Source organism: Oncorhynchus keta, chromosome 31 (genome assembly GCF_023373465.1).
Source record: "Oncorhynchus keta strain PuntledgeMale-10-30-2019 chromosome 31, Oket_V2, whole genome shotgun sequence".
Taxonomy (NCBI): Eukaryota; Metazoa; Chordata; class Actinopteri; order Salmoniformes; family Salmonidae; genus Oncorhynchus; species Oncorhynchus keta.
The window spans coordinates 9,949,608-10,223,148 of NC_068451.1; the positions used below are offsets into that span (position 1 = coordinate 9,949,608).

Sequence of the window (273,541 nt, forward strand, 5' to 3'; positions counted from 1 at the left end):
AAGGTGCTTTTTATTCTCAATAGAACCATTCATATGCTCATATTTTTCACGGTTCAGAAGATCAACAGATACAGTATGTCGATCACAACTGTAATTTATGATCTCACTCGTAGTTACAGTACAACTGATTCCAATTCATTATCATTCATTGACCAAATACATATTTGTCATTTTGATTCATCAATAGATTTATTTAGATTAGTTTAACAAAATGGATGCAACTCGACTGCCATTGATTAGTCGAGTAGTCCATTATGTAATTGATTGTTTGACCCCAGCTTTTAGAGAGTGTGCTGATCAAAGTCACATCAAAGAGTTGAACGTCTAGTCGAACGGTCCATGAATTCATGTGGAGCTATTTTGAAGTAGCAGCAGCAGCAGCAGGCTTTGTGACAAAACTCTGTCCAGCATACTGCGTGTGTGTTGTGACGCTAGCCTGTCATCAGACTAATTGGTTTTGGCCCATGGTCAGTAGATGAGGACAGCTGAGAGTGGTCGAGGCAGATGAGGTAAGCTCTTAATCTCCTGAAGTCCTTCCTTGCCTCACTGGGAGGACACGACTGGGACTCTAGTGCACTCCAAGGTGCAGTATCTTACTCACACGCATCGCACAGTCTGGACAGTTCTCTGCAGGAGGGGTGTGTATGTGTGTATGTGTGTGTGTGTGTGAGTGAGAGGTTCTGTTTGAGTGTGAGGGAGATGTGTGAGAGAGAGAGCGAGAGTGTGAGTGGGAAATGTGTATGTGTGTAATGCATAGTGTGTTTGTGTGTTAGAGTGTGTGCAAACAAATTTATACAGTATCTGTGTGCACACACGTGTGTATCTGTTTGTATGTTCAGTGCTCATGTTCACTTTATACAGTGCATTTTAAAAGTATTTACCCCCCTTTGTGTTTTTCCTATTTTGTTGCATTTCATGTAATGGACGTACACAAAATAGTCCAAATTAGGTGATGTGAAATTAAAAAATCACATGTTTCAAAAAAGTATACAAAATTAAACACAGAAAAGTGGTGTGTGCATATATGTATTCACCCCCTTCACAATGAAGCCCCTAAATAACATCTGGTGCAAACAATTACCTTCAGAAGTCACATAATTACTTAAATAAAATCCACGTGTGTGTAATCTAAGTGTCACATGATCTGTCCCATGATCTGAGTGTATGTCCTGTTCTGAAAGGCTGCAACACCACTAAGCAAGGGGCACCATGAAGACCAAGGAGCTCTCCAAACAGGTCATGGATAAAGTTGAGGAGAAGTACAGATCAGGGTTGAGTTATAAAAAAATATCCAAAACTTTGAACATCCCACGGAACACCATTAAATCCATTATTCAAAAATGTAAAGAATATGGCACCACAACAAACCTATCAAGAGAGGACTGCCCATCAAAACTCACAGACCAGGCAAGGAGGGCATTAATCAGAAAGGCAACAAAGAGACCAAAGATAACCCTGAAGGAGCTGCAAAGCTCCACAGCGGAGATTGGAGTATCTGTCCATAGGACCACTTTAAGCTGTACACTTCACAGCAGAGCTGGGCTTTACGGAAGAGTGGCCAGGAAAAAAGCCATTGCTTAAAGAAAAAAATAAGCAAACACGTTCGCCAAAAGGCATGTGGGAGACTCCCCAAACATGTGGAAGAAGGTACTCTGGTCAGATGAGACTAAAATGTAGCTTTTAAGCCATAAAGGAAAACACTATGTCTGGCGCAAACCCAACACCTCTCATTACCCCGAGATGACCATCCCCACAGTGAAGCATGGTGGTGGCAGCATCATGCTGTGGGGATGTTTTTCATCGGCAGGGACTGGGAAACTGGTCAGAATTGAAGGAATGATGGATGGCGCTAAATACAGGGAAATTCTTGAGGGAAACCTGTTTCAGTCTTCCAGAGATTTGAGACTGGGAAGGAGGTTCACCTTCCAGCAGGACAATGACCCTAAGCATACTGCTAAAGCAACACTCGAGTGGTTTAACGGCAAACATTTAAATGTCTTGGAATGGCCTAGTCAAAGACCAGACCTCAATCCAATTGAGAATCTGTGGTATGACTTAAAGATTGCTGTACACCAGCGGAACCCATCCAACTTGAAGGAGCTGGAGCAGTTTTGCCTTGAATAATGGGCAAAAATCCCAGTGGCTAGACGTGCCAAGCTTATAGAGACATACCCCAAGAGACTTGCAGCTATAATTGCTGCAAAAGGTGGCGCTACAAAGTATTAACTTTGGGGGGGTGAATAGATATGCATGCTCAGGTTTTCAGTTTTTCTGTCTTATTTCTTGTTTGTTTCACAATAAAAAAAAAAATATTTTACATCTTCAAAGTGGTAGGCATGTTATGTAAATCAATGATACAAGCTCTCCAAAAGTCAATTTTAACTCTAGGTTGTAAAGGCAACAAAATCTGAAAAATGCCAAGGGGGGTGAATACTTTCGCAAGCTACCTAATGTGTGGTTGCTTGTGTGCATACTTAATATCTTTACCTTTTGGCATGCCGGGATCTCTGCTAGTGTGCCAGAGGACTTGTAAAAAAAGAAGGACTGCCATGACCTGACCCCAGATGTAATCTCATTAGGGTATTTGGCCACCTGGGGCCTCATGGCACATTCTTTAAAGCCAATGAGGACTGTCTAGGGTTGATTACGCCATACATTTACCAGAATAGGATCACAGCCAGAAGGAAACAACATGGTTCCTTACATCCAAGGGAAAGTGACGTAGCGGCATTGTAATTGTCTCCAACCCTAATCAGATTTCCGCTCGTTGTACCAATTGGTAAGCTAATGTCAGACCTGGGTTCAAATCGTATTTTAAGTCATTTAAAAAAGCACTCCTGGCAGGCTAAAGCAAAAGATAAAAGATTTCAGAAAGTATTTCATCCCAGGTTTAATGTTGGTCAGCTAGCATGGAGGAGGAGAGGTGTATTTCCATCTCTCTCTCCCGGCATGGTGTTGATATGAATCATCTGGATCCATTGGAGGGATCTGTGGTTTATATTAACCTTGATGTGTAGACTTAAGTGTGAAATGGTCCCTGGCGAATATAGTGGTGTAGTGGTTTATTTCACCACACAGTCTCTGACAGCTTGATCCAGTGAAGATGTATAGGGAATATTTCACAGCATTTAATCAATTCCCACAACATTGCAGACAAAAAAAAAATGAACTAAAAAAATTGCAGCTGAGCAATATGGTATTTCACCCATTTGAGGAGCAATTGTTGTGTAGCGTGGATGACTCAAAATGAATTTATTTCGGTTACTGAAAATGTTAAATGGACTCCTAGAGCTAGACTTAACCATTTCACCCACTTCAATTGTTGTAGTAGTTCAATATGTACTCATATAGAGTACAACTGTACACTATAAACATGTGGCCACAAAGGACATATCTGAAATATAGGCCAAGTAGTTCTAGAGAATGATTGGGGAGATTTTTACAGTATGTGCTGTACAAAGGCTTCTTGACAATGCTTATGGAAAGAAACGATCCCTCTGGCCCCCCAATGGTGGAACAAACTCCCTCACGACGCCAGGACAGCGGAGTCAATCACCACCTTCCGGAGACACCTGAAACCCCACCTCTTTAAGGAATACCTAGGATAGGATAAGTAATCCTTCTCACCCCCCCTAAAAGATTTAGATGCACTATTGTAAAGTGGCTGTTCCACTGGATGTCATTAGGTGAATGCACCAATTTGTAAGTCGCTCTGGATAAGAGCGTCTGCTAAATGACTTAAATGTAAATGTAAATGTAAGAACTGTACAGTACATGTACTTGGGCCCAAATGGGAACATACTGTATTATTAAGTCAAAAATAGTACTATCTCTGATCAGAGGGAAATTAAAAATGTCCCAGAGGAGTACTTGAACATGCATATTTTGTCATTTGCATGATTTGAGTTTGTTTGCATGTGTGTTTGTGTATTTTGACTCTTGACAATTCACGGCGTAGTCTTTTTCATAATCTCCCATCTCCCTGCTTTGAGTCAGACACTTGAGCCCTGGTTGTGGGGCCTCGTAGGCTGGCAGCCCTGTTTGACTTTGGCACTGCTGTCATTGTCCCGTGCTTTATGAGTCATCCCACAGTGAATACGCCCCTACAGGAAGACTGGGGTTGCCATTTCTGATTACTGGGGGTTGCGATGTAGTATGTTAGGGTGACGTATAGCGCTGTAATGACCTGTCAAAAATGTGCTCTGCTTTTCTTAGCAGGTGCGTTCACTCGTATATGTATTTATGAATGTGAGTGTATGGGTAGGCTATGGGGTTGTGAACGGGGAGTTTATTTGAATGTGGGGGGCCATTTGCTATACGACATGCTGTATTTAAATCACGAATGTGTTATTGATACAGAACCTCTGTCCTGATATTTAATGCAGGAACCCTGCCTCACTATGTGCTGTTTGGGAGACACTAGTCTTGCTGATGCGCATAGTGTCAGTGCTGACACTATTCCAGTTATTCCAGTCAGTCCAGCTTAAAATGGTGCTGGAGTCTACGAGATTACTGTGATGACCTTGCTCTCAATCCCCTGATGGAGCTCTAATCAATGAAGCAGAATACAACAGGACTGGAGCACTGGGACAGGGACGCGGATTGGAGCTGGCAGCCTGTCTCTCTCAATGAAGCTGTTTTCACCCTGATGGGATGTGAGAGGTATGAACCATTTGGCAAAACATTTATGGTCGGGTTAGTTGAAGAGTTAGCCATCTTGGTTCTTCAGGTATACCTTATATTCTCTTGAAAATCTATTTCTCCGGACTGCAAACCAAACAAGGATTCAAACATGTATTGGCCCTGTTCTATCAAAGATAATGTGTTGTGGGTTTATGCAACAAGAAAGCCTGTTCAAATGATTTTAAAGATGTTTTAGGAAAATGTGTGGTTTTGCTTTGATCTATTCCTGACAATAAATGTGAAAACCCCTTTACATGCACATTATGCTCTTATAGTTTGGGATTTCTGCTGGTACAGTAGGAGGGTTGTTGTTCTTCGTCTCCTGTTAAAATTGTAGCCGGAAGTGGTAATTTATTATTCATTAGGAGACATGCACCAATGGTTTGCTTTGATTCCATGGATGCTAAGTGTTTGCTTAATCCATGTTAATAATCCTAATGAATTTCCACTGGTGGTTGGTTTCCCTGGTGATATAATGATCCTCTGGTTTGTCATAACATTACTGCAATCAATAAAGTGGTCTTTAAAACAATCCCCAATGTAATAGGTAAACAACGTTTCTGCAGAAAGGGAAATGTATACAGTATGTGTGTCGCTTGCTTGGCCTTATTGGGATTCTTCTGTTGTCTTTCCTGGGCCTTGATTATGTGTCATTTCCAAGGTAGTACCAGATGATTACTGTTATTATGATACTCTTACGATATGACATGTTTGGTCTGTCAGTCACAGCTGATTGTGGCTGTTAATTCTTAACTTGACTGGAGCTTCAAACCAATGTTGTTCAGAACATTTGTGCTGATCATCATCAATGGACAATCACCTTGATTATGGTGACATAATGGTGACATAATGTTGAATTCAATGCAACAAAGTTGCATGGACTTTGTTGCATTGAATTCAATTGAGTGGAGGTTGCGTCATGTATCACCAGTAGGGTTGAATCCCGGTTACCGAGATTTACAGAGATTTACAGCCCAAACCCGCTCCCAATTCCCAGGATAAATAACTGTGAAAACGGACAACTATAATTAATTATTTATATGACCAGCATGATGTGAAATGGAACTGTTCATTTATATGTGTCTAAATCTTGATTCTCTGCGGCCTTCTCTCTGGTCACTGCTGCATTAATCATCAATGTTCAGGATGGGCACCGACAAGCCCATCTCAGTATGTAGACCTATCATCTCATCATGGTAACTTTTTTACAGTAAAATAAAGACCAAATGTGTGTCTAATTTACATATCTCTATCTGACTTTCTTGGGTCACCTTATTTTTTAATTGTAAAGATGACCAAGAATCCAAAGGTCAGTCTGACAGAGCTCCAGAGTTCCTCTGTGGAGATGGGAGAACCTTCCAGAAGGACAACCATCTCTGCAGCACTCCACCAATCAGGCCTTTATGGTAGAGTGGCCAGAACGGAAGCCACTCCTCAGTAAAAAGCATATGACAGGCTGCTTGGAGTTTGCCAAGGGGCACCAGAAGGACTCTCAGGCCATGAGAAACAAGATTATCTGGTCTTTTGAAACCAAGATTGAACCCATTGGCCTGAATGCCATGCGTCACGTCAGAAGGAAACATGGCACCATCCCTACGGTGAAGCATGGTGGTGGCAGCATCATGCTGTGGGGATGTTTTTTCAGCAGTAGGGACTGGGAGACTAGTCAGTGTAACAGTATAACTTACGTCCACTCGCCCATACCCGGGCGCGAACCAGGGACTCTCTGCACACAACGACAACAGTCACCCTCGAAGCATCGTTACCCATCGCTCCACAAAAGCCGCGGCCCTTGCAGAGCAAGGGGAAATACTACTTCAAGGTCTCAGAGCAAGTGACGTAACCAATTGAAACGCTATTTAGCGCACACCACTAACTAAGCTAGCCGTTTCACATCCGTTACACTCACCCCCTTTTGACCTTCCTCCTTTTTCCGCAGCAACCAGTAATCCGGGTCAACAGCATCAATGTAACAGTATACTTTTAAACCGTCCCTCGCCCATACCCGGGCGCAAACCAGGGACCTTCTACACACATCAACAACAGTCATCCACGAAGCATCGTTGTTACCCATCGCTCCACAAGAGCAAGGGGAACTAGTACTTCAAGGTCTCAGAGCAAGTGACGTAACCGATTGAAACGCTATTTAGCGCACACCGCTAACTAAGCTAGCCGTTTCACATCCGTTACATCAGGATCAAGGAAAAGATGAACGGAGCAAACTACAGAGAGATCCTTGATGAAAACCTGCTCCAGAGTGCTCAAGTACTCAGATTGTAGTGAAGGTTCACCTTCCAACAGGACAAAGACCCTAAGAACACAGCCAAGACAACACAGGAGTGGCTTCAGGGCAAGTCTCTGAATGTCCTGACTGGTCCAGCCGGAGCCTGGACTTGAACCCAATCAAATATTTCCGGATAGATCTGAAAATAGCTGTGCAGCGTTGCTCCATTTGCAAAAATTCTAAAACCTAATTTTGCCTGGTCATTATGGGGTATTGTGTGTAGATTGACGGTTTTTCGAAATGCTACTATTAGGAGAAATATTATGACAAATTAAAATCTATTTAGCTAGTCTATACTTGTAACTTTGTAGGCAGCATGTGTTGCAACAGAATCACATGTTCTTTCCCTGCTTCATCATGCTTTGAACGAGGTGCATAATATAATGCAATACAGTACAGTAATACAGTTCACACTCAAAAATATTAGCCTACTGGAGATTGTTTAATTTATTTACCCAAGAGAGCATAGCTAGGCTTATATCTATGGGCTTTTATGTGTTTCTGTCGTGTGTAATGCGTGTGTAATGCATATAACAATTAATCTTCCTTTCCCCCTTCTGATGACCAGGTGGCGAATCGCATCTCTGCATGTCTGGCAGACATATCAGTGTGGATGACGGATCACCACCTCAAGCTGAACCTCGGCAAGACGGAGCTGCTCTTCCTCCCGGGGAAGGACTGCCCGTTCCATGATCTCGCCATCACGGTTGACAACTCCATTGTGTCCTCCTCCCAGAGCGCTAAGAACCTTGGCGTGATCCTGGACAACACCCTGTCGTTCTCAACTAACATCAAGGCGGTGGCCCGTTCCTGTAGGTTCATGCTCTACAACATCCGCAGAGTACGACCCTGCCTCACACAGGAAGCGGCGCAGGTCCTAATCCAGGCACTTGTCATCTCCCGTCTGGATTACTGCAACTCGCTGTTGGCTGGGCTCCTGCCTGTGCCATTAAACCCCTACAACTCATCCAGAACGCCGCAGCCCGCCTGGTGTTCAACCTTCCCAAGTTCTCTCACGTCACCCCGCTCCTCCGCTCTCTCCACTGGCTTCCAGTTGAAGCTCGCATCCGCTACAAGACCATGGTGCTTGCCTTCGGAGCTGTGAGGGGAACGGCACCTCAGTACCTCCAGGCTCTGATCAGGCCCTACACCCAAACAAGGGCACTGCGTTCATCCACCTCTGGCCTGCTCGCCTCCCTACCACTGAGGAAGTACAGTTCCCGCTCAGCCCAGTCAAAACTGTTAGCTGCTCTGGCCCCCAATGGTGGAACAAACTCCCTCACGACGCCAGGACAGCGGAGTCAATCACCACCTTCCGGAGACACCTAAAACCCCACCTCTTTAAGGAATACCTAGGATAGGATAAAGTAATCCTTCTCACCCCCCCTTAAAAGATTTAGATGCACTATTGTAAAGTGGCTGTTCCACTGGATGTCATAAGGTGAATGCACCAATTTGTAAGTCGCTCTGGATAAGAGCGTCTGCTAAATGACTTAAATGTAATGTAAATGTAATAGCTTGTGTATTGGATAATGGAATTGTCACATTCTGACCTTAGTTCTTTTATTATGTCTTTGTTTCAGTAGGGTCAGGGCGTGAGTTGGGTGGGTTGTCTATGTTGATATGTTGATATGGTTCTCAATCAGAGGCAGCTGTCAATCGTTGTCCCTGATTGAGAATCATACTTAGGTAGCCTGGATTCACTTTTGAGCTGTGGGTGTTTGTTTTCCGTGTGAGTGTTTTCGGTTTTGTATATTCACGTCACCGTTTGTTGTTTTGTTCGAGTGTTCTATTGTCTTTATTAAAACATTATGGACACTTACCACGCTGTACATTGGTCCTCCGATCCTTCTCGCTACTCCTCCTCAGAAGAGGAGGACGAGAACCCTTACAGGAATAATAATTTGGCCTTTTGGACATAAAATGTATTTAATCAGGCTCAGGTTGATTCAGGCCTGAATTTTTAATCAATGCTCTAGTCAAATCCAGACATAGGCCTGTTTATATGTCTTATAATACGATAGAACGACAATTCCGGGAAATATCGGGTTACCCGGGAGAAAAGCGATTTATTCTCGGGATGGAACATTTGTAAAATACCGGGAAAATATTCAACCCTAATCACCAGTCAAAGTCGGAACAAAGTGTAGATTCCATTACTCCATTATCAGAGTCCATTACTCCATTATCAGAGTCCATTACTCCATTATCAGAGTCCATTACTCCATTATCAGAGTCCATTACTCCATTATCAGAGTCCATTACTCCATTATCAGAGTCAATTAGCTGATCCCTGAATCAAACACACACACGCACGCACGCACGCACGCACGCACGCACGCACGCACGCACGCACGCACACACACACACACACACACACACACACACACACACACACACACACACACACACACACACACACACACACACAGAGAGAGAGAGACATATTGTGACTGCCATGCCCGCGTGCTCTGCTCGGCGATTACCCTGTTCCCTCATTAATCATGCATTATCGTTTGTCCAGGAACCAAAGTCATAGAAAAACATCTACGGAAAAATGTGAAAACAATAGCAGAATACAACAGGTGTAGATCAGTGAAATGCGTACTTACAAGCTTTTAACCAACAATGCAGTTTTAAGAAAATACCTTAAAAAGGTATGAGATGAGAACAACAAATGATTAAAGAGCGGCAGTAAATAACAATAGTGGGCTATATACAGGAGTACAGAGTTAATGTGCGGGGTCACCGGTTAGTCGAGGTCATTGAGGTAATATGTACATGTAGGGAGTTATTAAAGTGACTATGCATAGATAATAACAGAGAGTAGCAGCAGCATAGAAGGGGGGGGGGATGACGACAATGCAAATAGCCTGGGTAGCCATTTGATTAGCTGTTCAGGAGTCTTATGGCTTGAGGGTAGAAGCTGTGTAGGAGCTTCTCTTGTCCTCGCAAAGCTAACACTAAAGCTAGCTAAAGCAAACCGACTCAGGTCAGGTCAGAAGCCTGGGCAGGGTCTTAGGCTGGTCTCCTAGCCAGGGAACATGCCGTATGACTGTAGGATATCCACCTGTCTGCCTCTCCCCACTGCTTCTCTCTCTCTCTCTCTCTCTCTCTCTCTCTCTCTCTCTCTCTCTCTCTCTCTCTCTCTCTCTCCATTTCTCTCTCTCTCTCTATCTCTCTCCATGTCTCTCTCTCTCTCTCTGTCTCTCTCTCTCTCCGTCTCTCTCTCTCTCTCTCTCTCTCTCTCTCTCTCTCTCTCTCTCTCTCTCTCTCTCTCTCTCTCTCTCTCTCTCTCTGTGTCTCTCTCTCTCTCTCTCTGTCTCTCTGTCTCTCTCTGTCTCTCTCTCTGACATTCAGTCTGTCTGACAAACACTACGTCATTGGAGCGTCACTGGAATATTTAGGCATCAGACGATTGTGAAGTTTGTCAAGTCTGTGTCAAGCTTTTCAGTCTCAAAATAGAATGAAACGCCAACACACTAACCCAATAGATTAAGTGCAAAGAGCCTGGAAATGATATTATGCACACCATGGTATTGTTCTGTTCTGTTCTGTTCTGTTTTGAAGCACTGCAGTGCTATCTATAAGCCTAATACTCTACAACAGAGACAAACCCCAGTCACTCAACAATCTATATCTGCTTGATTTCGCTGATCGCTTTTACAACTCCCCCCTCTCTCTCTCTCTCACACAGTCTACATCTATATCTCTTCCCTCTCTGCGCTGAGAGGGACTGTGTGTGTAAAAAAGAGACAGAGCTGGAGGGACAGAGAGAGAGAGAGAGAGAGAGAGAGAGAGAGAGAGAGAGAGAGAGAGAGAGAGAGAGAGAGAGAGAGAGAGAGAGAGAGAGAGAGAGAGAGAGTGAGTGAGCGAAAGAGAGCGAGTGAGAGAGAGAGGAAAGGAGGGGGGAGAGGAGAGGAGGTACCACTGCAGACGCACAGCCACTGTCACAGTTCCAGAGCCAGAGGACAGAGGCAGGAACGGCAGTGAACAGCAGCAGCACCAGAGAGCATGGAGGAGCAAGACTCTATCGTTCACCTGGACCTCTACCCTTCTCACTGACAACCTTCCTCTGGGAATACCCCGTGACGAGTGGAGTAGAGAAGAGAAGAGGAGGGAGATAGAGGACAAGGAGAGGACTCTCTGGATCTGCCCTTCAGGAGAGGAAGCACCAGTCCCTTACTCTAGTGGGACAAATCACACACTTCTTTTTTTGTTGCCTGTCGGACCTGTGTCTTGGGCTATCTTTAATCTGCAGTCACCCTCTCGACTGTGTGGACTTACGTTGACCCTGGAGAGGACCATGGGGCTAGGGTGGAGGTGGAGGGGTGCAGGAGGGACCCCCAGCATAAGGACAGGGGGAAGCACCTTCCTCTGGGTGACAGTACTTCTGCTCTGTGGTACCTGGAGGGCTAACACACAGATGGTAGAGGACACCAAGTCTGTGTACTTCTGGGAAACAGGTACTGGACTCCTATTGTACTATGAGAGACTTAGGGAGAGATTGGTTGTTGTTTTGTACTGTTTGACTTTAATGGCGATCAGAATAAAGAATCTGCGATATTGAAGTCGAAGCAGAATATTGTGTTTCAAGGAGCATGTTTTCAATAGTCAATAGCGACTATGTATTCAGTATTGAAAAAGCTTGTGGACAAGACACTCAGCTTGGGCACGATATTCTCTGCTCTCATTTCCTCTCTGTGAACCTTTTGAAAATTAGAGCAGGTCTCAAGGTCCTTAAAACCCCCGTCATCTCAGTACCTCATTTTCCCTGTCCCTGGCACTGGTCTCACAAGCTGATAGTTTGCACATTGTAACTGAAGTCTGGAAGTCTTGAATAGCACGCTATCATGGGAGAACGAGGCAGAGAACGATAAGAGAAATCCACGAGAAGTCTATTAGTAAATGCATTGAATTTGGCACCAAAAGCTGGCATGATCCATCTTGACTGAATTACTTAGATGTCTGTCTCTTAGCTGAATTGGTGGTTGAGGTGTGTGGTTGCACGATAGCTTGATGATTGTATATGTGTTGGAGCACAATAGTAGACAACAAAAAAAATGGGGAGTTGATCGCAAACATGGAGATGAAATGGGATGGGTGGTTGCAGAGTGTTTTCTGATCACCTCTGGTATGAACAAGTGCAATGCATTAGTAATGTACGGCTCCTCTAACATAATTAGAAGATCTGAGCCAGAAATAATCATGCCCAGGGAGACTTGGCGCACTTACGTGTGCCTTTAAATATATATGGGCAAATCTCCTTGGACTTCGAGGTGTTAGTTAACCCTTCGCTTTCTCACCTCCCCTACCACCTCCCTCCCCCTCAAGGGACTAGATGAGGGGAAAATAACCCCCCTTCCCAACCCACTGGACAGCTCAGCCCAGTGCCAGTCCTGAATCGATGGGATGTCGTTGTCTCTCGCACTCCTGCATCTTTAAAGAGGATGTAGCTGAGTAAGGAGATTAAAGGAGTAGGGATTTACTCAAGAAAGACGTTCCAGGGAGCAGCCCTGCCCTAAGAAATGGAGCGTCAGGGGCTAGATCTTTCCCAGTGTAGATCATTACGATTACACCACTCTCCCACGCTACTGCACCGCTCTCTCCCACGCTACACACACACACAAGCACAAGAAAGCAAACACACACACACCCACACACACACACACACACACACACAAACACACACATTCCTCATACTGCCTATAGCCACATGGCTTTAGGTCTGTGCTGTGATATGTAACCCTCTGTTAGGAGGTTTTCTGATCTTCCTAACTAAAGGAAGACTATTGATTTTAGGATAGAAGTTTGTATTTTATTTTATTTTTCTATTTTTCTTCTTTGGTTTGGCAATGCCACAGAGCTTGGAGATAACCTACAGTAGAGCAATTTATTTCTGGGATTTCAAGCACTTTTTATCACCCTTGTGGCTCAGTTGTTGGAGCACAGTCATTGCAAGGCCAGGGTTGTGGGTTCAATTCCCACTTGGGGACCAGTATAAAAAATGTACGCACTCACTACTGTTAGTCTTTCTGAATAAGAGTGTCTGCTAAATGACTCAAATGTGATATCTTTGCATTTCAGCTCTTTTCATAAAATATTATTATGTTTGTGCACATTTCAGTGAGTGCAGTCAGTGGAGGGAATATTCTGGTGGCAAATGCTGCTGTGATGTTTGCATAATGATGAGTTACTGAAAGACAGCCCTGTCGTCAAACTATAGGGAATTGGCTCACATTGCTTTTATTGGCTTCTATGAAAATATGATCTATGTTTAGAGGTGCAGAGAACTCAGGGATATTTCCCTCTGGAAGGTTCTATTTAAATGACAAAAGTGAAAACAGGCACTGGCTGCCAACAGGCTTGATAATGATGTTATTGAAGAAGATAAGGTTGATGATGACAGTGATGATGAGGTGAAAGAGGAGGAGCAACCTGTTGAAAATAAGGTTGATGATGACAGTGATGATGAGGTGAAGGAGGAGGAGCAACCTGTTGAGAATAAGGTTGATGAAGGCAATGATGATGAGGTGAAGGAGGAGGAGCAACCTGTTGAGAATAAGGTTGATGATGACAGTGATGATGAGGTGAAGGAGGAGGAGCAACCTGTTGAAAATAAGGTTGATGATGACAGTGATGATGAGGTGAAGGAGGAGGAGCAACCTGTTGAGAATAAGGTTGATGAAGGCAATGATGAGGAGGTGAAGGAGGAGGAGCAACCTGTTGAGAATAAGGTTGATGATGACAGTGATGATGAGGTGAAGGAGGAGGAGCAACCTGTTGAAAATAAGGTTGATGATGACAGTGATGATGAGGTGAAGGAGGAGGAGCAACCTGTTGAGAATAAGGTTGATGAAGGCAATGATGATGAGGTGAAGGAGGAGGAGCAACCTGTTGAGAATAAGGTTGATGAAGGCGATGATGATGACGATGATTATAATGATGTGGATGATGATGAGGAGATTGTGAAAGAGTAGAGGGATGAGATGGTAAAGTATAGTAGTGTTACAAGCCTTGAAGAGATCCTTCGAGGGTTTATGGCTCTCTATCACTCAGTTACTGCTATCCTCTCTATCGCTCACTTACACACACACACACACACACACACACACACACACACACACACACACACACACACACACACACACACACACACACACACACACACACACACACACACACACACACACACACACACACACACACACACACACACACACACACAAACACAGAAACACAGTGGGTGGAATTCCTTTCTCAGTTTGGTGCTGTGTGCGCTTCATTAGTTTCCGTTAGTGGAGTGGCAGTACTACTGTAGTCTGTAGGGTGGAGCTGTCAGGATTGCACCAGCATGAATGCCCATCAGAGGCCAAGGCAATTATCAGTGTGTGTACAGTGTGACTGTGGGTCACATTCAAGGCCAGAGATCAACCTGGAGTACACACCTCCACAGCAAATGAGGCTTTTGTACTACGCTACCCCACTGCTTGAACTCTCACTCTGACACCATGGGATTTAAATGAGGATACTCCAACTGTCCTGGCTTGTACTGGTATGACACCATCAAACCAACAGTGTTTGGTGTGACTCTTCCAATGTGAAGAGATATCTTCATTTGTGACATCATATCAAATATTCACCAATATTATTTGAATACCACCAATCAATTTGTAATGATGTAGTAATGCAGTTGGCAAATGTCCTGCTGTGTTGTAGGGAAGCATGAATAGATTATAAAGGGCTCCTGAGTGGCTCAGCGGTCTAAGGCACTGCATCTCAGTGCTAGAGGCATCACTACAGACCCTGGTTCAAACCCGGGCTGTATCACAGCTGGCTGAGATTGGGAGTCCCATAAAGCAGCTCAGAATTAGCCCAGTGTCGTCCGGGTTAGGGGAGGGTTTGGCTGGGGTAGGCCATCACTGTAAAATAAGAATTTGTTCTTAACTAACTTGCCTAGTTAAATAAAGGTTAAAAAAAACATTGACAATGACAGTAGAGATGTTCGTCAGTGTGGTTCAGAACCATTCTCTGTGTTACAGTACAACCCAGCACGAGAGCCTGATGCATCTCCAACATTCCCCTTCTCCGGGTCCTAATCTGCCATTGGGAAACAGATTATTCAGATTACGTAGGCATCGTCTCTGATCATCCCAATCCCTTTTTACCAGACTGGCTCCCTCTCTCTGGCCAACTCATGGTTTACACCACGTTTTCCTCCCTTAGACCTATTAGCCACGTCATGGTTATTGCTAATTCTGCTAATTGATTTGAACTGCTTTCAGCCAACACCTGTCAGGGCTCCAGTACAGCCCCCCTCGCAGCGTCAAACAATAGGAAGCTTTTGCGTCATCATCTTATAAAGTGATTATAAAGTCATTCACAATGCTTTATTAACAAGTATAATAGACTACCGAGACGGTACTAGCTGTTGATAACATGTCCAAGCAAATTTTGGGTTGACAATTAGGCAATTTTTGTTATATTTTACTGTCAAAATTGGGTTTATTCAATAGAGATTAATTTGCCTTTGTCTGTATGTGCACTAATATTATATATAGGCCAAATGAAATTGGTGCTAATTCACCACCTGAAGAAGTGGAAACTCAAAACACATTAGCTACACTGAGTGTACAAAACCTTCGTAGAAAGAACGCCTGCTCTTTCCATGACATAGACTGACCAGGTCAAACCCATATCAGATATCTTGACTGTAAAACAGTGTGCATTGAGCTCAGTAATGATCGTTGAGAAATAAAAAGCTGAGACCCTCTCTTTAATATGGAAAACAAATTGCTTGCAAAGTTGTTGTTTTTTTCACCGCAATTGCATTTTGAAATGTCATGCAATCGCGAGGGGCACACGACGGGGGAGAGAGAGTGTGAGAGGCTCGCTCATTACAGCAACCGGCGCCAGCGAAACAGGCAGGCACAGCTGCAGGGCAGACACGTTTATGACAGGAATCGTGAGGATAATGCACTTTACTGTTGAACAAATTCCTGGTTTTAGCCACCTGACAAATAGAATGTTTTGATTGCGTTGACCAGCTAGATGCTAGAATCTGCATCTCACACCAGTGCGACCAATTTTTAACTCACACAGCCAAGTCAAAGGTTGCAAAATGGAGTCCTGCCTATAGGCCTACAGACGACAACGTTGGCCTGCCTCGCAACCACTTGTGTCACTATGGGGGTTTCTAGGAAGGAAGTGTAGATGTGCATATATATCTGTCTGAATGTTTGTTGACCTTGCAACTCAAAAGACAAATGAACCAAGTAGCCCACTACTCAATTTCTAGTGTTGTGGACATACTGTAGCTACTGTATGTGTAACCATGATGCTGGACTGATGTCATCGCTCAATGAGATGGGCCAGTGTGAAGAGCACTGACAGGCCATTGTTACTGAATACATTTCCACCTAACGATGGCTCCAGCAGTGAGGGATGTCACCCGACCTAGCTGTTAGCGGCTCTCCCAGTCCCAACCACCTGCTATGACAACATACACTATATATACAAAAGTATGTGGACACCCTTTCAATTCAGTGGATTTGGCTATTTCAGCCAGACCTGTTGCTGACAGATATATCAAATAGAGCACACCACCATGCAATCTCCATAGACAAACATTGGCAATAGAATGGCCTTACTGAAGAGCTCAGTGACTTTCAACGTGGCACCGTCATAGGATGCCACCTTTCCAACGAGACAGTTCATCAAATTTCTTCCCCGGTCAACTGTAAGTGCTGTTATTGTGAAGTGAAAACGTCTAGGAGCAACAACGGCTCAGCAAAGTGGTAGGCCACACAAGCTCACAGAGCTGAACCGCCGAGTGCTGAAGTGCATAGCGTGTAGAAATTGTCTGTCCCCGGTTGCAACACTCACTGCAAAGATTCAAACTGTCTCTGGAAGCAACATCAGCACAAGAACTGTTCGCCGGGAGCTTCATGAAATCGATTTCCATTGACGAATAGCCCGCATACATACCGGAGATCATCATGCACAATTCCAAGCGTTGGCTGGAGTGGTGTAAAGCCGCCGTTGGACTCCAGAGCAGTGGTAACGTGTTCTCAGGAGTGATGAATCACACTTCACCTTCTGGTGCAAGGAGAACTTTACCTGCTTGAATGCATAGTGCCAACTGTGAAGTTTGGTGGAGGATGAATAATGGTCTGGGGCTGTTCTTCATGGTTCGGCCCCTTAGTTCCAGTGAAGGGAAATCTTATCGCTAAAGCATACAATGACACTCTAGACCATTCTGTGCTTCCAACTTTGTGGCAACAGTTTGGGGACGGCTTGTTTGGCGAAGGCCCCCATGCCCAAAGCGAGGTCCATACAGAAATGTTTTGTCCAGATTGGTGTGGAAGAACTTGACTGGCCTGTACAAAGCTCTGACCACAACCCCATTGAACACCTTTGGGACGAATTGGAACACTGACTGCGAGCCAGGCCTAATCGCCCAACATCCATGCCCGACCTCACTAACGCTCTTGTGGTTGACTGGAAGCTTTTCCCCACAACAATGGTCCAATATGTAGTGGGAAGCCTCCCCAGAAAAGTGGAGGCTGTTATAGCAGCAATGGGGGGACCAACTGCATATTAATGCCCATGATTTTGGAATGAGGTGTTCGACGAGCAGGTGTCCACATACTTTTGGTCATGTAGTGTAGTACGTATTAGAGTGAACAGCCTGCCTGGAAAGCATATGCGGGAAAAGGTCAGAAGCTCAATACCATAACCTAAGGTTATTATCATGGTCAAACAAGCGCAGCATGTCCCACTCTCCCAGACTTCCACTAGACCAGGGTAATTCAAACCCGGGCCAAGATCCATAGAGCGACTGGTGTTCTTCCTTCCTCTCTATTCAGGATCTGACTCAGACCTCGGAATCCAGGAGAGTGGACTATCTGGCCAATCAATTAAGAAATCAATCAGTCAATCAATGAACTGCCAGGGAAAAAAACTGCAGTACTGAAAAAACATTAAGGCCTGGTTTTTAATAGCCCTGTGCTATCATCTGAATGTACAGTGTTAGAGATCGACATGTGCCTTCTGGCAGGAAACAAGCCCACGTCTAGCTGCCTCAGTAAGAGATGCTGTCTGGAGATGTGGCCATGGGGGATATCTCTGGCAACATCCCAATTGAATGTATCCCTATGGAGCCCAGCTTCATTTTAGTGACTGCATTTTAATATGACCCATGTTGACTCTCATTACGATAGTACCTGGGGGCATACCAGCTTCTGCGAAAGAATTGGCTGGCTACTCTTTAAGACCCATAGCAACAGGCTGCATATTTAGGCCATGAATAAATGAAGGTGATTTCCTTGGGAGTTGGAGATTGTGGCATGCAAGTGTTTTTCTTGTATATTCCATTTTTCAGTTTGCATCTAATGGGTGATAACTGAAGCAATAGGGTGTGACCGGTCTCACATCCAGATTGGAAACTGAGCACTCAGCATCACTGCAGCCCACGGTGTATTTATATTTCTGGAGAGCGGCAACAACAGCAATGCAACTTACACACAGTGTCAGCAGATTTCTGCCTTTGAAAGGGAGGGTGAAACATTTCAAAGTTTCGTTTCAAGACGAGTGGTTTGGGGTTGATTTCAAGATCCAAGCTGTTTTGCCCCAGTTGTAACATTCGTAACAGCACCTTTGAACTCTACAGTTATTTCATCACATAGAAACTTGTTTGATGATAAGAGATTCATAGAGACCCGGGAGTAAACTTTGCACTGTGGTCAAAATCTCTTCTTTTGACCCACACTGGGAGGTAAATCTTCACCTATATGTTGCATGAGCAAATTAAGCCGTATCCTAAAGTTGTCCGGTTCCACGTAGATGCAGCAGTGTGCAGGCCAGGGAGCACAAGAGTTTGTTTCAAGGTAGACTCAGCGAAATGACGTTGCCACGAGCAGCTCTATGGAGATTGTGATGAGCGAAGTGCAAGACTCTCACACGGTCACACACAGTATCTGCGCATGTGCACGCGTTCACTTTGCGGCTTCGCTTCACAGCGTAGTGGCCACAGACCCAAAACAACAGAGAAGATGAGCCTCACGCTTCAACGCTCTTAGTTGTTGCGGAAATAGACCTACTTTGTTATGTACTTTCTGCATATACGTCATATCGCTGAGTCTACCTTTAATCTAGAGTTTACACTAAAACATGATCATTACTGATATAACGATGCAGGCCGGGATTACAGATTACACTTTATCCCCAAAACTGTATTTATAGTGATTTAAGAGGATTTGCACATTTACACCATATTCTGCAATATTCCAACGGCTCACAACATATGATATTTAGATGGTTGCTAGGTCATAAATGTATTTAATCTGTATTTACTGGTATTTATTACTTTGTATATAGTAGTGTTTGTATAGTGAGAGTAAACAGATTAATGGTAATAGTAGAGGATAAATTGTGGGATATTATAGAATTCTGATGAAAGTCTATCCCTTCACTGCTGTTTAAACTCTATCTATTTAAAGGGATGAGTGTATGATTGAATAGACCAACCTACACTTTCCTATTAATCTTCTCAAGTGCCCCTTCAAAGACGAGAAGGGGAGACAGGCGACGAGGGGGACACATTGTGCGGGGACATAGGGTCGTGTCCTCCCAGTGCCTTGACTGACAACTACTTCAGCCATACTGGGTCAAAGCAGAAACATGGTGAACTCTTCTCATTCAGTCAGTGGATACGTTGGGGGAAACATGGGGACCTCTTCTCATTCAGTCAGTGGATACGTTGGGGGAAACATGGGGACCTCTTCTCATTCAGTCAGTGGATACGTTGGGGGAAACATGGGGACCTCTTCTCATTCAGTCAGTGGATACGTTGGGGGAAACATGGGGACCTCTTCTCATTCAGTCAGTGGATACGTGGGGGAAACATGGGGACCTCTTCTCATTCAGTCAGTGGATACGTTGGGGGAAACATGGGGACCTCTTCTCATTCAGTCAGTGGATACGTTGGGGGAAACATGGGGACCTCTTCTCATTCAGTCAGTGGATACGTTGGGGGAAACATGGGGACCTCTTCTCATTCAGTCAGTGGATACGTTGGGGGAAACATGGGGACCTCTTCTCATTCAGTCAGTGGATACGTTGGGGGAAACATGGGGACCTCTTCTCATTCAGTCAGTGGATACGTTGGGGGAAACATGGGGACCTCTTCTCATTCAGTCAGTGGATACGTTGGGGGAAACATGGGGACCTCTTCTCATTCAGTCAGTGGATACGTGGGGGAAACATGGGAACCTCTTCTCATTCAGTCAGTGGATACATTGGGGGAAACATGGGGACCTCTTCTCATTCAGTCAGTGGATACGTTGGGGGAAACATGGGGACCTCTTCTCATTCAGTCAGTGGATACGTTGGGGGAAACATGGGGACCTCTTCTCATTCAGTCAGTGGATACGTGGGGGAAACATGGGAACCTCTTCTCATTCAGTCAGTGGATACGTTGGGGGAAACATGGGGACCTCTTCTCATTCAGTCAGTGGATACGTTGGGGGAAACATGGGGACCTCTTCTCATTCAGTCAGTGGATACGTTGGGGGAAACATGGGGACCTCTTCTCATTCAGTCAGTGGATACGTTGGGGGAAACATGGGGACCTCTTCTCATTCAGTCAGTGGATACGTTGAGGAAACATGGGGACCTCTTCTCATTCAGTCAGTGGATACGTTGGGGGAAACATGGGAACCTCTTCTCATTCAGTCAGTGGATATGTTGGGGGAAACATGCTATTTACACTCTGGGAGTGGCATTCAACACCGACTGTCATCTCTTGTGGGAAGCAATAAGGCAGCTTCAGTGGGTTGAGAGGAGAATAGGCTCTCTGAGAGCGAGCAGTGACATTTACTTCAGTGAGACGAGTTTCTAGTCCACACAGCTCTGTTCTGCTGATGGTAATAAAGGCATACTGTGGAGAAGTGGAGAAATATCCATCCATCCACTCATCCATTCATCCATCCATCCACTCATCCATCCACTCATCCATCCACTCATCCATCCATCCATCCATCCATCCATCCATTCATCCATTCATCACTCAATCCACCCATCCCTCAGCTCTGCTCAGTTGTATTACCTCAGGATGAGCACGACTTGTGTGTTCATTGTATTGGAATGTTGTGGGAAATGTAGTTTTAGTTCTGTGGTGGGTTCATTTACCGCATTGGCTGCATCATACCTCATCATAGGCCCAACGATGTACCGTATTTGAATACGTTTTTATACATTTCTGTTGGTTTCGGTTTTACTTGCCTTATTTGTATCATATTACCAATGACGTGATGGAAATGTAATTGAAAATCTATTCTTTGCTAGGCTGTAGCATGCAATGAATACACAAAGTAATGAAGGTCTACTATATTGCAGAAGATATTATTTGCTTTCATTATTGCAATGATCCCAGGGTGAATTAATATACTTCTACATGTAATCATGTGTAAATACAGATTGATTTAATCTATGGTAGGGGAATCATGCACCACAAGCCTCCTGGGTCAGACATTGCATGAGAATGAAGGACTATCTCAGCTGCCGCCTGGAATACGATGATAATATGGTTACCAGTGAGAACCACATGCATGCATTGCACATGTATTACACAATAATTGCACAGTATCTAATACTGAAGTGTTGCTTTGCATATTGGTTTTAAGTGTTGAGGTAGGATGCTGAACGGTCCGTCAAGTGGTTAATTGACAACAATTGTCAGTTCTCAAGTGCTACTGTAGCTCTAACCGGACCATAGCTAGCAGATCCCTTATGCTTAAAAAACACTCTGCAATATACAGTACAACCCAGTTGGGCCTCTGTTTAGCCACTCTTTAACCTTGTCTTGGTGATACTGGGACATGAATCCCTGGCCATCTAGCTCTTTTAAGATGGTGTTTGTACAGGAAGAGCTGTTGGTGTCTGAGATTTGAGGCTTGTAGGGTCCTTCCCCACGGTACTACCATCTTTAATGTCAATTTCACACATGCACGGGCTAATCACTTGTGACAATCCCTTGGATTAGAGCGAAGACAGCAGATGGCCCCAGGCAGAGCAGAGCAGAGCCATGGCGGGGCAGGGCAGGGCAGGGCAGGGCAGGGCACACCGGGCCTGGTCAACACACAGGGCTGTTCAGACTCCCTTGCTAGCTAGATCCCTCCTCTGGCTTCTCCACTCGTTCACTCTAATTCTCTGGTATCCATTCATTTATAAATCTACAGTGTCTATTCTGCATGGCTGATTTGTTGTTCTTTCTTGAGGTTTTTCGCCTCCGTAATCCCTCCATCCATCTATCCATCCATCCGTCCATCCATTCAACTGTCAATGTGTTCGGGAGCTGGCAGCCTTGCCTTTCCACCACCTCCTCCTCCTCCTCCTCCAACCTCTCCTTTTCCTCTATTAATCCATCCATTCTCTCTGTTTCCACACTCCCTCTTTCCTGGCTAACGTGGGTGTTGGGCATGTGGCCAGGACTCACGCATGGCACTTCACACCAGGTCTCTGGCATTTGCTCACACACATGCTCTACCATACGTGCATGTACACGCGCATGCACACACGCGCACTAGCAACTCTACATTCACACCTATAGAGAGATGCGTTCACTGGCTTTTGTGCCTCGAACCCCTTGCTAATAGCTCATGCATGGGTTTCAGGAATGCAGGAAGAGTATTCCTGTAGATCACACCTCCACGTATAGCTCACTACAAACACGTGATGGATTCAGGGTGAGGGATCTGCTATTTTCTGTTCTCTCCCATTATTTTCTCCCTCTGTTTTTCACGGATATTTCCAGAACATTGTTACAGTAACTTGGTGTAACTAGATTTTTATGGATTTCTTCAAAAGTTCTACACTTAAAGTTGTATGAATGATAAGAGAGTGTTACGAAAAGAGGCTTAGGGCTCAACCAACATTTAAAACAATTATTCCAGTGTTGAAGGGGAACTATCTGTGGGATTAATATGAACTGAAATTATGTATCAGATAATCATTTTCAATTATCTTGGTGTATTTCTTTGCTCTTATTTTTCATATTAGAGAAATATAACATAACATTGTGATTACACAGCCTAAGCAGCAAAGTAATTGTTTGCTTCTCTCTCCTATCAAAACATTCACTGTGCTATCAGACCATCTGCAAATTAAACTTTGTCATCTTTTGGCGGTTTGGAGAATCGGAACCTGTTAGACTCAGGAATCACATACAGTTGAAGTTTACATACACTTAGGTTGGAGTCATTAAAACTATTTTCTTTTTACATTTTCAACCACTTCACAAATGTATTGTTAACAAACTATAGTTTGTTAAGTCGGTTAGGACATCTACTTTGTGCAGGACACAAATCATTTTTTCAACAATTGTTTACAGACAGATTATTTCACTTATAATTCACTGTATCACAATTCCAGTGGGTCAGACGTTTACATACACTAAGTTGACTGAGCCTTTAAACAGCTTGGAAAATTCCAGAACATTATGTCATGGCTTTAGAAACTTCTGATAGGCTAATTGACATAATTTGAGTAAATTAGAGGTGTACCCGTGGATGTATTTCACCTTCAAACTCAGTGCCTTCAAACTCAGTTTCACCTTCAAACTCTACCTTCAAACTCAGTTTCACCTTCAAACTCTACCGTCAAACTCAGTTTCACCTTCAAACTCTATCTTCAAACTCAATGGCTCTTTGCTTGACATCATGGGAAAATCAATAACCAAATGCCTGAAGGTACCAAGTTTGTCTGTACAAACAATAGTACGCAAGTATAAACACCATAGGACCATGCAGTTGTCATACCTCTCAGGAAGGAGACGCATTCTGTCTCCTAGAGATGAACGTACTTTGATGCAAAAAGTGCAAATCAATCCCAGAACAACAGCAAAGGACCTTGTGAAGATGCTGGAGGAAACAGGTACCAAAGTATCTATGGGGACAAAGATTTTAATTTTTGGAGAAATGTCCTCTGGTCTGAAGAAACAAAAAATAACTGTTTGGCCGTAATGTCCATCGTTATGTTTGGAGGAAAAAGAGGGAGGCTTGCAAGCCGAAGAACACCATCCCAACCGTGAAGCACGGGGGTGGCAGCATCATGTTGTGGGGGTGCTTTGCTGCAGGAGGGACTGGTGCACTTCACAAAATAGATGGCATCATGGGGGAGGAAAATTATGCAGATATGTTGAAGCAACATCTCCAGACATCATTCAGGAAGTTAAAGCTTGGTCGCAAATGGATCTTCCAAATGGACAATGACCCCAAGCATACTACCAAAGTTGTGGCAAAATGGCTTAAGGACAACAAAGTCAAGGTATTGGAGTGGCCATCACAAAGCCCTAACCTCAATCCTATAGAAAATGTGTGGGCAGAACTGAAAAAGCGTGTGCGAGGAAGGAGGCCTACAAACCTGACACAGTTACACCAATTCTGTCAGGAGGAATGGGACAAAATTCACCCAACGTATTGTCGGAAGCTTGTGGAAGGGTACCAGAAGTGTTTGACCCGCGTTAAACAATTTAAAGGCAATGCTACCAAATACTAATTGATTGTATGTTAACTTCTGACCCACTGGGAATGTGATGAAAGAATAAAAGCTGAAATAAATCATTCTCTCTATTATTATTCTGACATTTCACATTCTTAAAATAAGGTGGTGATCCTAACTGACCTAAAACAGGGAATTTTTACTAGGATTAAATGTCTGAAATTGTGGAAAAACTGAGTTTAATATATTTGGCTAAGGTGTATGTAAACTTCCGACTTCAACTGTATTTTACACACATTATGCACACAAACCAGTGAAACCACAACAATTTGCTATTGGCACAATGAAAAACCTTTATTAGAAGGTATCCTTTGTGTTGTCGCTACACAGGCCTCTATGAGAGGTCATGAAGCAAAACTGCAGCCAGGCATCACATGGCACAGTAATTCATCATGGCACTTGACCTCTCTAGAATCTTTAAGGAAATCCTCTTGAATGTGCCACAGGGTTTTCTCACTAAACCCTCTTCTGTCATATAAGCAGTTTGTCTCACTTGTCTATGGTAAATGATAACTTGTTATTTTGGATATCTGATTTGATTGTTTTGTCCGTTCTACAACGATACAAGTGGCTATTATTGTCAATAATAACTTGGACAATGACCAATTTCGAAATAACAGCGACTACGACTAATACCCAAGATGAACACAGTACGATGATGTATGTGCATGTCATAGAGACCAAGATAATGAGGGATGACATGAGTTGGTGCTGACCTCTGTGATGGCATTTGTCACGGAGACATGGACCAAACAAGACTGATTACAAGGTTGAGGCCTTTTTTTTTTTAAATCCACTAATGTCCGGCTATTAAACCATCTGTACCTGTCATATGTCTCCAGTGAGCATCACCATTGCAATTCCATTCCATTCATCACCTCTGAACTCTCAGCTGGTTGGTTAATTAGAGATATCAAACAATACTGGACCTTTAGTCATTTATTTTGAACTACAAATCTTGCGTCTTTCACCATGCCTCCGTCTGTGCCTTCATCTGGGCTCGGAAATAAGACAGCCCGAGCCCTCTGTACCCGAAACCTCCCTCCATTTCTATATGTCATAATAATCCTAATCAAGTGCTGGCTCTACGAATCCACACTCAGTCCTCCCACTCCATTGCCATCTCTCCCTGTATTCATCTCTCTGGTCGGTGGATCTGTGGCGGGCGGCGAGGCTGAGCGGCTGGGCTTTAATGAAGATTGTGTTTTTCCAGAGAGGTTCCGGTGGGATTACACAGCTGTCACAGCTGTCAGTCATTCCTCCACCCCTTCTGGAGCTGCTGGAAAGCTGTAGCCATGGCAACAGTGATATGGCGACTGCTTTATGTGATGACGTAAACCCCTCGCACCTGTACCTGTTATATTCTGGCTCCCTGTTGTAGAGTGGTAGTGCAGAGCCTAAGTTTAGACTGCTTCATGGCAAGACAGAGAGGCAAGAGCTTGACTATATAAGGTCCATCTGTAAAAAGATGATTCTGAGATAATTGGCTTTAACATTCCCGAAGCCTCATTGACTTGAATGGTGTCAGCAATTTTTATATTGTATTCTTTTCTACTTAACAACATGAATTAGATTACTTATAATACTATATAGGTAGAGAACATTGAACAGAACAAGGCTATATCAATAAATCAATTTTGATGTATTAAATGCTGATAGTCCCAAGCTCTTGTAGTTGAACTTTTTTCAAATCTGTTATTTAGCAGAAAGTAATAGCTTTACCGCAGTAGAAAACAAAGTATCATGAGCAATATTATTTAAAATAAGCGGTAGTGACAATAACAGTGCAAAACAATCAACACGGCCACAAACAAAAAATACTTAAAAGAGAAGGGCTGTTTCTTCTCTGCCCTTCCTCAGACAGGTTTGTGTGTGTGCTCGAGCTTGTGCGTGTGTGCCTGCGTGAGTGCATGAGTGTGTGCATGCATTTGTGTGTGTGTGTACGTGCGACCACATTGCACTATATATATGTGTGCCACTGATAACACATCTAAATCAGTGTAAGAAGGCACTGGATCAGCACTATAACGCCATTGCACTCCATTAAAGACAGTCTGGTTTGGATAGAATCTTACCCAGGCCAATGGCAATTTTCAAAGGATTAATATCATTGAAGCCCTCTCTTCCATGGTCAGGGCTTCTCTGGTTGACTGCCCGAACCCTAGTGTGAAGCTCTTTGGCCCAAGGACCCCACTGCATCTGGTATTTACATGATCACAGACTGGAGAGGAGATACCATGTGGGGGAGAGAGAAGAGAGGGGTGGAGAGACAGGGTGGGAGTGGAGAGAGATGGAGGGAAGGAAACAAGAGAGAGGTGGAGGAAAAAGGAGAGATACAGTATGCAGAGAAACACTGTAAAAAATGGATCAACCTAAAAAAAAATACTTCCTGGTTACAAGTAAATACGTTTTCTCAATTGAAAATACTACATTTGTTGAAACCGAATACTTGACCGAACATCTGTGATTCAATGCCAACTGTTTTATTTTATTATTACCAAAGTATATCTCAAGTTGCATCCTATTTCTTTCAAGACTTACTTTTCCCCTTTGTTTAAACCTAACAAATAACTCAATTAAATATAACTAAATGAAATATAACCAATTTTTTCATCTTGTTCCAAGTTCACTTTTTAGTTTAGAATAATCTATCCAAATGTCCTCAATTGGGTTACAAGCAATTAAATAAATTCCCCATCAAACAAGAAATTACGTTTGTTCAAGAAATATAAATAATATTTCCATATTCTCTACACAAGACTGTCACATTTAGCTACAACAAGATCACAACCAAACATTTCCTACCTTATCTTTAGCATCACATGCACTTTAGTTTTTCCTTTGGAAAGATCTCATTGTTGCATTTCCTTTAAAAACAGCTCATATGTTTGTACATCATTTTATACACGTACAAACGTCACAAAAGCATCAAAACAGCATTTGAATATTACATTTAAATGAGTTCAAAAGTACATGTTGTTAAAAACAATAGGAACAACCATGAATAAAAGTACTTTATCTTGTAAACCCCCCACCCCCCACACACATCAAATCCTGTAAAAACCATGTCAAATGTGTACAAATGATTTAACAAAGGTAAAAGATGTTAAATAAAGTCACATTGTTAAAAGGCTGTCTTTGGTCCTTTGTACAGGAACGGGGTGAGTCCTTATCAAATTCGCCTCCACCTGCTCCTCTGAGTCAATTACTGTCCTGTCCTTTGGGGCCCAGAAGAGAGATCCCTCCCCTAGGCGCCGCAGCGCTGTCAGGCCATGGCCTTGAGTGTTATGGGGACCCTTCGCACTTACGCAATTATCATTACAGATGCTGACAAGGTAGATTAAATGTTTGAGTGAGGAATACAATATACTAGATGAGCTGGAATTACATGTACTCTCACGTTGGGCAAAAAGAACAATCTGAAAGTCACACCCCCAATATGCCACGCCTCAAACTCTTCTGATAGGCTGCCTCCGCTACATTGTCCCACCGCTGTTAGAACCTTTATTCAATTTTAAAAATCACATTCATCTGTCGAATTTAGTTGTCTGATTTCAGACAAATTTAATAGAATAGGTTGAACGAACTAAAGTGTCATTTTCAAATCATTCCAATCAGTCAAAGTACTTCAGATGAACAGCAGCGTCGGCCCATTTTTTTTACAGTGTAGAAAGCTGGACAAAGCTGTTGCTCGAGGAAACCAGGAGAGAGATAGGAATTTTTTTGTATTATTTATTTTAGTATTTAAAAAAAGAAAATCTTTAAAAGACAGTGATTTAAAAGAAAAAAAGGCATTTTCTTAAAATGGCATTGCTGGTTAAGGGCTTGTAAGTAAGCATTTCACTGTAAGGTCTACACCTGTTGTATTCGGTGCATGTGACAAATACAATTGGATTTGATTTTATTTGAAAGAGAGAGGAGGAGAAAGAGAATCGGTAGTGGAGAGGGAAGAGAGAGAGGCTATCCCCAGTGGCATCAATTCCCTTCAACTGCGCCACTATCTCTATGAAATGAATTGGTTATCATCAAAGGCTTAAGTCTATTGCATGGGAACAGCCTGTATTAACCTTTAAGGGTGCATGACATTATAATACTCAGTTGTCTGAGTGGATTTCACATGCCCCTCACGTACGATCTATCTCGTCTGGGGTACCTTTGTTTTTAGAGTGAGAATGAGAAAGAGAGCGAAAGTAGCAGACAGCGGGAGAGAGAAGGATAGAAGGAGAGAGAAAGAGAGAGTCAGGGAGAAAGAGAAACGCGAGTGACAGACATTCAGATAGAGAGAGAGAGGAGAGAGAAGATAGTAAGAGAACGAGGGAGAAAGAAGAGCGGAGAAGTAGCTACAGATGACCCTTGTGAAAACGGATGCAGAATCCGTTTTCAGGATGGAATAATGCGGCGAGGGGAATAATATGACTTCCTAAGTCCAGGCTGCTGCCAAACCCTAAGATTGATTAAGTCAGAGAATCCCTCTTTATTACCTCAGTGGCTGGGTATTGCTACACGACTTTGGCTTCAAAAGTGATGTGCGCTGTTCAATTTCAGATGGCATTTATTTCCATCCATCAAAATAAATGTATTCTCAAATGTAGCTTATATCCCAATGTGTTTCGGCCTTGTTGTGAAAACCAGGTGACTTACTTTACCAGTCCATCTTATGTTCCTACTTCCTAAGAGAGGATTGTATTTGAAAGTGTATATAATACAAGTCTCTAAACTCAAACGATTTTTCCACATTATAGCAAAATACACTTCTAGCAACTTCAACATCCAGCTCCCTATCTCTCTTGTCGTTTCTTGAAAATTGCATTATTTTATGTTCCTCAAATCCTATATCAAAGGCTTGCCACGGGAGAATCATTCTTCTCTCATCCTTCCATTTCCCCAAACTTCTCCCATCTTTCTTAGAGACGTGGGGGGTATGGCAGAGTAGTGTTTGATTCACAGGAAATGCAGTATTAAAGAACACGGACCTTGGCTGGTATTGCGGTTCTTTGATCTGTCCACCTACTGGGGTCTCTTTTGAACACTTCTCTTTGGATTGAAGTCATCTGACCCTGGAAAGGCGAAGCTAAGGATCACAGCTACAAAGTAAGAGACCGTCTTTACCAGATGACTCCCTCAGACCCTTTTTTACAGAGCTCGACTTCGGCCCATCAGAAAATGCCTTTCACTTTAGTTTTATCCCCTCAGTCGCTCAAATTTCAATCTGATCTATTGGATTGTCTTGTAGTGGTTACATTTCTGAGCCCCAAAACGATCTTATATCCTTCATTCGTATACTCGTTTAGTAATACAGTCAAATTTACATTTACATTACATTTAAGTCATTTAGCAGACGCTCTTATCCAGAGCGACTTACAAATTGGTGCATACACCTTATGACATCCAGTGGAACAGCCACTTACAATAGTGCATCTAAATCTTTTAGGGGGTGAGAAGGTTTACTTACCCTATCCTTACCCAAATGCAGGAATACCATCCAAATAAATAAACCACGAAGTAGGGCAGGGATCATCAAATACTGTAGATAAAAAAAATATTGAGTGGATGGTCAGGGGCCCGGAACATAATTCCAAATAATTTGTAGACTGCAAGCCCAGACAGATATAATATTTGACTAAAACCTTCATTTCAAACCTTGCTTTCAGTTGTATACGATCACATATGTCTCATTATTATGCGTTAAATATTTTGGGAACAGATTTAGAAAATGTAAATCACTTGAAGCTGTTTTGCTGGTGTTTTTACAGTATTTTATGTCCAACAATAAAACCAAAAAATAAAGTTTTGTTTATTTTTTCTGCTCAGAAAACGTAATAAAATACGACATGTTTTGGGAGGAAATAAATCCCATGTGGCCTTCAACATCTGGCTTGCAACAACATTACCTTACAATATTCCCAAATCCCACTCAGAGTTGTCACACTGAATGTCTTCAGTGTCACTCAGAAACACACACACAGACAAACACACACACACAATCCCCCCAAACAGACACACACTTACTGGAAACAGAAATGCTTCCGTTATCATATTTACTCTCCCCCTCTTCTACACCCATGCCCCCTAACACTAACAGATGGAACCATGAGGCAGCATGTAGAGGGGGATCTGTGTCAGTCTGTCTGGGTACAGTACCCCCATGTCCATGCTGTTGCTGCTCCCCACTGTGTGTGCCAGCAGCCTGCCTACCTGGCATCCCTCCACCCCCTCTGCCCTCCTGTCCCATTCTCTGTTGATTACCACTGTAATCCATATTTAATGGATTGGCCACTCTCTCTCCACCCATCCTGATGCCCTGCCACCGCAACATGATTAAACCTTCAACTGTGGAAAGTTCCAGATGTTGTGACAGGGAAAGGTGCCTATGTTTGACGAGATGAGTCCCGGCGTTTCTGCCTGCGTTTGCATTGCCCTTGGGGTTCGTGTTCTATCCCAGATACAGGAAAGCTATTAGTTGATGTGTGTTTAGTATGATTGTGTTGTCTTAACTCGTATGGAATCTAAATACGCAGTTTGTGGGTTGTCACCGAGCTGAGAAACACTGTGAGTGGATGGAGGAAGAGGGATTTGTATCTAAGTAGGATGATGATGGCGTATCAAGCTGCAGATGCAAAGAAGACTCCGTTGATCAATGAATAAAAGAAGCAACTATGGAGGGCACACATACATACACCCATCATCTGCGCACATGTCTAAATGGGTGTGTTTCTGTGTGTGTGTGTGTGTGTGTGTGTGTGTGTGTGTGTGTGTGTGTGTGTGTGTGTGTGTGTGTGTGTGTGTGTGTGTGTGTGTGTGTGTGTGTGTGTGTGTGTGCGCATGCGTGTGTATGAGAGTACTACAGTGTTAGTATGTTTTGTGGTATTAATGATTAGTGTGTTTACAGTAAATGAGTGTGTGTGTCAGGGGAAAGGAAGTTGTGGGTATATGTGTGTATGTTCGGAGTGCATGCGTGTTCTAAGACAGAAGCCCCCCCCCCGCCTCTCCCCTCTTCTCTCATGTTTACCTCGCTCAGCACAGCGGTGGAATCAAAGAGCAGAAACAGAGAGGTTTGCTCTCCTCGCCTGCAGATTGAGGGTGGCAGCCTTTATTGCACCCGACCCCTGGTGTGATCACAGCGAAGAGTGTGTGTCCCCTCCGAGGAGTGTGCGTGTGCCTCACTTCAGGCCTCCCGCTCCACAACGAAACACCAGCAAAAGCTGCAGTCTCTACCTGCAATCCTGCAAAGATATCACCAAAGAGAGAGCTGAGAATGGAGCATCTTGTTACACTGTGACTCGTTGAAGGTGGTGTGTTGTAATGTGTGGAGCTGGAACAGATGTGAGGAACTGTGGGTGGTTTATTTGTGGCTAATGAGTTTCTCTCTTATGTAGCTTTCCTTTGCTTCATAGAGGATTCAGTGCTCGGATAACATTCAGGAATGCATGGAATATGGAAGATGCTCATGGTCTATAAATACAACCCAACATATGTTTCTTTGAGATCTAGCCTGGATCTCAATCAAAAGCAAAAGAATCGTTGTGAAGACGTTCTCAAATCGTTTTCAAAGCAACATGAATTCAGATGTATATCTCATTGTGTACGTCTGTGGTCCAGGTGCTGGACACTACAGGTTCAGCCATGTGGTTTTACTGGCAAGCCGGCACAGCCCTCACACAGCTTCATCACTCCTATGGTTCACTAAACATCCTTCTAGTAGATTGGCTCATGTGTTGGTGTATGCTGATCTATGCTACTGTTCCGGTGTACAAACAGACCCCCCTCCACACACACAATTTGGTATGTTTTCCTGGGACTAATGAATTCTTTGAGGGTTCTCTTTTAGGACCTCCTTCTCTCTCAAGCTATATGATTGTGCAAGACGTAATCTTTCAGGGGCCCCTTGATTTGTACAGTTTAGCATCAATTATTTATATTGATTCCTGACATTGGCTCTTTGAAAATACAGGGTAGAGAGCTGCACAGCTGGCAGGGGAAAACGGAGTGTATGAACTCTACATCCACCAATGCAGTGTATGTAAAATATGTGTGGCTTTTGTTAGGCTTGTGTCTTTCGAAACTGACACATTGAAAGCTATTGATAACAATATCATTCAATCTGTTCACGCTGCTGCCATCTAGAAAGTGAAGACAGTACATGTGCATCTAAGCTGGTGCTGAGAGACTGAAAAACAGCTTCTATCTCCTGGCCGTCAGACTTTTAAATAGTCATCAGCCAGGCTTTGACCAGTACCCTGCTCTGAACTTTAGTCACTGTTACTAACCAGCTACCACTCAATACTCAACGCTGTGCCTCAGAGGCTGCTGCCTTATGTACATAGTCATTGAACACTGGTCACTTTAATAATATTTAAATACTGTTTTAAACACTTCGTATGTACACTGAGTGTACAAAACATTAAGAACACCTGCTCTTTCCATGACATAGGTTGACCAGGTGGATCCAGCTGAAAGCTATGATCCCTTAATAATGTCATTTGTTAAATCCACTTCAATCAGTGTAGATGAAGGGGAGGAGACAGGTTAAAGAAGGATGTTTAAGCCTTGAGACAATCGAGACGTGGATTGAGTTCAGATTCTTTTGTGCCCAGTAGAAATTAATGGTAAATAATGTATTGTGTCATTTTGGAGTCACTTTTATTGTAAATACGAATAGAATGTTTCTAAATCAATGTGGATGCTACCATGATTACGGATGAATTAAATGAATCGTGAATAATGATCAGTGAGAAAGTTACAGACACACAAATATCATTCCCCCCCCAAAATGCTAACCTCCCTGTTATTATAACAGTGAGAGGCTACCATGTCTTGGCGGATATGATATTTGTGCGTCTGTAACTTTCTCACTCATCATCATTCCCGATTCATTCAGGACTGTCCGTAATCATGGTAGCATCCACATTGATGTATTTAGAATAATTTTATTCTTATTTACAATAAAAGTGACACAATTCATTATTTACCATTCATTTCTATTGGGCATTAAATAATCTGAAACACAACCAAAACAAACAGCAAATGCATCCAACAAGTTTGTAGAGTCACAAGCTTGATGTAATCATTATGTGCTTGGAATAATGGGACCAAATACTTCACTTTTGTACTACTTTAATACACATACAGTATAAGTGAATTTGTCCCAATACTTTTGGTCCCCTAAAATGAGGGGACTACAGTATCTACAAAAAGTGCTGTAATTTCTAAATGGGTTGAACCGATATGGATGAAAATACCCTCAAATTAAAGCTGACAGTCTGCACTTTAACCTCATAATTATTGTATAATTTCAAATCCAAAGTGCTGGAGTACAGAGCCAAAACAAGAAAACAACTGTCACTGTCCCAATGCTTTTGGAGCTCAGTGTATATTTCTATTCCAGACTCTGACAGGTCTCGTTCTAATATCTCTATATTTCTTAATTCCTCTTTTTTTTTTATTTTGTAGTAGCGTGTATTGTTTTGCGTTGTTAGGCATTACTGCACTGTTGGAGCTAGGAACATAGGCATTTCGCTGCACCTGCGATAACATCTGCAAAATATGTGTACGCAATCAATAACATTTTATTTGATTTAATATGATATGGGACATAGAGTTCAGCTATACTGGTAAATAACCATATGGACAAAATCAGCAATGTTTGGAAACCAACGCCTTCGAGAGCATCTCATTTGAGACCTTCACACCAAAGAGAAGCGAGAAATGACGAGATCCGTGTCTGTTCCGTGACCACCATGAATATCCTAGCAACCGTGTCCCAGAGGTACCATAATCTCCCCATCTGGCCAATTAACAGAGGGAGGAGCTGTCAGGGGAACATGGAGGGGAGAAATGAGGAGGATTGGAGCATTAGCACTGTGGGTGGAAATGCTTGAGATTGGGATCACAGTTCGCTCCCCTCCACTTGACACGGGGGCTATTTCTGTGGCTCCAGGTTAACACTTTTCCCCCCCCTGCCTCGTGATTTCATTAGGCGCAACGCCAGTCGTCACTCCGGTGTAGCGCGGATACCAACTGGGCTCGTGTTCCTGTAATAGCGGCACAAGGATGGAAAAGGCTATGAAATTGCATTTAGTGAGTTTACCTCTGGTGCCGAATTAAACCAAGAGATGAAGCAGAGACTTTACGTGTTGAATACATTGGTTTCGTGAGAACAGAGGACAGTTCTTTCTGAGGAAGTTGATGTTTCTTGTAGAGAATGATGTTCTCTTTCGTCTTCCACCCGTGGCAAGATCATTAGGCAATATGCTGCTGGATCAAGTTCGCTCTCTTGAAAAATACCTTTATCTCTTTTAAACAATTTGACAGTTTTCCAGCAGTTCTTTGGAGAGTATGATATAATGTCAATGCAGTACACCCGATACTTATTTTCTCTCTATTTTATCATCAAAGATGCCGTAGCCTGAACAGCATTCATGTTCACTGACATAGCTTGCAGCAGAGTCCCTGATTCATAATTCAAAGCGTTTGTTCTTGGTTACAGAGTTGACATTGAGATGATTACCGCATCCTATTCTCGCTGTATTTGTCCTTCCCTCCGCATCTATGCAGGAAATATCACTTCGTGCAAAAAATATTATCTAAAGCAACACGTACACACACAGTATGCTCATGCAACGCATGTGAAGAAGATATTCTGGTTTTATCGTAACTTGTCGGAGTATTCATTCAAATCAAATGATGCCGTTTTTAAATAAATATAATACTGTTGTAGAGTTCTCAGTCTTTGGTTTAAGCCTTTTGAAGTGGTTGAGCTCTTTCACAAGCACACAAGTTCCTTCTCGTGATCCAGGGTGTGATATTTGAAGCCGGATGAATGCTTGTGAGAATTTATGAGCCTCTCTGATGTTGACATGCTCTCTTTCGCTACGTGTCAATGAAACAGCTCAAATTAGAGGGAGCGAGAACCTCGGGTCCTCCGGGAACGGGAGCTGTCAATCATTCATGTTATTCTTAGCATTAGAGCAATGTCTGGATGGGTGAGAATGGCTAACAAGCTCTATCTACTGTAATGAATCAGTGGTACAGATGCTTAGTGAAAGCTCACTAACCATTTTAATTACCATGTTTTTTGGGGGATCTGAGGATATTGACGAAGAAGTCAGAGGACGATAAACCTATTATCACTGCTTTGCCCTTTCACGATATGCTTCTCTTGTAAACATAATATACAATTATTTCCCAACATCCTACCAAGACCTCACAGTGGACTTGCAGTCAGTGTCGCTGTCAGTTTGAGAGCTGAGATCTCAGTAAACGTCTCAACACTTTGCTGAGAGACAGCAGCAAAACCTCCCTCCACCTCAACGTCATGCTCTCTGAAACCATTCCCTGAACCTCACCGTCATGCACTCTGGAACCGTTCCTTCAACCTCACCATCATGCTCTCTGAAACCGTTCCCTCAACCCCACCGTCATGCGCTCTGAAACCGTTCCCCCAACCCCACCATCATGCTCTCTGAAACCGTTCCCCCAACCCCACCGTCATGCGCTCTGAAACCGTTCCCCCAACCCCACTGTCATGCTCTCTGAAACCGTTCCGCCAACCCCACCGTCATGCTCTCTGAAACCATTCCCCCAACCTCACCATCATGCTCTCTGAAACCGTTCCCCCAACCTCACCATCATGCTCTCTGAAACCGTTCCCCCAACCCCACCGTCATGCGCTCTGAAACCGTTCCCCCAACCTCACCGCCATGCTCTCTGAAACCGTTCCCCCAACCTCACCGTCATGCGCTCTGAAACCGTTCCCCCAACCTCACCGTCATGCGCTCTGAAACCGTTCCCCCAACCTCACCGTCATGCGCTCTGAAAACGTTTCCCTAACCTCACCGTCATGCTCTCTGAAACCGTTCCGCCAACCCCACCGTCATGCGCTCTGAAACCGTTCCCCCAACCTCACCGTCATGCGCTCTGAAACCGTTCCCCCAACCTCACCGTCATGCGCTCTGAAAACGTTTCCCTAACCTCACCGTCATGCTCTCTGAAACCGTTCCGCCAACCCCACCGTCATGCGCTCTGAAACCGTTCCCCCAACCTCACCGTCATGCGCTCTGAAACCGTTCCCCCAACCTCACCGTCATGCTCTCTGAAACCTTTCCCCCAACCCCACCGTCATGCGCTCTGAAACCGTTCCCCCAACCCCACTGTCATGCTCTCTGAAACTGTTCCCCCAACCCCATTGTCATGCTCTCTGAAACCGTTCCCCGAACCTCACCATCATGCACTTTGAAACCGTTCCCCCAACCTCACCATCATGCTCTCTGAAACCGTTCCCTCAACCTCACCGTCATGCTCTCTGAAACCGTTCCCCCAACCTCACCGTCATGCTCTCTGAAACAGTTCCCCCCAACCTCACCGTCATGCTCTCTGAAACAGTTCCCCCAACCTCACCGTCATGCTCTCTGAATCAGTTCCCCCAACCTCACCGTCATGCTCTCTGAAACCGTTCCCCCAACCTCACCGTCATGCTCTCTGAAACCGTTCCCCCAACCTCACCGTCATGCTCTCTGAAACCGTTCCCCCAACCTCACCGTCATGCTTTCTGAAACCGTTCCCCCAACCTCACCATCATGCTCTCTGAAACCGTTCCCCCAACCTCACCGTCATGCTCTCTGAAACAGTTTCCCTAACCTCACCATCATGCTCTCTGAAACCGTTCCCCCAACCTCACCGTCATGCTCTCTGAAACCGTTCCCCCAACCTCACTGTCATGCGCTCTGAAACCATTCCCCCAACCTCACCATCATGCTCTCTGAAACCGTTCCCCCAACCTCACCGTCATGCTCTCTGAAACCGTTCCCCCAACCTCACCGTCATGCTCTCTGAAACCGTTCCCCCAACCTCACCATCATGCTCTCTGAAACCGTTCCCCCAACCTCACCGTCATGCTCTCTGAAACCGTTCCCCCAACCTCACCATCATGCTCTCTGAAACCGTTCCCCCAACCTCACTGTCATGCGCTCTGAAACCGTTCCCCCAACCTCACCATCATGCTCTCTGAAACCGTTCCCCCAACCTCACCATCATGCTCTCTGAAACCGTTCCCCCAACCCCACCGTCATGCGCTCTGAAACCGTTCCCCCAACCTCACCGCCATGCTCTCTGAAACCGTTCCCCCAACCTCACCGTCATGCTCTCTGAAACCGTTCCCCCAACCTCACCATCATGCTCTCTGAAACCGTTCCCCCAACCTCACTGTCATGCGCTTTGAAACCGTTCCCCCAACCTCACCGTCATGCTCTCTGAAACCGTTCCCCCAACCTCACCATCATGCTCTCTGAAACCGTTCCCCCAACCTCACCGTCATGCTCTCTGAAACCGTTCCCCCAACCTCACCATCATGCTCTCTGAAACCGTTCCCCCAACCTCACCATCATGCTCTCTGGAACCGTTCCCCCAACCTCACCATCATGCTCTCTGAAACCGTTCCCCCAACCTCACCATCATGCGCTCTGAAACCGTTCCCCAAAAAATCATTAGAACTGGATCACCCAAATGACCACCACTGTAGCTACCTCTACCCGACCCGACCCTTGCTGTTGGTTTTAGAATCAAGAAATGAAAAGGTAGAATTAGTTTGCCCAGAGAAATAACAGGTGTGAGGGTGAACCACTCTCTTTGGCACACATCTCCTGCCCTCATAGGCCTTTGCATCTGTCATCTGGCATGTTGTCTGTATTGTGAGTGATAAGATCTAGGTCATCTAGCATGTTGTCTCTGTATTGTGAATGATAAGATCTAGGTCATCTAGCATGTTGTCTGTATTGTGAGTGATAAGATCTAGGTCATCTAGCATGTTGTCTCTGTATTGTGAGTGATAAGATCTAGGTCATCTAGCATGTTGTCTGTATTGTGAGTGATAAGATCTAGGTCATCTAGCATGTTGTCTCTGTATTGTGAGTGATAAGATCTAGGCCATCTGACATGTTGTCTCTGTATTGTGAGTGATAAGATCTAGGTCATCTAGCATGTTGTCTCTGTATTGTGAGTGATAAGATCTAGGCCGTCTGTCCTTAGATGGTTCAATTGAATGATGGTGAATTATAGTGTGCCACGTTTCTAAGAATAGGAACGTGGCACACTATAATTCACCATCATTCACCAAAACATTCAGATTTGGTATTCACACGAACACATTCTAATGGTTTGAGGGCTTTTAAGAGTACTATTGCATGTACGTACAATCAATAGTCATTCATTTTTGATTCGGAGACATGATCCGAAATCATTTTCACCCCGAAGGTGTGTTTTCATTGCTGTTTACATCGTACATCTCACAACTGATATGAAATGAAAGCAAACATGAAAAGAGTCGACAGAAGGCTGTCTGTCTGTTTTGGCCCACTGTGTGTGTGTGAATGTGTATGTGTGTGTTTGTGTGTGTGTACTGTGCTAGGCTTGGCTGGGGTATCCACTCTCTACCAACACCTCCCACACTCCTACTCAGTCCAAAAGTGTAGCACTGCTGGATCACAATCCAAGAGGGATACCCATAGGCCCAGGAAAGATAGTTTAACCACTAGTGTCCTAGAAGTGTTATTTTCCCATGGTGCACTAATTATCAGCCCAACACAACAGTTTCTCACCCTTTCTGTTGTATATTTTAGCCGGTAATTGATAAGAAACATGTTCCGTCTACTAACATCAATCTTAGATCCGTCTCAATCGTAACAGGTCACTCGATGATTTTTGTGGACCCACACGACATTGTCGTGAATTGAGGACCGCTCAGCCTATTCCTGTCCTGGTCTTTTCTCGTGTCCTGATCGAAACAAAGGTTTTGTTTACACTAACATGTCAACGTTTCTGTCGGATCAGGATCGATGTTTCGCAACTCTAAGCTTTGTCTAATCTATGATTAGCCTTTGACTGACAAAACAATCTTTGAAGAGCGGTGTTGAGTCTGAAGTATAGTACTGTAGACGTTGCCACCGCCTTCACAGATGTTTTGTCACCTTTGAAGAGCGGTGTTGAGTCTGAAGTATAGTACTGTAGACGTTGCCACCGCCTTCACAGATGTTTTGTCACCTTTGAAGAGCGGTGTTGAGTCTGAAGTATAGTACTGTAGACGTTGCCACCGCCTTCACAGATGTTTTGTCACCTTTGAAGAGCGGTGTTGAGTCTGAAGTATAGTACTGTAGACGTTGCCACCGCCTTCACAGATGTTTTGTCACCTTTGAAGTTACCTGTCATTTGATCAACAAATGTAACTTAGTTGATATGAACTATCAAGAGAATAACCTCTAAGTGTTATTGAGAATGACCAGTATTTTGTCTTCGGAGCTCTGTAAAGGGAGCGTTATAAGATTATAGGATTAATGTCATTTCTAAACGGTGACTTAATTGTATTGTTCTCTAAACGTATGCTTTGTTGTAGCAGACAAAGTCATAGTTCAGTCATCCTAGCCCCTCTCCGATTTTCATACCCCCCCAACAGATCCACAGATGATGCAGTCTCTATTGTACTCCACACGGCCCTTTCCCACCTGGACAGAAGGAACCCCTATGTGAGAATGCTATTCATTGACTACAGTTCAGCGTGCCCTCAAAGCTCATCAATAATCTAAGGACCCTGGGACTAAACACCTTCCTCTGCAACTGGATCCTGGACTTCCTGACGGGTCGTCCCCAGGTGGTAAGGGTAGGTAACAACACATCTGCCACGCAGATCCTCAACACAGGGGCCACTCAGGGGTGCGTGCTCAGCCCCTTCCTGTACTCCCTGTTCACTCATGACTGCATGGCCAGGCACGACTCCAACACCATCATTAAATTTGCAGATGACCCAACAGTGGTAGGCAGATCACCGACAACAACGAGACAGCCTATAGGGAGGAGGTCAAGGACCTTGCCGTGTGTTGCCAGGACAACAACTTCTCCCTCAACGTGATCAAAACAAAGGAGATGATTGTGGACTACAGGAAAAAGAGGACCAAGTATGCCCCTCATTCTCATCAACGGAGCTGCAGTGGAGCAGGTTGAGAGCTTCAAGTTCCTTGGTGTCCAGATCACCAACAAACTAACATGGTCCAAGCACACCATGACAGTCGTGAAGCGGGCATGACAAAATCTATTCCCCCTCAGGAGACTGAAAAGATTTGTCATGGGTCCTCAGATCCTCAAAAGGTTCTACAGGTGCACCATCGAGAGCATCCTGACTGGTTGCATTACTGCCTAGAATGGCAAATGCTCGGCTTCCAACCGCAAGGCACTACAGAGGGTAGTGCGAACGGCCTAGTACATCACTGGGGTCAAGCTTCCTGCCATCCAGGACTTCTATACCAGGCGGTGTTAGAGGAAGGCCCTGAAAATTGTCAAAGACTCCAGCCACCCTAGTAATAGACTGTTCTCTCTGCTGGAGCGCCAAGTCTATGTCCAAGAGGCTTCTAAACAGCTTCTACCCCCAAGCCATAAGACTACTGAACATCTAGTCAAATGACAACCCAGACTATTCACATTGCCCCCCCCCTCCCCTCTCCACCGCCACTCTCTGTTGTCATCTATGCATAGTCACTTTAATGAACTCTACCTACATGTAAATACTACCTCAACTAACCGGTGCCCCGCACATTGACTCTGTAGCGGTACCCCCCTGTATATATTGTTATTTTTTACTGCTCCTCTTTAATTACTTGTTACTTTTATCTCTTATTCTTATCTGTATTTTTTAAAACTGCACTATTGGTTAGGGACTCGAAAGTAAGCATTTCACTGTAAGGTCTACTACACCTGTTGTATTCAGCGCACGTGACTAATACAATTTGATTTGATTTGATTTGAGTCCGGTCCCACCAAACAATAATTAGCATTTCACTTTCTATTTCTACTTTCATCCATGACCTGCTGTGGACTGTCAGCGATAAAATGAAAAGGTTAAACCTCCATGTCGCTCTTCATTGTGCTGCATTTGGCTGCCTTTTTAGAACATGTGTGTCCGTTTTGGAGGACACCTCCTCAGTGCCCGTTGCAAATCCTTTATTCTATGAAATTTCCCAGTGTTGTGTTACTTTACTATTGAATTGAGATGTAGAGAATGATGCATCGTAGGAAGCAGTAATCTAATCTTTGGCGGAGACGCTCCAGAGGGCGGGAGATCTCACCATGTGATTTGAGCATTTATCTCAATAAAGTGGCAGGTACATTATCAAATCTCTGGCCCTGGAGCAACAGTCACACACACACACGTGCAGGCCAATCACACGGGAACACGGCACATGCAGACACGCCCGCTTGCGCATGCCCCCACATGTCCGCACACATGCACACACGTGCACACGTACAACAGAAACACACTCACATGAACAAAGATGTACTGGCACACACATTTATGCCAAGAGCACTTTGAACCCCAAGATTGATACAAAATTAGCTAACACTACAATAGCAGACACAGTAGCAAAGAGAGAGCATTAGCATAACATATGACATATGATATTCTGTATATGCCTGTGTAGACTGTATATGCCCCCAGGTTATATAGCAATAACAGCGGCACTATGATTTTCCCTACTAAAGGAGAAATGCAAACGATGCCCCTTTTCATGGTATCCGTGCAGGCTTCCTAGCAACACATGCAACTGTTTTCACAACCCAGCTCACTTCATGTAAAGTCAGCCAGTGCAGCTCTTCCTCGCAGACTAATGGCAGGATCTTTTTAAAGGGCAGATTATAGGCAATGAAACCCCACCTCTCACATCCTCTACCACACCAAGGAAGTCTTCCGTGGAAGTGCCTCTTTAGATTGGAGTCAACAATGTGCTCCTAACTGGCTTCATATTAATATTTAACTGCAGTGCCAAGCACCAAGGGGCACATTCTCTCTCTGTGGTTTGTCTTATTCTTTGTCTTTTTTCAATATGGTGGACTTTTACGCTTGAAATGCAGTTTTGCCAGCATAATTTCAGGGGCTTTGTTTTTGTATTGCAGTGGCTTCCAAATGCTTTACATGGAATAGGATATCTAACTGAAACCTGAGGCGATGCACTCTATTTCATTCTTTCCTGGAATATATTTCATATTTTAGTGGTTTACATACCTTTTTTTTTTTTACAACTTTTTAAATCTCCCTAAAGTGATCAGCATATAGGCTACATTGCTCACGTGATTATTTGTATCCCAGTTCAATAAGCGCTTGTGTTGATGGAATCAATCAAAATCCATTCCATTCTATTACTTTGCATAATGGAAGTCTATTCCGCTATGAAATGTGTTCATTGTGTCCTCCAGCCATTTATCCTTTCTATAACTATTGTTTAAGGAGAACACTGCAGTCTGTTCCCAGATGAAGAGACAGAATCAGTTAGAATTCGTGGAAGTAATCAGTCAAAATGTCCAACCTCTGAACTTCAAATGTCAACATATCAATTTTATGAATGGTAGATTTCTGATTTGGTCCAGTTACTGTGTCGGACCATAATTACAATAGATAACATACGCGTGTTATCTGAAAACATCTCTCTCCCTTTCATTGAAATATGATTCAGTGGATTGTGACTAATTATGGTAGGATTTACTGTTGGCTATCTGGTTTACCTTTCCTGTGTTCTCAAAAAGCATGCCTGTCAGAGCTGCATGATGGGCATGTTGAATATCACTGCAAAGCAGGAGGGACACTCCCATCCCTATCCCATTATTTAAAGGTCACTGACTGCCCCTCCCACAACATCCTGCCTCAAACTGGGACAAAATAACATTTGGGCAACAAGATAAACTCCCACAACACACATAAGAGATCCATGTGTTAGTTAGAGTGTACAGTTGTGGCCAAAAGTTTTTGACACAAATATTAATTTTCACAAAGTTTGCTGCTTCAGTGTCTTTAGATATTTTTGTCAGATGTTACTATGGAATACTGAAGTATAATTACAAGCATTTCCTGTGTCAAAGGCTTTTATTGACAATTAGATGAAGTTGAATCAAAGAGTCAATATTTGCAGTGTTGACTTATTTTTCAAGACCTCTGCAATCTGCCCTGGCATGCTGTCAATTAACTTCTGGGCCACATGATGGCAGCCCCTTCTTGCATAATCAATGCTTGGAGTTAGTCAGAATCTGTGGGTTTTTGTTTGTCCACCCGCCTCTTGAGGATTAACCACAAATTCTCAATGGGATTAAAGTTTGGGGATTTTCCTGGCCACGGACCCAAAATACAGTGCCTTGCGAAAGTAGTCGGCCCCCTTGAGCTTTGCGACCTTTTGCCACATTTCAGGCTTCAAACATAAAGATATAAAACTGTATTTTTTTGTGAAGAATCAACAACAAGTGGGACACAATCATGAAGTGGAACGACATTTATTGGATATTTCAAACCTTTTTAACAAATCAAAAACTGAAAAATTGGGCGTGCAAAATTATTCAGCCCCTTTACTTTCAGTGCAGCAAACTCTCTCCAGAAGTTCAGTGAGGATCTCTGAATGATCCAATGTTGACCTAAATGACTAATGATGATAAATACAATCCACCTGTGTGTAATCAAGTCTCCGTATAAATGCACCTGCACTGTGATAGTCTCAGAGGTCCGTTAAAAGTGCAGAGAGCATCATGAAGAACAAGGAACACACCAGGCAGGTCCGAGATACTGTTGTGAAGAAGTTTAAAGCCGGATTTGGATACAAAAAGATTTCCCAAGCTTTAAACATCCCAAGGAGCACTGTGCAAGCGATAATATTGAAATGGAAGGAGTATCAGACCACTGCAAATCTACCAAGACCTGGCCGTCCCTCTAAACTTTCAGCTCATACAAGGAGAAGACTGATCAGAGATGCAGCCAAGAGGCCCATGATCACTCTGGATGAACTGCAGAGATCTACAGCTGAGGTGGGAGACTCTGTCCATAGGACAACAATCAGTCGTATATTGCACAAATCTGGCCTTTATGGAAGAGTGGCAAGAAGAAAGCCATTTCTTAAAGATATCCATAAAAAGTGTTGTTTAAAGTTTGCCACAAGCCACCTGGGAGACACACCAAACATGTGGAAGAAGGTGCTCTGGTCAGATGAAACCAAAATGGAACTTTTTGGCAACAATGCAAAACGTTATGTTTGGCGTAAAAGCAACACAGCTCATCACCCTGAACACATCATCCCCACTGTCAAACATGGTGGTGGCAGCATCATGGTTTGGGCCTGCTTTTCTTCAGCAGGGACAGGGAAGATGGTTAAAATTGATGGTAAGATGGATGGAGCCAAATACAGGACCATTCTGGAAGAAAACCTGATGGAGTCTGCAAAAGACCTGAGACTGGGACGGAGATTTGTCTTCCAACAAGACAATGATCCAAAACATAAAGCAAAATCTACAATGGAATGGTTCAAAAATAAACATATCCAGGTGTTAGATTGGCCAAGTCAAAGTCCAGACCTGATTCCAATCGAGAATCTGTGGAAAGAACTGAAAACTGCTGTTCACAAATGCTCTCCATCCAACCTCACTGAGCTCGAGCTGTTTTGCAAGGAGGAATGGGGAAAAAATTCAGTCTCTCAATGTGCAAAACTGATAGAGACATACCCCAAGCGACTTACAGCTGTAATCGCAGCAAAAGGTGGCGCTAAAAAGTATTAACTTAAGGGGGCTGAATAATTTTGCACGCCCAATTTTTCAGTTTTTGTTAAAAAAGTTTGAAATATCCAATAAATGTCTTTCCACTTCATGATTTGTGTCCCACTTGTTGTTGATTCTTCACAAAAAAATACAGTTTTATATCTTTATGTTTGAAACCTGAAATGTGGAAAAGGGTCGCAAAGTTCAAGGGGGCCGAATACATTCGCAAGGCACTGTATCTATGTTTTGTTTAGTTATCACTTTTGTCTTAGGGCAAGGTGCTCCATCATGCTGGAAAAGGCATTGTTCATCACCAAACTGTTCCTGGATGGTTGGGAGGAATTGCTCTCTGAGAATGTGTTATTCATGGCTGTGTTCTTGGGCAAAATTGTGAGTGAGCCAACTCCCTTGGCTGAGAAGCAACCCCACACATGAATGGTCTCAGGATGCTTTACTGTTGGCATGACACAGGACTGCTCACCTTGTCTTCTCCGGACAGGCTTTTTTCCGGATGCCACAAACAATCGGAAAGGGGATTCATCAGAGAAAATGACTTTACCCAAGTCCTCAGCAGTCCAATCCCTGTACCTTTTTCAGAATATCAGTCTGTCCCTGATGTTTTTCCTGGCTTCTTTGCTGCCCTTCTTGACACCAGGCCATCCTCCAAAAGTCTTCGCCTCACTGTGCGTGCAGATGCACTCACACCTGCCTGCTGCCATTCCTGAGCAAGCTCTGTACTGGTGGTGCCCCAATCCCGCAGCTGAATCAACTTTAGGGGACGGTCCTGGAGCTTGCTGGACCTTCTTGGGCGCCCTGAAGCCTTCTTCACAACAATGTAACCGCTCTCCTTGAAGTTCTTGATGATCCGATAAATGGTTGATTTAGGTGCAATCTTACTGGCAGCAATATCCTTCCTTGCCTGTGAAGCCCTTTTGTGCAAAGCAATGATGACGGCACATGTTTCCTTGGAGGTAACCATGATTGACAGAGGAAGAACTATGATTCCAAGCACCACCCTCCTTTTGAAGCTTCCAGTCTGTTATTTGAACTCAATCAGCATGACAGAGTGATCTCCAGCCTTGTCAACACTCACACCTGTTTTAAAGAGAGAGTCACTGACATGATGTCAGCTGGTCCTTTTGTGGCAGGGCTGAAATGCAGTGGAAATGTTTTTTGGGGATTCAGTTCATTTGCATGGCAAAGAGGGACTTATATGCAAATTGTCATCATACAAACTGAGGAAGCAGACTCTGTGAAAATTAATATTTGTGTCATTCTCAACACCTTTGGACACAACTGTGGAGTGTGAGGTGTTTCTGTAAAACATGTTTTTATGGTGTTTGCTGCTTTAGTGGCAGCTAGTGAAATCATAGGACGTTGGTTAGCATGCAGAGGGCAACCTTTATGCCTCTGGCAGGTTGTTGAATCAGTCGTGGATTTTGAGCGTCAAGGAAATGATGAGGTTTTATTGATTGCGTTCTTACTGTTACTGACGGCATGAATAGATTTCCAAGTGGAGCACATGGACCATTGCATTTGACCTTTTGAAATTTGTCTGCTTTTGAATGTGTTGACAGTTGGATTTTGACACACACACATATGAATGGGTGGTTTGTGCAGAATGCCAAAAATATCTTGTCACTGCAGGAGTGACAAATGAGTCTGTCTCCTACTGCAGTGCAGTATTCCACCTTCAATTTGTTATTGATCACTGAAGTTTGTGATTTAATTAGCCGAATCCAATTCAATGACTAGCAGATGGTAATCATGACACTAGTTCATAAAGGTGGCATGGCATCAATAATGACACAGAGCCTGCACAATGTTTCCTATTTGTGAAAAATATAATTAAATGGAGGAAACTGTTTCACATTGTATGGGATAAATCGAAAGTGTGCCTTAGAGTTATGTGCAGTGATGTATGTTGTGCTTGATGAATCAGAATCATAAAAAAAGCCCTTTAAAAGATGGAAGTGTCATTGTGGTATTCCAGCTAATGACATTCAGGTCAATTGTGAGAGCTAGAAACATGGCCAAGGGCCAAGATCACACTGAACATAGGGTCGGTAATTATCCATGAATGTTAAGCAGCTCAAAGTTTTTCAGCAGACATTAAGTGGTAGCCTCTGGCCTCTTCCTTCTCCTCAGACATATTTTTCTCTTTTATATTTATAACCCATGATTTACAATTTGGTGTTGTTTATAAAAATAAATAAAAGGGCAATGTTCATTTGTTCATTCTTATGGGGTGGCAGGTAGCCTAGTGGTTAGTGTGTTGGACTTGTAACTGCAAGGTTGCAAGAACCAATCCCTGAGCTGACAAGGTAAACATCTGTTGTTCTGCCCCTGAACAAGGCAGTTAACCCACAGTTCCTAGGCTGTCATTGAAAATAAGAATTTGTTCTTAACTGACTTGCCTAGTAAAATAAAAAAAGACAATGTTTGGAAGTGAAATGAAGTGTCTGACCATACTTAATAATTTAAGAATGTATGATGCAGACTTCTGTACTACCCCTTAGGACTATGTGGTCTCTCTGAAGGGATACACAGTTTCACCTTGTGTCATGCTCATCAGATTGTTTGCAAACTTTTTGGCCTTTTAGCGAATGAATTGCTCTACTGGCCTTAACAGGACCTCAGCATGGCATGTTCAATGTGTTGACGTTCATCTCTGGGTTATGTGCAATTGTATTTAAGAGGGCCTTTTGTATTCCGTTTCACTCTGTGCCGCAACTGAACATTTTTAGGAGTTGGGTATGGTAATTAGGGGACACAAGGTCTTTTGCTCGCTTTCATTTTACAGTTCTTTTTGTAGCTTTGGCCATATGAGATGTGATTGCACTTTATTTTAAGTGGTTTTCATAAAGCAAACATAATCTGCTCATAATAATACCTGTTCCTGACAGTCTGTAGAATGACAGACATTTTGAGTGCTCTGTGAGACACCTAAACCAGAAGTAACAACAGGGATTTCTTGGCAATAGGACCACCACTCTAGCATCTGTCAGACAGCAAGGACAGCTCAAAATGATCCCTGACCTTGGCAGTAAGTAGTTCCTGTCCTAGATGGATCAATAACAAGCAAACACAAACAAGTGACATCATCCTTTGTGAGGATGACCCTGTGGGAGCCAAAACATGTCTGTCCATTAATGAACACATTGGGACAGAGAGATCCAACTTACTTTCCAACAGTTGGGATATTACACTTCTTACTCCAGCCTAATCTGCTGTTTACAGAGGGGAGTATGTGCACTTGAGCCTATGGGAGATCTGTTAAGGCTCTTGGACATTGTGTGAAAATGTTCAAATCTCCCCCTGAGTTATATATTCAAGCATTAAGGCCCGAGGGGTTGTTGTATATGACCAGTGTACCAAGGCTAAGGGCTGTTCTTAAGCACAACGCCACACGGAGTGCCTGGATACAGCCCTTAGCCGTGGTACAATGGCAATATACCACAAACCGGAGGTGTCTTATTGCTATTATAAACTGGTTACCAACGTAATTAGAGTAGTAAAAATACATGTTTTGTCATACCCATGGTATACGGTCTGATATACCACAGCTTTCAGCCAATCAGCATTCAGGGCTCGAACCACCCAGTTTATAATTTATAGTATACTATTCAGACGGTTGATGTTGATAACTGTTGATATACTAAACGTTAGTTCTGTACTTCATTCCTTCATCAAGCACAACGCCATGACTCAGACCAACATAGATGATCTTATCCAACAATGATTGGGGATTAAAGAGCTATTTCACATTTTTTAACAGCATTCAATGAGAGGATGTCAGTTTGGCTTCCATGACATGTAGCTACAGCTCCAAAATGAATGTGTTTCATGCCATACTGTCTTCATCATGGGAGTGCCAACAACCTAATCACTGCTAAGATCCCACCGCTCACACCATGTGTCTAACAAAACTTCAAAGTAAGCTCCTTTTGCTATTGGTGAAATCATTTTGCTAGGGTTTCATTTACTCAGGCAAACAACATATAAGGGATAAGCCTTGGGAATTCTCCAGATAGTTTACCCCCTGCCTCTTTTGTGCCAAATACCCCAGACACCCCATTTCAAAAGGCTATTAAATGAACCCCAATCTATTCGGTAGCTAACGGATGCCCAGACATCCCCTGAATCACAAATACAGTGCCAAGAAAGAGTATATGAACCCTTTGGGAATACATGGATTTCATTGGGAATACATGGATGGTCATAAAATTGGATCTGATCTTCATCTAGGTCACAACAATAGACAAACACAGTCTGCTGATAACACACAAAGAATTATCAGCAGACTGTGTTTGTCTATATTGACACACCGTGTAAACATTCACAGTGCAGGGTGGGAAAAGTGTGTGAACCTTTGGATTTAATAACTGGTTGACCCTCCTTTGACAGCAATAACCTCAACCAAATGCTTTCTGTAGTTGCTGATCAGACCTGCACAACAGTGAGGAGGAATTTCAGACCATTCCTCTTTACAAAATTGTTTCATTACAGCAATATTCTTGGGATGTCTGGTGTGAGCTGCTCTCTTGAGGTCATGTAAGAGTATCTCAATTGGGTTGAGGTCAGGACTCTGACTGGGCCACTCCAGAAGGTGTATTGTTTTGGTTGAAGCCATTTTGTTGTTGATTTACTTCTGTGTTTTGGGTCATTGTCCTGTTGCATCACTCAACTTCTGATGAGCTTCAATTGGCAGACAGATAGCCTAACATTCTCCTGCAAAATTTGTCTTACTGTGAACTGATGAACATCAAGGCTTTTAGAGATACTTTTGTAACCCTTTCCAGCTTTATGCAAGTTATCAATTCGAGGTTCTGAGCTCTCTTTTGTTCGAGGCATGGTTCACATCAGGCAATGCTTCTTGTGAATAGCAAACAAACATTTTGTGAGTGTTTTTTATAGGGCACGGCAGCTCTAACCAACATCTCCAATCTCGTATCTCATTGATTGGACTCCAGGTTAGCTGACTCCTGACTCCAATTAGCTTTTGGAGAAGTCGTTAGCCTAGGGGTTCACATACTTTTTCCTACCTACTGTGAATGTTTAAATTGTGTATTCAATGTAGACAAGAAAAACACAATAATTGGTGTGTTATTAGTTTAAGCACACTATCTTCATCTATTGTTGTGACTTAGATGAAGATAAGATCGAATTTTATTACCAATTTATGCAGAAATCCAGGTAATTCCAAAGGGTTCACATACTTTTTCTTGCCATTGTATATATGATGCATGAGAAGTCTGACAGCAGGGCATTGATCTTGTGTTGATATAGGGGGAAATAGAACAGCCATGTGTGATGTGCTTTGAGGCTTCTGTCGACATGCTGACACACTGATTGAAGCCAGTTCCTGCCAGCGAGATCAGCAGCTGAGCGAGGAGATGAGTCCACTAATAGGCTGTCATCTGAGGCATCTGGGTCTGATAATTGCAGGAAATGTTTCACCCGGTTTCAGCAAGACTAGAGTTCTTCGTCCTCCACAGGGTGGCAATCGGTTCAGGGGTGCAACATGGGTAAACACAAGGCCCCCTCACCCGGAGACCACTCAGCCAGAGGCCATCATGTAACACAATCAATTGGCTGTAGATGGAAGGGGTTGGTCTGAGGTGAAGCTGTACATTAGTCTCCTCTTCTTTCTCGGTTGTCCTGTGCTGTCACTAGCCTGCGGATAACAGCGGCAGAGCACAACATGGCCACGGATTTTAGGTTGAGCTGAATGACTCAATGAACAACACTGCCGCTAAGCTGCAGATTTTTTACTGTGATGAGGTTTGGTGTGGGGATAAAAGTCAGGGAAAGCTCTTGTGTTATGGCTGCAATGGAGACTTCATTCAGAGTACAACGTGGAGCTGAAAGGGGAGCTATGGTAGAATAGCTGATGTACTAATCTTTCAGTGCACGAATTGTAAATATGCTGTGAGTCTCCAGGTATGAAGACGCGGTCTCTATGACATTATTGGTCGCCATCGATCCGTCCACTGTGCCTGCTGATGTGGGTTAATTCTACGTTCTGGTTGATATTTGTATGGTTTGCTTTTTCCAACTGATCAATAAACTACCGCCCCTAAAATAATCAATTTTCCATCAATTGATGTACTGTATAGTGTACACTGTGTCCACTTTACCATTTGATGTAAAACATGTTTTAAAAAGCCTAATTCTGGCCTATTTCATAGTTATTTTAACGCTGTCTGTGTTGTGTTCCTAAGGGCCATGGGGCAGATGTATGGGCAGTGACTGTGGCCCAGGTGGCAGCCAGAGTCGGGCTGTGTGGTGTGCCCACGTGGACGGCTGGACCACCCTCCACACCAACTGTGACCAGTCCCAGCGGCCTTCCAACCAGCAGAACTGCTTCCGTGTGTGCGACTGGCACAAGGACCTTTACGACTGGAAACTCGGTGCCTGGAACCAGTGTGTGTCCGTGTCAACGAGAACCTTTGGGGGCATGCGGCCATATGTATGCAATGGGGGTGAGGAGGGCATTCAGACCCGGGGGGTGGGCTGCGTACTAAAGTCAGACGAATCTCTCGGAGACGACACTATCTGTGAGTACTTTGAGCCCAAGCCTCGGCTAGAGCAGGCCTGCCTCATCCCCTGCCCTCAGGACTGTGTAGTGTCTGAATTTACCCCCTGGACTTCCTGCTCAAAAACCTGTGGAACCGGACTAAAGAACCGGGTGCGCAGTGTCCTGGTGCCTCCACTCTTCGGGGGTTCAGCCTGCCCAAACCTAACCGAGTTCCACACCTGTAAGCCAGGGCCTTGTAAGGGGCCTGAGGGGGTGTACAGCCTCAGGGTGGGGTCCTGGATGCCCTGTTCTCTCCCCATTTCCCGGCCGGTGCGGCAGGCCAAGCATAGGAAGGGTAAAGGGGGGGCCAGGGAGAGGCCTGGGGTCAAAGACCCTGATACTAGGGAGCTGATCCAGAAGAAACGGACCAGGAACCGGCTCAACAGGCAGGAGAGCCCCTTCTGGGACATCCAGGTGGGATACCAGAGTCGCACGGTGTCCTGTGCACACAGGAACGGGAGCACGGTGGGACTCAGGTAAGTGGCTCAGCATCAGTATTTCAGGGTCTGGGGTAATACTGGTTCCTTAGTGTGTCTGTGTGCTGGTTGTCCTTTAAAATTGTACTTTTAGTCTAAATGGGCAAACCATGATATGTCATTGGTCATATTAAACCATGTGTTTTTGTCCATTCAGAACTGTAATTCATCATAGTGAGTTATCTGTTGTCCGTAAATAACACTCAATCTTAAAATAGGCACAAACCTGCCACATGTCTAAACAGGCCTTTGTAAGGGGTTGTTTTGATCTTCTTCAGAACTGTAAGCACAGTATTATGTTGTGATGTGATGTACTGTACTGATATACAGTGAATGACAGGTAAGGGAATGGTTATGTGTCTCTGCTTTGCTGTCAAAGCAATGGAGCACTCCCACTTTCTGGTGTCTACTTTCAACGGTGGAGATGACAACTCTATATTCACTGGTGCTCATTCCATGACAGGGATTGAATCTTAGCCAGCACTTCTGTCCTCTTTGACTGTGAAATAGCAGGATGAGTTGCACAATGTACATCATTATGTTGGTATTGTTACGTGTGCAGGTGAGGAAAGATAAAATCAAATAGCTTGATTACTAACAGTAATTTCAGTTGAACTAAAAAAAAGTACAGTCATTTATTTTTAAATGCTGTTGACCAAATACATTTTATGATAATCTTTCACATTAGGAGTATGGTTCAGGTTATCAATGATTCAGGTTCTTCGCATACTATATCTTATATACAGTACAATATACAGTAGACAAGACTGCATGCATACCCTTCAAGTAAACTGACATTTCCTTGGGCCCTGTCTTGGCTTGAGGCAAGTCCCTAACCCTGTCTTGGCTTGAGGCAAGTCCCTAACCCTGTCTTGGCTTGAGGCAAGTCCCTAACCCTGTCTTGGCTTGAGGCAAGTCCCTAACCCTGTCTTGGCTTGAGGCAAGTCCCTAACCCTGTCTTGGCTTGAGGCAAGTCCCTAACCCTGTCTTGGCTTGAAGCTCTTTCTTTAGCATTGAATGGTGTCTTTGTTTTATGCTGAGTGACAATAACTTCAAATGTCAGCACGGTATCTCTCATCTTAGAATCCATGAAGTCTTTCATCTCTAGCAAGGAGAGCTACAGTCTCCGTTATATAGCCTTATATCCACATTATGTATGTGTTACATGCCACAGATGTGATCAATTATGTACTAAATCTATTCATTAATGCGCTGTTAGTGCCAACTTCTCAGCAGTGGCTGGGATCAAATATTTCTAAAGAACCGTGAAAACAAATCTTATGCCCTTAGGAAGGTAAATACTAATCTTTGACTTGTTTATTTCTGGTTCTGAAATATTTATCGTTGTTTTTGCCACTTCAGAAAAGTGGAACAAACTTCCCAGCAAACCAAAAAAGTTTCTGTGAAAGGTCCCAGAACATTATTTTGGTTGGGGCAATGTTCTCATAACACAAAAACTGTCCAGTTGCGATGATGATTATACAATGTTTGTATAAAACATTTGCCTGGTGTTGCAAGAACGTTCCCAGAACGTTGTGGCGGTATGTTTTAGAAACATTACTGGTACATTGTGTCATTACATTACCTGGAAACCTAATGAGAACATTTGGGGGAATGTTCTGTGGTGGTTGTGCACAACATTTTCGTGAATGTTAAGAAAACATTCCAAGAATTTTCCTTTAAAACATTTTCTGAATAAAATAAACATTTTGTTATCAAAAACATTCTTCGTATGTTTTTGGGATGTCATCATCCTAATGTTAGATAAAAACCCAACTAGAACTTAATGAGAATCTTAGCTAATGTTCTGGGAATGTTCCCGGTTTGCTGGGTTCTCTCTGAAGCGATATCCAATGAATCTAGGCAGTCGTCCTCCGAACATCTTGCTGACTTCATTTCCCATTTTGTTTGATGTACAGCTGTCATCGTTGGGCCACAGCTTTCTCTTGACTCATTAGACTTTGTTTTAGTCTGGTTGTAGAATAGTGGCAGGCTTTACATGTAATAATATGAAATCCACATGCAAGTGTAGGCTATTTACTGTAGATTCCAGCTTGCATGGTGGCCTCTGAGGTTTCCGTTTACCACCAGAAGCACTTCTAGAAAGTACCACTTTACATATTTTAGTTCAAATTCGAGTCTCCCATATCCTACCACGCTTATGTTTCTCTTTACTGGCCACACTGACCTTCCAAACATTCCACTCTGTTTTCTAAACTGTGTTTTCATCAAGGCGCTGAAAAAGATGGTTAAAAGATTTCTCCCAGGGTTTCACATTCCCTGACCCACATAGTACAGCCTGTGTTGTAGGCTTTAATTGTACCACATGTTTCTTAGCCAAAGCCTCGTGTAATGAGCATGTTTGTGTTCAATATGGATATTCTACAGAAACCAAACTCTTTTTTTTTTTGTGGAATTTCATGGAATTTCTTGTTGTTTGTTTTATAACCTTTATTGGTTTTAAAATGAGAGTTTGAGTGTTTTTGAAATATTATTACTCTCTTATTTCAAGTGAAATTGTTTGTCTGTCCCCATTCTGTCTGACTGACGGAGATAAAAACGATTTTAAAAGTCTACTTTCAAGACTTCAAAACCCCCACAACAATGCAGAAAATAATAAAAAGTTGACACGACCAAAACATCAAATACTGAAAGAGATTGAGTTGCCATGAAAAGGGTCAATGGACGCTTTAAGGCTTTTTAAGCATGTCTGAAGTTTCATCTGAGTCAGGAAGCGAGCCATTATCCTCACCGAGTCGCAAAACCTTTGTTTTAATTTCTGAATGTTTTTCACTGAGAAAGAACTCTACCTGCGTGCCTTGTTGGCAGCACAACGAATCCTCGGCGTGACGTCACACCTGCAGGCCCGCCACATCAAACAATTCAAAGGTATCTTAATCTGTGGAGACAGAGGGGTTAAAAACACAACTCCCTCTTTTTCAAGCGTTTTTTTTTTCAAACCAGTTGCACTCGTTTCCAGCAGAAGTGTGAGAAGCTAGAGGTGAAGTGTGGCATCGGCGTAGTCTAAATTAGAGGGTTCTAAATGAAGCAGAGCTGTAATTAGCAGTAAAAGATCGTCAGCTGCGGCGCCTCGGGGGAAAGGCGATGCACACTGCGGTGCAAGGAATAGAAAATAGTCGGCTTTAATTCCTAATCATTTGAAGGAGCTTAAAGAGGCAGCGTTTATTCATTAGCTCTAATTGCAAGTTGAATGATTACAGAGTGATTGCTTTTGGTGATTGATCAGTTGTGGTTACTATTCGGAGGCTTTTGAGGCACAACCCTTCAGACTTTATGTATTGTATTGTATTACATGTACAAAACCCCTGGTCTCATGGTCCTTTGAGCCGGATTTGAACCAGCAACCAATTCACTACCTAAATGTGTGGGCTTCCCAGCTTTTTTTCTGCATTGTTTATTAAGGTGTGATGATTCTGAATGAAGGGTTGAGTATTAGGGTTCAATGCCAGTCAGTTCCATAAGGACTCTTGAATACAGCTTATTACAACATGCTTAGTATAATGTACATTAGCGTTCAAAGGTTTGGAGTCACGTAGAAATGTCCTCGTTTTGAAAGAAAAGCACATTTTTTGTTCATTAAAATAACATCAAATTGATCAGATACAGTGTAGACATTGTTAATGTTGTAAATTACTATTGTACCTGGAAAACGGATGATTTTGAATGGAATATCAACATAGTCAAACGGAGGTCCATTATCAGCAACCATCACTCCTGTGTTCCAATGGCACGTTGTGTTAGCTAATCCAAGGTTATCATTTTAAAGGCTAATTGATAATTAGAAAACCCTTTTGCAATTATGTTATTACAGCTGAAAATGGTTGTTCTGATTAAAGAAGCAACAAAACGGGCCTTCTTTAGAGCATCAGCAATTGTGGGTTCGATTACAGGCTCAAAATGGCCAGAAACAAATAACTTTCTTCTGAAACTCGTCAGTCTATTCTTGTTATGAGAATTGAAGGATATTCCATGTGAGAAATTTCCAAGAAAGTGAAGATCTCGTACAACATTGTGTACTACTCCCTTCACAGAACAGCGCAAACTGGCCCTTACCAGAATAGAAAGAGGAGTGGGAGGCCCCGGTGCACAACTGAGCAAGAGGACAAGTACATTAGAGTGTCTAGTTTGAGAAACAGATGCCTCACAAGTCCTCAACTGGTAGCTTCATTCAATAGTACCCACAAAATACCAGTCTCAACATCAACATTGAAGAGGTGACTCCGGGATGCTGGACTTCTAGGCAAAGTTCCTCTGTCCAGTGTCTGTGTTATTTTGCCCATTTTAATCTTTTATTTTGATTGGCCAGTCTGAGATATGGCTTTTTCTTTGCAACTCTGCCTAGAAGGCCAGCATCCCGGAGTCGCCTCTACACTGTTGACGTTGAGACTGGTGTTTTGTGTGTACACTTGGATTAGCTAACACAACGTTCCTTTGGAACACAGGAGTGATGGTTGCTGATAATGGGCCTCTGTATACCTATGTAGATATTCCATTCAAAATCAGCCGTTTCCAGCTACAATAGTCATTTACAGCATTAACAATGTCTACACTGTATTTCTCATTAATTTCATGTTATTTTAATAGACAAAAATGTGCTTTTCTTTCAAAAACAAGGACATCTCTAAGTGATCTCTACTTTTGAATGGTAGTGTACATTCTACTATAGTACAAGTATTAATACATTATAGTACATGATAGTATTAGTATCATGTACTTACATCCAGCTCATTGATGAATGACCCCTGGCTTCCCATTGTCTTCCGATAGGTAGTGGTGTCAATCCTACACAACCATCTATCTGACGTAAGACAATGTTCCTTGATGAGTAATACACTGCAATAGACAGGACGAAAACCAACATTCCACAAATCCAACCAACATACGCCAAATTCTACCTCAAAATCTACCTCAGCTGACTTCGAAACCCACTGACCACTTGTTCTAGGACCACCAACACACACAGGGCTCCCTCAGGACCAGCTTTCACATCCACTGTCGCAAATTGCAAGCAGATCGCAGACAGATCTCAGATTACTGACCTTGCCACTTCTGCTCTCGCCTTACCTCTGTGTTCCAGTCTGTGTCTACCCTGGGACCTCCCTCTGACGGTCCAGTCCTGCATCCTCGCTAAGGACTGTAAGCTGAGCGAGTGGGAAGACTGGGGCCCCTGCTCCAAGGCCTGTCTAGACCCAGACCCTGAGTCCCCCAGGGGCCAACGCTCCAGGACCAGACGAGTGCACCAGTTCTCCGTGGGGGAGGGGGAGGACTGCCCACCGCTGGAGGAGACGGAGCCATGTGACCCCCAGGGGGATGGAGTACTGCCCTGCGCCACGTGAGTATCACTTAGTGTCATGAGGATGTGTGGCTGTATGTGTGGAAGTTATAGTTTTACACTAAATATGTGGTAAGAAATATACTGAACATTTATGGAAGGCCTAGAGCTTGAAAGTGTGTTAAGTCAATGTTGTATTTGTTGAATTTCAAATGATAAAATGTTGTGTCCAAATGTAATGTATTAAACAGTAGTATCAGTGTGTCGAAAAATACTATCGTACATAGTTCAGGAACCTGACAGGCCTCCAGGAAGTTTTCAACAAATTGGAACCACTTAGTGCACTAACTTTCCAAAGTCTACTGGATTCTCACTGGCAGAGGTGATACATTCCTCCTGTTGATTTCCCATTAGCTACTTCATCTAGCTAATTTACTCTCCAGGGTGGCCCATAGGAGTTGGCTTGTGTGGGCCTGTGTGTGTGTGGTGGAGCAGAGAGCATATGGAGAAAGATTGGTGTGTTTGAGCTTTTGCCAGACACAGACTCAAATGGAGTCTATGACAATATTGTCTCTCCTGTAACCTGCCATGCAATCACACACACACGCACGCACGCACGCACGCACGCACGCACGCACGCACGCACGCACGCACGCACGCACGCACGCACGCACGCACGCACGCACGCACGCACACACGCACACACACACACACACACACACACACACACACACACACACACACACACACACACACACACAGGCCTTATTGACATTGTATCCCGTCTTTACACAATCATTACAATAACACTTGAGCTTTCCTGTTCCGATTCTGCTGCAAAATACTACAAAACCACACCATCTATAAAACTATCGTGACATAGCCTTTCAAATGAATTATTTCTATGACTAAAATGTATCTTTTCATATTTACTCCTGTGTTACATGGATTGGAAGCAATTAGCCAAACATGGAGCTGATAGCTATTGAAGTTGTAGTGGAACGATAAGGATTAGTGTAATTCAAGTTTGGCATCTGCAGCCCCAGATGCAGGTAGAACAGATCAACACACAATTGACAAATTTGTTTTTATAGCACAGACAGGTCAGGGATTTGATTAGCTAAAGAAACCTGTGTTTTGAAAGCATAACACCCACACACCCATCTCTGTCACTGTCACAGTTACACCTGGAGGACTACAGAGTGGAGCGACTGTAGAGTGGACTCGTTGTTAAGCCAACAGGACCGTCGGCGTAGCAACCAGACCGGCCTGTGTGGGGGAGGGCTCCAGAATCGAGAGGTGTACTGTGTCCAGGCCAACGCCGAACTACTGACCTACCTCAACAACCTCAAAGACAAAGATGGTAATGAGGCATTTCTATATATAGCACTTTTTCATAACATAGTCTTTCCTGTATATAAGGGACAGACCAAAATGTACTGGGGGGGGCTGGTCCAACTCAAGGTGTAGTGGAAATAATATGCACCCCCCTCCCCAGCGTAAAATTTCACATGACCCACATTAAAGTAAATGGAACACCCTCCCCTCTCATAGAATGAACTAAAAATCATGTTTACAACCCTGCGTTTATAAACATGGATATCGACTTCAGCATACTTTTGTTTCACAGTCGATGGGCCAAAAGGTTGGGGGTTTGCCGACCACCCCAGACGAGTCATATTTATAATTATATGTTTTATATGCAAAGAGTTTTCTACTAACAGCTTTCTGTGCCAGTGCATCACCACAACCAATAAACAGAGCATACCGACTTCTGGCACTTCGATATCATTGTTTGTGTTTTCAACACCACAATAAATAGACTATGTCAATCTGGACAAACAGAAAATAGTTCCCTCCCTACCTTGTAGGCCTAACCAGTAAAGAAGGCTTGACAATCTCTGAATGACATTAAACTTTATTGCCGTTTTGTAACAGACGACTCTTTCCATTCATCAATTGGTCGCTGCACAGTTTGAATTGATAGATTCATTTTATTTGTCAGTAAAAAATAAAATAAAAAGTCTGGGACTTATTTCCATTCTGGTCCCTATTTTCTACATGTACAATTACATTGATACAGACACATTACAGAGATAGAGACGAAAAAATCCTCAACCTCCAAATGTGTATGAGGGGGGAGTGTAAGTCCAATTCTTACCAGCTTTTTTGGCTAGTAGTGTATTCTTTAGATGTTTAGGGCTGCTGATGAACCGTGAGGTGGAGGCATTATCAAAGCCATACGGGACTAGCGCACTACCTAGGTTTCCATCCAATTGGCGACAGATTTTTTGTGCCAATATTCTAAAAACAATATGCCATTTCAGAGTTTTCTTTAGGAAACAACATGACAGGGGAGATCTTAATTTACTGGACATTTAAGAAATGTACAAGGCATCCATATGCATCCAGCTCCATCAATAAACAAGAGATATTGGCCCAATGAGCCACATTGACATGTCCTTAAACAGCCTGGAACAATTACAAAAACACTATTCCTTGTGTTTTGATGTGCATCATATGCAAAACGTTATAGCCTATTTTTTAAAATAGTTTTTTAGGCTACTTTCCTCAAACAATAATTGCCCACCTCACGGTTCAGCTGTCAGAAATTTGAGCACAGCATGTATCAGGGCATTGCATGCATCAGCCTATGGGCTTAGGTGTCCACTGTACGATATTAACATTTTAATAAATACATATAGCCTATATAAAGGAAGAGAAGCTTAGACCTAACCCTGGAGCGATAGAGAGATATGCCAGTGACAAGCTACAACACCGACGTGCATTTCTTTATGTGAGATGGCTACTGCGTCTGCTATACAGATATAGAATGCAGGAGGGTAATTTGTTCATTTTCAATCCGAATATTTTGTATAAAGAGAAGCATTATATTGTTAGATTATAGAAGTAACTCTGGTAGGCCTGAAGCAAGTCTTCCTCACCTCAAGTTCAACTGTCAGGGTCCGATTGGAGCGCCGGGGCGCATTACCTTCACATCATAGGCCTCCAGTAGCTAAAGATAAATAATAGCCACACCATAACAAACCTTCACAAATGTTTCAACGTTTTATTAGGGTAATATCAAAAGTAAGTCAAGTCATTGTTTATAGGGAAAATACAAGCAGAAGAGTAAATATAAATCAGGGACAAAACACACTGACCTTCCCTGTGCCCAATAAAAAACCGCACACCCTTCCCCCTGTTTTGGACCACCCCTCCCCCGAGTAAATGTTGATCTGTCCCTAACACTTTCCTATAACAAAGTCTTTCCTAAGTAAAACTGTCCCAATAATGCTTATCTGATGGTGTTACGTTCATAAACCATCCAGCCATCATGTGTAATAATCATTTGTGGGACTAATGTAGTCCCACATCTGATGTTGTTGCATGCCTCAAATCTGCAAAGGTTGTACAAAACAGTCCCAAATATTTCCCAACAACAAAGACAAAATTGTTACATGTTGGCACACCAAACTATTTCAGCATCAGAGACACGTCATTGTCTTGTGTCAAACAAATGCAGTGACACGTATTGTCCTGTACAGCATTCACAGTTCCACACCTTGTGTCCATTCCGACATTTCCTAACAACAGCAGTATCTGAATAACACCATTAAAAACACACGTTTGTGCCCTACAATTAGTGTATCCATGACAGAATTATCACAGCAACTCCTGAACACTGCATACTACAGGGAGAGGCAACCAGGGAAGTGGAGCTGCTTTCATAACATAACCTGACTTGTCCTGGTGTGACTCTTAAAGCCTTAGACAAGTGAGAACACTCCGGCTTCGACACTCAGACCCGTCAAGCCCAGTTTAAGTCAATGCTGCACACTGGTAATTATATTAGCAAGGATTCTAAGGCTAAGCACCAACAGTGGAGGTGGTGTGAGAAAAACAAAAAGCATTTCCATGACGCGAGAAGCACGATTCTTATATCAGATGTTCCTGTCGCTGGAGCGGTAATTGTTGGTGGAGTGATCGTTTTATTCAGGCAATATTTTTAGTGCACAGGAGAAAGTGCTAACTTGAGCTTGAAGGGGGCAATCTGCAGTTCAAACAACAACAAAGTGTTCACCCCGCCACTGATTTGGTAAACAGCTGAGGGATGGGGCTGGAGAAATTGAATCACTTTCAAATTCGGTGCAAGGAGCTTGAGTTTCAACCGTGTTTTGAGGATATACAGTGTTTTTTTTATTTATTTTTTTACAATTACAGTGTTTACAAACAATGAAGTCAAACAAGCTGATAGTTTCGCGTTCTCATGGGGTAAACAGTTCATGAGGCATTTCTAAGTTATATTCTTCAAGGATCCATGTGTATATATTATTCATTTAAAAGTCCAAAAACCTATGTAGAAATCACATATGGCTCGTTTAAGTATGCTGAAGATCTCTCCTGTAGTGACCGATACACCACAAGACACAAACACACACACAAACTCTGTCATATCATACACAGTACACACAGCAGTGACATCTAAAGTGCCTTCAGAAATATATTTACACCCCTTGACTTTTTTCACATTTTGTTGGGTTACAAAGTGTGATTAAAATTGATGTAATTGTATTGTTTTGTCAGCTATCTCCACAAAATACTCTAATGTCAAATTGGCAGAAAAATTATATATATATTTTTGAAATGTAATGGAAAATAAAGCACTAATATGTCTTGATTAGATAAGTATTCGACCCTCTGAGTCAATACATGATATAATCACCTTTGGCAGCCATTACAGCTGTGAGTCTTTCTGAGGAAGTAGCTAAGAGCTTTGCACACCTGTATTGTACAATATTTGCCCATTATTCTTTTAAAAATTATTCACTCTCTGTTAAGTTGGTTGTTGATCATTGCTAGACAGCCATTTTTAAGTGTTGCCATAGATTTTCAGGACGATTTAAATCAAAACTGTAACTAGGCCACTCAAGAACATTCAATGTTGTCTTGGTAAGCAACTTCAGTGTATATTTGGCCTTGTGTTTTAGGTAGTTGTCCAGCTGATAGGTGACTTTGTCTCCCAGTGTCTGTTGGACGGCAGACTGAACTAACTTTTCCTGCAGATTTTTGCCTGTGTTTAGCTCAATTTATTTTTTTCCCCCAACAAAAACTCCCTCGTCTTTGCCAATGCCAAGCATACCCATAACATGATGCAGCCACCACCATGCTTAAAAATATGAAGAGTGGTTCTAGGTGATGCCTTGTGTTGGATTTGCCTCAAACATAGTGCTTTGTATTCAGGAAAAAAAGTTATTGGAAACAGGATGCATGTTTTGGAATATTTGTATTCTGTACAGGCTTCCTTCTTTTCACTCTGTCATTTATGTTAGTATTGCGGAGTAACTGCAACGTTGTTGATCCCTCCTCAGTTTTCTCCTATCACAGCTATTAAACTCTTTAACTGTTTTAAAAATCACCATTGGCCTCATGCTGAAATCCGGTTTCCTTCCTCGCCTGCAACTGAGTTTGGAAAGGTGCCTGCATCCTTGCATTGACTGGGTGTATTGATACACCATCCAAAGTGTAATTAATAACTGCACCATGCTTCTTTGTGAAATTTGGAAAACCTCCCTTGTCTTTGTGGTTGAATCTGTGCTTGAAATTCACTGCTCCACTGAGGGACCTTACAGATCATTTTATGTGTGGAGAACAGAGATGAGATAGATCATTCTAAAATCTGGTTAAACACTATTATTGCAGTCCATGCAACTTATTATGTGACTTGTTAAGCAAACTTTTACTCCTGAACTGATTTAGCCTTGTCGTGACAAAGGGGTTGGAGACGGATTGCCCCAAAACATTTCAGCTTTACATTTTGAATTAATATATGAGCATTTCTAAAAACATAATTCCACTTTGACATTATGGGGTATTGTGTGTAGATCAGTGACGCAAAATCTCAATTGAATCAATCATCAATTCAGGCTGTCACACAACAACATTTGGAAAAAGTCAAGGGGTGTGAATACATTTCTGAATAAATGTTTGTCTATACTCTGTCGCTACTGTCATATGTCCTTATGTCAATGTGGGCTTCTTTGCATTGACAACAGTCTCTTTCTCTTTCTATACTGAAACCATTCCTCATGCATGTTGACAAACACGTTGCTTTAGAATGCAGTGAAAGATGGACTGACATTAAAGGAGAATGTACTAATGATTTTGTTGAAATGTATGTGTATGTTTGTGTTCCCACGTGTGTGTGTGCGTTGTGGGCGTGCATGTGCATGCATTCCCGTGTGTGTTCGTCTGAGTGTGTGTGCGTGTGTGTGCGTGTGTGGGAGTTAGAAGGGAGAGTGTTCTTATCTTCCTGGCGCAGGATTCCTCTTCCCCCATCAGGGGGGTAATCTCCCCAGCTGCCACATAGATAGAGACAGACACAGGCAGACAGTGCCTCAATGAAGTCTGCAGCAACCACCACTGCATGCATAAACTAAATCACCACGCTCTTAGAAGAACACAGGTCCAGGATCACCTTACCCTCCCTAAATCCAAACCTTAAGCATTCTAGAGGGGCCAATCCAAAACTGACTGCTGATCAGTTTCTATGGGTAACTAGACTGATCTTATTACAGCACCTTCAATCTACATTTTTAAAGATCGACAAGTGTATCCCTGCAGCGCTTCCCGTCCTTATTTTTTTCTACAAGCCTCATTCTCATATTGGAAAGTGTCTAGACTCCTGTAATAGCACTCAACACATGCCTCAACTTCCAAAACCCTCTCCCTTTCCAGTGACTGTGTAGCTAATAGTTGTATCTCCCTGTGCCCGCAGAGGGTCAGACCTCAAACCAGCAGAAGCCTAGTGTTCCCCCTCTTCTATCCATCAGCTTTGAAGTTACAGGTAGGTGCTTTAGACCAATCCGAACCTCCTCTCTCTGCCTTGTAGGCCGCATTCTTCTCCTCCTTGCCACTTCTTGTCTTCTACCTTTTCCCTTTTCATTCCTAATAATGTCTCAGTTGCCGTATGTACTGTATGCATATGCATTTCTGTTTTGGTGGATGATGCTATGAAGGTGTTTTGATAGGTTGGCCTCTCCGCAGATTTTGCGTCTCAAGTGGTGTAGCTTTCTGAAACACCAACATGCGTTTTCAACTAAGTTGGAGCATAAACGCTTTCAAGAAGAAGTATTTGCCTGGCACGTCGGGGCGAGTCTTTAAGCCTTTGTGGGAATGGTGAAATAACTCAGTGTTGTTTTTCCAGATGGAATATGCAAAGCATCTGTGAGATGTTTTCCCTCCTGATTTTCTACTCTGGCACACAACAAGCAACACTCACATTAGTTGCACGAGGGGACATTTGCCATTGTAGTTTCATTGCATTGCAGGAAATACAAGCACATTGTATAAGTCGTGTAATGAAGATGCTGGGTTTTTCTTTATCACAAACACCACTAATCTATTGGTCGACAATTTCTATTCCGAATGGATTGATGTACTTAGATTTAAGTCTGTTCTACACACTAATAATACAAGGATTATCAGGCTTACCAAATGCAGTATTTGACTATTTGTAAGGGAATGATGCCTTTTGCATATCAATTTCAAAGCTGCGCTTGCTTTTCGCTGTGGGTTCGGTATAATTCTTTTTCAGCTCTCTTGACTTGATAAGACTTGAAGCGCTGAATGTATTGTTGGAGCTGTCAGTTAGGGAGAGAGACGTTTGAGGACATCTTGATCTTCACAACCGGCTTAGGGAGAAAGTGTGTTTGTGTACAAGTGTAATTGATTGAAAGTGTTGCAACCGTTGATGCAATGTTTGGATCATAGATGGAGTGTCTGTACATGTATGTGCATATTTACAGCTGTATGTGTCTACATGTGTGTGTACGTGCATTTGTGCATCTGTTGGTGTCCACATGTGTTCCCACGTGTCTCGGCACATTGCCTCTGTGCGTGTGTGTGTTCATATGCTGTGGCAGAGGGGTGTCAATTAGACAGTGTAGCCAATGGTAATACATTTTGCTTTGGACAATCTGTCAGGTGATCAAGAGTCTTTGTTGCATCAACCAGAACAACCAGCGCTTTGCTGCATCCCGAAACAGCTTTGATGTGACAGACACACAAAACCACCCACCAAACTTTCAACTCCAACTCCAAACAAACCCCTTTATTCAAGTGCATTTAAGAAACATCCAGAAAATGGCGTCTCACAGTCGGCTTCACTTATTCTCCTGCCGAGAAAAACAACCTCTCTTTTGTTCCTTTGCGTGAAGTGAAGTTCCTCTGTGGGAATATACACATTGTGTGTACAGCTTCTAAATCTGAAGCATTTACAACAGGGGAATCATAGCACTGGATTATTCTTCATAGAATATTTATGAGAGGAGACACTGCAGCTCTCTCACACCTTCGGCACAGCCTTCATGTGTCTTCAGTGAGAGCGTAGGGCCGCGCTTCCTGTTGTTTCAAGTGTTAGATACGTAGCTGCTGAAAGGTTCATTAGAGTTCATTTATCACCCTGACATGCTAACGGTATGCTAACAGTGGGGCGATTATAACAAAGGGAAATTAGAAGGAACATGGCAGCACTTCACAGACTGTAGACCTCTACTGTGGGTTTCATGTGCTCTCTTCTGGGACCTTATGTACCGTGCAGGCGTGCTTAAAAGGAAAAGCCAATGGTTTCTTCCCCCCCATTTGGCATTTTCCTCTGCATTGTCATAGCCAAGCACACTAGTAAACATTCTGCATGAAGACAAGTACGGGATGAGATCAAACAGACAAATGGAAAATATACTCAGCCGATTCCAAGAAAAGACTTACAGCACCACTGCTGTATCTAATCTAGCAGTTCATCTGTTTCTCAGTATATTTGTTCATCTATTTTCTCAGTATTTGTCTGGGTACATCGGTATATTTCAGAATATATCAGTATATTTATGACTATGTTGGTATGTACACTCCCCAAAGTATTTGTTTGGACAGTGAAACTAAAACATTTCATTTGGCTCTATACTCCAGCATTTTGGATTTGAGATCAAATGTTTCATACAGAATGTCACTTTTTGTTTGAGGGTATTTCCATGCATATCTGTTTTAGCGTTAAGAATTTACAAATACTTTATGTATCTAGTCTCCCCATTGGAAGGTGCCAAAGTATTTGGACAAATTCACTTATGTGTAGTGAAAAAAAAAGCCATATTTCTAGCATGTAGTAATTACATCAAGCTGTTGCAGTTTGTTTTGGTTGTGTTTCAGATTATGTTGTGCACAAACAAAAATGGATGATAAATCGTGTATCTTTATCTTTCTCTCTGCATTGTTGGAAAAGGCCTCGTTATTCTACTGTTAGTCTACACATGTTGTTTATGAAGCACTCGACAAATACAATTTGATTTGATTTAATGTGTACCCTGATTACGGATAATCATGAACAATGATGAGTGAGAAAGTTACAGAGGCGTAAATATCATACCCCCCCCCCCCCCAAATGCTAATGGGGAAATGTTAGCATGTCTTCGGGGTATGATATTAGTGCCTTCTGTAACTTTGTCACTCGAATGGGGGGACTACATACATTTCATATGAGGCAACTGTACAGAATGGCACCTTTAATTTGAGGGTATTTTCATTTGCATGAAAATTAAAATACCCTCAAAGTAAAGGTGACATTTTGTACTGTCGCCTCATATGAAACATTTACAAAAACATCTCAAATCCAAAATGATGGAGTACAGAGCCAAATTGAATGTTTTAGCTTCACTTTACAAATAAATACATAGGGGTGTGTACATATATTTCTGAATATATCCGTATATTTCTGACAATAATGTAAGTATATTTGAATGTTCCTTATTTCCATGCCCCAAGCATCCCGTCCTGTGGACAGCAAGCTGTGCGGGGGTCCCGTCCCCAACACGTCCCAGCTGTGTCACATCCTCTGTCCCATCGAGTGTGAAGTGTCCCCATGGGGGGCCTGGGGACCCTGCACCTATGAGAACTGTGCCGTCCAAGAAGGGAAGAAAGGTGTGTGGATAATCCTTCGAGTGGGACTATCGTATGTCCATCACACTTTATTTGGATAGTCCCATGTAGATGAACAAATGCTTGCTACGGTTAGGGTTAGATTTAGAATAAGGGTTCCGTAAAAGTTCAGTTCAGGGTTAGGATAAGGGTTCAAGGTCGGGCCGGGGTTCCTATCCACTGATAGTTAGTTGAAACGTTGTTGACAGTTATTGAACACCTATAAACCATCTACTTGGGACTATCCAAATGAAGTGTTATCGGTGTGTCAGCTACAAGGCCTTAATGGGTACGGGTTGGAATGTTTCAGGTGACTGTGGATACATGTGATGTCGTAATGCTAACATAATGCTTTCAGAACACATGTGGTATTATGTTTTTTTTTAATATACATTGTATGTTCCTCTTATCAAACTAATGTCAACTGCCATACCACTGTCATATAGCATAAACAGTTGAAAAATAGTTAAGTGTTAACTTGCCATACGGAATGTCATATGATTGTTATATGATTAATATTTGCCATCGGGTATATGCATGGTGTTATGGGATTTACAGAACATGGCGTTGTTCCAGAAGATTATACAGTAATTATCTGTGCATGTATAGTAGTTGGTGTTATTGTAGCCATTGTGAGGGCCTCTTGAACAAACATATTCTGGCATAAAGGTAGTATCTAACATCTGTGGGTGGTCCAACACCCACATGATAATTACACGCTGGCTCTTCACAATGAAATCCTCTCTTTTGTATCAATTTATGGTCAGTATGATCACAGTATCTGGTAAAGTGCCAACAATTAACTGGGCAATTATTTGCTTGCACTTGTACACTAATCCCAGTCTTATCATAGTAGCATATCCTATTATTCCATTTCGATAGAGCTGTTGAAGAGATCAATTCCAATGGAGGACAATTAGGCATATTATGTATTTTTTTCAGAGTTTTTATATATTTTTTCATATGGTTTTATGTATTTTTCATTCTATATTTTTCATCTTAAATGGAATAATGTGTATTTTTTCCTTCGGCAGGTTTTAAACTGAGGAAACGGGAGATCCGCAATGAGCCAACAGGTGGACCAGGGAACTGTCCTCACCTGGTGGAGGCTGTCCCATGTGACGAACCCAGCTGCTGGGACTGGCGCCTGGTCAGACTGGATGAGTGTATCCCGGACGGGGAGCTGCCGTGTGGCCCCGGGACACAGATACCTCAGGTCCAGTGTGTCAACAGCACTGGTGAGGAAATCATAGTAATAACCAATTATCGGAAAAAGATTATTTCAATTGGATTTTTCCCTCGTTAATTCCATTAAACTTAGTCTCCATAATCATTGCCGTGTGATCGTAGATAAAGCTCTGTGATTGTAGTCTATAGGTTTATTGATTCGGTTAATGCACATTATAGAGCCCTTTATTTTCAGTGGACGTTTGCTTGACTAATTAATGTAGAACACTGCCAACAGGCAGAACTGATTGAAATGGCGTCCTTACAACCAGCAACTGGTTGAAATGTTGTCATTTAGAAGTTATTTCAACCAGTATTGCCTGCTAAACTAGCATAGTACAATAAACCTGTACCATAGTATTCTGACTTACTATTATGCTCAGAATTCACCACATTGTTAGCTCAGCTCCCTGATCCCACTAAGAGTAGCCCACCACTTCCAGATGAACAATTTACATCTATGATGAATAAAGGTGTCCGCATGCTTCCCAGTCGAAACAGTTCAGAAAAGAGAGTGCATTCAGCAAAAAAAACTCACCGAAGTCCAAAATAAAGAAAAACGTCATAAAATGTTGTCATAATATACAGTGCATTCAGAAAGTATTCAGACCCTTTGACTTTCGACCTTTTGTTACGTTACAAACTTATTCTCAAATTGATGAAATAAAGATGTGTCCTCATCAATCTACAACAATACCCCATAATGACAAGGCGAAGTTTGCACATTTCTTTAAAAAAGAAAACAGAAATACCTTATTTACATAAGTATTCAGACCCTTTGCTATGAGACTCGAAATTGAGCTCAGTTGTATCCTGTTTCCATTGATTAACCTTGTGATGTTTCTACAACTTGGAGTCCACCTGTGGTAAATTCAATTGAATGGACATGATTTGGAAAGGCACACACCTGTCTGTATAAGGTTCCGCAGTTGACAGTGCATGTCAGAGCAAAAACCAAGACATGAGGTTGAAGGAATTGTCCGTAGAGGTCCGAGACAGGATTGTGTCGCAGCACACATCTGGATCTGGGGAAGGGTACCAAAAAATGTCTGCAGCATTGAAGGTCCCCAAGAACACAGTGGCCTCCATCATTCTTAAATGGAAGAAATTTGGAACCACCAAGACTCTTCCAAGAGCTGTCCGCCCAGCCAAACTGAGCAATTGGGGGAGAAGGGCCTTTGTGAGGGAGGTGACCAAGAACCTGATGGTTGGTCTGACAGAGCTCTAGAGTTCCTCTGTGGAGATGGGAGGATCTTCCAGAAGGACAACCATCTCTGCAGCACCCCACCAATCAGGCCTTTATGGTAGATTGGCCAGATGGAAGCTACTCCTCAGTAAAAGGCACATGACATCTTGTTTGGAGTTTGCCAAAATGCTCCTGAAGACATTCAGACCATGAGAAACAAGATTCTCTGTCTGATGAAACCAAGATTCAACTTTTTGGCCTGCATGACATGTCTGGAGGAAACCTGACACCATCCCTACGGTGAAGCATGGTGGTGGAATTATCATGCTGTGGGGATGTTTTTCAGTGGCAGGGACTGGGAGACTAGTCAGAATCGAGGGAAAGACGAACGGAGCAAGGTAGAGAGAGATCCTTGATGAAAACCTGCTCCAGAGCGCTCAGGACCTCAGACTGGGGTGAAGGTTCACCTTCCAACAGGACAACGATCCTAAGCACACAGCCGAGACAATGCAGGAGTGGCATCAGGACAAGTCTCTGAATATCCTCAAGTCGCCCATCCAGAGCCCAGACTTGAACCCGATCGAACATATCTGGAGAGACCTGAAAATAGCTGTGCATCAACGCTCCCTAAGCAACCTGGCGGAGCTTGAGAGGATCTGCAGAGAAGAATGGGAGAAACTCCCCAAATACAGGTGTACCAAACTTGTAGCGTCAGACCCAAGAAGACTCAAGGCTGTAATCGTTGCCAAAGGCGCTTCAACAAAGTAACTACTTATATAAATGTGATATTTCATGAATTTTTTATGTACATTTGCAAAAGTAAAAAATGTACTGTTTTTGCTTTGGTGTTATGGGTTATTGTATGTAGGTTGATGAGTGCAATTTTCTTTATTTAATACATTTTAGAATAAGGCTGATTGTTGTGATTGGTCAACGGCAGAGTGTTTTCAATAAAGGCGACTCATTTTCAAGCACTTTTTTTTTTTTTGATTGAGAAATACTGCACCAAACATCCTAGTTAGCCGCTAAGATCTCCTTGGCAAAAATGTCAAAATGAATGGCAGATTTCTCGAGTCATCTCAGATTCATTCAGATTATTTTGAGGAAATGTATACTGGCTACGGCATCTCAAAATGGACAAACAGTACTATTGCCGCTTTCTTCTTGTTTTTCAAGCGAATGTCTTTTAAGGGAGTACACAAGCACAGGCACCAGCCGAACTGAAGCATGCTGACGCCTTGCTCAAGGTGACCTCTCTACCAACCCTCTAACTTATGGCTACACTGTAAGTGAGTGAAGAGCTGGAGACGACTAGAGAGAATGGTGTTTAGCCGCCCTGCCATTTATCATGGCTGCCATTTATCATAGAGTTCTCTCCAGACGCCCTCCCCCACCTCACATCCCCCTCCCCGTCTCCTTTAAAGCTTCCCTAGCTCAGCATAGCCACATATTGTACTCCCTCCTTTTCACTCTCTCAGCCAGAGCAATTAAACCCTGCTCGCACTAAATCAAATCAATTCTCTCTGGCCCTGAGTCTCGGGGACTCCCTTAACTTTGCAGCTACGTGGTTTTACTGTCTGGCCCTGAGTCTCGGGGACTCCCTTAACTTTGCAGCTACGTGGTTTTACTGTCTGGCCCTGAGTCTCGGGGACTCCCTTAACTTTGCAGCTACGTGGTTTTACTGTCTGGCCCTGAGTCTAGGGGACTCCCTTAACTTTGCAGCTACGTGGTTTTACTGTCTGGCCCTGAGTCTCGGGGACTCCCTTAACTTTGCAGCTACGTGGTTTTACTGTCTGGCCCTGAGTCTCGGGGACTCCCTCAACTTTGCAGCTACGTGGTTTTACTGTCTGGCCCTGAGTCTCGGGGACTCCCTCAACTTTGCAGCTACGTGGTTTTACTGTCTGGCCCTGAGTCTCGGGGACTCCCTCAACTTTGCAGCTACGTGGTTTTACTGTCTGGCCCTGAGTCTCGGGGACTCCCTCAACTTTGCAGCTACGTGGTTTTACTGTCTGGCCCTGAGTCTCGGGGACTCCCTCAACTTTGCAGCTACGTGGTTTTACTGTCTGGCCCTGAGTCTCGGGGACTCCCTTAACTTTGCAGCTTCGTGGTTTTACTGCTCCACTTTATTACTGAGGAATGTTTGACTGAAGACAATGGCGGTCGTTGCAGAGAGATGCTGTCTGGGTTTTCGAGCAGGTTTCACAATGTGGGTGTAATTGACAAAGATGATATGTTACCAATCTCAAGTATACTCATCATTCCTAGTTTGAGTGTTGACTAAGAGATATAGAGCGATATCAAAGAGATACACAGGCACCGTAATGGATTGAGTCCAAATCATACTCCTACGATACTTTGACAGTGACCTCTTTGTCATCCTCCTAATTCTGAAAAACGGAAATATTTACAAAGTTCCTCAACCGACGTTACATTGTCATCTCACCTCATACAGGACACATGCTGTACATGTACATCCACCAGTGTCATTCGGGGTTATTGCCAGGTCAGGTGATACCATCCTAGTAGCTTAGTGAGAAGCACAACCTCTTTGTGTTTTTCCTAATATCTCGACTGGAGTTGACCGATTCCCCCTCTCTCCGCTGATGGAAATTGATTTGTTGTGTTATGATTTCGTGCTACTTTTCGCCCTAGAGACTTTGGGCTCAATATCTCCACGATACTGCCACACCAACAACAAACAGCCACCGCAGACAAAAGTCTATACAAATGTCATTGAAACTCCACTGTCGATACTGAGCGTATCTGATCTATACCGATATGAACTGTTCTGACTCATTTAAAAGGGACCGTTTTTCTCAGCTCACTAAGCCTGGGGGTTTTTCTAGTGAAGGGTGTTCTGTTCCGTTCCTGTTTTCGCCACCGTGAGAGCCACTGGGTTTCCCTGCCCCTTCGCATTTCCACACGGTCTCGGTTCACTGAATACCCCTCAAAGTGTCATCTTAATGTAAAGGCCGGGCCGCTAGGAGGGTTTGAAGCTCAACATCCTCAGCCTGAAATTGCAAAAGCCAGCCGTCGGAAGATACATATATACAATGCAGAGCCATTGTGTTGCTCATTTGGGGTGCCGAGAAATGTTTTGAATTCAAGTTCATTGCAACAATATTCCCTACTATTTTTCAGAATTTCATAATTAATCAACGTCTTCTTTTTTTAAAACAACAGAAAACCCGATGTTTCCATGTGAAACGGTTTTGTTATGTCTCAGTCTTCTGTGATCTATGTGAAGTGTAATATTGGGATGCAAACACAAAATGTTGTACATTTCAACTCTATATCTGACATGGTGCAGGTGGCTGTAAAGCCCATAACCATGTGGGTGAGGAATATACTTTTGTTTCAAAGTAGATGTGTTTGTGTGACCCTGATTTAGCCCACAAACAGTAAAAGGTTTAGCTGTTAAAAGCACATACAGAATCTGTGACTTAATAGTATAACCCACTGAAGCGGTCATGAATCACAAATATGTAAGTGTAAAATGTTTAAGTCCCATGTGAGTTTGTACTTACTTTGGCCAAAGCTAATTCACTATTCAGATCGAGTTGCGTTGAGAATAGCGGGACCATTATTAATATATTGTAGAGATTATCCTCGCACGCTATTAAACAGTTACCAAACATTTGATCCAACTGTGATGTCAAAGGGAAGACAACAGAATGTCTATGTTAATGAATTGTGTGGGTTGAAATTGATTAGCATTCAATGACTCTGAGGAAACAATATCTATAAACAAGCCCACCAATAGACCAGGAAATTGTGGTGTGGTTGATCATATTGTAGACATTATAATGGGGGGTGGGTAACCTAGTGGTTTGACTCCCCGAGTTGGCTAGGTGAAAAAATCTGTCGATGTCCCTTGAGCAAGGCACTCAACCCTAATTGCTCCTGTAAATGGCTCTGGATAAGTCTGCTCTTATAAATCCTATAAAGTGTAGTACAATTACAGATTCTGTTGTTGCTTAGAGATTTTTTTCTGTATTGAAAAGGTACATAAAAGGTCAATCAATTATTATTTCTCCACTGTTATAATGGTGAGCATTCCTTGACCGTACTGTTTTTTTGTGCCACACAGGTGACATGGTGGACAAGGAGCTGTGTGGGGGAGCCTCTACCCCTGAGCCCATCACCTGTGATGTGCCTTGCCCTAAGAACTGTGTCCTCAGCGACTGGACCTCCTGGTCCTCCTGCTCCCAAACCTGTTCCAGCAAAACCATCGAGGGCAAGCAGCTGAGGACTCGCTCCATACTGGCCTACAATGCTGGCGAAGGTGACTATGAGACTATGTACTGTAGATGGTGTGCCGTTCTGTACGGTCTGTGTTGTATATCTACTGCAGTGTTAATATACCATGTTAAGGGGGTCTTTCTCTTTGTATAGCTTTCAAGTCACACTGACCTTCAAAGTGGCTGTCCCTCTGTCTGTTACTGTCTGTCTGTCTATCACTCTTTCTGTTGCTGTCTGTTGCTGCCTGTCTGCCTCTCTGTCTGTTACTGTCTGTTGCTGTCTGTCTGTCTAGCACTCTTTCTGTTACTGTCTGTCTGTATGTCTCTCTGTCTGTTACTGTATGTTACTGTCTGTCCCTCTGACTGTTACTGCCTGTCTGTCTGTCTCTCTGTCTGTTGCTGTATGTTACTGTCTGGTACTGTCTGTCTTTCTGCCTTTTGCTGTCTGTTGTTGCCTGTCTCTCTGTATGTTGCTGTATGTTACTGTCTGTCTCTCTGTCTGTTACTGTCTGTCTCTCTGTCTGTTACTGTCTGTTACTGTCTGTTACTGTCTGTCTCTCTGTCTGTTACTGTCTGTCTCTCTGTCTGTTACTGTCTGTTACTGTCTGTTACTGTCTGTTACTGTCTGTCCCTCTGACTGTTACTGCCTGTCTGTCTGTCTCTCTGTCTGTTACTGTCTGTCTCTCTGTCTGTTACTGTATGTTACTGTCTGTCCCTCTGACTGTTACTGCCTGTCTGTCTGTCTCTCTGTCTGTTGCTGTATGTTACTGTCTGGTACTGTCTGTCTTTCTGCCTTTTGCTGTCTGTTGTTGCCTGTCTCTCTGTATGTTGCTGTATGTTACTGTCTGTTACTGTCTGTTACTGTCTGTCTCTGTCTGTCTGTTACTGTCTGTTACTGTCTGTTACTGTCTGTTTCTCTGTCTGTTACTGTCTGTCTACTGTCTGTTACTGTCTGTCTCTCTGTCTGTTACTGTCTGTTACTGTCTGTTTCTCTGTCTGTTACTGTCTGTCTACTGTCTGTTGCTGTATGTTACTGTCTGTCTCTCTGTCTGTTACTGTCTGTCTCTCTGTCTGTTGCTGTATGTTACTGTCTGTCTCTCTGTCTGTTACTGTCTGTCTCTCTGTCTGTTGCTGTATGTTACTGTCTGTTACTGTCTGTCTGTCTGTCTGTCTGTCTGTCTCTCTGTATGTTGCTGTATGTTGCTGTCTGTCTGTCTGTCTGTCTGTCTGTCTGTCTGTCTGTCTGTCTGTCTGTCTGTCTGTCTGTCTGTCTGTCCGTCTGTCCGTCTGTCCGTCTGTCCGTCTGTCCGTCTGTCCGTCTGTCCGTCTGTCCGTCTGTCCGTCTGTCCGTCCGTCTGTCCGTCCGTCTGTCACTTATGATTTTTTGTTTTCATTGAAACGTTTGGCTAAAAGCTGATCTGCATGTTGGTTACCTCCCTACAGTAACTGCAATGGTAGTGGCATGGATCACAGTGATGGAGGGTAACACTTGTGATTGAAACTAGCTATTAGCTACATTTAACCTTAGCGATATGTTGACAAATGCCAAAATAATAGGATTTCTGTCAATGTTAATAGACTTTACTGTAGTTACAGTTGAAGTCGGAAGTTTACATACAGTTAGGTTGGAGTCATTAAAACTTGTTTTTCAACAACAAAAATGTCTTGTTAACAAACTATAGTTTTGTCAAGTCGGTTAGGACATCTACTTTGTGCATGACTCAAGTAATTTTTCCAACAATTGTTTACAGACAGATTATTTCACTTATAATTCACTGTATCACAATTCCAGTGGGTCAGACATTTACATACCCTAAATTGACTGTGCCTTGAAACAGCTTGGAGAATTCCAGAAAATTATGTCATGGCTTTAGAAGGTTCTGTTAGGCTAATTGACATCATTTGAGTGTAGATGTACCTGTGGATGTATTTAAAGGCCTTGCTTCAAACACAGTGCCTATTTGCTTGATATCATGGGCAAATCAAAAGAAATCAGCCAAGACCTCAAAAAAATTATTGTAGACCTCCACAAGTCTGGTTCATCCTTGAAGCACGGGGGTGGCAACATCATGTGTTGGGGGTGCTTTGCTGCAGGAGGGACTGGTGCACTTCACAAAATAGATGGTATCATAAGGAGGAAAAAGTATGTGGATATATTGAAGCAACATCTCAAGACATCAGTCAGGAAGTTAAAGATTGGTCACAAATGGGTCTTCCAAATGGATAATGACCCCAAGCATACTTCCAATGTTGTGGCAAAATTCCTTAAGGACAACAAAGTCAAGGTATTGGAGTGGCCATCACAAAGTCCTGACCTCAAACCTATGGAAAATGTGTGGGCAGAACTGAAAAAGCGTGTGCGAGCAAGGAGGCCTACAAACCTGACTCAGTTACACCAGCTCTGTCAGGAGGAATGGGCCAAAATTCACCCAACTTATTGTGGCTTGTGGAAGGCTACCCAATATGTTTGATCCAAGTTAAACAGTTTAAAGGCAATGCTACCAAATACTAATTGAGTGTATGTAAACTTCTGACCCAATGGGAATGTGATGAAAGAAATAAAAGCTGAAATAAATCATTCTCTCTACTATTATTCTGACATTTCACATTCTTAAAATCAAGTGGTGATCCTAACTGACCTAAGACAGGGAATTTTTACTAGGATGAAATGTCAGGAATTGTGAAAAACTGAGATTAAATATATTTGGCTCAGGTGTATGTAAACTTCTGACTTCAATTGTATACCTCGACAGCCTTTGTGCACCATACGTTTGATTTAATGTCCTTGTAGCACTAGATCTAGTGAAATAAGTAGTTGCGTTAAGTTTTGTTGTTGTTGTACAGTAAGTAAGTACAACTAATTATTCAAATGTATTTACACATTCTCATATCTTGATGTGAGAATTTTAACATTCAATATCAATGTTTTCCAAAGGTCTTTCAAGGGTGCCAACATTTCCAAAGCTTTTTGGTACATTCTATTTTTTAATAGTACTGGTAGTGGTAGTAGTAGTAGTAGTAGTAGTAGTAGTAGTAGCAGTAGCAGTAGTAGTAACAGTAGCAGTAGTAGCAGTAGTGGTAGTAGTAGTAACAGTAGTAGTGGTAGTAGGTGTAGTAGTAGTAGTAGGTGTAGTAGTAGCAGTAGTAGTAGTAGTAGTAACAGTAGTAGTGGTAGTAGGTGTAGCAGTAGTAGTAGTAGTAGTAACAGTAGTAGTGGTAGTAGGTGTAGCAGTAGTAGTAGTAGTAGTAGTAGGTGTAGCAGTAGCAGTAGTAGTAGTAGTAGTAACAGTAGTAGTGGTAGTAGGTGTAGCAGTAGTAGTAGTAGTAGTAGTAGTAACAGTAGTAGTAGTAGCAGGTGATGAGTAGTAGATATTATTAGCGTAGAGAGTTGGGCAGATGATTTAAAGGGGCAACTCATTGTTGAAACAATAAAAACAGTGTTCTCCCCGTCACTGTTTCAGTAAAACGCTGCAGGATGAGGCTGGAGAAATGCAACCACTCTAAAAATGTATAGACAGAGCTATGGATGCAAGGGTTGATTATCCATGATATCAAAATGGTGGGTTTAAACCTGTTTTGAGGGTGTAGAGTGTTTTGTTTACATTTACTTTGTTTACAAACATTGGAGTAAAACAAGATTATAATTTAGGTTCTGACGGGGTACGACAGTTAAAATAAGTAGGCATTTTTTTCAAGTTATATTCTTCTAGTAGGTACATATCATTCATTTATAAGTCCAGAAATGGATACAGAAACTACGTATTAATCCGTTAAAGTTTTTCTGATTGGTGTTCTTCCCCACCGATGTGGAAAGTCTTCACATCATTATGTATGCTACTTCAATATTTCTTGTGTCTTTTACTGTCGAAGAATACCTCCCAAAAGCTAGACATTTTAGCAGGCAAGTGTGCCGTCTGTTAGGTGATCCCAAGCTCCAGTGTCATAAGCCGCATACTAAACGTAACCACGCTAGCTCAGACACCCGATACATTATGGATGTCTTTCCGAGTACATTGTATGAATAAGTCAGAAAAGTGATGAAATTCATACCGCAAACATGAATGAACCCATATTCCATGAGCCGCATCCTTTGAGTAGCATTAAAACGATCCCACTTGTCACAATGAGACTGGACCCAAGTTGCTTCACCATTCATAAATCATCCACTACAACTCCCTGTAGAATCGACATAGACCTTGACCGCTGCCCAACCAAACCACTTTTCTAGGTCAGTCTGGGCACCATATGTGGCTTATTTGTCTGGATAGTTTACACTATTGGCAGATCCAGCAAACCGACATGGTTCGTCAGCGATGTAAGCAGCTAGCAGTCAGCAGAAAGGAAGGAGGAGGAGGTCTGTTCATTTCCCATCAGGTTTAGATTAGTCTGAGTTGGCATTCCACATTGACTGGCCTGTGAACAACACCACTGCTGCTCATTATGGAACAGGTTGGCTTTCATCTCAGGATGTTGCAGGTGTGGAGGACTTACAGTCCCACAATGCCCCTTCATCACTGCCCAAACCTGTAAGTGTCTGCAATTACTCTGAAGCACTAAGGGCTCTGAATCGACCCACCTGCCTCCACTGAGCAGAGATGAGAGAGACAGAGAGAGAGTGACTGACTGACAGACAGAAGAGAGAGTGAGAGAGAGAGAGAGAGAGAGCGAGAGAGAGACCGAGAGAGAGAGTGACTGACTGACAAACAGAAGAGAGAGAGAGAGAGAGAGAGACAGAGAGAGAGGTGAGGAAAGGACAGGGTGATGTTGAGACTGACAGACAAGAGAGAGAGGTGAGGAAAGGACAGGGTGATGTTGAGACTGACAGAGAGAGAGAGAGAGAGAGAGAGAGAGAGAGAGAGAGAGAGAGAGAGAGAGAGAGAGAGAGAGAGAGAGTGAGGAAGGGACAGGGTGATGTTGAGACTGACAGACAGAAGAGAGAGAGAGAGAGAGAGAGAGAGAGGTGAGGAAGGGACAGGGTGATGTTGAGACTGACAGACAGAAGAGAGAGAGAGAGACAGAGAGAGAGGTGAGGAAGGGACAGGGTGATGTTGAGACTGACAGACAGAAGAGAGAGAGAGAGACAGAGACAGAGAGAGAGGTGAGGAAGGGACAGGGTGATGTTGAGACTGACAGACAGAAGAGAGAGAGAGAGACAGAGAGAGAGGTGAGGAAGGGACAGGGTGATGTTGAGACTGACAGACAGAAGAGAGAGAGAGAGACAGAGAGAGAGGTGAGGAAGGGACAGGGTGATGTTGAGACTGACAGACAGAAGAGAGAGAGAGAGAGACAGAGAGAGAGGTGAGGAAGGGACAGGGTGATGTTGGATGTGTTGGATGTAAATCCAACAGAGATGGAGAAGTGGGCTGGTAATCAGACTTGCAACTAGCAGTAGGAGGAGATGAATCGTCTGAGCCTCAAAGTGGGCTGGAGGATTAAAATGCATTGTCAATCACCGGGGGAGGTCAAGCCTTTCAACACCATCATGGATTGTCACTATCAATAATTGGCTGAATCTTTCAGACTTTGTTATGGCAGAATCTGTCATTTTGTAAGGCCTTCATGTATAAGCCAGAGCCTCCCTGACTGATGACATTGGGACTATCCTGTATATGTATCTCAGCTCGCCCTTTATATGTGTGTGCGTTTGTTTGTTTGTGCGTGTGCGTGTGTGTGTGTGGGTGCATGTTCCTAGGTGGTGGCATGTGCCCCAACAGCAGTTCCCTGCAGGAGGTGCGTAACTGCAACGAGCATGCATGTACGGTGTACCACTGGCAGACTGGCCCCTGGGGCCCCTGTACTGAAGACCCCTCAGCCTCAGCCCTCAACACCACAACTGGCCCCAGGTCTGCTGCCGGCCCCAACAGCAGTGGACAGGGACCCTGCTCCCGGGGCATGCAGACACGCAAGGTCATCTGTGTCCGGGTCAACGTGGGACAGGTGCCACCCAAGAAGTAAGAACATTTAGAAAGTGAGTTACAAAGAGAGAGAGAGAAAGAGCGAGAGAGAGAGAGTTAGAAAGAGAGAAAGAGAGAGATAGTTAGAAAGAGAGAGTTAGAAAGAGAGAGAGTTAGAAAGTGAGTTAGAAAGAGAGAGAGAGAGTTAGAAAGAGAGAGAGAGAGTTCGAAAGAGAGAGAGAGTTCGAAAGAGAGAGAGAGTTAGAAAGAGAGAGAGAGAGTTAGAAAGAGAGAGAGAGTTAGAAAGAGAGAGAGAGTTAGAAAGTTAGTTAGAAAGAGAGAGAGAGAGAGTTAGAAAGAGAGAGAGTTAGAAAGTGAGTTTGAAAGAGAGAGATAGAAAGAGAGAGAGAGAGTTAGAAAGTGAGTTACAGAGAGAGAGAGTTAGAAAGAGAGAGAGAGAAAGAGAGTTAGAAAGAGAGAGAGTTAGAAAGTGAGTTAGAAAGAGAGAGTTAGAAAGTGAGTTACAGAGAGAGAGTTAGGAAGAGAGAGGGAGTTAGAAAGAGAGAGAGAGAGAGTTAGAAAGTGAGTTACAAAGAGAGAGAGAGTTAGAAAGTGAGTTCGAAGAGAGAGAGATAGAAAGAGAGAGAGAGTTAGAAAGTGAGTTACAAAGAGAGAGAGGGAGTTAGAAAGTGAGTTAGAAAGAGAGAGAGAGAGAGAGTTAGAAAGAGAGAGGGAGAGTTAGAAAGTGAGTTTGAAAGAGAGAGAGAGAGATAGAAAGTGAGTTACAGAGAGAGAGAGTTAGAAAGAGAGAGAGAGAGAGAGAGAGAGAGAGAGAGAGAGAGAGAGAGAGTTAGAAAGTGAGTTACAAAGAGAGAGTTAGAAAGAGATAGTTACAAAGAGAGAGAAAGAGAGAGAGAGAGAGTTAGAAAGAGAGAGAAAGTTAGAAAGTGAGTTCGAAAGAGAGAGAGAGATAGAAAGAGAGAGAGAGAGATAGAAAGTGAGTTACAAGAGAGAGAGAAGAGAGAGTTAGAAAGAGAGAGTTAGAAAGTGAGTTACAGAGAGAGAGAGTTAGAGAGAGAGAGAGAAGAGAGAGAGAGTTAGAAAGAGAGTTTGAAAGAGAGAGAGAGTTAGAAAGTGAGTTACAAAGAGAGAGAGAGTTAGAAAGAGATAGTGAGAGAGTTAGAAAGAGAGAGAGAGAGAGTTAGAAAGAGAGAGAAAGTTAGAAAGTGAGTTCGAAAGAGAGAGAGAGAGAGATAGAAAGAGAGAGAGAGAGTTAGAAAGTGAGTTACAGAGAGAGTTAGAAAGAGAGAGAGAGAGAGAGAGAGAGAGTAGGAAAGAGAAAGAGAGTTAGAAAGTGAGTTCGAAAGAGAGAGAGAGATAGAAAGAGAGAGAGAGATAGAAAGAGAGAGAGAGATAGAAAGAGAGAGTTAGAAAGTGAGTTACAGAGAGAGAGAGAGAGTTACAAAGAGAGAGAGGGGGTTACAAAGAGAGAGAGAGAGAGTTAGAAAGTGAGTTCGAAAGAGAGAGAAAGATAGAAAGAGAGAGAGAGTTAGAAAGTGAGTTACAGAGAGAGAGAGAGAGTTAGAAAGAGAGAGAGAGTTAGAAAGTGAGTTACAAAGAGAGAGAGAGAGTTAGAAAGTGAGTTACAAAGAGAGAGAGAGAGTTAGAAAGTGAGTTAAAAAGAGAGAGAGGGTTTGAAAGAGAGAGAGAGTGTTAGAAAGAGAGAGAGAGAGAGAGAGTTAGAAAGAGAGAGAGAGAGAGAGTTAGAAAGAGAGGGAGAGAGTTACAAAGTGAGTTACAAAGAGAGAGAGAGAGTTAGAAAGAGAGGGAGAGAGTTAGAAAGTGAGTTACAAAGAGAGAGAGAGAGTTACAAAGAGAGGGGGAGAGTTAGAAAGTGAGTTACAAAGAGAGAGAGTTAGAAAGAGAGAGAGAGTTAGAAAGTGAGTTACAAAGAGAGAGAGAGTTAGAAAGAGAGGGAGAGAGTTAGAAAGTGAGTTACAAAGAGAGAGAGAGAGTTACAAAGAGAGGGGGAGAGTTAGAAAGTGAGTTACAAAGAGAGAGAGTTAGAAAGAGAGAGAGAGTTAGAAAGTGAGTTAGAAAGAGAGAGAGAGAGTTAGAAAGAGAGTTAGAAAGGTATGACAAGAAGTCATACAGTAGGAAGAGCAGCGCTCAAGCCCTATCTCTACTCCACAGCCAATCCCAGATAAATAAATATATATGCCGTCCCAAACAGGCTAATTAACCCTGTTCATTTAGGCCTGTGTAATTTCCCACTGATGATAATGACAGTAATTAAGTGGCTTTGATTCTTTAGGGCAATTAAATCACCACAAGATGAGAGATGCAGGATGTCTAGGGTTTGCAATGCAGAACATAACACCGCAGCCTCAAAATGCATCGATAAGTTGACTTTACAGTTAGCCTAAAGTTGTGCTCTTGCATGGGGTGCTGATTTGCTCTGCTAGGCTTATCTAGGTGGGATGTTATGTTTATTTAACTAATGAACCTGCTGTATTTAAGATCCAGAAACCTTAACTGTAAGTCTACAGTTTACGGATCTGCTATCCAAGGTCCTGAAGTAATTTTCACCTGGCAGGATAAAACCTCCCAGTCCAAGGTGCTGGGCCATTATAGGCTTTACTATGGAGTCCATATCTTTTTAAGGCCACTGTATTTTGCCTTTATTATGAAATAACTTTCCTGCATGTTTTGCATTCTTTCAAGCCACTGTTGCTCTTAAAAAGTATTCCCCTGTCATGGTGGATTAGGTTAAGACTGCTAAAGCTGGCAAAGCTCCAAAAGTGCCTTCTCTCAGTGCCTTGTCTATGTCCTTTGTTGTTGTAAAATCAATATTTGTCTGTCATTGTAAGACTTCAAAAGTGGTCTTATGTCAGGGTGCGTCGATGTCCAATTGGTGCCAATCTTTTCCATTTGCTTGGGAGAGATGGTCTGGACAAATCTCGAAACTGAACCGCTAAGCCCACCAGCTATCTAGCTTAAGTGTCGAGGTGGTTTCACCCTGCCTGCACTCAGTGCACTGCATTGTGACTTGACATGGTCTCTAGTTGTTATTTTTCCACCTGTGTCTTCTCTTCCCACCATCCTACTTGGCAGGTAGATTTGATTAGCGCTCCCCCGGGTACCTGGCAGAGGCCCTGGGGGAGCGCTAATCAAACCTACCTGCCAAGTACACACGTCTGCCTCGCTGGTGTGTATGCAGATGTGCTCCAGCTCACTCACAGAGGGCTCAGAGCTATCTTCACACACCCCGAGGCAGTGAACCTCACACAGTGTCACCACACACACTGTCAAAGCCCAATAGAGCCCTTCTATCCGTCTATATACAGAGTACTGCAGTGGGATTTGGAACTAAAACATCTTGGTTTATTGATTGTGACAATTTGCATGGGGATTGACGCCCGATGCGTTTGTGTGATTGCACTGGTGCTTACGTGGACTGTCGGAAAAGGAGTTGGGATGAATAATTGTGATAGTGTTTGACAGTCATAGTCAAGTACATGGATGTGTCCTAACGACAACTGTGTTTCGTCACTGTGGATGACAGTGACGGATGGTTGAAAGCTGTCGAGACAGAGGCCAAAGAAACGTACGCAAAGCCGGAGCTGTTTCCTCCCCGAATATTAAACAAAATGTGTTTGATTTGCTGTTGTACTTGTTAATAATGAATTGAATTAGTGCTTATCATTTTGTGCCAGGCTGTGTGTGCTTTTGCAGTCTCTTAAAATGTTGTGGGTTGCGACGTTTCTTCACTGTCTGTTCAACCACACAGTATGCTCATCTGGAAGAATCTCTTGCCGAACAGATTATTGAAGCGATAATAGCAAATAGCAGAACAAAAAAACATTACCCTCGCAGACTCTTCTTAATGATGTGCTGTGGGACAGAGGCAAGAGTAAACGTTGCGTTTCTTGCCTCACTACAAATCATTACATTGAAAGATCATTAAGACGTGATAACACTAGCAGGGAAAACAAGTCGGCGAAAACCAGAGGATGCTTTAATTGGATAATCTAATGTCTAGACGAAAAGTCTGCATATTTCAATAGCGGTGAAGTTTTCTGTGGCGTCGGTATTGTGTTCTGGCGCTGAACACGGTCTGTGTTTTTTTTCCAATGAGAATGTGATGACATTTTTAGCCTCCAAATTCGCGTAATACCTATCATTACACCTGGCCTAAAATACAATTAAAGTAACAGGGAACAGTAGGAATGTTTCTGTCTGCTGGAGCATTAGTTCAGCATTAGTTAAGCATTAGTCATGTGAGGTAGTTCAGTGCTCGGGTCAACAACTCAATCTGGGTCATGTTGCTGTGTGTCGTATTTTGCTGTGTTTCGTCTGGAACGTTGTTAAAACTGAAAAGGAACGGTAGGGATGCCTCTGTCTGCCGGAGGGCATCCAGCATTAGTCCTGTGAGGTGTAGTGAGGTGCTTAATGCTCAGCTCAAAAGCTCAATCTGGGTCATGTTATCGTGTCTCATCTTCCATTGTTTTCCCTAGATGATTGCTACCTGTAGGCTTCTCTTTTGAAAGTCTTCTGAAGTAGCTTGTCCTTAAACAGGTTCCCATGACCTTTGCGCCTGTTGCTGATTGCAGTTCATTCGTGTAAACTCTTTAAACCTAAAGAGGAAATAGGAAACTGATTTGATCCAAGCCTGACCCATATTTATCATCATCATCATCAGCAGCAGCAGCAGCTCTCTATTCTCCATCCCCGAGCACTGCTTTGGAGTGTAGAAACAGTTTACGAACGTGCCAGAGGATTTGTCTCACTAAAGAGGGATTTAGCTCCCTCTCTATTGGTATTAAACATAAATCTCTCCTCTCTTCGCATGGCTGCCTGCTGCACTATCACATTGTGTGTGTGAGGCACCCTGAGGCACCTTATTTCTCCCCTGACGACACGGCGCTAACGAGTGGAGCAACCCCAGGAGAAGACTGCTCCTACTCCCAGTGTGTGAACCCTGAGCCAGATGATCAGCGCTAGCTAGGCTATCTATGCTATCTCAGCAATAGGATGAGGAAATAGAGCCGGAACATCACTTAAAAAGCCCCAGGAGAGCCCATGTCCGAAAAATCAGATTACTTGATGTAGACGGACAATTTCCCCCCGTTTATCTTCATCCAGTGGCCATTCACTGGGGATCAGAGGTACTTATAACTTATAGGCTGAAGATTACATATAACCCTTTGTCCGTTAAATATGAAGACCGGCTCCAACCACAATCCCAGCGATCTAACGGATTATCGTCCAGTAATAGAATCAATTTAAAACGGGAAGGAATCCCATGGAGGGTGTTATCTATAGTGAACTGAATCTAGCCTGGAGGAATTAAATGCAGATTCTCCATTGAAGAGGAATGAATATTAAGAAAGGCTGCCAAAGCCGTATACTGAAGGTAATGTTCACATTGCCCCAACACAAGACATAACATGATCTTCTCTTTCCTCATCTGTCAGTGGTATCGATTGACATGGACATAAGACATAGGACTTCCTAACAGACAGTTGCTTCCTGTTGTCCTAGTTTGTGCTTCAGAAACACTGGATTTATCTCTGTAAAAGCCAAGTGGTTTTACAACAACAACAAAAATGACATAGTAGGAAGCCAAGCAGGCTACCGTACTTTCTGAGAGGACTATCTTCTAAGCAAAGAATCTACCACTGTCCTTTCGATAGCTCCATGGCTCTTGGCCAATCGGATTAGGAATTTGAATTCCTGCAGCCAAAGTGAGAAGCCTGCGTCTGTGTGTTACCAGCTATATGTTTGCATGTGTTACCAGTAGTGTGTGTATGTTTACCCTGTAGATGTCCTGAGAGTCCTCGTCCAGGTACAGTGCGACCCTGTCGAATGCCCTGTAAGAGGGACTGCATCGTCACCCCCTTCAGCGACTGGTCCCAGTGCTCTCCCACCTGTGATGCAGGTATGAAAGAAGAATTCAAGCTACTGTGCAAAGACATGCACACAAATAACAACCCTACAGATGTAGGATCTTAATTTGATGCAGTGTATTTGAGGCTTAAAAAGGCTTCGAAAGTTTATAATTTCCACTGAAATTTCAGACTTCATTTTCCATTACGAAAAACATATCAACCCCTACAAAAAATGTCTACTAATTATAATTCACATAATAATAATTCACATTTTTTGTTGCTGCAGGATTATTTTCCTGCTGTAGCAAACTGGCTCAAATTAATATCATACATCTGTACCTGTTCATTGTAAGTCTCTTGGGAACTAAGAACTATGGACCAGAAATGCTCTCCTAAAAGGAATGTCTTGCTTATCCAACTGCTGGGGTGAATATTATGCATGTCAGCTGTTATCATGACGCATCATTTGGAGATCATTGATATTATGAACCAATGTAAAACTGGGACGAATAAGGAAACTGCCACCAATTAGGCGATGCATGCAATGTAAACAACTCATTACAGTTTCCTTAAATTGTATTCCTCTCGTTTCATTACGGATATTTCATTTGACAGATTGACATGTAGGAGGACCTTAAGATGACCTAATTTAGTGCAACCCAGAAAACATACTAGCCTGTGGCTACAAGTGACAGGGTGCCATGTTGTGGTTGTTGTTGTTGTTGTTGTTGTTTTCATGCTGTAATAAAAACGCCTTCAGACCAGGTCACCTTTGTCAGACAGCCATGGCCACAGCTGGAGGACATTGTTGAATACATTACGTTGATTTATGGGATGAAATCATCATCGTTCAGATTTCGATGACCTCTTTATTTGGCATGACTGCATGAATCTTTGGCCCTCGCCACACACAGTCGCACTCGTATATTTTGATAGTAGTGCTGATGTTCTCCTGCTGTATAGGATGACCTGCCTCCTACCCACACTGGTTGAAACTAAAGGTCAGGGATACACAGAGCCTGTAATGCACTCATATAATATGATTTGCCAGTCCTGGACCATAAAACTACATCTTAATCAGTCTAGATCAGTGGCTCTCAAATCCTGGTCCTGGGGTGCACATTTTTGTTTTTGCCCTAGCACTACACACCTGATTCAAATAATCCAAGCCTGATTATGAGTTGATTATTTGAATCAGGTGTGTAGTGCTAGGGCAAAAACAACAATGTGCACCCATTTGGGTCCCCAGGACCAGGATTGAGGACCACTGGTCTATAGTCAGAGCTCTGGCAGAACGTCATAGTTCTTAATTGTATTTATTCAACGGGTGTGTCTATTGGGAATACCGCTGATCGTCTTCCTCACGTTACTTCATCATTAGATTTGAACTTGACGACTATGTTGATTTTACTGCAACCATAAAGCAGTCAACATTCGCCCACTCTGCCCTGGATATGTCAGTTTGACACGGAATGTCTCAAAGTAATTTAAAGGGGAACAACGGCAAATTTCTGACCTAAACCTAAACCTGTCTGGCTCACTGTTGGACTGTCTGCCACAGTGTACGCCTCTCTCAATCAGGGAAAGTGAAGTAGAGCTAGAGCTAGGTCACAAGGTTATGTGACCCTACCCCTCACTGGGGCGCTAAGATAGAACTTTGTGGACTAACGCAGATCTACGTTCTGTAATGACAGCGAAATTGAATATTTTGTTTGCAAGCCGGGGCCAAATTGCCTTCCTTGAGTGAACAAGACAATGTGATGTGATTGAATGAAATGCACAAGTATTTTTGTATGTTTGCATCAAATACCATAGTCTTTGAAAATGGTGTGTTGATTATATATAGCAACGGCTACGTGATGAATGATGATGACTGGCAATCAACAGCTGTTGTGTTGCTCTTTGGATTATCCCATATCATGGAATAGGCTACGTGAGTGAACGTTCAGAAAGACAAAGACAGACACATGGAATTATTTGATTTGGATGGATGGTTGACGTGACAGAATGGTAGACGGATATTTTCTTATCTAAAAGGTGGGGGAAGGTTTGCTACATTTCTCGAGCTCATAAAAGCTACCAGCTCTCACAGTCTCACATCAGAATTAGACATGTATCCATGTTTCTCAGGCGTCTACATGGTTTCCAGAGAAATGCATCGAAAGAGAGATATGAAATAGGCTACTACCAAGGTCTGATGATGATTCTGACAATATAGTAAAAGGATGATGTCCTAATGTATTTAGAAAACTGCCGGCGACAGGGTAGTGTTTATGAGGAGTTCCCCCTCGTGCACGTGTTGTTGCATGTGCAGTAGGTCCTGGGTAGATTTTTCCTCCCTGCTTGGCAGAGATCTTAGAAAAGGTAAGAATTGTGAAATTTATCTCACAATCAAATGGGCTTCCCAAATGAAGCGTGTTCTCTGTGAAAGAACAGAGTTTTTTTTTATTTTTCATCGATCTGCGTTAGTCCACAAAGTTCTATCTTAGCGGCCCAGTGAGGGGGAGGGTCGCATACCCTTGTGACGTAGCTCTAGCTCTACTTCACTCTCCCTGATTGAGAGAGGCGTACACTGTGGCAGACAGTCCAACACTGAGCCAGACAGGTTTGGGGACTGTGACACATTTCCGGTGTTTGAAAATCGAATTATCATATAGAATTAAAGTAATGCTCCATGTGCTCCGTTTGCTTTGTCAGCTGGTAACATTCAGAAGACGAAGCAGTCAAGAAACCGCGTCATCCTCCAGCTGCCAGCCAACGGGGGCCAAGACTGTCCTGAGGTGCTGGAGGAGGAGAAGGACTGCGAGGCTCCTAAAGTCTGCCCTGGTTACAGGTACAGCACAGTAACAAGAGTACTGACAGTTATACAGTGCCTTCAGAACGTATTCATACCCCTTGACGTTTCCCATATTTTGTTGTTTTACAGCCTGAATTTGAAAATGGATTGCATTTAGACTGTGCGTCACGGATCTACACACGATACCCCATAATGTCAACGTGGAATTATGTTTTTAGACATTTTTACAAATTAATAAATAATGAAAAGCTAAAATGTCTTGAGTCAGTAAGTATTCAACCCCTTTGTTATGCCAAGCCTAAATAAGTTCAGGAGTAAAAACGTGCTTAACAAGTCACATAATAAGTTGCATGGACCCAGCAAGAAGACATTAACCTAAAACACAAGGTCAAATATACACTGGTTGCTTACCAAGACAACATGGAATGCTCCTTAGTGGCCAAGTTACAGTTTTGACTTAAATCGGCTAGAAAATCTATGGCAAGACTTGAAAATTGTTGTCTAGCAATGATCAACAACCAACTTGACAGAGCTTGGATATTTAAAAAAAAAAGAATCATGTGCAAATATTGTACAATCCCGTTGTCCAAAGCTCTGTAATCGCTTCCTAAGGTGATGCGGACATGTATTGGGGTGTGAATACTTATATCAATGAGATATTTCTATCTACAAATATGTTTTCACTTTGTCATTATGGGGTATTGTGTGCAGATGTGTGAGAAAAAAATGGATTTACTCTATTCTGAATTCAGGATGTAACACATGTGGAATAAGTTAAGGGGTATGAATACCTTCTGAAATCACTGTACATGGATATGATTACACCAATGGTGATACTATTGCTACTAGCGTTAGCAACTCTTACTCGTAAAGTGTATTGGTATTATACACCAATTACCTCTACTGTCTGCTGATAATGTTACTGTTGAATATGATGATTTGAATGATTATGTTGACATTGACTTGATGATCATAATCACGTTCAACATCACTATCATTATCACAATCATCATCATCATCATCATCATCATCATCATCATCATCACAATACTTCCTCTGTTGCAGGTGGAAGTCACACAAATGGAGAAGGTGTCAATTGGTACCATGGAACATCAGGGAGGACAGCCCAGGGGCTCAGGAGACATGTGGACCAGGTCTTCAAACAAGAGGTGAAATGACATCCTTTAACCGTCTTTTTTTCTCTTCACAAATCCCCTTCTATTACTTTCTCTTCTATCCAATTTAAACATCCACAATGAAATTGACATTCGTTGTGGCCTCTGAATCTCAGCCAGGAGAAAACAGATGGATTTGGCAAGGTTAGGAGAGGCAAATTGTGCTTCTTGAACCACTTGTCAAACCCCCCCCCCTTTAGACGAAGACGTGAACTGGGGTTGACACTCCCCACAGCACTGAGGACACCATTTTGTCATCCCTCAGTGAATTTAGGATGTCAATCTGTTCATGACTAGGCATCCACCTTGCTTGAGACAGTTGGTGTTTCTTAGTACCCAGGTACCTTAGGCTCTTTTCATGCAGCTTCAATCACAGCTCCATTTGGGAGAGCTGCTACATTCCCCCTCTGGAGGACTACAACCTGTAAATATGTTTCAATTGTAAGAAAACACCATATGACAGCATATTGAAGCATACTTTGTACTTGCGTACAGGAAAGGCTCGCCTTCCGTAGATAAAAGAAGCTGTACTACAAAGTATCGTAAAAGTGGTTGTTTTTCAGGTCACATAATAATTCCATTGTTGTATAGCTTCAATGGAGAACTATTATCAGTGGCAATGTTGTAAATGGCCACTTGTGAAGTGCTAATATGCATAAATGGAAAGAGACACATTACAATTTCCTTTTCTTCACACAAACGATCTGACATCCACAATCCTCCTGTAGCGTTGGGCTGACTCTCATAGCCTGTGATTGTAGACGTTATCATCCCTGGGCTCTAAAGAATCCAGGTCACTGTTTGTCATTCTCTGAGACATGCTGAGACACAGTGTCTCTTTACCCCTGGGGCGTCTCACAGCTTATCACAGCGCCTCACTGCTGTGTACCTGGAGGGACCTGGAACACTCCTGACCGCCAGTCACACTCACTGTCAACACACATGCCACCACAAACAACCCCACACATATCAACAGACTACAGCAATCCAAACGTATAGAGTCAACAGAGGCCCAAGGGAGTTTGAGCAGAACTCTGCTTGTAGGTTACTTTGGGGTAGAAAAATAGTCTTATCTTGAGTGTCTACAGCATAAGGAAAAGCATGTGTTGCAATATCTCCAGTAATGTCCTTTTAATCAAAACATAACATATTTGACATATTAACATTGAACCTATATTGATTGTTATTTATATTTTACCATAATTCTGGCAGTATAAAAAAAACAGTCTGCTTGAGGCTGTGTTCAACTGACAACCACCCTGTATTACATAGCACTCCTTTTCTGCAACCCTACCGAACCAATCAATGTCTCCATTCCTGCTAAATCTCTGTGACCCAGACAAAATGGCCACCAACCCTGTAAGGGACACCGTGCCTTTGATTTCCCCCCACAGCCGTGTCCTGTCGCCAGCTGGACGGAGTGCAGGCAGACATTGGAGAGTGTCTGAAGTTTGCCAACACCATGCCCTCCATCACTCAGCGGTGCCAGCTTCCATGCCAGGATGATTGCCAACTCACCAACTGGTCCAAGTTCTCGTCCTGCACAGCTGACTGTGTGGGGGTCCGAACCAGGAAGAGGTTACTTGTAGGTGAGGAATAGACTGAGGAATGGACTGCACAGTGGCAGTCCATTAAGGAAGTTCTATAGCTTATAAGCAGCATGGCTAATTCAGTTTACGCTATGACCTTGTGAGAAGGGTAAGTAGCATGTAGCCTGCTCGAGTGCAGCATAGATGCTATTAGCAACTATTAGATCAAGTCTCTTGATCTGGGGAGCAGCCTGAGAATTTTAATGAGGTCTGGTCCAATGAATCTGAATGTGGAATATTTACATGTTACTCAATGAGAACATAATGATGCATATTAATGCCTTGTGACAGGATGGAGTTCAGCTTTAAAATTGCACATGACAGACAGGAAGGCAGGCAGACACACACAAACACAAACGTCCTACCTACTAACCCCTATCCTCTCTCCACCCCAGGGAGAAGCAAGAAGAAGGACAAGTGTAAGAACACCCAGATGTACCCTCTGAGCGAGACCCAGTACTGCCCGTGTGACAAGTACAACGCCCAGCCTGTGGGCAACTGGTCCGACTGCATCCTGGCCGTGGGAGACCGGGTGGAGAGCCTGCTGGGCATGAAGGTCCAGGGGAACATCAAGGAGTGTGGCCAGGGCTACCGCTACCAGGCCATGGTGTGTTACGACCAGGACAACAGACTGGTGGAGACCTCACGATGCAACAGCCACGGTGAGGTGGAGTTGTTGGGTGTGTGTGTGTGTGTTTGTGTGTGTGTACCCCCCAGGGGGAAGTTGACTAGCTGTAATCCCCCCTGAGTCCCTCACACACTAATACACACACACACTAATACACACACACACTAATACTCACACACTAATACACACACAGAGAGTGCAACCTAATGGCATCATGCGTTGCTCCGTTAACCATGACCCCTGATCTCTGATAATGACTGCCAGCACCAAATCTGCCCCAAATCACAGCTACAGTGCTTGGTTTGATGCCAAGGGCGGGGATGTGGGTCGACTGGGTTGTTAGGTTTCTCTCCAGTGATGATTTCAGTTACCCAGTAAGCACTGCGTGTACAAAACGATGTCTGTATTGGAATTGAAGTTGTTTCACCACTTTCGAAGTTCGAACTCTCGTGAATATTACTATTTTTAAAACGGAATTTGACATGATTTCGTTTCTCTATCATTCCTGTCTGAACTTTTCTTATCTGAATCGCTCTTATCTCCATGTTCGTAAAACATGAAGCGCAAAGGAACACTCGATGCCATCTCTAATTTGACACATGCAGACAAATTGCTTTTAGAATAGTTGAATTTTGAAGACATGCACTGATATAAGCAGTAGCACAGAGCGAGATGGAGGAGTGAACACATCAGTGTCATGCGTTTCTGAACAGAGCCCAAGCTATGACTCAGAGATTCAGTTCAGCACGTTAGTAAGAGCCTGGGAGTGGGTATGACTGGAGCACAACTTTGGGGCGTATTAGGAAAGAAAATGTGTGTGTGTGTTTGTGGGACAAGGTATACTGTATATTATTATGGAAGGAATTATTGATAGTGTTCTAGAATAATGTGTTTTTGTAACTGAGATTACACGTAGTGTCTCATTACAGTATGTATCGTAACACATCCAATATCACTTCCCTATCTCGCGCTCTCCCTCTCTTTCTCTCTCTGTTTCTATCTCTAATTCTTTCCCTCTCTCTCTCTTTCTCTCTCTCTTTCTCTCTCTCTTTCTCTCTCTTTCTCACTCTCTCGGTCCCTCTCCCAATTCAATTCAATTCAAGGGGCTTTATTGGCATGGGAAACATATGTTAACATTGCCAAAGCTAGTGAAGTAGATGATATACAAAAGTGAAATAAACAATACAAATGAACATTAAACATTACACTCACAGAGGTTCCAAAAGAATAAAGACATTGCAAATGTCATATTATGTATATATACAGTGTTGTAGTGATGTACAAATGGTTAAAGTACAAAAGGGAAAATAAATAAGCATAAATATGGGTTGTATTTACAGTGGTGTTTGTTCTTCACTGGTTGACCTTTTCTCGTGGCAACAGGTCACAAATCTTGCTGCTATGATGGCACACTGTGGTATTTCATCAAGTAGATATGGGAGTTTATCAAAATCGGGTTTGTTTTCGAATTCTTTGTAGATCTGTGTAATCTGAGGGAAATATGTGTCTCTAATATGGTCATACATTTGGCAGAAGGTTAGGAAGTGCAGCTCAGTTTCCACCTAATTTTGTGGGCAGTGTGCACATAGCCTGTCTTCTCTGGAGAGCCAGGTCTGCCCACGGCGGCCTCTCAATAGCAAGGCTATGCTCACTGAGTCTGTACATAGTCAAATCTTTCCTTAAGTTTGGGTCAGTCACAGTGGTCATCTCCCTTTCTCTTTTTCTCTCTCTCTATATCTCTTGCTCTCTCTCCCTCTGTCTTCCTCCCATCATCAGGGTTACTATTAATAGAAGAGGAAACACTGTCCTCTCCATCACTGTGTGTAGAGTGACATATTTCCCCAGGCTGTGATAGAGATCATCGAATGTAGTTATCTCTATTCTCACCAGATATCAATAGAGGCGAGGACTAGCGCTAAAAGGCTGTGTTGCTCACCGCGACGACATACGGTTCACCTGTTTAAAAGTCTTGGACTCAAGCGGTGATGGCTTTAACGAAACAAGATCATCTACTACTGATTTGTTGGAGTCTATGGAGTTTTCCTCATTCTTTTTGGGTTAACGTTTCACATGTGAATTGTTCAAGTCTCCATGGTGGGTTAAGAGGTGTTGGTTGGGATACTGACTAGTGACCATGTGTACAGAATCCATATTAGGAACCTTCCTCCTCCTTAGACCTCACGCCTCACCTTGACAACGTTCCAAGTATGGATTCTGTACTTTGTAACTCGGCCATGCCCTTTTTTATGATGATATACTATGGGGGATGGCTCTGTGAGGCTTGGCCTTGGCTTGACAGGAATTGGGTAGTTAAGAGGGAGTGAGGTCACTGTGGGAATCTGCGCTACAGGTGAAGGCTTGTAGTAAGGCTGACATGTTGGTAAGGACCAGTAACCTCTGGCATTGTTGTTGTGGTGGTGATGTGGTTTAGTTGGAGGCGATTGGGGGCCGACATATTTGTAAGGGCTAGTGAACTTCTCTACATGAGCAGGAGAGTGCTGTTGAGGATCAGGGTTAGCTAATGTAGTGGGAGGAGGAGGGGCTGTCATGGTATTAAAAGATGATTGGGGCACTTCCAAACTGCTGAAATGATGCAGCGAAGAAAATCTGGTGAGCGCAATGGGTTGTGCTAAATCTAAGCTGTTGCTGTGGAACAGAAACATTCTGATTAAACAGCAACACATCCATTCTCTGGATCCCTCAAGAAATGTGATACAATATGCAGTGTTTCTCCCACTTCATATCCTCCCATTCTACCACACCCCTGCATACACACAGCGGACAACTATACATGAAAATGTGTTTTGGTTTGAAACTGTCTTTACACTGTAGCTGTAGTAGCAATCAGACGTGTATAGACATTCTCTGTATGTTAACTCTGGTTCTAATTCCACTGATTGGAATTGGCACTGTAGGAACAGACCTGTAGCAGGGGGTTAAATGCAGATGAACACATTTGCGAGGTTCCATGAACTACATGGCATAAGGGATGATTTCAGTTAATTGGGCTGGCTTAAAGAGAAATTGAAGGCCATAAACAACTTCTCTGGTAGAAAATAGCCTATGTGGCATCGATATTAGTCAGAAACATTTGTTCTAGTGTCAAAATTTGTGTAAGTAGGATGATTTTGCTCGCAAAGTCAGTCACGTCCAAACTGAGATTTGAGAGATAATTAGGAAAACAATGGTACGTCACGGAATGAAGGGTAGCGTATACGTTTTCCTCGGGTTGGGTTTATTTCAATCCTGCCCACAGCCGGCAGCACCCAAGTAATCATCAACTCAGGAACGCGTAGCTGCTCGTGACCCATCGTAATGCCCATGGTCAATTTGGTTTGACATTCGTTATCCGTAAGGGGCTAGTTAGGGACCATCACTAGATCACACAGTGTGTATGTTACAATATTTTAAAATGTCAATAGCTCTAACCAACTATAAATGAGAGAAATTCACAGAACTATTGAAAGCGTTTAATGACACAACTGAAAGGTTGCAACATTAAAAGATTGTCCCAATTACATTGTGAAATGGAATAAATGGACTGGACTCAAACATGTGGTTTCTGTATGGATTTGATGTGTTTGATAGCGTTCCATTCATCCATTCCAGCCATTACAATGAGCCTGTCCTCCTATAGCTCCTCCCACCAGCCTCCACTGGTGTATGGGATGTCACATGACAGTAAGACGTGTCACTGTGCCACTAGGGTCACCCTTGTTGGGATCGGAGAGGCTTCTTTCCCTGCCATGTGGTCTTCCTGTCTTCCTGTCACGTGGTCTTCCTGTCTTCCTGTCACGTGGTCTTCTTGTCTTCCTGTCACGTGGTCTTCCTGTCTTCCTGTCACGTGGTCTTCCTGTCTTCCTGTCACGTGGTCTTCCTGTCTTCCTGTCACGTGGTCTTCCTGTCTTCCTGTCACGTGGTCTTCCTGTCTTCCTGTCACGTGGTCTTCCTGTCTTCCTGTCACGTGGTCTTCCTGTCTTCCTGTCACGTGGTCTTCCTGTCTTCCTGTCACGTGGTCTTCCTGTCTTCCTGTCACGTGGTCTTCCTGTCTTCCTGTCACGTGGTCTTCCTGTCTTCCTGTCACGTGGTCTTCCTGTCACGTGGTCTTCCTGTCACGTGGTCTTCCTGTCTTCCTGTCACGTGGTCTTCCTGTCACGTGGTCTTCCTGTCTTCCTGTCACGTGGTCTGTCCCATCACTCCTATGTTTGAACAGGATTCCAGGGTTAAATACTGCTGACAATGGTAGCAGTTTAGTAGCCAGGGCTTCCAATCAATCACACATCCAGCACCTAGAGAGTCTTCAGGAAGACAGAATGTTTTCAAAAAAGTGAATTTCATGCACAAACACTTCATTGTGTCTCCTTGCGTGTTCACTTCGTTGATTTAGATGTTTTCCAATTAAATATGGATGGGGCCACAGGGAAAGGCTGTTACACAATAGTACAGCCTCAGGCCTTCAACCCTGAAGCTTCAGTTCAGACCCAGCCCTCACACGTATACGGAAAAACTGTACATTCCAGTTCATTAACAACTGTCTCGTGAAAAAGCATCGAGAAGGAACGTGTCGTTCTCCACTGAAATGTAGCCAGTGGTTCACATGGATAACCTCTTCCAGTGAATTAGCCTGCGACCTCTTGTGTGTTTTGTCGAGACAGACACAGGATATCAGGGCTTGGGGATGTAGGGATCCAGATAAACAGGAGTAATAAGCAGAGTAAGATGCTTAAGCCAGCCAGACCCAGTTACCATGTCATGACCCTGTCAGCCACTTGAGGAAACATAGATTACATGAAAAAGCTTACAGTCGACCCAAACCACTGCTCAAGTGTATTTTCCGACTTTATATAACAGCTTCATATGAGACCCTGGAGTGTAAGCTCTATTGTTTTAGCACAGAAGCGACAGTCTCTGTGAATTAACAGTTGAGTCATTATTTGCTCGTGTTGTTGGTGCTAGTATCGGTTTTACATTTACATTTACATTTAAGTAATTTAGCAGACGCTCTTATCCAGAGCGACTTACTGGTCACGTGATAACTGAACACCTTGGATTTTCTCCAAGTTGCACATACAATATTTCCAAGACACACAAGTTTATTATTATATTATTGTTTATTATAGAAAACAAAAACATAATGGGTAACACTTTTTTTGCTCGGTACTTTTAATTCCTCCGTGAAAATGTCATGAACATGCCATTAAGTTTTATGCCATGTCATAACCTTATCGCAATCCGACCAAAAATAGATGCTATACCTTGGAAAGGAAGGGCTCCTGGTGGCCTCTATGGGCCCCTGTCTATTCCTGGCCCTTCTCACACCACTCTCTCTCTCCATGCAGGCTACATTGAGGAGGCATGCATCATCCCCTGTCCGTCAGACTGTAAGCTCAGCGAGTGGTCCAACTGGTCCCGCTGCAGCAAGTCATGTGGTAGTGGGGTCAAAGTGCGTTCCAAGTGGCTCCGGGAGAAACCCTACAACGGAGGGCGACCCTGCCCCAAACTGGACCACATCAACCAGGTACAGCACGAGAAACACTCACAAGACTGTCTAATGTAGAAATGAGTTCATGTTTACTTGTAAGAATTTTGTCTGACAGCTGAGGGACTTCCTAATATGGTTGTCATTTTTTCCCTAATATAAATATTGTTTTTTTTCAAGCACTGTTTGTGATAAATAAAAACGTTTTTGTGTTAGAAACACATTATTACAAACACATAGGAGAGAGAAACAAATTAAATATTCATGAAAATATTCAGTTTGCATTACTCTCCGTTACTTTCTCTCTAGATTGCCAAATTGCTTTTGCTGGGTAGAATAGAGAGCCAGAGGAATGGATGCCATAAATGGATCTATCCACACTAATGCCTCTGTGAGCTGGCTGATTCCTGATTTGAGAAGTGAAATATTTTACCTTCAATATGAATAGAAATAGATTCAGAGAAGTGGATTCAATTCAAGCCATGTTGATCTGTTTCTCAGTGTTTTGACTTCACAGAAGGAAGCTTTTATTTCCAATGTCACATGAATCAAATGTTTGATCGTAGCAGTTCAATATTTGCATTTATACCAAATTATACCAAATATTTGCATTTATACCAATTATACTAAATCTATGCCACTTTCATTCCACAATGCACACTGGATACGGATGAACACAATAGGCCCAGGTAAGACCCTTTTCAGTATTATGAATTCATATTGTCAACAATGTCCCACATACAGAATATCTATTTTTCTGCATAATACTGTACAGAACATTCATAGATGTATCGAGGTAGGATCAAAAAGGATAGACCTAAGCACTAACAAAACACCTCTGGTAATGTCTTAATCATCTCAACACAGTAATATCATTGACGCTATTCTTGTCACCCAAACTCAATGATAACGGAGGTAATAACCATAGACACATTCATGTCAAATCCCTTGCCTGGTGCCTTCCCCCAGGTGTATGAGGTTGTGCCATGTATTAGTGACTGTAGTCAGTATGTGTGGGTGGCTGAGCACTGGAGTGTATGGAAGGTCAGCAACTTGGACCTGAAGGAGAACTGTGGAGAGGGAGTCCAGACCCGCAAAGTCAGGTACTATACCATTTCACTATATCACACTACTTTACACTAAATAAAACCATCCCAAGCAATGTTCTACTCCCTCATAGGAAGACCGTCGTGTCACACACAGTACAAATCCATGGTCCTCAACATATGCATTTAAATATGCTGTATATATTGCATTTGATTGACAGCTGATTTTAATGGAAAATGTTTTGAACACATCTCTGGGCCAATCCTGTAGGTGTATGCTGAACACTATTGACGGTCCATCTGAGTCTGTGGAGGACTACCTGTGTGACCCAGAGGACATGCCCTTGGGGACGCGGGGAAGCCGGCTGCCCTGCCCCGAGGACTGTGTCCTCTCTGACTGGAGCAGCTGGAACCGCTGCAGCCTGGTAAGAATAACTGGTCTGAGACCAGTCATCTTTATTCATGTATGTGATGGCTGTGGTAAGAGGTATCCTGGATATGTACAAAATTGTTGGCCTCTCTGGAGTCGCTGCAGCCTGCTAAGAACCACTAGTACACTTCTGTGGTAAGAACTGACCTTGGATCTGTAGGATCGTTTTTTTGTTAATTCACCCACTGATTCTGTGATATGAAGTCCTGGGATTTAAACTGTGGTACCCATTTCTCACTTTTTGAAAGAGACTGGAACCTAACATAAGGAGTTTGTTTGTCTTAGTATAAATGGATTGTGAATCTTTCACAGTATAATATTTCGTCCACCCCGGAAGCAGAAAAAGAATGAAAAAGAAATACACTACTGTTCAAAAGTTTGGGGTCACTTAGAAACGTCATTGTTTTTTTCAAATTAAGCCACATTTTATGTCCATTAAAATAACATAAAATTGATCAGAAATACAGTGTATACATTGTTAATGTTGTAAATGACTATTGTAGCTGGAAACGTCAGATTATTTATGGAATATCTACATAGGTGAACAGGCCCATTATCAGGCCCATTATCAGCAACCATCACTTCTGTGTTCCAATGGCACGTTGTGTTAGCTAATCCAAGTTTATCCTTTTAAAAGGCTAATTGATCATTAGAAAACAATTTTACAATTATGTTAGCACAGCTGAAAACTGTTGTTCTGATTAAAACTTCGGGATCGGCGTCCCTTCCACTGGACGGTTGAGCTAACGTAGGCTAATGCGATTAGCATGAGGTTGTAAGTAACAAGAACATTTCCCAGGACATAGACATATCTGATATTGGCAGAAAGCTTAAATTCTTGTTAATCTAACTGCACTGTCCAATTTACAGTAGCTATTACAGTGAAATAATACCAAACTATTGTTTGAGGAGAGTGCACAATTTTGAACATGAAAAGTTATTAATAAACAAATTAGGCACATTTAGGCAGTCTTGATATAAAATTTGGAACAGTAATGCAATGGTTCATTGGATCACTGATGCCAACACTGCTGCCATCTAGTGGCCAACATCTAAATTGCACCTGGGCTGGAATAATACATTATGGCTTTTCTCTTGCATTTCTAAGATGATGGTACAAAAAAATACAAAATAAAGTTTTTTTATTTGTATTATCTTTTACCAGATCTATTGTGTTATATTCTCCTACATTCCTTTCACATTCCCACAAACTTCAAAGTGTTTCCTTTGAAATGGTACCAAGAATATGCATATCCTTGCTTTAGGGCCTAAGAAGGCCAGCATCCCGTAATTGCCTCTTCACTGTTGACGTTGAGACTGGTGTTTTGCTGGTACTATTTAATGAAGCGGCCAGTTGAGGACTTGTGAGGCATCCAGTAGTCCACTAGTTAACCGCAGTAACAGGGGATACTGCCGTTGTCCACTCCTCCCCCTCTGACACATTTCATTGATTGTAAAAGAGCGATGGAACTATTTTGACGTCACCTGCTGTTTTCCTGAAAGGGCACCAGCCATTGTTAATCACACCCCATTCTCTTTAAGTGCTTGACATGCTGACTTCCCACAATTCCAATCACAACATGGAGTCGCGTTGGTACCAGTGGGACTTGTTCCATGTTTTATTCATGAGGAATAAAGCATTAGAGCGATGGAGGTATTCCAGAGGCAGTGTTTTTCCCACTCTCACACTGTGTACATGGAATGGAAGGAATGTTAGGATGGGAAATCTATTTGAGAAGCATCCTCAACGTTTTTCCACACAATTCCTAAGAATTACACATTCCAGGAATGCCAGTAGAGAGGATATGGAAAAGTTGGCAGCCCTGGGAATTGGGAATGGCATGACATCAGAACATGGCATTTTAATCCACTTTTATTTAGGACAATTAAATATGGAGAAAGAACTGGGAAATAATCCAGAAGCCCGCAAATTCACACAGTTGAATCGACTTTTATGTTTAATAAATATGGACATCACGGTGGCAAGGGCTCTCCATTGAAAAAGGGGCTTAAGTTCCAGCTCAGTGATCAGTCTACGTAGAATTCTTATCACTTGCTGCAATATGGACTTGTATATCATTTAAGCTATAAGAAAAATGCACAACCCTCTGTCCTTTTTGCTCAATCCCTCCATGTTGACTTGAAAGTGTGCCTACCTTTCAGCCATGCAGCTACAACAACAGCAGGAAACGGACAGCCTACGCCATCCGGTCACCTGGAGAAGGGAGACAATGTCCGGACACCACAGAGAAGGAGCCATGTAGTCTGAACCTGAACTGCTTTCACTATTTCTACAACATCACAGGTAAAAAAGAAAACGAAAGATTCGCAGAACATCTCACTTTGACATCTTCCATCTAATTTGTCTATAAGTAGCTGCTTTCCCTCATCAGTGGCTATCTACTTACACTGTTACTTAAAGGCCCCAATGCAGCCGTTTTTACCTCAATATCAAATCATTTCTGGGTAACAATTAAGTACCTTAATGTGACTGTTTTCAATCAAAATGCTCAAAAAGAAACAAGACTAGCTTCTTAGCATGAACAATTTCTTGGTATATTAACTTATTAACCACCTGGTGACTCCATCCCACCAAAACAAGCAGAAATGTCAGGTGGTATTTTCAAACAGCTCTTACACTAAAATAATAATAAAGGGGCATTATCATCATTTTCACAATTTCCTAGTATTATTCCAACATCATAGTGTGTAAATATATATAAAACACAGGGAAATCATGTTTTTGACTGCACTGGGTCTATAAGTGTTCTAGTTTTACTCATACTGAAATAACTTTACCCAACCATTGCAGTTAAAAAAAAATCTATATACACACTATAAGGTAGTGTATTAATATTGCACACTCTTGGTGCAGCTACTCCAATTGCACACTCTATCTAGTGCTACTCCAAAACTGCTTGCCCCAATTAAACTGCACAGTCTTTTTTTGGTGGCTCCTCTGTGATTCCAGAGATTTGTAGTGTTATCTTCAATATTGTAGCTCTCTCCCTCTCCTCTCTCTGTCTGTTGCTCACTTCACTGCTAATCTGTAGCGCTCCTCTCCCAGCGGCACCCAGGCCTTTCAGGGCCACACAGTAACTATGTAAATAAAATACCAGTAGAGATCATTACTGGAAATGCTCTATTTCATGTTGCCAGGAACCATCTTGCCTCTGCTTGTCTGAATCGTTCTCTCTCTCTCTCTCCACAATCTCCCTCTTCGACTCCCCCGAGTGCCACAAAGCTTTGCAGCAGGAGTTGAGCTCTCAAAACAGCCGCTTAAAAACAGCCACTCATCTTTGTCAGAGTGTTGCAGGCGTTTGAGTGATCCCCGGGCCCCTCGGCGGTAGACAGGATTCCTGGCTTTAACTAGAGCCACATGGTTATTTGACTGGGGGCTCTGGGACTCCAACTTCTCTGGATTCAAATGATGTGCTTCACTTCAGAGGCTCGTTTATTTCGGGTCTGTATTAAACAGGTTGAACTGCAAAGTCAAGGTGGTGTCTGTAAAATTAGTTATGTGAGATGTGAAAGGGGCACAACACAACTTGATGTCTCTCTTGAACAGTGGTGCAAAGTACTTAAGTTTTGGTGTAAAGTTTGAGTATCTGTACTTTACTATTTATGTTTTTGATTACTTTTACTTCACTACATTCCAAAAGAAAATGATGTACTTTTTACTCCATATATTTCCCCTGACAACCAAAGTTACTCCTTACATTTTGAATGCTTAGCAGGGCAGGAAAATGGTCCAATTCACACACCTATCAAGAGAACGTCCCTGGTCATCTTCACTGCCTCTGATCTGGCGGTATAAGGGCACAAGGCGAGACCCAGATGCAGACACAGGAGGCAGATGGTTAGAATCCAAGATGTTTATTAACAATCCAAAAGGGGTAGGCAAGAGAATGGTCGTGGACAGGCAAAAGGTCAAAACCAGTTCAGAGTTCGAGGTCAGGGCAGGCAGAATGGACAGGCAGGCGGGAATGGAGTACAGAAAAACAGGAAAAGGTCAAAACCGCGAGGACTAGTAAAAGAGAATAGAAACGCAGGCGCACAGGAAAACCCACACTGGTTGACTTGAACATACAAGACGAACTGGCACAGAGAGATAGGAAACACAGGGATAAATATACCAGGGAAAATAAACGACACCTGGAGGGGGTGGAAACAATCACAAGGACAGGTGAAACAGATCAGGGCGTGACAGGCGGTCTCACTAAACACAAACACCTTATTTGTAAATGGCGTCTGAGTGTTGGAGCGTGCCCCTAGCTATACATTTTTTTTTAAAGAAAATTGTGCCATTTTCTTTGATTAATATAATATACTTCTACTTTTTTCTATTTCATCCATTAGATTTACTTTTGATACTTAAGTATATTTAAAATCCAATACTTTTTGACTTTCACTCAAGTAGTATTTTACTGGGTGACTTTTTACTTTCACTGGAGTCATTTTCTATTAAGGTCTTTATTTTTATGCAAGTATGACAATTCCACAATTTCTCTTGATCGTTTTACGTGCTCCTCCGTCACATGTCCTAGTTCAGCTGTCAAAGCATGGCAGAGCAGGTGTTACCAGCAGTCATGACTCAGTTCATGTTCAGTTCAAGTGTTAGAGGTGTTCTCTACGCATCTGTTGCCAAACTTAATCAACTGCCATCAAACTCAACTGAGTAAATATCCTAACTTTAGAAAAAGGCTTGGGGTTGGCACTGCCTTAAACAGGCTTTGACATCCAATGTACCCTTTGCCCAATAATTGAAGCTTTGCACGTGTATCTCAAGTCTGGTTTGGGGCAATGATGTATATAAACACTAGATTACGGATGTAATGGACAAATGAAAGGCTTTGACGGTACCGGTCGGACATATTGGTACTCCCCAGAAGAACGAGTCCTCCGTATGAATATAAGGGAACTCTTTACAGTATCTCTATTAAATGTTTCAAGGACGAAATAACATGGATTTGAGTATTTAAATATTGTAGTTGGCACAGCAACACTTTACTATCAAAAAATGATACTTTAAGGAAAATGTTTTTACATATTTATTTTATTATTATTTGTATGTTTAGCTCACATAATAATAATTTCAAAGTATGCATTAAGGTGTCTGTAATAGAATCAATTTGGTAAAAACAAATGTAGAAATTAATTAAAATGAATTTCTATAGCTTATTTTTACAACGGTGGGCAGGGTAATAAAATGGTGGTGTGGTAGCTTCAAATCAGCGCTACCTATTAGCCATCTAGTGTATATATAAATCATTGGTTCGGGCCTTACAGTACACTGAGTATAGAAAACATTTTAGAACACCTGTTCTTTCCATGACATAGACTGACCAGGTGAATTCAGGTGAAAGCTATGACTCTTTATTGATGCCACTTGTTAAATCTACTTCAATCAATGTAGAGATGAAGGGGAGGAGACAAGTTAAAGGAGGATAATCAAGCCTTGAGACAATTGAGACATGGATTGTGTATGTGTGCCATTCAGAGGGTGAATGGGCATGACAAAAAAAATGTGTTCCTTTGAACGGGGTATGGTAGTAGATGCCAGGCACACCGATTTGTATCAGAATGATCCACCACCCAAAGGACATCCAGCCAACTTGACACAGCTGTGGGAAGCATTGGAGTCAACATGGGCCAGCATCCCTGTGGAACGTTTTCTACACCTTGTAGAGTCTGTGCCCTGACAAATTGAGGCTGTTCTGAGGTGCAAAAAGGAGTGCAACTCAATATTTGGAAGGTGTTTATAATGTTTATTATACTCAGTGTATGTTTGTGAGTTTGTCTTGAATTTTAGTGTGATTTTCATACTGTTCTGCATTTTCCCCTCAGACTGGAGCACTTGTCAGCTAAGTGCCAATGCTGTGTGTGGGAATGGCATCAAGACGCGGATGCTGGACTGTGTACGCAGCGACGGCAAGTCTGTCGACCTCAAGTTCTGTAAGGAGGTGAGACCCTCTTAAACGCTCTAACTCCTGATTACAAATTCAGGTCCACTATGATGAAAGCCAATACTGAGTCAATACTAGTGATATAGAAATTGGACCGTTTCCAGAGTAACTGAACCATCTGTACTGTCAATATTTTGAAGTTGTGTGTCCTTGGAGTATTACTAATTTAGCTCAGCAGAGCAGCAGTAACATAATGTATTATCTCTTTGGATCAGTGTCAGCCACAAGTGATTCTAGGCAAATAAAATGACAGGCATATACAGCATCTCCATAAAACATTTAGAAGTGTTTACACAGGAGGATTGCTGTAGCCCCATCAGATTCAACTCAGTTTGTTCCTAATCCATGCAGACGCTCTCAAATTGTCCCTTGCAGGCTGTAGTGGAAAAACTAACCTCACTGCTATTGAACCCATGGCCCAGTTTCAGTCCGGCTCAATCAGGGATAATAGGGTTTAAACAAGCCGGGTGCCCATCTTGTGCCAGAACAGAACCAGCAGCTCCTGGGAATTATAGGCTGTTTACCTAGGGGTCAGACAGAAGTAAGAAGTAGTGGGTCTGGGCTGGCTGTAACAGTCTGTTGCAAAACCCCCACTATGATACTGTTACTGAGTGATAATGATCCCGCTCTTTCATAGCTGAGCCTGGAGAGGAAGTGGCAAATGAACATTTCCTGTGTGGTGGAGTGTCCCGTCAACTGCCAGCTGTCTGATTGGTCGGCCTGGTCAGAATGCTCGCACACGTGTGGACTGGATGGTAAGACCTGATTCTCCTCCTATATCCTTATTCTGTCAACGGCTCCTAGCTGAACGTCTGAGATGGTCAAGAAGAAGAAGTGAAGGACACTTAATGGGTTAACTTCTCCAGAGGGTCATCAAACCAGACTCATCTTGGTGGTTATATGAATATTGCTTCAATATGAGATGCAGTGCATGAGTTAGAGAAGGAACATTTGAATGTTCTGCAATTGAATGCTTTGTTTGCCACACATATCCTATTCAAGCTGAAATCCCAGAATATCTCAGGCAGCCATGGTTAGGGAAAAAACAAAGATTACAAACAAGACAAACGGCATTTAACACCGTCATACAGTGTCTTCAATCTCACTCTATTCCGTTCAACCAATGGCCTTACATAATAGAATGGCCTTACATAATAGAATGCACATCTCCCTACGTTCGCTGTGCTATCAACCCATGTTAAATGAACAGCTCCTTTATGCTGTCAGATGACCAGCGATCACGGGGATCTCCGCCTGCACCAGCAAAAACAACATCGGCCCGTTTCAGACACATCACACACCCCCCCCGAAAAAAAAAAAATAGCAAGACTACTCATTGAACTGAGAGAGATTGCCTCATGCGTCGCCCTGTAAAGTGACTGCTCTGTCCTTTGTTGTTTGTTTGTTGTGCGGCATCAGACAATTGATCCTGTCCTATTATGTCTGTCTGCTAGCAGCCCTGTGGGAAGCCCTTTGAAGTAACAACCAGCCTGTAGCCTCTAGCACCTGCAGCTAAATCACAGGCAAGAGATAAGTGTTTTAATAGTGGTTAAAGGTGCAATGGGGATCCTCACCTGATCTATAGAGGATGTTCTGTTGGCTAGAACAGGGTGTGAGGTAGAATTATGTCTGAGAGAGAGTGCTGTATTTTACTGTCTGATAAGGATAGCAGGTGTTCTTTGTTTGGTTGAGGGAGAGGATTGCTGGCTCTGTGTTGGAAAATGAGCTGTTATGTGTGACCAATTGCAAAACAGAGACGGAGAAAGGGTAAGGGGGTTGAAAGAGCATGTGGCGTGGAAGCAATGAGATGGATTTCTACGAGAGCGGTGGAAAGAGAGGAATGAATGCGAGGGAGAGGTGGAAATTGAGTCTGCAGTACTTGAAGTACCAGTGTGTTACAGCAAATCACAATCTGTGTGTGTGTGTGTGTGTGTGTGTGTGTGTGTGTGTGATATATCTTAATGCCTATACTTCATCTGAGATGATGCACTCTTAGTATATCTACTGTATACATCACATTGCAAAGCCCTTTAGAATCAAGAAGGCTTACGAAATACTCAAACTGCAGCCCACCCGATCCATTACACACAAGAGACTTCACCACCTCATATGGTCCAGTCATATAATAGGAAGGCAGTAGTTGTCAGAACAGAAAGGAAAGGAAAAGTCATTTTGCTCAAGTGGAGGACTGGAAGTGGAGAGGTAATCGATATGGCTGGAGCACAGAACAGTGTAGCAGGCTTTTTCAAGAGCTGCCTTTGTCAAGTAGTTAGGGACGACTGATACAGTAACCTATAAATAATATAGTAACACACACGCAAAAGACGCACAGGAGTACACGCGAATACACATGTACATAAATACACACAATAACTGTTTGTAGGCCTATACGGTAATTACATTTCTTTGCCAATTGAATGGTGAATGACCTGACATTCAAACAAAGGATGAACTTTAGCAGACTGCTCCATTCTTAAGGAAGGAAAAGAATAAAGGAGGGAACAACACACCATTGACTTGCGTTTGTCTAGACGGAGCTCGTGCATCTCACTATTCAGACATCAGTCATATGTGGATGTAAATCACAGTCAAAGCTTCCTTTCTGAATGAAATAGTCTTCAACGTCTGCAGACTTTCTACATGTTCCCAGGCGCTCTCTTTTGACGACTTCTGTGACCGTAATAGCCTTGGTTTCATGCATGTTAACATTAGAAGCCTCCTCCCTAAGTTTGTTCTATTCACTGCTTTAGCACACTCTGCCAACCCGGATGTTCTAGCTGTGTCTGAATCCTGGCTTAGGAAGACCACCAAAAATTCAGACATTTTTATTCCAAACTCCAACATTTTCAGACAAGATAGAACTGCCAAAGGGGGCGGTGTTGCAATCTACTGCAAAGATAGCCTGCAGAGTTCTGTCCTACTATCCAGGTCTGTACCCAAACAATTTGAACTTCTACTTTTAAAAATCCACCTCTCTAAAAACAAGTCTCTCACCGTTGCCGCCTGCTATAGACCACCCTCTGCCCCCAGCTGTGCTCTGGACACCATATGTGAACTGATTGCCTCCCATCTACCTTCAGAGCTCAAATCAAATCAAATCAAATAAAATTGTATTTGTCACATACACATGGTTAGCAGATGTTAATGCGAGTGTAGCGAAATGCTTGTGCTTCTAGTTCCGACAATGCAGTGATAACCAACAAGTAATCTAACTAACAATTCCAAAACTACTGTCTTATACACAGTGTAAGGGGATAAGGAATATGTACATAAGGATATATGAATGAGTGATGGTACAGAGCAGCATACAGTAGATGGTATCGAGTACAGTATATACATATGAGATGAGTATGTAGACAAAGTAAACAAAGTGGCATAGTTAAAGTGGCTAGTGATACATGTATTACATAAGGATGCAGTCGATGATGTAGAGTACAGTATATACGTATGCATATGAGATGAATAATGTAGGGTAAGTAACATTATATAAGGTAGCATTGTTTAAAGTGGCAAGTGATATATTTACATCATTTCCCATCAATTCCCATTATTAAAGTGGCTGGAGTTGGGTCAGTGTCAATGACCCAAGAGCTCGTGCTGCTAGGCGACCTAAACTGGAACATGCTTAACACCCCAGCCATCCTACAATCTAAACTTGATGCCCTCAATCTCACACAAATTATCAATGAACCTACCAGGTACCTCCCCAAAGCCTTAAACACGGGCACCCTCATAGATATCATCCTAACCAACTTCCCCTCTAAATACACCTCTGCTGTCTTCAACCAAGATCTCAGCGATCACTGCCTCATTGCCTGCATCCGTAATGGGTCAGCGGTCAAACGACCTCCACTCATCACTGCAAAACGCTCCCTGAAACACTTCAGCGAGCAGGCCGTTCTAATCGACCTGGCCGGGGTATCCTGGAAGGATATTGATCTCATCCCGTCAGTAGAGGATGCCTGGATATATTTTTTTAAATGCCTTCCTAACCATCTTAAATAAACATGCCCCATTCAAGAAATTTAGAACCAGGAACAGATCTAGCCCTTGGTTCTCCCCAGACCTGACTGCCCTTAACCAACACAAAAACATCCTATGGCATTCTGCATTAGCATCAAACAGCCCCCGTGATATGCAGCTGTTCAGGGAAGCTAGAAACCATTATACACAGGCAGTTAGAAAAGCCAAGGCTAGCTTTTTCAAGCAGAAATTTGCTTCCTGCAACACAAACTCAAAAAAGTTCTGGGACACTGTAAAGTCCATGGAGAATAAGAACACCTCCTCCCAGCTGCCCACTGCACTGAAGATAGGAAACACTGTCACCACTGATAAATCCACCATAATTGAGAATTTCAATAAGCATTTTTCCACGGCTGGCCATGCTTTCCACCTGGCTACTCCTACCCCGGTCAACAGCACTGCACCCCCAACAGCAACTCGCCCAAGCCTTCCCCATTTCTCCTTCTCCCAAATCCATTCAGCTGATGTTCTGAAAGAGCTGCAAAATCTGGACCCCTACAAATCAGCCGGGCTAGACAATCTGGACCCTTTCTTTCTAAAATTATCTGCCGAAATTGTTGCCACCCCTATTACTAGCCTGTTCAACCTCTCTTTCGTGTCGTCTGAGATTCCAAAAGATTGGAAAGCAGCTGCGGTCATCCCCCTCTTCAAAGGGGGGGACACTCTTGACCAAAACTGCTATAGACCTATATCTATCCTAACATGCCTTTCTAAGGTCTTCGAAAGCCAAGTCAACAAACAGATTACCGACCATTTCGAATCTACCCATACCTTCTCTGCTATGCAATCTGGTTTCAGAGCTGGTCATGGGTGCACCTCAGCCACGCTCAAGGTCCTAAACGATATCTTAACCGCCATCGATAAGAAACATTACTGTGCAGCCGTATTCATTGATCTGGCCAAGGCTTTCGACTCTGTCAATCACCACATCCTCATCGGCAGACTCGACAACCTTGGTTTCTCAAATGATTGCCTCGCCTGGTTCACCAACTACTTCTCTGATAGAGTTCAGTGTGTCAAATCGGAGGGTCTGCTGTCCGGACCTCTGGCAGTCTCTATGGGGGTGCCACAGGGTTCAATTTTTGGACCGACTCTCTTCTCTGTATACATCAATGAGGTCGCTCTTGCTGCTGGTGAGTCTCTGATCCACCTCTACGCAGACGACACCATTCTGTATACTTCCGGCCCTTCTTGGGACACTGTGTTAACAACCCTCCAGGCAAGCTTCAATGCCATACAACTCTCCTTCCGTGGCCTCCAATTGCTCTTAAATACAAGTAAAACTAAATGCATGCTCTTCAACCGATCGCTACCTGCACCTACCCACCCGTCCAACATCACTACTCTGGACGGCTCTGACTTAGAGTACGTGGACAACTACAAATACTTAGGTGTCTGGTTAGACTGTAAACGCTCCTTCCAGACCCATATCAAACATCTCCAATCCAAAGTTAAATCTAGAATTGGCTTCCTATTTCGCAACAAAGCATCCTTCACTCATGCTGCCAAACATACCCTTGTAAAACTGACCATCCTACCAATCCTCGACTTTGGCGATGTCATTTACAAAATAGCCTCCAATACCCTACTCAACAAATTAGATGCAGTCTATCACAGTGCAATCCGTTTTGTCACCAAAGCCCCATATACTACCCACCATTGCGACCTGTACGCTCTCGTTGGCTGGCCCTCGCTTCATACTGTCATCTACAAGACCCTGCTAGGTAATTCCAAACCCACTGGCTCCATGTCATCTACAAGACCCTGCTAGGTAAAGTCCCCCTCTGGATCTCAGCTCGCTGGTCATCATAGCATCTCCCACCTGTAGCACACGCTCCAGCAGGTATATCTCTCTAGTCACCCCCAAAACCAATTCGTTCTTTGGCCGCCTCTCCTTCCAGTTCTCTGCTGCCAATGACTGGAACGAACTACAAAAATCTCTGAAACTGGAAACACTTATCTCCCTCACTAGCTTTAAGCACCAACTGTCAGAGCAGCTCACAGATTACTGCACCTGTACATAGCCCACCTATAATTTAGCCCAAACAACTACCTCTTTCCCAACTGTATTTAATTAATTAATTTATTTTGCTCCTTTGCACCCCATTATTTTTATTTATACTTTGCACATTCTTCCATTGCAAAACTACCATTCCAATGTTTTACTTGCTATATTGTATTTACTTTGCCGCCATGGCCTTTTTTGCCTTTACCTCCCTTCTCACCTCATTTGCTCACATTGTATATAGACTTGTTTATACTGTATTATTGACTGTATGTTTGTTTTACGCCATGTGTAACTCTGTGTCGTTGTATGTGTCGAACTGCTTTGCTTTATCTTGGCCAGGTCGCAATTGTAAATGAGAACTTGTTCTCAACTTGCCTACCTGGTTAAATAAAGGTGAAATAAAATAAATAAATGTCTTAAGGTAGATGCGATACTGTAACTACTACAGATGTAGAATCTTCATTTGAGTCAGTTTAGCTACAGCAGGAAAATAACACTCACCAACAGGAAATGTGAATTATTATCTGGATTATAATTCATGGACATTTTTAAAGGTGTTGATAGATTTTTGTCATAAGGGGGAAAATGAAGTGTGAAATTTCAAAGTAAAAATTACAAACTTCAGGAGCCTTTTAAACCTCAAATACACTACACTGCATTGCCAGAAAGTTTTCCTGCAACAAGGTGATCAAATTAAGATCCTACATCTGTACAAGACTAATTGTCCAGTGAGTGTCTCACATTAATGATGTCACTGCATGTTTGTGTTTCAGGGAGGATGTGGCGTAGCAGGGGGGTGGTGCAGGGGTCCCAGGGAGACGGGCGTCCCTGTCCCTCTCAGCTGGAGCAGTGGAAACCTTGTCCTGTCAGACCCTGTTACAGGTGGCAGTACAGTCCCTGGTCTGAGTGCAGGGTGGAGGTAGGCTACACCACACTGTCTTATTCTCTCTTTGACCCTTGTACTCAGTTAACCTACAAAAAGGATATGATCTGACTTTTCCGTGTGTGTGTGTGTCTGTCTCCCCCAGGAGGTGGTATGTGGAGCGGGACTTCGCTACCGGAACCTGACGTGCTTCGTGTCAGACGGCTCCGGAGAAGGAGAGGCCAACATGGTGGAGGAGGAGCTGTGTGGGGGTCTGGAGCTGGCTGTCAACAGAGACAAGCTGATCATACTGAAGGAGACCTGTGTTCTGCCCTGTCCAGGTAAACAACCAGATAACTGTATACAGCGCTCCTGTCTTATTTTTTAATTTTTTATTTTACCTTTATTTTACTAGGCAAGTCAGTTAAGAACAAATTCTTATGTAGGTGTGTTGTTGTTTTTTTATATTGTGCATCGTGGTACAGTGTGGCTGGCAGCATAGATCTAGATTGAACCTGTTCCTGTACAAGAAAAGCATAGAGAAAAAACAGCACAACACGCTGTGAATTCATAACATCTCCTTTATATGCAGATATACACATGCATTACTTCAACAACAATCTGCTTTGAGCTGTAATAGACGTTCTTCAACCCCAAGAGTTTAATAAGCCTGACTTGGTTCGCTTTAGTTGTGTTTCTTGCTCTGATTCTCTAGGCATATGACTCCAAATGGAACAAAGAAGCTAACAGCTGTGTGGTTCTCTCTCTCTCTCCTCTCTCTCTCCTCTCTGTAGGTGAATGCTACCTGATGGAGTGGTCTGACTGGAGCCCGTGTCTGAGTGTGTGTGCCAAAGGGGCCGGCGTGGACTTTGGCTCTGTCCAGGTGCGCTCGCGAGCCGTCATGGCCCAGGAGCCCGAGAATGTCCAGCTGTGTCCTGACCAGGATTGGGAGTCCCGACCTTGCACTGGTGAGATTGGGAGAACAGGGTTGTATTCATTAGGGCACACGAGCAAAGTGTTTTGCAACGGAAGACGAAAATGTATGTTGTTGTTTTTATTGGACAATTAAGGTAGTCCCTTCCCGCTTCAGTCCATTTTCTTCCATTTGGTGCCTAATGAATACAACCCAGGTTTTATGTTTTCACCGAAGTCAAATAACATTCTACATGAGGAATTTATTTTACCAGGTCAAAATATGGCAAAACAAATTCCTCATGTTTTTATACAGTACTAGCATGGTCCCTCAGGCATTTTATTCATGGGTTGGACTAGAGAATACAGTGTTATGTGAATCCCCAACCCCCCACTACGTTCCCCTGGGCTCTGGCTGGGGAGTCCCTCATTTTCTCACACACTGTTGCGGACGCCCCACGGCAGCCGTCGCTGGGATGACCTGGTTTATAAGCATCACTATGGGCCCATGAGGGAGAGGGGATGGGGTGGCCCAGCGCTCTTTAACAAGGAGAGGAAGGGGAGACAGGGGGAGATGGAGCGAGACATGGGATGGAGAGGAAGAACAGGAAAGAGAGGAGTGAAAGAGAGAGAGGGGAGAGGCAGAGGAAACAATATAGGGAATAGAGAGAGGGGGAGATTAACAGCCCAGATCATTATACCCTGACAGATGACACTATAAAAATCTATTGTATTGATTGCAGCGATGATACTGCAGCCAGCGCGCACTGAGAGAAAAATCCAAATGTTTAGTTAGATTGCTTATTTATGATAGAGTTGAACTGGTTGTGCAGGTGATTAGTTATCAGAGGGCTCCCTAAAGACTATGGGTCACTTGGAGCACTGATGAAGATATTGATAAAACTTTAACAGCGTTCATGCTAAGCCATCTAGCAAAAGCCTGAGCCTTTCATCCAGAATGTAAAACTCGAACCACAACCCTCTGTTCAATGAAGTTCCGTTTAATTCAGTAGAACTGATCTGAATTCAATTTGGCTCTGTTCTGTACCTGGCTTAATGGCTCATCGAGATCATTATGTCTTGTGCTCTTACAGATGGGGAGTGTTTTGAGTACAAGTGGATGAGCAGCACGTGGTTAGGCTCCTCTCGCGTCACCTGGTGTCAGCGCTCTGATGGACTCAACGTCACAGGTAGGCGGCACGGCTAAATCTTCAATGGTGCCTTAATGCACTTCTTTCCATAGGCCTTATTAGAGTTGACATCAAAGCCTAAAGATCTTACCAATCACATGCCATCTGATCCTTCTTTGGTGACCTTTGACCTACAGGAGGATGCCCCCATATCAATCCTCCAGGGGACGACAACAACTCCTGTGACCCGCCGTGTCAATTGCCAATGTCCTTCTGCACTGAGGTGAGCTGTTCACGGGTAGTCTGTTGAGTGAGAGTGGTTCAGATTAGGTTTGTGCTCTGAACGCGTTGCACTTCAGTCCATTCTAGCATGGCCAGATAGTGACAAGCTGACAACCGTGGTTGTGTCTAAAAGCATTAATACCTGTCAAATCCTTGCTTCCTCCATCCTTGTCTCCTCAATTCCTTTCAAAGTGCATCAAAGGAGAGGATCCAAGGTCCCTCCCTCTGACCTCCTCCTCCAATTAGCTTTGAAAGGAATTGAGGAAACAAGGACAGAGGAAGCAAGGATGTGACAGATATTACCATATTCAAACACAGCAGTGAACTGTGTTTGTGTAACACTGCCCTCTTTAGGCTGGCGTGTGTATGTGCGAGGAGGGCTACACAGAGGTGATGTCCTCCAGTGGCCAGCTGGACCACTGCACCCCCATACCCATTCTGGTGATCCCCACAGCCGGGGACAAGAAGACTGACGTGAAGACCAGCCGTGCCATCAAGCCCACCTTGCCTGCCACCATACAGCCTGGACGCACCGGACGCACCTGGTACCTGCAGCCCTTTGGACCAGGTGAACCAGCTACGTGACTAGCCTAGATGTAGTGAACACACGTTCAGTAACTTGCAGGTGCAGGGTACAAAAAGTAAACCCATGAAAATGAGAGAGATGCTGCAGGGGTATTATTTCTTACAGGTGAAGCTACACCGACCACAGTAAATAGCCTTTACGGCTTTTGGTTTATGAGAGTTGCATTTCTGCACACACTTCTGACAATAGTAAATATAGCAAGAATGTGAAGTGATGGGAGGACCAGTATGGATCAGAGGAAAATGTGTCTCTGCTACTCTTTCATCATTGCTAAATAAGTGCATGAAATGAAAAGGAAGCACTTGGCTGATGATTGGCTCGATGCTTCAGCAGGATTGTAGCCAATACAGGAGATACTATGTATTATGCTATTTTCTTGTGTGCTCTTAGCTAATATGAACTGATTTAACATTTCTAAAGAGCAAAATGCTTGGTTAACCCCATAGTGCTTTCTGGTTAGAGTGCTGCATGTCACTGAGGCAGTAAGTGGAACTTGGGCTCTTACCATTTTTGACAGGTTGAGACTGTCGAGACGTGTCCTTCAAACCACAATTCAGATCAACATCTACAAAGCCAGAAATGAATGGAAACGGGCATATGTTGCCTTGCATTTGCATGTCCATTTTGTAAATTGCGGAACTAAGTGGAAGCTCTGAAGACTTCTTTCAAAAGGATGCCATCACCAACCTTGCTTGATGCGTGGGCAAAGTGCTTGACAAATTAATTGTTCTTCCCAATTCTGATTGTGTTACGGACACCGTCAGCCACGTAGCCAGCTGAACTGACAGCTCTCCCTCCTCCACAGATGGCAAGCTGAAGATGTGGGTATATGGTGTAACAGCGGGAGCCCTGGTACTGCTCATGTTCATAGTGTCTATGATATACCTAGCTTGGTGAGTCTGCTCTGATCTTGTCCTTTTTTACTCATCCATCCCTTCATCATTCATTCAAAATCCCCGTAGTGATTTTTTTGGGGGGGGGAGGCGATTAGATTTGAGATTTAGAACCTTTTCATTTAGTCATTAGTCGGTTCACCCCCCATCTTTTTGGTTTATTTATTGTTTTGTTGTTGTTTGTTTTGTTTTCTTCATGCCATCTGTCGCCAGCAGCAGTTACAGTGTCCTCCGCCGCCGTCTTCAGGCCACTGAGTCCAACGCCAATGGGACGGTGGTCTGGATGGGTCAAAATGCACACGAGTTGACTTATACCTGCCCCGATTGCCAAGAGTTGGGCCAAAGCAGTAGCCAAAGCAGCGGCCAAAGCAGCGGCCAAAGCAGCGGCTAAAGAGGAAAAAGAGGCAGCTCTACAAGTAGCTGCAGTGCCAATCATTGACCCCTGACCTCTGTGACCCCTCCACCAGTGTCACATGACGTGTCCCGCTTGACCAGCTGTGTGAAGTTGCTAGTGCAGGTGAAGTCCCAGGAAATCGCCTTCTATGGGTCCCTCATACTGTAGGTGGTAGGCTCCGGATAGAACCTGGTCGTAAGTAGGCTTCCGACTTTAGGATGAGCTTACCTTCACCAAATAATTAACCTAAACCATTAGGGCAGTGGTCTCCAGACCCTAACACACCCAATTACTAATCAACATCTCAAGATGAAGATTAGCTCATTTAGAAGTGTTAGTTTTGGCCTGGAACAAAATCTGTGACCAGGCTTAGTGACAACTAATGTAACCATCATTGACTTATTCAACCCCTATTAAGACTCATTCTGACCTTTTCCTGAAGACTTATTTGTTTTCTTGAACGTAAAATCGCACAATGATGATGTCATACTGCCCTCTGGTGGCCATGACAGATAGCTACTATATTTTAGAGCAGGAGCAACATTCCCCTGCTTTTATCGAATCCCCTCTGCCATCTCATCCCTGTTTATCTATTTACCATACATTGTCACACACAGTTATTTCGGTGCTCACATTTGTTATACATGGAACACCAATTATTGAGGATGATCTCGTTCACGTTACCATCAAGAAATATGGACAAATGCAGTAGAAGTAAGCGTTTACACATGCATCTTTTGAGGCATTAACAATTGCAGGACAACAATAGTGCTTCTCTTTTCCTAGGATGGTGATGGTTGCTAAATAGCTCTGTAATATTCTTGCACTGTCAGAGCCAATACAAGAGGTACCTTATAGCTCAGAGCCATAGAAGTCAAGTGAAGCATGGCCACAGATATTAATGCAAATTAACATACTAATACCTTTTAACTTGCTTTTTATCTTTTTGATATGCCAATGTCTTTTCCCGAAATGTCTGTTTTATAGAGATATCATTCATTTGGAACAATCGCAGCGATATGTTAGAACTGACATAATAGTAATAGCCACTTTCTAGTGCTGCTGGTGTTTTACTTGCACAGTAGTGTATAGATTGTAAGGCAGGGTAGTAACCTGTTGTCCTCTCTTCCTCTTAGCAAAAAGCCAAAGAAACCAAAGAGACAGAGGCAAATGAACAACCGATTGAAACCTCTCACCTTAGCCTATGATGGGGACGCTGACATGTAGGACTCTGGGGTAGCCTAGTCCTCCAGAGACCTGCCCCACCTGCCGTAAAAACAAAGAGACATATCCCATCATAGGAAGGACAGGGATGTTTTCATCTTGCAGATCAGAAGAAGAAGACCAACGGCCATCTTGAATCCATTTTGGGCCCTCATGTGTTAATTGGAGATTGGAATTGAGGAAATATTTCTCCACTTATACATATTTGGGTTTAGTCCATTTCAAGCAGCAGTTCTCCTTTTCCATTTTCTTTTGTGATATTTCCTTAAACAAAAGCCTTCTCAGCCTCCACTCACTACGAGGAAAATGCCTTTTTTTGTTTGCCCATTTTTTGCTTTCAAACGGAAGGGCTGCTGCGAAGAGACAAACTTTTCTGTCTTTGAACAAAAACAGCACAAGCTCATTTCCTTGCCGTGTTTTTCTGCTCGTCACTGAAACGTTGAGTAGCTGGAGGCTTAGGATGCACTGGCGGTTCGCACGTTGCCAAAAGTCACCGCAGGGAAGGGGAGGAAAATCTCCATGAAAAGGCTTGGATTCCTTTCCTTTCTGGGTTTTGACTGAAATCTCCTTCGGTCGCAAACAAAGAGATACTTCTGGTTTCCGGTTGATTCCTAGACAGAGGCCTATCTTGAAGGATAAACATATACAGACTGAGAACACAAGATGAGAAACAATCCCTGGTTACTGGATCTATTGCCTGTCTCCCTTTTGCTTTGTTTCAGGCACAATTATTGCACTATATTAGTGCAGCATGATATGCACATGATGAGTTATACGTTGTATTGCCATAGAACATTGCCTCTCTTAAGACACAACCAAATGCAGTTGGAAACTAAATGTGAAAATAATGGGTATTTTCAAGGCCATGGATACAAGATAACTGGAGATGATGTCCACGTTCTATAACACAGGGGGGTGTGAATCAATAGTAAATATGTATAGATTTTATTTTGTCAGAACTCGTTTTGTTTTTGGTCCAGTATCTTTTGTGGTCTATATACTGTAGTTTGTTTGGTATTGTCCCTCTCTCTATGCCCGAATGAAATTGAACAGACGACTTAAATGAGGACCATTGATTCTGTTCTTGCTTACAATGAGATATTTCCAATGGTTTAAATGTTCTAAATATGAAACATAGCCCATATGTACATGGAAGATAAATGGGTAAATGGATTTTCTTATTTTTTAGATAACTTGTTTCGCAAAAAACAAAACACTTCTAAAGCTAAAATGATGTGTGTGACTACTATTGTATTTTTACCTCATTTATAATGTCACGCAACTCTAACTTCTGCCTTATTGTGTCAATGATCAACTATATACAGTACCATATACATTCATGAAACCAACATATTTAATAATGGGTGCAGCACAGGTTTAAACTGTATTTCATTGATTCATGGGATGAATGACTGATGAATTTGGTGATTGATGAATTTCGATAGAAGTTAAACGATACCATTTTCTAGGACAAAAGGCTCTAGGAACAAGACTATTTAAATGTCCTTTTTTCACAATGACCCATATCATAGGTGCCCTTAGACATATTATAATGATGCAGTCGTTCTCCCGGTGTACAATATCACATCATATATTCTGTATATATATATCGAGGTCCATCTAAGCAGCCGTCATTACAGTATATGAATACAGAGGAAATATGACGCCGTTTTTCTACAGTGGCAGAATTCGACCAGTCTGCCTGATAGCTAGAAGAGCAGCTGATGAGGAGAATGTTTACTTTTTTTTGTCAGTTTTCCTTTTAAATATTTTTTGAATTTTTGGAGAGAAAAAAAAAAAGATCAACATATGTGTACATTTATTTTGTATTTCACACAAATGTTTAGTTTGAATATTGCAAAGTGGGTGTATGCTATTACTGATGGTGGTTCTCTTGAAGCAAGCTGTGTGTTGTACAAAAAGATAAGACTCCGTCATTTTGTAGAGATTGTATCGGAAGTATTACTAAAAATAAATGAAGAAAGTGTTATAAACATACTAAGTTACAATGAAAATGTTGATGAATGCCTTTCTAGTGTACTGTCCATTATGTTAGATGTACCACTAGATGTCTCTCAAGACACAAATGAAAAGTTATATTGCAAGGCTCTCTTGAAGTCTCTTTCCCTCTATATCTCTTCCTGCCTCTCTCTCTCTCTCTCTCTCTCTCTCTCTCTCTCTCTCTCTCTGTCCCTTTTCTGCCCTTTTCCTGCCTCTCTCTCTCTCTCTCTCTCTCTTCTCACCCCCCCTCTCTCTCTCTCTCTCTCTCTCTCTCTCTCTCTCTCTCTCTCTCTCACACCCCCTCTCCTCTCCTCTCCTCTCTCTCACCCCCTCTCCTCTCCTCTCTCTCTCTCTCTCACCCCCCTCTCCTCTCTCTCTCTCTCTCTCTCTCTCTCTCTCTCTCTGTCCCTTTTCCTGCCTCTCTCACTCTTTCTCGCCCCTCTCTCTCTCTCCCTCTTCCTGCCTCTCTCTATCCCTCTCTCTCTATACCCCTTTCTCTCTTCTCTTTCTCCCGCTCTATAAAACATCACATAACACTGACAATCAGACCTACAAGCACTACCATTCACGCAACACCGCTACTAATCCTGCAACAAAGAACGTATCATTCACATCTTCCAATAGACAAAACAGAGACAGAGCATTTGATTTTCAGCCCTCAGTCAATCTGAAGATTGATCCCTGCTATTTTCTCCAGGGTCTTTTTCGGGTTTCCCTTTGTCATTTATCTCTAGTTGTGGCATTTTTACATAGTCCATTTTATTTTATTTTTCAAGAAAGGGATTTGCGTACAGGTAGGCATGAAAAGTGAAGGTCTACCAAGAGGAATGAAGTCCACATGTTGGTGCGTTGTTCTCCTGTCACTCATTTCTATGGTAAGTTGAGTTTTTGTTGTCAATTATCTAGTAAAAATCTAATTTTCTCTCTTTTGAAATCTTGTGTTCTAAATGTACAGATGTTGCCTGTGCCATAGCATTTTTCCAAATAATTTTTACTCACAAGTGTTTGGTAAATGTATATGCTGCATATATATTTTGAGTATGCTTTTCAGCACATTGGAGAGCACCAGTCTTTGCTTTTACTCTTAAAGGGAAATGTCACCATATTTCAACTTCATATTCATTATCTCCAGAACCACCCCATCATCAACATGTGCGAAAATGCAGCGTTTCTATGTTTTGTAGTAAAAAATACATAGGGAGATAAGTCTTTCCAATGATGACATCAACCAATTAGTAGACAATTAGTGGGCAATACATACTAATAATTGGTTAAAATCACACAGTGCACACCAATAATGTCATTGAAAACACTTCCTCTATCTTCTTTTTACTACAAAACATAGAAAAGCGCCATTTTCCCATATGTTGATGGGGTGGTGCTGGAGATGATGAAGATGAACCATTTGTGAAATTTCCCTTTACATCTTTACTTACTCATCTATTGTTTTTAGTAGATGTACTATTGTGTTGTGTGCAGAGGGAAACATTTTGTCATTCACATTCCGATTGGTTGTAGATCTAATTTTAATCAATCGACTCCGATGAATATCCCATTAGAGTCACTCAATTCAGTTGAAAAGTTTGACATTTCAAACGCTTGACATTTCACCTTTTGATAAGCTTGACATAATATCTCCATTGTTATGCCATAACAGTTTGCCATAACAGACATCCCAATTGTGTTAATCTTCTGGTACGTAGTAACCCTGCATGAGGTAAATCTGTCAACAGACAAGCAAGAGAAATAGGCCCAATTTGTCTCTTACACATTATTTGAACTTAATCCCACAAAGTTGACTAATCTTCAATAGTTACCTTGGGTTATCAGCACTTCGTTTGCATAGTGATTGAAATAAGTGAATTATGAATAATTATTTATACAATTCCCATTATCGAATTGAATTCGCAGTCTTTAAAATTATAAACTCAATTTCACACTTCACTAGGCTCGCTAATCATTTTATCCCTTGAACTAATGAAGCCTTTCCTTTTTTTTAAGGAACACTTTTATTCAGTGCATTATGATGCAATTATATTAAACTAATACTATGTTAAATGTTAAATGTCACTACAGTACTGTAAACATGAAGTGTTGGATGTACAGAAAGTGTTTACTCTCAATTGTACCACTTGATGTGAATGTTTTTCCAGGCTTCGCCTCCAAATTGCTTCGCCATGCTTTAATGGGGTGCTCATAATTGTTTCGTGCTCGGCGCATCCTAAGCTCAAGCCTCGAGCTCCTTCGACAGATTGACAGACCCATGGGAACCTCGCAAACTTATTTTGGACGCCTTTGAACCAACTCGTGTGTGAAATAATGTGATTATGTATTTATCCTCTGGGTGAGTTGGAGAAAAGAGTGGCTATTTTTTTGTTGCCACGTTAATACCCTCAGTCCAACTGCTGACCGTTTTCATCCTCTACAGAACTCACAACGACAATACTGCCCTATGTTTGTTTACGTTTCATAGTCTACCATTCTATTTCACACCTATTTGAGATGTCTTGAGATGCCTCACTCTAAAGCCCATGATCTTTGACCCCCTCAGGTAACTCTGGTGATTTCACGATCCATGAAAACATCAGAGAAAGAAAATCCTACATTTTCCAAGATTAATTTGGATATCAGCACAACCAAACTATCCCCTAAAGGAGTGATGGCCAGCTCCCCCAGGAGAGCTACTAATTAGTATAATCAAGTGTTAGATTAGGGCTAGAACGAAACCCTGTGGAGAGTAGCTCTCCAGGAGAAGGGTAGGCCACATCTGGCCTAAAACATATCCCTGGAGATGTGTACAGTCTTACTGCGCTTAGATTCAATTCCGTTCTGCTCACTGAACGATGGAATCATGTCCCTGCAGATTCACAGATTCTGAATGGTTCTGATTGACCAGTGCTGTAAGGTGCTGTCTGATATTCATTTAGGCACATATGGTAGCTGAGAGTTGAAAGGGAAGTATGTCATGTCAGTGAAGATCCTTTATATACTAAATAGAATGGGTGGAATGGCCATGATTCTTGGATTCATGTAGATTCATCAACATGGTGAAATTTTGTTCCACTATAACACAACATACTGAGACAAGCTATGGCAAACAAACAACTCCAAACTACCCAAACAAGATGGACGACATTGTTGCTTGGAATAGGAATAGAGACAGCCGGTTCCAACCATTCCAACTCTAATGACTCTTTAACCGGAAGTGTCGGCTAATCGCAGCACCCAGAATTCACTCAATTTAGTTGCTAAAATGGCAACAGTCCGTCGGAAGAGAGAAGTCTGCCCTATAACTCCCCCCCCACCCCCCCACGAGTTCCAGCTGCAGTACCATTTCAGTGAATGAAAGCTCACACTTTTTAATAGTCTCTCCTAGGTGTTTTTTAGCTACCAAGGTTGTCTTATCAGAACAAGACATTTTTGCTATATTGGGGTTTTAACCTACAGCATATCCTCCTTATCACAAGGGAAGCTACTGTACAGTACCAGACTGTATCTTCCTCCCTCTAGGGAAAGGATTCCTTAACAGGAAGAGATAACATTCAGGTACATCCATCGACTGTGTATACCACATTATGTCTATGGGTATTTTCAATAGGACTCAGTAGGGTATTTAACAGGGTATGTCCTCCATTATAAAATCATCCCAGTATTTGTGTAATCATGTGCAGGAATTCTGGTTTGTTTGAGGCCACAGGTGAGATTTAGAACTGTCTGATGAGCAATGCCTCAAACTTTTCAAATTCACCCCATTATAGCTGTTGGTGACAACCTGTTTCTCCACCTCCATTTAACACCAGCGGGAAAAAAAGAAACTAAATGTGAAAATAATGTCTCACATGCTCTCAAACAGAGCGAGGTAATCTTGGCCTTTCCTCTGTTTCCTCAGACAAGGCTGCCTTGATGTAAATGTTGGTTTAGTCAGGAGTGCCTTGATCTGCCTAATCTCTGTAGTGTGGATTACAGGTTGGTTATAATCCGGGAATTGGGGTCTCTGCGAATGTGACACGGGGCCCTCTAATCCCGACCATGACAGTTTGCACAGGCTGTCAGGTGCTTTAGATGAAAGCTAATTGCATGTCAGTGTTGAACCCAGTATAATAACCGTCATGACAAGACCGCAAGGACCAAGCTAGCTCTCAAGAAACATTTTGAAATTGAATTGTGCATATGATTGCTTAGGAGAAACGTGTCTGAATCAACTAAATGGGATATATGTTGTGAGATCCTTAAAGGGAAAACTAAATATTTTATTTAGTGTTAAAATGTTAAAATGCTTTTAACCTTGAGTCTTTCTCCTGGTTAAATAAAGGTGGGGTGGGGGGGGTTGGCAGTCCTTCCGAGTAGGGGGAATCCATTGAGATTGAGCTTCAGTCATTTAGCAGCACAGGTAATTATAGCTCTATGAAAGCTATATTTCATTTGGTCATTGGAGAGCCCACTGCTAATGAATCGGGAAAGAGAAAGCCTTGGGAAATAAATGGGGCTTATTTGAACGATGGTTCATACTTCCTATTCAATGAAACTGAACCACTCAACTTTCCCTATTTCTTTTCAGATGGAGAAGGCAAATGTATAAGTTAAAGAACATTGCAGCAACATTTTCTTAGTGCAAAATAATTCTGCAAAGTGCAAAAAATACCATCAACGTCGTTATATTCTCGCAGTGTGATTTAATTTAAAACTTTTCTTCAACAATGTGCGTTATAAGGAGGCGATTATTTAACCAGAGTTTACTAAAGTGAGCAATGCATTAAATAGTGCCCCCTTTATAACACATTGTTGAAGAAAAATGTCAAATTAAATCAAGTTGGCAGATTTATAATTAGGTTTTTGCACAATTCTTTTGCACTGTTCATGGATATGAAGTCAAATTTGGCCCAAAACAAAGATGAGATTGAAATTCGGCTTGAGCACCAAAAATAAGAAGATTTGATATTTTCCAAATGAAGTATTCTATGTCCAAATCCAACATGCATTCGCACTATAACTGTTGCAATACACAGACTACCCTACCGCAATGTCATCCTGTGAACTTTGTGAAAGAGAGAAGACCTTATTCTCCTAGTATTGATCTGAGGTAAAGGTACAACATGTAAGACTTTGCCCAGATAGATCTGCTGTCACGTTCCACAGATGGGGTTAGGCCATCACTGTCACCATTCTTCGTGAAGTGCAGTGGGAATCTTAGCCCTGTCATCTGTATTATTATGAGGGCCGGAGTAAAGGAATCATCAATCAACCGTTCAGGGTACATTCAGCGGGTAATAGTCTGGTGTTGCGTCACGTCTGTAGGCTACTGAATAAACGCTTCATTCATCTATATGTATGGCAGGATTGGAATGTCCTTACGCTTGATAAAAGACACTGTTCATATGAGGCAATTATGTCATGCACTGAATTTGTCTCATATTATTTCTATATCCATTAGTCATGACCTTCAGCGTCACTGAATTTCAAATGGGTATTGATTTTATTGCCATTTCAGATCTACAGTTCATGTATGATCTATTGGTACAAAACACAAAAATTGATTTTTTTTTATTTGACCTCTATTTAACAAGGCAAGTCAGTTAAGAACAAATTCTTATTTCCACGACAGCCTAGGAACAGTGGGTTAACTGCCTGTTCAGGGGCAGAACAAAAGATTCAAGGACATATCAAGGACATATAACTTTTGATCCTACACAGCAGGCTTATTTTTTTAATGGTTTAAGGCATTCACTGCATGCCTGTTGTGTCCCATCATTGAAATAGGATTGTATTATCTCTTTGTTTTCCACAGGTTACAAGTGCCCATTCGTCTGCTTCTGGAAGTTCAGATGTTCTGAAGTCAGAGAGCCCAAAGTCGAGAGCTAAGGACCTCTGGACAACAGACACCAGCAAGGACTTATCCATCAGTCGCCTGCTCTCCCAGACCTTTTATGACAAGAACCTGTCTGGCCTGGATCTGAACTATGACAAGTTGGAACCATACTCTAAACAGGAGCTCTGGGACTGGCTCCACAACACCTCTAGCCTTCGTGACCCCCGCTCCCGATCCAAGAGGAGACCCATCGTCAAGACAGGAAAGTTCAAGAAGATGTTCGGCTGGGGCGACTTCCACTCCAACATCAAGACAGTGAAGCTCAACCTGCTGATCACCGGGAAGATCGTAGACCACGGCAACGGCACGTTCAGCGTCTACTTCCGCCACAACGCGACGGGCCAGGGCAACGTGTCGGTGGGTCTGGTGCCGCCCACCAAGGCCGTGGAGTTCCAGCTGCAGCAGTCGACGGTCCTCGAGCCCAAAGACACCAAGCTGTTCAACTGCAGGGTGGAGTACGAGAAGGTGGAGAAGGGCACCAGGAAGTCGTTGTGTTCCCACGACCCTTCGCAGAGCTGCCCACAGGAGCAGACCCAGAGCCATGTGTCCTGGCTGTGCTCCAAGCCCTTCAAAGTCATCTGCATCTACATCTCCTTCTACAGCACCGACTACAAGCTGGTGCAGAAAGTGTGTCCGGATTACAATTACCACAGCGATACTCCCTACCTCCCCACCGGGTGATTGGCTGAGCGGCTAAGGGAAAGGAACAGAGACAGACAGGGCATTCGCTCCTGAGAGGTGTCAGTTGATTTGAGCTAGGCTGGCACGTCCCTCAATAGAACAGAGGGGGGTGCGTTACTGTCGGAACAGAACTGTTAAAAGGTATTATTAAAGCTAATGCGTCCCTGCTGCTTGTGAGATCGCTACACTGAGCAGACCTTCCCTATGGCCATTGTACGAGCATTTAGGACACAACATTTCCTGGCTTGGCATACTTTTTCCTCATGTATTTTGACCCTCTATAGTAGCTATACGAAAGTACTCAGCCGGAGCCCTCGCTGAAGGTTTGCCATTATGTAAATAATAACTCATAAAGCCCACTTCATTCATGTTTCGATCTTCTAATGTAACTCTGTGTGTTGATGGAATAGCATTTTTCATTTTCTCTCATTGTCCGTTTCTGTTTGTCCCTGGTGATTACAAAGCGGGAAATGAAATAGGTAGATGTCGACTTACTGTGAAGGAAAGTGTCAGAACGCATTAAGACGTGCCATCTATTTCATTACGTGTTTGTATCTGTATGACAGCCAGAAATACAGATCCTTTCAAAATGGTTTCCTTTTCAGTCTCAGTGAATTATTGAAACATCAACATCACATTTAATAAGAGCAACTCTAAAAAAGAAATACATAAAATAAAACACTTCCTACAGATATACACTGAGTATACCTAACATTAGGAACATCATAATATTGAGTTGCACCCCCTTTTGCCTTCAGAACAGCCTCAATTAGTCAGGGCATGGAGTCTATAAGGTGTCAACGCGTTCCACAGATATGCTGGCCCATGTTGACTCTAATGCTTCCCACAATTGTGTCAAGTTGGCTGGATGTCCTTTGGGTGGTGGACCATGCTTGATACAAATGGGAAACTGTTGAGTGTGAGAAACCCAGCAGCGCTGCAGTTCTTGACACAAACCGGTGCACCTGCCTGTCACGCCCTGGTCGAAGTATTTTGTGTTTTTCTTTATGTATTTGGTCAGGCTAGTGTGTGACATGGGGTTTTGTATGTGGTGTGTAGCTTAGTGGGATTGTAGCTTAGTGGGGTGTTCTAGGAGAGTCTATGGCTGTCTGAAGTGGTTCTCAATCAGAGGCAGGTGTTTATCGTTGTCTCTGATTGGGAGCCATATTTAGGCAGCCATATTCTTTGGTTGTATTGTGGGTGATTGTCCTGAGTGTCTTGATGTCCTTAGTCTGTGTTAGTTTGCACCAGTTAAGGCTGTTTTGGTTTTCACTACGTTTATTGTTTTGTAGAGTTTGTGTTTTGGATTCGTGTTACGTTGTGTAAATAAACATGGATCACAATATACGCGCTGCAGTTTGGTCCGACTCTCCTTCACCATTAGAAAACCGTGACACTGCCACATACCATACCCCGTTCAAAGGCACTTAAATCGTTTGTCTTGCCCATTCACCCTCTGAATGGCACACATACACTATACATCTCAATTGTTTCAAGGCTTAAAAATACTTCTTTAACCGGTCTCCTCCCCTTCATCTACACAGATTCAATGAGGAGTCATAGCTTTCACCTGGTCAGTCTATATCATGGAAAGAGCAGGTGTTCTTAATGTGTTTGTATGCTCAGTGTACATTGTTTACGGTAGATAAAGAAAAAAAATGCTAGCAATGGTTTTCAGCTCTGACATGGATGCCATGTTGATAGCAATCACTTGCCATCAGTTATATCCTATCCGACACAAGTTAATGTGGAGTAAACCAGCTCAATGAAGGACTTTCATTCATTATGGATCTAAGTTTATTTCAAGATTAAAAAAAGAAGCATTTATGTTTGCCCCATGAGCAAAAAACACAGTAAAGAGTCCCCACTCTGTTTGCTATAAAACATTAAATCAAGGAAATCAAAGGAAGTTACAGCATAAAATGTGCTGCCTGCCAGAGGACATGTATTAAACTACAGGGGCATCTCTCCACACATTATAACAACCACTTCTGACATCAATAACGCAAATTCTGGATGATGATGATGTAATAACACTATACGATAATGATGCTGGATATTTGATTTGGCCATTAAGCTTTCATTAGGCAAATGTGATGCTTGTAGCTGATTGTGAAACATCTCTGAGAACCATCACTGTGATTGTCATCCCTGTGTGAGAGAATAATGTCTGGGAATTACACTGATACACAACGGGAGTAGAAGTCCTTCATGAGGTTGATAGGCACCTTGAGGTGGAGTTCATTATGCGGTTTGCATTGCACATCTAACTAGTCAACTACTACAGTGTCTTTAGTACTGTACACGTGCACACAGACTCGTTTGTTGTTGACACAACTGAAAAAAATGGAATGGAAGATTTGACAAAGTACTTCATAAGAAATAGGGGTTTGTTTCCTATGAAGAGAGGGGCCCATGTGATAAGGGAGTGTGAACAGGGATGTATGATGTGGATGAACAAAGCTGACAGAAATAAGCATTAACATTTGACTCGTAAATTGAGAGCAGTTATCTGTCATAATGGCTACTGGATGACAAATGTCTCAGATTATTTTATTTGAGTGGGTCTTCCATTTTTATAAAGTGTCATTTTCTGTATAAGATCAGTTAAATATATTGCCAAATTGGACACTCTTGTCTTCATTTTGTGGAATACACTATACTGTACTTGAGTTATGGCTAATTATTATTTATTTGAAATATATGGATGAATTCAATTGCACTCTTTTAGATGGGCCATGTCCAATAGTTGCCATGTCCGAGTCTAAGCTCTATCCGGTACCATTTCTACGAATGAAACCCTCTATCTGTAATATACTACTGCATGATTACCGCAAGGCTTTTGATGAGTGAATTATCCCCCACCTCAGATCCAGTCCGTTGGTGCAGTTGTCCTGGGCCATAGCCACACACAAAGCCTCTGGTCTCCTCCTGCTCTCAGATAACTACCTGAATAATGTGGTCTGGGGAACTGTCACCAATGGCAGATAGAATCAGGGGATTTCTCCTTCAGACTCCCAATGACACCCAACAGCTGCAGGAGTAAACAGATGACTAACCACTGGCCTTTTGGCAGCCATTTGAGACTGGGAGGAGGAGGAGACCTGTAAACGTTGCCTTGACATTTAGGTGGATTAAAAAGTTATTGGGATCTGGCTCTCCTGGTGTCAGAGGTAGTTGGCTCCGTAATTAATTGTGTCTTGGTCTTTTTTCAAGAAGCTCAGCTAAAAGTCTTGCTAAGTATCATGCTTGTTGCAGTCCTTCACTTACTGTATGTAAGGCTAGGTACACTTGGTTAGCCTAGCTCTTTATCTGATATGACATCTACATTAGTGACCAAATAGCATATAGCTCATAAACAGATCATCGGGTGGGATGTCAAATGACTTATCTGAGTTTGTGCAATTGGCATCTAGTTCCAGAGTAATTCATTAATGTCATTTTGTATCTTGTTATGTTATTGCAGAATTCATGTTATGTTTTGCGTTGAATCTGTGGTGTTAATTTCTGTGTGAAATGCTGACATATTAAAGCACAATGGATTGTGGTTTTTGAATTACAAATGAACCGCTCTCGTCCAAACGGTATTACTATCCTGGAAATGAAAGCTCACTCATTGTGAATGTCTCATATCAGGTAAAACTAGAGAGAATTAATTAAACTTTGTCATTTTAATTGCTTCAGTGACAGCTGTCCTTTGTTGATGGAGCTATCCTAATGCACATACTGTGGCTTGTCAATTACTTTCCCAGTGAATAGATTAAAAAGCCACAGAGGATAGGATCGTTTCATTAGTCTGGATTAATGCCCCTGGGTAGAACTAGGTATGAACACTTCGCCCCTAAATATGCTGCAAAATGAACAATACTTTTTAGCCCATATGAATAGAATGAATTGTGGCAACATCCAATTACGTTTACGTTCTATTAATCCTGTCAAACTGCTCGTGCAGCAATATTTGACATGCTAAACTTTTGTCACTCAGTTCCAGGCAAATGGTTGCCATTCTGGAGGATGTAATTCTATTCAACGTTTAACTGTATGAAGAGAATTCATATTTGACATCATTTGAGTGCAATTGGACCCCCACATGAACATCTGTCTGTGTTACTCTCTGGAACAGTAGGCTTCCACACCTACAAATTCTCACATATTCATTAAGACAGTTTCTGAAGCTATTTTCACATGTTCATGTTGTCAGCTGGTACACTTTTCAAACTCTGTATGGAAATTTCCAACAGCTTTCACTGTAACTCAAAGCAGGTCAGCTGTTACTCGACCTATTGTTCAATAGAATAAAGAGAATCAAGCCAGGAATCAAATGTTCCATAGAGGGCTATTTAAATGTGACTTGAGGAAGCATTTTCAATTGGACATTTTGACCATATTAATCAAATTCACATTCTGATCATAGGGATAATGGCCCAACTTAGCGTAATAGTTGCACCTCTGGCTATGCACTATTATGTTGACACATTACACTGAGTCGGGCTGAATCGTTCTGATGTGGCATCAATGGTAAGTGTGAAATTGTATGATCCAAAGCAGACACCTACGTAAGTATTGACATTTTTAAGTTAAGGATCCATGAGGCTTAAGCGGATTACATGCCTCTCACACATTCCTTCACCCATCGTCTGTGTTATCAAGCCCTCCAATCAGCAGGGACAATGTAGCTGTGTTTCCCTGCTACCGTTGTGTATTGCCAGCGAGAGGAGAAGAGGCTGAGCCCAGCTCCCTTGTCTGAATATGTTTGGCCCCATTTCAATTACAGGAAGAAAATTTAAAAAACATATCTAAACATGTAAATAAAGGTCATTATGATTCATGACCAGTTGATGTATATACAGTGCCATGTTTACTTTGAACTACTCTGCTGCTACCCCGCCTTGGATATTCTGGCAATGAAACAATCAGGGTCGGCATGTTTTTGAGCTGGGGGTTCATTTTCAATTGATTTATATCTCTAGAACCACTCCTCCTACCTCTACCGCTAAAGGTGAGATGGAAAGGCAGTGTTTGTGACAGAGATGGACTAGGTGCTACGTAGAGAGAGAGAGAGAGAGAGAGAGAGAGATGATGCACTTAAAAAAATGCATCACCATTAAATCAAGGCATAACCTTGAATGAGTCAAACTCTGTGCCAACACAGTAATGTGAATTCTGTCCTCAGTGCCACATAGCATGCCGAACAATGTGGGGATGGAACTAGCCAGGCACTGGCATTAACAAATAGTACTTTACTTTCCCTGACAGAGGCTTATGCTATTTGTTTTACAGTGAAATTCAGAGAAACTATAAAAACAAGACTCGATTTCAATGTCATTCAGCCTATTAAAAACAAATCTTATTGAGTAGTTTGAACATTAAGAGGGCTTGTCACATCTGTTCCGAGAGTAACTGACAACAATTAACTGTTGATGCATAGGGGATCCAAAATATAATATCCCAATCTAACCCTCCAAAATCAACTCTTGGTGAAACACACAACATACACATCACTGGTTGTCAGTGGCTGGGACTTGAAAGCCTGCTGAAAATGGGACCGTATTGCAGTGTAGTAAAGTGCATGGACAATTCCCATGAAGGGGAAGGGATTATGGATTTTGGCCTCTAAGCTGCCTGGATGCCCAGTGAGGATGTATCTGTGCTACAGACTAATCTTCAAACACAAGCAGAAGATGTGATGAATCATGACTTGGCACTGAGGAGTTCGGCTTGGAGTCTGGATCATGTTCTTGTGACAAACTGAGGAAAGGTAGAGAGAAACAGGCACTACTTTGTAACAGAGATGGACAGAGAAGTTTCGTTTTTAAAAAATGGTTTAACTGGTCATTACTCTAGAGAGAAAGAAATGTTGGAAAAGCACCGGGTTTTGGCATAAAGCCTTTATCAGGTCTTCTCTCTCCATCTGTAAGAGTCGAGATACAAGGCTGGTAAAGTGAACATAATGCTTACTAGAATGGTCAAGAGAGTCTTGTGGTTCAGTGTGCTGTGTAAAATATGGACCGTAGGTTTTTATACATCTCATTTGTATTGTTTTCATTTGGCATAATCCTAGGTCCACCATGATAAGGATGGAGAGTGGAATGGTGACTCCCTAATAAAAACGACCAATCTATACAAACAATCTAGAATTGTTTCCCATCAAATCCGGACATGGCTTTACTGTACAGCAGATACAGAGATAAGAGCAGTGCATTGTGGGTCTCAGTAAATGCCATGGTTCCTTATCATCAAGTTTAACTGCAGAGAGAAAAGTCAATTGGGCAATTGTTAGTGAAGTATCAAAGCAGGAATAGTCCATTTGGGGGTCAGGGAATCTGGAGGAGTGGAAACCTTTCTAGTGACAAATAAGTTTTTTTTTTCATTTTCATGTTGACCCAGTGTACTAGGAAATAATACAGCGTTTGTTGGTTGCAGAAACAAACCAATTTGCTCAATTATTCTTTAATTGTGACATTTGCTAATGTAGCAGAGGCTGTGAGAGGGTAGAGGGAAGTATTTTAACAAAGAACAAGACCGTGACAAGGAAGACACAAGATCTTAATGGAGATTATCCTCAAGTGTGGGGACAGAAGCTGCAGTCCTAGAATGACACTTGTCAGACAGAATGAAGCAATCAGTTAGGAAGCCTCCAGTCTGATTGAGATCTTCATAAATCGATAACCATTCTCTGAGAGACTATCCTGATTTAATTTTATTGCAAAAAAAAAACACTTTTAACATGCTCTATTTTCTTGTGTAGTTTAAGTAGAACCAATTGGTTTGATAAGATCCAGAACGTTGAGATAAGACCAGTTGGGGGAACAGATAGGGTGGAGGACATCAGTAAGTATTGAAATTATGGAGATCAAGATTAAAATGAGACACTACGAGATTAGCCCAAGCCTGGCCTAGAGCCCTCCAATGAAGTCAGAGGTCAAGCTATGAACTTCTCAGAGAAAAGGGAAGTTTAAATTAAGTGGAAAGGAGACGTATTTTGATTTGTGTGAAGAGTATGACAGAGTAGTGCTATAGGTAGATTTGGTTCTGTGTTCATAGATTATACTTTGCATAGATTCACGTAACACAAAGTTTTTACATCTTTAATGAGAATGACCTCTTTACATAAAAGGAAATAAGTGATTAAACACATATAATTGTTATAAATCCATCAATAATTGATTGATTGATTTTATTTGCCAGTTTAAAAAAAGAAATATACACACAGCACATACACCACACACAGCACATACAGTGGGACACTTGTGTCTATAAGGTAGTAGTTTTGGAATTGTTAGCTAGATTACTTGTTGGTTATTACTGCATTGTTGGAACTAGAAGCACAAGCATTTCGCTACACTCGCACTAACATCTGCTAACCATGTGTATGTGACAAATAAAATTGGATTTGATTTGATTTGTACATATTAAACACCTGACAGGAATAACACAACAAAAAGTCAATGAGTTCTTTCCATTGGGGTGGTGGGTAGCTTAGTGGTTAGAGCATTGGGCCAGTAACCGAAAGGTTGCAGGATCAAATCACTGAGCTGACAAGGTAAACATCTGTTTCTCTGCCCCTGAACAAGGCAGTTAACTCACCTTTCCCTGGTAAGCTGTCATTGTAAATATGAAATTGTTCTTGCCTAGTTAAATCAATTGTGGTCCCTTAAAGTGCATGGTGCCAAACATTACATACTGTATATACACACAAAGATGCATTTTAGAGATACACTACCATTCAAAAGTTTGGGGTCACTTAGAAATGTCCTTGTTTTTTAAAGAAAAGCACATTTTTGTCCATTAAAATAACATAAACTTGATCAGAAATACATTGTAGACATTGTTAATGTTGTAAATGACTATTGTAGCTGGAAATTGCAGATTTTTAATGGAATATCTACATAGGCGTACAGAGAAAGAGGAGTTTCAGAAGAAAGTTATTTGTTTCTGGACATTTTGAGCCTGTAATCGAACCCACAAATGCTGATGCTCCAGATACTCAACTAGTCTAAAGAAGGCCAGTTGTATTGCTTCTTTAACCAGAACAACAGTTTTCAGCTGTGCTAACATAATTGAAAAAGGGTTTTCTAATGATCAATTAGCCTTTTAAAATTGTAAACTTGGATTAGCTAACACAACGTGCCATTGGAACACAGGAATGATGGTTGCTGAGGATGGGCCTCTGTACGCCTATGTAGATATTCCATTAAAAATCAGCCGTTTCCAGCTACAATAGTCATTTACATGATTAGCAATGTCTACACTGCATTTCTGATCAATTTGATGTTATTTTAATGGACAAAAAATTTGCTTTTCTTTCAAAAACAAGGACATTTCTAAGTGACCCCAAACTTTTGAACGGTAGTGAACACACAAAGGTATCTATGAAATCTATCTTTGTGTGTATCTATATCTATGTAATCTATCTTTGTGTGTATCTATGTAATGCATCTTTGTGTGTATCTATATCAATGTAATCTATATCTATGTAATGTATCTTTGTGTGTATCTATATCAAAGATAGATGACATAGATATACAGTAGATACACACAAAGATACATTACATAGATATAGATGCACATAAATATACATGACATAGATACAGACATAAATGCAATGTAAGGAACTATACTTGAATGGACTTCTGTCATGATGAGACAATCACATCTGTTGGTCAGTGCTTCAATGGAAAGGGAGGGACAATTCTTTCTCCTTTCCTTGATGTTTTGCTGCCATCCCATGGTCGTAACTGTTCCCACAGCATATCTGCTATTTATTTCCTTGATAGTCCATAGTCTGTTACTGTTCAGTATGCTGATGGAAACCATGTTATCGCAGTACAGATGTTGCCTCTTACAAATATGTCTTTATTATGAAAATATTGTGCGCCTCTAGTAATTCAAAGACACATTCTGTTATAATTTGATGCTCTCTCTCCCTTTCCCTTCTCTCTCTCACTCTCTCCATTCAATGGTGCTTCTTTATTGGTTATGTTCACATTGCCAGAGCAAGTTAAATAAACAATAAACATATGTGAGACTATTTCTTTTAAAAACAAAATCAACATTAAACGATTAGAAATTAAAAGTAAAAATTGCACTCAAAATCATTTCTAAAAGACAAAGACATTTCAAGTGTTATATTATCAGCTATGTACAGTGTTTTTAGCCATGTGCAAATAGTTGTAGTACGAATAGTGGGGGAAGATAAATAAGTATTTACAATGTTGTTTGTGCTCCACTAGTTGCCCTTTTCTTATGGCAACTGGCCACAATGCTTGCTGCTGTGATTGCACATTGCAGTATTCCGACTAATAGATATGGGATGTAAATTGTCCGGTGGCGATTTCTATGAATTGTTCAGCAGTCTAATGGCTTGGGGATAGAAGCTGTTGAGGAGCCTTTTGGTCCTAGACTTGGCACTCCGGTAATAATTGCCGTGCGGTAGCAGATAAAGCAGCCAAACCTTGGGTGACTGGAGTCTCTGACAATTTTATGGGCTTTCCTCTGACACCGCCTATTATATAGGTCCTGGATGGCACGAAGCTTGGCCCCAGTGATGTACTGGGCCGTTCACACTACCCTCTGTAGTGCCTTACAGTCAGATGCCAAGCAGTTGCCATATCAGGCGGTGATGCAACCAGTCTGGATGCACTTGATGGTGCAGCTGTAGAACCTTTTGACGATCTGGGGGCCCATGCCAAATCTTTTCAGTCTCCTGAGGGGGAAAAGGTTTTGTCGTGCCCTCTTCACGACTGTCTTGGTATGTTTGGACCATGATAGTTTGTTGGTGATGTGAACACCAAGAAACTTGAACCTCTCGACCCGCTCCACTACAGCCGCATCAATGTAAACGGGGGCCTGTTCGGCCCGCCTTTTCCTGTAATCAACGATCAGCTACTTTGTCTTGCTCATGTTGAGGGAGAGGTTGTTGTCCTGGCACCACACTGCCAGTTCTCTGACCTCCTCCCTTTAGGCTGTCTCATCGTTGTCGGTGATCAGGCCTACCACTGCTGTATCATCAGCAAACTTAATAATGGTGTTGGAGTCATGTTTGGTCACACAGTCGTGGGTGAACAAGGAATACAGGAGGGGACTAAGTAAACAGCCCTGAGGGGCCCCAGTGTTAAGGATCAGCGTGGCAGACATGTTGCTGCCTACTCTTACCACCTGGGGGCGGCCCGTCAGGAAGTCCAGGATCCAGTTGCAGAGGGAGGTGTTTAGTCCCAGAGTCCTTAGCTTAGTGATCGTGGGCCCTACGTGGGCCCTTTTGTCCAGGTGAGAAACGGAGGTGTGGAGTGCGATTGAGATTGCGTGATCTGTGGATCTGTTGGGACGGTATGCGAATTGGAGTGGGCCTAGGGTGTCCGGGAGGATGCTGTTGATGTGAGCCATGACCAGCCTTTCAAAGCACTTCATGGCTACCGACGTGAGTGCCACGGGGCGGTAATCATTTTATCAGGTTACCTTTGCTTCCTTGGGGACAGGAACTATGGTGGTCTGCTTGAAACATGTAGGTATTACAGACTTGGTCAGGGAGAGGTTGAAAATGTCAGACACTTGACAGTTGGTCCGCGCATGCTGTGAGTACACGTCCTGGTAGTCCGTCTGACCCAGCGGCTTCATGAATGTTGACCTGTTTAAAGGTTTTGTTCACCTCAGCAACCGAGAGCGTTATCACATAGTCATCCAGAACAGCTGGTGCTCTTGTGCATGCTTCAGTGTCGCTTGCCTCAAAGCGAACATAAAAGGCATTTAGCTCGTTTGTAGGCTCGCGTCACTGTGCAGCTTGCGTCTGTGTTTCCCTTTGTGGTCCGTAATAGTTTTCAAGCTCTGCCACATCTGACGAGTGTCAGAGCCAGTGTAGTAGGATTCAATCTTAATCCTGTTTTGATGCTTTGTCTGTTTGATGGTTTGTCTGAGGGTATTTCTTAGAAACGTCCGGATTAGTCTCCCGCTCCTTGAGGGCGGCTGCTCTAGCCTTTAGCCTGATGCGGATGTTGTGGATGTTGCCATGGCTTCTGGTTGGGAAATGTGCGTACAGTCACTGTGGGGATGACATCATCGATGCATTTATTGATGAATCCAGTGACTGAAGTGGTGTATTCCTCAGTGCCATTGGATGAATCCCGGGAACATACTCCAGTCTGTGCTAGCAAACAGTTCTGTAGTGTACATCCACGTCATCTGACCACTTCCGTAATAAGTGAGTCACTGGTACTTCCTGCTTTAGTTTTTGCTGGTGAGCAGGAATCAGGAGGATAGAATTGTGGTCAGATTTGCCAAATGGATGGCGGGGGAGAGCTTTGCATGCATCTCTGTATGTGGAGTAAAGGTGGTCTAGGATTTTTTTCTTCCCTTGTTGCACGTGACATGCTGTTAAAAAATTGGCCTGCATTAAAGTCCTCGGCCACTAGGAGCACCGCTTTTGGGTGAGCATTTTCTTCTTTGCTTATAGCCTTATAGAGTTGGTTGAGAGCGGTCTTAGTGCCAGCATCGCTTTGTGTTGGTAAATAGACGGTAAATAGACGCTTTGTGGTGGTAAATATGTCTACTCCAGTGGATGCTGCTGAGGGGTGGACGGCTCATAATAATGGGTGGAACAGAGCAAATGGAAACCATGTGTGTGATGTATTTGCTACCATTCCACCTATTCAGCTCAAACCATTGCCACGAGCCCGTCCTCCCAAATGAAGGTGCCACCAACCTCTTGTGGTACACACGTGGTATTAAAATGTGTCTCATATCAGTCCACTGTGTCTGCATTGCAACCAGATTTCCTGGTCCCTCCCTGTATGAAAATTATTTGGCAGCTATTCTTTGAAAATAATATGTATTTATTTATTTATTTAAAACAGATATTTATCTAATAAAAAGCATAGCTGAAGCACACCCAGATAAAATAATTTTGAGAGTCGCACATTCTATATAAATATAAACTCTCAGTAATTTATTGAGTAAAACACCAACGTTACGGTATGACTGTCTTCTTCAATAATATGTATTTATTTATTTTAAGACAGATATTGATGTCATAAATCAATTGTGCCACCTGACAGTGATTAGGAGGCGGGATCATGATGATTTAAATGGTTTCACTGTCCATATCCTCAGGCGTTGCTGACTGCTGCCCGACGAAAGAACATATATTTTTGGTATCAGCTAACCACATCATATGTTGTGGCAATCTGTCCGTCGATGGCAGTCAATGACGTGGCACACAACCATTGGTTGATGCCCACGCAACGTTTGAGCAGGGGATCTCGACCAATGAGTGCCTGACTACCTCCGAGGTCTGGAAGATCAGATCACAATGCATCTTTTAATCGTCTGCACCTGTCTGAAGATGAGGGCACAATCAGAATGTGGACAAGACAAAACATGCAACTTAGAACCAGGTATAAACAGAGCTTAACAGGTACATATTTTAGGAATAGTGAGGTGAGTTTTCAGAGCAGTGTGATATTATTCTTTTTCCACATTAAATAGGAGCTTGTTAGTAAATGTCCTCTGTAGTGGGCATCAAGCTATTTTTACCTACTGTCCCCATTTAATGTCATTTCTCATATTTACTATCAACCGTGTCCTCAAGGCCACTACAGTTCACATAGGCCTACAATAAATGTATACTATTTTTTTTCCTCCCCAAAACATTATTTGCAACGTGTTTTTTTTCACGACGAACACTTATATAATGCAGGGAGGAAATTCATGCAAACCTATCGCCTTCCGCTTTATTTGCTAATCCCAAATATTTGATCAACAAACGCGACTGCACCCTTTTTTATGGGAACGAGTTTGGTGCGTTGTTACATGACGTCATCGATCATTCAGCGCAAGGATTGTATTCAACAGAATGAGATGCTGATTACGCTGTATAGCCTAGTCAATAATAGTAGAATAAATGTATGGACGTTGGCTATAGCTGAATGGTAGGCTATCAACACAGCAAGGTATGTGATTCTCAATGTAAATTAATTGCTTTTGGTCAATATGTGTTTATTGGCGGCACAAAGGATATGGAGAGGGCAGTCTGGTTCACATACGCTGATGATGCGAAGCGTTCTGTTTATTCTCGTACGGCGGCCGAGTAAACCGGACATTGCATTCATTCATATGCAAGGAATCGTTTTATTATAAATCTTCTGTTATGGCATTATCCTTGGCTATCTGATGATGATAATGTCTTGAACAAGGTGCGTGCTTGCCTTGTCAGCGACAGGCCTAAAACCAGGTACCTTATTATCAGAGGCTGCTGAATCCTGACAGAATATTGCCAGGCCCTTTCGGGTCTGCACTGTTAGCCTACAGACTAGACGTCTAGCATGATAGGTTGAGCCTTGTTTAATTTTGTAAATGGTTATTGAATATATATCTATCCTACCTACCTATTTCTCAATTTAAAAAAATATATTTTTTTTGTTTTCAACTGTCTATGGAGCAAGATAATGAGTCTCCTAACATGATACATTTTATATAAATGTTTTTTTAAAGGTGTATATATATTTAAAAAAATATCCATTCAATAACAGAAGGATTGGGCCAATAAATTTACCATTCTACCAAATCATTTGCCCATGACTCAAGGAAAACAAGCAGGGCAGCAGGTGCACTTGGTGTTGGATGTCAACTTTGTTTTCACAGTAGCTACTTTTGGTTAATATTTGACCTCAACCAATGGGCAGGTAGAAACTCATACAGTTTTAGTCCATTGCCAACACCATTGGTCTAAACGTACCTGGTGAATGGAGTTGAAGTTGGCCTGCAAAGCCATGACAATAACACGTAACCTACGTTACAGGTAACCTGACAAAATGGAGAGGGGAAATTAGTGAGTACACAAACACTCACCATCTTTGAATTAACATCACAAATGTATTTGTTCTTTGCCATATGGTTGATAAAGTAACAAGACTTTGACCGTTTCGGATGTCATTGCAGCGGAGGCTACTCCCGGGAGTATTTTGACCGCTTTATTGAAAGCCAAGACTCGTCTGTTGTGAACAAGTTCCAGCAAAAGTACTGGAAAACCAAACAGAAGATCATCAAGGTCACGGGAAAGAAAGAGGACGAACATGTCGTGGCATCAGACGCAGACCTGGATGGAAAACTGGAGGTTCGCTTCACAGATCAAATGCTTCAAATCTGTTTTGTTACTGTGTCATGGATACATTGTCATAGATACAGACAACTGTTGTGCCAATTACCAAAGACCTGACAATATCAAGTATCAACCTCTGTTCATCTCACATAACATAGGCAGATGATTGTTAAAGATTTGCATAAAATGCATATATATTTGTTGACTGGCATAAGTCATTTTTCCATGGCACTGTAGGTGTTTCACTCTGTCCAGAGAACGTGCATGGAGCTATTGAAGGTGATCGAGCAGTACCAGAGAAGAATCTGCTGTGAGTCTTTTCACCCTCACATCTGGCACCCGCTTCCATGTCGGACCCAGTTACATCTGGGTACCCAAGGTTCTTCTGGACCCGGATTCTAAAGCCCTGTTCAATCCTCTGAGTTCTACCATGTGGTTCTATCCCTTCTCTTCAGTTCTATCCCAGGAGGAGAATGAGTTGGGACGGTTCCTGCGCTCACAGGGCTCCCAGGACCGGACCAGGGCTGGAAAGATCATGCAGGCTACCGGGAAGGCTCTCTGCTTCTCCTCCCAGCAGAGGTTTGTACCTGAACCACACTACCAGAGGACAGACAGACACACTGGATATTGCCGTGTCGATAGATAGACAGAATAGGGGGCTTACATTACAAGGTAGAGACAGACTACTATCCTGCATGTCTGTCTCCCTCTACTAGAGGAAATGAGACAGACTACTAGTGTAGTAAGACAGACATGTAGGATAGTAGTCATAGGCGCCGTGTCCATAAGGCTAGGGGAATTAAATTGGCAAAATGATTTAGCCTACTCCTGTCTATACAAAAAAATGTCATAATTCAAAATAGGCTACTACACCAGAAAGCATGATTTGTCCACAGAGGATCATTAGCTTATTTTAAAATGGGAGGAAGGTAGCTTAGCTGTTAAGAGTGTTGGGCCAGTAACTGAAAGGTCGCTGGTTTGAATCCTTGAGCCGACTAGGTGAAAAATGTGTTTAGTGCCCTTGAGCAAGGCACTTTACCCCAATTGTACCTGTAAGTCACTTTGAATAAGAGCATCTTCTAAATGTAAAAAAAGATTTGCTGTGAATTGTTTTAAATCGCATTGCCTACAGTCGGAAGGGCCCGCAATTTCTTCAGCGTGCGCGGCAAATACCAAATAGATGATTGTTGAGTTGTGACTGCCAGTGAAAAGCAGAGGCTCAGCCAGGCATATTGCAATATTTCAAAATCCAATCGTGGGAAAAAAATAGTTTTGAAAGCAAATGGCTGTTGCTGTAAAGAGAGGACGATGAAAATACTGTCTTTTAGTTATCAAAATTCTCAACATAATTAAGCGAACAAACTTATCAGCACCATCCGCTATATATCCCCGGTGAGTGTTCACTGATCAGTGCCACTTGAAAGTTTGTTTTTGGACAATCATTTCCTCTTCCGGGTTAGATGGACGTCATATTGTATGTATTTGTGTCTCTTTCAATTTTTTAAAATTCTCAGCAGACTAGGTTACCCTGTAATTGTTGTCGTATTTATAAAAAAATATTCTGCTTATAAAGTGTAGTAGAATTGCATGAAATGTGTTTATGAAAGGCCACATTTCTTCCTGTGCAAAGAAAGAAGAATCATATCTGATATAGCCTGTAGCTCTGTCACTACACGCTCAGCCGTGCATTGAACAGTCTTTTTTTGCAAACAGTGATTGAGTTATATTATTAGCCTATATCATGACTATCCAATCTACTCATCACATTATGAATAGTGGGCTCTTACATATCTTACATAAGTCTGCAAATGTGACGATGCATAGAATGTTATATTTATAAAGGTACATTTTTGGGGGGTGAAAATGAACTTGAAACTCACACACTATGAGTAGTCTCCCTCTTACAGAGGAGAAGACAGACTACCAGTGTAGAGAGACATGAGATAGAAGATTGCGTCAATTGGCTCCTAAGGGACAGGCTAGGAGTCTGCTGTGTGGAGACAAAAAGAGAAAGAAAACGGCATACAGTGACAGCTTTGTATTCCGACAGACATAGGCCTGCACTGTATCAACACAGTACCCAGAGTGTTTGAATAGAAACTGATGACTCACAATTGAGAGAGTGCTATGATAATCCATGTTGTTTAGGTGAAGGTTTATCAGTGTATGTTTACTTACTGTTTGCTGCTACATCTTTAAGCTTTAGTAACAATAACCCAGTCAAAAGATTCAGGAGCAGAAAAAAGGTGAACAGACAATCATCTTCTATCTAAATGGATATTTTCGTCCAGCTGCTGCTCCTCACTCACTCATCCACATTGTGTCAGCTGCACTTCATTTGGATGAGTGGATTTGTTCTCTGTTGATGACAGTCTTTTGTCCCCCTCAGGCTGTCTCTGCGTAGTCCTTTGTCTCGCCTCTACCAGGAGGTGGAGACTTTCCGATACCGGGCCATCTCTGACACCTGGCTGACGGTGAACCGCATGGAACAGTCCAGGACGGAATACCGTGGAGCACTGCTCTGGATGAAGGATGTATCCCAGGAGCTCGATCCAGACACACACAAACAGATGGAGAAATTCCGCAAGGTTAGCATACTCTCTTTAGATATAGGTCTCAATCATATGAAGTCAGTGGGCCAGATTGATTAAGCATTTGTACCAGTTTCTTTAGAGCAAATTTAAATCAGAATTTCATAGAATCAAACAGAAAATGGAAATTGTTATATTTACCACTAGATGGTGCAATTTACTGTCAATGTGTTGTGTGTGATTGTGTACTTCAGTGTGGAGCTGATTCATGGGAACTAGGGGAAAGGCATGTTTTGTGTTGGTTTACACTCAAGGGTTATCTTGAGTGAGAAAGACTTCAGTTGCACTTGCAACATCAGTGTATTCTCATGTGTGATCTTTATTCCATGCAATGTTGTGCCTGTCTTTCTTCTGTTGAGTAATATTTCATCTCAGGTTCAAGTGCAGGTGCGAACCACTAAAACAAGCTTTGACAAACTGAAGAATGATGTCTGCCAGAAAGTCGATTTATTAGGAGCCAGCCGCTGCAATCTGCTTTCTCATGTTTTAACCACATACCAGGTACACTGGAATATCAAGGAGTGGTGTATGCACAGAAAGTAAAATAACAATTATTGCATAATAGTAATTGTTGGCTCCAGCCTTGTGCTAATAAGTATGTGTGTGTTTCAGACCACCCTGTTGCACTTCTGGGAGAAGACGTCTCACACTATGGCTGCCATTCATGAGAGCTTTAAGGGCTGCCAGCAATATGAGTTCTCTACAATCAAGGTGAGGGAGGCCTCTATCATATTTTTTATTTTATTTAACTAGGCAAGTCAGCTAAGAACAAATTATTATTTACAATGACTGCCTACCCCGGCTAAACCCTAACCCGGACGACACTGTGCCAATTGTGTGCCGCCCTATGGGACTCCCAATCACGGCCGGTTGTGATACAGACTGAAATCGAATCAGGGTCTGTAGTGATGCCTCTAGCACTGAGGTGCAGTGCCTTAGATCGCTGTTCCACTCGGGAGCCCTGTCATCTTTGTCAGGATTTTGGAAACGATGAACAGTCCGTTTTTATATCTATGATATACTCAAAAGGTGTCTGTACAGTGTTTTACTTTACAATAACGAAGAACGGTGTGTTTCACCATAAGGCCGCACTTAGATGACAGCACTCGGTGTCATGTCTTGTGACGTTGTCCGTATGTTATTCTTCTCCTTCCAGAGCCTCCAAGACCCCATGGATAAACTGTCATCTCAGGGATCGAAGAAGAGGGAGAAGAAAGTCCAAACAAAGACTGATCTTGAGGAGACTGCAGATGGCCAGTAAGTGAAATCCACACATGACAGAATTAATTTAAAGTCTTACATTATGGTACACAGGATCCTATACTGTACACTACATGTAATGTGTTTTTTTGTTGTCCTTAGACTTATCTCAATAGATCCCAATGAAGAGTCCAATGAAGAAGGTAACGGACAACAGTGTATTTATGAATATTTCAACTAATTAAAAAGCCATTGTAACGCACACTTGTTCTATATTGATGGATTTAGGGCTAGATTAAATCAGATTCCCGACACCCGCATAGCTGTTGTGTTGCCCGTGTCTGAGGTGGAATTGTGTTAGAGCTGTCAAATCCACAAGTGGCTACCGGTATTATGCCCATCACGGACATTGCCATTGGCTGCATGGAATCCGGATGAAAGCTTAATTTGATTGAATCTAGGCCTTAAACCTAGTTACCATGCACTTTTCACTCTCATCCTGCGCAGCTCAAACCAAGACACCTTCTGGACAATTCTTTGAAGAAATTGACCTTAATAGACAAATGACAGGTAATGTACAGAAGCACCACCTCAACGTATGTGTCCTAAATGAATATCAGAGAAAAATATATGAACAGATCATGTGAAATTATTTCACCCTAAAAAACAGAATCAACTACCCATTATTAGGCCCCACTGTCCACCTCTAAATAACACAGTATTTGATTGGTTATTCCAGGGCCTGAGGATCTTCTCTCAGCCTTCTCTCGTCAGGAGCAGGAGGAGGGTGGAGAGAGGGACAGCATGGCCTTGTTGAATGAGATTCTGGGCAGCACGTCTCTGGATGAGGGCGAGTTCTCACAGGAGTGGCAGGAGGTGTTTGGTAAGGGGGACCAGGGGAGCGGAGCCACGAGTAGAGGGGGCCTAGTGGAACCCCAGCAGGAGGAAGACTCCATCTTCCTCCCATCTCACCTCCTGGACCAGAACAGGAACAATCTCCAATCTTCGCTCTCAGGTCAGAGATACAACACTGTTGTGCATATTTATTAATTGGTCAGATTGCATTGCTCTTCATTGAAAACAAACCATGTGAAGCATCACTGTATAGTTCTTCCAAAACACAGGATGTTGTGGAGAGAAAGCATGTAAAAGATCATCCTTGATTAAATTGAGGAGAAATCCCTGACCAGAGTATGAAGCATGCTACAATTGAATCAATTTGTATTGGCGTAATTAAATTCAACCCTGTGGTTGGTTAGATTTTATGAATGAGCCCAGAAATACATAATTAGGGCTGTGCAGTCAGCCTTGACAGTTTTTCTTCTCTCTGAATAAGTACTTCAACAAATAAACCTTTTTTTCACCATGCGTAACTATTTCCACAGAGAAAAGTGGCCCTAAAATGTTTTTGTTTTTTTAAACTACAGCTGTATAAGTAATAGGCACTGGCTATTTGATTTGCTTACCCATAGCTAATTACTAATCTCTTTCCATTCCATTTCTCTCTGGGTCTGGGCAACGACTACTAGTCCATCATCTGTTTTTGTGTTTGTCTATATTCACCGTACGGGCTAGTGAAGTGAACAGTCATACTGAAATATAATCTTTAAACCTCATGTGGATCTAAATGTATTATTAAATAAGTTTCCATTTCACACCACACTTGTACAGGGTAAAAACATACTTACTAGTGCATGCGTGAAACTGGACAGATATAATTAAGTACCCCTTATTTGACCTTTGAAATGGTTATGGACTGACAATTGTATTTTGGAGAACATGCATAGATTTGGTAAAGACATGCAGTGTTCAATAATTGCAATATTCTTGTCTATTGCACAAAGTCCTGTTCATACAAAAGGTCTGTGTGAAAGTAATTTATGGTCTCCTGGATCGAGCAACGATGTGTATCCCCTCAAGATGGGTCTAAATCTGCATCTCCCTTCCAGATTGGGCCACGAGCATTCCACAGCCCATCTCCCAGGCAACAGAGCAATCATCTGGAGCCAATCAGAACCCCTCTAGGCCAACAGCAGCGAGAGGTAGGATTGGGCCAAACGAGTAAAACATATGAATAGAATTGAAAGAAAGGGTTTAGCTCATAAAAAAAGCTGTTTCCAGCAAGAACCTGTGTTTATGAGCGCTTTCGGAGTACTTGTTGGGTATAAATATTACCAGGAATAGCACAATGTCTGAGTCAGATGAAGCCCTGTATTAAACAAGACTTTACTATTCAACATCCAAGTTTACTGTGTGAGATGGTTTACCTTTGGTTCTGATTGTACAGAGACGCCAGAGACCGCCAAAGACCTTTCAGCCTGGTTTAACCTGTTCGCCGACTTGGACCCTCTGTCAAACCCAGACGCAGTAGGCAGGAGTGGTCAGGAGCATGAGCTTCACAACGCATAGATCTGCGACCTGATTCACGTCTAGGGATCCTACGCTATAAGTTAGCATAATGCACAACAAGGTTATGGTTATTTTGTTAACATCTGTTCTAGGGTCATCTCTCTCAACCAGTCCTACTCCTTACCATTGAGTTAAACAACAAATTGACCCTGGACCAGCTGTTAAGGATGCATTTACTGTATCAATCAATTGAGCTTGAAATCATGAATTCCAAAAGAAAACAAATGTTGTCTTTTTATGTTTGACATGATTTATCAATGTTTATACGTTACATTGTCAGAGGGTAGATGCTTTCAACAACCAAAATATGTACGAAGGATTCAAGATGAGCTTTTTCAGAATTATTGCCTTGTCATTCGGGTATACCTGTAAGCCTTCTGGTGGTGACAATGAGGCCTTTGCACCCATCTCAACAATAGAAAAATCAGTATACAGTATGAAAGGGTAAAATAAGTATCCGTTTTATCTGATAGATCATACATTTATTGCATGTTTTGTGTATTCCTTATTTAGTCGTGTGTGATTGTACTCACAATATGTTACTGTTGACAATAACATATCTAACATTTGATTTATTTGAGATGCCTTGGAATAAATTTAAGGCGCGTTAGAGCAGACGCACTAGACAGCCGACAATGTACCTTTAAGACATTTTCGGAAATCCTATTCACGGTTACCACTGCACATGTCGGCTCAAGCGTAAATGACCTTAGTCTGTTCTATAGCACGCCTCAGTTTGAATCCCAGCCTAGGTGTACATTTATTAACTAGCTGCACCTTTTCAAGTACACAATCTGTATTATATTGCTTGGAGAGCAACCTGTGGAAGGGCGAGAATACATACAGTGGGGCAAAGAAGTATTTAGTCAGCCACCAATTGTGCAAGTTCTCCCACTTAAATATGAGAGGCCTGTAATTTATCATAGATACACTTCAACTATGACAGACAAAATTAGGGAAAAAATTCCAGAAAATCACATTGTAGGATTTTTTTATGAATTTATTTGCAAATTATGGCGGAAAATAAGTATTTGGTCAATAACAAGTTTCTCAAACGTTTTCTGTAAGTCTTCACAAGGTTTTCACACACTGTTGCTGGTATTTTGGCCCATTCCTCCATGCAGATCTCCTCTAGAGCAGTGATGTTTTGGGGCTGTTGCTGGGCAACACAGACATTCAACTCCCTCCAAAGATTTTCAATGGGGTTGAGATCTGGAGACTGGCTAGGCCACTTCAGGACCTTGAAATGATTCTTACGAAGCCACTCCGTTGCCCGGGCGGTGTGTTTGGGATCATTGTCATGCTGAAAGACCCAGCCACGTTTCATCTTCAATGCCCTTGCTGATGGAAGGAGGTTTTCACTCAATCTCACGATACATGGCCCCATTCATTCTTTCCTTTACACGGATCAGTCGTCCTGGTCCCTTTGCAGAAAAACAGCCCCTTACCTATTGCAGATTGTCTTCCCAGCCTGGTACAGGTCTACAATTTTGTTTCTGGTGTCCTTTGACAGCTCTTTGGTCTTGGCCATAGTGGAGTTTGGAGTGTGACTGTTTGAGGTTGTGGACAGGTGTCTTTTATACTGATAAATTCAAACAGGTGCCATTAATACAGGTAACAAGTGGAGGACAGAGGAGCCTCTTAAAGAAGTTACAGGTCTGTGAGAGCCAGATATCTTGCTTGTTTGTAGGTGACCAAATACTTATTTTCCACCATAATTTGCAAATAAATTCATTAAAAAATCCTACAATGTGATTTCTTTCTCATTTTGTCTGTCATAGATGAAGTGTACCTATGATGAAAATTACAGGCCTCATCTTAAGTGGGAGAACTTGCACAATTGGTGGCTGACTAAATACTTTTTTGCCCCACTATGTTGTAACTGGTTTTAAGTGTGTAAACAATGATTAGAGAATATTTACATTTTATTAATTGTTGAGTGCTGAAGCGTCCATTTTGATTTTGTCAGTAAAAATGTTGCTAAATGAGACTAACTTATTAGAATTAAAGTATTGCCCTTATCTACATTAAAGCCTTGTTTATTCCTGTTATCTTACGTATTGTTGCTTTATTTGAATGCTGCAAAGCTATGCTGTTCCTCTATTGTCAGGTTACAACCACCACAAGACTGTATTCTTCCTCTGGTTAATTAGCTTTGAATAGATCGAATGCACACATCCCACTATGAATCCCTGAAGCATATGCTGTCACTGTAGGCTTTCTCTGAACCATGAAACTAATAAGCCAGGTTAAGGGGTTCAAGTCAATCTGTATCGCAGATGTTCAGCGCTATGGCATGCTTAAAATAACATTTCTGATTGAGATCAAACGCAGGAACATTGCCTTTATATAAATTTGCTATAGTGCTGAACTTCGGCAATATGGATTGAATCGAGCACCTAGTCTCACGTGGCCAGCCTTCCAAAATCCTGTCTTGTTGAAGCCTGGGCTTAATATACTAACATCTAAAATAATGTGAAGCTAGTGCTTTAAAAAAAATAAGAGAACCGTCAACTGTCATTTTATTGCTTACTTTATTGTAAAAACACAAGGTCTACATATAAAACAAATACACAGGCATGAAATATTAGTGCCGAACATGGCAAGCCTTGCTGAACTTCGAAAATATGTTAGTATGATTCGAGCAGCGTTCATCTTTACTGACAAAATATACATCTAGGTTTGAGTGGATTGTGTTGCATATGTTGGTTTTGCCTATTTTTAAATAATGCCAAGGGGTTTTAACGTAATGGACTGGATTTAAAATCGGGGGAGGTCCACGTTATAGCTCGATTTATTTAAAGGCGACGTTCCCGCGGTACTTCCACGACAAGGATTGAATCCAGCCCTTGTACAGTTTCATGAAATATTTTACTCCATACTGAACGTCAAATCAACACTAAGATACTCAGTTTATTTTAACAGATCTGTGGAATTGCACAAATCTGTGGAATTGAAAATCTCTCATTAGCCTCAATGTTAATTCTGACAGAATTAAGTGTCTGATTGCTTATCTATTTAGTTTTTAAAAAAGTTACTTTCGGCTTTGCTATTTTGTTGTTGATGCTTAACTTTTTTTAGGGCTAGATTAGATCAGATGGGCACTAGCCAACACCCGCATTAGAGCTGTCAAATCCACAAGCGGCTCCCGACGTTATACCTAAAGCGGACATTGCCATTGGCTGCATGGAGACGCATTGAGAGAAATCCCATGTAGCCTTGTTTACAAGTTCGAACACTGGATTGTGAGATGTAATCTAAACCTCGATTAGGCTGATAGAAATGCTCATTATTTTGTTTAGTGATTTTCAATTTGAGCATCATTATTTCTATATAGCCTACACTTTCTCTTTGAACTTCTATCGCGAGTGAGACGAGTACGGCTTCGTGACAATGATCACAGGAGCATTTGTTCAACGATTTGACAGCTCCAACGCAGTAACACCTGACGCCGCCAAGACTCAAGACACCGCTGGTCAACACTTAATCCGATTGAATCTAGGCCTTATTTTGATCAATTTTATTGGTAAAATGTCATATTTATCAATTTCATCACTAGGGAGATTGAACATGCTCTGAAAGGTAATACTGCTGATATCTTGGAGCTACAATATAATAACCTCTGGAATGTCTCTTTAAGCACTTGAAACTATCTTTACAGATTTCCAATGCACAGTTATTTCTATCGATGGCAATCCTTTAATATGTCGTGTTGAAAGATTAGAATCAGCACTTGTCTAAAGACTATGGAATGTCTTAGGAGTAATGTCATGAATGAACCATAAAAGACAACGTCAAAGTTCATGCATGAGTCGTAGTACATTCCAAATGACCTGAGTTCATTGGTTATTCAGGGGACCTGAAACAAGGCTATGTGGGGACATTGTGCTTTGTAGCTGGCTGTGTGGTCACTTTAAGATAGTCTTTAAACTGGATTGAGACCTGAAATAAGTGTAAACATTCAGGAGAAAGTGGACCATTGTATTGTAACTGTATGACATCCCAATAGGGTTTTTAATATAAACAGGCATGATATTTTATTTTATATTAAAAAGCTTATCCATGCTGTAATATTGGCTAGCAACACAGAACAGCTAAATAAGCTGGTTAGATAAACATTTTCAAAATTCAATAAAATATGTTTCTCTTGCCCATTGCTTAATTCCCTTATTTTTTTCTCAATTTCTTGAATTGATTTTTGATAAAGCTGATGATTGCTAAAAAACACAATACATGAAACAATCGAATCTACCCTCCAAATAGAAAACAAGTCTTTCTGGAGCATTTTGCCTGCCACACCTTTCAGAAGAGAAGGCTAGGTTAGTAAGGATAGGCCCTCCTTGCTGGCTAATGTTGCTTTAAAAGAGCCATACTCAGCTAGCTTGGTTCCAGATCGGTTGTGCTGTTTTGCTACCCCCTATGGTCATTGCGGACCATAGGAGTTAGCAAGACAGCTCAAACTGATCTGGGACCAGGCTAATGCTCATAAGCTGGACTGTACCTGAGAACTAGCTGGTAAGAAGGATGTGTGTAGTGGAGCAGGGATCTGTAGACAGGCCACCTGGGACCATTGCTGTGCTTGTCAGTTCACCTGTGTCTGTGTTAGTGTTTGGGCTCAGACTGTCTGTGCTGTTCTCTGTGCTTGTGTTGGTGCCTACGCCTGTGTCTGAGCTACTGACCATGTCTGTGCCTATAGACGAGCTCCAGTTAGTGGAGGCTAGAGTAGTGAAACTAGCAGGTGTCATGGCGTCCTCAGGCCATGTGCTGCTTCTTGCATGGAGACCAGGGCTGGGCGAGGTTGTGGTGAAGTGGGAGGAGCAGAGGAGTTTGACGGGACAGAAGGCGGAGCCCCTGGGGATGAAGTTCACCTTGTTTTTGTCTGGGCATGAAAAAAGAGGGAAGCCTCTGGAGACACCAGACCTGGGGAGGAAAAGTGAGGGAGAATGTCTTCATCTTTTTTCATCACATACCAAAGTGTGTATATGAAACACCTACATTGAGAGAGTCCTACAGATGTAGGATCTTAATTTGTTCATTCCGTTGCAGGAGAACTAAATGAAGATCCTACATCTGTAGAGTAGCATAAGGACACTATCAGACCAATTTAAATAATAAACTAAAACATAACACTATGAAGTTGAGAAGCATTCGAATTAGAAACACCTCTCAAAGTAGTGAAGAAGACTTACACCATCTCTTCAAACACTTTGACCCTCTCACACCCCTCCGGAGGCTCCCGTTTGAACATGTAGCTGTTGTTGGGTTTGGGAGAGGTGGCAAACTTGGGAAGGGGAGAGCCGCAGCCGCTGTCTGAAAACAGAATGAAACATGTAAGCAGGTCAGTGTGGTGATCTTAGGTCCCTATAAGGGAACATGTGTTAGAGATCTGTTGCCTGTAGAAGACAATGTGATTCACATAATACGGCACAGTATTAATATAGCGTGAGCCATTTATCATGAACCAAATCCTGATCACTAGGCTCCTGAGCAGAGTATGTGAGCGGAGCATGCCCAATTTGATTGGAGCGTGGAGCAAGATTCCCCAAAGGCTGGAGCACTGGCCTTCTCGCCCGCTCCAATTTCACTCCAGTAAAGCTCACTTCACGAGCTCAGGGCATGCCCGCCCCTGCATGCATTTATACTTGTATGCTGCTAATAACCCCATGCTTCCAGCTACTGTCATGGAGTTCACTAAATATTTTCATAAAGAAACTGATAGAACACACGGGTGCTAAATCAAGGTGACTTACAAAGATGAGGACCAATAGCAAGAGAAGGAGTGTAGTGCTGTTGTGTCCACAACTAAAGAATCATTGTGGAATCTGAAAAGACACTTATCCCAAAAGTATGATGTGTACTTACTAAGAAAGTGCATCATTGTAGAAAATATTTCTAAACTAAAAATCTGATATTTTAAACGTTTCGTTCATTTTTGTTTTATTATCTATACAATAGGCCATCATTGATTTTGGCCCAATAGGCCTGGCATATTCCCACGTTCAAGGAGCTTTGCGTTTTGATTGGGTTATTTCGCCTAAAAACCCTTTAGGCCTACCTATAAAAATAAATTAAAAAACAACTCTGCATCTCTGCCCAGCTTGGCAAGAGTGGCCAAAAGGTTGTTTAGCATCCCCAGTGGCTCTGCAAGTAAGGAGAGGATATTCTCCGCTGCCGGCCAGCTGGCTCTCCAGACACCATCGCATGAGTCTGAACCCACAGACTGGCCAAACTCGTGTTTCTAAAAATGAATTCCAAAGCACTAACAAGTCATTTTTCCTTTCATTCGAAGTAAGTCACAGCCTAAATGCACAATTTATAGACTATAATGACTTAATACAACAAAATGTTGTTTAAATGCTGCGCACTTTATGTCCCGACCAGCCTATCGTGTCGAATTCGCAAATGCTTCACAACGTACTTCTTTGTAGGCTATAGCCTTGAAATAATATAGCCTAAATAATTCATTTTTGTTCCTTCTTAGGCTCCTGACCTATTTAGAGGGTGTTTATATGCTGTTTAACATTCAAATCCATATGGTTTGGTTTCAAGACGTAAAAAGCAATTGGCAGGTCCAGTTAATCACAAAAATAGATGGGTGTTGGTTAAATTGTGATTTTAATGAACGGCGCCAATTTGGAACTGGAGTTTTTTCCCCCGTGAGCGTAGAACGGTTTTTAGTGGAGCGGTTGGAAAAGACATGGAGCAGTGAGCGGGATTTCCAACCGCTCAACTACACTCACATACTCTGCTCCTGAGACATGCAATGGCTGGAGACTGTTGAAAGTGTGCCTTGAACCTCAGTAATAGATCATGCAAGCCAGAAAATACATCTGAATGGAGTACCTTTGTCAAGCTCTTCTGCAGAGCAGGGGCTGCCTTCTGGGGAGTGGAGGGGGTCAGGGGTGAAGTGGCAGGCCCAGGGGCTGGAACCGCCACTAGAGGGGGCCTGGGTGTCCGTGTCACGTGTGTCACCGCCATTGCCGTAGCGATGAGGCTGAAAGGGGGCGCGGCGGCCATCCAACACGTCCAAAGCCTGAGAGGTCAGAGGTGGGGATGGAGGGACAGGATGAAGGGATGAGAGGAGTGCGAGAACCACAGCAGGGCACTATATAATTCACAGTTGTTATTGATTATCATACCTAAGTTAATTCAATGCATTCAGTTAATTTCAGTATTATCACACTGCGCGTAAACTCCAGTATGTGTGGACGTATTTGAATGAAAAGCAGAAAAGCGAATACCAGAGCAGATAATAATGTATGATACTGTATGAAGATGTTCAGAGCCCTTCTGCTTGTGCTGTAGGGTACAGCTGATTCTGAGCAGAGGAAGACTTGCTGCGCTGCAGGTCATAAATATGTGTGTGTGTGTGTGTGTGTGTGTGTGTGTGTGTGTGTGTGTGTGTGTGTGTGTGGGGGCACTCGCACACACGCTTCAGGGAGACCCATTTCGCTAACCTGTCAAGGTTTACTGCCCTACTTCACACACAATTTACAGCTCTACTCAACTCTCAGCAATTTAAATCCGTGTGTGTGTGAACACAGTGTGTGTGTGTGTCCACCTGTATTCCCTGCTTCCAGTCCTCTCTGATGAACACATTCTCCAGCTCGTGGTTGATGCCCTCCACACTGCTAGGCACTCTCGATATGAGGGACTTTGGCACTGGGATGTTCGACAGGGCTGTGGAAACCACCTTATTCTGGAAAACATGGCAAACCAAGGGTTCAGTTATATTTTTGTTAAGTGGTAGAAATGTTTTGTAGCTTTTCTATGATCATTTTTTTGATCAAGACACCTTGTCAATTGTATGCTCTCCCCAGTATTTTAGTGTATGGTATCGCTATAGAATGTGATTTATGTGAGGTTAAATTTTAAGTTAAATGACATTAAAGTGAGGTCAACAATAATATAGACTAGATTGTGATCTACCACCGGTGAAAGTCATGCCATGTTAAAGTCAGTTTGTTATTTTTCCCAGTGCTTTGTTTACAGTTGCTCAGTGTCTGTTAATGAATGAACCACAAACACAGAAAGTACTGGGAACTGAGAATGCCCAGACATGTCTCCGCCTCTTCCTCATCTACGTCTCTGGTCAGAATAGGGACTAGAGCTCTTTAAATAAAACACACACACACACACACACACACACACACACACACATATATATTCAGACATGCTCAAATTTGTTGGTACCCCTCCACAAAAAACGATGAGTACACAATTTTCTAATTGAAACTGACAAAAGTAATTGGCGTCCACCATTGTTTATTCCATATTTAATAGAAATCAGACTTTGCTTAAGAATTTTTATTTCATCAAAATATTGTAAATAATAAAACAAATAAATGGCATGGACAAAAATGGGACATTTAACCTAATACAACCATTAGAGGCAGTCGCTACAATCAAATGTTTTCTATAGCTCTCAATGAGACTTCTGCACCTGTTAACAGGTAGTTTGGCCCACTCTTCCTGAGCAAACTGCTCCAGCGCTCTCAGGTTTGATGGGTGCCTTCTCCAGACTGCAAGTTTCAGCTCTTTCCACAGATGTTCGATAGGATTCAGATCAAGAATCATAGAAGGCCACTTCAGAATAGTCCAATGTTTTGTTCTTATCCATTCTTGGGTGCTTTTAGCTGTGTGTTTTGCTTCACAATCCTGTTGGGGGACCCATGACCTGCGACTGAGACAGAGCTTCTTGACACTGGGCAGTATGTTTCGCTCCTGAATGCCTTGATAGTCTTGTGATGTCATTGTACCCTGCACAGATTCAAGGCACCCTGTGCCAGGCGCAGCAAAGCAGCCCCAAAACATAAACAAGTCTCCTCCATGTTTTACTGTAGGTATGGTGTTCTTCTCTTTGAAAGCTTCATATTTTTGTCTGTGAACATAGAGCTGATGTGACTTGCCAAAAAGCTCCAGTTTTGACTCATCTGTCCAAAGGACATTCTCCCAGAAGGATTGGCTTGTCACTATGCATTTTAGCAAATTCCAGTCTGGCTTTTATGTTTTTCTTTCAAAAGTGGAGTCCTCCTGGGTCTTCTTCCATGGAGCCCATTTTCGCTCAAAAAGCAACGGATGGTGCGATCAGAAACAGAAGTACCTTCACCTTAGAGCTCAGCTTGTATCTCTTTGGCAGTTATCCTTGGTTCTTTTTCTACCATTTGCACTCTCCTTCTGTTCAATCTGGGGTTGATTTTCCTCTTGCGGCCGCACCCAGGGAGGTTGGCTACAGTTCCATGGACCTTAAACTTCTTAATATTTGCAACTGTTGTCACAGGAACATCAAGCTGTTTGGAGATGGTCTTGTAGGTTTTACCTTTACCATGCTTGTCTATTTTCTTTCTGATCTCCTTTGCTTTCTCTTGTCCATGTTCAGTTTGTTGACCACAATGATACCAAACAGCACAGACTACTTTTCTCCATTTAAATAGGCAGAATGACTAATTACAAGATTGGAGACGTGTGTAACTAATAAAATAAACAAATTATTTGTAAATATCACTATAATCCAATTATTTATTATCTTTTCTAAGGGGTACCAACAAATGTGTCCAGGCCATCTTTGTAGCAAATAAATGCATTAACCTCTAGTGACACCCCATCCCGTGAACGGGACCGTTGTCATCATCTGACACTAATTAGCATAACGCAACGGTCATAAATATTACTAGAAAATATTCCTATTCATGAAAATCACAAGTGAAATATATTGACACAGCTTAGCCTTTTGTTAATCACCCTGTCATCTCAGATTTTCAAAATATGCTTTACAGCCAAAGCTAGACAAGCATTTGTATAAGTTTATCGATAGCCTAGCATAGCATTTTGTCCAGCTAGCAGCACGTAGCTTCAGATGTTTTCACTCACGAGACTCCCAGTTCCAAAAATATTATTTTTGTAGGCGAAATAGCTCCGTTTGTTCTTCACATTTGGCTGAGAAAACGGCGAAAAATATTCCAAATTAGCTCCATAGTATTGACAGAAACATGGCAAACGTTGTTTATAATCAAACCTCGAGGTGTTTTTCAAATATCTATTCTATAATATATCCATCGGGACTATTAGTTTTTCAGTAGGACCGATTGGAGTAATGGCTACCTCTGTATTTTACCTGAGAATCTCTCTGGGAGCATCAGGTGACCACTTGCGCAATGTAGCCGCCTACGGGTATTCTTCAACATAAATGCGTAAAACTACGTCACAATGCTGTAGACACCTTCGGGTATACGGAGAAAGAGGAATCTGGTTGATAGCCCATTCACTGCTCAATAGGGACACATTGGAACACAGCGCTTTCAAAACACGAGGCACTTCCGGATTGGATTTCTCAGGCTTTCGCCTGCAACACCAGACAATATTTTTACAGTTTTGGAAACATTTGTGTTTTCTATCCTAAGCTGTCAATTATATGCATATTCTAGCATCTTGCCCTGACAAAATATCCTGTTTAATACAGGAAAGTTTTTTTTCTCCAAAAATGAAAATACTGCCCCCTAGTCAAAGGTTAAAAATCCTACAATGTGATTTTCTGGATTTTTTTTTCTTCTCATTTTGTCTGTTATAGTTGAAGTGTACCTGTGATGATAATTACAGGCATCTCTCATCTTTTTAAGTGGGAGAACTTGCACAATTGGTGGCTGACTAAATAACAATGACTGTGTGTGTAATATATATATTACACACACAGTGGGGCAAAATATATATATATATAGTTCAGGGATGTTTCCTGTCATATATATACACAGTGCCTTGCGAAAGTATTCGGCCCCCTTGAACTTTGCGACCTTTTGCCACATTTCAGGCTTCAAACAAAGATATAAAACTGTATTTTTTTGTGAAGAATCAACAACAAGTAGGACACAATCATGAAGTGGAACGACATTTATTGGATATTTCAAACTTATTTAACAAATCAAAAACTGAAAAATTGGGCGTGCAAAATTATTTAGCCCCTTTACTTTCAGTGCAGCAAACTCTCTCCAGAAGTTCAGTGAGGATCTCTGAATGATCCAATGTTGACCTAAATGACTAATGATGATAAATACAATCCACCTGTGTGTAATCAAGTCTCCGTATAAATGCACCTGCACTGTGATAGTCTCAGAGGTCCGTTAAAAGCGCAGAGAGCATCATGAAGAACAAGGAACACACCAGGCAGGTCCGAGATACTGTTGTGAAGAAGTTTAAAGCCGGATTTGGATACAAAAATATTTCCCAAGCTTTAAACATCCCAAGTCGCTCTGTGCAAGCGATAATATTGAAATGGAAGGAGTATCAGACCACTTCAAATCTACCAAGACCTGGCCGTCCCTCTAAACTTTCAGCTCATACAAGGAGAAGACTGATCAGAGATGCAGCCAATAGGCCCATGATCACTCTGGATGAACTGCAGAGATCTACAGCTGAGGTGGGACACTCTGTCCATAGGACAACAATCAGTCGTATATTGCACAAATCTGGCCTTTATGGAAGAGTGGCAAGAAGAAAGCCATTTTTTAAAGATATCCATAAAAAGTGTTGTTTAAAGTTTGCCACAAGCCACCTGGGAGACACACCAAACATGTGGAAGAAGGTGCTCTGGTCAGATGAAACCAAAATGGAACTTTTTGGCAACAATGCAAAATGTTATGTTTGGCGTAAAAGCAACACAGCTCATCACCCTGAACACACCATCCCCACTGTCAAACATGGTGGTGGCAGCATCATGGTTTGGGCCTGCTTTTCTTCAGCAGGGACAGGGAAGATGGTTAAAATTGATGGGAAGATGGATGGAGCCAAATACAGGACCATTCTGGAAGAAAACCTGATGGAGTCTGCAAAAGACCTGAGACTGGGACGGAGATTTGTCTTCCAACAAGACAATGATCCAAAACATAAAGCAAAATCTACAATGGAATGGTTCAAAAATAAACATATCCAGGTGTTAGAATGGCCAAGTCATAGTCCAGACCTGAATCCAATCGAGAATCTGTGGAAAGAACTGAAAACTGCTGTTCACAAATGCTCTCCATCCAACCACACTGAGCTCGAGCTGTTTTGCAAGGAGGAATGGGAAAAAATGTCTGTCAGAAAAAATCTCAGTCTCTCGATGTGCAAAACTGATAGAGACATACCCCAAGCGACTTACAGCTGTAATCGCAGCAAAAGGTGGCGCTACAAAGTATTAACTTAAGGGGGCTGAATAATTTTGCACTTCCAATTTTTCAGTTTTTGATTTGTTAAAAAAGTTAAGTATAAATAAATGTCGTTCCACTTCATGAGTGTCCCACTTGTTGATTCTTCACAAAAAAAATACAGTTTTATATCTTTATGTTTGAAGCCTGAAATGTGGCAAAAGGTCGCAAAATTCAAGGGGGCCTAATACTTTCGCAAGGCACTGTATATATATAAATAAACACAAGAGGTCTGACTACATTCATATGACAGGAAACATGCCTGAACAATTGCTTGAATTGTGCTGCACAATTCTGCATTACAGCAAACCCACATTGTTGTTTTGGAAGGACATGTTGCCTGAAGCAGAAACAGCCTGGCACCCAGGCTACCAAAACCCTAGTCTATACATTTACAATCAAGTATTATCCATAATAAGAACTGCATTTATTTAAGGTTGTACATGGTACGGTGACACTGCCACTGTGGATATAGCATTGGGGTAGATACCATACCTTGCCCTGTTATCTGGGTGGCAGACACAGGGAGGCAGCAATAAGGTATAACTCACCTGGGGATGGCATGTGGTGCTGGTGTGTGGTCCCAGCGGTTGATCTCGGTCTTTGCTCTGGCGGCTGACCTGTTTACTGCGCTGGAGCTGCAGCCTGAGTTTAGCAATCTGCTGGAGAAAATGAAGGGTTCTCAATGGACATTCAAGGTAGCCTTGAATGTACTGCATGTGCTGTGTAGCCAACACTTCTATTGTTTCATGCCATACATGGCAGAGGTGGCTAAAGCACAAATAGACTGGACCACCAGGCTATATTTGAGGTATAATTCAATAGAATATGCCTTTAGAAAAGGTACAAAGCAATATGTAAGGGATAATCATAAGTGAAGTCAAAGGCTTATTATGTTTCTGTACTGGTTATATAATCATAACATAATCCGTTCTATAATGCAGACTAAGGCGAGGTCTTTTAATGCTGATCTTATAATCCTGGCTATACAGTACACAGAAAGAGTAGGTCTACTCTATAGGATGCCCTTCCCTGCATGTCATCCATACAGGTTATTAATAGTACAGTACCATGTGATCCATACAGGTTATTATAGTACAGTATCATGTCATCCATGTAGGTTATTATAGAATAGTACCATTATATCCATGTAGGTTATTATAGTACAGTACCATGTCATCCATACATGTTATTATAGTACAGTATCATGTCATCCATACAGGTTATTATAGTACAGTACCAAGTCATCCATACAGGTTATTATAGAACAGTACCATGTCATTCATAGAGGTTATTATAGAACAGTACCATGTCATTCATAGAGGGTTTTATATAACAGTACAGTGTGGTTAGCCTGGATTGACTTGCTTTGAGAGTATATGATAGGAGTCAATTAGAGGTCGACCGATTAATCGGAATGGCCGATTAATTAGGGCCGATTTCAAGTTTTCATAAACGGGAATTGTTATTTTTGGACGCCGACTTTGCCAATTTTATTTTTTTTTTGACAACTTTATTTAACGAGGCAAGTCAGTTAAGAACACATTCTTATTTTCAATGACAGCCTAGGAACGGTGGGTTAACTGCCTTGTTCAGGGGCAGAATGACAGATGTTTACCTTGTCAGCTCAGGGATTCAATCTTGCAACCTTACGGTTAACTTGTCCAACGCTCTAACCACCTGCCTCACGAGGAGCCTGCCTGTTACGCGAATGCAGTAAGAAGCCACGGTAAGTTTCTAGCTAGCATTAAACTTATCTTGTAAAAAACAATCAGTCAATCATAATCACTAGTTATAACTATACATGGTTGATGATATTACTGGTTTATCTAGCATGTCCTGCATTGCATATAATCGATGTGGTGCACATTCGCGAAAAAGGCCTGTCGTTGCTCCAACGTGTACCCAACCATAAACATCAATGCCTTTCTTAAAATCAATACACAGAAGTATATATTTTTAAACCTGCATATTTAGCCAAAAGAAAGATTAGCAGGCAATATTAACCAGGTGAAATTGTGTCACTTCTCTTGCGTTCATTGCACGCAAGTCAGGGTATACGCAACAGTTTGGGCCGCCTGACTCATTGGGAACTGATTTGCCAAAATTGTATGTAATTATGACATAACATTGAAGGTAGTGCAATGTAACAGCAATATTTAGACTTCGGGATACCATCCGTTAGATAAAAATACAGAACGGTTCCGTATTTCACTGAAAGAATAAACGTTTTGTTTTCGAAATGATAGTTTCCGGATTCGACCATATTAATGACCTACGGCTCGTATTTCTGTGTGTTATTATGTTATAATTAAGTCTATGATTTGATAGAGCAGTCTGACTGAGCGATGGTAGGCACCAGCAGGCTCGTAAGCATTTATTCAAACAGCACTTCTGTGCATTTTGCCAGTAGCTTTATGACTTCAAGCCTATCAACTCCCGAGGTTAGGCTGGTGTAACCGATGTGAAATGGCTAGCTAGTTAGCGGGGTGCGCACTAATAGCGTTTCAAATGTCACTCGCTCTGAGACTTGGAGTTGTTGTTCCCCTTGCTCTGCATGGGTAACGCTGCTTCGAGGGTGGCTGTTGTCGATGTGTTCCTGGTTCGAGCCCAGGTAGCGGCAAGGAGAGGGAAGGAAGCTATACTGTTACACTGGCAATACTAAAGTGCCTATAAGAACATCCAATAGTCAAAGATATATGAAATACAAATTGTAGAGAGAGAAAGTCCTATAATAACTACAACCTAAAAATTCTTACCTGGGAATATTGAAGACTCATGTTAAAAGGAACCACCAGCTTTCATATGTTCTCATGTTCTGAGCAAGAAACTTAAACGTTAGCTTTCTTACATGGCACATATTGCACTTTTACTTTCTTCTCCAATACTTTGTTTTTGCATTATTTAAACCAAATTGATCATGTTTAATTATTTATTTGAGGCTAAATTGATTTTATTGATGTATTATATTTAGTTAAAAGTGTTCATTCAGTATTGTTGTAATTGTCATTATTACAAATAAATAAAATCAGCCGATTAATCAGTATCAGCTTTTTTTGGTCCTCCAATAATCAGTATCGGTGTTGAAAACCTCTAGAGTCAATAGTGACAAGGCAAACCATATGAGGATTCTGAAGATGAGAAAGAACAGGTTAGTGTAAAGTTTAGTGTATTAAAGGGCTGCACCTCACAATAATGATATTATCACGATACTTAGGTGAGCGATACGATATGTCTGCTGCAGACGGATAAGAGAAAGACATGACAAAATTAGTTTTGGAGGTAAAAGTGCTCAAAACATGTTGGCTCACCATTTAAAACAAAGAAAAAGATGAAGAACTAGCTATAGGATGATAAATACCAGAGGTTTGGGGCAGGTACACCTGACTAGCGCTAGCTAACGCTATATCTTGTCTTTTTTTTAATCAATACATCGAGTCAACAGTACCGATATAAAATCCCCAAAAACAATGTTGCGATACTCTACTGCCTTGAAACTCAACTCTGGACCTTGAAATCGAGTTCCAATGTGTTTTTTTGTTCCCCTATAATCAGGGACTGATTTAGACCTGGGACATCAGATGGGTGCAATTCATTATCAGGAAGAACAGAAAATCCGGACCTTGTAGGATAAGATTTTAAATACACCTTCTTACTGTATAGTACCACTCACTGTTGGGTGGGAGGATCTGGCCTTTGGCTACATATGACTGGGTCAGCTAAAATAATACATTTCATTGACAATATGTAAGACCATATGTCAAATCCAAATGTACCTATTGCTACTTTTATATGCTACAATGGGTGACTTCGATTATTAGTATCTTTAGAAACATGTACTATATGTTGCAATATGTTACTACATGTACATACAATACAATAGCATATCATCAATCATGTCCAGAACAAAAATAAACATCTCAACATAGTGAGAGAACATTCCATCCATTTAGTGTTTATCGCTCATCTGACAGGCATATCCTATGTAAGTCAGTCCACTTCAAAAGCCTCAATACAACTGTTTTGCTGTGTTGCTCTTGAGCAAAAGTCAGCAGACTGGAACCCATATGTTTATATATGGGTTGTTTGCAGGAGGACTAGGCCTTTATGGAGTTAGATAAGGTTCATCCTTGTCACTAGAGTATCAACAAGGCCAAGCTGAGAGGGAAATGATATGGCTGTTACACCCTGCAGACAAGTTCAGTGCCTGCTCCCCCTCTCAAAACAACCAGGCCCAACGAGATGCGACGGACTAGACTACAGAGGGAAAGGAAGGTTAAATAAAGACTGTGGTATGGAAGCGCTAGAGAACTAATAGCTCAATGTGGTCTCCAACTAGCCACTAACTCAGCCAGGCTACGCGCACGGAAACCGACCTTCAGGAGAGTAATATTTAACTGAACCTCGTATCCTGACAAATAAAACACATTTCAAGTAATGGCTGAACCTCAAAGCCCGGACAAAAACTTGTTGGAAGTTTAGTTGACTATGCACATACAGCGCAGATCCAATAATGTCAACAATACAACTCTCGCTGGATGTTGTGACAGACCAGCTATTCTGGTCTAACACTCAACTCCTCAGAGAGTTATGGTGTTGACATTGGTTACAGTATTGGATTACAAATAATAGGATAGCGCTCCGTACAGTTGTTTTGACTAGGGACATAGGTCATGCAGAGAGTGTGTAGGCTAGGCTATATATGCTAGGAAGGTTGAGTGTGGCACCTACCTCTTTCAGATGGTCTGCACTACCCCAAGAAGCTGACCGCTGGTGTGGGCTTCCCTGCTCCCCTCCAGCCTCCTCTATCCACAGACCAGATGTCTGAATCACACACACATACATATATAAATAGGCATACTCTAAGCAGTGGATAAACAAATACACCCACATCAGTCCCCATCATTTGTATGGAATTCAGGAAGACAGAGACATGAGAGGTGGGTGACAGCAATCATCACCCCTGTGCCTTCGCCAGAGATGCACACATCTGGAAACAATTAAACGAGTCAAAAAATTGTATTTGCGGGATAAAGATTGCTGCATCTCACCAGAAGCACAAAACAGTAATACCATGTGTGATAGCTACTACTTAAAGTTGTATCCTTACCGTTTTAATGACAATCCACATTAAGACAGACTGCCAAAGGCTACTTTGTGGTTAGTGACTGACATACTACATACTCACTGGTAAGTCTGTGGGAAATGGCTGCTCCTTCTCCACTACAGCAGATAAAGAAAAGTGCTCTAGTGTCTACAAGAATGCAACCTTTACATAAATAATGAAATGGTTAACTTATGTAAAACATATGCAAAAGAAAAGAGACAGGATGTTTCAAAAGCATGTATGCAACCATGATGCACATCCCCTTGATTATGCATATCAACAGTGACATTGGTCCTCCAAGGAGTCGTGGTCAGTACAGTAAAGTGAAGAATCTTAAATGTCAATGTCCTCGTACTGCCTTACGTTTGACCCTTGTCGAAAAAACAAAACATCCTCTATAACGCACAACGTGACACAAAAGAGCCACTTTATGATATGTAATATGAAGAACACTAGTGAAGCATTATGGCTACTGGCACATTGCTCTTGAGAAAGGACAAACGGTTTAAACGGGTGCTTGTGCTACAATAAAGAGGCCACTATGCTGGATGGCAGATGTGTTTTTTGTACATGACTATGGTATTGCTGTGGTGTTTGATGCTAGAGCCAAACATTGAGGCATGAATGAATATTGAAAGGAATGTTTCCAATGCTAAGTGCTAACTGCAAAAAGTTATATTGAGATGTTAAGTAATATGGGTATTGAAACATTTTATCCTAGTTCTCCGGTTCTACTAAAGCCTGCCCTTCAGCAAATAGTTAAAAGGGTACAATAACATAGCAATGCTTACGCCATAGGCTACTTATCTCCATCATCATTGTAATAACAAGTGAAATGTTTATTTTTTTATAACAAATTAAGTGTCTGCAACAGTGTAAAGGCGCCGACAGAGTTGGTCGCCTCGCTTCACGTTCTTAGGAAACTATGCAGGATTTTGTTTTTTTAATTGATTAATTCTTACACTGTTTCCCCAGGAAATCTTAAGTCTTATTACATACAGCCAGGAAGAAATATTGACCATAAGAGCAACGTCAACTTCCCAACATTACAACCAGAAATACAACTTTCCTGAAGTGGATCCTCTGTTTGGACCACCACCCAGGACAATGGATTGGATCTCAGTAGACGACCCAAAACAACACCGCAACAGAAGGGGCAGATGGAGCGGTCTTCTGGTCAGGCTCTGTAGACGGGCACATCGCTCACAAGTATACTACTCGCCAATGTTCTGTCTCTTGACAACAAGCTAGACGAAATTCGAGCAAGTGTTGCCTTCCAGAAAGACATCAGAGATTGTAACATTCTCTGTTTCACAGAAATATGGCTCACTTGGGATACGTTAGAGTCGGTACAACCACCTGTTTTTTTCATGCACCGTGCCGACAGAAACAAACATCTCTCTGGTAAGAAGAATGGCGGGGGGGTGTATGCCTTATGATCACACCTTGACTCGTTAATCATAACAACATACAGGAACTCAAGTCCTTTTGTTCACCTGACCTAGAATTCCTTACGATCAAATTCCAACAGCATTATCTACCAAGAGGTTTCTCTTCGATTATAATCACAGCCGTGTATAAACCCCCCCAGCAGAAAAGTTATTTCAGGGCTGTCGAGGTTAACTGAACTCCATGTAAACCACATATCCTGAGGTTGCATTTATTGTAGCTGGGGATTTTAACAAAGCTAATATGAAAACAAATTTTAGCAGCATATGGAATGCGCAACCCGGGCTGGCAACATTTTGGATCATTGCTACTCTAACTTCCGCGACGCATACAAAGCCCTCCCTCGCCCTCCTTTTGGCAGATCTGACGATGACTCCATTTTGTTGATCCCAACTTATAGACAGAAACTAAAACAGGAAACGCCCGTGCTCAGGTCTGTTCAACGCTGGTCTGACCAATCTGATTCCACGCTTCAAAATTGCTTCGATCACATGGACTGGGATATGTTCCGGATAGCCTCAGCAAGTTTACTAGCAAGTGCATCGGTGATGTTGTACCCACGGTGACTATTAAAACCTTCCCCAACCAGAAACCGTGGATTGATGGCAGCATTCACGCAAAACTGAAGGGGCAAACCACTGCTTTTAATCATGGCAAGGCGACTGGAAACATGACCGAATACAAACAGTGTAGCTATTCCCTCTGCAAGGCAATCAAACAAGCTAAGCATCAGTATAGAGACAAAGTAGAGTCGAAATTCAACGGCTCAGACACGAGACGTATGTGGCAGGGTCTACAGTCAATCACGGATTATAAAAAGAAAACCAGTCCCGTCCCAGACACCGACGTCTTGCTGCCAGACAAACTAAACAACTTCTTTGCTCACTTTGAGGACAATACAGTGCCACTGACACGGCACGCTACCAAAACCTGCGGGCTCACCTTCACTGCAGCCAGCGTGAGTAAAACATTTAAACGTGTTAATCCTCGCAAGGCTGCCGGCCCAGACGGTATCGCTAGCCGCGTCCTCAGAGCATGCGCAGACCAGCTGGCTGGTGTGTTTACGGACATATTCAATCCATCCCTATCCCAGTCTGCTGTTCCCACATGCTTCAAGAGAGCCACCATTGTTCTTGTTACCAAGAAAGCTAAGGTAACTGAGCTAAACGACTATCGCCCCGTAGCACTCACTTCAGTCATCATGAAGTGCTTTGAGAGACTAGTCAAGGACCATATCACCTCCACCCTACCTGACACCCTAGACCCACTCCAATTTGCTGCCCATGAACAAAGCAGTTAACCCACTGTTCCTAGGCAGTCATTTAAAATAGGAATGTGTTCTTAACACTTGCCTAGTTAAATAAATGTCCCCCCAAAAAATGTAACACCACAGTACCCTCGAAACTCGTCATTAAGCTTGAGACCCTGGGTCTCGACCAAGCCCTGTGCAACTGGGTCCTGGACTTTCTGATGGGCTGCCCCCAGGTGGTGAGGGTAGGAAACAACATCTCCATCCCGCTGATCCTCAACACTGGGGACCCACAAGGGTGCATTCTCAGCCCTCTCCTGTACTCCCTGTTCACCCATGACTGCGTGGCCATGCACGCCTCCAACTCAATCATCAAGTTTGCAGACGACACTAGTGGTAGGCCTGGTTAACAACAACGACAAGATGGCCTACAGGGAAGAGGTGAGGGCCCTCAGGGTGTGGTGTCAGGTAAATATCGGCAACAAATAAAGGAGATGATCGTGGACTTCAGGAAACAGCAGAGGGAGCAGCCCCCTATCCACATCGACAGGACAGTAGTGGAGAAGGTGGAAAGTTATAAGTTCCTTGGCGTACACATCACGGACAAACTGAAAACGGTCCACCCACACAGACAGTGTGGTGGAGAAGACGCAACAGTGCCTCTTCAACCTCAGGAGGCTGAGGAAATTTGGCTTGTCACCAAAAACACTCACAAAGGACACCTACACCACCCGATGTCACAGGAAGGCCAAAAAGATCATCAAGGACAACAACCACCCGAGCTACTGCCTGTTCACCCCGCTATCATCCAGAAGGCGAGGTCAGTACAGGTGCATCAAAGCTGAGACTGAAAAACAGCTTCTATCTCAAGGCCGTCAGACTGTTAAACAGACATCACTAACATTGAGTGGCTGCTGCCAACATACTGACTCAAATCTCAAGCCACTTTAATAATTAAAAATGGGATGTAATAAATGTATCACTAGTCACTTTAAACAATGCCACTTTATATAATGTTTACATACCCTACATTACTCATCTCATATGTATATACTGTACTCTATACCATCTACTGCATCTTGCACAACCATTTCACTACACTCGCATTAACATCTGCTAACCATGTGTATGTGACCAATAACACTTGATTTGATTTGTTCACAGAGCTCCCAGCTATGTTTATCTCAAGGCTCTTTCATCGACTTAGTTTTTTCACTTCCTGGCCTGCCTTGTGTGTTTTGTGGGGTTGTGTGCCAGGTGTCGTGCCAGATAATACTCTGGTAATTTACTTTCACAGTCTACAGCCCATGTTAAATCATTCTCACCCCAATTAAAATCCTGTTTGATTTCCCAGCAGGGATACTGAATGTCAATGGATTTACAATGGCATTCAAGTTGGTCTGTTTAGTTTACATGCTGAGGTAAGAGTATAGAATGACACTGCTATCATTTGGTCTGGTTTGAGTTGATGAGGGCATTACGTTCTGGTTCTGTGACCTTGGTCTTCTCATCTACAGCAATCTTACAGTATACACGTCTAAAACATGAGGAACATTTTCGAGAACAGATAAATATCTTTAGACTAAACGCTTATTATGGATTTAAGCTGCTTGAAGGACATGGAAAGAGTTGTAATGCATAACTGCTCACTTTAGACAACTCAAGTAAAACATGCTGAGTTGATTGTCATCGATAATAGACCGTCCACATCCTGCCTGTGTAACACAATTCTAAAAACTAAGATTAAGTCAGTCTTTAGTCTGGTGTGTGTGCGTGTGTATGTGTGCGCAAACACACACCAGACTAAATCATTGCACTCGTTTGTCTGTCTGTCTGTGTGCCCATGTATGTGTGCCTGTGTGCGTGTGTCTGTCTGTCTGTTTAATCTTCATACAGACATTCTCTGTGTTCTGTAACCACAGGGTCTAGGGCAGACAGATCTATCCCGGAACAGTGATTAGCATATGTATGGCCCTCCGCTCCTCACTCCCACACAAAGGCAGACGGGCCAGCCACGAGGGCCAGGTGGTAAGCAGTGGGATTCCTCTCCTAACCCCAACCATCGCCTGAGGGACAGGTGCAAACAACTTCACCTCCACAGAGATCTGCATTAGAGCTCTGAAAAGAGCCCGTCTCTAGATTGTGTGCTACAACAAAGACTTTTTGTCCCAGTTTTTTTTGCTGATGCAGTGTTACAGGCGATTTGAGGTATTGGGAGATCTTGTTAACAGGAAGTAGCTAGTCTGTGACTGTACTTGGGGAGTTTGGGCTTTTCCTAATCAAAGTGGTTTAAGTGAAGCAGTCCACACCATCATTAGGGGAACGTTGATTCTATATGTAGCTACTTGAACCTGGAGGCCCACTCCCATTCCAAAGACTAAACAAAGAGCCCCAAGGTGAATGAAGGGTTAAAGGGAAGAAGCCATGTAAATGAGGCTGGGCGGTGCTCATTCAGCCACATGAAAGGATTCTATTAGGACGGACAGCGCAGCCATGGTCAATGGCCCTGCCATCATCATACATATTCAATATGGGTTCATAACCACAAATCTGCCCATTCTCAAACTGCATTGAACTCTCAATCACATTGACCAGAATAGTGAGTGCTGGCGTGTGGGCTGCTACCCAGGAAAATTGTCAAAATAAACCCAGTATGTGTTTTTCTGAATATAAATTTGATTTAGAAAACATATGCTTTTAAAGAAATGATTATGATGACCCATAAAAGCTAATGATGCACCTTTGGCCTACAGTTACCTGTGTGGCTTTGTCTTTCATGCAGGAAGGGTAGGGTCCGTGGGAGTCACGAGGCCACTGGCCTGCGAGGTACGGCCCCATAATGGTGTCCAGGGAAGATGTCCGCCGGATAGCACTGGAGCTACGCACCTGCAGTTTGGACCTCTCTCCTACATGAGCGAGGGGAGAGCAAGGGTCAGGATAGGACACACCCACACTGTCATACTGAACAATTGGCCCGGAACGTCTTGTTGTTTTCCATAAACATCTCTATTGCTAACCTTATTGACTATAATTGCTCTACCGTGATATATACTACACCTAACTAATCTGGCTGTGTTGAAGCTCAGTCTGATGTCATGGGAGCTGCCTTCTCTCAGCCAAAGTAGTTAAACACACACCACCCACATAAGAACTCATAAACAACCACACCATAATTAACATCAATATGGCCTGCATTCACTCAACATTCCTCCTGCAGTAACTTACAGTAAAGACCGAAACACAGAAATGTCCTGTTTTTCTAAAGAAGGGAGACATGAAGGAGGAAATGAATTAAATAATAGGCTAGTAAGCAGTATTATGCTTTGTGATTGTTGAAAGTCAATGAGAGCTCCTTGTTTTCCATATCAAAGAGCTCCTGAGGGGTGAAGCAGGTGACCAGGGTACACATTCTTCATTCAATCTGTTCCTTGTCTAAGTGCATATGCAGTGTTCCTTTTCGATACCACTACACACCACCTAGGCTCTAAAGCCTAGATGATCAGCCAAGTCTGAGCATATCAACCAAAATATGTTGGCTAAGTAAGTAAACCCAATAACCTAGGCTAAACTATCTGAGGAAAGGGGAGTGGATTTCCATCAATATTGTTTTAGCCAAAGTTCTCCAAACACAGCATGCAAATTTTGCCCAAGTGATTTTCCACTGTCTCTCCACTTTGCTAAATTTAGGCTATCAAGAGCAAAATAAAGTCAGATCCTTTCCTGGCTTTTAGTATGCATATGGTCCCTCTCCCTATTTTCTAATCAACCTTTTCAAAAATAGTGAACTTTCTACCAAAGTTGACAGATTTTGGGCTGGGGTTCTAGGTTTAACAACAAGCTTGTTTTCCAATTTACTCTTACTCTGCAGTTTGGGGACATGTGACAATGAGGCAGGCCATTTCAGCACAGCTGGCACTTTGAGAGGGAGGGGGAATTTCTTTGTTGAGACCATTGGGAAGGCCTGGTGTGGGGATGATGTTATAGTGTGAACCTAAAGATCATGTGGTGGAATGTCACCCTCTTCCATGGCCTTCACCCTGGCCTGTAGTTCTTGCGACCCTTCCCCCACCACCTAGCTCAGATGAATGATGCGAATGAACACACTGACTGACTGAAAGGAAGATGTCCACTAGTTAACTTCTCCAATGTTCCAATCACAAAGCTGCATGGCTGACAAGGACACAATGTATTGTCCACTTCAATGTTTAACCTTAATTTGTCAGATGCCTCGAAGGATAAAACCACAAATTCACTACAAATTCCCTTCAGTGTGTTTGCTGCAAATAACTTACAATTCTGAGGAAACGGTCAAATAAAAATAACTCCAAATTTCCGTTTGACAATGAAAGATGAACAATACATCTACACTACCATTCAAAAGTTGTGGGTCACTTAGAAATGTCCTTGTTTTTGAAAGAAAAGCTCATTTTTTTGTCCATTAAAATAACATCAAATTGATCAGAAATACAGTGTAGACATTGTCAATGTTGTAAATTACTATTGTACCTGGAAAACGGATGATTTTGAATGGAATATCTACATAGGTGAACAGAGGCCCATTATCAGCAATCATCACTCCTGTTTTCCAATGGCACGTTGGGTTAGCCTTTTAAAATTATAAACTTGGATAAGCTAACTGATCATTAGAAAACACTTTTGCAATCATGTTAGCACAGCTGAAAACTGTTGTTCTGATTAAAGAAGCAAGAAAACTGACCTTCTTTAGACTAGTTGAGTATCTGGAGCATCAGCATTTGTGGGGTCGATTACAGGCTCAAAATGTCCAGAAACAAATAACTTTCTTCTGAAACTTGTCAGTCTATTCTTGTTCTGAGAAATGAAGGCTATTCCATGTGAGAAATTGACAATAAACTGAAGATCTTGAACAACGCTGTGTACTACTCCCTTCACAGATCAGCGCAAACTGGCTCTAGCCAGAATAGAAAGAGGAGTGGGAGGCCCCGGTGCACAACTGAGCAAGAGGACACGTACATTATAGTGTCTAGTTTGAGAAACAGATGCTTCACAAGTCCTCAAGTGGCAGCTTCATTAAATAGTACCCACAAAACACCAGTCTCAACGTCAACAGTGAAGAGGTGACTCCGGGATGCTGGCCTTCTAGGCAGAGTTGCAAAGAAAAAGGCATATCTCAGACTGGCTAATAAAATATTAAAATGGGCAAAAGAACACAGACACTGGACAGAGGAACTCTGCCTAGAAGGCCAGCATCCCGTAGCAACATCAGTATTTCGCAGGAGAGCCTGTCTCAGAAACAGGATTTAGAGTGGTCTAGTCTTCCATCTCCCCTTCAGTCCACCCTTCATCTCCTTATCACCTGAAAGGAACAACGGCTCAGGCTGAACCAATAGACATGAAATGTCACACCACTCACTTCCATAACATAGGGCTCACAATATGTTCCCGATGTGTACAATACAGTACAGTTGAAAGGGAGTAGGTCATACACCTGTAACCTGACTGTTTGTTCAACAATGATTCTCAGGGTCTACAGCCCCTTTACAACCCTTAAGCATGTCTTGCTGCCAATGATCTCCTCTCCCTTTCTGTCAATATTCCAGAAGCAGCAGGCATGTAAGAGGAGAGGACACTATAAGCTTCCTTATTAGTGATGTACTGTAGTAGAAGGCCTTCTTCCCCCTTTTTTGTAACTTTGGTGCCATATATTCAATCAAAACCCAATATGCTAGTGAGTTTGTTTCCAAATTATTGATTATATGAATCCTAAATCAGAAAAAAAGCCTAATCATGTGTTTGACTTACCTTAGAAACCTAGGGCTCTTGTCCATGTCAAGGTGACTGAATAGGGCCCAGTCAGTCTCATTAATCCATCAATATTTTAAAAAATGAGGCTATAAAATGCATAGCAAACACTGTATTAAAGGAATTACAAAAGGCCTGCAATCTCTTGACCATCACCAAGAGCAAGCAAATGGTGCATTTTTCCAGAATACATCTACATTGTAGCATGTGGTAGCTGGATAATATAAAAAATATTTTACCTCTACAAACGGGTGAGTTTGGACTCCGGTCAGGTGAGTGCGAGACCCTATTTTCAGGAGACAGTCTCGGTCTCGTGGCGCCAGTGCAATTTACTCCAAGATTCAGTGTCGCACTTGGGGGAGATGACCCGCGGCTATTTGTCGGTCCATTGTTGCCTCCAACAGAGAGAGGCAAAGAGCGTGTCGGGCTGCTCTGGCCCCCGCGTAGGAGCTGGTAGGGCACGGTAGCACGGATGGGGTGCAAACGGCAGCTGTTGGATAAACTGGGGGACCCTGCATTGTTACGTCTGACTGTGGACTGTTGTTGAAGCGAGTTGGTGGGAACTGACATTCTGCTGCTTCGTATCACTTTCAGGAAAAAAATCGCCAAGATATCCGCTTCTGGAAAACAGAGGATAAACTTCCTTTAATTTTAGCTCGTATGCTGCTCGAGCTCATTTTGCAGCAATCTCGCATCTTGAAAAGGCGAATTCTACTGCAATAACTTACCTGAAGAACACTAAAACAAGTCTTCTTTGTGCATGTTTTGTCGATAACTTTAAATATATGTTGTTTTACAAACTTAATTTATACAGTTAGCTAAACATATTCCCTAATCTTTGGCGCTTCCCTACCGTCCCCATGTCCACTGTAAATGACAGTTGTATCCGCAAGACTACTGGCTGATAAACCTGGGCGGGCTGCACTCTTTAATTCTGATCATGTGGTTGGACAGCTAAATTATACAGTAACATTACTCATTGGACCAATGATGTCTATCGACTGTACTTTCAGCCAATAACGTCATCGATGTATTAAGGATTGGACCAATTTTTCTCAAAACCTTAGTTTTAAAAATGTATGTTACAATATTTGTGTTATTACCTGTACAATTAAATACATAATGTGTGATGTAATGACTTTAATTCATATGGACGAAATGTTGGACAAACCTAACTCAGGGACAAAGACACGATTTGATGAAATGTGATCCTCAGTTTAACAAAATTTGCATAGTCCCTATATGGATATGTTTTATGAGGACTTGTGAGTTTACCCCCTAGATATTTATTTACTGGAGAGTCATTGTGCATTTTATTTCCTCTATACAATTGTAAATATGAGAAGAAAAAAAACAGTAACAGTGCATACATGATAGAGCATACATTTCCACCAAAGATTGAAGCAATTAGTTACTATGATTCTGTTTTCAAAAGGCAAATGCAAAAATGCTTTTAGGAGACTTGAGTTCAATTAACTTTTTATTCAGAACGGTACACTCCTACCGCATTTGCCAAATCCACTCCATTATGGTTCACAAAAGGGTACACCATAAAACATCCGACGCTGAGAGACAGTGGTGAAAAACAGAATACAGTAGCTCACATGCCCCCTCCCTACTCCATGACTAAGTGATTTAGCCAGCTCGGGTGCAGGCCCCTCTCACTTACAATGGTTCCCCGAGTCGAAGCAGTAGAGTCCAATGGGGGTGGCAGGGAAAGAAAAACACATTTACAATGTAGCTTACACATAGCCATCCCTGTGGAGTACGTCTGGACACCCATCCCGGATTGATGTGTAGTATGCGTATTTTGTGTGCGATTTTGGCCCAGGGAGAGAGAGCCGAGAGCCTTCTCGCTCTCCAGCTCTCGCCCTCTTTGAGTCAATGGTGTTCAGTGGTGTTCCGGCAGCTGAAGTTCTTTATGAAGAGAACAATCTGGAGGGTCTTGTCGGAGTGCCGAGCAGCTGCTGTTTTTTCTCTGCCTCTTTTCACAAGACACAGGCCGGGAGAGGGGAGGTGAATACACAGACAACTTCCCCCCTCCCTGCCCCTGCACTGTAAGCCCTAACATACAATGTGAGATGAAGAGTGGCACAGGCCAGGGTAATCAGAAGAGAGAGAGCATTGTCAATTTGTTCTCTTTTTGTTGCCTGGGGTAACTATCTTCCTTCTTTCATCACTTTGTCAATGTTTTTCGAGATATCTCAGTCTGACTGTGACCTAGAAAGAAAGCTTGAAAAAATGTCTTAAAACATAGCTACAATATATTGGCACACAATCATGTCCTTTACCTGCTGGCTGATTAAAGGAATAGGGGAAATGAAGGCTATATGCTAATGCTAGGAATTAAAGGATCATCCTGATTCAGGTTTGGTTAGAGGAGGCCGTTTATAACACAACCTTTATAATATATCCCTTTAAGGATCTCCTTAATGTCATTAGTAAGCATCAAGCCACAATCCTTCAAGACATTCATTGATTCATCAGTAACACATCTAGCCTCTCTTACCATATGATTATGAAAAGATGGTACGTTTTTATTCAACTCAAGCGATCACCCAGTGTTAACACTATTCAAGCGGCCTGTCCAGAACAGTACCCAGCAACCTGGCTTAGTCTGGGGTGTGTCGACTGGTGGGTGCCGTAGTGTAGTGAGAGTGCACAGGCAGGTTTTAGGCTGGTGGTTAGGATGTGGACCCTACCAGAGGCCCATCTAGTGGCTGTCTGAAGGCACCAGGTTTCCTGTGGTGTCCAGCTGCATGCACTTACAGGTGCAGGCCGACACTGGACACTCTGTATGGTCCCTATGGGGAACAGAGAGGACAACCAAAGGTTAATCCATTAACAACCATTAAAAAATGCACAAACCACCGAAAGTGTGAAACTTTTCACAATGCTACCAAAATCACATACGCCGGTGTAGACCTTGAAATTCTTAGTTACAAGCCCTTAAACAATGCAGTTCAAGAAATAGGGTTCAGAAAATATTTACTAAATAAACTAAAGTAAAACAAATATAAAATAAAAAAATAACAATAAAATAACGAGGCTATATACAGGGGGTACCGGTACAGAGTCAATGTGCGAGGGTACCGGTTAGTCGAGGTCATTTGTACATGTAGATAGGGGTAAAGTGACTATGCATAGATAATAAATAGCGAGTAGCAGTAGTGTAAAAACAAAGGGGGGGTTAATGTAAATAGTCCAGGTGGCTATTTGATTAATTGTTCAGCAGTCTTATGGCTTGGATGTAGACGCTGTTAACGAGCCTTTTGGGACTAGATTTGTTGCTCCTGTACCGCTTGCCATGCGGTAGCAGAGAGAACAGTCTATGACTTGGGTGACTGGAGTCTTTGACAATTTTTGGGGCCTCCCTCTGACACGCCTATTATATGGGTTCTGGAAGCTTGGCCCCAGTGATGTACTGGGCTGTACACACTACCCTCTGTAGCGCTTACTGTGAACACCAAGGAACTTGAACCTCTCGACCCGCTCCACTACAGCCCTGTCGATGTTAATTGGGGCCTGTTCAGCCCCCCTTTTCCTGTAGTCCACGATCAGCTCCTTTGTCATGCTCACATTAAGGAGAGGTTGTTGTCCTGGCACCACACTGACAGGACATTTTACAAGACCTATGATGCATTCTGTTGACAAAACTACTCCGCTACAGAAAATGTTATCTGAACATTCCGGTAATGTTCTTACCTAAACCAGCTGAGTATGTGACCTGCATGGCCGCCATGTCGGCAGTTGTGGCACCAGGTGAACCAGTTGTTGAACTGGGCCAGTTTGTTTTCCCTGGTCAGATCCACCTTCTCATCTGACTTCCCCGTGCCTGGAAAAAACAACAGCTGTATGACTACACACTTCTAATCTAAACCATAAAATGTGAATGTTTGTTTTGCTTTTTATGTGCTTTGAGATTATTTTCCGTAATGAAAAGCGCTATACAGGTTAACTAAATTACTATTAATAATCTAGTTGATGTTTTATAAGCCAACTAAAGTACAGATCAGTATCTACAATCATCACATTCATGATCGGCTTTATTTGTTGTCTGTGTGATTTATATTAGTTAGTGATACAACAACATTGTATTACTAGCTAATATCCTGTATGTATGCATTTCTCTCGCTCAATTATCCTAAAGTGTGTGTATGCACTTGCATTCCTATTTGCATAATAGGGTGTGTAATGAGGAAGTTAGACTGGCTGCAGAACTGTGACAGTAGGGTAAAGTTGACTTTCAACACTGATCCATGACCAGTTTTTCATTCTCTCCCAATAATGGTTATGGTTAGGGGAAGGTAAACAGATCCTAGATCTGTGGCTACAGGAAACTTCCACCCAGAGCCTATCTGTGGAGCATACCATGTCCAGTACCTGGGCAGTTGGACACAGGCGTGCCCATGTTCATGAGGCAGAGGGCACAGCGGGGGAGGGGCTTCCTGCAGCCGGGGCAGCTGGTGACCTTTGACTTGGTGGGCGATCCACTGACCCCGTACTGGCTGAAGCCGCGGCCCTGGTGGGGCATGGCCGAACAGCTGTACGATATGGACTTCCCACAGAAGTTACAGCTCACAAACACCTGCAGCAGGCAACAACACAAAGGTCAAGTGTGATAAGGACTGGCAGGTTAAATTAGAGCAAGCAGAAGCCAACATGAAAAGGTTATATCATCGAGATCATTGTGAAGCTAGGGATGAATGTAAGGGTCCAATACAGTGTATCATTATCTGGCTGACCAATAACAAATAAACAACTAGCATCACTTATTAAGCAGGATAATCATATTCATTATTGTGTTTTAAATGTATGTAAAAACCTGCAAGCAAGTTGGTCACTCAGTCACATCCTCCATGTGAAGATTTATGAAGAGATAGAAGAAAAGACAGAGACGTGAATAACTATGAACAACTGTCCCTCTCTTAGTGCAGTGTTCCCTTTCCTTGCCTGTGCCAGTGGTTTGGAGCTGGGGTCCAGCTTGCTCCTGTGGATGTCAAACTCAGCCCGTTTGTGCCAGAACCTCCATGCATCCAGCAGGTTACGGTAGTTCTCGATCCAGCACTGGACACGCGGGTCCTTCACCACCTCCCCTGGGGAACCCTGGGAGGGAAGAACACTTGGTAATGAAGCTCCCCTTACAGTGACAGAGCATCATTAAGCATTTGAACCCCAGCCAATCTTAACATTTCAACAAATATAGAAGCCTGAATGTGGGAAAATCCTTGGGGAAAGATCCAACAATCGATCTTGAGGAAAACTGTCTAATTCTAGCCAACATGGGACAGGTGATCATAGTATGAACCACAAGGTCAGTCAGCTCATTCCATTGACTTCAACCGTTCTACAGTGTGATGTCGGGCAGCGCAAGACTATTCAGCCCCTGCTCCGACCATACCTTGAGCATGCAGAAGCTAGCGGTCTGGACGTCTCCGGTCCGGTCCACGTAGCTCTCCATCAGGTCCACTCCGTCTTTGGTCAGCCCCGTCAGCAGGATCCCCTCCAGGTTCCCCACCTCCTTCATCTCACTGGTCAACTTCTCCATGTAGCGAGGCAGCTGCATAACAACACACAGAGAAAAGGAAACACATTCCTTTCAATAGATAGAAGCGGGGTAATCAGTGAAAAAAACAACTATTATTATCTATTTAGTATATGCTGTCGTGCGTTTGCTGGAGGTCTTACCTGTGCATCATTAAGGAACATGCATGCGAAGGCCACTCGGTCCGTTACGGCCACACTACTCTCATACTAAGGAGAGAAATACAACAAGGTGTGTATGACTAAATTGTACTTTTTTTTATGTTGGAATCTTCAAACTACTATGTAAAACCCTCTTCATACTGCTGATGATATTTAAGATTAATTTGTAGTTTCCCTGAAAACTCACTGAGGCCCCCTCGCGGTCCCTAGCCCCTTTTGACAATTCAGGTACTATAGCCCTTTGTACTTCAGTCTAACATGATAATGAATGATATAAAGGATTGGATAATGCACATAAGAATCTGGCAACCCAGTTTATATCAATGGTTTACCCCCTTCCCTGCGTACCAGTACTCCGTCGTAGGTGCCAGGCTCACTGGTGAGGAAGGCAAACATGACACACAGGTAGGGGTTCTTGAGCTGCAGTCTCAGAGAGCTGCACATCTCCCTCCACAGGGAACTCTTCTCGTCCGTGTAGCCTGACAACGCCATGGCAACCACGTTTAGGTTCAGGTCGCCTGCGAGGAAGGAAGGGTGGGGAGGTTTGGTTTATTAGCCTGGTTTACGAGCTTCCACTGTACACTACAGCCAAATCCTAACCTAATATTGGTGGGTATACTTTCTGACTGTATACTGCTTTTGTTTACAGTGGTGAAATAACAGCAGTATGTTATGGTACTTTTGCTGTGACGTGATGGAAGTGACACCTCAGGCAACAAGGGCACAGGAGAGTAATGCATGTAATGTTAACACTCAATACCTAATTAGTCTCCCTGTCAGTCTGTGACCAGGCAGTAATTAGTAGCACACTTTATGCTATGTACAGTACATACAGTGTATATTGCAAACAAGTTCTTGAGCCCTTACAAAGAATCTTCAAAAATGCATTACATAGTCCTGTCCCAGATGATTCCATACCAGTACCTCGCTCAGCGGAGGCTCCCTTGTTGAGGATCTGGATGGCCCTGCGGATGTCCAGGTTGAAGAGGGCCACAGCGGCCGCACGCTCCCACTCGCCCTCCCCCTCCAGGGAGCGCAGGAAGGGCTCCACGTTGATGTCGGGGCCTCGGTTGATCCAGCCGCACAGACGAAGGGCAAGGCTGCGCTCCTCGCTGTGGAACCTGGGGACGTCCGTCTGGCGGTCTGAGCCGCTCCAGCACCGCCGGTTCTCTGTAGTGCCTGGTGGAGTAGAGCAACAGATACAAATGTTACTCTAGGGGCTTTTTTCGCTCCAACGCAAAGACAAACCTAGGAGAAACACTGAAAAATAGTTACATAACTTACAGTGTTACATAATACTTTCAAGGGTTCAGCCTGTATATTTAGCCTAGATATAGGCCTAATGATGATCTATATCTTTAAGTTGCTTACCTGAGCTGGACTTGACTATGTTCTTGATGCCTGAATAGACCAGGGCCTGTTTGCTCCCCTGCTGTTTCTGCTCCACGTCTTCAGTGTACTGCTTCATGAGTGATACTTGCATAGGAAACGGAACGCTGAGACATCATAAGAACCACAGTGCAAACAGCGACATACAATATAGCAACTTAGTCTATCCTGTAGGTCAGGTGTAAGAACACAAAGACAAATGATAATTCAATGAATTACCACAGTGCAAGAAGAACGCCAGGCATGTCTCTCACACAGGGACTACCTTATCTAAAATAAACAGAACAAACTGCACATAAATCACACAAAGCTAGAAATGCTAAGAAAATAGTTAGCACCAGTAATGTAATAAACCAGGGGTATTCAACTCTCACCCTACGAGGTCCGGAGCCTGCTTGTTTTCTCTTCTACCTGATAATTAATCGTACCCACCTGGTGTCCCAGGTATAAATCAGTCCCTGATTAGAGGGGAACAATGAAAAAAGACAGTGGAGCTGGCTTGGAGGTCCAGTTGAGGTTGAGTGTAATAAAGGATATAGAACAGAGTGTACCACAGGGACTTGAGCTGGGGGTCGTCCCCTCCGGCCAGCAAATGGTTCTTCCACACCTGGACCGTATCATGACCGTACCTGGACTGTGCCCTCTGCCTCATCTTAGTGGCTATGTCCTTCTCAACTGTACCCTCCCCTCCCACCCCCTCGGCACACTCGTACAGGTGCCTGCCGCAGGCCCACATGAGCGAAGTGGTGGAGCTCCAGGCTAAAGAGATACGTTCAAACACTGTAAAGTCAGTCATGGCGCGGTTGGCAGCCGAAACCACCACCATGCGGTTCTGGGAAGTGGGGTGCCAGGCGAAGCTGCCAATGAGGCTGTTGCTGGGTTGTACGCTGCGCTCGATGATCGTGGGCTCTGTCTCGTCGCCGATGGGCGTGGGCGTATGCTGCATGTCGTAAAGGCGGATGATGTTGCTGTCACGTGTTAGCGTGGCCAATAGGCCCATACGCGTGGGGCACCAGGCCACCTGGGAATGAAAGGAAAGTGAGTTGTACATCCTTACATCCAAAAAATGTAGGCTACAGCACAATTATGCATTACGCTATCACACAAAAAGTATACTTCTGATATGTGCAAGTCGATTGTACCCTGGATGGCAGGGGACAACAGAATTTCACAACAGACCAAAAAAAGCATACCAGTAAGTTACCTTGGTGAGCGGCTTGGGCTGCTCGGTGAGCGTGAGCACTGGCTTCTCAAATTTGCGCAGGTCCCAGATGGCCACCTGGCCCTCGAAGAAGGAGGCCACGCGGTCGGGGAAGTGGGGGTCCACTGTCACACCCTGTATTGCCTTGGTGTTGACGAAGGTCTTCTGGCTGGTGTTGCGCAGGTCAAAGATGGCCAGGTTGCGGTGCATGCCAGCCAGGAGCAGCTTCTGGTCACGGGGCAGCCAGCAGAGGGACAGGCAAGCATCGTTCTGGCCTAGCTCATACAGGGGCTTGGTCACCACTAGGCCAGAGTCTGTGTCTCCGGACGAGAGACGGATCTTTTCAGCGGCTACACTAGCCTCTGGGGAGAACTTACTGCTAATGTCCCATATGAGCACTGAGAAGTCTGCTCTGTGCTTGTCCAGCCCGGCGGCTAGCCAGTTGCTGTCCACAGGGTTCCAGGCTAGGGTATTGCATTGACGTGCATGCTTGGGCACAAACTCCTTCCCCATCAGCTCCTTGCACTTGGAGTTGTGGCTCTGGCCTAGGCTAGTGAGGACTACCCTGCCGTTAGCCTGTCCAACTGCTAGCAGACATTCAGGCTCGTGCTTTGGGTACCAGGCCACACATTTCATGTATGGGGTGTCTGAGTTGATCGCTAATAGGGTAGCAGCGGTCTCCACAGAGAGGGGGAGAGCTCCGGCTTTGGTCTCGCCGCTCCCCACACGTCCGATGCGGTACAGTCCAAGCTCTGAGTCACAGATGACATAGCGGTCCGCGTGGTGGGGAGACCACAAAATGTCTGGCTTTGAGCCACTCATTGTTCATATGGAAGAGCTTCTGTCCGGGAGAATTATCTTGCTCTTTACAACTTGGTATACTGGGGGAAAACAGCATTTACAGTACAGCTGAAAGTTACCAACTGACATCTAGCAAGTAGTCTAGTAGTGACCAAACTAATGTGTTTAGTCTACTTTATATAAACGAATATGTTGAGCATACTTTCTATAAACTTAGCTTAAGATATTTTACAAATGTTGTCACAATGTAGTCAGCTACGATTATGTGCAGCACGGGAGCAACATATTAGATCGCTAACTGCTAACGTTAGCTAGTGACATGTGACAAGTGGCACAGCTAACATTTAGTTAGCAATCCAAGGCGTAAAAGGACGATAGGCCTAAATTGCAAGATGTTAATGCAACATTGTATCTAGGTAGATAGTTAATTAAACAAAAATGTGGATATAGGATACTTTGTGGCATATTTGTTAGCAAAAAAATGAAAGTCTGCTAACTTAGCTAGCTACAGTAGTTAGCTAACGTTATCTGGTTAGCTAGCTACAATTTTGTTGACATCGCAAGATTAGCTTCCCGAACTACCCGTATTAAGAAAACAGATAACCCGCAAATAAACATTAGTAAATTGTGTTTCTAATAATAAAGATTTTAAAAATATTGAAAGAAACTTACACATTTCTACAGACATGTCAACATGATCAAAACTGGGTGTCCACTAGTTACCACAACTACAAAGTCAAAATGGCCTATATCGTAAAATGTCATGTAAATATTTGCTTATTGATCTTAATTTAAGGTTAGGGTTAGGCATAAAGGTAGCGGTGTGGTTAGGTTTAAACTCACATTTTAAGAAGATAAATTGTAGAAATAGGCGGGCTTTATGATTTTGTGGATGTGGTAACTTGTGGCGAACACAAACCTAAGCCGTGCTTGTTTTCATGTTACACCAAAATATTTCCCCGGAAAAAGCAGATTGCTATTGGAGAGGTCCGGTTACGCCCAACCCCGTTCGAATTTTGGGTAACACGGCACTGTCAATTCCTAAAGGTGGCGCTACAACCAAAATGTATGATATTGGGATACTACTACATTTATATTATAGTGTAATAGTAGATATGCATGTTTAATAGGCTTTTACATCTGTTAGGTGATCAAGGGTTTTCAAACTGGGTTCCCGGGGGTCCGCAGGGAAGCGAAAGGGGTACATTTACATTTAAGTCATTTAGCAGACGCTCTTATCCAGAGCGACTTACAAATTGGGTAAACGGAAAAGTTGGAGAAAGAGAAACAAATTCAGCCCCTTGTTTTTCACTAAATTATATATTTGTTTTATCAAACCTGCAGAACACAACCTGGGACATAACAAGTTAGCCCTAGTTTACCATAGTACTGACAGGTTGGCCCTATCCTACTGTAAATCTAATTAAGTCTCATTCCACGTGGGCGTTAAATGATTCTTGAACATGCGGGGGAGCCTGTGTTCTGGTTTTATATACTGAAAAAAAACATCTGTCTGTTTTTCAGGTTAGTAGGCGTGCAAGTGAAGAAGAGGAAAATCTTCATAACATGTACCAGTTGGGATTTGAATGTACAATATCCAAACAATCACCATGCAGAAAGGTTACAAACAGTTCTAAATGGCAAATAACGGGATTCAACGTAGACTGTGGGGAAAGTGAAATGTTAAAAGAAACCACAACGTGTTTTAACTTTTTATCCTCAGATTTTTACACCTCTATAGTTCTTAATTAAACGTAATAGGTTATAAGGAGTTCAGTCTTGTGTACACTGCCCAGAGCTGCAGTATTACGCGCAATACTAAATCAAATTATATTGGTCACATACACGTCCTATGGGTGACTACAATTTATTCCGTGTCTGTGAGTCTGTAAAACTGTGAAATTTCATAAAGATACATGAAGATAATACATAGTGACGTGTAAGCGCACAATAATCTACATATTCTTGCAGACGAACCGAGCGCTGTCCTTCCCGAAGCGACATCGCACTTCACGTAGTGGACTAGTCCGAACTGGTGATCAGGACGAGATGCTGCTTCCTAAACCACTCCAGATGATTATACAAAAACCGGCGGCTGTATTTAAGTAAGAACTAAGGTAAGATGATCAAATCCACATTTTCAAATCAAATTACAACTTTTCTACGTAGTTTGGCAATTATTTTCACTTGTGGAATGTAAAAGATGAAAACAAAATTGGACTTTACACTGATGACTTTGTTTTCTAGGCAAGAAAAAAAAACATAAATGATGTGGCATGTTGTTTTAGTTGGTCTGTATAAATAGTTGACAACATTACAGGAATTCATAAAGTACATTTATGTTGCCAGCTTCAGCCCATAGTTGATACAGTGACTCTGCAGATGGCTCATGTACTGTACATTGATTCTGTGCTCCAACAATTGGGGTGAGAATCAAGAATGATCGTGATTGAGGAGGAGATCGCATCCACACCTGCCATATAGAATGATGTCACACTTGAATAAGACATGTTTTTTTTCTTTATGTTTAGGGTGTGAATGTTGAGAAAGGACAACATGGGGAAAGGAGTGGCTCTGTTCCTTCTACTGTTGGCACTTCTTCACGAGGCTATAGGCCAGAGAAGAAGAAAAGGAAAGTACAGTGTCCTCAGAGATGGAGAAAATGGTAAATGACGTCCACATGTTAGTGATGATGGTCAGTCACTGTGGCTTACACTTTATTATTTTTATCTACATGGCTACATTACATCTGAAATACCCCGTGCATGATAAAGGGGGGGCTGAATTGACTGATTTAGCCTCGGTTTCAATTCTCCTCATTAGGAAATGCGACTGAGAATAACAGTTAACCATCGTTCCGTGTCAGACCCTTTTTTCCTAAATTATCTCGCAAATCTTAGTTTTGGACTGACTTAATGACGAAAATGAAAATAAATGGTTCTGACTCATATCGATGGCACATAGGCCGTTTTCAAGAGGAAAAATTGCTTATTACATTCAGTTGCTCTTTAAGGTGTTTCTGTCTTTTCTAAAAAAGGGTGCACAATCTGCTGGAGAAGTCAAACAACGTTCTCAGCCAACAGGAATATTTTAATTTATCAATGTCTAAATGTCTAAATCATTGTAACAGTTATTTACTCTAAGTAGTACAGTGCATTCGGAAAGTATTCAGACCCGTTGACATTTTCCAAATGTTGTTTGTTACAGCTTTATTCTAAAATTGTTTTAAAAAATGTTTCTTCTAATAAATCTACACATAATACCTCATGATGACAAAGCAAAAATAAGTTTTTCGATTTTTTTTTTGCAAATGTATATAAAAAAAAATAACAAACGGAAATATACATTTACATAATCAGACACTTTACTCGGTACTTTGTTGAAGCACCTTTGGCAACGATTACAGCCTTAAGTCTTCTTGGGTCTGATGCTACAAGCTTGGCACACCTGTATTTGGGGAGTTTCTCCCATTCTTCTCTGCAGATCCTCTCAAGCTCTGTCAGGTTGGATGGGGAGCTTCGCTGCACAGCTAATTTCAGGTCTCTCCAGAGATGTTCAATCAGGTTCAAGTCCGGGCTCTGGCTGGGCCACTCAAGGACATTGAGAGACTTGTCCCAAAACCACTCCTGCGTTATCTTAGCTGTGTGCTTAGGGTCGTTGTCCTGTTGGAAGGTGAAGCTTCACCCCAGTCTGAGGTCCTGAGTGCTCTGGAGCAGGTTTTCATCAAGGATCTCTCTGTACTTTGCTCAGTTCATCTTTCTCTCGATCCTGAGTAGTCTCCCAGTCCCTGCCGCTGAAAAACATCCCCACAGCATGATGCTGAAATCACCATGCTTCACTGTAGGGATGGTGCCAGGTTTCTTCCAGATGTGACGCTTGGCATTCAGGCCAAAGAGTTCAATCTTGGTTTCATTAGACAAGATAATCTTGTTTCTCATGGACTGAGATTCTTTAGGTGCCTTTTGGCAAACTCCAGGTGGGCTGTCATGTGCCTTTTACTGAGGAGTAGCTTCCTTCTGGCCACTCTACCATAAAGACCTGATTGGTGGAGTGCTGCAGAGATGGTTGTCTTTCTGGAAGGTTCTCCCATCCTCACAGAGGATAGCTCTGTAGCTCTGTCAGAGTGACCATCGGGTTCTTGGTCACCTCGCTTACCAAGGCCCTTCTCCCCCGATTGCGCGGTTTGTCCGGGCACCAACTGTAGGAAGTGTCTTGGTGGTTCCAAACTTCTTCCATTTAAGAGTCATGGAAGCCACTGTGTTCTTCGGGACCTTCAGTGCTGCAGAAATGTTTTGGTACCCTTCCCAGATATGTGCCTCGACACAATCCTGTCTCGGAGCGCTATGGACAATTACTTTGACCTCATGGCTTGGTTTTTGCTCTGACATGCACCGTCAACTGTGGGACCTTAAATAGACAGGTGTGTGCCTATCCAAATCATGTCCAAATGTCCAGGCTGTTGATTGTGGCCTGTGGAATGTTGTCCTACTCCTCTTCAATGGCTGTGCGAAGTTGTTGGATATTGGTAGGAACTGGAACACGCTGTCGTACACATCCATCCAGAGCATCCCAAACATGCTCAATGGGTGACATGTCTGGTGAGTATGCAGGCCATGGAAGAACTGTGACATTTTCAGCTTCCAGGAATTGTGTACAGATCCTTGCAACATAGGGCCGTGCATTATGATGCTAAAATATGATGTGATGGCGGCAGATTAATGGCATGACAATGGGCCTCAGGATCTCGTCACGGTATCTCTGTGCATTCAAATTGCCAGCAATAAAATAATTTGTGTTCATTGTCCATAGCTTAGGCCTGCCCATACCATAACCCCATCACCACCCATGGGGCACTCTGTTCACAATGTTGTGTCATGACGTTGGCCTCTTTGGGTATAGCAACCCCATCCCCCTCTCCCTTGCCTCCTTCAACTAGGCTGCTTTGGTCAGAGGGCGTAAATTCCTGAGAAGACCCTGCCACATGGCCACACAGTATAGAGAGAGTAGATTTTCATGGAGGACAAAGGAAATCCACAAATGTCATGTTCTGGAGAAAGTATAAAAGATCGGTGAAGAATCCAGCTACGAACTGGTCCGTTTGTCACAACTTGGGGAAGCTCATGGGAGACGGGTGTGGCCACATTACCATAACACTGTTTATATAATAGCCTCAGATGTGAGGTTTACATCTAATTATTGTATAAGATGAATGAGTGAGTATGAAATTGTTTACACAAATTTACAATGTGATTTTGGACTGTTTAAGGAAGGAAAACTCAAAAGGGGATTGGAGTTAACTAAATCAGAGGACCGCCCCTGAGCCCAGTTAGGGTCATGCGTCCTGGGACAGCCCTTTTCTGCCATTCTGAATAAAAAACCCACTCAAGTTTTCGATCAGCAGACCGAGCTTACCTCAATTACGAGATGGCTAAAGGTTGCAGACCATGTTTTTCTCCATTAGGAGGACAAAGGTGGTAGACCATTGTTGAATCTTTTAACCATACCACGTGGTTAAACTCTTAGACTATCGATACCGACAGAATAAGAACAAGTCTTTGATATTAATTACTAGTCTGCAGCTAGGAATTCGGTATCATTGAACGCGAAGAACGACACCCGCCGAAACATCCATTCTATAATGAAATGAATGAATGTCACTCTGAACTAACCACTATAAACACGACAGAGAGAGAGAGGGAGAGAGACGGACAATTCTACAAAAGAAATTCACTTTTCACCAGCGATCAAGACGACACACTGAGCGTACATATATATATTGATTGCAATTGTTCCCAAATGAGTGAGCGTTCATGGGTAAAGGATTAGCATTTCAATTGTTATAATTATCACTCTGTAGTGACTTCTTAGTAGACTCCCACTTCCCCTTTTGTCTAACAAGCCGCCATGCCGGTTTAGCCCACTAGGGCACATTCTCCTATCATTTCATGTAAACCACATTTACCTTGTTTGTTTGTTTGTTTATGCATTTCTGTGAATTACTTAGTTAGTAATAAATAAATGATTTTAAGACAATTGATGTATGGATGACTAATAGTGAAGACTGGGTTCGTGCAGATAACCAACCATTTACGACGTTTGGAATGAGAATAACATGAGGTAATGTAAATAAATCATTAATTCGAAGACTAATTGATCAGATAAAATATCTGAAAAGTTATTTTAGGAAATGGTAACTTTATAATTTGAATATTTTTCCTTGGTGCCCCGACTTCCTAGTAATTACAGTTACATGATTAATCAGTCTAATCGCGTAATAACCAATTACAGAGAATCTTTGATAAAAACTATCAATCTTCAGTTAATGATAGTAAAGACATGACAGTTGACATCAGCAAACCGCTTGCCCACCCGACGCCATACACGTTGTCTGGGGTTGTAAGGCTGGTTGGACGTACTGCCAAATTTCTAAAACTATGTTGGAGGCGGTTAGTAGTTTCATGAGGTGGAATAAAATATCTTCCATGCGCACAAAAGGCTTATTTCTATAAAATGTTGTGCACAAATGTGTTTACATCCCTGTTAGTGAGAATTTAAAAGTGGCCAAGATAATCCCTCCACCTGACAGGTGTGGCATATCAAGAAGCTGATTAAACAGCATGATCATTGCACAGGTGCACCTTGTGCTGTAATAACGCGTTTTGTATGGAAAAACCCATTCTGATTGACTGGGCCTGGCTCCCCAGTGGGTGGGCCTATGCCCTCCCAGGCCCACCCATGGCTGCGCCCCTGCCCAGTCATGTGAAATCAGTGGTGAAAAGTACCCAATTGTCATACTTGTAAGAGTATAGATACCTTAATAGAAAGTTACTCAAGTAAAAGTAAAAGTCACCCAGTAAAATACTACTTGAGTAAGTCTAAAAGTATTTGGTTCTAAATATACTTAAGTATCAAAAGTAAATGTAATTGCTAAAATATACTTCAGTATAAAAAGTAAAAATATAAATCATTTAAAATTCCTTCTATTAAGCAAAGCATGCGGCACCATTTTCTTGTTTAAAAAATGTACGGATGGCCAGGGGCACACTTCAACATTCAGAAATATTTGACAAAAGATGCATTTGTGTTTCGTGAGTCTGCCAGATCAGAGGCAGAAGGAATGACCATGTGTTGTCTTGATAAGTGCGTGAATTGGACAATTTTCCTGTCCTGCTAAGCATTCAAAATGTAACAAGTACTTTTGGGTGTCAGGGAAAATGTATTGAGTAAAAAGTACATTATTTTCTTTAGGATTGTAGTGAAGTAAAAGTAAAAGTAGTCAAAAATATAAATAGTAGAGTACAGATACCCAAAAAAACTAAGTAGTACTTTAAAGTATTTTTACATAAGTACTTTACACCACTGTGTGAAATTCATAAATTAGAGCCTAATTTATTCATTTTTATTGACTGATTTCCTTATGGACTGTAACTCAGCAAAAATATTAGAAATTGTTGCATGTTGCATTTATATTTTTGTTCAGTATAAATTTTCATTTGCTTTTGACATTTGCCTGAAGTTTATCCAATCGATCTCCATGTGAAACACATGTATGCATCCCTCTCCCAGACATGACAACATGCTCCATGGAGGTGGCCTTCATTCTGGACAGTTCAGAGGGCGCCAAGACCTTCCTGTTCGAGAAGCAGAAGTCCTTTGTTCTGCAATTCAGCACTCGTCTCACCATGCTCCAGGTGTCTGGATGGACCCTGAAGCTGCGGATGGCTGCTCTCCAGTACAGCAGCTCTGTGTCTGTAGAGCACAGCTTCACTGCCTGGCAGGACCTGGATGTGTTCCACAGCAGAGTCAGCTCCATGGCCTACATTGGCCATGGCACCTACTCCACCTACGCCATCACCAACGCCACACAGCTCTTCACCCAGGAGACCAAGGAGGACAGCGTCAGGGTGGCGGTGCTCATGACCGACGGTGCCGATCATCCGAGGAACCCTGATGTGATCGGAGCAGCGGCGGATGCTAAGGCTAGTGGCGTGAAGCTCTTTGCTGTAGGGTTGTCGGACCTGGCCCGCCAGAGCCAGAACAGTGCCAAACTCCGGGCTATCGCCAGCACACCGGCCAAGCAATTCGTCCACAGTCTCACTGACCCCCAGCTAGAGGAGAAGTTACTGAAAGAGTTGGTGAGTGTTCTGTTATCAAAGTCACCCTACACTAAAGTTGAAGATGATTGGTATGCTTAACCAGGCCAGCACGGTATGGTTTGGGATCATTAGTTTGCAGTGTGAAAAGGGTATGATAGTACCTTCCACACTGCCTTTTCTATATGAGTATGAGAACTTCACAGCTTTTTCCAGAGGTTTGTGAGGGTACAAAGTGAGGGTAACTAAGTTAGTTGACACACAACATCACTGTCCAACAGTACTGCGCTCCTCGAATAAACTTGTCTTGTTATCATGTCTGTGTCCTAAGCGGGGGCTCAAACCTCAATGGCAGAATTGTTCCTGTGTGGGGAATTCTTCCCCTAATATGCATTTTCAATAAACACAGAGATTTGTCTATAGTCTAAATGAGATCAAGACCTGTCTATGGGCAAATAGTAGCATAAATTATACATTTTCCAAAAATCATCATCGTTTTTCTAATTCATAGTCATTAGCGGAGGTTTAAAAGAGAACAGCTTTATTAAGCAAAACGGACAGGAAGTGATCTAGCTCTGTACTCCCTGTTGTTCTATTCTTCCTTAGAATAATTACAATGTTCAGTCAATAGTGGTACTGTTGGAATTGTTTCTAGGTAAAAATCTCACACAATCGTCTTGTATTTTCTTCCCATCCAGGGTGCAATAGCGCTAGAGGCGGTAAGTAGTTCAAAACAATAAACACTACAATGCCACTGGAAGTAGCAGGTGGAGTGATAAGACTGATTTTTGTATTATTTTCATTGTATCAGTGTCCACAGGCTGAAGTGTGTTTGTGTGAAAGAGGGGAGAGAGGCCCTCCTGGAAACCCAGTGAGTACACTAGACGTTTTTTCAACAGAACATCTAGGTCTACAGTAAGGATTATGCAGTAACCCAGTATGACTGACGCACCACACAAAAAAAAAAAAACATTGTAAGAAATACAGAACACCATCATTCGACAATGACTCCATATACTAACTTATTGTGTGTCGTCAAGGGTACAAAAGGAGATCCAGGATATGAAGGACCATCTGGTCCAAAAGGATCAAGGGTAAGTAGTAAAAACATAGTGATTTTCACTATTTTAACGAACTCAGTGATCTACATACAATCCTGATCTCACATTTACAACACTGTCTCAATTCTACAAGGGAGAACCTGGAGTCGGTGGCCGACCAGGAAGTGACGGTCTTGAGGTATACTATGTATTTCTTTATCCTGTCATTATTAACATCCATCTAACCGCCACATTTCCATAGTTGACTGAGATACCTTCAGTACTGGGTGTTGAACACTGTTGTTCTTACTTCACAGGGCAGTCCTGGTTATAAAGGTGACAAGGTGGGACATCTGCTTTCAAGACATTTCAGAATACAACTGTCTTGCTTAAAAGTGTTTTGCCAATGATTGGTTGAACCCGTGCTGCATTTCAGGGGGACATAGGAGACTGTGGCACCCCTGGGGGAAAAGGAGATGAAGTAAGTACAATGATTAATGTGCCAGTTTGGTTCAATCAACATTGTGATCTATTCTACAATATGTGTGCCAACGGAAGCATGATGTCATCTTGTCATCTTACAGGGCCCTGGAGGACCTCCTGGCCCACGGGGACCTAGAGGAGACCAGGTACAATGTAACGCTGTTGTTTTTATTGGAACACAACTCCTTCAACACATTAACACATCTTTTTAGGACCTTGTCTTAGTCATGAATGCATATGATACAGTATGTTCATCTGAAATAGGTTAATTGATTCTCAATGAATGATGCGCTTTAGAGCAAGGGCTGAGTACTTCTTTCACTGAGATGTTTGATGACAGGGTGAAAATAAGTACAGGCATTGAGAACAGACGACATCCAAGTCAGTCAGAGACATCCTTTCATTCTCAAATATGGATAGTGGAAGTTGAGTTTTGTCGTTTTCCCACCCATGCACTTATGGAATGTGAATTTTGGATTATGCCTAATCCCAATGCTAATGTGAGTATCTAAAGCAGTGAATCCAGGCTTGCAGGATATTATTCTTTTCCAGGAGCAGACTTTGTGTCGTAGGATTAGCTGCTAGGACAGGGTTGCCAGTACAGTGGCACTGTTCCTCCTCACTATCAGCCCCTCGTCTGGCATGGTATCAGTGATAGTGTTGTTTTGACACCAGGCCCTGACAATGGAACGAAACTCCTGCTCTGTTCTGTATAGTTCTGTGCATTTGTATTGCATTAGTTCAATTGTAAGAATTGACTACAAACTGGTACATTGTCAAATGTAAGATTTGGCAGATATCAGGGATGAGTTAGATTTTCTGGGCTATCAATTCTATACAAACAGTAGCTACATACTGTACAGTGAGAAAAAAGGCTGTTGTAGACATCATTTCACGTGAACCTATTAGGATACTACAATGGAACCAGTGCATTATATAAATCAACTTCATTGTTCTTTTATTCATTAAGGCCATTTGTGGATTTTTTTGGTTTCTTCCACAGGGTGTTAATGGACCACCCGGGGACCAGGGTCCGGAGGGCCAAACAGGACCTAAAGTAGGCACGCTGATTCTCAGCCAATGACATTCAAGGGGGCTAGGAAATCAGCCAATTACATTCATGGGTGCTACTGTATGACACTTTCGTACATGGAAACACATTTTCACACAGCATCTCTATTGTCAAAGTGTGTTGCTTGGCCAGAGAAGCCATGAGAGCCGAGTTGACCTTGCTGTCCGTTTCTATTTATATACCGATCCTTCACTTTCTGTCACACATTGACCAGACCTCTCAAACAAGGAAGGCCTTGGAATCAAGAGTGATTTAGAGCCACTTAGCTATTTAGCAATAAAAAAATATAAAAAACATGACATAATCAAGAACATGATGTATAGCAGAAACAAGTGACTGCTGTATTCTTCGTAAATGCCATTCTGAGATGCGTTATTGAATCCCATGAAGATCCTTTGTCTGCATTTTATTGCCATTTTCCATCCTCGTAGACTTTTGTTGGAATGGATAGAGTTCCTCTGTGGAGAAGCACCGGGATATGGTTTTCTCTTACAGTATGAACTTGGAATAGAAGTGTTTTATGACTAACTTGTTGGTGGTGTGGGTTTCAAGTAGTAGGAGTTTTGACGCATTCACACAGTGACCTCTAACACAGGGGGACCAAGGAACCACCGGTGCATCTGGACCAGCAGGTGACATTGGCATTGGGTTCCCAGGTCCAAAGGTAACCTAATAATAACCATTACAGAGATTATGCTATACATTTACAGTTTATGTAAATAACATAAATGTTGAAATGTGTCATTGTTCTCAGGGGGCCAAAGGAATTCAGGGAAGACCAGGAACCCTTGGTCCCATTGGAATTGGAGAGCCAGGACAGCCAGTAAGTATTACTGTAGATGCCAGCTTTGGATACCTAAACAGTGATCGCTATGGGAACGTTATACATGACCCTATCCTTCAACCTCTGATTCATATGATCAGATTTGACAATGGTAACCTAAAAACTAAACTAAATGTTGCCATTTACTGGACAGTACATTTTAAAACTGTTTGAGGGTCAAAAATTAAGAAACTGTTTATTTCAGGGACCCCCAGGACTTGCTGGAGCACAGGGTAACCAGGGAGCTGTTGGGGAGGGGCTCCCTGGCTCAAAGGTGGGCAAATATTTAAGTGTCCAAGTATTATACTGTTAGGTATAACTGTACACATCCTAAAGTCAGAATGAGGTCTGGTATAAGTACAACGGGCCATGAATATGTCTTTTTGTTAATCAATGTGGACTCAAGTATCTATTCTTTTCAGGGGGATCGAGGCCACGAGGGCCCCAGAGGTGAGCGTGGTCTCACTGGTGTTGGGGTCAAAGGTGATAAGGTAAAGCAAGTTTAAGACTATTGGACATTACTATGTTGAGGTCTTATGTTGGTCCGTATGATGATAAATGATCAACGATCCATTGAGAATGATCCCATATTCCTTCAGTGAAATGACATTTGATGGGAGGTCTTATGTTTCTCTCAGGGAAATCATGGACAGCTTGGATCACAAGGACCGGTGGGAATGCCAGGGGCAGGAATTCAAGGAGAAAAGGTACATTCTGATTCAACTGCAGTCAGATCCTTCTGTATAATGTCAATTTGTCTATTCTCAAACATACTGTATACTCACACATACTTATACTCATATTCCTTTTCTTCTAATGTCCCCTTATTTTCAGGGGAACCAAGGGCCAGTTGGCCCTCCAGGCCCCAGAGGGAATCCAGGTGTGGGACTTATGGGCCAAAAGGTAAGGTTGAATGTCACATGATCAAAGGGAGTCTAATGTCAGGCAAAAACGGAAGTCTTAGATCTGAATGCAAGACGCAAATGTACAGTATATTCATTAGTAGATATGATGTCACATGTACTGTTTGTTCTACAGGGAAGCCAAGGCTTCTCAGGTGAGCCTGGAATCCCAGGGGAGAGCGGTGTTGGGGAGCCAGGACCTAAAGTAAGTCTGATGATTTAGTAAGACAGTATTTAAACCAGATGAAGTAAAACTGTGTTAATAGAGATTTGCAAATGTTCCTCTAGGGAGACCCAGGATCGGAGGGGTTACCTGGTATTCCGGGCCTCTCTGGAGAGGATGGAGACATAGGACAGAAGGTGGACACAGTGTGCTGTGATGCAATGTCATTATCACTAGGACAGTACATTAATGCCAGTCTGTCAACTGACAGTGTTCATTGTTTACAGTATTGTGTATTTATTTCACTTGGTATCAGGGTGACATTGGGTTACATGGGCCCAGGGGACCTGATGGGGCACCCGGAAAAGGTGTCCCTGGAGAAAAGGTACAAATCAGTTATCTTAAAGCATTTTCACTATTTTAAAGGATGTATGGAAAAGATTGTCTGAAATCAAGCTGTGACTATTCTCCCAGGGGGACCGAGGGGAGCGGGGCTCCAGGGGCCAGCCAGGGGCAGTAGGGCCTGTGGGGCCAATGGGGGCCAAGGTAAGCACATGCACAACAGTCATGCTCAACACTACTGACCCAAAGCATGGTTGGTTCTGCTGTTATAAAATGTTTCCTGTTTCAGGGTGAACCCGGAAGTGCTGGACGAGCAGGTACAAACGGACCACCTGGGCGGGGGTTACCCGGTATCAAGGTAAGTTCTGGTGAGAAGGAACATTGACAACACTGTTGGTTACCACTTTATTAGGATATTCAAGTGTTACCATATCTTAAGGATGGCGTCAGTGTTCTATTTTATGTTGGGTTGTTTTGTTTCCAGGGGGACCCTGGTGCGGTAGGCCCACCAGGACATGTTGGTGAACCAGGAATAGGAATCACTGGACCGAAGGTCATTTGATTCAGCTTCTTTCAGTTTGATTTGAGAGGTGCAAGTATTTCTCAAATGTCCAATGAACCACATAAGACCATTGGTGTGAAACCACTTTCACTTTTTAGGGTGAGAGAGGGCTACCAGGGCCCATTGGTCCACCTGGGCTTGAAGGGGAAGGCCTCCCTGGAACTCCAGTAAGTATCCCCATTTTCTCTAGTATTATGATCATACTCATTAATCTATGCTGACTATTCAGTATGTATACTGTATGAATGGATGTTCTGTCATGCTTATTAGGGAGCCCCTGGAGTACCAGGATTGACAGGTGAGATTGGACCAGAAGGAAAAGGTTTACCTGGTCCTAAGGTGAGTTTTCCGGTGTAATGAACTCTATTTAGGTCACAAAATAGGTCACAAAATAACCTTAACCCAATTATAGGGACAACTTAATGTGTTTGTTTTGGGATCTCTATGTGAGTATTTAACCAAAGGATCTTTCTGTTCAGGGAGACCGGGGAACTCCAGGCCCCACAGGACTAGCTGGAGCACCAGGAGTTGGGCTAATGGGCCCCAAGGTCATAAATCCTATTCAGACCAATAATAATCATTTTTACCAATGTGTAGGAGGATAAATTAGCCATCTTGATTTGAGTACACAGGATATCAATGATTGAACAAGATTAATAGGAACCAGATGACTGGCGGAGCATCACGATGACATGATTCTCTCTGCAGGGGTCAGCTGGTCAGGTTGGAGCACCGGGTCCCCAGGGACTGCCTGGGGAGGGCATTCAAGGACCAAAGGTACAGTTAAAGGACCGTTTAGTAAGCCATGTTAGGTCATGGTACAGCCAGGCATATACTAGTGCTGTGTTTCCACAGGTCAAAATGCTGAATTGATTTTCCCTGATAGGGGGAGTCAGGATTCCAGGGGATCCCGGGCCCCAGGGGGCCCCCAGGACAGGGTATTCAAGGGGATAAGGTAAGAACCGCCACACAAACAACATAACATGTAGCTTAATAAATATAGAGATGTTATCCAATCTCTAATCTCGGCAGCCAGAACCAAATCCAGTCTCACAAATGGTCTTGACCTTTCCAAGTTATAGAAAAATGATCAAGTTTTGCTGTTCCTACAGGGAGAAAGGGGGTTTGTGGGTGAACGAGGCAGAAAGGGGGACAGGGGAGAGACTGGAGAGACAGGAACTGCTGGACCTTTGGTACTAGTCTTACTATAAATCTGGAAAAAGCATGGACATTATCAGATGTATATATTTGTTATTGAGTGACCTCCTGAATTACAGGGCAGACTGGGAGAAAAAGGGGAACCTGGCCTAACAGTAAGTATAGTCTGTTTTGTACACTGTACCGCCGTACTGTAGTATTACAATGACTAGACACTAAAGTGTTTTACCATCTGTTACAGAGAGAGGAGGTCATCAAACTGGTCAGATCTATATGTGGTTAGTGTGGTACTGTGGTAATTCACACACCAGGTACAATACCATACCTGTAATGGCTGCTTGCAGAGACTTTCAATGAATCTATCTCTTTCCCCAGGTTGTGGAGTGAAGTGCCGTGAGAGCCCACTAGAGTTGGTCTTTGTGATTGACAGCTCAGAGAGTGTGGGCCCTGACAACTTCAACGTGGTTAAGGACTTTGTGAACGCTCTGGTCGACCGTGCCTCCGTGAGCCGGGAGACCACTCGCGTTGGGGTGGTCCTCTACAGCCACATCGACATGGTGGTGGTCAGCCTGCACCAGCAAGCCAGCCGGGACCAGGTCAAGACTATCTCAGTTTTATATTTCTCAAAGCTTTATTGAATCCTCTGTAATGATAACATTCAATTCATAGGACATAACAGTTCAATGCAAGTTGATTTTCTCTCAAGCGCCCAAAATGAAAAATCTTACTCTCTAGTACAGTAGCCTGGTCCCAGATCTGTTTGTGCTGTCTTGCCAACTCTTATGGTCATTGTCACATAAGACCTCACAAACAGATCTGGGACCAGGCTACATCAGAGATGTTATAAATATTTATCACCACCAGGTGAAGAAGGCGGTCCGCACTATGACCTACCTGGGCGAAGGCACTTTCACGGGCAGCGCCATCCATCAGGCCAACCAGGTGTTCCGGGCGGCCAGGCCCGGGGTGAGGAAAGTGGCCATAGTGATCACAGATGGACAGGCAGACGAGAGGGACTCTGTGAAGCTGGAGGAGGCAGTGAAAGAGGCCAATGGCAGTAACATTGAGACGTTTGTCATCGGGGTGGTGAACCAGAGTGATCCGCTGTACGAGGAGTTTAAGAAAGAGCTCCACCTCATGGCCTCTGACCCAGACAGGGAACACGTCTACCTGATTGATGACTTCAGGACACTTCCTAGTAAGCAGGAAGTACCTTTCACTATGATGTCCATCCTTACTGAAGTTTATGTTCCCTGTAAGGAACATCTTGTAAAGCCACAGTTATATTTGAATAGTTAATGTGGGCCTAAATACTTCTAAAGCCAGAGAAACACCTGTGTTGTTAAAATTATCCAAAGACAATTCAGTCCTAAATATCTGTACGTTTTACATAGCTGTGTCTTATTGCCTAGTCCCAATAATATTGGGGTACTGACTTGTCTTGGCTCGTCCAGCCCTTGAGAGCAAGCTGCTGAGTCGGATCTGTGAGAGTGATGGCGGGGCCCAATTCAGCTCCATCCCTAGCTCCAGATACTCCCCCGGAACCCCTGGACAAGCCGGGATTGTCAGGGAAACCCCAGAGAGGACTGATACTGACACGCCCACTTTCAATGGAGACTTAAAAAAAACACATATGGTGGTGAGAATGATGACACTTCCACTTTACATAATGGTTCTGTCTTGATCAGAATAGGGCTGCATATTTACTGAGCTTTTCGGAGCTCACTAAGCTTTGCAGTACAATATATCATGTCATTTAGAATTAGGAGAACTCACCATAACCAAATGATTGCTAAAAAGGATAGTGTCTGAACTTGAATTTCCGCTAAATCAGCCATGAATTGAGTGTGTGTTGTGTGTGTGTGCACATGTTAATTTGCAAATGCGTTCATACATGGATCTGTGTTTCAAGATTTTGATTGCAATCACATACTATAGCAGATGTACAAAATACATATTTCCATTTCTCTGTTAAACAGCCAGGTCCACCAGGAGAGTCAGACAGAGTCTTTACCCCACAGGGCCCCCAGACCGGGGACCGAGATAACTCAGAGACCTACAGGGTCCCATCCTTTGACAGGGAACCCTTCAAGCGCCTACCAGAGTTCCTTCTTCCGTCAGAGATGAAGAACCCCTCCCACAGTGTGGTCATGACGGGCTCCCAGGCCCCCACCCAGAGGCCCCTTACCGTAAAGCTACCCGGGCTCCCCCCAACCTCTCCACCTCTGCCCCAGGATGCTTTAATACCGGGTGATTTGATTGATAGGATATAGCACTTTTCCAGAGCTCAAACTACTGTGTAGCCTTTGCTGATATTTCCTATTCTTGTCATTTTATAGAACGCTATACAGTACAAGTAAAAGCAATGTCCCCCATTTTTCTTCCTTTTTCCCCAGATGAGAGATGTGGACAGACTCTGGACCCCGGGCCTTGCAGGAATTACTTTGTGAAGTGGTACTATGACACTACGGCTAATGCCTGTGCCCAGTTCTGGTTCGGAGGCTGTCAGGGAAACCAAAACCGATTTGAGTCGGAGAAGAGCTGCAAAAAAACCTGTGTTAAGGTCTAACATACACACAGTTGTTGACTTGTTTTGAATGCTTACAAATCTACTTGACTGTATTGATAAGACATGATACATTTGGGTCAAAGGTGGGTCAATTTCAATATCAGTGCCTTATTTCTTCACCAATACTTTGACATGGGGATAGAAATGGATAGAACAAAGAGAGTACTAGGTGATGTTGGGACCAAATGTTCGATCACAGTTATTTTAGATTCGTATTCCCTCGTCTTGGAACTGTGGGTGGTAACTTGGCACAAATTCAATTTAACTTGAATTAAATTGAATGTATCCCCTCAGGGGCAATAAGCTATTTATATAACTCTGTATATGTGTGTCTTTGTTTTAACATAAGCTCCCTCATTTCTTGGAGGTAACTAACAGTAAGTTGAATGAGACTTAGGGCTTTTGAAAGAAGTATACAGTGAGGGAACCATCCATTTATTCATGTTCAAGATGGAGTAATAAGGGCAGTGCGAACCGTATTGGTTTCCAAAAACACTGTTGAACACTAAATGGTAATGTTACAAATGTGGCAGAAGTTCATAACACTAACCTTTATCTCTGATTAACTTTCCTATAAGTAACTAATTTGTATGAAAACTGACTGCTGGATATTATTGTTTATAACACTGCACAATTTCATTAAAGTTAATTAAATGAACAAAGAGAATGTCGTTCATTTGAACATCCAGATATATTTGAACATTTGGTGCAATATTACACTGTTTAATGCATCCGTGTGTCATGACTCCGACCGAAGGACACTCCCCTTCCCGTTCGGGTGGCGCTCGGCGGTCGTCGTCGCCGGCCTACTAGCTGCTACTGATTATTTCCTCCCCCTCCTTATGTGTTGATTGAGTGCACCTGTGTTGAGTTAGGTAGTAAGGCTTTATTAGTCAGCCGGCCCGCAGGGTTCCTTGTGTGGGATTAATTATTGTGATCGTCTGTTTGGTGTACTTGTGTGCACGTCTATGGGTTTTGTGTTTTCCCATTTTGTGGGTTTTTCCTGGACAGTTTAAGCCCCCCTGTTTGGGGCATTTGTTTGTTCAGTACGCCCTGTGTTTTTGTGAGGGTTGGCTTATGTTTAGCGTTTCTCAGTGCATTAAAATAGCACTCCCCTGAACTCTCTGCTTCCTGCGCCTGACTCCTCACCCACTACACTCAGACCGTTACAGAATCCCGCACCTCTGGAATGGAGTCAGCAGGAGCAACAGCCACTCCCCTCCCATCAATGGAAGAGAGGGTTCTACATCACACCACCTTTCTCCATCGGATCGGAACGGCGATGGATCTGGTGATGGAGAGAATGGACCGATGGGAGAGAAGCGGTCTCCTCTCTCCACCTTCGGCCCCCCCTCCTCAGGACTCCCCATCTCCCGACTCCAGCACCCTCCGTCTTACGCTCCCGAGGGTCTATGATGGAGCGGCAGCAGGGTGCCAGGGGTTCTTACTCCAGCTAGAACTGTACCTGGCCACCGTCAGACCTACTCCCTCGGGAGCGGAGAGGGTGAATGTCCTCATCTCCTGCCTCACGGGTCGTGCTCTGGAGTGGGCAAATGCAGTTTGGAATGGCCCAGACTCAGCTAAGGAGCACTACCCCGAGTTTTCTCGCCGCTTCAGTGCCGTGTTTGACCATCCTCCAGATGGCCGAGCGGCGGGAGAACGACTATTCCATCTTCGGCAGGAGAAAAGGAGCGCCCAGGATTACGCGTTGGAGTTCCGTACCTTGGCAGCAGGATCCGGGTGGAACGACAGGGCCCTTATCAACCACTACAGGTGTAGTCTCCGGGAGGACGTCCGCAGGGAGCGAGCGTGTCGGGACACCGCTCTTTCCTTGGATGAGCTAATTGACATGTCCATCCGACTGGACAATCTGCTGGCTGCGTTCGGAGAGGGTCCTGTGTGTTTCACCACCCAGCACCTCCACTCCTGTTCCGATGGAGTTGGGAAAGGCTTTGCCGAGGGGTACCGGAGGAGGAGGCTCCCTCTGCACCAACTGTGGTCGGAGAGGACACACGGCCGATCGGTGCTGGGGGGGTCCGTCTGGGAGTCGAGATGGCAGGCGGAACATTTCTCGATCACCCCAGGTGAGTCAGCACCAAACTCACCCAGAACCCCCTGTTGGTCACATGTTTGTCTTGATTTTTTTTCTTAAATTGTTCCCCTCTTCCCAGCATAGGGTGCTAGTCGATTCAGGCACAGCTGGGAACTTTATGGATCGCGGACTTGCTATTAAATTAGGTGTTCCGCTTGTGCCGATAGATTCTCCCTTTCCCGTGCACTCCCGAGATAGCCGGCCATTAGGGTCAGGGGTGGTCAGGGAGACCACGATCCCACTGGACATGGTAACGCAGGGGAATCATAGGGAGCATATCAGTCTCCTCCCCACTGATCCTCAACACTGGGGCCCCTCAAGGGTGCGTTCTGAGCCCTCTCCTGTACTCCCTGTTCACCCACGACTGCGTGGCCACGCATGCCTCCAACTCAATCATCAAGTTTGCGGACGACACAACAGTGGTAGGCTTGATTACCAACAACGACGAGACGGCCTACAGGGAGGAGGTGAGGGCCCTCGGAGTGTGGTGTCAGGAAAATAACCTTACACTCAACGTCAACAAAACTAAGGAGATGATTGTGGACTTCAGGAAACAGCAGAGGGAACACCTCCCTATCCACATCGATGGAACAGTAGTGGAAAGGGTAGCAAGTTTTAAGTTCCTCGGCATACACATCACAGACAAACTGAATTGGTCCACTCACACAGACAGCATCGTGAAGAAGGCGCAGCAGCGCCTCTTCAACCTCAGGAGGCTGAAGAAATTTGGCTTGTCACCAAAAGCACTCACAAACTTCTACAGATGCACAATCGAGAGCATCCTGGTGAGCTGTATCACCGCCTGGTACGGCAACTGCTCCGCCCTCAACCGTAAGGCTCTCCAGAGGGTAGTGAGGTCTGCACAACGCATCACCGGGGGCAAACTACCTGCCCTCCAGGACACCTACACCACCCGATGTTACAGGAAGGCCATAAAGATCATCAAGGACAACAACCACCCGAGCCACTGCCTGTTCACCCCGCTATCATCCAGAAGGCGAGGTCAGTACAGGTGCATCAAAGCTGGGACCGAGAGACTGAAAAACAGCTTCTATCTCAAGGCCATCAGACTGTTAAACAGCCACCACTAACATTGAGTGGCTGCTGCCAACACACTGACACTGACTCAACTCCAGCCACTTTAATAATGGGAATTGATGGGAAATTATGTAAATATATCACTAGCCACTTTAAATGCTACCTTATATAATGTTACTTACCCTACATTATTAATCTCATATGCATACGTATATACTGTACTCTATATCATCGACTGCATCCTTATGTAATACATGTATCACTAGCCACTTTAACTATGCCACTTTGTTTACATACCCATCTCATATGTATATACTGTACTCGACACCATCTACTGTATCTTGCCTATGCTGCTCTGTACCATCACTCATTCATATATCCTTATGTACATATTCTTTATCCCCTTACACTGTGTATAAGACAGTAGTTTTGGAATTGTTAGTTAGATTACTTGTTGGTTATTACTGCATTGTCGGAACTAGAAGCACAAGCATTTCGCTACACTCGCATTAACATCTGCTAACCATGTGTGTATGTGACAAATAAAATTAGATTTGATTTGATTTGAGTCTCTATATTATTGATTCGCCTGCGTTTCCAGTGGTGTTGGGGATTCCCTGGCTGGCCCGGCACAATCCTAAAATTTTGTAGAGACAGGGGGTTCTCCAGGGGTGGTCAGAGGAGTGTTCTGGAAGGTGTCTGGGAGTTTCCGTCGGTGCCACCTCGGTGGAAAGTCCAGACCAGGGTCCCACAGTGTGCATTCACTCCGAGTATGCCGATTTGGCAATCGCTTTTAGTAAAAAAGAAGGCGACTAAATTACCACCACATCGACCGGGAAGGGATTGTGCGATAGATCTCCAGGGTAACGCTGCGCTTCCCAAGAGTTACGTGTACCCATTGTCCCAAGAGGACACGTTGGCTATGGAGACATATATCACGGAGTCTCTGGGACAGGGGTACATTCGGTCCTCCATTTCACCCGTCTCCTCAAGTTTCTTTTTTGTGAAGAAGAAGGAGGGAGGATTGCGTCCGTGTATTGATTATAGAGGTCTAAATGCCATCACAGTGGGGTTCAGCTACCCACTACCTCTCATTGCTACGGCAGTGGAATCCTTTCAGGGAGCGCAGTTCTTCACAAAATTGAATCTCAGGAGTCGCGTATAGCCTGGTGCGTATTCGGAAGGGAGACGAGTGGAAAACCGCATTTAGTACCACATCGGGCCACTATGAGTACTGCGTCATGCCGTATGGGTTAAAAAAATGCTCCAGCCATTTTTTTATTTCTTTGTAGACGATATTCTCAGGGACCTGCACGGGCAGAGAGTGGTTGTTTATATCGATGACATTCTGATCTACTCAGCCACTCACGCCGCGCATGTGTCTCTGGTACGCAAGGTGCTTGGTAGACTGCTGGAGCATGACCTATACGTCAAGGCTGAGAAGTGTGTGTTCTCCAAACGAGCCGTCTCCTTTCTGGGTTATCGCATTTCCACCTCGGGGTGGAGATGGAGGGTGACCGCAGTAAGGCCGTGCGTAATTGGCCGACTCCAACCACGGTAAAAGAGGTGCAGCGGTTTTTGGGTTTTGCCAACTACTACCGGAGGTTTATCCGGGGTTTTGGCCAGGTAGCGGCTCCAATTACCTCACTGCTAAAGGGGGGCCCGGTGCGGTTGCGATGGTCAGCAGAGGCGGACAGAGCTTTCAACAGGTTGAAGGCGCTGTTCACGGATGCACCCGTGTTGGCGCATCCAGACCCCTCTCTAGCATTCATAGTGGAGGTGGACGCGTCCGAGGCTGGGGTGGGTGCCGTGCTATCACAGCGCTCGGGTACGCCACCAAAACTCCGCCCCTGCGCTTTCTTCTCGAGTAAGCTCAGCCCAGCGGAGCGTAACTATGATGTGGGGGACCGGGAGTTGTTAGCAGTGGTCAGGGCTCTGAAGGTGTGGAGACACTGGCTTGAGGGGGCTAAGCACCCCTTTCTCATCTGGACCGACCACCAGAATCTGGAGTATATTCAGGCAGCTAGGAGACTGAACCCGCGGCAGGCAAGGTGGGCCATGTTTTTCACTCGATTCCGGTTCACTTTATCATATAGACCGGGCTCCCAGAACGTGAAGGCGGACGCACTGTCCCGCCTTTACGACACGAGGATAGGTCCACCGAACCTACTCCCATCCTTCCGGCCTCAAAGCTGATGGCACCGGTGGTATGGGAGGTGGACTCGGACATCGAGCGGGCGTTACGGGCTGAACCCGCGCCTCCTCAGTGTCCGGCGGGGCGGAGGTACGTGCCGCTTGGTGTTCGGGACCAACTGATTCGGTGGGCTCACGTCCTACCCTCCTCGGGTCAACCTGGGGTGAGGAGGACAGTGGGGAGCCTTCAGGGGAGGTATTGGTGGCCTACCTTTGCTAGGGACGTTAAGGTTTATGTCTCCTCCTGTTCGGTATGCGCCCAGAGTAAGGCTCCTAGGCACCTTCCTAGAGGGAAGTTACAACCCCTCCCCGTTCCACAACGGCCATGGTCACATCTATCCGTAGATTTCCTGACCGACCTTCCCCCGTCTCAGGGCAACACCACGGTTCTGGTGATTGTGGATCGGTTCTCTAAGTCCTGCCGTCTCCTCCCGTTGCCCGGTATCCCAACAGCCCTACAGACTGCGGAGGCATTATTCACCCACGTCTTCCGGCACTACGGGGTGCCGGAGGACATGTAAATGACTTTGTTTCTGATCGGGGCCCCCTGTTCACGTCCCGAGTATGGAGGGCGTTCATGGAGCATCTGGGGGTCTCGGTCAGCCTGACCTCCGGTTATCACCCCGAAAGTAATGGGCAGGTGGAGAGAGTAAACCAGGAGGTGGGTAAGTTTCTGTGGTCGTACTGCCAGGACCGGCCAGGGGAGTGGGCGAGATACATCCCCTGGGCTGAAATGGCCCAGAACTCATTACGCCACTCCTCTACTAATGTGTCCCCCTTTCAGTGTGTGTTGGGGTACCAGCCGGTCCTGGCACCGTGGCATCCGAGCCAGACTGAGGTTCCTGCGGTGGAGGAATGGGTGCAGCACTCCAAAGAAACCTGGAGGGCCGTCCAGGAATCCCTTCAACAGGCTAGTGGACGGCAGAAGAGGAGTGCTGACCGCCACCGCAGTGAGGCCCCCGTGTTTGTACCAGGGGACAGGGTCTGGCTCTCGACCCGAAACCTGCCCCTCCTCGTGCCCTGCCGGAAGCTTGGGCCGCAGTGTGTAGGGCCGTTCAAAGTCCTGAGGAGAATAAACGAGGTGTGTTATCGATTACAACTCCCTTCCTATTATCGTATTAACCCCTCGTTTCATGTGTCTCTCCTCAGGCCGGTGGTAGCTGGTCCCCTACAGGACGGTGAGGTGCTGGAGGTCCCTCCTCCCCTCTGGACATCAGGGGTCCCCGGCGTATACGATACGGGTCATTCTGGACTCGAGACGCCGGGTGAGGGGCCTGCAGTACCTCGTGGACTGGGAGGGGTACGGTCCGGAGGAGAGGTGCTGGGTACCCACCAGGGACATTTTGGATCCGTCAATGTTGAGGGATTTCCATCGCCTCCATCCGGATCGCCCTGCGCCTCGTCCTCCGGGTCGACCTCGAGGCCGGTGTCGGCGCTGCGGGAGCCACGCGTCAAGGGGGGGGTACTGTCACGACTCCGACCGAAGGACACTCCCCTTCCCGTTCGGGTGGCGCTCGGCGGTCGTCGTCGCCGGCCTACTAGCTGCTACTGATTATTTCCTCCCCCTCCTTATGTGTTGATTGAGTGCACCTGTTTTGAGTTAGGTAGTAAGGCTTTATTAGTCAGCCGGCCCGCAGGGTTTCCTTGTGCTTGATTAATTATTGTGATCGTCTGTTTGGTGTACTTGTGTGCACGTCTATGGGTTTTGTGTTTTCCCATTTTGTGGGTTTTTTCCTGGACAGTTTAAGCTCCCCTGTTTGGGGCATTTGTTCGTTCAATGCGCCCTGTGTTTTTGTGAGGGTTGGCTTATGTTCAGCGTTTCTCAGTGCATTAAAATAGCACTCCCCTGAACTCTCTGCTTCCTGCGCCTGACTCCCCACCCACTACACTCAGATCGTTACACCGTGTCTGTGGTAGCAAATGTCACCAACCCCCACTCCTCCAACCTTCGCAAGTGAACTGTTCAAAAAGACATACTTGCATAATTGAAGAAGCAGAAGGTGGTTGATCTTGCGTCGAGGAAAGTGTCTTGTCATCACCTGAAAGTTTAAGTTTGACGCTAAAAGTGCTACGTCTGTGCAGTTACAAATAATTGACCAGGTTAAGTAGCCGCCTTCAACTTTTCTGAAGAGCAAAATGAGCTTCACACTTTCTGAGCTTTGTCCAGCTGAGAAAGACAACAAGAAAGAACAATTCAAGGCCTCGGGAGAAACACTATAGTAATCAAAACAACCATAAACAACAGCCCCAATACTGTAATATCCATGGATTACAAATTAAGCCTGTGGTAATCAAATGAAGTGGCCATGAAAATTATGTGTGTGTATCAAATAAATCAAATATAACTGAAGCTTTGGAAAGACAGGGTCATGTGTGCCTTTACAAGGACTCATGAGTGATCAAGTGTTATACTCATCTAATAGGTAATTTCATGAAGGGCACTCCACTGTAAACTAATGGACACAAATGCCTACTGTAGCAAACACTTTGAAATTGAATGCTTAACCTTTCTGTCAAAAACCCTGCAGTATGTGGGATAGAAGATTAGCAAAATTGTTGTCTTCAAACTCTTTCAATGTCAGAAATAACAGCTAAAACACCAAAAAATGCATGCAAATTTACAAAGACTGTGTTATGGTCTTGTTGACATGGTGAAAGAATGCCTCTTTAGTATGCATTTGAAGGTGGAGACATTGTGCTCTGAAGCTGGAAAATAAAAATCTGTTACGTCATCATTTCATAGTTCAATATCAATCAGAACAAGGTGAGGTGAGGATGAAAGAACCATAGAAATAGAATGATTAAATTAGATCTATGATAGATCTAATGATAACTTATATATTTCTATGGAAAGTACGTATAAAACCATTTTTCGTTTACAAGCAATTGTCACATTCGAATGATGCACACGCATCCCCACACCAGAAAGCTCTGTAGCAGGATATCTGACGCTAAAGTGAGGACCCTGATCAACTTAACAGTGACTGAGTGATGACCATGAAAACATGCAAGACTGATGGCTATAGCTACAGTATGTTCAACACGTGCATTATTCTTCTGGCTTCTAGCTCTAATTGTCATTTAATCAATCCTCTGATGACACCTGTGATGTTGCAGACGATAACCATCTGATTACGTGTTTGTTAACTTGCATGAGCTGCATTTGAAGTTGCATGTGATCGTATCCGCTGCTAGCTAAACAAAGAGGTTTCTGATGGCGAACCGCAAGGGCAACTTTTCATGACGAGGTCTGGTGATAGTTCTATTACCTGTGTGGTGATGTCAATCCTCCAGGGGTTGACCTGTAGCCCACCACACCAGCCCCCACGGCCGTACAGCCAGGTGCCATGCTCGTTGGGCACCGCCCAGAGGGGGCGGAGAGGCCCACCCGCATGGCACACCCCAGGGCTGAACCTGGAGAATAACACAACCCCAGGAAACAGTCAGGACAATGGGATCGTTAAAGAATGCTGCACTGAAAACATGGTAAATGCAGTATAGGAGCTACATTCATTTGGAACAAAACGCATGACAAAAGACCCACACCTGACTCACTCAAATAAGAATAGAATAGGGACACAAGCAGGAAAACGCCCTAGGACAGGGGTCATCAACAGGAAGCTTGCAGGCCAAATTGGCCCCCAAATTATTTTTGTTTTAGGGCAAAAAATATGAATTTCCAGGAATTTAGCTAAATCCTTTAATTTAGGAAATCTGTTCTCAAGTATTCATGCGAATACATAAAGAGACCTATGTGACCACGTCTGAATGTAATCAAGGTATGAAATGATTATGCTATTGTGAAATACAATGTAAATCTGGGCTTATTTACTGTGTAAAAACAATAATGTTCCACCCCCCTCTGTCCTTCCAATTAGAATAAAATAATTGTCCCGTGGTTCAATTTAATTGCCCTCAGAGAAATACAGCCTCATCATGCTAATGTAACTATGGCCCAGACTATGGGAAGATTATATGAATCTGCATGACCAAACTTGAACGTTAGTCATTTCCCACCTGCCGAGTCAAAAATACGTGTGATTGAATGCTCCCTTGACGAGGAAGTGGTGTGATGTCACACGCCGCAGCTGTTCTCGTCGCTCCCGTGGCCTGGGATTACAGCATACTAAGCACCTAAGACACAATATGGTACACAAAACGACTGATTGCAATAATAAATTGATTTGTAAAGCAGTTTCTACCCACATTATGGCCAAAGCACTAACTAAAACAAAGGCATATTAAAAAATGTAAGAACATGCAGTATATGACAATTACCCTTTATTATGAGTGAATGTAAACAGAATAAATATCAACTCTGCATCATACCTTTTAAGTTGAGGCTGGGACAGGACATTTGATTGGTTGGTGTCTCTTGTTGTATTCCTTGTCAAAGGTGCCTCCACTGTACAATGACATCAGCTTCAAGGGGTAAAGCTTGGATGAGTGATTGGCTACAACAAGAGCAAAATCTAGTTATAACATCTGTTTGAAGAGTTCATCCTGTTACTTATTACCATATAAGAAATACAGTATAATACTGTAATGATACTGTCTTTAGACGGTATTGCATTGGTGCAGTGAGAAAAAGCTGATACTGGAGTACTTTTTCCTCTATGACTAATCTGTCATGACCGAGACTCATAGGGGGGTTGTCCTTTGCCAGGACAACTTTCCAGCAACTATTTGCAAACATCCTGTTATTTTCTATGACACTTTGCTTAGGATGGAAGTGCACATCTTTTTCTACCCATGATGAAAGAGGGATGAAATGGTCTAAATTGCTCAAGAAGAGTGATTTCTGTCAATTGTCACTAGTAGAACTGTACACAACAGGATGGCATACCCACACACTGGAAACCTATTTAATGTTGGGGTTTTTAAAGTGAAAGAGTCAGTCCTATTGCCTAACCATCATACAGTAAAAATACAGGTGTGGCATATCAAGAAGCTGATTAAACAGCCCTTTCATTACACAGGTGCACCTTGTGCTGGGGACAATAAAAGGCCACTCTAAAATGTGCAGTTTTGTCACACAACACCACAGATGTCTCAAGTTGAGGGAGCGTGCAATTGGCATGCTGACTGCAAGAATACCAGAGCTGTTGCCAGAGAATTTCAATGTTAATTTCTTTACCACAAGCCACCTCCAACGTCGTTTTAGAGAATTTGGCAGTACATCCAGTACGTGACAACCGCAGACCACGAGTAACCACGCCAGCCCAGGACCTCAACATCCGGCTTCTTCACCTGTGGGATCGTCTGAGACCAGCTGATGAAACTGAGTAGAATTTCAGTCCGTAATAAAGCCCGTTTGTGGGGAAAAACTCAGTCTGGTTGACTGGGCCTGTTCCCAAGTGGGTGGGCCTATGCCCCCCCTATGCCCCTGCCCAGTCATATGAAATCCATAGATTAGGGCCTAATTAATTTATTTCAATTGACTGATTTCCTTATATGAACTGTAACTCAGTTGAAATTGTTGCATTTATATTTTCATTCAGTATATATTTCCACACTATGAAGTTGAAGTAATACTGTAAAATTGTGAAGATTATGATTAATACCCTTTTAGTGTAAGAGCTGTTTGAAAAGACTGCCTGGAATTTCTGCTTGTTTTGCACGGGTGTTTTGGCCTGTCTGGCGACATCACCAGGTGGTATAAGTTAGTAGACCAATAACAAAAACAGTTTCAAACCTCTGCCAATAAATGCTCGTTTTCAGGTTACATATCCCTCCCATTAGGCCCCTCAGACCACTCCCACCCAGACAGTCCCAGCAAAATTCTTCTTTGAGAAATTGCTCCTTAATAAGAAGCTTTTTGGTTTTCTTTTTTACACTTTTAATTGAAAACAACCACAATAAGGTACTTCATTGTTACCCAGAAATGATTTGATATGGAGATAAAAAAAAAAAAAAAAAACATAAATGGAAATGGAACAGCTTTGCCCTTCAAGAGTGATCTTAACAAATACCAAAATGCATTTTGGGGACTCATGTCAAATGGTATCAATATCATGTGACAACAAATGTACAGACTGTACCTGCGGGAAGGCTGTTCTACAGCGCCACATCTCCATGTTGCAATGGGGACTGAAATCGTTACAGCACACAAACAGCTGCACAGTGTGACCCCAGTGGGAGTCATTCCTCTGGCTGGGACAGAACAGAAACGCATCCAACTCCAACATGTCAAAATACAACATGACTACCGACACAGTGAAATGGCAGTCAAAATGTATTTTAAATATTTATCAAATTCTAATTATATTCAAAGCTGGTACATTTATTGTTGACTTAGTGTATGGCACGACCATAAATGCTGAGTGTACAAAACATTAGGAACACGTTCGTGATATTGAGTTGCACCCCTTTTGCCCTCAGAACAGCCTCAATTCGTTGGGGCATGGACTACAAAGTGTTGACAGTGTTCCACAGGGATGCTGGCCCATGTTGACTCCAATGCTTCCCATAGTTGTGTCAAGTTGGTTGGACCATTTTGATAAACAAGGGAAAATGTTGAGCGTGAAAAACCCAGCAGCATTGCAGTTCTTGACACACTCAAACCAGTGTGCCCGGCACCTACTACCATACCCCGTTCAAAGGCACTTAAATCTTTTGTCTTGCCCATTCACCGTTTAAATGGCACACATACACAATCCATGTGTTAATTTTCTCAAGGCTTAAAAATCATTATTTAACCTGTCTCCCCCTTCACCTACACTGATTGTGGCAACTGCTCCACTCTGACCTTGTGTCTGGATCTCCTCAAACACAGGGACCACCCAGGCTGGGTCACGGAGTCTAGTCTGAAGCGCCTCACAGAAATCAAACCTATGAAGGAATGGTTATAGTTACCAAATAGCTGAAAATCTTTCTCTTTCTTCGCATACTCCTGACATATGAATTCCTGATGTCTTCAGTTTACTGTAATAACTGGGGAATCCATAGTGTGCTTACTGCTTACCACTGGGCCTGCCAGTTGATGAACTTGAAGGAGGGGTAGAGGAACCAGCCCATCTCAGACAGTGTCCCCTGCTGGTCAATGCCAATGAAGAAGTTTGGAGAGGGGGTACTCTGAAAGGACACGGTCACCATGTGCCCATATTTACAAAACATAGAATATAAACATCCATATATTCACTTTATTTGGTCCAATATTCATTTATGGTTGCGAATTTGCCAATCAACAAGTGTAAAATAACATACACAGTACGTTCTATTGACCATTGCTCGCATATCTCATCAGGTCAGGAGTCGATAGATCATTTCCATGAGTAATCCATCCAAGACTACAGAGAGAACACTTCATCCTTAGAGGAAGCATGGCTTCCAGTGAGTTAAGTGAGGAAACCAACTTGACCAAACACTGTATGAATCAGTCAGTCAGTCAGTGTTAGTTACCTAAGGGCCTGGGCGACAGAGGGCTCCCGGTGCACTATGGCAGCAGGTATGCCTAGTGGTGTAGAATATTTGTCTCCCACACAGTTCATATCCTGGATCGGGTTACCGGGACTTGCATATGGACAAGGACACCTGTGGCATTGGACTTGACCATGTTCTTCACCTGGGGACGGAAACAAACAGTGTCAATGTGTTCCTTCATGTCAAGTTCAAGCACATGGAAAGTCTGCTTGTCTTTACACAACCTCTCACATTCTATGGGAAACATTATGGACAACTGTATAACAACTCTTCTGTTAATCCTGGAAAATGGCAGTTAAATGTTTCCCCGCATCTCTCCACCTCTCCCTCTCTCCGTCTCATAACTGACCTTGGTGAAAAAGGAACCCAGGCAACGACACCTGCAGCGGAGGGGGCGGGCTCACACCCGTCGCCTGCATCAATCAACTGGTGTTTCATCTAGCGCCAGGAACCCATCAGCCAATCATATCGCACATCAAGTCTCTTGACAATCACTGGCATATTCCACCCTGTATGTAATTAACATTTCAATAGATACGTCACTTCCAGAAGATGAACATAGAAAACAATAAATACATGGCCCATCTGTCATTAAATAACTCTGATGGCACCCTGAGAACTATGAACTATAATATGTTCATCCAGGATAAAAATAATAATAGTCAAAAAGGAAAGATAAATGGACCACAGACAGTTGGGATCTAAATGCAAGGGACAATGAAACTTCCACTGGTGCTTTGATGAGTGCACCATTCCTACAGTGCATAGTGAGTATTCCCTACCTGTAGAGGTACAAACTGCCTGAGAAAGGCCACAGTTGTGTCCCGAACGGCCCCAGGAGTACAGCACACTGGGAATCCAGTTCCCATAGCCAAATACAGGAACAGGGGAGAAGTGCAATCTGGACTAAACGTATTTCTTTCTGTTGAACAGAAACACAAGGGGAAACGTGTAATATGTCAGTTCTGTTTAATGGCCTGTCTCCTCTATATTAACAAACAACAGTAAAAATGTGTGTTGCTCCTTTGTAATGATACCTATGGGTGGGTGCTATCGGGTAGGTCCTGGACCAAGTCGGTTAATGACGACTCGGAGTTCCACAGGCACACCAAAAAGGCAGACTTGTTGGTAAAAGCAGGAATTACCGATGGCCCGTTCAACCCTGCATGTGGCGGGTAAACGAATTCTCCACCCAGGGTTACCACAGAAAGCTGGAGCTGTGTTACCTGGCTCCAATACCGTGACTTGTTGAGGAGTTATTTTGGATATGAAGTTGACGGTGCTGTGCGCAAATGTAGATGTTGAGAATGCACGCTCGTCGTAGTCTAAATTATGAGTTGACTTCATCCCTCTAATTTTCGCTGTTTACACTTTTTGAATGACATGTAGGTCGAACGTTACTATTAAGCAGCACAGCACCAACGTTGATAATAACCAAGCCCCATGTTCCACCCACAACGTCGACGGTATGTCGACAATGTTCTAAATCAATATGCACACAGCAGTATATTTGGTCATTGCTGTATAAATGCAGAATATGTATATATCTTTTTTTAAATTGACAGCATTGAGCCGGGAGTTGACAGACGGTATAAGGACGAGTACTTCATTGTTTATTCTAAGGGATTTGTGAAGTGGGCGCGTGCACTTGTACGGCGCCCCATAAATGCTAAAAAGTCTTACAGACGGAAGGATTATTAGTGTATGTGTGTTTATGCTTGGTTGAAGGATTTCACTGTACCCATACACGCACGCATAGTCTCTTTCTCTCTCACACACACACCTGCTTTCTCGCTCACTCTGACCCATCACACTCTTTATTTTTATTGAGTCCTACTCCCTACTTTTTGTTCAACGTTTCTTGTGTTTCTTTTATACTATATAAAGCGTCTTTGTGTCATTAAAAATCGGTAGAAATAGGCTACCATATATTAAATATGACGTTTGACGTCACTTGTTTATGTTGTACTTCTGGATGGAATTGAGTGATTGCGAGTCCAGCACTGTGCCAAAAGTAGACTGGCCTTGTTCCAGACATGTAGATTTTAGGCCTCTGTTGAACAGAAGCAACGGTGGTTTTCCCCTTCAGAAATTGAAACACAAAGACATATCTACTGACTCATAATATGACCTAACGGCTTGACATTGACATCCACTTCAGCTCTGTCTGTGCATAAAAACGCTGGCGCGTTTGTAATGTCGCGCCAATGGATAGACGCACTTTTCTCTGTTAAAATTGGCTCCGTGTAGTTATTGCAGCAGGCTGCATCTTTGAAACTCTTGATATGATAGGAATTTAGTATTTATTTAGGCCATTGGTCTGATTTTCTCAGTAAAGTTACTCTCATCAAATAAAATAAACGCATGAAGAGGAACAACTTTATGCACAGCACAGCTGCTACCACAATGAAGATAATTCTACTCATTATGTTATTTTCCCTCGTTATGGCATTTGTCCTCAGCCAAAAAAAAATACATGTTGATGGCAGTTGGAGAGAAGACAATGATACGGTAGGACACTTCTCTCAAATTGGCAAAAAATATGTTTGAAATATTTGACTGTAGCCTATATAGTGGTATTGTCGATATTAAGATAAAAAAAATGTTTCAGTACTGTCCCGTACATTTGTAAATGTGGACTATTTAGGAAGCAGCCACGGGCAGTGATAGGCTTCATAATAATCTTCTCATGATTAGCCTAGGCTACTATCAAATGAATAAGCTAAATTGTGTATTTTATTTATTCAGAGGAAATTGCAACTATTTGAGCAATATAAAGAAATCCTGAAAAGAATGACTCGAAAACCTGAGTCACGCCAATTCTTTGGTCTTATGGAGAAAAGAGCCTCTGGTAGAGGCTAACTACTTTCTAGTAATAATTCAATATTTTAAATATATTCTACTTCTATAAAAGCTCATCTGTATTTTTGCTTTTTCCCTTCCACTCTTTACAGCAAAATCCCAGGTAATAAAGACCAGGAAAGTGTTGCCCGCATTACACTGTTGGTACTGACCATTTCAACTCAATTTTACTGAGGCTACTATTACGAAGATATTCATGGGATATAAGGCACATAGATCGTATTAAATATGTAATTCTATGATAGAAGGTATGAAAACCACTAAGGTGGAACTGTTCTCATGCCATATACAATTCTTACGAGACTCTGCTGTGTAATGTCAAAATGGGATCACTGTGGGAGATGTACTTTTCTCAGTCTGAAATTGCCCTACTAATCACCTCTTTTCCAGGGCAGAAATTTGAGTCTTTTGTTGGACTGATGGATAAAAGGAGCTCAGAGGAACAAGGTAAAATGTGCGTTTTTTTCTTTCTCTTAGGACATACTGTTGATTACTGTTATTCCTGCAGGTTCCTTCTAATGTATCTCCATAGCAGCTACATACAACTTGCATCAAAATAATTACGTGTGAACCAGGATGCACTGAACATGTGTTTGCATGATTGTTTCAGTCAAGCGTTTTGAAAACATTTTTTTGCGTCAGCAAATTAACAGTACTTGCAAAAATTGCTTTAGAAAATGAAGGAATATGCATATTACTGTGTGAAATGTCAAATATATTCAGGCAAATAACCTGCTAGTGCTCTGAAAACATTCATATTGTGCATGTAATGTGGCAGACTTACATCAAAAGTAAAACCACTAAACTGAGAAACGCTGAAAAGGAAACCCATGTTGCCCTCTGGTGGAGATATGGTGTAGATAAAGCAGATTAATACTGAACTACAGAGCAAAAATAAGTAACACATTTAAACTGTTTAAATATCAGTAGGCCTACATAATAGGTATTCTGAATGTAGTAATGCAGTATCAACATGCATCTCTTAGCAGCATTCATTGCATTGCTAGTCTATCACATGTTTATTAAGAGACTTTGTACAATACAAATAAAAAATACAGATGAGTACATAGGCAAAGCAAAATATGGTATTGACTTCCTTGTCCCACTTAATCTGATGACATGTGGAGTTACAGAAATATTCCTTTCATTTTTTTTTTGCTCTTTGTACGACTACTGAATGTATTTTAAACAGTCAATCCTCCTCAGAAACTGGTCAAAGCTTCAGATGAATTCTTACATACAAAAAAAAAAAGGACTTTAGCTGGCTCGGTGTATATATAAAAAATAAACTAACTGAAATATAACATTTATGAAGTTAATGGTGGTCCAAGGCTAGTGAAATTTGCTAAAAACAGAAGAAAGCGTTACATTTTGGAAAAAGCTTCAGCCATAAAAAACAAAAAGCCCAAGGTGCATTTTAGCCTCTTTTAGATTTCCCATTACTCCTATTGAGAGACCGAGACTGTCGTTTCCTGTTAGGCTACATTGCATGGGGAGCTGTTCAGTATGAGGTTTATCTGTTACACTTTACTAAACAAAACGGTTTTTGGAAATGCCATTTCCTTTTCCACATCATGGAAGAGCTTTTGTGCATGTAAACAAATAAACCACTGAAACATGATTGTTGCTCTGCATAAAACTGTAGTAATCAGTTGTTAAATAGACATTGCAACCTTGGGCAGAATTCAGTTATATATAGGTTTGGCCTGTCTAAGACGGTAAGTTTGGTTAAGGTAAACACATTCCTTGGAGAAATCCACAGGCAGCTCTCTTCCGGTCTTTGTGACAGTACATGCAGACCCAGCTGGGCTGTACAAGAGCTTTGGTGCCACACATAGATGTCCAAGCTGGCAACAAGTACAACTTGGTGTTTCTTCAGACTGTCTAAAATATCTTCCCCTTCTTTTTGTTCTTTTCCAGAGTCCTGTAGAGGAGATCATGTTGCAGTGAATATAGTATATAAGGCAATATAATGATGCAAACATTTACAAACAGTGGTTGAGATAATGATTATACAACACTGACATCTAGTGGGACACGCTGGTATTACGTTCTGCACACACCCTTGTTTGTGTGTCCAGTTGAGCTTTTTTCTCTAGCCAACAGACAACAATAAATAGAGCTACTTTTGTAACAACCAAAGTCACCACTACAGTTCAGGCGTGTGACAGACACTGTTACCTGGAGGCATCCAGTCTCTGTTGCTCCAGGCGCTGATTGGCCTCCCAGTTGGCCCGGTCATCCTCAAACTGCCGTCTCTTCTCCTCCAGCTCCTTGTGCTGGGCCTCCAGATTCTTCTTCATCTGCTCATGACGCCTTGACAGCTGCAGAAGAAGACACATTTTGAAAACAATTGAGAAGACATGCTCACAACTGTGATTCACGGAATAACTGACAATTGTTGCGAAGAAGACTATCCTGGTTAAATAAGTGTGCATTTGAAAATGTAACACTTCAGAGAGAGGGGCAGTGAAGTTCACGTTCACACACGAGAACTAGTCATTAAACACATCCGCTCACACCCCCCACTCCCTGTCTCACTAAGACTTTCAGTGCATCAACACCCATCAAAAAGTGAGTGTTTATGCATCAGGAAGTAAGAAGTCAAACCATACAGTAGGGGTCAGTAGTGTAGTAAGGCAATGTGACTGATGTTACCTCAGCCTCGGAATCTTTCAGCTTCTGGATCTTCTCCTTGACCTTCATCTCAAACACCTGTTCCATTTCCATCTCCATCTTCTTCATCTTGGCCACGTGCTCCCGCCGCTCCTCCTCCATCTGAGCCAGGGGGCTCCTGCAGGGTCACACACGTATACAGGAAAACAGTCAGACCAGTCCCACAGTGCACCGTCACCATCCATCACCAACACAGTGGAACAATCCGCACAGTAATGTCACCCCAATTACCTTGCAGGGAATTGGCACATAAGGATCTATGCATGAAAGGAATGGTAGGACTCAATGTGGTGACTGAAGTGTGGAAAAGCAGAGGGAAGAAGAAACCCAATTTGCTCAAAGACCAGCACCAAGCAATCACGGAGCTGAGTTAGCTAAGCTGTTAGCATAGGCTAGTGAGTAACTGTAGTGAAAAAGTGGTGCTTTGCGATGTTAGCTTAGCTAAATGTTAGTAAACTCAATTGAAAGTGAGAAGAAGCCACCAGTCTAACTACGCTAATTACACGTGAAGTATTTGCAATGTAATATGCGTGTTTATCAATTCCCAGTTGACTTCTCAATGTTGGCATCTACAGGGTTCCTTGAGACATTGTCTGACATGAGGGGGGAGAAAGGAGAGAAGAAAACACCCTGAACTGGGAGAAAGACAATCCAGACAGAAGAACACGGACAAGGGAGGAAAATTGTATATTTTAAAAAAAAAGATCTAAGGAAACATAAATTGACCACTTACATGCCTTCACCTGTGTCATGTCTAAAAAAACAGAAACACACACACTTAGCATGCTGCGATGAAATCATGCACTACGACAACGGAAAAACTCAAACGGACTGACCGCACTAACTAAAACATACACTAAGAACGAAACATCTACTTTCTCGGGGTAAACAAGGAAAAGTTTACAAAGAAACAAAACCACTTTAAGAGGCATGAAACTGTGTGTGTAGTAGTGTGCAGTAGTAGCCTTACATTAGTAGCATGTGTTTGGTGCGTAGCTGTGCGTTAGGAACCGCAGCGTGTGAGGGTGTCTCTCAGTAAAGAGCTACGATGCGGAGCGTGGTTGGTGTACATAACAGGGTCTTAGGTGTGAGAGAGCAGCAGTGTGGAATTTAAAGGGATAGTTATGGATTTTGGCAACCACGCCCTTTTCTACTTCCCAAGAGTCAGATGAACTTGTGGATACCATTTTTATATCTGTGTCCAGTATGAAGGAAGTTCGAGATAGCGTTGCGAGCCAATGCTAACTAGCGTTGTTAGCAATTGCGCTTACGCTAGTTAGCATTGTACTAGATAGCAACTTCCTTTAAACTGCACGGAGAGAGACAAAAAAATGGCATCCCCGAGTTCATCAGACTCTGGGGAAGTAGATAAAGGGCCTCATTGCCAAAATCCATAAGTGTCCCTTTAAGCTGTAATACCTGCATTTGGAATGATGGACCTATATTGGAAAAGAATTACCCCCAAGAACACTACAACAATAATCATCCATTTATACACAGCCTAAATATCACGTCAATATGATAAAACATTTCAAATGTCCGGTAGATTATCTGTCAGGTAAAATATGCCTTTAAGCAAAAAAAAGTTAGGCTGTGCATGTTAAATAGAGAACCACTGGTAGCTGTTGGACTCACTTCGTCGACTGTTGACCCTTGACCCTGTTGTTGTCCTGTCCGTTGTAGGTGACGGCTGCCAGCTTCCTGCTACGGTAGTTCTCATAGTGGACGTTATTGGTCACGTCCTTCAGGTCCTGCATGTGGGTTCTGTACGCAACAAAACAAGTCTTAGAAACCATCATATTGAGGCTATGGTCAATGTGGTTGACAACGTTACAATTTGATTAATTTTTTAAAATGCATTGTGATTTCCTATACATTTTTGTAACTTCATGTTTTGAGTCTGTACCTGATGAGCATGTCTCGTAGGATGGTGAAATCACAGTGGTCTCCGTTCTCAACTGCAAGGAAAGACAATCAATACATATTCAAACCCCTCTCCAAAAGGAGCCTCTTAATAGATTTTCCCTTTTCCCCATAACATCATGCCTGGTACCTTCTGCCACTCCCCATGGGTACTGTCGTCCTCTGGTCCTCTTCCCGTTCACCTCGATGATGGTGTTACTGCCCACCACGGCCAGGGGCAGACGGTCCTGCAAGCAAAATAACACAACGGCGTGTGAGACGTGTGTGTGTGTGTATGCAACAGCCCCTCCAGAATTTTGTGATAGGCTAGTTGTGGGCCAAAATATTTGGTTTTGCTGCAGCAATTCAGATATTTTACATGGCAATTTGCAACGATTTTGACCAATTTGGAAAAAAGTTTGACATGCTGCTTGATTGAACCATTTTATGCAGTAAAAGTAAGTTATTGGTTAAAATGTCCAGCACTCTTTTTTTGTGTGCAGTGATTGGAGAGCTATATGTGGTAATAATGCGATGATTTTACTGTTTTATGTGGTAATAGTGCTGTGATTGGTAATTTGCACACCCTCGCATAATAAGCAGGGAATTGTTGATTTTGCAAAAACAATTGCGATCGCAATATCCAGGCGGGACTGATGCAGCTAAGTGCCTAACAGTTGAAATGGCTAAGTTGGTTGGTGCACGCATGGTGCTTACAACTCCTCGAGGTACATTTGTATTATACCTTGATCTTCTTCACCAGTTTGTTCTCTTCCTCATCATCCGTCTCTGGGAACTCGTAGATCTTGATTTTATGTTCCAGGATTTCCCGCATGATCTGAGGGAAGGTTCATTATGATTTATTAACATACAAAAGACATGCGAGACAGTTATTTTTATCATGTGGTATCAACTCCATTCAGACTGTACTGCCTAGGGGAAATTTAGAGGGCATCGCCAGAGCAGTATGTGGAATGGGAAACCTCCCATTCTGCCCAAACAGTCTATTTCTATCAGCAAAAATCAAGTATTCATCTGTGTAAACCCTTGACGGCCCGCCCCCCCAGACAGAGCCCAGCCCCCCCAGACAGAGCCCACTGACCTGCTTCTTGAACCGTTGGCACTCCTCTGGGGTGAGAGTGTCTGCTTTTGCGATCAGTGGGATGACGTTCACCTTCTCATGCAACCGTTTCATAAACTCAATATCCAGAGGCTTCAGTCTGGAGGGAGACGTGACAAAATGTACATTAATACCATAAATGCTGGGGTAGGGGTACTGATGGACAGATTCCTGACAGGTCCACTATTTTCATAGCAAACCACGAAGCTCACATTACTTTCCTTACATCTATTAACTAATAAAACATTGTTTGCAATGGAGCTCTAGTAGTGTAAACAAACAAGTAATTTATCAACGATGACAACACAAATAACTACCGTCTGTGTCCAGAACACTTTCCCCAGCTGTTTCCTGTGAGCATTGTCACTGTGCAAGGCACTCGAGTGCGAGTCAGCTTATATCAGCTGGTGCTGCGAGGAGTGTGTGTGAGGGGTCAGTGTGTGAGAGGCCAGCATAAGCTGCTCATCCTAAGAGCCTGTTTCAACATTGACTGGGGGATTGTAACGACAATGTCCCGTAGAACAGAGAATGAACAGTGAACGCATGCACACATCCCATTTACCCCAGAGCCACGATACACACAGCCTTCTCTGACAGATGGCCAATGCCCTTTAGCATTAACAGTCATATGAAACAACTATGTAGGTATATTGCAAAACAACCCTAAAGAGTGAGAAAAAAAAGCCTAAGAGGCAGTAGCCAAAAATTATTGGAATTTCTAATATGGGGTATTCTACTTTACACTTGTGAAATCTTAGTAAATCTCAAGACGCCCTCCCCCTTCATTCACACTATCTGACCTCTCTCCCTCCCACCCAGACTCACCCGTGTCCCGAGGGGGCGATGAAGTAGAGGCAGCACTGCACTCTGCTGTCAGGCATCAGTCGTCTGTTCACCCGCGACTCACAGTTGAGGTAATCCTCAAACTTGCTGTCTATGTGGTCGATGACCGGCTGCCAGCTGCGCGGTACACACAGCCACAGGGAGGAAACAAACCCACACACATTGAGCCAAAAATGGACGCTACTTCCTGGAAACCTGCTCGCAAGCTATGAGCTGAAATGGCTGTCAAATGGGCCAAGATCAATGCATTTATTGGAGCCAAAATAGAGATGTCGTCAAATGTTGCGTACCAGTTGCTATTGTCCACAGCGTCGCCGAATCCTGGGGTGTCGACTATTGTGAGCAGGAGCTGGACACCACCTTCTTTTACTAACACTTTGGATTGCTCCACCTGGGAAATAGAGAATTATATTAGCCTTCAATAGTTGCCTTGTCTAAATGCATACTGTTACTGTTCATATTTGGTATATGACAGTGAGATAATGAACAATACAACTTTCCTAAGAACCATCATAAGAATATTAAGCACCCACTACACTTCTGGTTGTTTAACTTTTGGACAACAATACCGTACCCAATGTGATGAGCCAACACCAGTCTCCACAAGAGAGTGTTTGCCACAACACAGAAGAAATGAGCATACTGCCAATCCCAATGAAGGGAATGAAGAGGACCAAAACAACCTCTCAGGAAGACAACTTGTGTAGCACACATTGAGGCCAGTGGGTGATGCTCATTCTAGTTGCATGTATCAGCATGCAGTCTAACACTGTGCTATTACCGAACTATGCAGAGGAACCAGAAAAACAGACAAGCGTCTGTGTGGAGATAACGTTGCATTTTGGAGGCCAAGTAGAGAAAGTTTCTGGACTAAATGACATCCAGTGCCTTCAGAAAGTATTCACGCCCCTTGCCATTTTCCACATTTTGTTGTGTTACAGCCGGAATTTAAAATTAATTATATTGAGATGTTTTGGCGTCACAAGCCTATACACAATACCTCATAATATCAAAGTGGGAAAATGTTGTTTGAATTTAATTTTCACATTGAATTAATTAAAAAGCTGAAACGTCTTGAATCGTGCAGTGAATTTCAAACACAGATTCAACCACAAAGACCAGGGATGTTTTCCAATGCCTCGCAAAGGGCACCTATTCATAGATGGGTAAAATAATAATAATTTAAAGCAGCCCTTCAATAGCCCTTTGAGCATGGTGAAGTTATTAATTACACTTTTGATGTTGTATCATGACACCCAGTCACTAAAGTGATGCAGGCGTCCTTCCTAACTCCGTTGCCGGAGAGGTGACTTTAAAACAGTTACAGCATTTAAATGGCTGTGATCGGAGAAAACTGAGGATGGATCAACATTGTAGTTACTCCACAATTACTAACCTAAATGACAGAGGAAGCCTGTACATAATAAAAAATATTCAAAAACATGCATCCTGTTTGTAATAAGGTACTAAAGTAATACTGCAAAAAATGTGAAGCAATTAACTTTTGTCCTGAATACAAAGTGTTATGTTTGGAGCAAATCCAATAAAACACATTACCGAGTACCACCCTCCATATTCTCAAGCATAAATTGGTGGCTGCATCCTGTTATGGGTATGCTTGTAATCGTTAAGGACTGAGGCGTTTCAGGATAAAAAAAAGAAATGGAATAAAGCTAAGCACAAGCAAAATCCTAGAGGGAAACCTGGTTCAGTCTGCTTTCCACCAGACAGAGATGAATTTATCTTTCAGCAGGACAGTAACCTAAAACAAGGCCATATCTCCAGTGTAGTTGCTTACCAAGAAGATAGTGAATGTTACTGAATGGCCGAGATACAATTTTTACTTAAATCTATGGGAAGACCTGACAATGGTTGTCTAGTAATGATCAACAATCAATTTGACAGAGCTTTGAAAACATTTAAAATAATAAAAGGCAAATGTTGCACAATCCAGGTGTGGAAATCTTTTTAGAGACTTATAGAGAAAGACTCACAGCTGTAAATCGCCGCCAAATGTGCTTCTACAAAGTATTGACTCAGATGTGTGAATACTTATGTAAATGTATTTCATTTTCGATACATTCGCAAAAATAAAACAAAAACAATCCGTTGTGGGGTATTGTGTGTAGATGGGTGAGAAAATTCAGGCTGTAACACAAAATGTGGAATAAGTCAAGGGGTATGAATACTTTAGTCTGCTCTATATCACAGAAGGTGTTTCAAATGCCAAGGTATCAACACTGAGGACAACTAACATGGTCACCAGTGAAATAAGGATATTCAACCAGAGAATCCAGGACTGCTAAGCAGAAGTGTTTTAAACTACCTGTACAGTCTTTTTGACTCTGTGTGAAGGCCCAGGGTATTCTGACGAGTACAAGTCTGTCAGGAACAGAGAGTTGATCAACGTGGACTTGCCCAATCCCGATTCACCTAGAAGAAAACAAAAACTGTTGCAATAAAAATGAATCTATTTTTTTTTTATTAAAAAAATGTAAGCATGGCTCATATAGCCTAATGACAGTGTTGCTACATTAGGATCATTGTCATTTTAAATGAGTGAGTCAATGCAATTCAAATCAACATATTGGCCTAGTGTGCACAGTAATATATATATATATATATATATATATATATATATATATATAGTTGCATGAATGGCTATCACACAGTGGGATATACTTGCTTTCAACATGTATGGTTAGCCTTTTATAATGTCTTTGAATGTTGTTCTTGCAGTATATCCCACTGTGTGATAGCCATTCATGCAACTTTAGAGGCATCCCATGGTACTGTAGAAGATTCTAATAAAGCCCAGCCAATAAATCCCATCAAAGGTCATGTCTTTGATTGAGGGCCATTGACATTTGTCCAAGACGACCATCCATCTAATGATTGTGTAAAGGGCTAGGACAACAGCTCCTGGTCTGAACGTGGCTACTAGAATGCCTCTTATCATGCCGGCTGGGTGGTCCCATTTCTCTAGCGTGGCTAGCCATTGTGTGCCTGGTCTCCATGCTCCTGGGGAATGAAATCTTTAGGCCAGTGGAAATTACCACTGGCACTGACCTCGATCGTCAACGGGCTGCTGTTTACAGGCTACAGTATTGAGAGCTACCGTTTCTGTGTTGAGTGATTGCACTTGACTACGTGCATTTCAATGCCCATCATCATACTCCTATGAATATGGATGGCTAGTTTATATCAACACGCCAGTGTTTTCCATGTAACAGGACAGGTTGGCGCGCTGCACTCAGCGAGGCATAGTGCCAGTCACCGCCGATAACGCTAGCCCTTTCTCACACTACCTGTGACCTAAGCCAGCAGGGACATGTGGGCTCAAATCTCCTCAGGAGGAGAGGAGCTAGCTCTTCCTACTGCCGAGGCAGTGTGTATGTAACCATTTTCTTTTTTGCTGTAGATTTTGTATTAAAATGTACAAAAATGGATACAAAATCCTCAGCAAAACAAGAAAAATGGTTGATAGTTTGACTCTTTGCTAATTCAGCAATATCAGTCTCGTACACCATTACATACACACTGCCTCGGCAGTAGGCAGAGCTAGCTCCTCTACCAAGTCCTGAGGAGATTTGAGCCCACATGGCTTAGGTCACTGGTAGTGTGAGAAAGGGCTAGCGTTATCGGCGGTGACTGGTACAGCGCACTTTGCCTCGCTGAGCGCAGCACGCCAACCTGTCCTGTTACATGGAAAACACTGGTGTATTTATATAAACTAGCCTGCTTCACATGAGCAAAATATGCATCGTTTGTGCTGCGTTTGCATTCACAGAAATAGGACTTTAAAAATTATTATTATTATTATTATTATTGCACCAATCAGGCTGGCGAAATCTTCAAGGCATTTCTGGGCCCCAACAGCCAACTTGGGCACCATCCAACACACTGCCTTAAAGGACATTTTATACAGCAGGGTAAATCATGGTGACTTGTTTAAGAGGAACCATATTGCATGCGAATGCCTGGCAAGGCAGACATGTTTATATAGAATGACCAGTATAGCCTGACTTCTTAAACTGATCAATGATAAACCCATGACTGGCTCAGAAAGAGGCTGCTGTTCAGATGAAATGTGAGATGAACTATTCTTAGCAGTGAGGGAGAACTCCTGCTATGCCGACCACAGGAAATGGTTTGACCCAAAGAAACATTTTCCCTCCAAACAGTGACTGATTAGCAAAGGAAGGTCCTGGCCGAGTTCAATGACCGCATCCAAGTCCTACAACGGCACTCTTGTATTTCTGATAATACTGCGCAGTTTTTTAATAAATCCAATCAAAAACAATGCTATTTTAAAAAGGCAGGCAGATGTGAAAAAAAGTAAACGAGAGAGGTTATCTTCCCTCCCCCGACAGAGGAGGTTAAAACCACACACATGCACTTTGCTTGCACATAACTATTCATTTCTCAAAATGTAAACTTACTATACAGAGCTTTTACTGGTCAACTGTATTGTTAAAAATGAAATGACTGAAAACATGACTCAGTTGAACCATGACCTCAATATATGAAAAGCATTTTCTTACCAACAACCATCAGGGTGAATTCAAAGCCTCTCTTCACCGACTTTCTGTACACCTGGTTGGGAAGGCTAGCAAAGCCCACATACCCCTCCAGATTCTTTTGTTGCTGGAAAGTAACATAGGAGCACAACATCACCACCACAGCTTTTGCAATGTTATGTAACAGGTCAAGGTTACTTCAAAATTAGGGGAAAGTAATTCTGATAAGCAGTAAAATAAACATTGGCCTAACTTTCCAATCCATCCATACTTACAGCTGTTTTATGGAAATAATCATGTGATGTGGTCCAAAGTGAGGTAAGAGCCAGAGGAGAGAACACAGGCGACAACAATCAATATCAGCAATAATCCTAACAAAGAATTCTGTTTTCAGAATCAATTTCACAAACTGTAAAGCCTGGGGATAAATAATGTGTGTTTAGGCTAGCAAGCATAACATCACAGAGTTGGATAGTGTGGTACAATGTTATTCACTGTTGTTGGCTTTCCTATGGGGTATAACAGAGTCCAATCTCTGCGATGCCCTTAGCCTTGGACTGTTGTTCAAATGTTTTCAATTGAAAGCCTATGTCTGTGCGAAATTACCATTCAAACTGTAAGTCTTCTTTATGTCCATGCATGGTATAAGTGAGTTCACTATCTGTACACCAGTGGAGGCTGGTGGGAGGAGCTATAGGAGGACGGGCTCATTGTAATGGATAGAATGAAAGAAACGGCATCAAACCTGGCTTCCATGTGTTTGATACTGTTCCATATATTCCATTCCAGCCATCACAATGGGCCTGTCCTCCCACCAGCACCTACTGCTTTACACTGTTACATGGAAAATGTTTCTGGCAACTGATTCAAATCCTTCTTCACGATTATGCTAGCTAGTGTGGTTTCCGTTTCAGTTAGCGGGTCAACTGAAGGAAGTGGTGAGAGGAGTACACATTTTTCTCATGCAGTCATGAGTGCATCTTCATCGCAATTTAATAGGCATTCTTTAATTAAAAAAAACCTGGCTCTCTTTCACTCGGTCCTACCCCCAAACCAATATGAAAAGGGAGACACCCAAAGATACCCATCTTCAGACTTGACTCGTCCTTAGATCTATCCAAGGTCTGATAATCTAGCTGTGTTGGTTTGAGCGAGTGTTTATCCTCATCTGTCCCTTCCCTCAGATTATCAGAGCATACTCTGGTTTGCTGTTTTCTACACTATATGGTGTCTCACACACACACACACACTTTAACCTACTTTTTCAGTGTAACACTCATGGGCAAATCAAGTGTTTGAAATAGCTGGAAGTAAATACATTGCTTGACATTATTGTTTTGCTAGCTAACGATAAACAATGGCTTGCTCGGTGAATACTGGGACAGTCCTTTAATTTAAGGGTAAGGATTTGGCGTTAGCATTTTCTGAATCGTAGGCTAGCAAGCCAGCTGGCTAACGTTAGGTGGTGAACATGACGTTATCGTCACAATAAATAAAAAAAGCTAACTAGCGTTACCTCGATTGAGTTTGCTTAACAAACACCAGATACATAACATAAAACATTAGCTTTTGGAATGAACCACAAGGTAGATAAAATTGGCGCAAGCAATTCGCGATGAGGGACAAAATAACTACACAGGAAATGCCTAAGCTAATGCTAACCTGCTAGCAACTCATCCAACAACTGGTGGGGGGACGACTGGGCGTTGGTTACTCAGACAACTAGAAAGCCACGAACAACCATTACTTTAAAATAGCCATTCTGATACAACAAGCTATAACTGTAATTTCCAAAGCAGTTTTCGGACATTTTTTATACAGTAAGTAGGCTCACCCATAATGTTGACGTTTGCTGCCGCTCAGAAACCGATCATTCACAACCCGACATTCCCCTTCTCACTAGCGCATACCTACGTACTATGGCCGACGTAATGTCACACCTGAACGACGGAGAGTACGCCAGATACAATGCGTACTGCGATTATGAATAGCAAAAATTAAGGACCAAACATCTCGCGGTAGTTTGTTCATTGCCTGAGTTATCCACATGCTATCGCGACAACAGTGTTACATTTTTCAAAAAAATGTAGATCTGTTTTCATCTGGATTATTTTCCATCAACAGAAACTGTGTATCTACTTAATTTTCCAAATCGGAAGTTTATTTTGCATATATAGCTAGATGCACACAGGTTAGTAGTGTATGAAAATAAATATGAATCAAAATAAGAGTTATAAACCTACTTGTTAATTTACAGTTATTTAGTATTAATGTGTTTATTTATGCACTTGGTGAAACTGCAACAACCACTGAGCTATAATAACAGGGGAACAACAAACAACTACGTTCCAAAGACAAAAGTATCTGGTGACGGAATGCGAAAAGGCGTCAGTTGTATCCATAGAAACTACCACATAATAATGTTGCTTCCACCTATTGGTTAAAACTATCATCAATTTCAGTATGTCCTTTTCCAATTCGGGCACAAACTTTCCAATAATATGCCCATTAATAAACTGCAACCTTGAAGGAGAAAACAATAAGAATAATAAAATAACAGGTGTATCCTCCATATTTGCCATGGTGAAGGAGGGTAAGGGACTGCTCGGTGGCTCAAAGGAAACATGTTTGTCCTTTGTTTTGTGTTCCCTTGTAGTGGATGGCTGCATTATTCCTGAACGATTATTTCGCACCTGTTGTTGTTCAGTGTTACTAGCTACCGCTAGGCTAATGTTTCTAAAACAGACTGTTTATTTGTATATTGAGAGCCGTTACAATGTACCAAATGCCATGATATTGAATGCATTGTTTGTTATATTGTGTCAATTATCGGAAGTTGTACCTCAGGTATGACCCATGGAAGCAGAAGGGAATTTATATAATGCCCAACCCAGTTAAAAAGGTGAGAAGAGCAGACAAACTACTCCAGAAGTTAAAGGGACCAGACAACAAGTAAGTTGTATAGAAGTAGTTTCAGTCAATTCAGATACTGCACATACATAATGTCAAAATAGGCCTAGTATTTTTTGGGACATTTTCAACTAAAATATTCACACATAACTGATGTCCTGTTTTGACTGGAATAAAAGGATTGACCAAAATGTAACATTTTTAGAGAATCACATGATCTCAGGAAACTACTGTCCCTGCTTGAAACTAATGCTCACAGACACCAGGTAAGGACATGTCCATTCAGCTGAATGTCGAACCCTCTATTTTGTGTTGTACAGTCGTGGCCAAAAGTTTTGAGAATGACACAAATATTAATTTTCACAAAGTCTGCTGCCTCGGTGTCTTTAGATATTTTTGTCAGATGTTAATATGGAATATTGAAGTATAATTACAAGCATTTAATAAGTGTCAAAGGCTTTTATTGACAATCACATGAAGAGTCAATATTTGCAGTGTTGACCCTTCTTTTTCAAGACCTCTGCAATCCACCCTGACATGCTGTCAATGAACTTCTAGGCCACATCCTGACTCATGGCAGCCCATTCTTGCATAATCGATGCTTGGAGTTTGTCAGAATTTGTGGGTTTTTGTTTGTCCACCCGCCTCTTTCGGATTGACCACAAGTTCTCAATGGGATTAAGGTCTGCGGAGTTTCCTGGCCATGGACCCAAAATATCGATGTTTTGTTCCCCGAGCCACTTAGTTGTAACTTTTGCCTTATGGCAAGGTGCTCCATCATGCTGGAAAAGGCATTGTTCTTCACAAACTGTTCCTGGATGGTTGGGAGAATTTGCTCTCGGAGGATGTGTTGGTACCATTCTTTATTCGTGGTGGTGTTCTTAGGAAAAATTGTGAGCGAGCCCACTCCCTTGGCTGAGAAGCAACCCCACACATGAATGGTTTCAGGATGCTTTACTGTTGGCATGACACAGGACTGATGGTAGTGCTCACCTTGTCTTCTCCGGACAAGCTTTTTTCCGGATGCCCCAAACAATCGGAAAGGGTATTCATCAGTGAAAATGACTTTACCCCAGTCCTCAGCAGTCCAATCCCTGTACATTTTGCAGTATATCTGTCTGTTCCTGATGTTTTTCCTGGAGAGAAGTGGCTTCTTTGCTGCCCTTCTTGACACCAGGCCATCCTCCAAAAGTTTTCACCTCACTGTGCGTGCAGATGCACTCACACCTGCCTGCTGCCATTCCTGAGCAAGCTGTACTGATGGTGCCCCGATCCCACAGCTGAATCAACTTTAGGAGACGGTCCTGGCGCTTGCTGGACTTTTTTGGGTGCCCTGAAGCCTTCTTCACAACAATTGAACCTCTCTCCTTGAACTTCTTATTAATGAGCCGATAAATGGTTGATTTAGGTGCAATCTTACTGGCAGAAATATTCTTGCCTGTGAAGCCCTTTTTGTGCAAAGCAATGATGACGGCACGTGTTTCCTTGCAGGTAACCATATTTGACAGAGGAAGAACAATGATTCCAAGCACCACCCGCCTTTTGAAGCTTCCAGTATGTTATTCGAACTCAATCAGCATGACAGAGTGATCTCCAGCCTTGTACTTGTCAACACTCACACCTGTGTTAACGAGAGAATCACTGACGTGATGTCAGCTGGTCCTTTTGTGGCAGGGCTGAAATATAGTGTATATATAATTTTGGGGGGATTCAGTTCATTTGCATGGCAAAGAGGGACTTTGCAATTCACCTGATCACTCTTCATAACATTCTTGAGTATATGCAAATTGCCATCATACAAACTGAGGCAGCAGACTTTGTGAAAATTCATATTTGTGCCATTCTCAAAACCTTTGGCCGTGACTGTACAGTATAATGTGATCAGGTTTGTCTGCCTGACATTCCAGGTGGCAGTATTGAGTCAGTCATGTAAGGTCCGCAACAGTGGAGGAAGATCCCAGACCATTCTCCAGCTAAATACTGCCAGCAACAATAGGAGTCAGATTCACATAACCTCTGAAGATCATGAGCTGGAGAAATTCAGGTATATCCCTAAATAATTAATTTAGGATCCTTTGAATATGATTGATCACATAATTAACTTTTCTTTCACATCTTTCCGTCTAACAGTGCAACATACAGAAATCAACATTGTTTCAACAGTCATCCTCAACATAAGCTTTTTTTGGAGATCCTTACCTCTTTGGTCAAGAACAGACTGTGCAGGTAGTCTCATGTGGTATCAACATTTTTGTGCAGCTGATGAAGGTCTTGAAAGTTGCTCAGTTGTGTGTGTACTTCCTTTGTAGTGACTGGGTCGACCATGCACCACCTGAGTCTGTACTTAGAGTACTCATCTGTCTACGATTGCTCGTAAGAGAACCACTTTATCAGGTAAAACGAATGATGGGCCTTTTCTTCCTTCAACTTCGTATGATTTAAAATAGATATGACTCGTGCTGCCTTTCTCTTTTGACTTGTTGACAAAAACCTGACAAGCAAGCAGGACAATTCAACACTCTGATTTCAGGGATCTTTTTAATTCTCATCATACCATGACTTTTCAGAGAGTTTTTCATCAACTCCAAGGTGTTGATCTTCTCGCAAGGGTAAATGTACTTTAAATCTATTTAAAAAACCTTCTAGTCTGACAGTCCTGTGTTGCTTTTTATAGCTGTCACTTTCTATCCCTTTCCCTCCCTCTTTAGTACATGGAGTTGGTGTGCAGCAGTTATCTGGGGTGTGGAGAGCAGACATTTGCCATGGAGAAGTTGGTCACCATGACGTGTGAGTTATCAAATCCCCCCAAAAAGTAGCCTGTATTTCCCTCAATGTCCTTCCTTATTGTCCCTTGTCTCTTCATTCCCGACTAGATATGCTTCAGAAACTGTCTGCGGTGGAGGACCAAAGGCAGTGGGTTATTGAGAGTGGCGCTCATAAGGTAAACAATTGTACAAATGTCACTGCCTCATACAATGTACTGTAGGATTGTGTTAAATGAAGAACTGTACTCCTAACTGACTGTTAGTCCAATGTCTGTTCCCCATTACTTGTGGATAGGTTTTAGTTTTTTTCTGTCTTGGAAAGTAGTAACTAATGAGCATATAATGATGTAAGATTTCATGCTCATGCTCAGACCCTGGTAAAGCTCCTATCAACACGTGACAGCAGTGTATTACTAGGTGCCCTCCTAGCACTCACCTCATTGGCTGAGAGGTAACTGCTCTTATAAAGGGACCTTGGGACATCATGCATACCTTTAGTAAAAGTATACACTGTAGCTAACACTTAAATACATCACTTGATCTATCCCCTAGTTCAGAATGCAAGAAGACGATAGGAGAGTTGTCAATCGTGGAGAATCTTCTTGTTATACTACAAGATTATGACTTACTGTCCAAAAGGTACAGTATCTACCTCCCTAGTCAGTCACACTCTATGCATTCATCTTTGCACAACAAAGTTGCCTCAAAATAACAGTTTGCCTACACCCCCATCAACAGCACGACTATATCACTGGCAATAACATGCATCTTCCAATGTCTTGCTTTGATATGTGTTTTGCGTATCCATTTTTCTTTGTGTCCATTTCAGGATGAGTGCAGAGTTGCTGCGGCTGCTTTCCCCGGTGTGGCAGGTGCGGGAGCAGGTGAGGGAGTGCGAGGGCCTGCCGGTGCTGCTCAGCCTGCTGCACGGGGAGCACCTGAAGCTGCTGTGGAGCGTAGTGTGGGTCCTGGTCCAGCTGTGTGAGGAGCCAGACACGAGCGCCGAGATACGCACCTGGGGAGGGGTGCAACAGCTGCTTCACATCCTCGACAGGTGAGAGGCTACCTGGATAGACTAAAGAAGTATCATACAAGTTCATGGAGAGCATAGACTACTCAGGAGTTCACTGGGTCAAATGCAGTATATTGGGTGAGACCTAGGTTAGTGCATATTATGACCTTGAGAAAATTGTGATTATGGGATAATGGTATGCAACCTCTGGTTAAGCTAATATAGTATTGTCAAGAGTTACTTGAGAGTTTAGTGGGTCAAAGACAGTGGTTGAAACATTAGTTAGTGATTATTATGACCATGAGGAAATTCAGATGATGAGACCCGTAGGGTTCCGTAATGTACTGTATGCTGTCTGTTCCAGTGAGCGGGCGTACGTTTCGGACCGCTCCTCTATCGAGGCCCTCTGCAGCGCCAATGCAGCGGGACGCATCCAGAGACAGCACGTCAGTGAGGAGCTCAGTCCACAGGAGGATGTGGACGACACCATGTCTCTACAGTCAGGTAGGAACATACACTGGACATGTTGGATATTTAGACTATAGATCATATAGATTGATCTACGTTCAACATGATCTTGTGTAAATGTCTGTCTTTATTGCAGCATGCTGTGCGGCTCTGACTGAGCTCGTTTTGGATGACACCACTGCACATCAGGTGGTTCAGGTAAGGGCGCCTAGCATCAAACAGAAAAAGTGTGTTGGCTTACATTAGAACGATCAATGAACTGGACAATATATAGGACTATGATATTGATTCAGAATTGTGTTAGTGGAAAGGGCATTTTTTAAATGCATTCTTTTTGCTTCGTCAGGAGAATGGGGTCTATGTAATTGCGAAATTGATTCTGCCACAAAGCTTTCGCAGTGGACCAAAAGCAGTATCCCTACAGGTATTACACATTACATAATGGTGTAATTACAATTATCATGTCATGTTTGTCCTTATACTACAATGACAGTCATTATGTTATTGTTGATGTTGACAGTGCTATGCATTTCGGACCCTACGTTTCCTCTTCAGCATGGAATGTAACCGACATCTATTTAAAAGGTGATGACATAAGACATTGTTTCTTGAAGTCAATGTACATCCTTTTTCTTTCAGAAAATGTATTTAAAAATAAATATATGTTTCAGGCTCTTTCCTACAGATTTATTTGAGCTGTTCATTGATGTTGGACATTATGTGAGAGACATCACTGTCTATGAAGCACTTCAAGCAAAAGTTTCTCTCTACACTGTGAGAAAACTGCTATACTGTAAAAACGACTATACGTAACATATAGGTAACTGCCAAAATAAAGGAAACACCAACATATAGTGTCTTAAAATGGTGTTGGGCCACCAGGAGCCAAAACAGCTACAATGCATATATTCTACAAGTGTCTGGAACTCTATTGTGGAAGCACCCGCTTTCAATATAGTTTTATCCCTCATTTACTCAAGTGTTTCCATTATTTTGGCAGTTACCTGTACGTTCAAGGGCCCTGTCCTGTCTCCTTTTGTAATGTAAAGCCCCGTATAATCAGAATAATGATTCATTTACTATTTTCATGAACTATTCTCTGCCGTCATTACTACTCTACTCCACTCTGTGATGATTGTTTACTGGCGTGTTGGCTTACATTTAGCAGGAGGAATTGGACAGCCTGAGGGAGAATATTGAGACTGTCGACCAGAACCGCCCTCCTCTGAGAGTGATCAATGGCTACTCCATACTGGACCATCTAGGCACTGGGGCATTCGGCAGTGTGTTCAAGGTAGAGCCTCCCACTGAGCCATTCATCAGTGCCAACCTTAATGTGCCTGTATGAGTGGACACATGACAATTACAATGTGGTTACAATGTGGTTGTGATTGATGTGGCATGTCTGATTGTGCTTTGATTTCAAGGACTCATGATCACTAGAATTTTGCTACCTCTACATGCTTGAGTTTGAATTTGTACCATTTGGCATGACTATGGAGTGGTTTTAGTGCCAAAAGAAATTGAATCCGAAGTGTATTTTGGCACTAATATCACTCCACACATGTCTTTAACATTCTTTCTGGTATATTTTCTACCTGTTTGGTTTTGATTGTTGTTGTGGGTTGTTGTTGCGGTTGTGCTGAGAGGTGAGGAAACAGAGTGGTCAGAACCTTCTGGCTCTGAAGGAAGTGAATCTCCACAACCCTGCCTTCGGTAAAGATAAGAAGTCCAGAGACAGCAACGTGGAGAAGATAGTGTCTGAGCTCACCATCATTAAGGAACAGGTTAGCATTGGTTTACTATCGGCCAGATACAGTTGTTCATTTCTCACACGTTGCTTTTGTTTGTTGATATTCTACCATGGGGTTATATACAATATTACCTACAACACACCAGTCAGTACCTCTTTTTGAATGATGAGCACTCATGCTTTTTTTTCTCTGTTCCCTGAAGATGACCCATCCAAATGTTGTGAAATATTACAAGACATTCTTGAAAGGTAAGTATCAGACACACACCACTATTTTTTTAATTTCTGTATTTTTTTATTTAACATTTATTTAACTAGGCAAGTCAGTTAAGAATAAATTCTTATTTACAATGACAGCCTACCAAAAGGCAAAAGGCCTCCTGCGGGGACGGTGGCCTGGGATTAAAAATGAAAATAAATACAATATAAATATAGGACAAAACACACGTCACAACAAGTGAGACAACACTACATACATAACAGAACAGGGCTCCGGGCAGCCGAGCGGAAATGGAGGAAAACTCGCCTCCCTGTGGACCTGGCATCCTTTCACTCCCTCCTCTCTACATTTTCCTCCTCTGTCTCTGCTGCTAAAGCCACTTTCTACCACTCTAAATTCCAAGCATCTGCCTCTAACCTTAGGAAGCTCTTTGCCACCTTCTCCTCCCTCCTGAATCCTCCTCCCCCTCCCCCCCTCCTCCCTCTCTGCAGATGACTTCGTCAACCATTTTGAAAAGAAGGTCGACGACATCCGATCCTCGTTTGCTAAGTCAAACGACACCGCTGGTTCTGCTCACACTGCCCTACCCTGGGCTCTGACCTCTTTCTCCCCTCTCTCTCCAGATGAAATCTCGCGTCTTGTGACGGCCGGCCGCCCAACAACCTGCCCGCTTGACCCTATCCCCTCCTCTCTTCTCCAGACCATTTCCGGAGACATTCTCCCTTACCTCACCTCGCTCATCAACTCATCCCTGACCGCTGGCTACGTCCCTTCCGTCTTCAAGAGAGCGAGAGTTGCACCCCTTCTGAAAAAACCTACACTCGATCCCTCCGATGTCAACAACTACAGACCAGTATCCCTTCTTTCTTTTCTCTCCAAAACTCTTGAACGTGCCGTCCTTGGCCAGCTCTCCCGCTATCTCTCTCAGAATGACCTTCTTGATCCAAATCAGTCAGGTTTCAAGACTAGTCATTCAACTGAGACTGCTCTTCTCTGTATCACGGAGGCGCTCCGCACTGCTAAAGCTAACTCTCTCTCCTCTGCTCTCATCCTTCTAGACCTATCGGCTGCCTTCGATAATGTGAACCATCAGATCCTCCTCTCCACCCTCTCCGAGTTGGGCATCTCCGGCGCGGCCCACGCTTGGATTGCGTCCTACCTGACAGGTCGCTCCTACCAGGTGGCGTGGCGAGAATCTGTCTCCTCACCACGCGCTCTCACCACTGGTGTCCCCCAGGGCTCTGTTCTAGGCCCTTTCCTATTCTCGCTATACACCAAGTCACTTGGCTCTGTCATAACCTCACATGGTCTCTCCTATCATTGCTATGCAGACGACACACAATTAATCTTCTCCTTTCCCCCTTCTGATGACCAGGTGGCGAATCGCATCTCTGCATGTCTGGCAGACATATCAGTGTGGATGACGGATCACCACCTCAAGCTGAACCTCGGCAAGACGGAGCTGCTCTTCCTCCCGGGGAAGGACTGCCCATTCCATGATCTCGCCATCACGGTTGACAACTCCATTGTGTCCTCCTCCCAGAGCGCTAAGAACCTTGGCGTGATCCTGGACAACACCCTGTCGTTCTCAACTAACATCAAGGCGGTGGCCCGTTCCTGTAGGTTCATGCTCTACAACATCCGCAGAGTACGACCCTGCCTCACACAGGAAGCGGCGCAGGTCCTAATCCAGGCACTTGTCATCTCCCGTCTGGATTACTGCAACTCGCTGTTGGCTGGGCTCCCTGCCTGTGCCATTAAACCCTTACAACTCATCCAGAACGCCGCAGCCCGTCTGGTGTTCAACCTTCCCAAGTTCTCTCACGTCACCCCGCTCCTCCGCTCTCTCCACTGGCTTCCAGTTGAAGCTCGCATCCGCTACAAGACCATGGTGCTTGCCTACGGAGCTGTGAGGGGAACGGCACCTCAGTACCTCCAGGCTCTGATCAGGCCCTACACCCAAACAAGGGCACTGCGTTCATCCACCTCTGGCCTGCTCGCCTCCCTACCACTGAGGAAGTACAGTTCCCGCTCAGCCCAGTCAAAACTGTTCGCTGCTCTGGCTCCCCAAAGGTGGAACACACTCCCTCACGACGCCAGGACAGCGGAGTCAATCACCACCTTCCGGAGACACCTGAAACCCCACCTCTTTAAGGAATACCTAGGATAGGATAAAGTAATCCTTCTCACCCCCCTTAAAAGATTTAGATGCACTATTGTAAAGTGGCTGTTCCACTGGATGTCATAAGGTGAATGCACCAATTTGTAAGTCGCTCTGGATAAGAGCGTCTGCTAAATGACTTAAATGTAATGTAAATGTAAATGTAACATAAAGAGAGACCTAAGACGACAACATAGCAAGGCAGCAACACATGACAACACAGCATGGTAGCAACACAACATGGTAGCAGAACAAAATATGGTACAAACATTATTGGGCACGGACAACAGCCCAGAGGGCAAGAATGTAGAGACAACAATCACACAAAGCATTGAGTTAACATTATTAAGATATCAGCTTTTTAAATGGCTATGAACAATGTTTCAGGTGACAGGCTATACATTGTCATGGAGTTGATAGAAGGTGTTCCCCTCTGGGACCATTTCAACTCTCTGAAAGAGAAGGAGCAGCAATTCACAGAGGAGAGACTTTGGAACATATTCATCCAGGTAAGTATCGGCCTCCGTTGCTTTGCACTGACAACAAAGCTACTGTAACCGTGAATTCTCTCTTGGATAATTGCTATGAATGAATGAATCGTTCAATGCTATGATGTTGTTTACTAAAGAATGCATATCCCTGTTTTTTTTTTTTCTCCCAATGAAATTCCTCAGATGTGTCTGGCTTTAAGGTACCTGCACAAGGAAAAGAGGATCGTCCACCGAGACCTCACTCCTAATAACGTCATGCTGGGAGAGAGGGACAAAGTCACTATCAGTCAGTCAATCACCGTTGTCCTTTTCATGCTCTATTTCTCTCTCCTCATGGCATCTTCTACTAAAACCAGAGGCACACGTAAATATGAATGAGTCCAATCCTTCCGCAAACCACTTACCATTTGTTTTACGTACATCATGTCCTTATGCCTGAGGGTATACGTGTCGGTAAAACATTTGACCTGAATCCATTTCAGCTGACTTTGGGCTGGCTAAACAGAAACAGGAGAACAGCAAGCTAACATCAGTGGTTGGGACCATACTGTACTCCTGGTGAGTTATGTGTATAGTTGTTACTCATACTCGGGGGAGATTTCATGTAGATCTGTCCTGATGATGAAGTAGGTCGTCTCTTAAGGTATGACTGCCTTTATCAAGCTTCATTACTGACACTCCAATATCATTTGAATGATCTCTACAACTGCCATTTTGCATGTGTGTGTGTGTGCGTGTGCGTGTGTGTGTGTGTGCGTGTGTGTGTGTGTGTGTGTGTGTGTGTGTGTGTGTGTGTGTGTGTGTGTGTGTGTGTGTGTGTGTGTGTGTGTGTGTGTGTGTGTGTGTGTGTGTGTGTGTGTGTGTGTGTGTGTGTGTGTGTGTGTGTAGTCCAGAGATAGTGAAGAGTGAGCCATATGGGGAGAAGGCTGATGTCTGGGCTAGCGGATGTATCCTCTACCAGATGGCCACACTGAGGCCTCCATTCTACAGCAGCAACATGCTCTCCCTCGCCACCAAGGTAACATGCAAACGCACATATACACACACACTACTCACATAGGTTCTCTATGTATCTAGGGCTATTGTTGCTAAACTGTGGTTTGTGTTAGTAGATTGTGGAGGCAGTCTATGAACCAGTGGAGGAAGGCATTTTCTCAGAGAGAGTCACAGACATGATTAAATGGTAAGTATAAATATAGTATAAAAGTATTAAAATATGATGAAGTTAATTCATTTATGTTTCACTTAAAGATCTTTGATGTGGATAGCAAAGAGCTCCCATTGTATCAAATCAATGATGGACAATGCTTGATAAGATGCTACATTATCTGATTACTACCTAAATAACTCCAATAATACCCCTCAGCTGCCTGACAACCGACGCAGACTTGCGTCCAGACATTGTGGAAGTCAGCTCCAAGATCTCTGACATCATGATGAGGTTCATGGACAGTTTGTATACTTCCCAGAATGCTTTGGAGAGGAGGGCAGAGCGAGACAGGAAGCGAGCACAGAAGTACTTCCTGGAGAGCCATCGGGGCAGGGTCAGCTGCTGCCACTCCTCTAAAGACCAGGAGAAAACCAGTACTCGGACTGACTCTGAGTCCATGGTACCATATTTCTCTTTAGGCCACAGCTCAAATCAAAGCAAAAAAATACACAGCCAAGGTAAATCTTTCTTGGATTATATGGCCATAATTAATGTTTCTCATAACATTTGCTAACATCTTGATTATGATCTATGTGTTTATATAGATAATGGCTCACATAAAGATCTAGATCCCTCTCACATCAACATCTCCACTGTCTCGGGGTATAAAGATGCTGGTGAGCACTTGAATTCAATATGCTCACTTGAATTCAATATGCTCACTTGAATTTAGATCATTCAATTACAAGGAGTATTTCCAAGTGTAATGTTTGGATTGGAATCAATTTGTGTTTTTTTTTATTGTTAAAGGGCCGATAAAGAGTAGTGTCAGTGCTTCTGTGGTAGATGAACCAAACTTAGCTGGGTGAGTCTATATACGATCATACTCTGATATATTATATGTTGTTGAATGTTACCCATATCATCATTTCATCTGAAGAGTGCCTATACTGTTTGTCATGACAACAGTTTGTCAGTCAAGTGATAAAATAACCATCCTGTTTTCCTCAGTGGTGAGTTTGCTGTTCCGAAGCCAAAACCTCGACCAGGTAAATTGGGTCATTTTGAAGGATGTTCTTCTTTCCTCCTTCAACTTTGGTTAAGTGGGTTCAACTCAACTGATAAACATGTGGGTTTCATAGTGTCAGCAGGAATCTGTGTGTCTCAGAGGAAGGTTCGGCAGATCGATGATCCCGTCCAAAGACTCCTGGTACAGCTGCATAAGATCATTTACATCACTCAGGTAAGTCTATATGTACTTTAGATTTTTATTTGATTTAGAGTTCCGGTAATAATAATGAGAGCTATGTACCAGTTGGTTGGTGTATACAGTATGTCTAGACATTTGAGACATTATATTTTAAATCGTACTGTTTCTAACCAATTTATGTTCAGCTTCCCCCAGCTCTTCAGCACAGTGTCAAACGGCGGGCGATTGAGAGATTCAAAAAGTCCCTGTTCCACTACGAAAGCAGTCCCTACAATCTCAAGGTGGAGCTTAACAAGGTAAGTACAAGACACCAGGAACTTACAGCAACGTTAGAGCGGTCTGCCTCAACTATGGATTTGAGCTGCGGTAGTCAGCTTGGCATTGTAAGCCTATATACCAGTCTAGTTCATCTAACAGGTCATTTTGTTTCCAGCTGCTTCAGGGGTCTCCAGAGCTAATGGAGTCAGGCTCTGCCAGCTCAGACTGGTGGTCTCTGGTCCAGTCTTTTGGAGGAGACCATCTAGGTGCTGCCAAGCAAGCAGGGTTGGGTAGGTTACTTTCTAAATGTAATCCGTTACAGTTACTAGTTACCTGTCCCAAATTGTAATCGGTAACGTAATCTGATTACATTCAGTTACTTTTAGATTACTTTCCCCTTAAGAGGCATTAGAAGAAGGCAAAAATGTATGTTACCAATTGAACAACGTCTATTGCAGGATAAATCAATGTTAAAGTTTACATAGCTGGCCATATATGGATGTTACATTTGACTTTATGGGTTGGTTATGTAGACTTCTTCTAACCCAACGCTTTCTACTACATATAATAATACCATTAAATTATATCTTTACATTAAAAACCAAAGTATATCAGAATTCCAGTCATTCCAATAAATGTTTTCCACCCTGGATCTTCAAAAATAGGACATGGAAATGTGGAAGTATAGATTAGCCAAATTGTTTTACCTGAGCGTGACCCCAAAACTAACGACTTATTAGCCAGCCCTACTCTGTTGTTTATGATTTATGATTGTTATCATGGAGGACTGATTGGGCTTATTGATTCGAGTTGAAAAATAAATAAAATAAAATAAAATTCCGCTCTCATGGAATGGCATGCTTTGAGCACTACTGAAAAGTGCTATTTACATGTGAAAAAGGATTGCCATATGCTACATTTGCTATAGGCCTATTGTTTACCTTTTTGTTGGTGACAATTTGATATCTTGATAATATGCAGCTGCTTAAATCCACAGATGAAACAATAACAAAACGGCCGCCCCGCCTCTTTTGGTAAAAAAAAGCTGAGGGATGGGCCTGGAGAAATGTAACCACTCTCAAATTCATAGACAGAGCTATGGATGCAAGGACTGACCATCCATGATATCAACATTATTGTTTTAACCATGTTATGAGGCTATACAGTGTTTGTTTATAAACATTGGAGTAAAACAAGCTTATATTTTGGGTTCTCATGGAGTGTGACAGTTGAACTAAGCTCATGAGGCATTTATACGTTTTTTCACTGGCTGTCCACTGGTTTCAAAAATAATGAATGATGGGCATCTTCCTAAATTCAAACATTCTTGGGTTCAAATACACATTTAGGTTTGTGAACAGCCATCCACAACAACCACAATCCGTATGGCGCAAATAGCTAAATGAGAGAGCAGCAGTGTGATTCACATCAATGCGCTATGTAGATATCAATAATAAGTGATATCCGTATCCACGTAGACGACACAACTACTGTCATCCTTTCCTTCAAGTTGGATAATCTTTGGATGCCGACAGCAGTCGCACCATTGGAAGACATAGCTTGGACTGTAACCTACAAAAGCTTATTCCTGCTCTTTTCCCGCGACCCAGCAAACACATTTGGTGTGTCATCATAGTGGTCTCTGAGTTGTGGTCAGACTCGCTCAGGTGGAACAAAATTAAACTTGGACCTTTTTTCAATGCTGATTTGAACGTCATTGAGAAAACAGAGAAGTGTCAAAGATTTTTTTTCTCACAAACATCCTTTCTGAATTTAAAAGTAATCCTTGAAGTAATTATCTAGTTTTTCCAAAGTATCTGTAATCTGATTACAATATTTTTGCTGGTAACGGATTAGTTACTTTATTTTATTTTATCCCGTACATGTAATCCATTACTCCCTAACCTCATTACTACCCATTACTACCCTAACCTCAGTGCTAGTGCATACTGGTGGTTAACGTAGTGTCACGATCATTATAATGAGTGGACCAAGATGCAGCGTGGTATGGTTCAACCCTCTTTATTTTGAAGAGAAACTCAAAGAAAACAATGAAACATGAAGCTACACTAGTGCTCACAGGCAACTATACATAGTCAAGATCCCACAAAGGGGAAATGGCTGCCTAAATATTATCCCCAATCAGAGACAACGATAAACAGCTGCCTCTGATTGGGAACCAGACCAGGCCAACATAGAAATATAATCACCTAGATGACCCACCCTAGTCACACCCCGACCTAACCAACATAGAGAATAAAAAGCTCTCTATGGTCAGGGTGTGACATGTAGCAACCTAACAGAATACTGAGCCAAGAACCAAAGCTACGTGATGAGTGTTGCGTTCTCATGTTATCTCCCATGGGGGTTGCTATAACCCTTGTCTAGGTGTTTAGAAGCCTAAAATGTAACCTTGTGCTACAGGTGATATGGAAAATGGTGATCTCAAGGAGGGAATCAGCTATGAGCAGATGCAGGTTAATATCAGTTTTTTTTATTGTATAGAAATAAATACAATAGGATAGCCTGTTGTAGTTGACATATTTCTGGACATGTGGATGTCTATGTCTGGCTGAAACTGTGAATCTGGTTAGGAAATATGCTACAAGTGATCTTTCATTTCAGGCCATTATAGAGGAGGTTCTGGAGGAGAATGGATACTACAACGCAATGAGGATTGACCAGGGTGCAACAGGGACAAACAAGTGACCTTCATCCTTATAAATCATATCTTCATTGGCATGCTAGTGTTTTGCAGTCACACTGTCGAAATGGGCTAGCACTACATTTCTGTGAGAGGCTGATAACCTTGAGAAGGAAGTAGATCAATGATACACAGTCTGCATAAAGGGGAAGTGTTTCACGACAGGCTCAAACAGACAAATAGTACTGATTTCGGGTCAAAGAAAGCAGTCATACGTCTTCAACACATATGCATATTAGACTATTTATGGCCTATGAAATTGAAGCTGTATGGTCACTTGGAGTTTTTCCTCTTTGAGTTTGCACTGAGCTAATGTACTCATGCATTGATCATATGTACAAATCTATACAGATTCTAGGGTCTTTCTCAGTGTTGTGTGAGGTTTGTGTGGTTATTTTGTGATCTCTCTCTCTCTCTCTCTCTCTCAGGTTACACTTTCTTTAACTCTAAGTAGACTCAGGATAGGGATATTACTGCTTTATCTCTGGTATTGTCTGACCTGCATCAGACGGCATGTTCCTAATGTCGCTATACAATGACGTGTTTGTTGTTGTTGTTGTTGTTGTTGTTGAGGACTTTTGCACAGTTAAATAGTCTACTTCCAGATGATATTCTATGTTAAATGTTATAAATTGTACATTTTCATTTGTTTCTAAACAGCTATGCTTTGAAGAAATCTCAGGTGAAGCGAGATGCACTTTCTACCTATGTTTAACTTTCTTCAGACAGGTATCCGTGTCCTCAGGTCTGTGTGTTAATAGAAACTATTGCATGTATTTCCATTACATGGGAAATAAATATATTGCTGTGGAGAATTATGTTTGTATGTCTGGCTTTAGATTATTCAATTAAATGTATTTATAAAGCCCTTCTTACATCTGCTGATGTCACAACATGCTGTACAGAAACCCAGCCTAAAACCCCAAACAGCAAGCAATGCAGGTGTAGAAGCACGGTGGCTAGGAAAAACTCCCTAGAAAGGTCCGAACCAAGGAAGAAACCTAGAGAGGAATCAGGCTATGAGTAGTGGCCAGTCCTCTTCTGGCTGTACCGGGTGGAGATTATAACAGAACATGGCCAAGATGCTCAAATGTTCATGGATGACCAGCAGGGTCAAATAATAATAATCACAGTGGTTGTCGAGGGTGCAACAAGTCAGCACCTCAGGAGTAAATGTCAGTTGGCTTTTCATAGCTGAACATTCAGAGTATCTCTACCGCTCCTGCTGTCTCTAGTGAGTTGAAAACAGCAGGTCTGGAACAGGTAGCACGTCCGGTGAACAGTTCAGGGTTCCATAGCCGCAGGCAGAACAGTAAAAACTGGAGCAGCGGCACGGCCAGGTGGACTGGGACAGCAAGGAGTCATCTGGCCAGGTAGCCCTGAGGCATTCTCACAGGACACCGGATAAGACAGGAGAAATACTCCAGATATAACAGACTGACCCTAGCCCCCCGACACAAACTACTGCAGCATAAATACTGAAAGATGAGAAAGGAGGGGTCGGGAGACACTGTGGCCCCATCCGACGATACCCCCGGACAGGGCCAAACAGGCAGGATATAACCCCACCCACTTTGCCAAAGCACAGCCCCCACACCACTAGAGGAATATCTTCAACCACCAACTTACCATCCTGAGACAAGGCCGAGTATAGCCCGCAAAGATCTCCGCCACTGCACAACCCAAGGGGGGCGCCAACATGGACAGGAAGATCACGTCAGTCACTCAACCCACTCAAGTGACACACCCCTCCTAGGGACAGCATGGAAGAGCACCAGTAAGCCAGTGACTCTAGCCCCTCTAGCTCCTGTAATAAGGTTAGAGGCAGAGAATCCCAGTGGAGAGAGGGGAACAGGCCAGGCAGAGACAGCAAGGGAGGTTCGTTGCTCCAGTACCTTTCCATTAACCTTCACACTCCTGGGCCAGACTACACTCAATCATAGGACCTATTGACGAGATGAGTCTTCATTAAAGACTTAAAGGTTGAGACCGAGTCTGCGTCTCTCACATGGGTAGGCAGCCCATTCCATAAAAATTGAGCTCTATAGGAGAAAGCCCTGCCTCCAGCTGTTTGCTTAGAAATTCTAGGGACAGTAAGGAGGCCTGCATCTTGTGACCATAGCGTATGTGTAGGTATGTACGGCAGGACCAAATCGGAGAGATAGGTAGGAGCACCCAATGTATTGCTTTGTAGGTTAGCAGTAAAACCTTGAAATCAGCCCTTGCCTTAACAGGAAGCCAGTGTAGAGAGACTAGCACTGGAATAATATGATTTTTAAAAAAAGGTTCTAGTCAAGATTCTAGCAGCTGTGTTTAGCACTAACTGAAGTTTATTTGGTGCTTTTTATCCAGGTAGCCGGAAAGTAGAGCATTGCAGTACTCTAACCTAGAAGTGACAAAAGCATTGGATACATTTTTCTGCATCATTTTTGGACAGAAAGTTTCTGATTTTTGCAATGTTACGTAGATTAAAAAAGCTGTCCTTCAAACAGTTGTGATATGTTCATCAAAAGAGAGATCAGGGTCCAGAGTAACGCCGAGGTCTTTCACAGTTTTATTTGAGACGACTGTACAACCATCAGGATTAATTGTCAGATTCAACAGAAGATATCTTTGTTTCTTGGGACCTTTTAACAAGCATCTCTGTTTTGTCCGAGATTAAAAGTAGAACATTTGCAGCCATCCACTTCCTTATGTCTGAAACGCAGGCTTCCAGGGAGAGCAATTTTGGGGCTTCACCATGTTTCATCGAAATGTACAGCTGTGTGTCATCCGCATAGCAGTGAAAGTTAACATTATGTTTCCGAATGACATCACCAAGAGGTCAAATATATTGTGAAAACAATAGTGGTCCTAAAACAGAACCTTGAGGGACATCAAAATGTACATTTGATTTGTCAGAGGACATACCATCCACAGAGGCAAACTGATATCTTTCCGACAGATAAGATCTAAACCAGGCCAGAACTTGTCCGTGTAGACCAATTTGGATTTTCAATTTCTCTAAAAGAATGTGATGATCGATGGTATCAAAAGCAGCACTAAGGTCTAGGAGCACGAGGACAGATGCAGAGCCTAGGTCTAACACCATTAAAAGGTCAATTACAACCTTCACAAGTGCAGTCTCAGTGCTTTGATGGGGTCTAAAACCAGACTGAAGCATTTCGTAAACATTGTTTGTCTTCAAAAAGGCAGCTTTTAATTTAAAAATTGAGAGGAATGGGAGATTCGATATAGGCCGCTAGTTTGTCATATTTTCTGGGTCAATGTTTGGCTTTATTAAGAGAGGCTTTTTACTGCCACTTTTAGTGAGTTTGGTACACATCCGGTGGATATTTATTATGTTCAACATATGAGGGCCAAGCACAGGAAGCAGCTCTTTCAGTAGTTTAGTTGGAATAGGATCCAGTATGCAGCTTGAAGGTTTAGAGGCCATGATTATTTTCATCAATGTGTCAAGAGATATAGTACAAAAACACTCCCTTGATCCTAGGTCTTGTGCAGACTCGGGACAACTGAGCTTTGGAGCTTTGAAGTGAAAGTCATCCTCTCTTGGGGAATGATGCTTTTTAGTTAGCTTTGCAACAGTATCAAAAATACATTTTGGATTGTTCTTATTTTCCTCAATTAAGTTGGAAAAATATGATGATCGAGCAGCAGTGAGGACTCTTTGATACTGCACGGTACTGTCTTTCCAAGCTAGTCGGAAGACTTCCAGTTTGGTGTAGCGCCAATTCCGTTCCAATTTTCTGGAAGCTTGCTTCAGAGCTCGGATATTTTCTGTATACCAGGGAGCTAGTTTCTCATGACAAATGTTTTTTGTTTTTAGGGGTGCGACTGCATCTATGGTATTGCTCAAGGTTAAATTTAGTTCCTCAGTTAGGTGGTTAACTGATTTTTGTACTCTGATGTCCTTGGGTAGGCGGAGGGAGTCTGGAAGGGCATCTAGGAGTCTTTGGGTTGTCAGAGAATTTATAGCACGGCTTTTGATGATCCTTGGTTGGGGTCTGAGCAGATTATTTGTTGCGATTCCAAGCGTAATAAAATGGTGGTCCGATAGTCCACAATTATGAGGAAAAACATTGATAACATTTATTCCACGGGACAAAACTAGGTCCAGAGTATGACTGTGGCAGTGAGTAGGTCCAGCAACATGTTGGACAAAACCCACTGAGTCGCTGATGGCTCCAAAAACCTTTTGGAATGGGTATTAAAGTCACCAAAAATGTTAATATTATCTGCCATGACTACAAGGTCCGATAGGAATTCAGGGAACTCAGTGAAGAACGCTGTATATGGCCCAGGAGGTCTGTAAATAGTAGCTATAAAAAGTGATTGAGTAGGCTGCATAAATTTCATGACTAGAAGCTCAAAAGACGAAATCATTGTTTTTTGGTTGTTGTAAATTGAAATTTGCTATCATAAATGTTAGCAACACCTCCGCCTTTGCGGGATGCGCAGGGGATATGGTCACTAGTGTAACCAGGAGGTGAGGCCTCATTTAACACAGTAAATTCATCAGGCGTAAGCTATGTTTCAGTCAGGCCAATAACATCAAGATTGTGATCAGTGATTAGTTCATTGACTATAACTGCCTTGGAAGTGAGGGATCTAACATTAAGTAGCCCTATTTTGAGGTGTGAGGTATCACAATCTTTTTCAATAATGGCAGGAATGGAGGTGGTCTTTATTTCAGTGAGATTGCTATGGCAAACACCGCCATGTTTAGTTTTGCCCAACCTAGGTCGAGGCACAGACATGGTCTCAATGGGAATAGCTGAGCTGACTACACTGACTGTGCTAGTGGCAGACTCCACTAAGCTGGCAGGCTAGCTAACAGCCTGCTACCTGGCCTGCAACCTATCCCATTGTGGAGCTAGGGGAGTTAGAGCCCTGTCTATTTCGTAGATAAGATGAGAGCACTCCTCCAGCTAGGATGGAGTCCGTCACTCCTCAACAGGCCAGGCTTGGTCCTGTTTGTGGGTGAGTCCCAGAAAGAGGGCCAATTATCTACAAATTATATCTTTTGGGAGGGGCAGAAAACAGTTTTCAATCAGCAATTGAGTTGTGAGACTCTGCTGTAGAGCTTATCACTCCCCCTAACTGGGAGGGGGCCAGAGACAATTACTCGATGCCGACACATCTTTCTAGCTGATTTACACGCTGAAGCTGTTGCGCCACTCTTGAATCTTTCATATTATTGTGTTTATACAGTAGTTTTTCCAGAGGCCATGAGTGTAATTCTCAACGAAGACCACAGGGGGCAGTATCAACCTTTGTATGGAGCACTGGATCGTGTAAATATTTTTTTGTTTTTGTTTAAATGAGTCAGACACACCCAGGGTATATATAGTTTCAAGACTTTAATAGACCAATAACTATCTGAAATATGATCATAATCAATATCACAAAAAAAGCACCAATGCCGTTCACCATAGAGATAAAAATAACCATACAACGGTATGTAGAATACATGTTGACATGGTGAGAGTAATAGCACTTACTTAACAAAGCCAATCATGCAAGACTTGAAATAATGGAAACTTGATGCCCCTTACTTTAGAATAGGAAACGTGTTTTAAAATCTCTCGTACATTTGTGACCCACCCACACACACACACACCTAGTAATGACCTCTGAAAAATGCATTGTCATGCCCTTGCCCCTGTGTCGCACCACAATGGAATGTCTAGTCACAATTCACGCGAATTCCACTCCCGTCCGTATAGAAAGGCTCTGTGTGAGGTTAATACGTTAAGCTACTCTCTAGTACTGCAATGCACTGTATGTATTCAAACCATCTTCTAAGCACCTTATGATACTGACCAATACACAGGCTGGTCCTGTTATATCTCCAGTCACATCCAGTTATGAGTATTCTCTTTTTCTCTCTGTATGTACATCACAACTAAGTACTGCAGCATGATTCTATTTACAATTCCCTTTATATATTCAACTCTGAATACACTGTTTTCACTGGTATTGTTCACGTTTGACCATCCTCATCATTTCCTTTCCGGGACATCCCATTGGAGGTATATATTTTCTTTCTCGTAAGGTTTTCAAGCAAACAGGCCAGTGTCTATGTACTGTGTGGACATGGTGTGTGTGTGATGTTCTTGTCTGCTCTCTGCTCCTCCTCTGACTGCTTCTGCAGGTTCTCCATCTCCTCCAGCATCTCCTGGATAAGAGGAGGCATGGAACCTGGGATCTCCATCTTCAACGTCACCACTCGCTCAGCTCCTGTGTAATTAGAAGGGAAAATGTCAATGACACTTTACAGAGTGTTCGAAGTGTCTCTGAACTATATCGCTTAACCATATCACTCCCATCAGAGGCAGATTTCCTTTCTTTTCCCTATTTACCCCACCTCCACCAGCATGTCTGAAAGGGTTTTTACACTGACTAGACTTGTTGCCCACACTGACCTCCACAGGTCACCCGATTTTCTACTTTTCTCTTTACTCTACATCCTTAAATTAGCCTTGGATGTGGTTGGATGTTCACTGGTGTTGTAAAATCACAGTTTTTTTATTTCACCTTTATTTAACCAGGTAGGCAAGTTGAGAACAAGTTCTCATTTACAATTGCGACCTGGCCAAGATAAAGCAAAGCAGTTCGACAGGTACAACGACACAGAGTTACACATGGAGTAAAACAAACATACAGTCAATAATACAGTATAAACAAGTCTATATACGATGTGAGCAAATGAGGTGAGAAGGGAGGTAAAGGCAAAAATGGCCATGGTGGCAAAGTAAATACAATATAGAAAGTAAAACAGTATGTATGTCATAACACCTGGTTATAACAGTCATGGCCAAAGTAAGTGTCATGGCCAATAGGGAGTTGACCTCTAACCTTTGGCGCTGATGCTGCGCAGGTCGGTTATCTTCATGAGGACCTTGGGGAACATGAGGGGCATGCTGGGCCGGCGTTTACGGGAGTAGATCTTCAAGGCCTCCAGTAAGGGCTCTTGCAGGACCTCCACCTTAGACGGCTCCTCCAGGTCCTGGCGGTCTGACACAGGAGAAACATTGTCCGTGTGACACCGACACATCATTCATCTGCTAATTCAGCTCATCTATTTTGTTTGTGTGACTCCTCTACGTGGCCTATATGTATCGATACACAAAAACGACAATGCGGTTCATTTATTGGAGTAAATACTAAAAGTACATTCATAAAACAACAAAAAAGATTGTTTTATATGGAATGTGAACTTTCTGCCTGTACTGAAGCTATGGCTAGTTGCAGTACCTCCAGACACCAGGCAGATGGCGCTGAGTAGGCCACTTTCTGTGTCATCCATCTCCAAGGGCAACAGCTGGCCGGCGAAGGTGAACACCTGGTCTGTGAGCGGGCCAAAGCCAGCGTTGTGGATCTGTGTACGGGTCAAGGTCAGCCCGTCTGAGAAGGTCATAGTGTCCTGGTCAGGTGTGTACCTCGTACAGATCCGCAGAATCTACAGGAGACAGAGGGGACATGAGGGGGAGTACAGAAAGTATAGAAAGGGACAGTATACTCAGTATAGAAAAAGGTAATGGTGAGATGCATGTTCAAGAAGAGGGGGATGGAAATTAAAATACTAAAAGACATGAAAGACAGTTCAGGCAAAGAGAAAAAGAGAGTGAAAGAGAGAGAGAGGGAAGTATAGAGGTAAAACACATACCTATATGGAGTCTGCATAAGAAAAAATAGAGAGAGAGATCAGGTTGAGAGAGATAGAGATAGACATACCAGGTAGAGAAAGATAGAGGGATCAGGTCAAGAGAGAGAGAGAGAGAAAGAGAGACCGATCAGGTTGAAAGAGATAAACAGATAGGAAGAGCAGGTCGAAAGAGATAGACAGATCAGGTCGAGAGAGAAATAGAGAAAGAGGGATCCAGTAGAGAGAGATAGAGAAAGAGATAAAGGGATCAGGTAGAGAGAGATAGAGAAATATATAGACAGATCAGGTCGAGATCGAGAAAGACATAGAGGGATCAGGTCGAGAGAGATAGAGAAAGAGATAAGACAGATCAGGTCGAGAGAGATAGATAGAGAAAGACAGATCAGGTAGAGAGTGTCATGACGTTGGCCTGGGGGGTAGGTTTATGACAGTCATAAATAACTCTTCCCCCCTTTTTCCTCTCTCTACCCTACTGAGGTTACATTTGCAAAACCCTTGGTTAACATAGAGTTTCTGAGAACGTCAGAAGGTGGGGGGGGGATTAACTATATTCTGGTAATCCGACCAATGGAACATATGCGGTGGTACTTAATGAATATGATGTAAGTTCGGTGGTCAATCAAGACATTCTCATCAATGATCAGATGACATAAACTCTACAGTGGAAAGTCTACACATCAGAGTTATCGGATTCACATGGAATTGTTGTTCAATTTAAATGTTTGAATATGAAATTATTTGTGATGGGATGAAATGTGATGTTAGCTTCTAAAATGAGAGATTTGGGTTTTCATAAGATAGGGCTGCTCAGTCAGTGGCCCGCCCCTGTGAAGGGACATGGGCTATAAAACTTTTCAAACACGTCCTCCTCTCCCTTCCTATATAAGCCCTTGACGACAATATAACTTCCTGTTCCGAGGATGTAGGACGACGGTCCTATGTCAGAATGGTTCAGATAATAACTACAGAACGAAGCCAACATCAGCGTGAGCTTCAGTTGCAAAGGGTATGAACTTTGAACTCTTATTCACTACCGAAGTGATACCTCCTAGCCGTTGAGTTAGCAACAGCAGATGCAACGAGGGTTAGGAAGGAACAGACAGTGTATCCCGTCTATCACCCAACGACGTTACTACAATGTATCCAATTGACAACCAGAGACATTCTTCAAAGGACTCGGTTTGGCAACACGGCCTTCCATCTACCACCAACCTACCGAAGCGCAGCTCAGAGTAAATATTTATTGCATTTTCCTTTTCCAAATGGGCGGTAATTTAGAATGCATAAGATTCTGTATTTACGATAGCACAGCTTTTTCCCTTTGTTCCTCAGTCTTCCCGCTCTTTCACTCAAACCCAGCCCCTTTTCCTTTGTGTAACAAGCTGTCATATCTGTTCCGCCCGCTAGGGACGTTTTTCTTTATGACGTAATTTGTAATCAAGTTATGATTTAATTATGTGTATGTGTAATTCTGTGTGATTAGTTAGGTATTTAGTAAATAAATGATTAAACCCAATTTTGTATTATTGCTGATTCAACTTGTGAGCCAGGGTTCGTGCGGATAACCAAGAATTTACCATTTTCAGATGAGAATGAATTAAGGTGAGGATTAATGTTGACTGCTATTGGTGTAAAATATTACTCGGTCTTTAAGAGTTTATTCGGAAGATAACAACTCTATAAATATTATTTTGTGGTGCCCGGCTCTCTCCTTAATTACATTTACATGATTAGCTCAATCAGGTAATAGTAATTACGGAGAAATTAATTTATAGAATAGTATGTCATATTACTTAATCCGGCATAGCCAAAGACACGACAAGAGAGATAGAGAAAGAGATAGACAGATCAGGTCGAGAGAGATAGAGAAAGAGATAGACAGATCAGGTTGAGAGAGATAGAGAAAGAGAGAGGGATCAGGTAGAGAGAAATATAGAAAAAGAGACAGATGAGAAAGAGAGGGGGATCATGTAGCAAGAGAGATAGATGGATCAGGTAGAGAGAGATAGTGAGAGATATAGAAAGAGAGAGGGATCAGGTAGAGAGAGATAGAGAAAGAGATAGACAGATCAGGTTGAGAGAGAGATAGAGAAAGAGAGAGGGATCAGGTAGAGAGAAATATAGAAAAAGAGACAGATGCGAAAGAGAGGGGGATCATGTAGCAAGAGAGATAGATGGATCAGGTAGAGAGAGATAGTGAGAGTTATAGAAAGAGAGAGGGATCAGGTAGAGTGAGATAGAGAAAGAGATAGACAGATCAGGTTGAGAGAGATACAGATAGAAGGATCAGGTAGAGAGAGATAGAGATCAATCTGCACAGTAATTATCCCTGCACGCCTCATTAGAAACCACCTCAGTAATGTAAAATAAACATGATAACGCTTTGATTTCAGATTAAAGCGTTCCCATCGAGCAAATAAAGCCATGAGTGAATCACCATGGTGCAGCTAGTGAGAATCTATCTACCAACCTTTGATGGTGCACAGAGTTGACAATGAAAACCAGAAGATATCGGGAGATGAAAGAGAATAAAACATGCCTTCAGAGGTAACACTCTGTCTGAACCCACCACCACTGTGTCTGTCTTCAGCATAAACGTATGCTGAGACAACAGCAGATCCATAGTGTCTGCACCAAACAGCACACTGTGGCTGATAGACAATGGAACAGCAGATCCATAGTGTCTGCACCAAACAGCACACTGTGGCTGATAGACAATGGAACAGCAGATCCATAGTGTCTGCACCAAACAGCACACTGTGGCTGAACCCTTCTAACACCACACAGCCCAGTTGTTGAGGTGCGAGATGTGCTTTGGAGATGTGGACGTACACACACATATATATCCCCTCACGCATACAGTATATACACACAAATGTACAGTACACACACACACACACCGCTCACCAGAATGTCCAGACAGGCCGCTTTGAGGAGGGTGATCTGGTCAGTTATAGTCAGGCCGGTGAAGCCAGGAACCCGTTTGGCAAACTCCACAACCTTGATGATACATTTGGTGGCCAGCTCACTGAACTTATCCCACAGCCCCAGGTCCAACTGGATCCTAGTGTCTGAGCTTGAGTTCTACAGAGAGAGGGAGGGGGGGGGTAAAGGAGAGATGAGAGATAGAGAATAGGGGGATAGATAGAGGGAGGGAGAGAGAAGGTGGGGCAGAGAGAGGAGGGGAAGGGTAAAGGAGAGATGAGAGATAGAGAATAGGGGGATAGATAGAGGGAGGGAGAGAGAAGGGGGTGGGCAGAGAGAGAGGGATGGGATGAAGCGAGAAAATCACGAGAAAACAAAAAGAGAATTACTTGACACATTGGAAAGAGTTTACAAAAAAACTGTGCAAACTAGAATGCTATTTGGCCCTAAACAGAGAGTGCACAGTGGCAGAATACCTGACCACTGTGACTGACCAAAAATGAAGGTAATCTTTGACTATGTACGGACTCAGTGAGCATAGCCTTGCTATTGAGAAAGGCTACCGAAGGCAGACCTCGCTCTCAAGAGAAGACAGGCTAAGTGCACACTGCCCACAAAATGAGGTGGAAACTGAGCTGCACTTCCTGACCTCCTGCCCAACGTATGACCATATTAGAGACACATTTTTACCTCAGATTACACAGACCCACATAGAAAGCAAAAACAAATCAAATGTTGATAAACTCCCATATGAGTTGGTTGAAATACCACCGTGTGCCATCACAGCAGCAAGATGTATGACCTGTTGCCACAAGAAAAGGGATAGAACAAACACCATTGTAAATACAACCTATATTTACGTTGATTTATTTCCCCTTTTGTACATTTAACTGTTTGCATATCATTACAACACTGTATATAAAAATATTATGACATTTCAAATGTCTTTATTCTTTTGGAACTTTTGTGAGTGTAATGTTTACTGTTCATTTTTTATTGTTTATTTCAGTTTTGTTTATTGTCTATTTCACTTGCTTCGGCAACATACGTTTCCCAAGCCAGTAAATTGAATTGAAAAGAAAGAAAGGAAAAAATAAAAAAAAATATATATATAGAGAGAGAGAGAGAGCAATTAGTTCTGAGTATTATCTCAACAATACAACCAGTATGATCCATTTAGATGAATGGACTTTGGTCCAGGGATAGTGCTTCTGAGCGCCAACAGAGACAGGCTTAAACGGAACACTATCCATGACGCATGTCATTTGTATCTATGGTGCCAACCCGGCAGTGGCTGTTACTCACTGTAGTGTATTTGCCCAACTGGCAGAGGGAAGGGAATGTCTCTCTATGAGCCCTACAGATATTCTCCACTACACCGCCCAGTTCCGCTGTCAGCTCATATGTCTCGATGATGGTCATCTTGGGAGTCTCCTTCTTCTTGCTCCGGTCATTCCTGACAGCTGGGAAGAGAGGATGAAATATGAACGGAGATAACTCCAGAAGAAAATGAAAATGAAATTGAATTGGTTGCAATAGCTAAGTTGGTTGGATCGTGGCGCTTGTAACACAATACCTCTGGTGTGATTTCCCTTGTGGGCAACACCTGCAGAATATATAGTAGGTGTTAACAGCAAAGAGTCTGTTAAATGGCCATATTTTTCTAAACAAGCCGTGCACATTTACCAATGAGTGTGTAAGTCATGTAAAAAAAGAATCACGTTGCCTTCCAACTGATCTATAAATCACGTCAACGTACTTCGACCATTGGTTTTCAACACAGGCCACTCGTTTTACTGAGCCGGATCTCAGGGAGAGATACATCTTTAAGCACCTGGTCTCCTCAGACAGACGCACGCCTCGGACGGATCTGTGCAGTCAATGGATAATCTACTTGAGTCTACCCTACTTCCTGCAATCACTGTGTAAACCCTTCACTCTGGGCTGTATTTACACACCAATCAGTGACAGCGGCAGACGATGGAGCAGCAGTAGTAGTAGTAGCCGTTACATACTAGCCACATGGCCACAAGGCTGATGCGTGTGCTGATGGATTTATGTAATGCTGACATGCTGGGTAGAAGGGATTAATGACATTCAGAATAGCAGGCATCCATCACCATGACACCATCCCCCTACCCACAACAGAGATTGTATCTGGGTCAGTGCTCCTTCTGGGAAATGGTGTTTGAAGTGCTGTCATGTGTTTGGACAGAGGAGGTGGAATTCATTTTCTTGGAAAACGTTCGGACGGCAGAAGCATTGACATGATTAGACAGGTGTTTAGGTACGGTGCCTTCAGAAACTTTTCACACCCTTTGACATTTTCCACATTTTGTTGAGTTAAAACTAACTCTGTGTGCAATAATGGTGTTTAACATGATTTTTTGAATGACTACCCCATCTCTTTACCCAACACATTACAATTATCTGTAAGGTCCCTTAGTCGAGCACTGAATTTCAAGCACAGATTCAACCACAAAGACCAGGGAGGTTTTCCAATGCCTTGCAAAGGGAACCTATTGGTAGATGGGTAAAAACAAAAAGAAGCAGACATTGAATATCCCTTTGAGCATAGTGAAGTTATTCATTACACTTTGGATGAATCAATACACCCAGTCACTGCAAAGATACAGGCGTCCTTGAAGGAGTTGACGGAGAGGAAGGAAAGCGCTCAGGGATTTCACTGTGAGGCTTATGGGGATTTTAAACCAGGTACAGAGTTAAATGGCGCTGCTTGGAGAAAACTGAGGATGGATCAACAACATTGTAGTTACTCCAAAATACTAACCTAAATGACGGAGTGAAAAGAAGGAAGCCTGTACAGAATACAAATATTTCAAAACAGTCTCTAAGAGCTTTGCAAACCTGGACTGTATAATATTTTCACATTATTTTTTAAATACTTCAAGCTCTGTCAAGTTGGATGTTGATCATTGTCAGACAGACATTTTCAAGTCTTGCCATAGATCTTCAAGCCAATTTAAGTCAAATTACCCAGAAAGACTGTAATCGCTGCCAAAGTTGATTCTAACATGTATTGACACTGGGGGTTGAATACTTATCTAATCAAAATATATGAGCGTTTTATTTTCCATTAAGTTAAAAAAAAATATCTAGAATTTTTCTTCCACTTCAACATTTCACTGTATTTTGTGTAGATCGTTGACAAAAAGTGACATTTAAAGGTGCACTATGCAGAAATCGATACTCCATTTCCTGGTTGCTAGAACTGTAATAGTTTGCTTAATTTCAGTTTATGTGACAAAATAAGATAGTATAGCAAAGAGAATCATTGTACCATCTAAACCGCTGTGAAATATATTTTCCATTACCAAAATTATTTTTTGTTCAGCTGTCTGACGCTGGTGTACAAAACTAAAGTAAAAGACAAAACAAACAAAACTTAAGAACGGGACGCATAGAAATAGCACACCTAGAACAGATCTACCACTTCTTAGAATTGCTTTCAAGTGGAATGATAGATCTAGAACCCATATTTCTAAGTGAATTTGGTCGACTCGCCCAAAAGTTACATATTGTCACAATCAATTTTAATCCCAATTTGTAACACACCAAAACGTGGAAAAAGTCAAGGGGTGTGAACACTTTCTGAAGGCACTGAGTACATTGGGTAAGAATTTTCTGAAAACGTTTGGGAATATTGCATAGCAGTGTTTAGCAGTTTTGGGGTATATCACAGAGGAGTTGGACGTTGTTTAGAAATGTTGCTCTTCAGTGGTTGAATGGAGACACTCTGAAATATTATTGACACTTACATTCCTTGGACATGCCCGCGGCGAAGCACCTCTGTAGCCGGCAGTACTGACAGCGGTTCCTGGTGATCTTATTGATGATGCAGTTACTGTCCCGGTGGCACGTGTAAACCATGTTCTTCTGGACACTTCTACGGAAGAAACCCTGGGAGGCACCAACGGAAAGGATAATAATATGTTTTCAATAGAGGAGACATCTCCCTTGTACTTTCAGCTACCAGCAGCCGACATTCTACAGACGTCTGAAAGGAGCTCGAATAACTTTGGAGGTGGTAGTGTTAATACATCACCCTCCGAATACATATATCCTTCTAAAATGAGGACGTTAAAGGGACACTTCGGGAATTTTGGTATCCACAATTTCATCTGACTCTGGGGATGTAGGTAAAGGGCCTCATTGCCAAAATCCCCAAGTATCCCTTTAACATCAACATGTGTTTTCCATATGCAAAGAAGAAAACAAACGACTTGTAAATACCTCATACCTAATGAATGACTGTTATCACACAATCACAATGACATTAGAGGAAGAAAAAAACCACAGGCCAAATGGAACCGGAATCATGTTGTGAAACACATCAATAGTGTAGGGTGTAGCAGGGTAACACCACACGTGTTGTGTCTGACGCCTGTCCATAGTCAGTCGATAGTATTGACTGGTGCTGTGTGATCCCGACACATGAGCTGTTTTATCAGGGCCAAGATTCAGGCCCTTTACATTTACATTTAAGTCATTTAGCAGACGCTCTTATCCAGAGCGACTTACAAATTGGTGCATTCACCTTATGACATCCAGTGGAACAGCCACTTTACAATAGTGCATCTAAATCTTTTAGGGGGGTGAGAAGGATTACTTATCCTATCCTAGGTATTCCTTAAAGAGGTGGGGTTTCAGGTGTCTCCGGAAGGTGGTGATTGACCCTTTAGTGATACTCGTGTTTGCTCTGGGTAAACACGGCAGTCAAACAGTCCCTAGTGGTCTTGAGTCTACTCTTTAGGGTTAAATACAGTAGGTTGAGTAACGTTACATAGTTATATTGTAATTTGGGATACTTCTGGGTAATCCCAGGCCCCCGTCCCCGCAGGAGGCCTTTTGCCTTTTGGTAGGCCGTCAATGTAAATAAGAATTTGTTCTTAGCTGACTTGCCTAGTTAAATAAAGGTTAAATAAAAATGTAAATACATCTATACGCTTTATTTCTTTTAGAATAAATTTTTTTTTTTTTTTTTTTACATTTGAACATCTAAATAGATATGCCAGGTCAGATCGGCACGTGTATCAACAGACACCAACTGATATTTCTAAAGTATGACATTTCCACTTTCGACCTGCTACGGTTGAGAAGACAAACAATCGACAAATCTCTTTCATGCTGCTCCAGGGGCAGGCTCGTGAAGGTGCTGAGAGAGATGAGCTCCATGCTCACTTTCTGCACTAAACAGTCAGCGAGACGACTCTGTAACTAACGCGACTTCTCATCTCTAACACAGATGTGATCTCACACTTAATCTATAATTAGGACCATTGCCTTTCATCTTGCTCTGAAAGACGCTGAGGAGAGAATGTCATCTGTAGTCATGGTCTCCTCCACGCTCTTGGTCTTGTTCACTGTGCTGCCCATCAATTATTTACCTTCTCTTTGTGGAATCTTCTGTTGCCCGAGCCGTTCAGCGAAAGCGGAGGGCCAATCGGCCCAACTTTCATGAACAATTGTGTTACACCTGCTCACTATAGCTCACTGCCAAGGACCATCAAAGAGTGGTAGAGGGGGGGACATTTAAGAACCCCAGAGAATAGTGTGTGTGTGTGTGTGTGTGTGTGTGTGTGTGTGTGTGTGTGTGTGTGTGTGTGTGTGTGTGTGTGTGTGTGTGTGTGTGTGTGTGTGTGTGTGTGTGTGTGTGTGTGTGTGTGTGGTGCTTGTTGCAGTTCCTGGCTTTACATGTCCATTATCCATATCACAGGTAAATTAGATCTGGGATTGAACTCCAAAGTAGAAATGAACATGGTGAACACGTTGAAACCGCTGATGAAAAAAAGGTGGAATTATGCCTCATTTGAGCAGTCAGATGTGTTTCTTGGGATATGTACATGATCAGTCTGGCCCCTTACCTTACAGCCCTCACAAGCACTGACGCCATAGTGGTAGCCTGAAGACTTGTCTTGGCACACGAAGCAGGGTTTGTAGGTGCGAGGAGGGGGCGGAGGTGAGAGAGGACTGGCGAACAGGTCCTCTGAGCTGGAGCTCTGGGTTTCCACAGCTGCTGACACACAGGAGGGATAAAGGGAGAGAGGGAGAGAGGGAGGGAGGAAGGAAGAGAGGGAGAGAGGGATGATGAGGCGCTGGGAAGAAAGAAGGGCACCGAGTGTTGGGAGTGAGATGAGGGCTGCCACTGTATAAACTCTGAAATGGCCTCCTTTCCTTATCGTCTTTCTGTCATAAGCTGTGTCTGAGTTTTCATCATTTTTCTGTCACTTTAATTCGCAAAATTCTCTAACGTGAAGACAAGGAGGAGAGAAAAGTAACATTCGGACAAAGCTGGGAGAAGGAGAAAATTCCAATGCAGCTGCTGAAAATGCAGTCATACAACGAATTTATGTAGCTTCATGTTCTTCAAACAGTAATGTGTTGAAGTAAAACAGTATTAAATCCCTAAAAACTGTTGAAATGTCAAACATATTGGATTATGTCTTTGGGCCTCCTCTTTTATTCGAGGACCAACAGTTATTTCTATGGTCAGTAAACATTCTGCAAAGCGACTACGGAACATAGCGTTCAATCTTTCTTTCTTTTTTTTTTACCAACCAGAAAAGTGCTTGTCATCTTTCATCGGAGAACAAGTACTAATTTTCTATGGCCAGTAAACATTGTACTGAGTGACTCAGCAGTAGAACGAACTATCTCTATGGAAATTGATTCATGAATTTAATGTAGATGAGTTGAAAACATATGTAATGTCAGCCCATGGTTCCAAGTCCACTTGTGTTCCCAAGGACATGTTGAGGCCTTGTGTTGATCGCCGTATCTGACTGAGATAATGTTCCGCTGTTCTTTTAAGATTGCTGTGTCGTCCTTTTCACAGAGAGTGCAAGGGTGAAGAAGAGGCAAGATACAGTCATACTATTCCAATGCCATACTTTGTGGGAAAATGACAACAGCAGACACTCTTAAGACATCTCTTCAGTTTTATATCTCCACTGCCACAGGGCAAGCATCCCCAATGGCTTCTTATCGCCTCCACTGCCACAGGGCAAGCATCCCCGCTGGCTTCTTATCGCCTCCACTGCCACAGGGCAAGCATCCCCAATGGCTTCTTATCGCCTCCACTGCCACAGGGCAAGCATCCCCGCTGGCTTCTTATCGCCTCCACTGCCACAGGGCAAGCATCCCTGCTGGCTTCTTATCGCCTCCACTGCCACAGAGCAAGCATCCCCGCTGGCTTCTTATCGCCTCCACTGCCACAGGGCAAGCATCCCCACTGGCTTCTTATCGCCTCCACTGCCACAGGGCAAGCATCCCCGCTGGCTTCTTATCGCCTCCACTGCCACAGGGCAAGCATCCCCGCTGGCTTCTTATCGCCTCCACTGCCACAGGGCAAGCATCCCCGCTGGCTTCTTATCGCCTCCACTGCCACAGGGCAAGCATCCCCGCTGGCTTCTTATCGCCTCCACTGCCACAGGGCAAGCATCCCCGCTGGCTTCTTATCGCCTCCACTGCCACAGGGCAAGCATCCCTGCTGGCTTCTTATCGCCTCCACTGCCACAGGGCAAGCATCCCCGCTGGCTTCTTATCGCCTCCACTGCCACAGGGCAAGCATCCCCGCTGGCTTCTTATCGCCTCCACTGCCACAGGGCAAGCATCCCCGCTGGCTTCTTATCGCCTCCACCGTTAAAGCACACAGGGCCAGTGACAGATAACTTAAAAATCCAAATTGAGGGGACACAAATAGAAAAAGTGCTTATATCCATCCCCTTGAACCCATGACCTCCAGTTGAACCTACCCTCGCCGGGTCAAACAAGAGAACACACCCATTAGCAAGTATTCTCTCCACTGCAAAACAATGGCGGAGGATGCCACAAGATCCACTGACTGAGGATGAAGCAGTGGAATATTAAGATAGACTCAGTGGTTTGGAAATGGGGAGGGAGGCGCTCACCAATATTTAAGAGAGAAACTGGTCACGTTTAAAGTTTTAAGATGTGTGCCACGATCTGCTTCCACTATGTCAAAGGAAAGTCACTTTCTCTCCACGCTATCACAGTACTATCACAATGCTATCACAATGCTATCACAGTACTAACACAGTACTATAACAATACTATCACAATGCTATCACAATACTATCACAATGATATCACAATACTATCACAATGCTATCACAATACTATCACAATGCTATCACAATACTATCACAATGCTGTCACACTCAACTGAGGTATTTTGGGGGACTTTTAGGGCTAGATGCTGAAAGTAAAGGCAATCTGTGGTGAGGAAATGTCTGTGGTTCTGAGTAGGCTACTCAACTTGTAAACAGGAACAATAATTATAGTTATTAGGATATCATGGCTCATACAACATTAATGGCTCATACAACATTAATGTGCTTATAGAATAGCCTAAGTGATGAATAAGGTAAATATATTATTAGGCTTTGCTTGCAGAGTTTCCCAACAACTACTATGCTGTGAGGGAGACAAGCCAAGCAGTCTTGGGTCTTGTCTGACCTCCTGTTGGTGACCGTCCAACGAACCCTCGGTGACCCCCGGTGACCGTCCTGACCCCTGATCACATTGGCTGGGCTTCGGCTGGGCTCCTCCATCTCAAAACACTGAGCGTTGCCAGAGAAGGTCTAATGTTGTAACAGGCTTTGGTGCTGCCTTCGATACGCCTTTGATATTGCATAACATTTATAAGGAACATAATGTCCTGTGAAGCCCTTGAGACTGACTGTCAGAAGCAGACTGGTGTTAAGGCTAAATGAAAACCTCTGAAGAGACAGCTAGATCAACCATCAGATAGAGGAAACCAAAGGTATCTGAATGGCATTTGACTTCCTAATCTGATCTGTAAATATCAACAACAAGTTGAGGAAATGGGCTCCCGAGTGGCGCAGCGGCCTAAGGCACTGCTTCTCAGTGCTAGAGGCGTCACTACAGACCCTGGTTCGACTCCAGGCTGTATCACAACTGGCCGTGATTAGGAGTCCCATAGGGTGTGGCAGATTTGGCCCAGCGTCGTACGGGTTTGGCCGGGGTAGGCCGTCATTGTAAATAAGAATTTGTTCTTGACTGACACGCCTAGTTAAACAAAGAATAGAATCAAGAGGAACAGTGAGTGTAGTAGGTGACAACAGAGGTGTGTCGAGTCAAATAAGAGTGCAGATTTTATGGCCAATTCATTATCAATGGGTTCACAGTAATAATCCATGTATTATTGATAACAAGTAAGTATACTGATTGACTGCACAACGGTGAATTCATTCCATAAACTAGGAGGTAGGCTTACGAATACTAAATAAATGCAATCATCAGTTGCAGCAAAGCAAACAATGTGCACATGTAAAATAACAACAATATTGACCCTATTCCAAAGCTTTAAAGACACAATCTGTCATTCCCTTTTCAGCCAAATGGCAGCCGTGCCACTTGGTTTGCTATAAAGCTGAGGGATTGGGCTGGAGAAAAGTAACCACAGTCCAATTATGAATGAAGCTATGGATGCAAGGAAAAAAACAGTTATATCAACATTATAGTTTGAAACATATTTTGAAGCTATATATCGTTTACAAAGGCATTATTTACAAACGTAAAAGTAAAAAAAAAGAAACGTTGTATTTTGGGTTATAGTGGTGTAATACACTTGTACTAAATGTATTAGGCATTTGTAAGTTATTCTTCAAGATTCAATGGGTATCGTTAACTGAAATTACCATTAAAAAAACAGTAATATTGAAGATTGCGCCTTTAACATAAACTTTCATGTGTAGGCCTACACAAATGCTGTTGTGTGTTATTTTTTAGTTTAAGCTTGATTTTACTGTGCGGGCTTATATATTGAATTTGATGTAAACCCTATATCTGAAATCACATTATAATTTTAGTTCATTTGAACTAGATATATGACATCAATTACATATTCAGAAAGATATATGAAGAAATGCCTTCGAACTACAGCCTCTGAAAAAAAGATGGTAGCCTGCATTCAACATGACCTAAATAAATATGTTTACATTGTCTTTGGATTAAATATGCAATGACACAGGACTGCACAGGGAACAGTTCAGGCTACAATGTACGAACAATTGACGCAAGGAATAGGCTCCAATATAAACAGTGCATCAAAGGTGTGAGAAGAAGATACAACTGGATGTATCATGTCAAGTCCCACGTTCAGTATTTCCTGGTGTAACATGATCACAACAAATATTTCGTTTAAGTGTAGAGTAAAACAGTTGGCAAGTGAAGGATAATTACTTCAATCCTCAAATAGACCAAATAAAAATAAAGCTTCACCTACATTGCGCGATCCGATGAATTTGCCAATCCGTTTCTGTTAGTCCAGTGAAGCATGCGGTTACAGATGGTTCCTGGAGCATACAAGGACTAGCAGTATAGAAGTCCAGCGTTTCTCCTGGACCAACTGCGAGAAAATCCATATAGTCAAACATGTTTTTTTAATAACATAGGCGTAAGGCCGAGTCCTTATCAAGATGCGTCAGGATCTAATGACATGTAAAAATGGAACCAATGGAATGCAACTGTCCTTAATTCGCACACCCGAGTAGGATTCTGTTTTCCCTCTCAGTCAAGCGTATGATGGACATTTTTGTTAAAAGTTTGGAAATTGACCAAAATTATATTTTATTAATTTGAGTCGATGCAAAAAAAATATCTACAGCTGTATGCGCGAGAAGATTTCCATCGACGCATTTATCAAAAAATATTTGCGTCCATCTCGCGCAGGGAGCACAGTAAAATAGCCCGTCCTTGTGAAAACCCGATAAAACAGAATAGTAGGCTATTTTACATAACAACGTTTGTTTTGGAGTTCTTAGCTCCCATTTATTGACGAATGGGTTACGCTTTCTCTGCACAACCACTTCATACTAGTTATGTCACAGGGACCGATTGAATTACCTAATATATGCTGGTGAACTTTCCATGAACCTTTTTGGCGGCCGCTAACCTTCAAATGACCCAAACACTGTCTGACATCACCAAGTACAAGGATTCCCTCACCAGACGTGATGGACGGCAATATTTTGTGCGCGCTTGGGTAGAATGTTGGGTAGAATGTTAGGTCAGATGGTGGTAGAAATACAGTGTGCGAGCAAGTTGTAGGATTCTGACTTTCTTTGATTTCACACTTTTAACTGACAATAGAAATGACATGTATTTTATACGTCTGATAAGATAGAACACAATGAAATAGAACAGAACAGAAACGAATCAAATAAAATAGATACTTGGAAAAACATACTTTTCGAAATGTAAGCTATCTAGCAACCATCTGCAATCATCTACATCTCAGCCTGTGAATAAGTGGAAGTTAGGCTGTCTTTCATATCTGGAAAGTAGGCCTAATATTAATGACCTAGGCCCTACTCTTTTTTCCACAGTAAAACCAATTGTGTCATCTATACCTAAAAATGGAACTACAATGTAAATCTTGGGTGGGTGAGATAGATAAGCCGTTCAAATATTGAACAGTGTTATAACAAAGACTTCAAAGGCTATTCTCTAAGCTCTCACATCAGCAGAAAATATATGATAAGAAAATGATAGAGCTTTGAGCTAAAGATAGCGATGGAATGAAATAGAAAGGAAAGGTCTGTATAGGTATGTTGATTCTAATTTGAAACATGTAGAATTCCTCTGCTTTATGTAAAACCTAAAATAACAAGGCATTCTCAGATAAGGAACCTTAAAGCCCCATTCTGTAAGATTTCCATTCATTTAAACTGAAGAATTATACCCCTTGATTTCAAAGGACAGATATGACACGTTAAACAGTTCAATGAGAGTAGCATAACTGCCTTTCCTAACCAAAAAGACTGCACACCTTTGGGAAAACCTTAACATTATTATGCATCTCACAGTGTGTGACTTTAAAGCTGATTTGCGTAGCTGTTTTTAACTTTTTAAATATATTTTCCCTGACAATGTGTGTTTTTTTAATGCAAAAAGGTTGTTAAAGCAAATTTAGAACCTGTAACTGTCAGAAAAGGCCACTTCAACTGTCGCTTTTACAGGGACCCTCGGAATTCAATAAAATGACAGGAGTCTAAAATTAAACTAATAAGGAGGATGTCACATTATTAGCATTTTGTTATCTAAACTACCATGTCTCTGGAAAATCGATACTCTTTCGCTTCCGTTTTTCTTAATCCATGTCTTCTTCCATTTCTCATTCCTGACATAAGGAAGACAAAATCACTGAGAGAGAGCACCATAATTAAATTTAGTGCAGGAGAGATAAAGTAGGCCATCAAGATGGGGGGGCCTGCTAAATTTCAACATAACAGCACCAACTGCTGCGTACATCAACTGGAGATGAAACCAAAGAAAATAGGAGGAGTGGGGGATTAACTCAGAAATGTCAACTGGGAATGTATATAAACCTAATGGGGGGGTTGACTGAGAGAATAAATATTAAAATATTAGAATGAGTTTTTTACACGGTAAATACACTCAATAGTTTCCCTCAATGCCACTGCTAACCCCATTCACGGGACCATAGCTCCAGTGTTAAAGGAAGCTAATTACCCAGTATCTCCCACACTCCAGGGAGGAGGGGTCATTCAGAGGACAGGCATGCAGAGCATTCCTGCAGCCTGCTGGCCCCCATCACCCAGCCCAGGCAGCCTCACTCCCTCTCCCTTTACAGTATCTCTCTTTCTCTCTCTCTCTCTCTCGAAGTTTCAAGTTTCCCTTTATTTTACCAGGTAAATTGACTGAGAACATATCTTTTACAGCAACAACTGGGCTCCCGAGTGTCGCAGTGGTTTAAGGCATTGCATCTCAGTGCAAAAGGCGTCACTACAGTCCCTGGTTTGAATCCAGGCTGTATCACATCCGGCCGTGATTGGAAGTCCCATAGGGCGGCACACAATTGGCCCAGCGTCGTCCAGGTTTGGCCGGGGTAGGCCATCATTGTAAATAAGAATTTGTTCTTAACTGACTTGCCTAGTTAAATAAAATATCATTTAAAAAATAATAAAATAACCTGGGGAAGAGTTACAGTGGGAGGAGAGTGGATGGAGCCAATTGGAAGCTGGGGATGGTTAGGTGGCAATGTTGGTATGAGGACCAGATTGGGAATTTAGCCAGGACACCAGGGTTAACACCCCTACTCTTACAGTAAGTGCCATGGGATCTTTATTGACAACAGATTCAGGACACCTGTTTTAATGTCCCATCCGGAAGACGGCACCTGCCCTATGGCATTGTATGTGACAATAAAACATCTATTATTTGTATTATTAACTTAGACCTGAAGAAAGAAAGAGTGCCCCCTACTGGACCTCCAACTCCACCGAACCACGGACATGGTACAGAACCTGAGCTCTGTCTGTCTGTTGGTCATTCAGTCTACCCGTCTGTCTGCCTGTCTCTTCATATTCATCACTTATATATTAAAATGCCATATGTTTCTGTGGCATGTTATCTACCAATGGATGAGCGTAAAAAAACAAATGTAATTTCTTTCTACCAAGATAAGCACTGTCTTCCCACGCATGTGAAATAGCTGTGAAATTTCATCTCAAAGGAGTGCAGTAGTGCAGATTACTTGCAAATCCGCACTGATTAGATAAGGATGCCCTAATATGGGAAGCAGCTTTCCATACCTTAACACCATAGTTCGATTGTCACAATGCACCCTCCCCCAGTGCTACTCAGATCCCAGTGAAACATTGATACCACCGTACATTTATTTGTGATGAATCAGTTATTATTGTTGTATAACTATGGTCTTGTATATGGCACTGTGACTGTCCTCTTTCTCTTCCCACATTATCCAATATATCTGTTCCAATTACACAAACTCATTACTCACATAAACTACATCATCAATGAACTAGTATAATTGACTAAATATTGGCATGTTATTGCTGTTCAACATCAGACTACATTACACCCATCCACTGGCGATTTTAGCATGTAAATCTTGGTGGGGTAAACTCAAAAGCCACTACACAACACGACACTAAACAATACATTAATTGCACTATAACGGCAACAAGCGGTGCCCACAAACTGTTAGGGCTTACATATAGCTGTCCCAACAGCAGAGCTTTCTCTCCAGCACAATGGAGTGAATCCTTACCACTGCTACACCTGGCTATCAGCGGAGCCTTGTCTGGCAGCGGAACAATTCATTCAGCCTCGTTTACTGCCTTTTTCAAAAACATAGCTGATATGGCTGACTTAAACAAATGTGGTTTCTACTGACAATTGAGATGTACAACCCATGGCATGAGGGAACGATAATGGGATAAGAGGCATTCCGTAATTCTGATTAAGACATTAATGAGCGAGCTAAGACTATAACTGTGTGTTCAGCACTTTTGAAATGTACAGCGACAGAGTGCAGAACATGGGCTGCTCTTAAAGTATTTTCCCTGTACACCAAGTCAGAACCGTATGATAAATAAAGGGGGCATATAAGCAGACAATGAAAACTCTTACAATATTAGATGATGACATTTCTCAAAATCAGGTTATAGGCTACATGTGCACCACTGAGTCAGAACAGTAACGTTAGGCGAAATTAAGAGGTGAAAATAGACCAAATTATTAGGGTGAGACACATGGGCAACTAACAGTTTACTACACAACATACACTTAGTATTACTTTCTTATGTACAGTATACATATCTTCCTGGCATATTAAATCATTTATGCAACAGCATATAAGACATGGACTCACCTTGTTGTGCTGTGCTCACTTGAACAGGAAGGTGGTGCGGTGGTCCAATTCCGAGTTGGATGACCGTTCAAAATGTATTTTACCAGTCTGAGCTCGTTTATTCCCGACTTCCCAATTGCAATGCTTGCGGTTAGCCACTGTCACGATTCCTTCCAAACCACTCATTGTTGAATTTGCGATTTCCAACTTGTTGTGTAATGTATATGGCCGATGAGCACCGATACGTTTTATCTATCATTTCACTTCATCATTTCTCTTCATTAATTCTCTTCATATGACAAGGATTAAAAAGGATTTGCCAGTAGATTGTCGACTTGATTCATGATGATGACTGCTAGCTAAGACTTTGAAAGTAAGATGTTGACATGATCAGTCCAATCAAAGCTACTGTACATTTGATTTGACGTCATTTTATCTGTGGCCAATGACCTTGAGCCTTCTTGGAAGGGCACTTGTAATATAACTCTATGGCAGGACCCAAAGGGCTGACATTTTGGATGTCTACCCTTACTAAGGACTTAAACTTCGCGATGACGTAGTGTTGAGTGACAGAACACTGAGCCAATCACGGCACAATGCTCCTATACTCAGCAAAAAAAGAAACGTCCCTTTTTCAGGACTACGTCTTTCAAAGATAATTTGTAAAAATCTAAATAACTTCACAGATCTTCAGTGTAAAGGGTTTAAACACTGTTTCCCATGCTTGTTCAATGAACCATAAACAATTAATGAACATGCACCTGTGGAACGGTCGTTAAGTCACTAACAGCTTACAGACGGTAGGCAATTAAGGTCACAGTTATGAAAACTTAGGACACTAAAGAGGCCTTTCTACTGACTCTGAAAAACACCAAAAGAAAGACGGTCCCTGCTCATCGGCGTGAACTTGCCTTAGGCATGCTGCAAGGAGGCATGAGGACTGTAGATGTGGCCAGGGCAATAAATTGCAATGTCCGTACTGTGAGACGCCTAAGACAGGGAGACAGGACGGACAGCTGATCGTCCTCGCAGTGGCAGACCACGTGTAACAACACCTGCAGAGGATCGGTACATCCGAACATCACACCTGCGGGACAGGTACAGGATGGCAACAACAACAGCCCGAGTTACACCAGGAATGCACAATTCCTCCATCAGTGCTACACTGTCCACAATAGGCTGAGAGAGGCTGGACTGAGGGCTTGTAGGCCTGTTGTAAGGCAGGTCCTCACCAGACAGGACTGGCAAAAAGTGCTCTTCACTGCGAGTCACGGTTTTGTCTCACCAGGGGTGATGGTCGGAATGAGCGTTACACCGAGGCCTGTACTCTGGAGCGGGAGCGATTTGGAGGTGGAGGGTCCATCATGGTCTGGGGAGGTGTGTCACAGCATCATCGAACTGAACTTGTTGTCATTGCAGGCAATCTCAATACTGTGCGTTACAGGGAAGACATCTTCCTCCCTCATTTGGTACCCTTCCAGCAGGCTCATCTTGACATGACCCCCCAGCATGACAATGCCACCAGCCATACTGCTCATCCTGTGCGTGATTTCCTGCAAGACAGGAATGTCCGTGTTCTGCCATGGCCAGTAAAGAGCCCGGATCTCCCACTGAGCACGTCTGGGACCTGTTGGATCGCAGGGTGAGGGCTAGGGCCAGGGCCATTCCCCCCCATAAATGTCCGGGAACTTGCAGGTGCCTTGGTGGAAGAGTGGGGTAACATCTCACAGCAAGAATTGGCAAATCTGGTGCAGTCCATGAGGAAGAGATGCACTGCAGTACTTAATGCAGCTGGTGGCCACACCAGATACTGACTGTTACTTTGATTTTGATCCCCCCTTTGTTCATGGACACATTGTTCTATTTTTGTTAGTCAAATGTCTGTGGAACTTGTTCAATTTATGTTTATGTCTCAGTTGTTGAATCTTGTTATGTTCATACAAATATTTACAAATATTTAAGTTTGCTGAAAATAAACAGTTGACAGTGAGAGGACGTTTCTTTCTTTTGCTGAGTTTATTTTCTGACGGCTTACTCCACCACCACCACAGAAAGCACTGAGCTAGGCTGAAACACCTGCATATTGGAGCTGCCTTACTCAATAAAACATGTTTGTATGGGGCTTTAGGTTAACTCAATGATATACTGTATATATTTTTTTTTACATTGTTTGCAAACTGATATGTGACACATATTAATGCCAAAATACATGCAATAACATGCAAGCCCAAAGAAATATATATATTTATATATGTTATTTTTATATTTTGCTAAAAATGTGGGGCTCTGTGGGACTCCCCACACGCCCTGAATGATGGGTCACAGCACCCATCCCATTCCAAAGCCTAGGGAATATCCTTGTAGCTTAGTTCTGGAAGGAATGACAGATACTCTTCTTCCCACCCTTAAAAAGGGAAGAATTGGAAAAGAGATACTACGAGTGAAGGCAACATTTTCTTTAACATTAGCTTAGCTTTTTAGCTGTTTACAGCCTGTTGTTAGCCCTCACTCAGCTCATCACATCCTTAAAGAGTTATTTATTGGAGTTATATATCTTTTATACGGGCTGTTACACAACCAGAAACAAGATGATAGGGACAAAGTGGCTTTAAAACTGCCGACGTTCAATCAAACTCTTTTGAAATGGGGGTTTGATTTTCTAAAGGGAAAGTGTCAGGCCTATTAAGAAGCGAACAAAGGAAAACCATCTTCTTGATTGATGTATGGTTGCCATGGTTATTCAAAATGGGGCATCTATGGCCAATGGGGATTGAGGACATCCATGCGGTCTCTGTTTTGGGACCATGTTGTAACTAATCTATGTGGAATTAAGACTGGAAGCTGGCATTCATCTGCACTTGCCCCATATTTGTAAAAGACAATTCATTCAGTTGTAGGATGTAAATTTGACTGGTATTGCCACGGCAAAATAATTCTGCAGCCACAGAATTTGAACGTTTAGTCCATAATGTTGGTTGATGGGTGGTTAGGCTATTAGTCACCTAAAAAGTGCAATACTGTTAATATAACCATGTGTTAGTGTAGGTTTTCAGTGAATTTATGTAAATTATGAAGCCCATCTGCATTTCCTGTGGTGCAGGAAAGAAAAAAACTGATCAAATGAAGATCCTTCACCAGTAGATAGATGAGTTGCATGGATTATACCATGGGTCATGTGACACAGAGCAGAGTATTCAAAGGATGACACAATTGTTTCATTGAAAATGGCTGAGCTATATTATCATTGTCCAACATTGTAATGAACCAGAAACATTAAAAAATATATAAAACATTTACTCAAAATATTAAGTATCTTCAAAGCAGCTGAACAAACTACATAATTGCTTACACAAATTATTAAATGCAACACAAATGAACAACAATTTGCAGATTACACTTGAGAAACCACTGCACACATCAATTTTAGTATTTTGATTTTGTTACCAAACCTCTGCACACATTTTGCTTGTTTTATGTACAGTTAGAAAAACATTATACTCTTACTGTAAAACGGACAATAAAATGAAATTCCTTAAATGTCACACTAGGACATTCAAACCCAACCACAATACTGTCAAGTCCCAATACAATGTATAATTTCCATAGTGGAAACCATTCCACAGTTGCTGTTGATTTGACGGAACCGTTTGTGTCTGGCTCTGACCATCATAGCAGACAAAGGATTTTCGATCACTACATGGCCCATCATTCCAGTCTCTACTATACCCATTTTCCTCTCTAACGTTTACACAGTGCTGATCGCTATGCTTATTATTCGGGTTGACCAGTCCACCAGTTTAGAAACCTTGTATCTTTCTCACCAGTGATATTAGCCAATGACCATGTCCAGTTGGTAATGTTATCATACAGTCCTATCCAGGCCAAGTCAGTATAATCAGCTGTAATGTTATTCACTGTAGTCATATCCCACATGTTGTCTATGGTGGCCAGGTCAATATACTTCTCACTGCAGTAGCTCTGTGCTTAGGCCGAGGTCAATGGTTATTTCCTCTTTTAGTGATAATTCAAATGTAGAAGCGTCTCATTCTAATATTTTGGGGCGTGGTTTGTTCACAGCTCTGTTGGTGCGACCGTGAGTGAGTGTCCTTCCAGTTGATCTAATCTGTTGTTTTATGCTAGTACATGTTATTTATGACTACGTTCAGTGACGGTGTCCTCTGAAAGATTCATGTATGGCCTTGTGTCATTTGAGAACGGTTGACTTTCCAGAGCTAGCACACCCGATTCAACTTGTTAATTAACACAATATTAAAACCTACAGAAGTTTTACAATATAATATGGCTATTAAACCAGAATAAAAAACCCTATCTGGTTCTACAAAGAACCAATCTCCATAAAGGTTCTATAAATAACCATAAAAAGGGTTCTATATACAGTTGAAGTCGGAAGTTTACAAACACCTTAGCCAAATGCGTGTAAACTCAGTTTTTCACAATTCCTGTCGTTTAATTTTAGTACAAATTCCCTGTTTAAGGTCAGTTAGGATCACCACTTTATTTTAAGAATGTGAAATGTCAGAATAATAGGAGAAATAATTATTTATTTCAGCTTTAATTTCTTTCATCACATTCCTAGTGGGTCAGAAGTTTACATACACTCAATTAGTATTTGGTAGCATTGCCTTTAAATTGTTTAACTTGGGTCAAACTGTCACGGTTTTCATATGGTGAAGGAGAGTCGGACCAAACTGCAGCGTGTCGATTGCGATTCATGTTTATTTAAACAACGTAAACACGAATAAACACAAACTCTACAAAACAATAAACGTAGTGAAAACCAAAACAGCCTTAACTGGTGCAAACTAACACAGACTAAGGACATCAAGACACTCAGGACAATCACCCACAATACAACCAAAGAATATGGCTGCCTAAATATGGCTCCCAATCAGAGACAACGATAAACACCTGCCTCTGATTGAGAACCACTTCAGACAGCCATAGACTCTCCTAGAACACCCCACTAAGCTACAATCCCACTAAGCTACACACCACATACAAAAACCCATGTCACACCCTTGCCTGACCAAATACATAAAGAAAAACACAAAATACTTCGACCAGGGCGTGACACAAACGCTTCGGGTAGCCTTCTACAACCTTCCCACAATAAGTTGGGTGAATTTTGGCCCATTCTTCCTGACAGAGCTGGTGTAACTGAGTCCGGTTGTAAGTCCTCCTTGCTCGCACATGCTTGTTCAGTTCTGCCCACAACATTTCTATGGGATTGAGGTCAGGGCTTTGTGATGGCCACTCCAATACCTTGACTTTGTTGTCCTTAAGCCATTTTGCCACAACTTTGGAAGTATGCTTGGGTCATTGTCCATTTGGAAGACCCATTTGTGACCAATCTTTAACTTCCTGACTGATGTCTTGAGATGTTGTTTCAATATATCCACATACCTTCCCTCCCTCATGATGCCATCTATTTTGTGAAGTGCACCAGTCCCTCCTGCAGCAAAGCACCCCCACAACATGATGCTGCCACCCCTGTGCTTCACGGTTGGGATGGTGTTCTTCGGCTTGCAAGCCTCCCCCTTTTTCCTCCAAACATAACGATGGTCATTATGGCCAAACAGTTCCATTTTGTTTAATCAGACCAGAGGACATTTCTCCAAAAAGTACGATCTTTGTCCCCGTGTGCAGTTGCAAACCGTAGTCTGGCTTTTTATGGCGGTTTTGGAGCAGTGGCTTCTCCCTTGCTGAGCGGTCCTTCAGGTTATAGGACTCGTTTTACTGTGGATATAGATACTTTTGTACCTGTTTCCTCCAGCATCTTCACAAGGCTTTGCTGTTGTTCTGGGATTGATTTGTACTTTTTGCACCAAAGTACATTCATCTCTAGGAGACAGAATGCATCTCCTTCCTGAACGGTATGACGGCTGCGTGGTCCCAAGGTGTTTATACTTGTGTACTATTGTTTGTGCAGATGAATGTGGTACCTTTAGGCGTTTGGAAATAGCTCCCAAGGATGAACCAGACTTGTGGAGGTCTACTATTTATTTTCTGAGGTCTTGGCTGATTTATTTTGATTTCCCCATGATGTCAAGCAAAGAGGCACAGAGTTTGAAGGTAGGCCTTGAAATACATCCACAGGTACACCTCCAATTGACTCAAATGATTGACTCAAATTACTTGTGTCATGAACACAATAGATGTCTTAAATGACTTGCCAAAACTATAGTTCGTTAACAAGAAATTTGTGGAGTGGTTGAAAAATGAGTTTTAATGACTCCAACCTAAGTGTATGTAACCTTCCGACTTCAACTGTCGCCCCAAAAAAGGGTTAGACCCATAGCGGAACACTTTTTTTGGT

General features: G+C 42.7%; 9 protein-coding genes, 1 long non-coding RNA gene and 1 pseudogene across 25 annotated transcripts; 5 read left to right on the forward strand and 6 right to left on the reverse strand.

Annotated features, from left to right (window-relative positions):
* Nucleotides 1-10,853: 10,853 nt before the first annotated feature.
* LOC118364373 (thrombospondin type-1 domain-containing protein 7A-like) lies at nucleotides 10,854-119,254 on the forward strand. Of its 5 annotated transcripts, none has more exons than XR_008087887.1 (29): nucleotides 10,854-11,433; nucleotides 51,295-52,126; nucleotides 57,225-57,479; nucleotides 58,601-58,782; nucleotides 64,198-64,266; nucleotides 67,236-67,391; nucleotides 68,423-68,626; nucleotides 73,892-74,086; nucleotides 79,735-79,993; nucleotides 85,762-85,877; nucleotides 88,525-88,660; nucleotides 89,690-89,793; nucleotides 91,194-91,388; nucleotides 91,784-92,050; nucleotides 97,356-97,535; nucleotides 98,460-98,598; nucleotides 98,813-98,966; nucleotides 101,135-101,276; nucleotides 104,819-104,934; nucleotides 105,575-105,692; nucleotides 111,742-111,887; nucleotides 111,997-112,171; nucleotides 112,625-112,798; nucleotides 113,837-113,932; nucleotides 114,070-114,155; nucleotides 114,509-114,722; nucleotides 115,546-115,633; nucleotides 115,850-116,222; nucleotides 117,164-119,254. XR_008087887.1 is itself a non-coding variant. In XM_052489527.1 (28 exons), the coding sequence occupies exons 1-28, from the start codon at nucleotides 11,274-11,276 to the stop codon at nucleotides 116,022-116,024; spliced, it is 5,133 nt and encodes a 1,710-aa protein (XP_052345487.1). In that variant the 5' UTR covers nucleotides 10,854-11,273; the 3' UTR covers nucleotides 116,025-119,254. The 5 variants fall into 5 exon arrangements, 3 of the variants coding, with proteins under 3 accessions (XP_052345487.1, XP_052345488.1, XP_052345489.1); XR_008087888.1 differs by having other exon boundaries at nucleotides 115,850-116,150; XM_052489527.1 differs by having other exon boundaries at nucleotides 115,850-119,254.
* Nucleotides 119,255-119,724: 470 nt separating this feature from the next.
* On the forward strand, nucleotides 119,725-125,903 carry LOC118364043 (neurexophilin-1-like). Its single transcript, XM_035745291.2, has 2 exons — nucleotides 119,725-120,127; nucleotides 125,038-125,903. Exons 1-2 carry the CDS (start codon nucleotides 120,053-120,055, stop codon nucleotides 125,797-125,799), a joined length of 837 nt encoding a protein of 278 aa, XP_035601184.2. The 5' UTR covers nucleotides 119,725-120,052; the 3' UTR covers nucleotides 125,800-125,903.
* An 11,813-nt stretch (nucleotides 125,904-137,716) lies between these two features.
* LOC118364375 (uncharacterized) lies at nucleotides 137,717-142,268 on the reverse strand. The gene is made up of 4 exons (XR_008087889.1): nucleotides 142,067-142,268; nucleotides 141,769-141,878; nucleotides 139,526-139,593; nucleotides 137,717-138,127 (listed from the first exon to the last, which is right to left on the reverse strand). It is a non-coding gene; the product is annotated as an uncharacterized LOC118364375 (long non-coding RNA).
* LOC118364374 (islet cell autoantigen 1-like) lies at nucleotides 138,050-148,139 on the forward strand. Of its 4 annotated transcripts, none has more exons than XM_035745867.2 (14): nucleotides 138,050-138,185; nucleotides 139,589-139,618; nucleotides 139,729-139,903; nucleotides 140,126-140,198; nucleotides 140,344-140,467; nucleotides 142,278-142,476; nucleotides 142,855-142,980; nucleotides 143,092-143,190; nucleotides 143,636-143,736; nucleotides 143,842-143,882; nucleotides 144,187-144,249; nucleotides 144,419-144,694; nucleotides 145,629-145,721; nucleotides 145,967-148,139. In XM_035745867.2, the coding sequence occupies exons 2-14, from the start codon at nucleotides 139,602-139,604 to the stop codon at nucleotides 146,086-146,088; spliced, it is 1,509 nt and encodes a 502-aa protein (XP_035601760.2). In that variant the 5' UTR covers nucleotides 138,050-138,185; nucleotides 139,589-139,601; the 3' UTR covers nucleotides 146,089-148,139. The 4 variants fall into 4 exon arrangements, with proteins under 4 accessions (XP_035601760.2, XP_035601759.2, XP_035601757.2 ...); XM_035745866.2 differs by lacking the exon at nucleotides 138,050-138,185 and adding an exon at nucleotides 138,211-138,228; XM_035745864.2 differs by lacking the exon at nucleotides 138,050-138,185 and adding an exon at nucleotides 138,559-138,740.
* Nucleotides 148,140-148,603: 464 nt separating this feature from the next.
* On the reverse strand, nucleotides 148,604-172,755 carry LOC118364376 (glucocorticoid-induced transcript 1 protein-like). 2 transcript variants are annotated; one of them, XM_035745869.2, is made up of 9 exons: nucleotides 172,579-172,755; nucleotides 172,090-172,470; nucleotides 168,827-168,975; nucleotides 162,996-163,088; nucleotides 158,816-158,923; nucleotides 153,650-153,787; nucleotides 152,932-153,121; nucleotides 151,278-151,398; nucleotides 148,604-151,008 (listed from the first exon to the last, which is right to left on the reverse strand). In XM_035745869.2, the coding sequence occupies exons 2-9, from the start codon at nucleotides 172,418-172,420 to the stop codon at nucleotides 150,597-150,599; spliced, it is 1,542 nt and encodes a 513-aa protein (XP_035601762.1). In that variant the 5' UTR covers nucleotides 172,421-172,470; nucleotides 172,579-172,755; the 3' UTR covers nucleotides 148,604-150,596. The 2 variants fall into 2 exon arrangements, with proteins under 2 accessions (XP_035601762.1, XP_035601761.1); XM_035745868.2 differs by having other exon boundaries at nucleotides 158,816-158,926.
* Nucleotides 172,756-173,317: 562 nt separating this feature from the next.
* Nucleotides 173,318-181,893, reverse strand: LOC118364377 (GATOR complex protein MIOS). Of its 3 annotated transcripts, none has more exons than XM_035745871.2 (12): nucleotides 181,791-181,893; nucleotides 180,150-181,027; nucleotides 179,483-179,966; nucleotides 178,928-179,026; nucleotides 178,481-178,735; nucleotides 177,905-178,074; nucleotides 177,539-177,604; nucleotides 177,252-177,410; nucleotides 176,804-176,956; nucleotides 176,222-176,438; nucleotides 175,556-175,685; nucleotides 173,318-174,654 (listed from the first exon to the last, which is right to left on the reverse strand). In XM_035745871.2, the coding sequence occupies exons 2-12, from the start codon at nucleotides 180,966-180,968 to the stop codon at nucleotides 174,564-174,566; spliced, it is 2,643 nt and encodes an 880-aa protein (XP_035601764.1). In that variant the 5' UTR covers nucleotides 180,969-181,027; nucleotides 181,791-181,893; the 3' UTR covers nucleotides 173,318-174,563. The 3 variants fall into 3 exon arrangements, with proteins under 3 accessions (XP_035601764.1, XP_035601763.1, XP_035601765.1); XM_035745870.2 differs by having other exon boundaries at nucleotides 181,620-181,890; XM_035745872.2 differs by having other exon boundaries at nucleotides 176,234-176,438; nucleotides 181,620-181,889.
* Nucleotides 181,894-182,596: 703 nt separating this feature from the next.
* On the forward strand, nucleotides 182,597-198,810 carry LOC118364378 (collagen alpha-1(XXVIII) chain-like). Of its 2 annotated transcripts, XM_052489530.1 has the most exons (37): nucleotides 182,597-182,803; nucleotides 182,919-183,064; nucleotides 183,479-183,612; nucleotides 188,514-189,082; nucleotides 189,739-189,759; nucleotides 189,852-189,911; nucleotides 190,081-190,134; nucleotides 190,235-190,279; nucleotides 190,398-190,424; nucleotides 190,517-190,561; nucleotides 190,665-190,709; nucleotides 191,567-191,620; nucleotides 192,231-192,299; nucleotides 192,390-192,458; nucleotides 192,664-192,732; nucleotides 192,881-192,949; nucleotides 193,097-193,165; nucleotides 193,293-193,361; nucleotides 193,497-193,565; nucleotides 193,649-193,720; nucleotides 193,840-193,908; nucleotides 193,998-194,069; nucleotides 194,155-194,223; nucleotides 194,350-194,418; nucleotides 194,526-194,594; nucleotides 194,698-194,766; nucleotides 194,907-194,975; nucleotides 195,136-195,204; nucleotides 195,314-195,382; nucleotides 195,540-195,620; nucleotides 195,705-195,740; nucleotides 195,827-195,863; nucleotides 195,961-196,181; nucleotides 196,450-196,783; nucleotides 197,040-197,224; nucleotides 197,565-197,835; nucleotides 197,982-198,810. In XM_052489530.1, exons 3-37 carry the CDS (start codon nucleotides 183,486-183,488, stop codon nucleotides 198,152-198,154), a joined length of 3,564 nt encoding a protein of 1,187 aa, XP_052345490.1. In that variant the 5' UTR covers nucleotides 182,597-182,803; nucleotides 182,919-183,064; nucleotides 183,479-183,485; the 3' UTR covers nucleotides 198,155-198,810. The 2 variants fall into 2 exon arrangements, with proteins under 2 accessions (XP_052345490.1, XP_035601766.2); XM_035745873.2 differs by having other exon boundaries at nucleotides 182,597-183,064.
* Nucleotides 198,811-209,400: 10,590 nt separating this feature from the next.
* Nucleotides 209,401-214,593, reverse strand: LOC118364044 (uncharacterized; annotated as a pseudogene).
* Nucleotides 214,594-214,761: 168 nt separating this feature from the next.
* LOC118364379 (septin-7) lies at nucleotides 214,762-224,968 on the reverse strand. 2 transcript variants are annotated; one of them, XM_035745874.2, is made up of 13 exons: nucleotides 224,847-224,968; nucleotides 222,629-222,735; nucleotides 220,593-220,693; nucleotides 220,285-220,419; nucleotides 219,442-219,559; nucleotides 219,085-219,177; nucleotides 218,491-218,587; nucleotides 218,344-218,395; nucleotides 218,073-218,201; nucleotides 217,171-217,191; nucleotides 216,420-216,555; nucleotides 215,943-216,085; nucleotides 214,762-215,685 (listed from the first exon to the last, which is right to left on the reverse strand). In XM_035745874.2, exons 1-13 carry the CDS (start codon nucleotides 224,854-224,856, stop codon nucleotides 215,646-215,648), a joined length of 1,182 nt encoding a protein of 393 aa, XP_035601767.2. In that variant the 5' UTR covers nucleotides 224,857-224,968; the 3' UTR covers nucleotides 214,762-215,645. The 2 variants fall into 2 exon arrangements, with proteins under 2 accessions (XP_035601767.2, XP_035601768.2); XM_035745875.2 differs by lacking the exon at nucleotides 217,171-217,191.
* A 2,361-nt stretch (nucleotides 224,969-227,329) lies between these two features.
* On the forward strand, nucleotides 227,330-242,742 carry LOC118364380 (serine/threonine-protein kinase Nek10-like). Of its 3 annotated transcripts, XM_035745879.2 has the most exons (34): nucleotides 227,330-227,415; nucleotides 227,670-227,774; nucleotides 227,938-227,998; nucleotides 229,640-229,776; nucleotides 229,863-229,958; nucleotides 230,042-230,126; nucleotides 230,300-230,341; nucleotides 230,441-230,519; nucleotides 230,606-230,673; nucleotides 230,869-230,948; nucleotides 231,050-231,136; nucleotides 231,327-231,551; nucleotides 231,874-232,013; nucleotides 232,114-232,175; nucleotides 232,324-232,401; nucleotides 232,498-232,562; nucleotides 232,649-232,751; nucleotides 233,143-233,271; nucleotides 233,627-233,764; nucleotides 233,934-233,979; nucleotides 236,499-236,620; nucleotides 236,786-236,966; nucleotides 237,085-237,160; nucleotides 237,491-237,620; nucleotides 237,715-237,785; nucleotides 237,969-238,270; nucleotides 238,358-238,429; nucleotides 238,563-238,617; nucleotides 238,764-238,801; nucleotides 238,895-238,995; nucleotides 239,148-239,258; nucleotides 239,396-239,510; nucleotides 241,645-241,697; nucleotides 241,846-242,742. In XM_035745879.2, exons 2-34 carry the CDS (start codon nucleotides 227,704-227,706, stop codon nucleotides 241,927-241,929), a joined length of 3,303 nt encoding a protein of 1,100 aa, XP_035601772.1. In that variant the 5' UTR covers nucleotides 227,330-227,415; nucleotides 227,670-227,703; the 3' UTR covers nucleotides 241,930-242,742. The 3 variants fall into 3 exon arrangements, with proteins under 3 accessions (XP_035601772.1, XP_035601769.1, XP_035601771.1); XM_035745876.2 differs by lacking the exon at nucleotides 227,330-227,415 and having other exon boundaries at nucleotides 227,434-227,774; XM_035745878.2 differs by lacking the exon at nucleotides 227,330-227,415 and having other exon boundaries at nucleotides 227,434-227,774; nucleotides 236,786-236,888.
* A 4,530-nt stretch (nucleotides 242,743-247,272) lies between these two features.
* On the reverse strand, nucleotides 247,273-263,434 carry LOC118364381 (retinoic acid receptor beta-like). 2 transcript variants are annotated; one of them, XM_035745880.2, is made up of 9 exons: nucleotides 262,813-263,434; nucleotides 258,407-258,555; nucleotides 256,301-256,442; nucleotides 254,098-254,127; nucleotides 253,827-253,984; nucleotides 252,504-252,680; nucleotides 249,185-249,389; nucleotides 248,786-248,944; nucleotides 247,273-248,167 (listed from the first exon to the last, which is right to left on the reverse strand). In XM_035745880.2, the coding sequence occupies exons 1-9, from the start codon at nucleotides 262,961-262,963 to the stop codon at nucleotides 248,007-248,009; spliced, it is 1,332 nt and encodes a 443-aa protein (XP_035601773.1). In that variant the 5' UTR covers nucleotides 262,964-263,434; the 3' UTR covers nucleotides 247,273-248,006. The 2 variants fall into 2 exon arrangements, with proteins under 2 accessions (XP_035601773.1, XP_035601774.1); XM_035745881.2 differs by lacking the exon at nucleotides 254,098-254,127.
* Nucleotides 263,435-273,541: the final 10,107 nt, after the last annotated feature.

Coding starts and splice junctions, on each gene's coding strand:
- LOC118364378 (XM_035745873.2), top strand. CDS start 183,486: ATGTTGAGAAAGGACAACATGGGGAAAGGAGTGGCTCTGTTCCTTCTA. Junction 190,710..191,566: donor GGGGACCTAGAGGAGACCAG/GTACAATGTAAC, acceptor TTTCTTCCACAG/GGTGTTAATGGACCACCCGG. Junction 195,383..195,539: donor AGGGTATTCAAGGGGATAAG/GTAAGAACCGCC, acceptor CTGTTCCTACAG/GGAGAAAGGGGGTTTGTGGG.
- LOC118364373 (XM_052489527.1), top strand. CDS start 11,274: ATGGGGCTAGGGTGGAGGTGGAGGGGTGCAGGAGGGACCCCCAGCATA. Junction 68,627..73,891: donor CCAGTGTGTCAACAGCACTG/GTGAGGAAATCA, acceptor TGTGCCACACAG/GTGACATGGTGGACAAGGAG. Junction 98,599..98,812: donor GTCCAGACCCGCAAAGTCAG/GTACTATACCAT, acceptor CCAATCCTGTAG/GTGTATGCTGAACACTATTG.
- LOC118364379 (XM_035745874.2), bottom strand. Junction 218,588..219,084: donor AACTGGTGAAGAAGATCAAG/GTATAATACAAA, acceptor TTTTGCTTGCAG/GACCGTCTGCCCCTGGCCGT. Junction 216,086..216,419: donor TGAAAGATTCCGAGGCTGAG/GTAACATCAGTC, acceptor CTTCTTCTGCAG/CTGTCAAGGCGTCATGAGCA.
- LOC118364043 (XM_035745291.2), top strand. CDS start 120,053: ATGAAAAGTGAAGGTCTACCAAGAGGAATGAAGTCCACATGTTGGTGC. Junction 120,128..125,037: donor TCCTGTCACTCATTTCTATG/GTAAGTTGAGTT, acceptor TGTTTTCCACAG/GTTACAAGTGCCCATTCGTC.
- LOC118364374 (XM_035745867.2), top strand. Junction 140,199..140,343: donor GTACCAGAGAAGAATCTGCT/GTGAGTCTTTTC, acceptor CCTTCTCTTCAG/TTCTATCCCAGGAGGAGAAT. Junction 145,722..145,966: donor TAGGCCAACAGCAGCGAGAG/GTAGGATTGGGC, acceptor CTGATTGTACAG/AGACGCCAGAGACCGCCAAA.
- LOC118364381 (XM_035745880.2), bottom strand. CDS start 262,963: ATGTTTGACTATATGGATTTTCTCGCAGTTGGTCCAGGAGAAACGCTG. Junction 256,443..258,406: donor GTGCTTGTGAGGGCTGTAAG/GTAAGGGGCCAG, acceptor GGTGCCTCCCAG/GGTTTCTTCCGTAGAAGTGT. Junction 252,681..253,826: donor AGTTGGGCAAATACACTACA/GTGAGTAACAGC, acceptor CTCTCTCTGTAG/AACTCAAGCTCAGACACTAG.
- LOC118364376 (XM_035745868.2), bottom strand. CDS start 172,420: ATGTCAGTTCCCACCAACTCGCTTCAACAACAGTCCACAGTCAGACGT. Junction 153,122..153,649: donor ACTGGAAGCAGGGAATACAG/GTGGACACACAC, acceptor CTGACCTCTCAG/GCTTTGGACGTGTTGGATGG. Junction 151,399..152,931: donor TGCAGAAGAGCTTGACAAAG/GTACTCCATTCA, acceptor TTCTGTTTTCAG/ACAGCGGCTGCGGCTCTCCC.
- LOC118364377 (XM_035745871.2), bottom strand. CDS start 180,968: ATGAGTGGCTCAAAGCCAGACATTTTGTGGTCTCCCCACCACGCGGAC. Junction 177,411..177,538: donor TGTTCCTTAATGATGCACAG/GTAAGACCTCCA, acceptor GTTGTTATGCAG/CTGCCTCGCTACATGGAGAA. Junction 174,655..175,555: donor CACATACTCAGCTGGTTTAG/GTAAGAACATTA, acceptor TGTTCCCCATAG/GGACCATACAGAGTGTCCAG.
- LOC118364380 (XM_035745876.2), top strand. CDS start 227,623: ATGCATTGTTTGTTATATTGTGTCAATTATCGGAAGTTGTACCTCAGG. Junction 231,552..231,873: donor CTGCTTCACATCCTCGACAG/GTGAGAGGCTAC, acceptor TGTCTGTTCCAG/TGAGCGGGCGTACGTTTCGG. Junction 236,621..236,785: donor TTTGGAACATATTCATCCAG/GTAAGTATCGGC, acceptor GAAATTCCTCAG/ATGTGTCTGGCTTTAAGGTA.